This window comes from Pan troglodytes, chromosome 11 (assembly GCF_028858775.2).
Source record: "Pan troglodytes isolate AG18354 chromosome 11, NHGRI_mPanTro3-v2.0_pri, whole genome shotgun sequence".
Classification (NCBI taxonomy): Eukaryota; Metazoa; Chordata; class Mammalia; order Primates; family Hominidae; genus Pan; species Pan troglodytes.
This window is the reverse complement of record NC_072409.2, coordinates 79799064-80087421: the sequence shown is the minus strand read 5'-3', so window position 1 is coordinate 80087421 and position 288358 is coordinate 79799064. Positions and strand designations below refer to the sequence as shown.

At 43.1% G+C, this 288358-nt stretch overlaps 7 protein-coding genes, 1 long non-coding RNA gene and 4 pseudogenes across 19 annotated transcripts; 6 read left to right on the top strand and 6 right to left on the bottom strand.

Moving 5' to 3' along the window:
* The first annotated feature begins 7847 nt into the window (after positions 1-7847).
* Positions 7848-8710, top strand: HRCT1 (histidine rich carboxyl terminus 1). Its single transcript, XM_003954437.5, has one exon. The coding sequence runs from the start codon at positions 7848-7850 to the stop codon at positions 8202-8204; it is 357 nt and encodes a 118-aa protein (XP_003954486.3). The 3' UTR covers positions 8205-8710.
* An 86-nt stretch (positions 8711-8796) lies between these two features.
* SPAAR (small regulatory polypeptide of amino acid response) lies at positions 8797-13191 on the top strand. The gene is made up of 2 exons (XM_024345628.2): positions 8797-11135; positions 11728-13191. The coding sequence occupies exon 2, from the start codon at positions 11990-11992 to the stop codon at positions 12260-12262; it is 273 nt and encodes a 90-aa protein (XP_024201396.1). The 5' UTR covers positions 8797-11135; positions 11728-11989; the 3' UTR covers positions 12263-13191.
* Positions 13192-44012: 30821 nt separating this feature from the next.
* LOC129135997 (phosphoglycerate mutase 1-like) lies at positions 44013-44840 on the bottom strand (annotated as a pseudogene).
* Positions 44841-57856: 13016 nt separating this feature from the next.
* LOC473227 (olfactory receptor LOC473227) lies at positions 57857-59113 on the bottom strand. The gene has a single exon (XM_016960858.3). It carries the CDS (start codon positions 58851-58853, stop codon positions 57873-57875), a length of 981 nt encoding a protein of 326 aa, XP_016816347.2. The 5' UTR covers positions 58854-59113; the 3' UTR covers positions 57857-57872.
* Positions 59114-71946: 12833 nt separating this feature from the next.
* On the bottom strand, positions 71947-73177 carry LOC747903 (Y-box-binding protein 1-like; annotated as a pseudogene).
* An 18802-nt stretch (positions 73178-91979) lies between these two features.
* Positions 91980-93029, bottom strand: LOC107976852 (olfactory receptor 13C7-like; annotated as a pseudogene).
* Positions 93030-103702: 10673 nt separating this feature from the next.
* On the bottom strand, positions 103703-104659 carry LOC473229 (olfactory receptor 13C7). Its single transcript, XM_528599.6, has one exon. It carries the CDS (start codon positions 104657-104659, stop codon positions 103703-103705), a length of 957 nt encoding a protein of 318 aa, XP_528599.4.
* Positions 104660-113325: 8666 nt separating this feature from the next.
* Positions 113326-115850, top strand: LOC473230 (olfactory receptor 13C7-like; annotated as a pseudogene).
* A 20824-nt stretch (positions 115851-136674) lies between these two features.
* Positions 136675-137710, bottom strand: LOC134807744 (uncharacterized). Its single transcript, XR_010148940.1, has 2 exons — positions 137516-137710; positions 136675-137053 (listed from the first exon to the last, which is right to left on the bottom strand). It is a non-coding gene; the product is annotated as an uncharacterized LOC134807744 (long non-coding RNA).
* Positions 137711-137755: 45 nt separating this feature from the next.
* RECK (reversion inducing cysteine rich protein with kazal motifs) lies at positions 137756-225192 on the top strand. Of its 8 annotated transcripts, none has more exons than XM_063788604.1 (22): positions 137756-137962; positions 153063-153121; positions 157711-157814; positions 159618-159692; positions 160912-160948; positions 164582-164667; positions 166360-166407; positions 181353-181386; positions 184088-184285; positions 188443-188710; positions 191899-192078; positions 201037-201249; positions 202816-202952; positions 205883-206023; positions 208709-208897; positions 210704-210826; positions 213051-213222; positions 217723-217915; positions 219495-219705; positions 221410-221483; positions 222279-222434; positions 223572-225192. In XM_063788604.1, exons 4-22 carry the CDS (start codon positions 159690-159692, stop codon positions 223791-223793), a joined length of 2685 nt encoding a protein of 894 aa, XP_063644674.1. In that variant the 5' UTR covers positions 137756-137962; positions 153063-153121; positions 157711-157814; positions 159618-159689; the 3' UTR covers positions 223794-225192. The 8 variants fall into 8 exon arrangements, with proteins under 8 accessions (XP_063644674.1, XP_024201398.1, XP_024201397.1 ...); XM_024345630.3 differs by having other exon boundaries at positions 137762-137962; positions 157781-157814; XM_024345629.3 differs by lacking the exon at positions 157711-157814 and having other exon boundaries at positions 137766-137962.
* Positions 225193-237295: 12103 nt separating this feature from the next.
* Positions 237296-264731, top strand: GLIPR2 (GLI pathogenesis related 2). 4 transcript variants are annotated; one of them, XM_063788603.1, is made up of 8 exons: positions 237296-237456; positions 242715-242960; positions 245775-245909; positions 246974-247061; positions 248633-248741; positions 249392-249495; positions 251715-251792; positions 263186-264731. In XM_063788603.1, exons 3-8 carry the CDS (start codon positions 245808-245810, stop codon positions 263344-263346), a joined length of 642 nt encoding a protein of 213 aa, XP_063644673.1. In that variant the 5' UTR covers positions 237296-237456; positions 242715-242960; positions 245775-245807; the 3' UTR covers positions 263347-264731. The 4 variants fall into 4 exon arrangements, with proteins under 4 accessions (XP_063644673.1, XP_063644672.1, XP_016816350.1 ...); XM_063788602.1 differs by having other exon boundaries at positions 237340-237456; positions 242715-245909; XM_016960861.3 differs by lacking the exons at positions 237296-237456; positions 242715-242960; positions 245775-245909; positions 246974-247061 and adding an exon at positions 237534-237664.
* A 2080-nt stretch (positions 264732-266811) lies between these two features.
* Positions 266812-272143, top strand: CCIN (calicin). Of its 2 annotated transcripts, XM_054657863.1 has the most exons (2): positions 266812-266881; positions 270251-272143. In XM_054657863.1, exon 2 carries the CDS (start codon positions 270312-270314, stop codon positions 272076-272078), a length of 1767 nt encoding a protein of 588 aa, XP_054513838.1. In that variant the 5' UTR covers positions 266812-266881; positions 270251-270311; the 3' UTR covers positions 272079-272143.
* The last annotated feature ends 16215 nt before the right edge of the window (positions 272144-288358 follow it).

The window sequence follows — 288358 nt, the reverse complement described above, 5'->3', positions numbered from 1 at the left end:
CTGAGTAGGAGGTGTCAACAGTGGGCTTAAAATATGCCATAAACCATGCTGTAAACAGATGTGCTGTCGTCTGGGCTTTGTTTGTTCTTTTATAGAGCACAGGCATCTATAAATCTACAGAGTAGATTTAGCATAATTCTTAAGGGCCCTAGGATTTTGGGAATGGTAAATTAGCATTGGCTTCAACATAAAGTCATCAGCTGCAATAGCCCCTAACAAGAGAGTCAGCCTGTCCTTTGAAGCTCTGAAGCCAGACATTGACTTCTCTCTAGCTATGAAAGTCCTAGATGGCATCTTCTTCCAATAGAAGACTGCTTCATCTACACTAAAAATCAGTTATTTAGTGTAGCCACCTTCATCAGGTATTTTAGGTGGACCTTCTAGATAACTTGCTGTAGCTTCAACGTCACGAAAGTCCAAGTGCCGCCTCTCCTTGTACTTTTATGTTATGAATTTGGCTTCTTTCCTTAAGCCTCTGCTAGCATCCAACTTTTCTTCTGCAGCTTCCTCACCTCTCTCAGCCTCCATAGAATTAAAGAGGGTTAGGGTATTGCTCTGGATTAGGCTTTGGTTTCAGGGAATGTTGTGGCTGGTTGATCTTTTATCCAGACCACTCAAACTTTCTCCATATCAGCAATAAGGCTGTTTCGCTTTCTTATCACTCATGTGTTCACTGGAGTAGGACTTTTAATTTCCTTCAGGAACTTTTCCTTTGCAATCACAAGTTGGCTAACTGCTTGGTGCAAGAGGCTTTGCTTTCAGCCTGTCTTGGCCTTCGATATGCCTTCCTCACTAAGGTTAATAATTTCTAGCTTTTGATTTAAAGTGAGAGATGTGACTCTTCCTTTCATTGAGCATTTAGATGCCATTGTAGGATTATTAATTGGCTTTGTTTTGATATTGTTGTGTCTTAGGGAATAGGAAAACCCTAGGAGAGGAAGAGAGATGGAGGAAAGGCTAGTCAGTGAAGCAGCCAGAACACACACAACATTTATTGAATAATATTGTATGGGCGCAGTTCATGGTGCCCCGAAACAATTACAGTAGTAACATCAAAGATCACTGATCACAGGTCACCATAACAGATATAATAATAATGAAAACATTTGAAATATTGTGAGAATTACTAAAATGTTTGACACAGGGAGATGAAGTGAGCACATGCTGTTGGAAAATAGTGTCGACAGACTTGCTCAAAGTGGGTTGCCACAAACCTTCAATTTGTTTTTGTTTATTTTTGAGACAGAGTCTCACTCTTGTCACCCAGGCTGGAGTGCAGTGGTGCAATCTCAGCTCACTGCTACCTCTACCTCCCGGGTTCAAGTAATTCTTGTGCCTCAGCTTCCTGAGTAGCTGGGATTACAGGTGCAAGTCACCATGCCTGGCTAATTTTTGTATTTTTAGTAGAGATGGGGTTGGCCTCACCATGTTGGACAGGCTGGTCTCAAACTCCTGTCCTCAAGTGATCCACTTGCCTCGGCCTCCCAAAATGCTGGGATTACAAGCATGAGTCACTGAGCCCAGCCCAAACCTTCAATATGTAAAAAGAAAAAAAAAAGCAATATCTGTGAAGCACAATAAAAATGAGGTATCCCTGTATTTATCAGGAATGCATAGTGAATTTTATTAAATACTTTTTGACATCTGTTGAGATGATTATATGGTTTTACTTTTTAAACATATTAATGTAATTAATTACAACATATTTTTAAAACATGAAACCACCCTCACATTCCTAGAATAAATTTATTTTATGGAGTATTCGTCTCCCAATGTTCTGGGATATAATATTAATTTGTTAGAATTCTGATATTTGGGACGGGCGCGGTGGCTCACGCCTGTAATCCCAGCACTTTGGGAGGCCAAGGCAGGCGGATCACGAGGTCAAGAGATCGAGACCATCTTGGCTAACACAGTGAAACCCCGTCTCTACTAAAAATACAAAAAGTTAGCCAGGTGTGATGGCACATGCCTGTAGTCCCAGCTACTCAGGATGCTGAGGCAGGAGAATCGCTTTAACCCGGGAGGTGGAGGTTGCAGTGAGCCGAGATTGCGCCACTGCACTCCAACCTGGGCGACACAGCAAGACTCCATCTCAAAAAAAAAAAAAAAGAATTCTGAGATTTGTAGTGTTTTTGTGCTATGATTGTTAGGTTTGGTATCAGGGTTATGCTAGTTTTATAAAGTAAGTTATATGAATTTAAAAAATAAAAAAGGTCTCTTTATTTTTTGAAACAGTTCAAACAGCTCCTGTTGTGGTTTGTAGGATTATTTTATTTACCCCTTTTGTTTTTTAAAAAAGTAGACTTTATTTTTTAGAGCAGTTTTAGGTTCACAGGAAATTTGAGTGGAGGCTACAGAGATTTCCCATATGAATCCCCCCTTCGCTATTATCAGCGTTCCACAACACAGAGGTACATTTGTTGTAATCTACTCTGTGTTGACACATCATCACCCAAGGGCCATCGTTCACGTTAGGGTTCACTCTTGGTGTTGTACATTCTATAGATTTTGACAAATTTTGAAATAACACGTATCCACCATCATAGTGTTTTATAGAATAGTTTCACTGCCCTAAAAAATTCCCTGTGCTCTACCTCCTGCCTCCTTCCAGCCCCTGGCAACCACTGATCTTTCTACTATCTCCATAGTTTTGCCTTTTCCAGAATGTTAAATAGTCGGAATCACACATATGTAGCCTTTTCAGATTGGCTTCTTTCACTTAGCAATATGCAGTTAAGTTTCCTCCATGTTCTTTCATGGCTTGAGAGTTCATTTCTTTTTAGTGCTAAATGATGTTCCATTGTCTGGTGTACCACAGTTTATTTATTCATTCACCTGCTGAAGGACATTTCAGTTGCTTCCAAGTTTTGTCAATTATGAATAAAGTTGCTATAAACATGCTATAAGCATGCAGATTTTTGTGTGAACACAAGTTTTCAGCTAATTTGGGTAAATTCCAAGGAGTGTGATTGCTGGTAAACAGTCGGAATCAGTAAACAGCTGGTAGAGTGTGTTTAGTTTTATATGAAAATTCAAAGTGTTTTCCATGATGGTTGTACCATTTGGTTTCTCTTTATTGTTTTAAAGTTAAAATTTCACCTGGATATAACTAGATGATCTGGCCTCTTTAAATAGTTTCTTTAGCGGGGCGTGGTGGCTCACGCCTATAATCACAGCACTTTGGAGGCCAAGTTGGGAGGATTGCTTGAGCCCAGGAGTTCAAGACCAGCCTGGACAACATGGCAAAACCCTGTCTCCACAAAAAATTTTTAAAAAATTAGCCAGCATGATGGGATCCGCCTGTAGTCTCAGCTACTTGAGAGGCTGAGGTTGGAGGATCACTTGAGCTCAGGAGGTCGAGGCTGCAGTGAGCCAACTGTGATTGTGCCACTGCACCGTAGCCTGGGTGACAGAATGAGACCCTGTCTCTAAATAGATAGATAGATACATAGATAGATAGATACATAGATAGATAGACATATAGATAGATAGTTTGCTGAGTACTAAGTCACTTTTTGATCTAAAGAGTTAATTCTTCAAGTCAAGAAATGTTCTTTATATTTCTTTAATGATTGTTTCTCCACGGGCTCTATTCTCTATTTCTGGAATGCCTATTATATAGGTATATTTGATTTCTGGATCTTTCTTTTCTTTCTCTCTCTTTTAATCTATTTATTTATTTATTTATTTCTGAGTTATAGGGAAAGTTCTCAAAGCAATCTTTCCAGATTTGGTTTTTAATTGGAAAATAAATTTCCTGTTTTTGCATATTTTCCATATTCATATATGGATTGACTTTTGGAATTCTATTTACAATATAAATTACAGAATTTTACTGTTTTTGTTTCTTAGATTCTAGTAACCCTAATGATAAAGATATAATAACTTACATCTTTTTTCGTATGTCTAGAAATTATTATATATTTGCTCACTTTATGGAGGGACCTAGATCTACATTTGTTTGGAATTGAGATTTGAAATGGGTACTCTAAAAGATATGTAGATCATTTTCAAACTTGTTGGTTCCAGGCAATGGGAAAAGAAGAAACATGGAATACTTATAGTTTAGTTTTCTAGATTGGGAGATCCAATCGACCATGATTAGGGCAGGAAGAGCTTCTGAGAAGAGGAGAGAAGTTTGCTGTTCTGCTGCGCAACTTCTTTTCACTGTTTGTTGAGGCAGTTCAAGGTCAGCTGGAAGAATGTCCCCCCTTCTCTAACTGGCATGAGCACCTGGGTTAGAAACCTGCTGGCCAATGTCCTTGCTTTTCTGTGCAAACCAAAAGAGGAGCTGAGCCTTGGCCACCTTCTCTGCGAGCAGGCACTCGCAATTCCCAAGGTTGCTCAGTTTTTTTCCCGCTTATCCCCATCTCAGCCTTTTTCCTAGTCCTGGCTGTCTATTACGGGGCTTTAGGGAGACTCTCCTGGGGCGTATCCTCCATTATTTCCCAGGAATGTCCTTCTTTAGTCAATATACTCATCAGCCTGGTTCTATTTGCACTGTATCTTGTTGAAATTCCTTGAAGTTTATGGGCCAGTAATGTGATTTTTTTTCCTGATTTCTAGAGTGGAATAGGATTTTTATCTCTTTGTCTATTTCAATAGGAATTTGGAATAGGGAGGATTTAAATGCACGGGTCCAAATTATGATCTGTAAACAACCATCAGATACTGTAACTTTTGACAGGTCAGAATACAAAACTGATTTATTTACAGTGTCACCACTAGGTGGTGCCACCAATTAGTGAAAACAATGTGGTTGCTATGGCTGGACTTCCAAGAACCACCTGCAGCTACTACAAGCACAAATTTGTGAGTTGTCTGGAACTTGTATTCACCTGTGCATATTTACATGAGCGTGTGCACACACAATTATTGGTGTATAAGTTTTCCCACAGAGCAATGTTGATTTACAAGCATGTGCATGAGTCTCTGTACCCTGGAAAGTATGGGCATGAAGCTAAATAATATGAGTTTCAAAAAGCTTACCCATCAGCTGTGTGGTCTAGAACTCCCATTCCTTGGCTAGGAAGTTCCAACCCTGAGGAAGAAATACAATGACAAGCTTTTCTGAAGCGGGGGATCCAGAAACACAGCCACAGTGTCCTTAAAGTTATCAGTCCTGCAAACCCTCATGTACAGTATACAGTCAAGCCTCCAAGAAGGTCTCTGTCACTTCTTTTTTTTTTTTTTTTTTTTTTTGAGACCGGGTCTTGCTCTGTTGCCCAGGCTGGAGCACAATGGTGTGATCTCAGTTCACTGCAGTCTCAACTTCCCAGGCTCAAGCAACCCTCCTGCCTCAGCCTCCTGAATAGCTGGGATTATAGACATGTGCCACCATGCTCAGCTAATCTTTTGTATTTTTTATAGAGGCAGGGTTTCGCCATGTTGCCCAGGCTGGTCTTGAACTCCTGGGCTCAAATGATCCACCCCTCTCAGCCTCCCAAAATGCTGTGATTACAGGCTACTGCACCTGGCTGTGTCACTTCTTAACATTTATGCCTAGTGTTCCATTATTGGAACACTAAGCATGTGGGAGTTATTTTTATCGTACTGATCAAGGTCATTGCCAAGGTCTGATTGCAAAAATTCAAAAAATTGCAACCTTAGGCATAAATGGGTTAAGTCATGGAGGACTGTATTCTCAATGGCTGTCCCTCACTGCCCCCATGAGTGCCCAAAGCATCTAAACAAATGTTCACTTTGGGATCCTACTACCCAGATGGAGAGTGAACCTGCACCTAAGGAAACAGATGTCGTGTGTATGTGTATGTGTGAGGGGGCACTCCCAACCCCTGCGCCCTCCAGGTTTATTCACATCTCCACCTCATCTTCCCGCTGTCTGTGTGGAAGGCCCTGCTGATCTCAGACTGTCACTCTGGATGGCTCCCTCGCTGCAGGGACAGTGCTCTGTTGAGTACCTGCTGTATAGATTAGCGCACGAGGCTGGGAGAACTTAGGCAAGTCTTTCCCTTCTCTGGCTTCAGTTTCTCCATCTGTCAGTGAAGGCTGAGTCTGGGTGATTCCAAGGGGCCGTTTGAACTGACTGAAGTTCTTCAAGTTCATAGTTGTAAGGTCCTGCCCCGCCGCCAGCGGCTGGTGTGGGGTGGGAGTCTTCCTGGAGAAGTTCTGAGGACGAAAATCCCCTGTTTGCCTTCCTCCTCCTACTCCTCCTCAAAACAGACTTCCCTCCTTAACTTCCCTAGGGAAGGCAGCCGGGCTCCCAGGGCCCCAGGAGTCTGCAGGAGGAGTTCTTACTCCAGCATCATTAAAAGTTCAAGTAGCTCCCCCAAGGGCCAAAGAAGTGCCAGGATTCATTAGACCTGCTGCCCCCTGAGCCCAGTTTGGTTGAAGGGAATGTTTAGCCTTTTCATCTGGTGAGGGTTTTCATTAAGGGTTTGAGGCCTCCCTAAGAGAACTCACCTCAGACTGAGGTCAGAGGGGGAAGGGTCCCTGGAGGTCACCTCTTGCTCCGGGAGTTCTGCAGAGGAGACAGGCTGGATCAGGGCAAGGGGTTTGCCCAACATCACAGGGTGGAGGTGCTGCCAGAACTCAGAGAACCAGCCTTGCGGTGTCTGCAGACATTCCTCCAGGCGGTAGGGAGATGAGCCTGGAGGGAGGGGCTGGGGACTCAGCCTGGAGGGACCCTGCAGAGCCAGACACAGAGCTAGGGCTTTGGGGAGCCCCACTGCATGTGAGGAAGAGCTTGGAGAACAGCCCAGCACGCCCACAGCAGAAAGGGTTGCCCAGAGAGAGAGTGAGCACCTGTTGCTGAGGTCTGTCAGCAGGATGGGACGGTGCCTCCCAGGAGGAACAGAGGGGATTTGGGCCTGGCGGGTGGGCTTGGAGGGACAGTTAGTACTGCTCAGATCCTGCCGCTCTGTAAATGCTCCACTAGGCAGGAATGGCACTCATCACTGCTGGGCAGGGAGGGTGTGACAGAGCAAGGAGCATGCCATTTATGGCCAGTTGAGACTGTTGAACTGGGAACCAGGAGGCTGGGCTGTGCCTGCCCTCTCTGAGCTCAGTGGCCTCCTTCTTGCCTCCCAGCAAGCTTGGGAGGACACCCAGACCCTCCTGCCTCCCAGAACAGGCTGGATGGAGGACCTCCCCGGATGGCAAAATCTGCCTGCGGTGCCTCCCTGAGCTTCTCAAGCTCATTGAGCTCGGGATGGCTCATCTGACAGAGCCTGACTCAGCCCCGGAGGGCTCTGCAGGCTGCAGGACAAGGAATCACAGACTCTCAGATGACAATGTCTCCTGAGCCATGGAGTCCATTGCAGTAATATCAATTGCAAACGTGACGGGAGCTGGTGTTGCTGCTTTACGCATCTCAACTCCTTTAGTCCTCGGAACACCCTACTGAGGAAGGAACCGTTATCAGCCATTTTACAGAAGAGGAAATAGGACAGAGAGGTTAAGTAACTTGTGCACAATCTCAGAGCAAGTGAGTGGTGTGGCTCCAAAGCCCGTGTTGTTCATCTCTGTTCCACACAGTCTCTACGAGAGGAGACTGAAGTGCGGAGAGGGAAGGTCACTGAGCCAGGCAGCAGGAGGGTTTCTTTCCTCTAGACTCAGAGCTCCTCCCTCAACCAGATCCAGCCTGACAGCTCCTCTGTCTCCACCTGGCCTCCCTGCCAGGCCTCCTCAGAGTTAACAGCGGCCTGGCCTCACCCTTGGCCAGCAGTTGCAAGTCCAAACAGGCTTCGCCCACATTCCCTGGCTGCTCTCCAGCCCGCAGCAGAGACAACAAAGTTCAGTGACTGAGAGGGCTGAGCGGAGGCTGCTGAAGGGGAGAAAGGAGTGAGGAGCTGCTGGGCAGAGAGGGACTGTCCGGCTCCCAGATGCTGGGCCTCCTGGGGAGCACGGCCCTCGTGGGATGGATCACAGGTGCTGCTGTGGCGGTCCTGCTGCTGCTGCTGCTGCTGGCCACCTGCCTTTTCCACGGACGGCAGGACTGTGACGTGGAGAGGAACCGTACAGCTGCAGGGGGAAACCGAGTCCGCCGGGCCCAGCCTTGGCCCTTCCGGCGGCGGGGCCACCTGGGAATCTTTCACCATCACCGTCATCCTGGCCACGTATCTCATGTGCCGAATGTGGGCCTCCACCACCACCACCACCCCCGCCACACCCCTCACCACCTCCACCACCACCACCACCACCACCACCCCCACCGCCACCATCCCCGCCACGCTCGCTGAGGCTGCTGTCGCCGGTGCCTGTGGACAGCAGCTGCCCCTGCCCTCTCATCTGTTCCCAGGACAAGTGGACCCCATGTTTCCACGTGGAAGGATGCATCTCTGGGGTGAACGAGGGGAACAATAGACTGGGGCTTGCTCCAGCTGCATTTGCATGCCATGCCCCAGTGTACTATGGCAGCAGAGAACGGAGGAACACTGGGTCTGCAGTGCTGAAGGGTTTGGGGAGTGGAGAGCAAGGGTGCTCTTTCGGGGCTGGACAGCCCATCTTGTGACAGTGACTCCCAGTGAGCCCCAGAAATGACAAGCGTGTCTTGGCAGAGCCAGCACACAAGTGGATGTGAAGTGCCCGTCTTGACCTCCTCATCAGGTTGCTGCAGGCCTCTGGCGGGCAGGGCACTGGGAGAGGCCCTGAGAATGTCCTTTTGGTTTGGAGAAGGCAGTATGAGGCTGCACAGTCAATTCATCGGTGCCTTAGTCCAAGAAAATAAAAACCACTAAGAAGCTTTTGTGAAGAGGCTCTTGATTGCAGCATAGTGGGAGGGAGGGAGCTGCCTGGCCTGCGTCCTCATTGCCCTGGGACCTCCCTCTCTGATGGGAAGCGTTTGCCTGGAGCAGGCGGCTTCTGTCTGGTTCTTAGGGGCTGGTTGTGGAGTGGGAAGAATTGGGTGGGCTCTGTCTGAGCTCTGAGGGAGGATTCAGGGTTTGCACAAAACCCTGCCCACAGCAGGTCCTGTGTGCACCAGCAGGGCTCTGGCCTTCCGCGGGACAGTCCTCGGGGAGAGGAAGGTTGGAGCCGCTGCGAGCCTGGCTCGCCAGGGCTCTGCCCCTGTACTTTTTTCAGCCCATGTCCAGGGCAGACTGAGCTCTGAAACTCGAGGAAGCCCCATCCACAGGCTGCCTTGAATCCAGTTTCCTTGGTAATTGGATCAGGGTTTCTTCTCCAAGCCTTGCGTTTTCAGCCATCCTGCCCCAGCTGGTGCCTGTGTGTGGTGGGAGGGCTGGGAGGCAGCGAGTGGAGTTCTTTAAAGTGGAGGCTGTGGTGCTGGGGTGCAGGGTGTTGGATGGCCTTGGGAGAATGCTGGGGTCTCACTTTCCTCTTCTCTGCAATGGGGTGGGTAACAGAGATGCCCATGTGCCGAAGTCTGGAGGCTCGTTGGAATATGCTCTGTGAACAGCTGGTGGGATCCACAGCGAGGAAGGAAGCCTGGCTCTGAGGCCTTCAGCCTGTGCCTGTGAGCTGAGGTGGGAATTGGGGGAAGACAAGGACTGGGGGCCAGGAGAGGCAGTGGGGAGGGGCTGGAGAGCAGGCCAGAGACTCAGGGACCTGGTGACTCACTGGAATAGAATGTCCTCTTTCCTTTCTATTTCCCAGTGGATTCTCTGTGAGGGCTGGAGGAGGAGGGAGTGAGAGAGAGAGGGAGGCAAATTCACACTGATTTCTCCCACCTGAGGTTTCTGGGTTGGGAAAGTTGACCCTAGGCTGCCGTGCAGTGTCGATTTTCTCTGCAGTGTCCTTCAAATCCACCCCCTTCTCCATTCCCATGCCCTGCCTAGCCCAGCCCCCTCCATCCCCCTCCTGGATTCCTGCCAGCCTGCTCCCTGCAGCCCTGCCCCTTTCCCAGGCATCTCCAGGCTGATTTCACAGATGAATCAAAGATGGGGAGGAGGTTCCCCGAAAGCCGGAAACGGAAAAGGAAGCCTATGCAGGGCAGGAGAGAATCCGCTGAGCAATTGCCCTTTATTCCAGTTCAAAAATGCGGAACCACTCAGACAATCTGCAGGCAGCCTATGGCTGCGTGTACACAGGAAGAATAGGCGATGAGAAATCAAAGGAACAAATGTTAAAGCTTGAGGCATAGTCTCCTGGTGCCCTCTATCACCCCAGTTAAGGAGGTGATGTTGGTAACTCAACCTGAAACCACAGGCCCTGCAGATCAGCCCGTCGTCTCCTTCCTCCTGGTCATCCCAGTTAATACAAACAATCCAAGGAATTGGCTTCCTGTCACGGCCCACAGCCTGCTCCATGTGGAGAAGGAGCCCAGGGCCCAGATGGTCTCATCATCTCAGAAAAGGGACAGATTGAGAATATGACAGGCTATCGTTTGCTCTGAAAAGTTGCTCTCCCATTCTGTGCAAAGTGCCAGTTTCCTAATACTGATACTAAAGAAAGTTCCCTTGGGCCTTGGAGAAACTGAAAAGGACCCAGGCTATGTGAACTTGGGCCAGCCCTCTGCCCTTTCTGGCACTTTGCACCCAGATCAGTAAAACCGCAGAATCAGATGGTCGCTCTGTGGTCCCATGGTAACTGGAAAGTGCACTGAGCTAGGAGTGGAGGTAGGGCGGTCCCTCCTCGGCCATTGCTCGCGCCTGTTAACATGGCTAATTCAGAATGGGGGGCAGGTCATTTAACTTCTATGACCATAGGATCTTTTTCTATAAAATGGAGGCTATATCGCTATGCAGGGTTGCTGGGGAGGTTATATGAGATCATGTCTGGTGAGGTCCCATGCCTGGAGTTATTGTTCTCACTACTCTGTTTCCCAGAATATTGAGACAAAGTGGGGCTAATAGCCCAGTCTCCTTTCTGGAAGTGGTGGGGGTCTCAGGAGGTGCTGGGTGTGAAAGGGCTCTGACCTGGCAGACTAACTCAGTTGCCTGGGCCTAGCTTATTCCCCTGACCTCCTGGCAGGGAGCAGGGTGGAAAAGGCCTGGGGTGCGCATGGCGGGACAGGATAACTGCTGAGCGGGGGTTGGAGGGCTGCAGTGTGGGTCCTGGGCCCTCGCTCACAATTGGAGGAAAGAATTCAGGAAGTGCTCACAGCTGCTCAGACATCTCGGAGCCAAGTTCCAACCAGGACAGAGGCTGCAGCACCCAGGGAGGAACGCCATGGTCCCTGGGACGGCCACCAGGCCAGGAGGCTGCAGCACCAGGTACAGCCAGGGCTGGCCTTTGGGGAGCCCAGGGTAAATCTTAATAGTTCAAGAATATGAGCAACGGGCTAAGCAGGCAGCAAAGAGGGCGGGTGAGGCCGGCATCTAAGAAGGCTCTTCCGGGACCTCCGGGTAAAGAGCCCCACGGTCATGGACAGGGCAGGGATTCCCGGGGAAGCACCTGATACTCTATCTAAACTGCATGATCCCAGCGCCATGCAGAAAAGGAGGCCAAATGCAACCTGCCCCTGCCTCCAGCCCCCACTAAAGGCCCTGGCACCTGGGGTGACCCGTGAGTGTCCCCTGCCTTGCCCAGAGCTGGCGCATGCCTTCCTCCCTCCTCATGTCCCTGCCCCCAGCACAGGGCCAGGGGCTGGGGAGGCAGCAGACAGGCCAATTGAAGGACTGGCCCAAGGTCCCTCCTGGAGAGGAGCCGGGCTCCTCCTGCATCCATAGTAGGGGGAGTATTTTGTCTTTGGTCTGGGCGTAACTTGCTCTTGAAATCTGTAGGCGTCACCAGAGGGCCAGGGCTGGCTAGGCTGTCTCTGTGCAACGTCTTCTGACCCCTCCTCTCCAACTTCTCTGTGTCCAGGGAATCTGTGCTCACGTCTTCCAGGACAGTGCTTCTTCTAGAAGCTGACATGGAGCTGACCACAGCTCTTGGAGGCATGGCCTGAGGCTTAGAAAATAGACAGAGATCATCTGAGATTTGAGCAGTGGGGCCACGTGGCAGCGCCCGAAGGCCTGGAGCAGGAGCGACCCAGGGACTCAGAGCAGCATCTTCTTAGGAGACGGAAGGAGAGCCGCCGGAGGAGCACGGGGCACCTGCGATCGCGAAGAGCCTCCTGTTCTGGATGGGAGCGAAGGCTCCGAGAGGACCTAAGGTTGCTCAGTGGGCCATGGAAACGGCAGTGATTGGGGTGGTGGTGGTGCTGTTCGTGGTGACTGTGGCCATCACCTGCGTCCTCTGCTGCTTCAGCTGTGACTCAAGGTCCCAGGATCCTCAGGGGGGTCCTGGCCGCAGCTTCACGGTGGCCACGTTTCGCCAGGAAGCTTCTCTCTTCTCGGGGCCTGTTCGCCATGCCCAGCCAGTGCCAAGTGCCCAGGACTTCTGGACCTTCATGTGACGCCTGAGTCCCCAGGATTTGCTGTGCTGATGGGTCAGACTCACCCGCTCCTCAGCAAGCCTTCCCTGGCCTTCCCCTCCTCCCAGGGCCTTCTCCCTGTCCTTCCCCTCCGGTAACCTGTGAACTTCCCGTCTCCTCCCATTCCAGCCTTCTGTGCCCTCCAGCCTCAGGGATCCTTGTTATTGGGACAGCCCAGCTGGGGTTGACCCACAGGATGGGGCTTAGGAGAGCTCTGAGGAGTGAGTGAACAGACAGCGCCGGAATGCACGGTGGGCCGGCTCTGCTGATCTACACCAGGAACTGAAATATCACTGGAATTTATTGTAAACGGTGTGCCTATGATGCTAGTTCTGTTGCCACCTGGGCACGCAGAACCCTCAAGTGGACATTTCTAGAAACCGCTTCTTACTTGCTCTCCTAATTGATTACTTTTGCACATTGCACAGAACCCAACCTCGAGGCCTGCTCCCTGCCAGTTGCCTGAAATCAGCCCTGAAATTCTGAAACCAAAGAGCTGCTTCCTGAGAACAAGTTATTTACCTTAGAATTGAAAATGTATATCCTTTTATGGGCCTTTCCAAATCTGATTAGAAAAACCACAAAAGGAAACAGAAGAGAAAATAAGAGCCACAGAAAGTACAATATGTTTTATTAACAGGAAAGCCAGAAATTAGATATTTTAAACATATTTTTAATGAGACTTTATTGCTATATTCCAACAGGTCACTTCTATTCTTAGAGAATGTGAATGACTTGTGTCACTTCGGAGTGACAGAAAAATCAGGAACTGAAAGATAATTCCAGACAAGTTAAAATGTTATGTTACATTCAAAGCTCTTGTTTTCATCACAGATAAGGGGATATTCAGTTTTTATTAACAGAAAACCCATTCTCCCATGGCCATGGAATAAATGCCATGCTATATTTAAGGAGTTTGGTTTGAAGGGTGCAAAATTGTGAGCCTCCTGGCTGTTATGTCTGTATCCAGCCCTGAATAGATGGCTCTCCCAGGACCTGTTTGTTGAGGGGGGCAGGACTGAGCTTTAGGGGGGCTCTGGCCTCTAAGGGTGTCCAGACAGGCTGCCCTTGCCATGTGGCTGCCATGGGAAGGGCTCTCAGAGTGGCTTGGAGCTGGAGAGGTGCACAGGGGGAGGGGGAAGTGGTGGGGAGAGAGTGAGGCTGACGGAGAGGGATGGGGAGGAGCATGGTGGGCGAGGCTCAGCCCAGGTCCAGGAGCTCCTGGGACCATGTCCTGGACACTCCTGACACCAGCCCTCGAAGCAGGGCCTTCAGAGATGCACAGAGAAGGGAATGGCACATGTGGGGAGGCCCTGGAGACGGAGGGAAGAGAACTTTTGAGGGCTGTGTTCTCTAAAAGCGAACAGTGAGACAAAGTTCGGGTGCAAGATATTTGTCAGGGATCAACACCTGTAAAGGGGAGAAGGAAGAAGCAGGATTGGGCAGAGGAAGAAGTCAAACCGTGATGCAGGTCCTTCATATCCCCACACCTTTGCTCCGTCTCTGAGTCCCTCTCCCCTCTCCCAGGGTCTGACCTCAGCCAGGGCAGCTCTCTGCAGCCGAGGCTGGTCTTGAAGCCCTTCCTATTTTATTATTTTTATTTTATTTTATTTTATTTTATTTTAGGAGATGGGATCTCACTCTGCCACCCGGGCCAGAGGGCAGTGGTGTGATCATAGATCACTGCAGCCTCAAATTCCAGGGCTCAGTCGATCCTCCCACCTCCGCCTCCTGAGTGGCTGGGACTACAAGTGCATGCCACCGTGCCTAGCTAATTAAAAAATCCTTTTCTTGTAGAGATGGGATTTCACTATGTTTCCAAACCTGGTCTTGAACTCTCCTGGCCTCAAGTGATCCTCCCACCTTGGCCTCCCAAAATGTTGGGATTACAGGTGTGAGCCATTGCATTTGGCTGAAGTCCTTCCTTTGAAGGGGACCTGGGCAGCACATCTCCACAGGAACTCCGTAGGGTCCTGTTCTTGGAAGAGCCTAGACTGGTCAGAGGTGGGTGAATATGTCCAGACACAAAGAAAAACCTGGGCACAGGAGATCTATGACAGGAGAGACGGCTGTGCAGGATCTGGAAGGGAGAAGAGTGGGCCTCAGTCTCCCTCTCTCCTCAGCCAGAGTCAGCTCTGCTCCAGCTCGGGCATCCTTCACCAGAAGCCAGGCCCAGGGCTCTGCTCTTGTACTGTGTGGTCACAGCACTCACTAGGTCAGTCCGGGAGGGTCTGCAGGCTGGAATCACAGGGCCGTGAAAACAAAGTGCTGGTGAAGCGGGCATGGGGAGGGAGCCTGGCCTCCCTCTGCAGGAGACAGGCTGTCTGCCAAGCCCGGCATGCTCTTCATTTGTTCACCTGCCCATCTGCCCACCCATCCACCCACCCATCCATCTACTCCTGGAGTAGATGCAGCCTCACTTACCCATGCATTCATTCACTTATTCATTCACTCCTCCATTCAGTAAACACTGACTAGGCACTGACTGTGTACCCAGCCTGGCCAAGGGAACGTGGGGGTCAACTGGACATTTGGATCCCGTGGACTCCTAGATAAGGCTGTATGTGTGTGGTGTGTTTTATGTGTGTATGATGCGTATGTGGTGTGTGTGTAAGCTGTATATGTGTAGTGAGTGTGTGTGGTGTGTGTTTTTGTATTCTGTGATGTGTGTGTAAGCTGTATGTGTGTAGTGAGTGTGTGTGTGTTTGTTTGCTGTGGTGTGTGTGTAAGCTGTATATGTGTAGTGTGTATTTTTTTATGCTGTGGTGTGTGTGTAAGTTGTATGTGTGTAGTGTGTGTGTTTTTGTATGCTGTGGTGTGTGTGTAAGCTGTATGTGTGTAGTGAGTGTGTGTGTTTTTGTATGCTGTAGTGTGTGTTGGCCCCAGGTACCCCTGCCATTCTCCCCAGTGTAGCCTGCTGTATAAGAAGCAGGAGGGGCCCAGCAACAGGGCAGCGGAAGCCTCTTGCTATGACGGTGGCCTCTTCCTACTGTCCCCAAGGGCAGGAGGTGGCTGTGCAGGGACAAGACTGAGGCTGGCGCCAACATGCAGCAAAGCCGGGAGTGCTTATCTGGTGGCAGTGAGGGAAGCGGCTGTGCAAGGTCACCCTGGAATCTGGGGTGGAGCCACACTCAGGCCTCCCAGCTTCCAAACCGAGCATTCTCAATTCTACTTCTCTTGCTGGTTCCATTTACTGGCCTTTTTTTTTTCTGGAAACGGAGTCTTGCTCTGTCGTCCAGGCTAGAGTGCAGTGGCATGATCTTGGCTCACTACAAGCTCTGCCCCTGGGGTTCACGCCATTCTCCTGCCTCAGCTCCACAGGTCCGCCACCATGCCCTGCTAATTTTTTTGTATTTTTAGTAGAGACGGGGTTTCACCGTGTTAGCCGGGATGGTCTCCATCTCCTGACCTCGTGATCGCCTGCTTCAGCCTCCCAAAGTGCTGGGATTACAGGCGTGAGCTACCGCGCCCAGCCCATTTACTGGACTTTTATGACACACCAGGCACATTGTGCTTCCTCTGTGTCCTCTCATGAGTGTATACAGCAACTCCATCACCTCCATTTTACAGATGAGGGAACCGAGCCCCCATGCTTTGAGCCACTTTGGGCAAATACCAAATCTGCAGAACAGTGCTAAGTAGTCATTTTCCTCCATAAGTGATATCTGCATCCAGCCAATTCTCAGGGACACAGTTCATATCTTCAGGAGGAAGGGAGCCAGGGGATCTGATTTGCTCCAGGTTCACCTGAACAAAAGCCTTGCTGGCACCTACCCATCTGCACCTTTTTTTTTTTTTTTTTTTGAGACAGAGTCTGGATCTGTCGCCCAGGCTGGAATGCAATGGCACGATCTCATCTCACTGCAACGTCCGCCTCCTGGGTTCAAGCAATTCTCATGCCTCAGCCTCCCGAGTAGCTGGGATTAAAGGTGCACACGACCACCCCTGGCTAATTTTTGTAGTTTTTGCAGAGATGGGGTTTCACCATGTTGGCCAGGCTGGTGTCAAACTCCTGGCCTCAAGTGATCCACTGGCCTCGGCCTCCCAAAGTGCTGGGATTACAGGTGTGAGCCACCACTCCCGGCCCCATCTGCATCTTTGACTTGAAGAAGAAGCAGGTCTTTGCCCTGTACGGTTTTAATTGACAGTCCAGGAAGCCTCCCTCATAGAGTAAACTTCTGTGGACGGCTGGAATTAAGGGTTAACAGACATCAGTCCTGACCCAGCCCGCTTAAGGCCTTCCTAAGGCTTTGCACCTGCAGAGATACAGGCCGTGCCTCTCTGAGCAATGAGTCTTGCTTCTCTTTCACTTCCTGGGGCTTCTCTCAGCTCCACATGGGGCAAAGGGCAGGGAGAACCCTGCTCAGTTCTGTCTAGCCCGACTGGGACGTGGAAAGGCTAATCCGAGCCCCACTTCTGCCACTCAGTTGCTGGGCCTCAGTTTCCCTGGCTGTACGGAGAAGGTAAGAATTCCATCCTGGCTTGTCTAGAGGACGTGTTAGAGTGAAGATCCTGGGAACCCAGCTGTCAGGAGCGGTCAAGGGAAAGAGGCCCACCCCGCTCCGCCTGCCCTCCTCCCCACCACCTCCAACCCTCGCCCTGCTCTTTCTCTGCATTCCTGGACCTGAAACCAGGGTGGCGTTTCTTGCTGGGACAGGCTGGATTCTGGAATCTAGGAGGCCTTGAAATAACATGTTTTCCGGAAAAGTACCTTCCTTAAAGGAAACTGCTTGTTCCAGGGAGTAGAAAACGGTCATTGCACCTTGCCAGGTCCCCATTCCCCTGAGGACATGACATTTGAAAAGGCAGACTCAGTTGGAGACAGAGACCTGCACCCCCTGCCCTGTGCCTCCATCCAGCATATTCGTAATAGTGAAAAGTTAGAAACCACCTCGACACCAACAGGAGGGGGCTGGGCTGGCAAATTGCAACACAGCCACAGAATCAAATGCTAGGCAGGCGTTAACGACAATGAGGTAAATTTAAACTCATTAACCTGAAAGGGCATTTATCATGTATTGGTAAATTAAAAGGGAATTAGAGGACTATAAATGTAGCTGCACCCTTAGACGCATAGAAGACGATGTGGAGAGCTGTATGCCGAGGTGTTGATAGGCCATTGTCTCTGGGTGGGTGGGATTGTTTGTGCATTTTATTTTTTATTTACTTACTTTTTTTTTTTTGAGATAGAATTTTGCTCTTTTTGCCCAGGCTGGAGTGCAGTGGCGCGATCTCGGCTCACTGCATCCTCTGCCTCCCAGGTTCAAGTGATTCTCCTGCCTCAGCCTCCCAAGTAGCTGGGACTACAGGCAGGTGCCACCACACTTGGCTAATTTTGTATTTTTAGTAGAGACAGGGTTTAACCATGTTGGCCAGGCTGGTCTTGAACTCCTGACCTCAGGTGATCTGCCCACCTCGGCCTCCCAAAGTGCTGAGATTACAGGCGTGAGCCACTGCGCCTTGCCTATTTGTGCATTTTAAATGTTTTCCCTTTGTGTTTATCTGAATTTCTCATAATGAATGGTTTGCTGTTGAATAAGAAAGAGCAAGAACCTAACAAAGGAACAAAAGTTATTTTAAAAATTATAAAACAAACCAACTCCAATCTAAGAGATACAAAAACACAGTCAGGCATAGACACAAAAATGGGGGCAGATGAATTTCTCAGACACAATGATAAGGACACGCACACACACACACAGACACACACCCCTCTTCTGCCTAATTCACATGGCTGAGGTAGGCAAGGCTGGGGAGTTGCAGGCGGTGGGGGTTTGCCAAGTTTCCAGGAACACTGGAGTCTGGGTGTTGGGGTGGCTATTGGAGCTTCTGGGCAGGTTGGGTGGGCTGAGGACAGTACAGGGAGCAGCCTGGGGCTCACTAACCTGAGTGAGAGGCCTGGCTGTACGACACCCAGCCTGCCCCTCCTGGGACAGGGTAGGGCTCCTAATCCCAGGTCCCCAGTTCAGGCAAGGCTGAGTTGCCTGCCAAAGCAACTCTTCCCCATCCCAGCAGTGGAGGGAGACAGCAGGGTCCACAGCTGGGGAGGGGCTTCCTGGCAACCACCTACGACTTCCAGGCTGAGGCCTTGTCAGCTGCCTACGGACCCCACTTAGGAAGCCAGGGCTGTGGTGGCTCATACAGGGACCCTCTGTCCTTGTCCTCCTGAGATACAGGCACAGCCACAGCCCTGGTGTGGGGCCTGGCCTGAGGCAAGGAGTGGCTGCATGTCCTCCATCATCCCCACTGTCACTGTGCTTGCGCAGACCTCACCATGTCATCTCTTCATGGGCCTCCCTGGCCTCACCTCACCCCTGCCCACACGGCTGCCAGAGAGCTCTTTCTTGGACACAGACCTAACTCCTTAGAGGGCTATTGGGTGGGTCTCTGTTCCCACCTTCAGAGTTCGCTATCTGTGGTAGGCATAATAATCATCCCTCAAAGATGTCCATGTCCTAATCCCTAGAAGCTGAGAAAATGTTGTGTTCACCAAGGGAAATTAAGATTGCAGATGAAATCACAGTTGCTAATCGGTAGACCTTAAATAAGATTATCCCAGATTATCTGGGCAGGCCCAATGCAGTAAGAAATGTCCCTTCACTGTGGAGGAGGAGGGCAGAGGAGTCAGGGCAGCTGATGTAAGAAAGACCTGAAGACAGAAGCAGGTCACCAGCCAAGGAGTGTGAGAGTCTCTAGAAACCAGAAAGGAAAAGACAAGGAAAAGCATTCTCCCCAGTTGCCTCCAGATGGGAACATAGTCCTGCCAACATCTTTTTTTTTTTTTTTGAGACTGAGTCTCTCTCTGTCGCCCGGGCTGGAGTGCAGTGGTGCGATCTCGGCTCACTGCAAGCTCCGCCTCCCAGGTTCACACCATTCTCCTGCCTCAGCCTCCCGAGTAGCTGGGACTACAGGCGACTGCCACCACGCCCGGCTAGTTTTTTTGTATTTTTAGTAAAGATGGGGTTTCACTGTGTTAGCCAGGATAGTCTCGATCTCCTGACCTTGTGATCCGCCCGTCTCAGCCTCCCAAAGTGCTGGGATTACAGGCGTGAGCCACCGCGCCTGGCCTGCCCTGCCAACATTTTGATTTTAGCCTAGTGAGTCCTATTTTGGACTCTGATCTCCAGAACTATAAGTTAATACATTTGTGTTGTTTTAAGCCACTATATTTATGCTAAGTTGTTATAGCAACAAAGTATTCTTAGCTCAACCATTAGTGCTCACAAAGACTTAGCCTTGAATTAGCTCCTCTAGTTAAATCTATTCCTGGCCGCCAAGAAACAGAGAAAGGTGGCCTCTGAGGGGGTCAGGTCTTAGAGCTGAAGAAGGCTGTTGGGTCTGGAGTATGGGTGGGCTGACCACTTTAGAGGTAGGGAAGGGAGTCAGAAATTACATTTCCTAGTAAGTAGGATGAGAGTGATAATGTGACAATTGTCAGGCCCTGCACCAAGTGTTGGGCAATGTGCAAACCCAGTCATCCTTATCCTTACCCTACAGAAACACCCACGCAAGTGTGCAAGCATATATGTCCAAGGATGTTCTTACAGTATTGTTTCTATTAGCAAAACATTATAAAAATCCAAGTACCCATCAATTGGGAAATACATAAAGATTATGATACAGCCACAAAAAATGGAATAATAGGCAGCCATTACAAAAATGTACTGACTTGGAAACTGCCTTCTATACATAGAGAAAAAACAGCAAGTTACAGAATGGTCTCATAAAACAAAAACAAAAACAAACAAACAAAAAGACACTTTTCCTCCTCAAGAAAACAAAAATAAGAACAAAAAAACCTCCTAAATTACACATATGCGTATGTGTTTGTATGAACCTAGGAAAATGTCGGGAAGGATGTGATGGCCTCTGGGGGACAGACTTGGAGGAAGAAGGAAGCTTATGTTTTACTTCATATCCTTCTGTCCTGTTCCACCTTATTTGAACAAGCATGTGTTGCTTTTTATTACAATGTTAAAAGGAAAAATCCTTAGACTAACTAAGTTCAACAGTTTACTTGACCAATTAAAATGATTCAAAACAAAGAGAAACAAAAAACAATTTGGGAATCAGGCAGCCCCCAGAACCAAAACAGGTTCAGAGAACTTTCAGAGAACTCCGGCCAACACCATGATCAGGCAACATTTGTAGATAGAGAACAGAAGTGAGATACAGAGACAACTTAATTGGTTACAGCTTAATTGGTTGATTAGTTCTACCTAAACATCTTACCTTATTCAACTCAGCTGACCTACTGTAGTTCATTAAGTTCAGCTGTGTGACTCACTGAACCTCAACCATTTGCAAGAATATATTCCTAAAGTAATTAGTTTCATTAAGCGTGATGGCTTCATATTGGTTTGGTCTGCTGGGCTCAGTAAAGGACACTAATTCAAATCAATGGCCTCCTATTTTAACACATAATAACTTTTTTAATGTTAAGATCACACAGGTTAAGAAAGCAAACTTGACTGTCCTGTTCTGTGACAAACAGCTGTTATTTGCAAAAAGGACTCCCCGGGTTGAGGGAGACCAGAGCTCCACTTAGCAAGGCCACTCAGGAAACAGATGGACCAACTTGAGTTCTTTTTCTGTGTGAGCTCATCTGGGGAATGAGACACTGTGGATCTTCTGAGTGGAAAAGTGGAGTCATTCAAGCCCTCCTGGCTTCTACAGAGGTGAGAAGTGAAGTTCTGAAAGGGGAACTGACATATTCCTCTACATTTTATGGCACTTCCAGACTAAAATATAACTTTCTGGCCTCCATTTCAGTGAACTTTGAACTTCCTCAAAACTCACACTCCCCTTTTCGTAATCCATAATTTTTATGTGAGGGATAAAATTTTCTGTTTTACAGCCTGATCCTGGCTACTTACAGAATGGCTGCACTTTAAACCCAAGGTGTTCTTTGCACCCTGTAGCCCCAGCCCATAAAAGAGACAAACACTGGCAGAGAGATGGTCCCAGGAGAGCAGCCGGGAGGAGGCACTGGAGTTCAGGGCTCCAGTCCCAGCTCTGCTCATCTGGCTCCTATGACGAGGGTTGTATCCAGTGTGTGGACGTCCCCTCTCCTCAGGCTGGAAACCCTCTGAGGTCAGTGCAGAGCCTCGGAATAGCGACGTTGACATCTGTCTGGCACATAATGGCCTTCAAGGTGTCCTAAGTTTACAAAGCTCTTTCCCAGGCATCTCTCAGTTGTCTCCCGTAACAAGCCTCGGGGCCCAGTAAAGCAGGCTGTATTAACCACAGTTTACGGATGAGGAAACCAAGACTTAGAGACACAAAAGTGACAGGCCCCACTCCAAGTCACTCAACAAATTGGTCGCAAAGTTCAGCACAGGACCTTATTATCCCCTCTCCTTCAGCCAGAGCCTCATTTTTGCCTCTTTTATATCTTCTGTTTCCCAGGTAGATTTTGCTTGATAAAAAGGGGTCTGCTGCTTTAAAAGGTTTGAAAGCTCCAGAATAATGTTTCCAAATTCCCCGCGAATACGTCTGTTCAGTATTCAGGAATGAGAAATTGAAATTTCTGGGAATTCATGAGCATTCCTGAAATTATACATTAAATTTTTTTTTTTTGGAGACAGGATCTTACTCTGTCACCCAGGCTGGAGTACAGTGGTACGATCATAGCTCACTGCAGCCTCGAACTCCTGAGCTCAAGTGACCCTCCTTCCTCAGCCTCCCGAGTAGCTGAGACTATAGGTACATGCCTATAGAGTGTGCCCCTAACATCTTCATGTTAGCCATTAGGGTGCTCCTGGCTATTTTGTTTTCTTCTTTTCTAGAGACAGAGTCTTACTATGTGACCAGGCTGGTTTTGAACTCCTGGCCTCAAGCTATCTTCCTGCTTCAGCCTTTCAAAGTGTTGGGATGACAGGTGTGAGTCACTGCGCCTGGCTCATATTTTCTATAACATTATATTTACATGCTTTTAAATAATAATGAATGACCAGAATAATAAACAGTTAATAATTGTCAGTGACAAGTTGATGCTAAAAGTTCCAGACTTTTTCCTTAAGGTTTATTATTATTATGAACCAATATGTTGTGACAAGATTATTTCAATAACATAAAAATTATCTCCACCTGATATAGGCACTGGATATAGAAAACATTAAAAAGGAGGGAACATTATTGCAAAATAAATGCCAGATAAAAATCACTTAAAAATGGAAAAATAACAGCACAAACATTTAATTTTAAAAGTTATTTTTAAAATGAACTTTTAAAACACAAAGCTTTAATTGCTCCATCTGATAGTTTTGATCTTTGTTTTGTGACAAATATTTTAGATGTAGAAAACTTTTTTGTTTTTTCATTTTTCATTGATGTTGGTTGAGTGTGCCCCTAACATCTTCAGGTTAGCCATTAGGGTACATGTTGTTTTATAGAAGCTCATTTCCTTTTTAAATGATGCTTTATTTTTATTTTTACTTTTTGGTCTGCTTACTCTGGTCTTGATTTTGCCATTGAGATCAATATTGCTCTTGCTAATTCAGATTTTAGAGCAATTTCTGATTTCCTTCTGGAGTGTTCTATAACAGCAATCACGTCTTCTTTTTGCATCTCTTCTGTTAAAGTATTTACAAAGAACTGTAGCCTATAATGAATATTCAACACGTGGAAATGCCAGCAATCATTACTGGGAAGTGTTCAAATAACTAACATTCAGACTCACTAACAAGGTTCATAGAATCACTTGTTGGAATTGCCAGTTTCAAGACTTATTTTGCTTTCAAAATTTGTTATTTTTTCCGACACTGCTCATAGGACTTGTATAAGTATCCTATGTGTACAAACTTACCAATATTTGTTTTATTTGCAAAAATGACTTACCATTAGAAGCAGAGCAGGTCACAAACACACACTTATAACCAGTGTGTGCTGGTAAACTGACTCTCCTGGAGGAAAAAAAAAAAAACCCTTATATGTAGAGTTTGCCAAATTCTGAGGGGAGGCATAAATGTTCCCACAATGGTCAATGCCCAGCTACCGAGGGGATGTCACTGAGAGCTGGGAAGAGCAGCATACAACTGGCTCTTCTTGAGCCAGCGCTAGCCCACCACCGCCTCTACCCTGGCAACAGCAGTCGGAAGACTGATTAGATGATGGCCTTTTCTCTCCTCTACTCCCCAGTTCCATTCAGAACTTAACTTCCCTATGGGTGCCTCAGTATTTTCTACTCTCGCTTTTGATTTGGTGTCAGTGGATTCCTTTGAACTAGTCACATCTAGTTCAACATGTTGATTGCTAAGCTTTAATTCTCACACAAAAACACTCTTACCGGGTTCCTAGATGTCTTAACTTCTTTTTCTCAGGAATTGGCATTTGGAAAAACAGTATTTCCAAGAAATGCTGGGAAGGAATTCCTGCATAAAAACACAAATCTGGCCGGGTATGGTGGCTCGTGCCTGTATTCCCAGCACTTTGGGAGGCTGAGGCAGGTGGATCACGAGGTCAAGAGATCAAGACCATCCTGGCCAGCATGGTGAAACCCCGTCTGTACTAAAAATATAAAAATTAGCTGGGTGTGGTGGTGCGCGCCTGTAGTCCCAGCTACTCGGGAGGCTGAGGCAGGAGAATCACTTGAACCCGGGAGGTGGAGGTTGCAGTGAGCCAAGATTGTGCCACTGCACTTCAGCCTGGGCAACAGAGGGAGACTCCATCTCAAACAAAGCAAAACAAAACACAACACAAATCCAGGAAACCCAAGTAAAACCTATTTGCTTGACTGATCATGATCCTACTGGATACATTCTCCTGGGTCCCAATTTTGGCCACCGCTCATTTTCATTGATCTCATTTTAAGGGGTTTGAGGTATGGAGTCCTTAGGATTTGGTGTTAAGTTTGGTGATTTTTCAGAGAGGCCGCACCAGAGCTGCATCGGTGATCATTTGACTTTATGTCTGACCCTGTGCACAGGGGGCTACTTGTCTCCTAACCTCAGTTTTCCTCTTTTTCCTTATTAGAAAAACAACAATAACATCAACACAGTCCCTCTTGGAACTAGGAATGGCCAGTAGAAGTGGTGTGTGACTTCTGGGAAATGTCCTTAAATAGAGGCGGAATACTCTTCTTTGTTTTTTTCTCCTTTATCTGGCCAGAATGTAGATATAATGGCTGGAGCTACAGAAGTCAGATTGGACCAGCGTGGCCTTGGGAGTAGAAGCCCCATTTGGGGGAAAAATAAGATAAAAGGGGCCTGGGTTCTTGATACTGTGGGAGACCATATCAGTCCTATACTGCCTTCTTCCAGGCTTTTATACCAAAGCAAAACAGTCTTATTTAAACCACTATTGATATGTGGTTTTCTATCACTCATAACTGAAACAAATTAAACAGCACACCGGTGCATTGTATTCTGTTACATAGTTTATGGGAGGCCATTGTTTTGGACTAGCCTCCTACACTGGCCCCAGCAGAGCAGATCAAACCAGAGCAGAGTCACTTGTGCTAACTGCCAAGTCATCAAACCGGACTTTGAAATGAGGCAGTTTTCCAAAAACGCAGGAGCTTCCAGTCACCCTGAATCAGCACAATAAAAAGTGCCCTCTGCTTTAACCCTATAAGGAAAGCAACTTTGAAATGACCAATCTGCTTTTTGTTCCCTGTTTCTGCTTTCTTCAGCCCTCTTTTATCCATAAAGCCAAACTTCTCTGCCCACTTCACTGGAATACTCATTCTATTTCGTAGAATCAGGTGTTGCCTGATTCTAGAATCACAAATAAAAGCCAATTTGATCATTACAAATAATTTGTTGTAATTTTGCCTTTGGGAAGTTCCTAGTGAAAGCAAAGGCTACTAGCAAGAATCCTTGAAAGGTTTGTAATGGAGGTGAAAATGAAAGACTGTAGCATTACCCAGTGACTCAGAGAGTGTGGGGGAGGCAGCTGCATCTAGTGATAATGGATGATACATTTGGAATGGAAGAGGCATGCCTGTCTTCCCATCTGCCAAGAAGTCTGATAAATAAGCTTTTATACTCCTCTAAGTTGGTAAAAGAAGTTTTCAGATTTTTAATACTCAAAGGTCTTTTCACAAATGACTATGACCTTTTCTTTTCTTTTCTTTTCGGGACAGGGTTTCACTCCCGTCGCCCAGGCTGGAATGCAGTGGTGAAATCTCGGCTCACTGCAACCTCTGCCTCCTGGGCTCAAATGATCCTCTCGCCTCAGCCTCCTGAGTAGCTGGGACTACAGGCATGCAGCACTGCGCCCAGCTAATTTTTGTATTTTTTCTAGAGACGGAATTTTGCCGTGTTGCCTAGGCTGCTCTGGAACTCCTGAGCTCAAGTGATCCACCTGCCTTGGCCTCCTGAAGTGCTGGGATTACAGGTCGGAGCCACTGCGCCTGGCCTCTATGCCTGTGGTCTTTAGTTTGTAGGAACCAGACCACTCAAAGGCTGGAACGTACCTTATTGCTCTGCCAGTGAATGGTTTAGGAACTGGCTGAAGGAGCTGGGGATTCAGTCTAGGAAGAACTTACAGGAGTTGGGATTGGGTTTGAGAGCTGCTTTCACACATCTAAGTAAAAAAGATTTAGCCTTCCTCACGGAGGGCTCTAGGCCAAAACCAGAACCCAAAGGTGGAGGCTGCCAACTTTACCCTAAATTAAAGAGAAACCTCCTACCCATCAGAACTGGATGGAGGTAGCTTTTTGATAGCAACTCTCCACTGCTGGGAATATTTAATCAAAGGATGCAGAAGGAGTCATTAACTGAGCAGCAGTTCCCATATACCAGCCTATGTATTGGTATCTACCTGTCTATAACATTTTCCAGGTCTCAGCCAGGCATGGTGGCTCATGCTTGTAATCCCAGCACTTTGGGAGGCTGAGGTGGAAGGATCTCTTGAGCCCGGGAGTTACCAGCCTGGGCGACATAGGGAGACCCTGTCTCTACAAATAATTTAAAAATTAGCCAGGCATGGTGGTGCACACGTGTGTGGTCCCAGCTACTTGGAAGGCTGAGGAGGAGAATCAATTGAGCCCAGGAGGTCGAGGCTGCAGTGAGCTGTGATTGTGCTACTGCACTCCAGCCTGGGTAACAAAGCAAGACCCTGTCTCAAAAAAAAAAAAAAAAAGAGAGAGAGAGAGAGGAAAAAAAGGCAATGTAGTACATTGTAAAAATAAAACTAAATATTTGCAATTTGAAGTACATTCTCTTTATTCCAAGATTATGTTCTTTCTATTTCAGGAGGTGTTATAATGTCTTTTTTTAGTAGTAGGTGGTATTAGCTATTGTTGTTTAACACCCTAATTAGACAACATAAAATCTTGGCAATCCTATATAATTCCATTAAAATTTACGCTGGCTATAAGATCTAGAAGTCTGGTAATATGGATGAGATGACACCTGGTTGTCTGAATTGACCTTCCAAGGATTAGTAGTTCATTTGAGTGTCTACTAGATGCCATTTTTGTGTATTTACAGCAACTAGATAATTTCATGGTTCAAATCAGAGAAACCAGTAATGTGATCCACATGCTTATGGTAACTTAAACTTTATTGACTATTCATTATTGACACATATAGCTACTTTTTGATAGACATGAATTTTCTATTTGCATTTAAAAACAAAACTAATTTTCAAAGTTCTATTCTCAAAATGGCAATGATGACCTTTCTAAATGCTCTCTTTAAATAATCCTCCAATATTCTCAGAAATTTAGTGTACCTACAGCAAACTATTTCTCTTAGTAAAAGCCTTCTGTGAGCATCTTAACTGTCTGATGTCTCTATCCGTGTGAGCAGGGACTGGGTCCTGTCCTTTTTCTTTTTTTTTTTTTTTGAGATGGAGTCTCCCTCTGTTGCCAAGCTGGAGTGCAGTGGCACGATTTTGGCTCACTGCAACCTCCACCTCCAGGGTTCAAGTGATTCTCCTGCCTCAGCCTCCCAAAGTAGCTGGGACTACAAGTATGCGCCACCACGCCTGGCTAATTTTTGTATTTTTAGTAGAGACAGGGTTTCACCATGTTGGCCAGGATGGTCTCGATCTCTTGACCTCATGATCCTCCTGCCTCGGCCTCCCAAAGTGCTGAATTACAGGTGTGAGCCACCACGCCTGGCCTAGTCCTGTCCATTTTTACAGAGCAGAGAGCATCTAGCATGCCACCACATTAATGTAATGATAATAATTTCCATTTGTCTAGAGACTTATGCTTTACAAGGCCCTTATAGTTTACTTCCCCTTAATGGTAGTTCAAGTAGCAGAGAATGACCTTTTCATTGTCCTTCTCTGTGATAAACCAAAGTGAATGTAATGTACATTCTTCATAGTGAAGGCTTTCTACCTCATTCATTTATTCACAAAATATTTATTGAGCATGATTATGTGTTAAGCACTGAACTGTGCTCTGTGCTGCTGGGCACTGTGTGTTAGGTACGAACACGGCAGATGGAGCCCCTTCCCCCATGAAATGAACATTCTAATGGGGCGTTAGTCAATAAACAAATAAATAAATAGATTGTCAGGGGGTAATGAGTGTTATGGGGAAGAATAAAGCAGTGGGAGCTGGGAAGCAATGGGAGGATGTCAATCTTAGGGACATGAGAAGGCGCCCTCATGCGGAGACTTGGGCAACGTGAAGGATTGCCACTGTGTGACAAACTGGAGGAAGCACCTTCCAAGTCTTGTGGCAGAAAGGAGCTTGGCTGTTTGAGAATCAGCAGTGATATCAGTGTGGCTGGAGGGAAGGGAAGGTGGGACGAGTGGGTGGGAGATAATTTCCAGAGGTGGACAGGATGCAGATTATATGGGAGTTTGGATTTGATTCTCAAGTGTGATGGGACACTGTTGGAGGGTTTTGAGCTGGGGAGAGACATGCCATGAAATGTGAAGTCTGGCCTGCAGGGAAGCAGGTACACCAACTGAATGAGTTCAGTTTGGAGATATATATATTTGAGATGGAGTTTTGCTCTTGTTGCCCAGGCTGGAGTGCAATGGCACAATCTCAGCTCACCGCAACCTCCGCCCCTGGATTCAAGCAATTCTCCTGCCTCAGCCTCCCAAGTAGCTGGGATTACAGGTGTGTGCCACTACGCTCGGCTAATTTTGTATTTTTTTAGTAGAGATGGGGTTTCTTCATGTTGGTCAGGCTGGTCTCGAACTCCCAACCTCAGGTGATCCGCCCACCTCGGCCTCCCAAAGTGCTGGGATTACAGGTGTGAGCCACCGTGCCCGGCCCAATTTGGATATATTTTAAAGGACTACCTGATGCGTTAAATGTAGAAGATGGGGGAATGTAGAATGCTCCACAGAGTTTTGTCCTGAGCAGCCAGGTGAGTGGCGATGCTTTTATTTACTTACATGAGAAGAATTGGGAAGGAATACGTTAGAAGAGGAGACTTGAGAAACCAAGAGTAAATGTTTTGGATTAGTATTAATTAAATTGGGAAAGTCTATGACACATCGAAGTTCAGATGTCAGATAGGCAGGTGGTTATTCAAGTCTGAACTTAAGAAGGATGGGTTAGGGCTGGCAAAGTTGCTATGAGATCCATCCTTGTGGATCTCTGCTGCCTGGTCAGCTTAGATACAGTAGAAGCCATTTAACTTATTCTAATGGCACCTAGAAATTTAGCATGATCTCCTAATATCTTCACTACATTTCATCTGGAATATTTAATACATTCTACATCTACTGAAACTATCAGACATTAGACCAATACATTTCAAAATACAGAAAGTATATTTTGAAAAGTTAAAGAATATGATTTACTATTGAATTTACTTAGCTTATTTAGAAGTCACTTTGTTTCTGAATGACAGCTGTATCAACATGACAGCGCTTTCCTTGAGGATCCACAGGTAAGAGCTTTGTGGTGCAGATACCTGTTGAGCCAACAGTCTCTTTCTAGAATTCAATCCTAAGGAAATAATCAAAGACTGGATCATTTTCTCAACAAAGATGTTCATCTCATCATTATTTGTAAAACAAACATTGGAAACAAAGTAACCACCAATAAATGGTAGATTCAATAATTATAGCATAGGACAGGCACAGTGGCTCACGCCTGTAATCCCAGCACTTTGGGAGGCCGAGGGGGGCGGATTGCCTGAGCTCAGGAGTTCGCAACCAGCCTGGGCAACACGGTGAAACCCCATCTCTACTAAAATACAAAAACATTAGCCAGGCATGGCAGAGTGCACCTGTAGTCTCAGCTACTCGGGAGGCTGAGGCAGGAGAATTGCTTGAACCCAGGAAGCAGAGGTTTCAGTGAGCCGAGATTGCACCACTGTACTTCAGCCTGGGCGACAGAGCAAGACTCATCTCAGAAAAAACAAACAAAAAAAATTATGGCATATTGATAAAATGGAAAATTATTCACACATTAAAATGATGTCAACAAGTTTTTTATAACATAGTAGGTATAGCTATGATATGAAATTAAGCGAATCATGAGATATAAATGTGCACATACAATATGATCTCAATTACATAAAAATATGCATGTATAAAAAATGACCAGACAGAGGGAAATGACTTCAAAATGTTTAGAGCTATTAACCATAGGGGATGGAATTCCTTCTTATATTTTTGTCCAATCTTCCTATCATTGGCATGTATTATTTAGTATTCTGAAAAAAATCCAGCATTTGGATTGAAGACAATGAAAAAGAAACAGGAAAATAGAACTAGATTTGGCCTGGGATTTGGGACTGCGGTCCTGGTTTGCCTTCCCTCCCGCTTTGAGCAGAGGGAATGCCATGCCTTCTCTAAGCCCAAGATTTCTCACCCGCAAAATGTGGACAAGGATCCTGCCCTGTCTCCCCCTTGGGGCGGGTGAAAAGATTCAGTGGTTATGCCAGCCAAAGGGCTGATCACAGACGCAGTTCAAAGTTTGGAATGTGAAGTGTCCGCCCCAAAGTTCCAGGATGTCCTGCTTCCTGAAGAGCACAGTTAGTCCAGGAAGGAAACTGAAGGGGAGCAAAGTTCACAGCCCCTTTGGGCATCGTGTTCAGGGTCCCCTAGGAGGTGGGTCTTCCAGCATCCACGACATGTGAGCCCAGTCCTGACTCCTTCGTGCCTTAGGGTTGGTAGTTAGATGGGAGAGACCTCAGCGATCACCTGATAATACTTGTTTTATAGTTATATTTAGTGAAAATTCACAAGTGTCAGGATTGATGCCTTTTACTCATTTTGTTCACCATTTTGTTCATGAATTCCACCCAATATCTACCTGTGTAGTTGGAGTTATTAAATTCATTGTTATATGGCAGAATTTCCCTTTCGTAAGGCCTGACGCACACCAACTCCTGCTTTTGGGATGAGTGAGATTCAAACGAAGCTGGGATAACAAAAGTTTGTCTTCTGTAAGACAACTCAAAGCTCAGAGAGAGACAGAGATGCTGGGGGCATAATAACGTAAATCTAAGTGATGTGCTATGAGGCAATCACTGCAGCTGTGCTAAAAGTCTAATGTCTCTGGGTGCTTGAGGCTTAGGTTGTTTTCTTTCATCTCCTCCTTTGTGTTCACCCATTTGAAATCATCTCCATTCAGGAGAAAACAAGATGGAACCCAGTGACTGGCCACCATGGACACATGCAAGGGAGAAGGAGAAGTCCCCAGTAGGAAAATGTGAGTCGGAGGGAGAGTTTAAAGAGCCCACGAGGCTTAGGGCTGGAGCTTGGTAGTGAAGGAAGAAGACTAAAGAGGATCCCAGGTAGACTGAAAGAGGGGCAACTGCTTGGGCAGCAGCCAGGGTTGAGAACAAAGGTTGCCAAGACCTTTGAGGAACACGAGGGGCAACCTGAATAGGGCACAGGACTCACCCCTAATCCTTCCTCTATGGTGGATGCTATGGACATTGCAACAGGCAACTGGAACCCAAGGAAAGAATCCTTGAATTTCTTGCAAGTGACTACCTGGCTAATCCTCAGACAGACACTCTTCTCCAGTTATGGTTAAAGCTTAGCCCTTCTGAAATTAAGGATATGGTAAGGGGTTTCAGTTAGATGAGGAAATTAAGGCTTAAAGAGGCAAAGCACCAAATGCAATGAGAGGACCTTATTTAGATCTTAATTCAAACAAAGATAACATTAAGAGAGAGAGAGAAAAACATTAGGACATTATGAGACAATTATAATTTTCAAATTTAGAAATGACTAGATATTTGATGATAATAAGACACTACTAACATTTTACACATGATAATAGTATTGTGCAATATGTTAAAAGAAGTCATCTTCTAGAGATACCTTTTTAATGGGTATAATAAAATATTTATGGGTATAATGATGCAGTGTCTGCCATTTGCCTCAGATTAATGATGGAGTTGGAGAAGTTGGATAAGGTTATAAATGGAAGAAGGTTGGCTATGGGTTGGTCATTGCTGAGGCTGAGTGATGAATAGAACATGGTTGTTAGTAAAATTATTCTATTTTTGTGTATGTTTAAAACTGTGCATAATGTTGAGGTCTAGCAACTTGTCTGTTTCTGTGGCTAGTAAGTGACGAAGGTGAAAGGGACCTAAGGGCTGTTTGTTCCCTGAGCCTGTGCTCTTGATGACTTTGCTCCTCTACATCCTTCCAACCCACCTAGGGCAGGAAATGTCCTCCCTAGCATCCCCCACATGTGCTCTGTCTTCTGTCTAGACACCTTCTGAGTCAGGCCATTTCACTGGAAGATTCCTCTCCACAATGAGCTGTAACTTTGATCCCCTTATTCTGTTTCTTGTCAGAGAAGGCTTCCCTGACCACTGCCACCCCAGGCTAGAGTACATAGCCTATGCTAAGCTTCTAAAGTGATCTATACACTCCTTCATGGGACTCATCACACTGACAGTTAGTTACCTATTCAGTGTCACCTTCTCCTCTTGGCTACAACCCCATCGAGTCAGGGTCTTACCGGCTACATTTACTGCTGTGTGTAGCTCATTGACCAGATAATTTGCCTTAGATATATGAACGCAGAAGGGGTTGGCTCTCGGTATGGCCAGGTCACTATATACGGGTGAGTTCCCTGGAAGATTGGTACCCTGGGAGGCCCAGGTCAGAGGACCCACAGAATCCTCAGTTCTTTGCTCATGGTGCTTGCTTTGGGTTAGAGATCTATGTGGTGGGTGGGTGCATGGGAAACAGTGCAAGAATTAGATTACTTCCGTGGGGTTTGACATTTTAGAAGTAACCGAGTATTGCCTGTTATTTTTCAAGGCAATAGAAAAGAAAAAACAGTGAACGCAAACATGACATATCTAATCTTTATGAACCCACCTAGGGCACTTTGAGCCTAGATTGTCTTAGAATTGCTAAAGGGTGGCTGCTTTGTCAATTTATGTGCGTTTTTGTTTTCTGTGGGAAACCTTCTGGGATTTGGCCAAAGGGGCTGGAATTACATGCAGTGGTCCCTAGGATGCCAGATGAGTGTAGAAAACCAGCTGGGATGTGCTGCGGAGGGCGCCCTGCTGAAATCACAGCCCGGGATTTTGTGATCTGGTTCTTAGGGACAGGGGGACATGTGGGCTTACAGAAATTGTCATACTTGAACTGTTCAAGCACTACTGATGGTAGTGCTTGCTGTATTTTGTATGAAAATATTTATTCATTTTTCTATTTTCTTTTTATTATGTAATATCAAAGATAAAACACATTTAAAAGGAAACAAAGATGGGATGCAGTGGCTCATGCCTATAATCCCAGCATTTTGGGAGGCCAAGGCAGGAGGATTGCTTGAGGCCTGGAGTTCAAAACCAGCCTGGGCAACATAGGAAGACCTTGTCTCTAGCAAAAAAAAAAAAAAAAAAAAAAAAAATCAGCTGGGTTTGGTGGTGTATGCCTGTAGTCCTAGCTATGTGGGAGGCTAAGATGGGAGGATCACTTGAGCCCAGGAGGTGGAGGCTGTAATGATCCATGATCATGCCAGTACTTCCAGCCTGGGTGACAGAGTAAGATTACGTCTTAAAAAAGAAAAAAAAGAGAAAGCTTAAAATTGCCATTAATGTGCACAGGTACCCTAAAACTTAAAGTATAAAAATAAAAAATAAAAAATAATAAAAAAAAATTGCCATTGGGGAAGACTAAGAGGATAGACTTTTTTTTTTAATTTTTGAAAAGAATATGTACTTTTTCTTCAAGAGTAAAAGTTAGTTTCTAATCCTCTGTATTCAGATTTTATTGCTATTTTTCATTTTCATTTGTGCTATCCATAATAAAAGTAGTACTTTTTATTTATAAAATGAAATTCATTTCTTTTTTTACCATGGTAAAATACACATAATGCAGCATTTACCATCTTAACCATCTTTCAGTGTATAGTTCAGTGGCATTAAGTCCATTCACGCTGTTGTGCAGCCATCACCACTACCTATCTCCAGAACTTTTTTCATCTTTCCAAAGTGAAACTCTGTACCAACCAAATACTGTAATACTTCCCCACTTCCCCCTCCCCCTAGCCCCTGGTAACCACCATTCTACTTTCTGTTTCTATGAGTTTGAAAACTCTAGGTACCTCATATAAGTGGAATCATACAGTATTTGCTGTTTTGTGACTGGCTTATTTCACTTAGCATAAAGTCCTCAAGGTTCGTCCATGTTGTAGCATGTGTCAGAATTTTCTACCTTTCAAGGCTGAATAACATTGCATCGTATGCATATAATAATTTTTACTTTAAGAATTCTTATTATTCTTAAAGTAAAATTCTTAAAATCTCAAAGACACATAAAAACACAGAGAATAGTATAATGGGCTCCCGGGTACCTGTTCTCCAGCTTCAACAAACTCGCTTTATCTGTACTTCCATCCACTCATCCCCTACCTTATCAAGCTAATTCCAGGAGTATTGTTTAATTTGCAAATATTTCAGGATGCATCTAAAAGATAAAGGCTCTTATTAAAAACATAACCACAATACCATTCTTAGGCCCCCAAACATTTCACAATAAGTCTGTAGTGTAATTAACTCTCAAGTCAGTGTCTAAATTCCTGTAGAGTTTTTTCATTTGATTGTATTTTTTTTTTAATTGTAACTAGCCATTTAAGCTTCCAAAGATCTGAGTGGTAGAGAGGGGTAGTTCGAAACCAAGATAAATGGAATTTGTACAAATCGGACTGCAGTTAAATTTCATGTTCTTGGAACAATCTTTTCAACAATCTTTTCCTTGCCTGTCTGTTCCAGCCTGTCTGCTCACCTGTAAAAGCAACAAGAGTAGGTAGGAAAACAATTACTCCTTTGCAGTTGAGACACTCGAAAGATTAAGCCTGTTAATTATTTGTACTCTCTGTTCTGGATTTGGCTTCTTCTTACCCTCCTCCAGGAAAATTGAGTAATGCCTAGTTTTGAGATGGGTAAGAGGATTGTCTCTTGAATGTACGTGGAACTATTAACAGCAACTTGAAAATGAAAAGAATTATGACTGAAAAAGAAAGAAAAAAATGAGTAAGAGATACTGGAGGACATTGTAAGATGGATCTAAGGATAAGGATAAAATAACAAGATTAGCCAGGGAATTTCTAGGACAACAGTTGGAAAATCATACCCTGGGTAAAGGATGTGAAAGAAGAGATTTGGGGCAGGAATTTTACCAACAATCTAAGATAAAACTTTCCTATCTTGTAATCATTATTGTTTTATGTTAAATTAGAGTTGCCAGATAAAACACAGGATGCTTAGTAAAATCTGAATTTCAGATAAACAATGAATACTTTCTAAACTATAGCTATGACACAAAGTATATAGACATGCTTATACTAAAAAAAGTATTGTTTGGCCGGGAGCGGTGGCTCACTCTTGTAATCCTAGCACTTTGGGAGGCTGAGGTGGGCGGATTACAAGGTCAGGAATTCGAGATCAGCCTGGCCAATATGGTGAAACCCCATCTCTACTAAAATTACAAAAATTAGCTGGGCATGGTGGTGGGCGCCTGTAGTCCCAGGTACTCGGGAGGCTGAGGCAGGAGAATCACTTGAACCTGAGAGGCGGAGGTTGCAGTGAGCCAAGATCGCGCCACCGCACTCCAGCCTGGGTGACAGAGCGAGATTCCATCTCAAAAAAAAAAAAGTATTGTTTATCTGAAATTGAAATTAAATTTGAGCAACCTGTATTCTTATTTGCTGAATCTGGCAAGTTCATATTAAATGCATGGTAGCCAGACACGGTGACTCATGCCTGTAATCCCAGCACTTTGGGAGGCCGAGGCAGGCAGATCACCTGAAGTCAGGAGTTTAAGACCAGCCTGGCCAACATGGTGAAACCTCATCTCTACAAAAATACAAAAAATTAGCCAGGCGTGTTGGCGAGTGCCTGTAATCCCAGCCACTTGGGAGGCTGAGGTAGGAGAATCACTTGAACCTGGGTGGCAGAGGTTGCAGTGAGCTGAGATCGCGCCATTGCACTCCAGCTTGAGAGACAGAGTGGGACTCTATCTCAAAACAAACAAACAAACAAATAAATACATAAATAAATAATAAAAAATTTTAAAAAATATTAAATGCATGGTGATTCAACTTGTAAAACCGAGGACTATTTGGCCTTTAGGCTCTTAGTTTTCTTTCTTGGAATATGATTGAGTTTTCCTTATACAGTCTACTTTTCTTATATATCTATCTAACATTATAGCATTATATTTTAAAAATTGGCCCAGTTTACATTAGCACCAAATATAAGTGTATAGTCATGCACTGCACAATGATATTTTGGTCAGTATGTATGTTTTGGTCAATGATGTGTGGTCTGCATATATGACAATGGTCCATAGTTTATGATTCCATATTTTTACTGTACCTTTTCTATGTTTAGATACACAAATACTTACCATTGTGTTACAATTGCCTACAGTGTCCAGTACAGTAACACACTGGACAGGTTTCTAGCTTAGCAGCCATAGGCCATGCCATATAGCTTAGGTATATATTAGGCTAGGTTCGTGCAAGTCCAGTCTGTGATGTTCCCACAATGATGAAATCGTCTAACGACGCATTTCTCAGAATGCATCTCAGTCTAAACAACGCATGACTTTACTTATTTTCTTCTACACTTAGCAATATCAGGTCTGATTAGTCTTTTCATTTTTGCTAGCCTGCAGGGCAAAATGTTTGAGAGCTATTAGTTTAGAGCACTTCTTAAATGAGGCAAACTTTTCTCTTGTGATTCCTATAATCAAGGTTTTATTCAAAAATAATTTTAAATTTTATTCTATATTATAGGAATGTGTACAATGAAATGTAATGATGTATAATACATTGGCTGTTTTTGAATTCCAACCGTGGATTTCCCAGCTACTGGCAGTGAAACTGATCTTTTCTGTACGTACTCAAGTCAACACTCAAGAATTTCAACTTACCTTTAGCAAAAGCAAATATTTATATTTAAAAAGAAAACATTTGAATTCAGAATTCATTAAGATAAAAAAGTTAGCAAACTACAGATGCCTTGTTAGTTGACAGTCCTAATGGCGACGTCTAGGTCAGATAACTTATATTGACTTAAAACAGCATTGTCTTGACTTTCCACAGTCGTATTTGTGATTATGGAAATAATTTTAAAAAGGCTAGTCTCTTTAATTTACATTTTCACAAAACGCTGTTGAAAGAGCAAATGTCTGCTCAGTTGTTTTCCCTTTGCTTAAAAAAAAAAAAAAGTGCCAGGAATCCCACCCCACCCTGCTGCTGGGTAACAGTCAATCATTTATTATTCCTGGATCAAACACAAGCATTCATGCCTATGAAAACGTTTGGCAATGAATGGGATCTTGGTCTCTACTAAAAACAAAAAATGGCTAAAAGGAGACTTCAATTTATGTTCAAATTCTATGGCTGAATTCCTATAATTCCTAACTGGTGAAAATATTGGCAAGCTACAAGATTTTACTTAGAGTCAGATTTACTTCTTTGGTGTATGCCCAGAGGTGTTATTGAAAGCTATTTGTGGCCAGCTTTCCAGGAGACCAAATGGGCCTTAAATGGAATGAATATTGGCCCTGCAGTACAGTGCACAAGGAGAAGGAGGAGAATTGGACACTTTTATTAAAAAAAAAAAAAAAACTCATTGGTTATACTTAACTAATTTCTACATGGAAGTTTTAGTATTTGGCAAAGCAAAAAGTCATATCTCAGAATCACCAAACTTACTATATCTGAACCCTTTCTGTTGTATTTTGATATTAATCCAGGAGTTATATATATTATTAAAATCCTCATATAATCATGTAATCAGCCTCACTACCTATTAATACAATTACTTTCAATCCAGACTCAACAGTTTTCCCTTCCTCAAGCCTAATCAGCCTGATATGGTTTGGATGTTTTGTCCTTTCCAAATCCCAGGTTGAAATGTGATCACCAATGTTGGAGGTGGGGCCTAGTGGGAGGTGTTTGGGTCATAGGGGCAGATCCCTTATGAACGGCTTCATGCCATCCCCACGGTAATGAGTGAGTTCTCACTGTGTCAGTTCACGTGAGAGCTGGTTTAAAGAGCCTGACACCTCCATCCCCTCTCTCTCACTCCCTGTCCTGCCAGGTGACATGCCTGTCCCCCTTTGTCTTCTGCCATGAGTGGAAACTTCCTGAGGCCTCACCAGAAGCTGAGCAGATGCTGGTACCAAACTTGTACAGCCTGCAGAACCACAAGGCAAATAAATCTCTTTTTGAAAATAGATTACCCAGTCTCAGATATTCCTTTATGGCAATGCAAAATGGACTAACACACAGTCCTAAACCTAATTAAACCCCTAGAAACCATTACATCCTCCAAAGTAATCAATTCCCCCAAAACTAATCATACCCCTTCCCCTAAGCACTCCCAATCACCAAGTTAACCACTAGCCATGATCCACCAATCATCCATGAAACAAATGTCACTGTGGCAGAGACCACTAATCTTTCAATATCCATTTTTCACTTCCTCATTTCACCAATAAAAACCTCTACATTTTAGCTGAGCACATGACCTCACAGACAGATATGATATCTCCTGCAATCCTTTGCATCTGGGTAAGGCCATATGACTAACTTCTGGGTAATGAGATGTTTGCAAAAACAATGTGTTCAACTTCCAAGTCAAGTCCTTAGGAAAAACTATCCATTCTTTCTCTGTCCCTCTTTCTTTGGGCTGGATGGTTTGAAGGGAAGTGGTGAGCCGGATTTAATCATTTGCATGAGGACAACACTATAGGGTAAGGTGGAGCAGGAAGAAAGAATGGGGCACCCAAGTCTTCTTGGGGAGCCGTGCAGCCTACATGCCTTGGACTGTCTACTTTGGCCCCAGGTGTAATGTAACAAGACTACGCATCTTAGCAAGATGAAAAATTGTTTAAAAAATTAAGTTTCCACTTTGGGAGGCCGAGGTGGGTGGATCACGAGGCCAGGAGATTGAGACCATCCTGACTAACACAGTGAAACCCCGTCTCTACTAAAAATACAAAAAATTAGCTGGGTATGGTGGCAGATGCCTGTAATCCCAGCTACTCGGGAGGCTGAGGAAGGAGAATGGCATGAACCCAGGAGGTGGAGCTTGCAGTGAGCCGAGATTGCACCACTGCACTCCAGCCTGGGCAACAGAGCAAGACTCCATCTCAAAAAAAAAAATAATAATAATAATAATTAAGTTTCTTCCTATGACTAATCTCTGTGTAGAAGCAAACAAACAAAATAAAAGACCCTGGAGACCTGATAACCTCCCAAGCCTCAGTTTCCAATGTAACTAACCCACAAAATGAAAAGTTTTCCTTTAAACTGTCTGAAAATTTTAGCCAGAAAATAAAGTGACTTTCTCATTATGTATCTGAAATCCTGTTAGTCTTAAAAAAAAAAATGCTTTGATGCTTGACTTCCTCTGAGTCTAAAAAAAAAATCCTGTAAAACTATAAAGCTACTTCCTAAAACTAATTTAAACAAGGATGATGGTGGCTATTAAAAACTTCTTAAATTTCATTCAGTTCAGAATGGTTAAAAACAGAACACACAAGCAAGGTGTGTCAACTGCTCTGGTAAAAAGCAGCAGCAGGATGCTGTCAGTGCTCATGTCCCAGGGTCCCCCAGCCCAGATGCACATAGGCCCAGGACTGTTGTCTCGCACCTACAGTTGCAACATAGTGTCTCCCTGCCCCACAGGTCAAATCCCAAGGTGTGGTCAACCCACAGAAGAATTTTGGAGGGCCCAGCACTTTCCAGGGCCTGTCACTTGGACATTAAAACCTGCGATCATCCAAGAGAAACAGAGGTTGGCCCCCCAAGTATCCCTGTTACAGTCCAGGAAGGTGAAGTCACTGGAAACTTTTGGTGAGAACTTTGTGTTCCCTTAGCGGTGAGGATTTGGGAGAGATCAATGAGGTACTTTAGGGTTAGGGACTTTTAAAACTAAATCTGGATGGTAAATCTAGATAGAATAGGAGCCCTTAGTAAGGCCGGTGGACCATAACGACAGACATTCAACACCTGTGGGATGAGTCAACCTCTTCTCAATCCTCAGTATTTTGAAATGGATGGTGTTGATTTGTACCACCATGTGTATTATGTGGGCCTGTGGCTGTCTGGCCCAGTGGTGCAGGGTTTTTGCTGGAGTTGTATCGTTCAGGTTAACTGTCACAGCAATAAAAAAAATATGAGAGTGGTTCGTGCAGATGATAGTTGTGTGATCCAAGCAAAAACCACCACTTGGTAGTTCCTATAGCACCCTTACCCAGTGAGTTTGGTGAAATGGGGTTAATTGAAGCCTCAGGCCCAGCTGTCTCTTATAACGGGATTTTCTACCAGAAGATTCAGTTGAGCCATCATGTGCACTTTGAAGACTATTTGTGAAGGTTGCTGAAGTGAAGGAATGCAAGTGTTTTACTAGTGGTGAAATCGATTCTGTTCCAAAGTGTTTTTTTATGCTATTACAATAGCAACATTATGAGGAGGAGAGTAACTCAGATATTTAGTTAGAGTACAGCTGAAGATTTACTTGTGTATGGAGAAGACAAGGATTGCATAGATCGTCTCCTTGGACAAAGGTAAAGGCAGAGTATACAAAAACAAAACCTGGCCGGGCACAGTGGCTGATGCCTGTAATCCCAGCACTTTGGGAGGCCGAGGCGGGTAGATCACCTGAGGTCAGGAGTTCCAGACCAACCTGACCAACAAGGAGAAACCCTGTTTTTACTAAAAATACAAAATTAGCTGGGTGTGGTGGCATGCGCCTGTAATCGCAGCTGCTAGGGAGGCTGAGGCAGGAGAATCTCTCGAACCCAGGAGATAGAGGTTGCGGTGAGCTGAGATCACGCCGTTGCACTCTGGCCTGGGCAACAAGAGTGAAACTCCATCTCAAAAAACAAAACAAAACAAAACAAAACAAAAAAAACCTCCAGATGGTCTCTGTTTGTCCTTGGGTGCACTGATCAGCTGCAAAGAGGCAGTTTGTCTCTCAAAGGGCTGACAGAGTTATGAGGAAAGGCAGTTCTTAGTTGTATGCAGGTTTTCTGAGAATTCTGGCTACTTTAGCTATTGAGTGTTGGTCGTGCATCCCTGTCTGCGTCATGACGGCCTGTATCTTTCCATGGGTACCTGCACTATTTCTCTCATTGGAATTTGTTACGTGTTTAGACTTTAGGAAATTAATAATGTGTGAATTCTGCAATGATGCTTTGGGGCCTGAGTTGAAACATGAATGTGCAAATATATGTCATAGATGTTGATGCTTAGCTTGCAGAACAGGGGATGAAACCAGCATACTGCCATATCTCTAAGGCCATGGGTCATCTGGCTGCATGTTGGATAAAGCACAACACACAGTGAGATCTTAGAAAGCCCATTTCCTAGGATAGAGAATTGTGATAACAATTGTAAAAACATCTCATCTTCTCTGAGAGATATAAAAGTGAAGATTTTATTGTCATACCTTTTGGGAGTATGTCACAAAAGATGAAACGTTCTTGTTGTCTGGAAACAGCCAAAGAATCTAAGTCCACATATAAATACATAATTTATTATTTCAGATGCACATAAGGAAATAGTACCCGTAATCCAAATTACAATTACATTGTCCACTTCATCAGAACCTGAGTGAGACTTAAGGGCAAAGAATGAGCTGATCACGCTCTTTCTCTCTGATCAAGATCATGCTTTCCCTTTCTCCTCCCACACCTGCACACCCAGGAAAGGCATGCAGCAAGAAGCTCAAAATCTACAAGCCAAGAAGAGAGCCCTCACCAGAAACGGAAACAGCTGGCACCTTGATCTTGGACTTCCCAGGCCTCCAGAACGGTGAGAAATAAGTGTCTGTTGTTTAAGCCTATAGTCAGCCCAAGCTGACTAAGAAACATGGCCGCCCAGAATTAAGGCTTTATTTTTCAGCATCTTCTGCAGTGAACTGCATCTTCTCTGGCCACATGAATAAGTTCAGGCTAATAAGTTACAAGCAGAATTAAAGTATGGTAGCTTCTAGAAATCTTTCTTAGAGGACAGCTGGTATATGGCCTTTGCATCCCTTCCTCATTGTCACTCTTTCTATCCTACTGCTTGGAATGTGGTGTGGAGCTAGAGCTCTTGCTGCCTTCTTAGACTGTGAGGTAAGGACCACACCATAGGGATGATTAAGAAGTAAGCTAGAAGGAGTTTGAGACCCTGAGGACTTGAAGGAATAGAGCTCCTACCACAGTCCCAGATTGCCTATGCTTCAGTCTTTACACAGGACAGAGAAATAAACTGCTATCTGGTTTAAACAGTGCTTCTGTGAGAGACTATTATTTGCAGTTAAGCCTAATCCTTGCTGATATACACCTTTTCCCTTATGTTAACTTGACTTCATGGGGCATAGTCCATAGGTCTCTAGGTCATTTCCTCTTAGTGGTGAGAGGCCAAATCTTGGCCCCTCTGATCACAAATACAACATGTTGAGAATGCTGTCTTCCTACCTGCAGCAAGGAATAGGGACATGTCTAGTCATCCCAGGGACTTAAGTTTTCAAGGCACTTCAATTCATTCCTGAAATAGCAGCCATGAGCTCCATGGGGGCAATGTGACTTCACTTTTACTCTGTAGGGAGCATCGCATATACAAAACATATAAGACACCTATCCTTTGCTTAAAGATGTCAATTCTTTCCTGAAAAACCTTGCTGCTCAGGGGAAAATAAATCATTAGATGGAAAAATATTTCCATTTATTTTAATGGGAAACCTATGATGCATTTCATTCTGACCAATGATATCCTCAATATTCACACATAGAAAAATCTACTGACTGAACAATGAAAGCAAGTTTATGTAAGAAACAATAATTAGAAAGTTCTTAGGTAGAAGTACATAGGTAGAAGGCATTTATATGTGAAAGATACTATAGTGGAGCATATTTTACTCTCAAGGGAGGAAGAAAGATGTGAGTGGGCTGGTAGAGAAGAGATCGGAGAGGTCATTCTTTGGCAGGTGCAGTCTTCTTTCTGTACTATTTTCTTCAACAATTTTTCAACATTTTGAGGCTTCATAATCATCTTGCACTCAAAGGGCACCACAAATAAAATCATAGAACAAAAAATACTTTTAGGGCAAAATAAAAACTAAGTACGTGAGTGCTTCAAATAATGTAAAAAATAGTGCATGTGCACAGCCCACTGACATATCACAGAAGATGCTACCTATCTCTTCATCCCCCTTGCATGCCAATATGTTTGGGATTCTTTTTTAAAAAATTGTATTGCACATCACTCCTTTATTTTTATTTTTATTTTTTGGAAGATGGAGTTTCGCTCCTGTTGCCCAAGCTGGAGGGCAATGGCGCAATCTTGGCTCACTGCAACCTCCGCCTCCTGGGTTCAAACGATTCTCCTGCCTCAGCCTCCCCAGTAGCTGGGATTACAGGCATGCGCAGAAAAAGGATTTAGTACAGTTATGCTTAAATGAACACTAGGCCCTTGTGGCAGGGCCAAGCAACTGAAACATGATTCAGAAATCAGTCCGTGAAAGACACACTTGGACAGGACGAAGAGGCATTTCACCACCATGAAACAAGGCAGGTGAAGGATTCTAAAACACACAGCAGGAGGCACTCCTACCCCTCAGAGCTTATCCCATCTTGGTATGAGGAATGGCTTATATTCTGATGACCACATGTAGGACTATTTCAACCACTACAAGAAACACCAGAAAGGTTACTGTTTTGTATTATTTACATATATTATACTTTTTTTTTTCGGTAAAAGTAAATGTAACACATAAGCTAAATTCAGGATTGATCCCAACCTTCTAGAGCCAGCTCTTCTGGGGTCGGGGAGGAAATGTTGTTTGTCACATCATCATGCAGATTACATTCATCTTCCACTGGAATGACTAGAGCCCCCAGGCAGTGGCCTGACTGCAGAAGAGCAGAGAACTGGCTCCTAGGGGCAGATAGGTGCTCTTGCTTCTCCTCATTGGTCATGGCTTAGCATGGTTCCTCCCCACAAATCCTTAGTAAAGAAAACACTGGCAAAAACCCAAGTCACTACCTTTCAACTCTCTTGGACAAGGGGAGATTTTCCTCAGCTTGGACTGAGAACCTGTGACCTAGAACTGCTATTCTGACTAGACTGTATGAAGGGAGTGGGTGCAGGAGACAAATGGCTAAAATGAAAATGTGAGCCACTGGTCCCCATCTGCAGCTACAACATAAGATGCCTACAGATGTGGTCAGTGTGACATGTGCAGGGGGCAGGGGCAGAGGAAGGGATGGCCAGGGAGGGTGTTCCGGGGGACAGTAGCATGCCTGCTGGCCTTCACTTCTTAGCCTTGCTCTGGGCAGCCACAGCTTCCACACAGCCTCCCTGACTTTACACACAGTCGCTTCATCCCCCTAGGAACTGCATGGGCTTGATGGGCTTCAAGTTCTTGTCCAATTCATAGATGATGGGAATACCAGTAGGCAGGTTCAGCTCCATGATAGCCTATTCAGAGAGACCCTCCAGATGCTTGACAATGCCCCGAAGGCTGTTGCCATGGGCTGCAGTCAGTGCCCGTTTCCCCTCCTTGATCTGAGGAACTATTTCCTTCAGACTCTCACCGGAGGTTAGCTGATCTTCAGTGAGGTCTGCATACCTGCAACCCTTACTGATGTTGCTGTACAAAGGATGGTCGGGCTCCATCGGAGGTGGTGGGACATCACAGGAGCGCCTCCAGATCTTCACCTGGGCCTCACCATGCTTCGCAGAAGTTTCTGCTTTATTGAGGCCAGTCAGACCCCCATAATGCCACTCCTTGAGGCACCAAGTCCTCACTACTGGCAGCCGCATCTGATCAATGGCATCTAGCACTGTCCAGAGGATCCGATCGCTCTCTTCTGCACTGAGGGGAAGCAGGTGTCAAACTCATAGCCAGCATCTCGCAGAGCCTGCCTGCCGTGCTTCACCTCCTTGTGGCCTACCAGGATTAGATTGGCATTGTACCAGCTGCTGAAGTGATTCTCCAGGTTCCACGTGCTCTCACCACACCTGATCAGTACTAGCTTGTAGGTGACCATGGTGGTGGGCTGGGGATGCAGCCTATGTTTTGGATTCTTGCAAATTCCTATTTGTTTCATATGGTATTCTCTGACTGGGACTTGCTGTGTCAAGTAATAAGTTGGTGAGTGTGTCTTTGCCTGAAATCAGAAAGTCAGAATATTCTTGTAGCATATGTCATTGGATAAAAACATTGTTGTACTGGGGGGAGAAAAAGGAGTCCTTGTCTGGGACGTAGTAGAAGCTTTCAAAGCCATAATGGCAAGAAGTTGTCACTGAGCTGTTATTACGTGGATAAGTATGTAATTGGGACAATGGGGGTCAGAAAGAGTCAACACCTCAAATTCTCTTTTCAGGGTCTTACCCTGAGACAGTCAGTTAAGTCCTTACGAGGTAGGTGTGGCGAAAGTCAGGGAGGCTGCAGACAAACCTCTGCCACACATAGGCTTTTTGCCAAGGGCCCCAGGGCCTCAAATCTTTCCTGTTTTCTTTCAGCCAGACTTGAGGGACATGGGGTGTGGGTAGGGAAGAGTTTTAGTACTTCTACGAAGCTGCTGTAGGAATTACCAAAATGCTGTTTACTCAGTGACTTAAAGAACAGGACTGAGATATACCTCTGCCAGCCAGAGTCCACCTGAGAGTTTGTTTTGTGAAAGGAGGACCTGAGCTGTGTTGGGCAGTGAAAGCCCTTCTGGGAGAAGAATGGGATAACTGACCTTCACCTGCTTGCTCTGTCTCTGTTCTAAAATACCAGGAGAGCAAGCTCTATTCTCACTTGTCTCTGGGCCCTACCAGATCCTAGCAAAGTGCTGCCAGAGAAAAGGGCATGGGCTTTGGAGTTAGAGTTGGATTCAAATCCCTGCATTTCCTTCTCTGAACACTTTTAAACCTTTCTTATCTGCACCCCTACCCCCCAAAGAAAGTCCTCGTCTTCCCTCGAATTCCCCTTGAACGGCATTGCATAGTGTCTTCTCTTCTTAGCTAACTTCACTATATGCAAGTGTTCAACCTGCTGTCTTATCAGAGAGACTTTTTTTTTTTTTTTTTGGTATACTGGACTTAGAGCTCCTTGAGTGCCCTTGGCATGTTCTGATTCCTCCAGCAGTTCAATTACACTAGGAGACATGTTTCTCTGGTTCTGTTTGCTCTTGTGTCTGGCTGCTGGGTTCCCAGCTGCTAGAGGTCTTTAGGGAGCGGCTATCCTGAGAGAGGGGCAGACACCATAGTCTGCCCGTGGGGATAGGGGTGTGAGCCACTGGCCAGTTATCAATCCTTTAATAGGCCCCAAGTTGGAAGGGCTGGTAACACCTGGGACATCCCCTGCTGGGGGAGAGAGAACTCAGCTCCTCCTTGAGGACAGGGAGACTCCTCCCAGACCTCTAGCTCTTTCGGCAACACTGACATGGAAGCCACAGCCCTGCCCCCCTGTAGCCATGGCCTGTTCAAACTGACTCCCAGATACCACAGTATTCCTCCTTTTCTTGCCTCAAGACTTTTTGAGGCTTGTTTCCAGGATCTCCTCTGGCACAGAGGTGAAAATTCCTGTTCCACTCCTGTCTGGTATGTGCCCACCCGAGCCACTGGCACTGCCCACACCTTTCAGCCTCAGCAGCTCCCTAGCTTAGGAGAACAGCAGCTGGGCTGTGGCTGGGTCGGGATGCATCATGGATGTCAGAACAAACTGCCATTTTCCCAGATTCCTCCTTACCCCTGTCATCTAGAATCCATAATATTTTATTTTTTATATTTTAATCTTTTGTCTCTTTGGAATTCATTTTGGTGTCTGAGAAAGGGCATTCTGGAACTGAGATCCTAAACAATGAGCCTGGTTCTGAAAGTGTGGAGAAACCAGGATATAGGACCAACCAATGAACACTGCGGGGCTAAGCGGACAGGAACAGGAAGCAAACCGGAAGGAGCAAGAAGCTCTTCCCTCTTTTCCCAAGAGAGAGAGAAAAAAAGAATCTTTTCCCTCGTCTGGTCCTCCACGCTCCCTCTTGCGCCCCCTGTGGGTCGGTCTACAGGGAGTCACCTGCCAAAGTAGACATGGGTTTTGAGTTTCAGCCACGTCACAAATTGAGTATGGAGGCATACTTCAGAAGTGGGGGGGACAATAGATTAACGGTTAGCACATTAACTTTATCACAAATTAAATGGCCATATATCCCTGGGTCTGGTTCTAGACTTTATTCTGCACCAACGATTGATCTATTTATTCTTTACCAGTACCAAACTTTTTATCACTGTAACTTTTATACATGTTGATATCTAGTGGGACTAGTTTTCCCCTCCTGATCATTTTCCAAGACAAGTTTTCTATATGAATTAGTTTATATATAATTGTTTATGTGAATTAGAATTAGCTTGTTAGTGATTGAGTTTGCATTGAATTTATCTATTAATTTAGAAGACTTGAAAAGTTTACATTTTTGAGATTTCTTTTCTTGCTTTCTTTTTCTTTTTTTTGTTTTGTTTTGTTTTGTTTTGTTTTGTTTTGTCTTTCTGGAGACAGAGTCTTGCTCTGTTGCCCAGATGGTGATCTCAGCTCACTGCAACTTCCGCCTCCCAGGTCCAAGCAATTCTCCTGCCTCAGCCTCCCGAGTAGCTGGGATTATGAGCACGTGCCACCACACCTGGCTAATTTTTGTAATTTTTGGTAGAGACAGGGTTTCATTATCTTGTCCAGGCTGGTCTCAAACTCCTGGCCTCAAGTGATCTGCGCACCTTAGCCTCCCAAAGTGCTGGGATTACAGGTATGAGCCACCACGCCCAGCCTTGAGATTTCTTATCCAAATTTATCTTTAAATTTGTTAAAATATTTCTTCGAGTTATTCCAATAGAGTATTATGTTCTTATTTATGTACATACAGTGGATTCTTAACTTTATTCTAAGGCATTTTCCCTCCATTTTATTGCTAATATAGAGGAACACTTTTTTTCCTTATTATATTTTCTTCTTGGTAAGGGTCTGTATGAAAAATTGGCTTTTTTCATGTATAAGTATACTATCATCTACTTAACCATTATGCTAATTATGCTATTTTGGGACATTTAGATGATGCTGTTTTTCTCCATGGTAAATTACATCATAGAGATTTTTCTTTTCTTCTTTTTTTTTTTTTTTTTTTTTTGAGATGGAGTCTTGCCCTGTCGCCCAGGCTGGAGTGCAATGATGCGATCTCGGCTCACTGCAAGCTCCACCTCCTGGGTTCACGCCATTCTCCTGCCTCAGCCTCCCGAGTAACTGAGACTACAGGCACCTGCCACCATGCCTAGCTATTTTTTTTTTTGTATTTTTTAGTAAAGACGGGGTTTCACCGTGTTAGCCAGGATGGTCTCAATCTCCTGACCTCGTGATCCACCCGCCTCAACCTCCCAAAGTGCTGGGATTAGAGGCGTGGGCCACCGCACCCAGCCATAAAATCTCTATCTCTATCTCTGATTTTTTTTTTCTTTAGGATAAATTTTTAAGAATTCCATTATGAGGTCTAAGTATAAGAGCATTTTATTAGCCAGGCATGGTGGTGTGCACCTGTAGTCACAGCTACTCAAGAGGCTGAGGTGGGAGGATTGCTTGAGCACAGGAGGTCAAAGCTGCCGTGGGCCATTATCATACCACTGGACTCCAGCCTGGGCAACAGAGCAAGACCCTGTCTCAAAAAGAAGAAGGAAAAGAATATTTTATTTGTTTATTCATGAGACAGAGTCTCACTCTGTCACCCAGGCTGGAATGCAGTGACATGATCATGGCTCACTGCAGCCTCAAACTCCTGAGCTCAAGTGATCCTCCCAATTCAGGTCCTTGAATAGCTGGGACTAAAGGTGCTTGCCATCACATCTGGCTAATTTTTTTTTTTTTTTTTTTTTTTTTGTAGAGACAGGGTTTCGCCATGTTGCCCAGACTGTCTCAAACTCCTGGGCTCCAGTGACCTGCCTGCCTCAGCCTCCCAAAGTGCTGGGATTACAGGCATGAGCCACTGCACCTGGCCCTAAAAAAATTTTTTTTTGTAAAGAGATGGCATCTTGCTATATTGCCCAGGCTGGTCTCCAACTACTGGCTTCAAATGATCCTCCCACCTTGACCTCCTTATAAAGCATTGGGATTACAGGTGTGAGCCACCATACTTGGCCTTATAAGAGCAGTTTAAAGTCTGAAATTGTTTTTCAAAAACAGTGTCCAATTACTAGCAGGGACAAGGGCTCTTGTGTCACTGATCCATGACCAAAAATGGATATTATATTATCCTTTTCTGTAGTAGGTTAATGGGATTCGATTTTTAATGTACCATTTTGCACCACTTGGGTTGTTAGTGATGTTGAGCTTTTTCATGTTTATTTGAAGTGCTGATATTTAAATAGTCCTTCCATGATTTTTTTTGGAGTTCCTCATCACTTTCTTTTTGACATTTATTTTCTTTGAAAGAATTTCAAACTTAAAGTTGCAATAATCATATTTTAAAAACCCATATGCAGTCTATCAACTTGTTAACATTTTACTACATTTGCTTTGCTTTATCATTCTCTGTGTGTGTGTGTGTGTGTGTGTGTGTATACATAGTTTTCCTGAATGATTTCAAGGTAGGTTGTGTATGTCATGTGTATTCCATAAAAACACATATATTCTTTCACTGTATTCCACTACAATGATCAAACTCAGGAAATTCAGCATTGCTACAATATGATTGTCTTATCTACAGTTCACATTCAAATGTCAATGGTTGCCACAGTTATAGCCAATATAGTTATAGCAACACTTTCCAGTATAGTATCCAGCCCAGGATCATACGTTCCGTGTTTTCATCACATCTCTTTGATTCCTTTCATCTGGAATAGTTCCTCAGCCATACTTTGTCTTTCATAATATTGACATTTTTGAGGAATACAGGCCAGGTGTTTTATAAAATTGGGGTTTGTGCAATGTCTCATCATGATTAGATTTAGAATATGCATCTTGGCTAAAATAACCACATAAGTGTCCCCATTCCTTTTTAATAAAAACAAGTTGGAATTTACTGCTGACAGCTTGACAATGAGGGAGGAAACTAGAAACGGAAAACAGATAGACTCTAGTGTGGGTGTGGAGGTGAGTCCCTCCCTTGCAGACCTGGGAAGTGATCTTTACTAGGTCATGGGGTGAGTGTGTAGGGCAGGGAGGTTGAGGACCATCAGGAACAAGCCACTCAGTCTTATAGGCCTGGAATGTCACCTGTCAATGGCCACTAGTGCTCAGGGGTGGCACTGCCACAGATATTTTAAAAATGTGAGTGGAGGAGGGGAGAGAAGGTGGTTGACGCTGAACTGCATTTCAGCCTGTGGCAATCAGGAAGCAAATACCTTCCTGTCTCAAGCTTCCCAGCCTCCCTAGACCAGCCGAATTACTGAAGGGCCAGGTGAGTGTCTCAGAGCACAGCAGCGGAAGGATGAGAGCGTTGGTCTTTGCAGCTAAGGAGAGGAAACTCCAGGCTGAGACCTTTGGAGGCTCCCTCTCTCCTGACCTCTTTCTATCTCCTCCTCACACCCTTTCTGCTCCTAACAGCTCCTCTGCAGGTCACATGCCCAGAAGCCACACATCCCTTCCTTTGGGAACTCTATCCTTTCTGCCTCTCAGTGGAAAACTCCAGAGCTCAGGCTTTGCACAAAAGTTAATGGAGACTCCCCTCTGCCCAAGTCTGTCAACTCTGAAGTGGGAGGAATAGATCCTAATTCCACCAGCAAGAATCATAACCGTGCAAGTTATCTGTGAGCAAGCACATCTCTCCAAAGCAATTATTATTATTATTTAGGACAAAACACTATCTTGTCCCAGAGAAGGGGAGCTTACTCTTGGACTCTGTTTTTCAACAGGATGGCACTGAGGAGCCTCTCCTCCATCCTGTTCTGGGCTGGTATCACTAGAGCCACCACCTGAACTGAGACGGGTTCTGTCTTAGCCATCCTGACCCCCGGTGTTGCCAATTCCAAGTAGCCTCTTTTGGACCCTGAGTATGCCCCTTGGGAGATGCCACTTTTATCCTGCGCAATTACCTTACAATAGTCATAAATGATGACTGTGACTCACTCACAATGTAACATTATAACCAATAAGCTCTGCTTAAGAAAGCAGAGAAATTGATCATTTTCAAATGTGCACCATCCAAACTGTAATAATAAAAAAATTTTCTGGCTGAGCATGGTGGCTCACACCTGTAATCTCAGCACTTTGGGAGGCCAAGGTGGGTGGATTACTTGAGCTCAGGAGTTCAAAACCAGCCTGGCCAACAAGGTGAAACCCTGTCTCTACTAAAAATACAAAAATTAGCCAGGTGTGGTGGCATGCATCTGTAATCCCGGCTACTAGGGAGGCTGAGGCAGGAGAATCGCTTGAACCCAGGAGGTGGAGGTTGCAGTGAGCCGAGATTGTGCCGCTGCACTCCAGCCTGAGCAACAAGAGTGAAACTACATCTCAAAAAAATAAAAAATAAAAAATAAAGGTGAGGAGGCAGAGGTTACAGGCAAAGTCATAAATCATTATTATTAGGTTTAACCTAAAAAGGCAGGACATCTCAAAGCACGTGTATGTGTGTTGGGGTGGGGGTGATTAGGAGGGGCCCACAGGTCATAGGAAGATTCGAAGATTTTCTTTTTTGTTTGTGCTTTTTTTTTTTTTTTTGCTATTTTATCTTAATTTTATTATAGTTTCAAGAAAAACAATTTAAATTTCTTTTTTTATTTTTTTATTTTTTATTATTATTCTACTTTAAGTTTTAGGGTACATGTGCACAATGTGCAGGTTAGTTACATATATATACATGTGCCATGCTGGTGTACTGCACCCATTAACTCGTCATTTAGCATTAGGTATATCTCCTAATGCTATCCTTCCCCCCTCCCCCCACCCCACAACAGTCCCCAGAGTGTGATGTTCCCCTTCCTGTGTCCACGTGTTCTCATTGTTCAATTCCCATCTATGAGTGAGAACATGCGGTGTTTGGTTTTTTGTCCTTGCGATAGTTTACTGAGAATGATGATTTCCAATTTCATTCATGTCCCTACAAAGGACATGAACTCATCATTTTTTATGGCTGCATAGTATTCCATGATGTATATGTGCCACATTTTCTTAATCCAGTCTATCACTGTTGGACATTTGGGTTGGTTCTAAGTCTTTGCTATTGTGAATAGTGCCGGAATAAACATACGTGTGCATGTGTCTTTATAGCAGCATGATTTATAGTCCTTTGGGTATATACCCAGTAATGGGATGGCTGGGTCAAATGGTATTTCTAGTTCTAGATCCCTGAGGAATCGCCACACTGACTTCCACAATGGTTGAACTAGTTTACAGTCCCACCAACAGTGTAAAAGTGTTCCTATTTCTCCACAGCCTCTCCAGCACCTGTTGTCTCCTGACTTTTTAATGATTGCCATTCTAACTGGTGTGAGATGGTATCTCATTGTGGTTTTGATTTGCATTTCTCTGATGGCCAGTGATGGTGAGCATTTTTTCATGTGTCTTTTGGCTGCATAAATGTCTTCTTTTGAGAAGTGTCTGTTCATATCCTTTGCCCACTTTTTGATGGGGTTGTTTGTTTTTTTTTCTTGTAAATTTGTTTGAGTTCATTGTAGATTCTGGATATTAGCCCTTTGTCAGATGAGTAGGTTGCAAAAATTTGTTTGTGCTTTTTGAGACGGAGTCTCCCTCTGTAACCCAGGCTGGAGTGCAGTGGCATGATCTCTGCTCACTGCAACCTCTACCTCCTGAGTTCAAGTGATTCTCCTGTCTCAGCCTCCCAAGTGGCTGGGATTACAGGTGTGCGCCAACATGGCCAGTTAATTTTTGTATTTTTAGTAGAGACAGGGCTTCGCCATGTTGGCCAGGCTGGTCTTGAACTCCTGACCTCAGGTGATTCTGCCTGCAGCCTTGGCCTCCCAAAGTGCTGGGATTATAGGCGTGAACCACTGCATCCTGCCGATTCGAAGATTTTCTGACTTGGTTAAGGAAGTGAGGCTTTGTCTAAAAATTTGTTATCATCAGAAAAGAATGTTAGCCCTGGCTCGTGGGTGTGACCTCTTCCAGGCCTCTCAGGAAGAAATCTAGAACAAAGGACAGTCATTAGAGTTCAGCCCTCAGTTCCCCCTTATCTGAGGTCTGTGTGCCAGGGGATTCCTTTGGTAAGAATCTGGGTTTCTAGAAAACAACTCAGGGACATATGTTAAGATGTTATCTCTAGTTTCTATAGGGAACCAAACGTTCTCCTGACTCAAACTTCCTTGGCTATTGTTTTAAGCTACTATTACCTTCTAGCTTATCGAGTTGTTCATTCACTTCTTAAGGCTAGCTAGGTCCCCAGAATTTCCTTCAAAGGAACTCAAGATTTTACTTTATTTCTATGCTTTGGTGCCCGCAAGTCCCTAGGAGGAGTCTCTACTCCATCTCAGTTATACCAAGAGCAATCAGTGTTATCAACCAACCTTGAGCTCCTGTTTCATTTCTTTTCTATTTATTCCCATTCCAATTGAATTACTTGGAATAGTATAACTTTGCACCTGTTTATTTTCTTTTGTCTAAATACTATGGCATAACCCATACACCCCTTCTCTCAACAACACAGTTTAATCTGATTAGGGACGGACAGAGAATTGATAATGATCCATGAAATCCCTATAGGATTATCTTCTATGATAAACCACTTGAAATCTCTATTTCAAAATCTTGCTGCACAGTCCCTATAAAAATTCTTCCATATCTTTCCCCCTGAAAGAAATATGCGGGTTCTTATTGCTAGAAAGGGGACAAGTTATGCGACTGTGATCTTTTCTTATGACATCACTATGGAGAAAAAGGCAGATTTTGCCTCAAGCTAGAAGATGAGAAAAGGCCCGTTTAGCTGGTAGGGAGGAAGGTGATGACTGCTGCTGAAGACTCAAGAGTCCAAGACAACCGGTTTCTCTCTATCTCTCTCCTTCTCTCTCCCTCTCCCTCTCTTCCTCTTTCCTTGTCTCTTCTTCTCTTCTTCTTTCCTTGTCTCTCCCTCTCTTCCTCTTTCTTTGTCTCTCCCTCTCTCTTTCCTCATCTTTCCCTCTCTCTTTCCTCCTTTTTCTTCCCCCAAATCTCCTCCCCTTTCTCCTTCTCACTCTCTCTTCCTCTTTTTTCTCTTCCCCTCTCTCTCCTCCCCTCTTTCCCCCTTCCCTTTTCCCCCTTTCCCCTCTAGAACCTGGATTTTTGCATATTAATTTTTTATGCAGCTTCGTTATTGAATTCTCCTACTGTTTTTCAAAATTGCCTTTTGATTGGTTTTACTGTTTTATCCAGGTATAAAATTATGAGTGTATCAGCTAACAATAATAATAAAATTATTCTTTACCTTTCTTCTAGTTTTACCTTTTATTTATTTATCTCTACTCTCTAATTCAATGGTTGGTATATCCAGAAAAGTGTTAAAGTGTAACAGATTTGATTTGATTCACCATTACGCATGACACATACTTTTCACTAGAGATATAAATTTAATTTTATTAAAGAACACATCCATTCCTATTTTATTTGAAGGAATTTAAAACTAAGAAATTCATGTTCAACTTTTTCAATAGTTTTGAGGATCTATTTAACCTATAAACGTAGAGAATTATACCAAGACATATCCTTAAATTATTCTAGCTTTATTTTTAAAAAATAAGTCCATTAGGCTATGGTTTAGTATTCTTTCTATGTGCTGCTGAATTCTATTTTATATGTATGCGTGCATCTACATACATACACACATAGGTAAATAGATGAGATAGGAAAGGAAAAGGTGGTGTTTTCCTTTCCTGTACTTCCTTGTTATGCTTTTAATGGTATGGCATCAATGTTATGCTGGCTTGGTTAAAGCAATTTGGAAGATATCTTTCTCACTTTATTCTCTGAAATTGTTTAAACCGTATTAAAAACCTTTTGTTCCTTGAATGTTTATTACCACTCATCTGTGGAAACAGATGGCCTGGAACATCTTAAGGTGGTAACTGACAAGTTCTCAACTTCTCCTTAGGTAATTGGTATTTTAAGTTGTCTATCTTTTTAATGGTTAACTGGGTAATCTGTTTTTTCTTAGAATATAAATTTCCCCCCCCAAATTTTCACATTTATTTCTGGGAGTGGAACAAAATATCCTCACAAAATGTCTACTTTTCTTGGCACCAGTGGTTTGGATCAGATTAGTGTTTGGTGGTGTCTGTGGACTGGGGACCCTGGGGATGGGGATGAAGGGTGGGCTGAGCAGATGGAGCCCAACTCCCTCCCCTGGCCCCCACATCTATTCTGCCCCCCACCTCCATTTCAGCCAAAGCAGATATACTTTATATTTGGAGTTTTAACTTAAAGATTTCATAGGGCATTTGGTCACTAGAGTAAAAGCCTAAAGCACTCACTAACCCAGAACTGTGATTTTTAAAATAATACATTTGTCTGTATGATTAAGTATAATATAATAGTTTTGCCTCCCCTTGACACCCAAAAGAGAGTGGGAGTGAAAGGTGCCACTGTTCCTAGAGGAAGCAATGCAATTTCTGACTCAACAGTTACACTATAATAATGTAATTTGTAATATAAATGGATATGACTGCCATTCCTCAAGGAAGAGTAAGTGAGTGGAGGATAGCCTCACAAGAAGGCAGGCTTGTTCAAGTATCTCTCTCTGCCAGACAGATCTCCACTGCCCTGGGGAAACAGAGTTAGCTTAGCACCATCATTATTATTCCCAAGGTATTTTCAGAAATATCACACTGGAATTAAACAGATGATACTGTGGACACAATTTAGTACCTGTCAATTGGGTAAACTGGGTGATTTTGGCACAGGTGGAAGTATGCGGGCTATTTATGCTGAAGTGAAAAAGACCCAGGAACCAGGAGAACAATCTTTATATATCGGAAGAAAGAAGAGATAAGGTGTATTTCATGTAAAGGCACGAAACTGAATTAGGACTGGAAGATGCTATCGGAGACAGATGTTAATGGAGACATGTATATGTTAGCACAATTCAAGGAAGAATTTGCTAGTAGGGCTGAATGAAACAGCTAGAACCTGGAAGTGTTAATTCTCTATCACTGGAGGTATCCAAGCAGATGCTGGATAAGTGGGGTCAGGGATACTGGAGAGAAACTCCATGAACTATGCAGTTAGCGGTGAAGAAAGAGACCTGTGCAGCTGCTTCTGAAAACACGACATGGCTCTGTAAATGTCTGAAGTTGGCTTGCATGGCCACTAGATGTCACTCTTGTGTATCTGCAGTAGCAAGATCGTTTCTCTTCTAGGGCAAGTAGAAATCAGAACCTTAGACTAACACAATATAGTGAAATTTTATTAGCAACATATACATCCTTATCTTATGCAACTCAATGTTTTTTTAATAGAGATAAGTTCTCACTATGTTTCGCAGGCTGGTCTTGAACTCCTGAGCTCGAGTGATCCAATTCATTCTTAACAAATATAAGAAAACTTAAATATATCACTTGAAGCAAAAATATTCCAAGAACTATTCTTAAAATCAGATTCACTTTCTAAAGTTTCCTTTTAAATAAGTCTTTTGACATTCTCAGACTTTGATATAACTTTCCATAAAACTGCTGCTTTTCATCCACAGCAATTTCTGAACCTCTTGTATGTCTTCTGTGTCTATGAATAGATAGGCAAAAGAGGTTAAGGAATCTGCCCAAACCCTTAGGTAAAAAAAACATTGGCCTGGCGCAGTGGCTCAGGCCTGTAATCCCAGCATTTTGGGAGGCTGAGGTGGGTGGATCACCTCGGCCTGGTCAGGAGTTCACCTTGGACTTGGTCAGGTGTTCAAGACCAGCCTGGCCAACATGGTGAAACCCATCTCTACAAAAATACAAAAATTAGCTGGGCATGATGCCAGGTGCCTGTAATCCCAGCTGCTCGGGAGGCTGAGGTGGGAGAATCGCTTGAACCTGGGAGGCGGAGGTTGCAGTGAGCCGAGGTTGTACCATTGCACTCCAGCCTGGATGACAGAGCAAGACTCTGTCTCAAACAAAACAAAAAAACTTTCCAATTTTTATTGTGCTGAACTTTGGAGGCTCAGGAAATGCTACAACTTTATACCCTGTTGAACATTCACAGTGGACCTTTGCATAATAAAGGCTCTGAGAAGTCTTGGAACAAAGAAACCTATGAAAATTTAGCCCCATAGGCTAGGACACTGTGGCTCACGCTTGTAATCCCAGCACTTTGGGAGGCTGAGTCGGGCGGATCACTTGAGGCCAGCAGTTTGAGACCAGCCTGGCCAAAATGGTGAAACCCTGTCTTTACTAAAAATACAAGAATTAGCCGGGCATGGTGGTGTATGCCTGTAGTCCCAGCTACTCAGGAGGCTGAGGGATGAGACTTGCTTAAACCTGGGAGGCAGAGGTTGCAGTGAGCCGAGATTGCACCACTGTACTCTAGTCTGGGTGACACAGCGAGACTCTGTCTCAAAAAAAAAAAAAAAAAGAAATTAGACCCAAAGTCTTCAAACATGTGTAGCCACCATCTGTCTACTTCTATCTATATCTATCTATTTATCATCATCTTTTTTCTAGAACATGATTTGGCATCTATCAGAATACAAGCTTTCCTGTTGTGAAATTCTGTAAGAATGTCAAATTTGAACTCATTACTCCTTGAATTTTATTTAATTTACTAGGCGGTGTTCAATGATCTGCAGTGCATCAAGAAAAAATAGCCTAAATTTCCTCATAGCTAAAAAGATATTCAGTCATCAAAATAGATTATTCACAACTAAAAGCTCCCTAAGTGAAGAACTTCCCTTTTCTTACCATTCAGGCAAACTGAGTGTAATAAACTGAAGCCTCAGTAAAAGTTTCCACTCCCTCCTTATTTCTCTGATTTCCCTGGTGAATCCAGTAGGGCTGGTAAGTTGCTGTGAGAACATTCTCACGTCCCTGTTCTAACTCTAGAGCTGAGACACTCTAAGGGCCATGCATCATGCTTTCATGGCTGCTGTCTCGTGTGGTTTTACCGTATGTTCAGAATGCCTTCATCACAGTTGATTATTTATTGAGTCTGGTGTCTCTTGAAGCTGTCAGACATAGGACTAAAACTCAGGAGATATCGTCTGAAAAGTTTAATATCTCCTGCAAATGGACTTACAGTGAGAAACCATTATAGGTCACATGACTTGGCTTTTGAATGGCAGCTGATGTGATTGTGATTCCTTACTTCCATGTGGGTGACAATCACAGAGGACCCCTCCACCATAACTGAGTGAAGCCTTTTGGTCTCAGCAGGCTCCTCACAGCAGCCTTCACATCCTTGTTCCTCAGGCTATAGACGATGGGGTTGAGCATCGGGGTCACCACCCCATAGAAAAGGGGGATGAGTTTGTCTGAAAGATCCTCTTTGTCTGCTCCCATGGAGTCCTTAGACTTAGGCTTCCCATACATGAAGAATAAGGTCCTGTAGAAGACGATCACCACAGTGAGGTGGGCAGAGCAGGTGGAGAAGGCCTTTTTCCTCCCCTCAGCTGAGGGGATCCTCAGGATGGTGGTGATGATGAAGACATAGGAGAAAGAGATGAACAGAACCGGGACTCCTAGGAAGATCACATTCGTCACCTCCATGCTGATCACATTGATGGAAATGTCAGCACAGGCCAACTTTAGAACAGCCAGAATCTCACAGGTGAAGTGGTTGATGACGTTGTCTCCACAGAAGGGCAGCTGAATTGCCAAGGATGTGTGTACCACAGAAGCAGCACTACCAATAGCCCAGGAGCTGGCAGCCATGGGCACGTAGGCAGCCTTGCTCATGATCACGGAGTCCCTAAGGGGGTTGCAGATGGCCACATAGCGATCAAATGCCATCATGCTCAGGAGCAAGCACTCTGTTCCTGCCATGGCAAAGGAGAGTGCCATCTGCACAGCACAGGCTGAGAAGGACATGGTTTCCTGGGGAGTCAAAAAGCTGTCCAGGATCAGTGGGACTGAGGAGGTAGTGAAGCAGATGTCCAGGAAGGAGAGGTTCCCTAGGAAGAAGTACATGGGCATGTGCAGGCGGGAGTCAAGGATGGTCACCAGGATGAGGACCCCATTGCCCAGCAGGATCACGAGGTACATCAGCAGGATGAGCACGAAGAATGTCTTCTCCAGCTCTGGGTGGGCAGAGAGCCCCAGGAGAACGAACCCCATCACAGGGGAGGTCTCATTGGCTTTTTCCATGTGATATCCCCTCTGCCATCAGCAAAGTACTGAGCAGCGCATCAGGCTTTTTGGGAAGATTCCTAGGCATCTAATATGTGGTCAAGTTCCCATTGCATAATAGAAGAACATACCTGTGCAAGAGAAAAATGATGGAAAGAGACAGTAGGGGGTGTCTTAGAAGACAGAAGGTCAGAGCTGGACAGGTAGTGGGTGAGGGCCTCAAATGTCCGGTTGTGCATGAGGGATTTTTCTGAAGTTGCTGCACCCTCTCAGTGTCCACAAAGGTGATAGAGGCCTGGGGAGGAGAAGTGACCTGTCCAAATCTTCTGAGCAAGTTGGTGACAGAGACAAGACTTGAACCCAGCAGAGCATATCCCTGGCCCAAGGAGGGCTTTTCCTCTTCATTGTGATTAAGTGCTAGGAAATGCTATGAATTATTTCTCTTTAATGCAAATCCACAGCAATTTCATTTGATCTGGGCTTTCTTAGATTCTCAGAGAGGAAAATTCCCAAGAAGATGCAATTCTTGGACCTAGCAAGTGATTAAGTTTCTTTAAACTTTGATTACACGTGGGGAGGAAATTGCGCAAAATTGTTCAACCATATTCACACAGAAACAAGCCTAGTTAATACTCAGCCATAAAGAGCATTACTTCTTCAGTCTAGTGACACAGGCTTGAGCATTGACAGGAATAGATCTGCCTATTTGAAATATGGATTTATTGCAATATATGGGGAGGTCCTATAGCTGGGAAATTTATGAAGCCAACAAATGGATTTGTTGGAGTGACTGAACTCACACCATGAGACAACACTGTGCAGCTTACCAATTAGTTAATGCAATATTAATAACCACACTCTAACTATAGTTATCGATAGTAGAGTATATGGCATTAACTTCTGATCCCATCTCATTAGGATGTCTGTGAAATTCCTAACCGTGAATGACTAAGAATGTTTTTTCTTTGTCCTTTTATGTTTGCATTTTATTCTTGCATTATCTTCTGACTCTCTGACTCCATTCTTGACTTCTATGCAAGCAGCTGGCTTATAGGAAGACTTATATGCCTTTGTATAGAGGATATCTAGTCTCTTACTTGCAATTTCCCTGACTCTAAATTCAAAGTACTCATAGATAATATTTTGATAGCTCCTTCTTAATGACAGTGGCTCTATGAGTGTGTATAAGAGTGGGTGGATGATGGAAGATGAGTGGTTAATATTAATATTAGTGAGAATATTAGGGATTCTCACTAATATTAAGGAATATAAGCTGTGCCATATTTCTTGAAACAGCTCATGGAGAAGATATTATCATTCAGGTTTTACAGGTGAAGTAACTGGAGCTCAGAAGATAAATTTGCTCCTTGGGGTTGAATGGCAGAGCTGGAGTTGGATTCCAAGACCTAGTCCTGAGTTCTTTCACGAAACAGCTGCTTTTCTCTTTTGGTGCACAGCTTTGCAAAAGATTCTGTCCCTCTAATATTAGACAGATCTTATAGTCCTATTTATAATTTTCTCTGTGCTAATATTGCTATAGCATAATGATAAATTAAAAGGACAAAGTCAAACTTGTACACACTGTTATGATCTCAATTAGCTCTGTGTATTCTCTGGCAAGTCTCACTGTCTGTCCAACACTCTCTCTTCAGTCATGGGGGAGGGTTTATGTCAGATGTGTTGTCAGGCAGTGCACCTCCCACCCTAAATAGAACTCAGGGTTTCTCAAATTCTTTACAATTGACATTTTGTGCTGGATAACCCTTTGGTGTGAGGGCTGTCCTGTGCATTGTAGGATGTTTAGCAGAGTCTCTGGCCTCCACCAATCAGTTGCCAATAGCACCTTCTACCCTGAGTTGTAACAATCAAAATGTTTCCAGACGCTGCCACATGCTTCCAGGGGAAAGATGTGTGTGTTGGGGGGGTGGGGTTGGCGGGGGGGACGGTGCAAAATTATACCCAGAAGGGAACGATTGGTCTAACCCAGGAGAAGCTTCCCCCATTACACAACCATGGGTCTCAAGGTATTTCCTGTGCAATCCTATTCCCCTTCCCATTGCTTCATACAGCACAGAAGGGTGTTCCTGGTTGCTCAGTGCAAGCTGACCCCCTCTGAGTGCCCCACCCTGAACTTCCACCCCAGCTTATCTCCTGTTCCTCCTAGTGCACCTCTCACCCACTCCAGAAAATGAAGAAAAGCAAACATTATATTCAGTGCCACAAACCAGATTCAAGCAGATGCTGTGGTTGCAGAGGCCAAGGAAAGTGATTTCTGTTAGGGAAGCCACACTGCGCATTCCCACAAGATAAATCTATGCACACAGAAGTTTCTATCCATGAATAACATCCTGTGGGCATGAATGATGCGTGGGATTTGGCCTCCTTGAGAGCTGCCTCTGTGGAAGCCTCTGTCTGTTATGAAAATTTGCTGAGTACATTTGTTTAATTGAAATGAACTGTACAGCTGGGAAGACTCTGCACTCTGAGATCAGAGCTAGTGGAACTACCCCTGCCTGGGTGATGGATATTCCATCAAGCTGGAGTAAGTCTCTTCTCCCCCCTAGGCCTCAGTTTCCCCATGTGCTCCATGAGAAGGCTGAATAATTGCTTCCCAGGGCATCCCAGCTCTGAGGGTTGTCGTGGACCCTCCAGTGCTGACCTCTGCAAGCAGGGAGCGGTCCTTGATGAAGGTGGCTGCCCACACTGATGAATGTGAGGGGTGTGTGTGTGTGTGTGTGTGTGTGTGTGTGTCTGTGTGAAGGGGAGATCTGAATTCCTGGTTGTCCATCAAGAAACATTCAACAGTTAGTAGAGCTATGTCAGGTTTTGGAAGGGATTCAGAATGAAAGCAAACAAAGAGGTCTGGCACCTGCAGCCCCATAAGAGGAGGGAGAGAAGCGGGGAGGTGGGAGGCAGCTAGGGAGAGCAAGGGGAAGAGGGGAAGCTTTGGGCTCAGTGGCCGCTTCCTGCAGGCATGGAGCCTTGGTTTGTCCCAGGGACCTGGCTTGGCTCATGGTCTTGTCTCTACCTGTTCTGGAGCCAGCAGGCAGAGGAGAAGTAGGAGGCAACATGATGCTGTAAAAAGAGCCCCATACACTCTCATGCAGCCTTTCTGGAGGGAAATTTGCCTAGAAAAAGGAAAAATTCAAAAAACCTGCCTGCCCCTCACCTCAGCCATTCTCCCTTCAGGAAATGTGTTAAAGAATCAGTGAGCATGGAGGCCCAGATCTCTCAATAAAGGTATTTATCACAGCAGTATTTGTGAATGAAAATAGAAAACAATACAGCTCTCCACCAATAAATGCCTAAGTAAATCATGCTTTTCACATAATGGAATATTAGACAGACCTCATAGTCCTATTGGTAATTTTCTCCATGCTAATATTACTATAGCATAATGATAAATTAAAAGGGCAACGTCAAACTTGCACACACTATTATGATCTCAATTAGGTAAGCAATCATGTGGATAGAAAGTGACTGGAGGCCGGGCGCAGTGGCTCACGCCTGTAATCCCAGCACTTTGGGAGGCCGAGACAGGCAGATCACTTGATGTCTGGATTTCAAGACCAGCCTGGTTAACATGGTGAAACCCCGACTCTACTAAAAATACAAAAAACGTTAGCAGGGCATAGTGGCATGTGCCTGTAATCCCAGCTACTTCGGGGGCTGAGGTGGGAGAATCATTTGAACCCGGGAGGCGGAGGTTGCAGTGAGCCGAGATCACGCCATTGCACTCCAGCCTGGATGACAGAGACTCCATCTCAAAAAAAAAAAAAAAAAGTGACTGGAAAGAAAAGATAGCAAAATCCATAGGGGCAGAGCATTCCTCTCGGTACCTCTTCAGTGTTTCCCAAATTTTCTCTGAATACCATGGATACGAGTTATTTTGTATTCAGAAAAAGTCTCAGCATTTCTCAGAGGCGGGTGAGAGAAACGGAAAGCGCTAGCCGCAGAGTGGGCTTAGAGACAGGGCTGGGTACAGGCCCACCTGCCTCTCGCCCCCTGACCCTGAGGGAGTCCGCTTTTCCTCTGAGCCTCCCTTCCTCGCCTGTGGAGTGGGATGGAAGCCCTGGCAGCCCCCCTCGGGGCTGCGTAGGGACAGAGCAGCAAGGACAGGGAGGGGACTTGGTTCATGGGGTCCCCGGCGGGCACTGGGAGCCCAGCAGCTCCTCTCTGCCCCAGCAGCAGCTGCTGCTTAGGACCAGTGGCAGCTGGGAGGTTTCTGGAAGCAGAGGCGGGGCGAGGAGGAAAGCGCATCTGAGGCAAACGTCCTGCAAGAGGCATGTCCCCATCCCTGCCCCGCCCCATCCCTGCCCCCGCCCCAGCCCAGCTGTCCCCATCTGCTTCTTGCGCGATGGCCGCTTCTGAGTCTCCTGATTCCACACGCAATTCTCAGTTCCTCCCTGGATCCCTGGCTAGACACTGTGCCAGAGAAAGACCCCCGACATGCCCCTGCCTTACCTGGGAGACCCTCTTTCTTCTTTTTCCTCTTAAATCGTGTGGGCACTTTAGCCTTTGGTGGTGTTTCTCTCACTTCATTCCTTTCAGCTGTGCTGGCTAAATGCTGCTGTCCCAGCTCCAGACTCTTCATGAAGAGGATCTGGCTTCCTGGCCTGAGGCCCAGAAATCCCGAAGGTAGGTTTTCCCCAGCAGCCGAAGGAATCCTCGAGCCGCACCGTGTACTCCATGGGGCCCCTGACACATTAGTTACTCCAGGGCCCTGCTAATCCCACAAGTAATTTAAAGTTTGGAGTGCCACATGTGCACAGGGCACAGGTCGATGCATACCTGGGAGCTCCAGGGACCACACCCCATCCCAATTAGAGGTGGTGACAGGGGCCCAGCCACTGGACATGGAGAGGAGACCTCAAAAATTCTGGCTCCCCCCTGAGCTTTCCCTCAGGTGTCAGAGAAGCAAAGATGGTGCTGGCTTCAGGGAAGAGCACCTTGTCCCCAAGTTGAAGTCCTAGAGATCCAGAATGGTTGACAAGACAGATGTCTTCCAACAGCAGCAGCAGCAGCACAAGCTCCATCTATGGAGGGCTACCATGTGCCGGGCACACTGACAAATACCGTACATATATGGTATGCATGTGACCCATGTGTGTTGAGCACCTACTTTCAGTCGGCCCAGGAGATTCGTATGATCCCCCGATGTTTTCATGTGAGGGACAGCCTTCAAAAAGTTAAGCAATTTACCAATGATCACTCGTGAGTGGCAGAGCTGGGATTTCAGTCTCAATACACCTGATTCTCTTTTTCATCACTTGTAGTCATCATCATCATCATCACCACGACTGTCATAATTATTAGTAGGTATTACTTGACTTGGAACAAAATTAAGATGCAGAAGTGTATGTATTAAAAATTAAGCCTCACTCTCCAATTACCCAGTCATTCTCTCTTGTGGCAAGCAATATTAGCAATTTCTTGTGTGATTTTTTTCCCTAGAGATATTCTATACTAATAAATATTTTTGAGACAAACTAAGCAGAAATATATATTGTTTTACTATCTTCCTTTTCTCATTTAAAAATATACATTGGAGAGTTTTCCTTAAAAAAAAAATTGCTGCCTCATTCTTTTAAATGGCTACATACACTCCATTGTGTATGTTAAAGAATGGGTGTGCCATCCTTTAATTAGCCAGTCGGCTACCGGTGGTCTTTTTTTTGTTTTAGATGGAGTCTTGGTCTGTCACTCGGGTTGGAGGGCAGATCTTGGCTCACAGCAACTTCTGCCTCCTGGGTTCAAGCCTTTCTCATGCCCCAGCCTACGAGTAGCTGGGATTACTGATGTGCACCACCATGCCGGCTAATTTTATTTTCTTTTTTTTTTTGAGATGGAGTCTCACTCTGTTGCCCAGGCTGGAGTGCAGTGGCACAATCTTGGCTCACTGCAACCTCCGCCTCTTGGGTTCCAGCAATTCTCCCACCTTAGCCTCCCGAGTAGCTGGGATTACAGGCGTGTGCCACCACACATGGCTAATTTTTTTTATTTTTTAGTAGAGATGGGGTTTCACCATGTGGGCCAGGCTGGTCTTGAACTCCTGACCTCAAGTGATCCGCCTGCCTCGGCCTCCCAAAGTGCTGGTATTACAGGCTGAGCCACTGCACCCAGTCACTGATGGCCATTGATTTTCCAACCTTGGGCTATTACAATCAATGCTACAACAAATACCATCGCATAGTCATAATTTAGAACATGTGGTGAAAATATATCTGTTTTATGCTCACTTGTAATTTTGATAGAGATTGTCAAATTCACACGTTCCTCTCATCAGTGAATGAGAATGTCTGTTTTTCCACACTCTGCCAACATAGTATGTTGGCCTTTGGGGCTTAGCCAATCTGATAGGTGAGAAGTTATATGGCATTATAGTATCTAAAACTTGGTACTTAAAACTTTTGGTATGTGTAATAATTTAAAATGTGAAATATAGCACACATATACACATTAATATAAGAGTATATAAAACATATTTTTAATCTAGAGAATATTAGCAATTACCACCTAACTTAAGAGACAGGACATTGCCAGTACCTTTGAGGCTCCCTCAGTATCCCTTTCTGATCCTAGTCCTCTTTCCCTCCTTCCAGAGATAACTACACTCCTGATTTTAGTTATAACCATTTCCTTGCTTTTCTTAAATTTTATCATCTATGTATGCATCCTTAAACAGTATCATTTAGGCTTGCCTCTTTCTAAACTCTGGATAAATGGTATCAGTCGTAGGTATTCTTTTTGACTTGTTTCTTCACTCAATATTATTATGTTTGTGAGATTCGTCTATGTTTATGAGCGTAGCTGTTTGTTAATTTACATTGTTAAAATCCATTAAATGAATGTAGCACAGCTTATGTATACATTCTACTTTGATGAATAATTGGGTTGCTTCCCAGTGAATGCTGCTATGAATAGTTTGTACATTTCTCCTGGTATTCATACATATTCCTGATTTTCCTAATTGAATTTACAACCCATCCTTTCTCCACCGATCTGCAATACCATCTCTGCCATGCATCAGGTCTCCTAACAGGAATGGATCTGTGTGTGGCGTTTCTAATCGTTTCCATTGGTTTACTTGTCTATTCCTGTGTCATCACTACACTGCCCTCATTGATTGCTTTATAGTATGTGTTCATTTCTCGTAGGGTACCTCCCTTCATCTCCACCCAATACTTCTTCAAATATGTCATAGCTGTTGTTAGTCCTTTTGTTCTTCTATATAAACTATACAACCAGCTTATTAAATTCTACAATATTTCTTTCTGTGGTTTAAAAATTGGGATAGGGCTGACTGCGGTGGCTCACGCCTGTAATCCCAGCAGTTTGGGAGGCCAAGGTGGGTGGATCACTTGATGTCAGGAGCTCGAGACCAGCCTGGCCAACATGGTGAACCCCCATCTCTACTAAAAATACAAAAATTAGCCAGGCATGGTGGCGTATGCCTGTAATCCCAGCTACTCGGGTGGCTGAGTCAGGAGAATCGCTTGAACCCAGGAGGTGGAGGCTGCAGTGAGCTGAGATCACGCCACTGCACTCCAACCTGGGCAACAGAGTGAGACTCTGTCTTTAAATAAATAAATAAATAAATAAATAAATAAATAAATAAAATTGGGATAGCATTGACTCTATAGATCAAATTGAAGAGAACTAACATCTTTATAACATTGAGTTTTCCCACCTGTGATTGATAGACTGTTCTCTCTTTAATATTATTCAAAATTTTTTATAATTTATACTTCCATGCCTAAAGATCTTGGAGCTCTTTGCCAGGTTTACCCCTAGTTAATGTATATTTCTTGGTATCTTTAAAAAAATTTCATTATCTCTTGCTGGAATGTAGAAATGCAGTAGATTTCTTTTTGCTGTTAATTTAGTGTCTAGTGACCTGGCTAAACTCTCTTTTCTTTTTTTTTTTAAATAAAATTTTTATTTTCTATTTCTTTTAAAATTTATTTTCATTTTTTAAAAATCTGTCCCCACAATCTATTCTCATAAACTGTTTTCAATTCTTATAATATGTCTGTAAATTATTTTAGATTTTCTCATAGGTCACAAGTAATATCATCTGTGAATAATGATGGTTGTTTTTCTTGCTTCAAAAATTTTAGACTTCTTGTCTCTTTTTCTTGCTTTGCTGCACAAGCTGGTTCCTTCAGTTCAATGCCGAATGAAAAGTGGCAATAGCAAACATCCTTACCTCATTCCCATCTCACAGAGAATACTTTCACTATTTTCACTGTTTAGTATGATATTTGCCATAGGTTTTCATAGATAACATTCAAAAGAATGTTCCCTTTTGTTCCTGGTTGGCTAAGAATATTTATTATGAAAAGGCATTGAATTATTGTTACCTGTTTTAAAAACCTCTAAACTTTGAAATAATTATAGATCCATATAAAGTGGCAAAGATAGTACGAAGATGTCTCTTGTATCCTTCTGCTAGTTTCACCTGCTTGTTACACCTTACCTAAATACACAATATTCAATACGCAATAGCATACCAGGAAATTGACATTGGTGCAATGTGTATGTGTATAGTTCTATTTCATTTTATCACATGTGTGGATTCGTACGACCACTAGCGCAATCAAGACATGGTACTATTCTATCACCACAAAGGTCTCCCCCATGCTATCCCTTTCTAGTCATCCCTACTCCCCTCCCTTCCCCATCTGTAACCCCTGGCAGCCACTAATTTGTTTTCTATCCCCACAATTTGGTCATTTGAGAATGTTATAGAAATGGAATCACACAGTATGTAATCTTTTGATACTGACTTTTTCTCACTCAGTGTAATGCTGTGAGGTCTATTCATGTTGCTGCATGTATCAGTAGTTAATTTCTGTTTATTGCTGAGTAGTATTCTATGGCACAGATGTACCAAAGTTTGTTTATTCATTCACCCATTTTAGGACATTTTTGTTGTCCCAATTTTTGGTTATTGCAAATAAAGCTACTGTGAACAATTGTATAGTAGCTTTTTTTGTGCAGACAAAAATGTTGATTTCCTGGGATAAATGCCAGAGTGTTACTTAGTTTAGTGTAATTGCTGAGTTATATGGTAAGCATATATTTAGTTTTTTAGAAACTGCTTGTTTTCCAGAGTAGGTGTGTCATATACACCTCCCACTAATAATGTGTGAGAGATCTAGTTTCTCTGAATCCTTGCCAACTTCAGTGCTGTGAACATGTTTTATTCTACCTGTTTCAATAGGTGTGAAGTGATACCTTATGGTCTTAATTTGCGTTTGCATAAAAGTTAGTGATGTTGAACATCTTTTCATTGCTATTTGCCACTGTATATCCTGTTTGGACAAGATGTCTCTTCATGTATTTTGCCCATTTTCTAATTGAATTATTGTTATTGTTGTTTTATACTGTCAGATTTTGAAAGTTGTTTTGGTGACATCCAAATTTATCTTTTTTTCATGAATTTTGCTTTTTGTTGTTATGCCTACGAACTCTCCACTATGCTGTATGTTTCAAAGATTTCTCTCCTATATTTTTTGCTAGAAGAGTTATAGTTTTACCCTTTAAATTTAAATCTGCGATCCATTGTGAGTTAATTTTTATTTGTTACCTGGGGTACAAGGTGACATTTCAATATCTATATACAATGTACAATGATAAAATCAAGGTTTTTTTTTTTTTTAGCATATCCATCACCTTGAACATTTAGCATTTCTTTGTGTTGGAAACATTCAAAATACCCTCTTTTGGTTATTTGAAAATATAGCATAAATTATTATTAACTACAGTTACCCTACAGGGCTAAAGAACACTAGAACTTATTCCTTCTCTCTAGCTATAATTTTGCATGCATTAGTCAAATTCTCCCTCCTCCACCACCCCCACTTCCCAGCCTCTAGTTATCACTACTCTATTCTCTACTTCTATGAGATCAACTTACTTCACTTCCACATATTAGTGAAAACATGTGGTATCCATCTTTCTGTGCCTGGCTTATTTCACTTAACATGTCCTCCAGGCTCATCCACGTTGCTGCAAATAACAGGTTTTATTCTTTTCTATGGCCAAATAGTATTCTATTTTGTATAAAAACCACATTTTTTTCATTCATTCATCTCTTGATGGACACTTAGGTTGATTTCATATCTTTGCTATTGTCAATAGTGCTGCAATAAACATGGGCGTGCAGATATCTCCTCAACATGCTGATTTCCTTTCCTTTGGATATATACCCAGTAGTGGGATTGCTGAATCATGTGGCAAGACTTTTTAGTTTTTTGAGGAACCACCATACTCTTTTCCATAATAGCTATAGTAATTTATATTCTCAACAACGTGTGCATTCTCTTTTTTTCTGCATCCTTGCTAACATTTGTTATTTTTCTCTTTTGATAATAGTCATTCTAACTGGAGTGAGATGATGTCTCGTTGCAATTTTGATTTGCATTTCCCTGATGATTACCGATATTTAGCATTTTTCATATACCCATTGGTCATTTGCATGTCTTCTTTTGAGAAATGTCTATTCAGAACATTTGCCAGTTTTTAAATCATATTATAGTTGACCTTTGAACAATGTGAGGGTTAGTGACTTCAACCCCCAGCACAATTGAAAATCCGTATACAACTTTTGACTCCTCAAAAACTTAATCGCCTACTCTTGACTGGAAGCTTTACCAATGTCATAAGCATTCAGTTAACACTTATTTTGTATGTTATATGTATTATATACTTTATTCTTACAATAAATTAAGTTAGAAAAAGAAAATGCTATTAAGAGAATCATAAGGAAGAGAAAATATATTTGTTATTCATTAAGTAGAAGTGGATCATCATAAAGGTTTTCATCCTTATTGTCTTCATGTTGAGTAGGCGGAGGGGGAAGTAGAGAAGGGAGGGTTGGTCTTGCTGTCTCAGAGGTGGCAGAGGTAGAAGAAAGATTATGTATAGGTGAACCTGTACAGTTCAAACCGCTGTTCAAGGGCCAACTGTATTTTTGTTGTTGTTGGTTTTGGCCACTGAGTTATTTGTATATTCTGGATATTAATCCCTTCTCAGATAAATATTTTCTCCCATTCTGCAGATTGTCTCTTCACTGTGTTGATCAGTTCCTTTGCTGTGCAGAAGATTTTTAGTTTGATATAATCCTCTTTGTTTATTTTTGGTTTTGTTGCCTGTGCATTTGGTTTTGTTGCCTCTGCATTCTTCATAAAAATCTTTGCCCAGACCAGTGTCCAAAAGTGTTTTTCCTATGTTTTTTTCTAGTAGTTTTATAGCTTTGGGTCTTTAATTCATCTTTAGTTTATTTTTGTATACGGTGAGAGATGGGTATCTTAGTTTCATTATTCTGCATATAGGTATCCAGTTTTACCAACATCATTTTTTGAAGAGACCGTCCTTTCCCCAATGAATGTTTCTGGCGCCTCTGTCAAAAATCAGTTGGCTGTAAATATGTGAATTTATTTCTGAGTTCTGTATTCTGTTTCATTGTGGTTTTTTTGTGTTTTTTTTTTGTTTGTTTGTTTGTTTTTAGACAGAATCTTGCTCTGTCACCAGGCTGGAGTGCAGTGGTGCAATCTCGACTCACTGCAACCTGCGCCTCCCAGATTCAAGCAATTCTCCTGCCTCAGCCTCCCAAGTAGCTGTGACTACAGGCATGTACCACCACGCTCAACTAATTTTTGTATTTTTAGTAGAGATGGGGTTTCACCATGTTGGCCAGGATGGTCTCCATCTCTTGACCTTGTGATCCACCCACCTTGGCCTCCCAAGGTGCTGGGATTACAGGCGTGAGCCACCGCACCTGGCCCCCCCCACCTTTTTTTTTTAATGAGATGGAGTCTCACTGTGTCACCCAGCCTGGAGTACAATGGAGCGATCTAGGCTCACTGCAACCTCCGCCTCCTGGATTGAAGCGATTCTCCTACCTTAGCCTCCGGAGAAGCTGGGATTACAGGCACCCACCACCATACCTGGCTAATTATTGTATTTTTAGTAGAGACAGTTTTTTATCATATTGGCCAGTCTGGTCTCAAACTCCTGACCTCAGGTGATCCTCCCACCTCGGCCTCCCAAAGTGCTGGGATTATAGGCGTGAGCCACCCCACCCAGCCAGTTTCAATGTTCTATATATTTCTTTTTATGCCAGTGCCATGCTATTTTGGCTACAATAGCTGCAGTAGGAGGTCACACAGTATGATATCTCCAACTTTGTTTTTTTGTTCAGGATTACTTTGGCTACTCAGGGCCTTTTGTAGTTCCACAAGAATTTTAGGACTTTTAAAAATTTCTGTGAAGAATGTCATTGATATTTTGATAGGAATTTCATTGAAGCTGTAGTTTGCTTTTGGCAGTATGATCATTCATTTTAACAGTATGAATTCTTCCAATCCATAAACATGGGATGTCTTTGTATCATTTTGCATCCACTTTAATTTCTTTCATCAGAATTTTATAATTTTCCTTGTAGAGGTCTTTTACATCTTCAGTTAAATTTATTTCTAGGTATTTTTGGTGTGACTTTTGTAAGTAAAATTGCATTCTTGATTTCTTTTTCAGCTAGTTTGTTATTGGTGTATAGAAACACTACTGATTTTTGTGTATTAATTTTTGTATCCTGCTACTTTACTGATTTCATTTTTTGGTTCTAAGTGGCTTTTTTTTCTGGTGGAGTTTTTGGGTTTCTCTCTGTATAAGGTCATGTCTTCTTCTATAAACAAGAATAATTTTACTTCCTCCTGTCTAACCTGAATGTCCTTTATTTCTTTCTCTTACCTGCTTGCTCTGGGTAGGACTTTCAGTACAATGTTGAGTAAGTGTGGTAAAAGGATTTTATAATTTTCCTTGTAGAGGTTTTTTTTTTTGACAATTATTTAAGACCTTTATTAACAGGTGCTTGCAGTTTGTTGACTTTTTTGAAAAAATCAAGTTGTAAACTTTTATTACAAATTAAAAATGAAGTTCTTAAAAATCTCAACTTGACCAGATATGAAACAATTTAAAAACCTTTAAAGGCGTATTGAAAAAAACCAGGCTTTTTTAAAAAACACGTTTGTTATTACCAAAAAGAGACGTCTTTAGGTAAAAATAATAAAAACCCCATGCTGCATAGATAATGCAGATAATCTGGTCAACGGGCAAAAAGCAAGCACTTAAGGTCTTCAGCTCCAATCTTTTGTTCATTTCTTATAGCTGGCATTTTATATTTCTTCTTGTTGGATGACTAAACCGGATGATGGTAGAGATGGTAAGCTGGCATTTACTCGGTCCTGCCCCGCTCAGCCTCAGGAGTGGACGAATTCTCAGCTGGTGGATCGGCTGCTTTTGTCTCTTTGCCATCTTGTGGTTTAGGGTTTTCTGGGTGTCTGCGTCGGCAATTGAAGTTGCGGCGGTACCGACGTTGAGGTGGCTGCTGACCTTGGGTCTCATCCCCTTGATTTTCTTTATCTTCATCATTGCCGTCCTCTCTAGGCTGTCTTTGGCGTGGAGGGCCCTTGAGGAATCGTGGTCTATATCCCCGATACGTATTCTGCCTCACTGGTCTACCTTGTTCTCCTGCACCCTGGTTGTCAGCACCCTCCATCACTTCACCCTGCACAGGAGGGTTGGAATACTGTGGTCGACGCCCATAGGGTCTCCGCATGTAGTAAGGTGGGAACCTTCGCCTGCGGTAGGGCCGGCGTTGTTGGGCTTGGCCTTCGGGAGCACTCTCCGATCCCTCGTTCTTTTCCCCACTCTCACTATTCTGGTAATTTTGCTGGTAATTGCGTGGAGGACCCTACGACGTGGATAGCGTCTATAATGGTTACGGTCTGCTGCATATTTACTGCCTTGAACTGGAACACCACCAGGACCTGTAACATTTGCTGCCTCCGCAGCCTTTTCTCCTTCAACAACATCAAACTCCACAGTCTCTCCATCTCCTACACTGCGAAGGTACTTCCTGGGGTTATTCTTCTTTCTGGCAGTCTGGTGTACAAATACATCTTCCTTGGTGTCATTCCTGTTGATGAAACCATATCCGTTCCTTACACTGAACCATTTTACTGTTCCCAAAACCTTCGTTGCGATGACCTTCTTGTCCCCGCCGGCAGGCGCCGCCGATGTGAGGCCGCCCGGGCCACCGCTTCCTGCGCCGCTGCCCGTAGTGCTGGGGTGGGTGTCGGCGGCGCTGAGGGCGGGGGCGGCGTGGGGGAGCGGCGGGCGGCTGCTGGGTCTCGGCCTCGCTGCTCATAGTTGCGGTGATGGTGACTGGGGCCGGCTGCGGCAGCTGCGGCTCCTCCCGGGGTGTGACGGTAACTAGGCCGGCGGCGGAGGTGGGGCTGCCCAGGGCTCTCTGGGGTCAGCTCTCCGCTCCCGCTACCGATTGAACTCTCCTTGTAGAGGTCTTTTACATCCTCAGTTAAATTTATTTCTAGGTATTTTTGGTGTGACTATTGTAAATAAAATTGCATTCTTGATTTCTTTTTCAGCTAGTTTGTTATTGGTTTATAGAAACACTACTGATTTTGTGTATTAATTTTTGTATCCTGCTACTTTACTGATTTCATTTTTTGGTTCTAAGTGGCATCCTTGTCTTGTTCCAGTTCTTTGAGAAAAAGCATTCAACTTTTTCTCACTTAATATGATGTTAGCTATGGGTTCGTCATATGTGGCCTTTATTGTGTTGAGGTACATTTCTTCTATACCTATTTTGTTGAGAATTTTTATCATGAAAGAATGTTAAATTTTATAAAATCATTTTTCTGCATCTATTGAGATGATCCTATGGTATTTTTCCTTCATTCTGTTGATGTGATAATCACATTTATTAATTTGCATATGTTGAACCATCCTTGCCAGCATCCCTGACATAAATCCTACTTGATCATGGTGTATACATTTTTTGATGTGCTGTCAGGTTTGATTTGCTGGTATTTTGTTGAAAACTTTGCATCTATGTTCATCAGGAATATTGGCCTGCGTTTCTTTTTTTGTTGTGTCCCTTTCTGCTTTTGGTATCAGGGTAATGCTGACCTCATAGAGTAAGTTTGGAAAAATTTCCTCCCCTTCAATTTTTTGGAACGGTTTGTGAAAAATTGGTGTTAACTCTTCTTTAAATCTGAAGTAGAATTCAGCAGTAAAGCCACTGGACTTGAGCTTTTCTTTGTTGGAAGGCTTTTTTACTACTTCAATCTTGTTACTCATTATTAGTCAGTGCAGGTTTTCTATTTATTCCTGGTTCTACCTTAGTAGGTTGTATGTGTCCAGGAATTTACCCATTTCATCTAGGTTTTCCAATATTGATGTGTAGTTATTTATATTATGTTGATGTGTAGTTATTTGTAATAGTTTCTAATGATTCTTTGCATTTTTGTTGTATCGGTTGTAATGTCTCCTTTTTTTATTTATGATTTTATTTACTTGGGCCTTTTCTTTTTTTTCTCCGTCTATCTAATGGTTTGTCAATTTTATTTATCTTTTCAAAAGACCAAATTTTTGTTTCCTTGATCTTTTATATACTTTTTAAATACTCTTTCATTTATTTATGCTCTAATCTTTATCATTTCTTTCCTCCTACTGATTTGGGGTTTGGTTTGTGCTTCCTTTTCTATTTACTTGAGGTACCCCAATAGGTTGTTTATTTGTATTCTTTTTACTTTTTTAATGTAGATGTTTATTGCTGTAAACTTCCCTCATAATACTGCTTTTGCTATGTCCCATTTTGGCATGTTGTGTTTCTATTTTCATTTATTCCAGGAAGATTTTAAATTTCCTTCTTAATTTCTTCATGGACTCACTGGTCATTCAGAAACATGTTTTCTAATTTCCATCTATTCATTAAATTTCTAAAGTTCCTCTTGTTGTTCATTTATATTTTTATTTCATTGTGGTCAAAAAATATATTTTATATGATTTCAATTTTTAAAAATTTGTTGAGATTTATTTTTTGGCTTAACATACAGTATATCCTGGAGAATGTTCCATATGCTGATGTGAAGAATGTGTATGCCACAGCTGGTGGATGAAATATTCTGCAAATGTCTGTAAGATTTGTTTGGTTCATAGCACAGTTTAAATCCAATGTTTCTTTTTTGGTTTTCTGTCTAGATGATCTGCCCAATCCTGACAATGGGGTGGTAAAGTCCTTAACCATTATTGTATTATGGTCTCTCTCACTCTTTAGATCTAACGATTGCTTTATATATCTGGGTTTTCCAGTGTTGGGTTTATAAATATTTACAATTGTCATATAATCCTCCTGTGGAATTAATCCCTTTATCATTGGACGGTTACCCTTTTGTCCTTTTTACAATTTTTAATTTAAAGTCTATTTTATCTAGTATAAATATAGCTATTCCTGCTCATTTTTGGTTTCCATCTGTGTAGAATATCTTTTTCTATCCCTTCACCTTTTGTCTGTGTTTGTCTTTACAGGTAAAATGAGTTTCTTGTAGGCAGAATATAGTTGAGTCTTGTTCTTTTTATTCATTCAGCCAGTCTATATCTTTTAAATGGATAATTTAATTTGTTTACATTCAAGGTTATTATTGATAGGTGAATACTTACTCCTGTCATTTTGTTATTTGTTTTCTGGTTGTTTTATATATACTTTGTTTCTTTATTCTTCTTTTATTGCTTATCTTTCTGGTTTGGTGATTCTGTGTAGTTGATAAGGTTTGATCCTTTTCTTTTTCTCATTTGTTTATCTGCTCTAGCAGAGAGTTTTATACTTTCACATGTTTTCATGATGGTAGTTATTATCCTTTCACTTCAGATGTAAGACTCCCTTGAGCATTTCTTGTAAGGCTGGTCTAGTCATGCATTTTCTTGTTTTGCTTGTCTTGAAAAGACTCTATTTCCCCTTCATTTCTGAAGGATAGCTTTGCTAGGTATAGTAATCTTGGCTGCCAGTTTTTTTCTTTCAGTACTTTGAATATATCGTTCTCCCTGGCCATAAGGTTTTTGCTGAGAAATCCACTATTAGTCTAATAGGTATTCCCTTGTATGTGCCTTGATTTTTTTTCTCCTGCTGTCTTTAAATTTTTCTCTTTGCTTTTGGCTTTTGACAATTTAACTATAATGTGCCTTGGAAAGGACCTTTTTGAGTTGACTTTGTGTGGGGATCTTTGAACTTCCTGGATCTGGATGTCTGTATCTTTACAAAGACTTGGGAAGTTTTCAGTTAATATTTCATTAGGTAGGTTTTTTATGCCTTTCCAATCTCTGTTCCTTCTGGAATTCCCATAATAGCAATATTTGTTTGCTTAATGGTATCCCATAAATCATGTAGGTTTTCTTCATTCTTTTAAATTATTTTGTCTTTTCTTTTTTTTTTTTTTTTTTTGGTTCCACTGGGTTATTTCAAAAGATCTATCTTTAAGTTGAAAAATTATTTCTCTGTTGTTGAAGCTCTCAATTGTATTTTTATTCTTTGAGTTATTCTGCTCCAAGTTTTGTTTAGTTCTTTTTTATGAACTATTTCTCTTTTTTGAATTTCTCATTGTGATCATAAATTGTTTTTCTGATTTTATTGAATTATCTATCGATATTCTTTTGTATCTCACTGAGATTCCTAGGATCATTATTTTGAATTCCTTTTCAGACACTTCATAGATTTCCTTTCCTTTGGTTTTGTTACTGGAGAATTATTGTGTTCCTTTGAAGGTGTCATGTTTCCTTGTTTTTCATGTTTCTTGTGTCCCTACACTGATATTTGTGCATCTAATGGAGCAGTCAGCCCTTCCAAATTTATGGAGTAGCTTCCATAGGGGAAGCCTTTTTCCTGTAGATATGTCCTGTATTGTTGGTTGGGTAGGGTGCTTTGAATTTTGTTCTGTGAGTGCAGTAATGCAGTCTCCATGTGATTTCTTTAGCTCTAATCAATGTCAGTGGTGGTGTCTGTGAGTGCCTCAGTGGCCTAGACTGAAGGTGTTTGTGGAGGCTGTTGTGTGGCTTTGCTAGAGGCAGGGGCTACTAGATGGGTTGGTTCTTAAGTTCTTGCGGGGGGGGCATGCACTGAGCATAGTGTCTCCACCAGTTGTCAGGATGGTGTTGCCAGCTGCATGGGCACTGGACGAGCTGGTCCTTGGTTCCTGGGGGGTATACATGGTGCATGGCTACTTTGCAGTTGAAGGAGATGGGGTTGCTGGTGGCAGTGGGCACAACGCAGGCAGGTTCTTCATCCCTAGGGGGCATATATAATATGAGACGGTTGGAGGGGGCAGGGTGACTGGCAGTGGTGGGTACCAGTTGGACCAGTTCTGGGTTCCTGGAATATGTTTGCAATGCGTGACAGTTCTGCCACTGGAGGGGACAGGGTCATTGGTGGTGGTGGGTATCAGGCAGCTTGTTTTATGGCTCTAAGGAATGTGTATGTCTGTTCCTCCAGTCCTGAGGATGGCCTCCATGCTGTCCTGAACTGCCTGCTCCCTGGAGTGTAGGGCAATGCATAGACTCAGGTGCTGGGGTTAAGGCTGTACTCCTGGGTCTAGCTGGGGTGGTGGTGCAGTTTTCCATATGGGTATCAGGGGATGATGGCTGGTCTCCAAAAATGTAGACATGTATTGGCTATAGGATCCCAGGTCAAGATGCACACCAACAGCAACCTCATTCCCCAAATGGCAACCATGCTGTAGCAGCTTTGGTCCTGGGAGTAAGGGGGCACTTGGTGTGTGTTCCTTCTTTAGAGCAATGAGGTTGTGCAGACTCCAGGCAGCTCCCTATTATGGATTCAAGGCTTGTGAGACTTGTGAGGCACGCCAGCAGCTAAGATTGCAGATGTCCTCAGTTGAAATGGGGACTGCTGAGGAGCTCCTGCTTACCTTTTCCCCACAATGAGAAGTCCCTTTTGACTCTGAGCTGACCCCAGCTGAATGTTTCACTTCCCTGTCTATGCTGCCATCACATCCATGCCTCAGAGGGTTTTTGTCACTTTCTTGCTGTATTTCCATGTTCTCCTTTAGTTGCTCTACTCACAGTACAGTTATTTGTTGTTTTCTTCTTCTTTGCGCAGGAGATGAGTGTTTGGCATCCCTAGTCAGCCATCTTGATCTGGTTTTCTTGTGAGTTAATTTTTGCACAATGTATGAGACTTTGGTTAAAGTTTTTGTTTTTGTTTTTTTCCTATGGATATTCGATTGCTCCAGCACCGTTTATTGCAAAGGCTATTCTTATGTCATTGAATAGCTTTTGCACTTTTGTCAAAAATCATTGGACATACTTATGTGGGGTTGTTTCCTGACTCTCTATTCTGTTTCATTGATCTATGTGTCTGTTCCTCTACCAATACTACATGGTCTTGTGTACCCTTCACAAGATTATTGTAGCTATGTAAAAAATCTTAAAGCCAACAATAGTGATTCCTTCCACTTTATTTTTACTTGTATAAAATTATTTTAGCTGTATAAGTTCCTTTACCTTTCTATGTACATTTTAGAATAATCTTATCTATACATACAAAAAGTCTTGCTGGGATTTTGATAGAAATTGTGTTAAGTTTGCACATCAATTTGAATAGAGTTGATATCTTTGCTACAGTGAGTGTTCCAACCCATGAACACAGTATGTCTCTCCATTTATTTAGAGCCTTGAGTTCAGCATTTTTTAGTTTTCAGCATACACGTTCTATACATGTTTTGTTAGATTTATACCTCAGTATTTTTTTCTTTGGGGGAACACAGTCTTTCATCACTAAATATGATGTTAACTATGCTTTTTCAGTAGATATTCTTTATCAAATTGAAGAAGTTTCCCATCTATTTCTAGTTTTCTGAAAGCTTTTTGTCATTAATAGGTGTTATTTTTTTAAAGTGCTTTTTTTCTGCTTTAATTGATACGATTTCCATCCTTTTACTCTCAATTTACCTGTAGTTTTATATTTGAAACAAGTTTCTTGTAAACTCTATGTAGTTGGGTCAATTTTTAATCCACTCTTTCAATATCTGTCTCTTAATAGGCATATTTAGATGATTTATATTTAATATAATTATTGATATTTTAGTGCTTGAGTCTACTATTTTATTTTTGTTTTTTGTTTGTTCCCTCTTGAAATGACTAAATATATATGTCACCCCAAATTAATTTGTTTAAAACTAATACTCAATATGGTGGCATAATGAGGTGAAACATTTGGGAGATGATCAGGGCATAAAAGGCATGCTCTCATTAATGGGACAAGCACCCTTATAAACGAGGCCCTAGAGGGACCCCTTCTGCCTTACGCCATGTGAGGACACAATGAAAATGTACCTGTGTATGAGGAAGTGAGCTCTCATCAGACATTAAATCTGCCAATGCTTTGATCTTGGACTTCCCAGCCTCCAGATCTGTGAGAATTACTCAGTTTATGGTATTTTGTTATAGCAGACTGAACAGATTAAGACACTTCTGTTTTTTGTTACCCTGTTTCCTTTTCCTGCCTTTCTGTGGGTCACTTATATATACTTTAGAGTTCCATTTTGATTTATATACAGTGCATTTGAATGCACCATTGTGTAAAGATTTTTTTAGTGGTTAATCTAGGTATTATGTTATACATGCATACTTAATGTGTTCTAGTAGTAGCCACATTTCACCTGTTCAAGTGAAGTGCGAAAATCATACCTCCCTGTATATGCCTTTACTATCCCTCAGTGATAAGTGTGTTAAATAATTCCTCTAAATGCATTGAGAACTACATTAGGCAGTGTTATAATTTTGCTTCAACGATCAAATCTAAGTTTGAAAACTCAAGGGAAGATGGAAAGTCTATTATATTTACTCATATTTTATTCTTTCCATTGTTCGTTCTTTCTTGTGCTTCAGGTTACTTTGTTTTATAATTTTTTTCTGTTAGAGAACTTATTTAGTCATTATTTTAGGGTAGAGTTGCTGATTACAAATTCTCTTACCTGTCCCTCATCACAGAACGTCTTCATTACATTTTCATTCCTGAAGGATTGAATTCTTACATCACTAGATATAGAATTATGGTTTGACAGTTCTTTATTTTTGGTACATGAAAAATGTTGCACCACTCCTTTTGGGCCTGTTTTGTTTCTTGTGAGAAATTCGTTGTTCTTCGAATTGTTTTTTCCCTGTGGGTGAAGTGTTCTTGCTCTTCCACTGCTTCAATATTTTTTCTTTGTCTTTTAGTTTTCAAAAGTTTGACTGTGATGTATCTTGATATGGATTTTTTTGGGTTTATCCAATTTGGAGTTTGCTCAGCTTTTTGGACTGGGAGGTTTATGTATTTTGAAAAATTTGGTAAAATTATTCAGCCATTTTTTTTCAAATACCGTTTTAGCTCCATCTTTCTCATCTCCTTTCCATATTATGATGACACATGTATTAGATCTTTTGTTGTAATCCTACAGGTCTCATGGCTCCTTTCATTTTTTTATCAGTGGATTTTTTCAGTGTTGTTGGGATCGGGGTAATTTCCAATCAAGTTCACTGATTCTTTAATCCTTTCCCTCTATTCTGTTGTTGAGCCTATCTATTGAGTTTTTAAAATAAGTTATTGCATTTTTTTCAATTCTAAAATGTCCATTTGTTTTTTTCTTTATATCTTCTATTTATTTGCTGAGACTTTCTCTTTTTTTCTTTTGTCCCAAACATGTTTGTAATTGTTTGTTGAGGAATTTTTATTACACTCCTTTAAAAATCATTTTCAGATAATTCTAAGTAATAGCATCTATCAATTGTCTTTTATCATTCGATTTGAGATTTTCTTTTTTTCTTATTTATTTATTCATTTATTTATTTTTTATAGACAGGGTCTCACTCTGTCACCCAGGATGGAGTAGAGTGGTAAGACCATAGCTCACTGCAGCCTTGACCTCCTGGGCTCAAGTGATCCTCCCACCTCAGCTTCCAGAGTATCTGGGACTACAGGCACATGCCACTGTGCCTAGTTAATTTTTTATTTTTTGTAGAGATGTGGTCTCACTATGTTGCCCAGGCTGGTCTCAAGCTCCTCTCCTCAAGCAATCCTCCTGCCTTGGCCTTCCAAAGTGCTGGGATTACAGGCATGAGCCACTGCGCCTGGCTCCAGTCACTTTTAGATACTGGACTATTCTTCTTCCTCAGTTCTCTCTCACAATCTAGGCAGAACTCAGTGGTATTTAATCATTTGTCCATGACCAGCCAACTCTTCTGAAGCACTCAGTGTGTGGAGCCATAAGTGTTTGTAAGGGACTGAGATGGCTTCAACCCGGCCAGAGTGTGGGAGGCTCCTAGGTGCTTGGGGAGGGAGATGGGTGACCCAAAAGATTATATGCAGTGGCTTGGGTGGTGAACGGGATCAGGAAGGCTTTTCAGGGAATGACTTGAAGGACAGGAAGGGCTATATGGGAGGAAACAAGAATGGGAAGCTGCCCTCATCTCCTGGAACCACAGGTACCATTCCTGTCTGTTTGGAGTTGGTCTGCCTGGGTAATAATAGTGTGTAGCCTCACCTGAGAGAACACTGCAAAGCCCAGCTTGGGAGAATGTGGCCCTCTGTGTGCCTGGAGCAGTGCTTTTTCTCACCTCTCATCCAGGGTGAGTCCAGTAGGTTGGTCACCTGATCCTGGAGCTGGCTCTTTCCCAGGAGGACTTATCTGTCTTTGTGTCTTTTCATTTATTTCTAGTTATTTCTCATGTCTTATCTGCAGGGAAGGCACCTCCTGTCATTTATTCTGACTCTCTGACTACATCCCAGCTTGCCACCACTTGCCTCCCCATTATCTGTTTGATCTCTTTCTGGGAAGGCATCTCATTGCCTGCCCAGGTTCATCTTTTCTCTTTGCACAGTTCTGACTGCCAAAAAGTGTTTCCTCATATTGACACAGGCAGTGAAATCTCAAGATTTGCCCCTATAAATGTGATGATGGTTCAGCTTCACTCAAGGATTGTGAGTTAATAGGAAGATATCAGACTTAGGCACTGGGGAAACTGGCATTCGCCAATCACTCAATGGATGGAAATTGTTAAGTCCCTTTTCCTCTCTGGGCCCCAATTTCCACACTGCTCACTTTGGGATAGATTATTTTACAGAATATTCCATCCCAGGGACTAAATGGCCTCATACATTTCTCTCTTGGACTTCCTTTTACAACACGGAGAAGTCTTTTATTTTTCTTGTCCTTTCTCCTGTGCCACTAGATCTGAGGCCACGGATGGGGCTGAGTCAAGAAGAGTGAGTTGTGAGCAAAGAAGAGTTACAAATCTTTAAAAAGTTGCCCTCTTTGTTTTTATCATAAAATATGTTAATAAGGGGCTATAAATATCCAATCTTGTCTGAAAGCAGCAGCCAGGTGAGTTAGCACCTGAAGTGGGTGAAAGTTACATTTCTTGTCTTTGTTCTGTGTTTGGGTAAAAGCCACAAAGGACCACGCATTGCATATATGAAGCAATTTAAATTGCACTCTGTATTGGGGTCTTTTCTAGTCTCTGAAGTGATTTAAAGCTTATAAATACAAGTCACAAAGTTAAGAAACTTCTTGTACATCTGGGGTCATGTCCCCATGATCCAATTATTCTGAAGTCTCTCCAGAAATAGTTTCTTCCCTCCTTCCCTCTCTTCCTACCAATTCTGCAGTGCTGTTGGAAAACATTAGAGAGGAAGGATCATCCTGACCTTGCCCAAATTAACATGAAACCCCGTCAATGAGAACTCTCACCAGAGTTCATGATAGACTGTGAAACCCACCACACAGGAAAAATCATTGTGTGGTCAATGTCCCTTTGACCATTTCCAAATTCAGGATCCCAGGGTTGGATGAAAGCCAGCAACCTCGAAGATCTCTTGTCTGTATCCCACCAAATAGGTTCTATTAGGCAGCTGTTACCCAGGCCAGCCTTTTAAAGGGTCATAAATAAACCTGGTTATGGCTCCTACCAGAGAGTTTCAGAGGCACAGCAGCTGTGGACTTCAAAAAGAGCAGTCAATCACAGAAGTGGCATCCTGTTGTGCACAGCTGAGTCTTTTCCTGTGTGTGTGTGCATGAGTATCCTATATCTGTGCATTTGTGAGAGCATTGCTGATTTACCACTGGGATCTGGTAACCTCCACTTCTAAGATCCAAAGCTGAGAGCTGTGACTGCCCAGGTAGCAGCCAGAAGCATCTTCAATGTGGACCACTGTTTTCTGATACACTATAGTTTCTTAATCACATTCCAGTTTTCCCTTTCCCATTTAATTCTAATACTGGGGGTGGTGTGATGAGCTCTCATTCCACAGATGTTCTTGGTGTGCAAGAGGAGCCTGCCCAGCGTCAGCAAGAAATAAGACTCGGGCAATCCTGACCACCTCTTCCACAAATGAATACACCTGCCTTGTCCACCAGCTCTAAAAGTCCTAGAATCAAATACATGCCACATTCATAGTCATAAGCCGTTATGCCTTACATTGGATTTTTTCTTTTTGTAAGATATATTATATATACAAAAGAGTATAAAAAGCATATGCAGGCCAGGCACGATGGCTCACGCCTGTAATCCCAGCACTTTGGGAGGCCAAGGCGGGCAGATCATGAGGTCAAGAGATAGAGACCATCCTGACCAACAGGATGGTTTGTATTTTGTAAAAATACAAAAATTAGCTGGGCATGGTGGTGCACGCCTGTAATCCCAGCTACTCAGGAGGCTGAGGCAGGAGAATTGCTTGAACTCGGGAGGCAGAGGTTGCAGTGAGCCAAGATCGCACCACTGCATTCCAACCTGGTGAGAGAGCAAGACTCTGTCAAAAAAAAAAAAAAAAAAAAAAAGCATATACATACCATTCAAGGAAAAATAAGAAAATACACACCATGCACCCCTTACCCAGGTTAAAAATTAGTATGTCCCAGTACCTTAGAAACCCCTCTTATTTCCCTCCTCAATTACATTCCTCTCTCTTCCCTCTCTCCTAGAGGAGACCACTATTCTGACTTCTGTTAACATCTATTAGTTTTGCTTTTTAAAAACTTTATATGAATGGAATTATACAGTATATAATCCCTTGTGTGTATCTTTTTATACAGCATAACATGTGAGATACATTCACATTTTTGCATGTATCACGTTTTCATATGTACTGCAAGTTTTGCTGCGGAAATCAGTAGCTTTTTTTTAGTTGTAGTGCAGCATCCCATTAAATAAGTATAATATAATTTAAGTATTCATTCTACTGTTGATAGACTTTTGTGTTATTTCCAGTTTCTGGCTATTATTAATAAAGCTGTTAGAAACATTCTCATATGTGTTTTTTGGTAGAAATTTACCCTTATGTCTTGCTTATATAGCAAGAACTGGGATTTCTGAGATACATTTCTTTCATTTTAATAAGCATTTGTTGAGCTCTTACGGTGTGCCAAGCTCTACGGCGGGCAATTGGGGCAATTGCGTAGATGTATACCAGACATGTAGCCTGTCTTTAAGGAACTCATAGTTTAGAGGAGGAGATTGGTATGTCCATAATTCAAATAAGGCTGAGTAAGGTCAGTGCTACATTTATGTTAGAAGCAACATGTTACAGGCAGGCAAAGGAAGGAGTCATTAACCCTCACTTAGAGTCAAGGAAGTCTTCTCAGAAAAAGTGATATTTAAGCTGATCTCCAAATAGTAGCATTTTCACTAGTAATAAATGGAGAAGGAGAGGGCATTCTAAACTCAAGAAAACAGCTCAAAGGCAAGGTGTTTGAAAATGTACAGTTGGTCATTGATGTAGATAATAAGGGCTGGGGTAGTATATAATTAGAGGACAGGATGTAAGAAGAATTTAGTGGTCTATGAAGATTTTGAAAGATCTTAAAAGTTCAACTAAAGACTCTAGGTTTCCCTCCAGAGGCCCTAAGGGTGAGTACTTTGGATGACAGAAGTGACATCTTTTGCCTTTTTCAAAGATAATGAGCCCATCAGAAGCCAGTTTTGTCTGTGCCTAAGTAAGCACCATGGTGGCCATAGTGTTGGCACAGATACACCTCAGGCTTGCTGGAAAGTGTGCAGGGTGCAAATAAGAGTGCCCCACAGACTGTTGAGGAGGAAGGCGTGGTCTGTGCTACAGTTTTACGGGGAGACATTGCTTGGCTCAATTTCCTTTAGCCCCCCCCCCTTGCTGCTTGGTGATTCTCCCATGGTTGAAGAGAATATCGATATTGTATGAGAATCAGATAATTTAAGAGCTGAGAATAATCTGAGCTCATTGTACAACTGTGGAGACTGTGAGGCAGGCAGGAAGGGTCTTGCCCTGGAGAATGCAGCCTGTTTGAGGAAGAGCCAGGCTCAGCATCCAAACTTAACTTCTAATGTAATTATTCTGATATTGCCTCTCATAAAATCTTGGACATATTCACAATTTATTAATGTTAGAAACTGGGAGTAAATCTACTGAAGTGAAAAGGGCTGGGGCAGAGAAAGTGAGTTGGTGAATAATATATTGTAGTAATTACATTCCCCAAACTTACTCAAATGTGATTTCTGCATCTCTATGTACAACTATGGAGTAATCATTAGGAACTATCATTGAGTGAAGAAGGTAGTGTGGAAAAAGTGTGTATTGTGTGCTATCTTTTAGGTGGGAGAATATGAATATATCCATATATTATATTTTTTAATGGAAAGATAAACCACTAAATTTGAGAAGTGGTTATCTATAAGTGAGGAAGGTAACAGGATGAAGGGGACAAGGATAAAAGTTAGATTTCATTAAATATACCTTCCCTTGTAGATTTGACTTTGTTTTTTTAAAATTATTTTTCTTTTTACATATTTCTTTTCTTTTCTTTTTTTGGAAACAGAATTTTACTCTGTTGCCTAGGCTGGAGTGCAGTGGTACAATCTTGGCTCACTGCAACCTCCACTTCCTGGACTCAAGCAATCCTACCACCTCAGCCTCCCAAGTAGCTGGGACTACAGGCATGTGCCACCATTCTTGATGAATTTTTTTTTTAAGTTTTAAATTTGTATACAGATAAAGTCTCACTATATTTCCCAGGCTGATTTTGAACTTCTGGGCTCAAGTGATCCTCCCACCTCAGCCTCCCAAAGTGGTGGGATTACTGGCATGAGCCTCCTCACTTGGCTAGATTTGAGTCTAGAGCCATGCATTTTTATAATTAGAAGATGGAAAAAAGCAAAATTCAAAAGCAAATGAAATATATAAACCAAATAACTATAAGAGAGGAATTATCCCAACTAACTTTAAAAATCAATAATTTGTACATATCTAGCAGGAATTACCCTAAGGAGAAAAGGAATATCAAACAAAACAAAAAATAAAAGACAAGAATAAGAAGAAATCTAGAATCTTAAGCTTTTTTTTTTTAGTATTCCTATTGATGAAGGTAGTATTAGTATTGTTATTCCAAAATTATTTTGTGTGTATATTTGTGGAGTAAATCAAATGATCAATTATGTTAGTGTCACTGAGTATCAAGATTTTTGACATATTGAGAAGCTACAAATGTAAAATTATTGAGGTTACTTGGAAACTATAGACCTGAATATAAGGTGGAAGTATCAGTGTGAAATTGTCATAGTTTACCTTAAAAAAAAAAAAAAGAACAAAACTGTATTTTCTAACGCTTTCCATAAAAAGGGATTAGAAATGATGACAAATTCAGTAGCAAGGAACACCTTTAGCACTCAGATTATGGTATCTAAACATCATTTTCCAATAAAAGAACCAGAGCTCTTGGAGAAATAGCTGATTCCCAGGCTGGTGCAGGAAATAGGAAAGTTGAACCTGAATCGTTTTCTCATCCCAGAAAGCAAGGAAGCCATCAAAGACTATTAGGGGCATGTGAAAAGGACTTAGGAATCCTGAGTCATTAACTACAGCTGAAAGAAAACATCTGGCCGGTGTGGTGGCTAACACTTGTAATCCCAGCACTTTGAGAGGCCAAGGCGGGTGGATCATTTGAGACCAGGAGTTCGAGACCAGCCTGGCCAACATGGTGAAACCCCATCTCTACTAAAAATACAAAAATTAGCCAGGTGTGGTGGTGCACGCCTGTAATTCCAGCTACTCGGGAGCCTGAGGCAGGAGAATCACTTGAACCCAGGAGGTGGAGGTTGCAGTGAGCTGAGATTGCGGCACTGCACTCCAGCCTGGGTCACAGAGTGAGACTCTGTCTCAAAACAAAACAAAACAAAAAACAAAAAAAAACTGTTAAGTTTCTCCATCTAACCTCTGGTATGCAGGAAAAGCAGGCACATATCACAGGAAAGCAATCAGTAAAATGCAGACCGTGGGAAATTCTCCAACACAGACAACTCAGTTTCTTACATAGACACACACAGTAAGTAAACAAAGGCGATAAAGGGAAAACTATAGATTAAAAGAGATTTATCCACTAATTATAATGGACCTTTTAAAGATCTTGATTAAGATAAACAAATTGAGAAAGAAATATATTTAAAAGACATTTGGGGGCCGGGTGCAGTGACTCATGCCTGTAATCCCAGCACTTTGGGAGGCCGAGATGGGCGGATCACCTGGTTGGGAGTTCGAGACCAACCTGACCAACATGTTGAAACCCTGTCTCTACTAAAAATACAAAAAATTAGCTAGGTGTGGTGGCGCATGCCTGTAACCCCAGCTACTTGGGAGGCCGAGGCAGGAGAATTGCTTGAACCTGGGAAGCAGAGGTTGCGGTGAGCCGAGATCGTGCCATTGCACTCCAGCCTGGGCAACAAGAGCGAAAACTCCATCTCAAAAAAAAAAAAAAAAAAAAAAAAAGACAAAAAGACATTTGGGGCCAGGCGCAGAGGCTCTCGCCTGTAATCCCAGCACTTTGGGAGGCCATGGCGGGTGGATCACCTGAGGTCAGGAGTTCGAGACCAGCCTGGCCAACATGGTGAAACCTCATCTCTACTAAAAATACAAAATTAGCCTGGTGTGGTGGTGCCTGCCTGTAGTCCCAGCTACTTGGGAGGCTGAGGCAGGAGAATCACTTGAACCCGGGAGGCAGAGGATGCAGTGAGCCGAGATTGCACCACTGCACTCCAGCCTGGGCAAACAGAGCAAAATTCTGTCTCAAAAAAAAAAAAAGACATTTGGATAAATGTGAATAGTGAGTGAAGAGTTGGTGATATTAACATATAATATTTTAAAAGGTGTGATGCTGGTAATTTAATTATGCTTAAAAGATCATGCCTGTAGTCCCAGCACTGTGGGAGGCTGAGGTGGGCAGATCATTTGAGTCCAGGAGTTCGAGACCAGCCTGGGCACCACAGCGAAATCTGGTCTCTATAAAAAATTTTAAAATTTGCCAGGTGTGATAGTGCACACCTGTAGTCCCAGCTGCTTGGGAGGCGGAGGTGGGAGGATCACCTGAGCCCAAGGAGTTTGAGGCTGCAGTTAGCTGTGATCGTGCCACCGAGCTTCAGCCTGGGCAACAGAGTGAAGCTCTGTCTTGAAAAAAAAGAAAAAAAAAGAAAAAAAAAAGAGTGTCTGTCATTTATTATAGATACACACTAAACTATTTAAAAATGAAATGCTGCTGGGCACGGTGGCTCACGCTTGTAATCACAACACTTTGGGAAGCAGAGGTGGGCGGATCACGAGGTCAGGAGTTTGAGACCAGCCTGGCCAACATGGTGAAACCCGGCTGGGCGTGGTGGCGTGCGCCTGTAATCCCAGCTACTTGGGATGCTGAGACAGGAGAATCGTTTGAACCCAGGAGGTGGAGGTTGCCGTGAGCCAAGATCACGCCATTGCCCTCCAGCCTGGGCAACAGGGTGAGACTCCATCTCAAAAAAAAAAAAAAGAATGAAATGCTATGATGATCTGGGATTTGCTTCAACATAATTCAAAAGTGGGAGAAGTGAGGAGGTGCATGGCTGAACAAGATATACCACGAGGTGATTATTGAATCTGGATAAAAATACCTGAAGTTAATGGTTCTATTTTTTCTAATTTTCGTATAGGGGTTTGAACTTCTCCATTATGAAAGCATTAAAAATAAGACTTCTTCTAATGTTGTGCCATGTTGCTATTCCTAAGAATATGCCAGTGGATAATGTGTGTTATTTGTTTAATACACATTGGCTTTCATCAGCTAATAGACAATAAAAATGGTTTCATTTATATCCATTTTTTTTTGCATTGTCTTTGTTAAACTTTGGTGTCAGAATACTCATTCCATACTCAGCAAATACCTATTGAGTATTTAGTGTGTACCAAGCACTGTAATTGCTATGAAGAGTAGAAAAATAAATAAGACAGATGCAATTACCGTCCTCGAGGAGCTAACTGTCATGCATAAAACGATTTGGCAAGGTCTCCCTATTTTTTTATCCTATGAAAACCACAGATAACACAGAAATTATCCATTCTTTTAAAGTTTGGCGTCATGTTTTTGACCATTTTTTCAACTTTCCATGGGTAATGGAATCAGCACATTCAGCATCAAGAATTAATTAGACTTAATGGGTCTTTGCCGTTCATTGTTTTTCACTGTATTGTATACACTATGTCTACCTCATTCTTGCAATCATTTATTTTTAACTCTTTGTTGAGAGAATTTCTTAAATCAAATTTCTCGTTCAAAAAGAAATTAGGGAGATGTGTACTTTCTTTGTTTTCACATAATGGCAAATATCTTTTTAACCTTCATGCCTGTGCAGTGGTCATCTGTGTGTGGAACTTCTGACCCTTAACCCATTTCCCTCAGAGCTCTGTGAACATTGTTCTACTGACTTCTACATATAGGACTGCAGAGCAGAAGGCCAGTGGCATTCAGATCCTTATTCCTTGTTAGGTAATCTGTTTTATTCTGTGGAAAAGTCTAGAAATATCCTGCTACATATGGAAATCAAAACATATCCTTGGATCTAGATAAGGTATCTATTTTGCCACAGTTCTTACCTGGTGGCGAACCATTTATGAACAAAAGACCTAAAACCTCTTTTTTTTTCTTTAATTTTTCCATAGGTTATTGGGGTACAGGTGGTGTTTGGTTACATGAGTAAGTTCTTTAGTGGTGATTTGTGAGATTTTGGTGCATCCATCACCAGAGCAGTAGACACTGCATGCTATTTGTGGTCTTTTATCCCTCACCCGCCTCCCACACATCCGCCCACGTCCCCAAAGTTCATTGTATAATTCTTATACCTTTGTATCCTCATAGCTTAGCTCCCACAGATCAGTGAGAACATACGATGTTTGGTTTTCCATTCCTGAGTTACTTCACTTAGAATAATAGTCTCCAATCTCATCCAGGCAGCTGTGAATGTTGTTAATTCATTCCTTTTTATGACTGAGTAGTATTCCATTGTATATATATCAGTTTCTGTATCCACTCGTTGATTGATGGGCATTTGGGTTGGTTCCACAATTTTGCAGTTGCGAATTGTGCTGCTATAATCATGTGTGTGCAAGTATCTTTGACCTAAAACTTCTGTTTGGGGAAATGTTTCTTTTTTGGTTTTAAACATTATTTGTTTTCATCTGCTCTATTTTCTCCTTATGAATTTCATAATGGGTTCCCCTGGTCTGTCTTCCATGCCTCTCATCTTTTCTCAAACAATTTAAGCCTCCTTGTCTTTTTTTTTCCCCCTTAAGTCTAGGAGAGCAACCTATGTAACAAACTTGCACATCCTGCACACGTACCCCTGAACTTAAAATAAAAGTTTTAAAAAAGTTATTTTTAATTTAAAATTTCCTTTTAATGTTTGTCTTAAATGCTATCTATTGAATTGTATTTGTTCAATAATTGTTAACTTTTTTCCAAGAAAATGTTCTTATCTCAGATATCTTTTCTCCTAGCCTCTTTTTTATAGACAACTCTTGTTTTATTGATTCAAAAGTCTCTTTAAGTCCATTGACAAAACTACTGAGAATTTTCTTTAACATTTTCACCATCTTCCCACGTTAACTGATTTTCAGCAAAGGCTGTTTATTTTTTATGTTTTTGAGATGGAGTCTCACTCTGCCGCCCAGGCTGGAGTGCAGTGGCACGATCTCAGCTCACTGCAGTCTCCACCTCCTGGGTTCCAGCGATTCTCCTGACTCAGCCTCACGGGTAGCTGAGAGCACAGGCACGCACCACCACGCCCGGCTAATTTTTGTATTTTTAGTAGAGATGGGGGTTTCACCATGTTGGCCAGGCTGGTCTCGAACTCCTGACCTCAGTGGATCCACCTGCCTTGGCCTCCCAAAGTGCTAGGATCTTATTTTAATTGTTAGTTTGTCTCTATGGGGTTAAAAGTTTATGTCAGAAATTTTCTATTCTGCTGATCCTTTTAATTGGACTTCTAGACTGATCACTATTTGGAGCCGACTTGGAATTCCTCACAATCATGTGGGTGATTCTTAGATGTCCCCTGATGGGCATTGTTTCTGTCTTCCTCTGACTATTACGTGGCCTCAGGGATTCTTTAGTGGAAAACAAGTGATGGCTGCCACTTGGCTGCATGCTTGGTTAAACCAGGTCAGGTGATTAATACAATTTATTTGATCCTCCTGGACTTATCTCAGTTTTCGCATTACTCTGATAGCTCATGAGAGGCTACTGGTATCTAGGACAGAGCCCAGGAATGAACAATATCTTCCAAAAGAAAAAGAAAAGAGGATTGTGCCCTTGACCCTTGCATCAGTTTTGCCACACCTTCCTTACTCCCCTCTCTTCTCCAAGAGCATTAATGATTTTCTGGTGAGGACTCTGAGTAAGGACAAGAGAGAGACAAAGCTACAGGTTAATTTATGAAGATACAGAGACAGAAAAATTCAGCAAACAGTTTTAAGAATTTATATGACAAACAGAAAAAAAAAATGAGGAGAAAAATAAAACTAACTATTATGTAATATGGAGTAGGAAGAGCTTGAAAGGTAACATAAAAGTAAGGACCCACAAGAGTTTCTATATTCTTTTAAAAGTGCTCACTTACCTTTTCAACAAATGTGTTGATTCAGATTACTTCTCTGGGATCTGGGAGTAGTCCAGAAGCCAAAAATAGCCAATCTGGTCAGAAAGCAGCAGCCAAATATGTTCAAAGAAAGAAGCCATGGAGCAATTGAATCAAAGACCTACAGACTAGAGCTTTTCATTCATCCAACAATAAAAATGTGAAGAGTTACTTTTCCTTGACATCAATTCATTCAGTATCCATCACGGAGAATGAGAACTACGAGGCTAGACAAACAAGAACGTACTTCGGTGGAGTTGCATTAAATGTTTCCTGTTCCTGCAGAGCCCATCTATGTAATGAGATTCTGTGTAATGAGATTTACCCATGTAACCTTTGATCAACTTGGTCTTTCATCTTGTCCTCTGGGACTCTCAGGTGGGAGCAGTCAGGAAGCACAGAGCCATCAGGACCCCTCCACCATCAATGCGGGAAGCGTTTCTGAAATACCAGGTTCCTCACAGCAGCCTTCACGTCCTTGTTCCTCAGGCTGTAGATGATGGGGTTGAGCATGGGGGTCACCACCCCATAGAAAAGGGAAATGAGTTTGTCTGCAAGGTCCTGTTTGTCTGCTCCCAGTGGGTCCTTAGACTTGGGCTTCCCGTACATGAAGAGGATGGTCCCGTAGAAGACGATCACACAGTGAGGTGGGCAGAGCAGGTGGAGAAGGCCTTTTTCCTCCCCTCAGCTGAGGGGATCCTCAGGATGGTGGCAATGATGAAGACATAGGAGAAAGAGATGAACAGAACAGGGACCCCCAGGAAGATCACATTGGCCACTCCCATACTGATCACATTGACAGAGATATCAGCACAGGCCAACTTCAGGACAGCCAGAATCTCACAGGTGAAGTGATTGATGATGTTGTCTCCACAGAAGGGCAGCCTCAATGCAAGGGGTGTCTGCACCATGGCAGTGAGGCTTCCAGCTACCCAGGAGCCAGCAGCCATGGGCACATAAGTAGCTTTGTTCATGACTTCAGGGTACCTAAGGGGGTTGCAGATGGCCACGTAGCGATCAAACGCCATCATGCTCAGGAGAACACTCTGTGGCTCCCATGGCAAGGGAGAGGAACATCTGTACTGCACAGGCTGAGAAGGAGATGGTTTTCCTGGGAGTCAGGAAGCTATTAAGGATGAGAGGGACTGAGGAGGTTGTATAGCAGATGTCCAGGAAGGAGAGGTTCCCCAGGAAGAAGTACATGGGTGTGTCCAGGCGGGAGTCAAGGATGGTCACCAGGATGAGGACCCCATTGCCCAGTAGGATCACCAGGTACATCAGCAGGATGAGCACGAAGAATGTCTTCTCCAGCTTTGGATGGGCAGAAAGCCCCAGGAGAAGGAACCCCAGCACAGGGGAGGTCTGATTGGAACTGACCATGGTGTTTCTATGTCACTTGTACAAACTCAGAGGGCCAGCTCCATGATTCTCTGATGCCTAAAGTGCCCAGACAGCCAGTGAGGAAGCCCAGACTTGCTGAGCAATTGGAGAACAGCTCTGACAATTCAAAGGTTTCTCGATATTGCTTTAAGTAAAATGCAGGAAATTTGATCAAAATCTACTTGGTGGTATTTGGCCACCCCATAGAGAGGTTTCAAATGTCACCTGATTAGATTTAATTTTCCTCATCACATTTAAGACAGGCATCACACATTTACTTCAAGTTACATGTGTGGATGATTCATTTGGTTCAATTTTGGCAAGAAATGTTATATTCCATTTGTATGTTTTTTCCCCTTGGGACCTAGGACTGGTAGAAAAAACTGGTACTCCTCATCCTCAATCCCTGACCATTCTGCTCTGTGAGCACTTTTAAAAATTATTATTATTATTATTTGAGACAGAGTCTTACTCCATTACCTAGGCTGGAGTGCAGTAGGGCAAATACAGCTCGTTGCAGACTCAACCTCCAGGCTCAAGCAATCCTCCTGCCTCAGTCTCCCAGGTAGCTGGGACCACATGCGTATGCCACTACACCTGGCTAATTTTTAATTTTTTCTGTAGACGAGGTCTCACTTTGTTGCCCAGGCTGGGCTTAAATTCCTGGGCTCAAGCAATCCTACCACCCTGGCCTCCCAAAATGCTGGGATTACAGGCGTGGGCCATGGCACCCGGCCTGTGAGCAATTTCAGATGCTCTCTGCCTCCTCTTTACTAGCTCACTTCCAAGATCTACAGAACCCTGGGCTATTTGTCCACCCATTCATTCACTCACTCACTTGCCAGACTCTTCTGGAGCACATATTTACAGGACTGGCATTTGCCAACCAATCAATGCATGGGCATCGTGAAGTCCTTTTTCTTCTCTGGAACTTCATTTCCTGGATGCTTACTTTGGAATAGATTATTATCAGAGATATTCCATCCCAGGGACTAGATGATCTCATGAATTTCTCATTCTTGGACTGTTGCACCATGGAGACATCCTTTTCTATTTCCTTCAAAATTCCCCCATGCCACTTAGTCACCAGGTATGCCACCGGGGATGGAGCTGGGCCCACAAGGGTTTCTATATTCTTTTAAAAGTGCTCGCTTACCTTTTCAACAAATGTGTTGATTCAAATTACTTCTCTGGGATCTGGGAGTAGTCCAGAAGCCAAAAATAGCCAATCTGGTCAGAAAGCAGCAGCCAGATGAGTTAGTGCCTGAAATGGGTGGACGTTTTCTTGTCTTTGTTCTGTGTTTTGATAAAATCCACAAAAGACTAATCATTGCTCATACAAAGCCACTTAAATCCCATCCTGCTATTTGGAGTATTCTAGTCCCCAAAGTCATTTAAAGTTTGGAAATTCAAGTTACCAAGTCAAGAAACTTCTTATACATCTGGGATTGTGTCCCCATGATCTAATTACTCTGAAGTCTCTCCAGAAATACTTTCTTCTCTCCTTCCCTCTCTTCCTACCCATTTTGCTGGGCTATTGGAAAGTATTAGAGCGGAAGGATCATCCTGGCCCTCCCCAAATTAACAAGAACCCCCAGTCCATGAGAACTGTCACCAGAGTCCATGATAGATCTGGGGGAATAGGAAACCACACAGGACGAATCCTTGTGGGTTAGTCCCCTTGGCCATTTACAAATTCAAAGGGTTCAGGATCTCAGGTTTGTATGAAAGCCAGTGACCCAGAAGATCTCTTGTCTGCATCCCACCAAATAGGTTCTGCTAGGCATACCCTACCCAGACCAGACCTTTAAAGGGTCATAAGTGAATCTGGTCATGGCTTCTACCAGAGAGTTTCAGAGGCAAGGCAGCTGTGGACTTAAAAAAGAGCAGTTGATCACGGAAGTGGTGTCCTGTTGCGAACAGCTCAGTCTTTTCCTGTGTGTGTGTGCATGAGTATACTACATCTGTGCATTTGTGAGAGCATCGCTGATTTACCACTGGGATCTGGTAACCTCCACTTCTAAGATCCAAAGCTGAGAGCTGTGACTGCCCAAGCAGCAGCCAGAAGCGTCTTCAATGTGGACCACTGTTTTCTGATACACTGTAGTTTCTTAATCACATTCCAGTTTTCCCTTTCCCATTTAATGCGAATACCGGAGATCGTAGGTGGCACATATGATGAGCTCTCATTCCACAGATGTTCTTGGTGTGCAAGAAGAGCCTGCCCAGTGTTAGCAAAAACACTTGGGCAATCCTAACCACCTCTTTCACAAATGAACATGCCTGCCTTATACATACACTAGCTCTAAAAATCCTAGAATCAAATACATGCCACATTCGTAGTCGTAAGCCATTTTGTCTTGCATTGAATTTTTTTCTTTTTGTGAGATATATTACACACACAAAAGAATGTAAAAAGCATATGTATACCATTTAAGGAAAAATAAGAAAATATACTACCATGTCCCCCCCCACCACCACCCAGGTTAAAATTAGGATGTTCCAGAACCTTAGAAGCCCCTCTTATTTCCCTATCCAATTAAATTTCCTTATTCCCTCCCTTCCAGAAGTGACCACTATTTTGACTTCTATGGAAATCATTTTGTGGTAGGCAGAATCTTAATGATCCCCATATGATCACATAATTCCCTTCGTGTGGTAATCAAACATTAACCTAGGTACTGCTGTGAAGGGATTTTGTCAATGTAACTAAAGCTCCAAATCAGTTGTCTTTAAGATTAGAAGATTATCCAGCGAGGTCTGACCTAATCAAGTGAGCCCTTTAAAAACAGTTTTCTCTGGTTAGTAGCAGAAGGAGAAGCCAGATTCAAAGTGTGGGAAGAATTCCACATGCTGTTTCTTGATTATAAGATGGAGGGAGCCGCAAACAAGAACCAGAGAGCTGCCACAAGGAGCTAAGCATGAGCCCTGGCGACAGCCAGCAAGGAAACTGGGACCATAGTCTAAAAAACACAAGGAATTGAATTCTGCCACCAATACCAATGAACTTGACTTTTTCTCAGAGCCCAGCCTAACTCACCCAACCTTCTCACTTCCAGAACTGTGAGCTAATAATTAGGTGTTTTAAGCTGCTGATATTGGGGTGGTTTATTATGCAACAAGAGAAAGCTAATATATATTCCCTTTATTTCCTTCACAGTTTTACCTTCTACAATGTATTGGTGTACAATGAATTGTTCCATTTTGAAAAATGGAGTAACAATTACAAACCTAGCTTTTTAAAACAATACATTTAAGGGGTACAAGTGAAGTTTTGTTACACAGATATACTGAGTTGTGGTGAAGTCTGGGTTTTTAGTGCAACCATCACCCAAAATAATGTACATTATGCCAATTAAGTAATTTCTCCTCCCTCAGCCCCCCTCACCATCCCACACTTCCTAGTATCCGATGTCAATTATTCCACACTTTATGTCCATGTGGACACACTGGTATTTGACTTTCTGTGTCCGGGCTGTATAACTTAAGAGACTGGCCATCCAACATGGCCAGTTCCATCCATGTTGCTGCAAAATACATGGTTGCCTTCGTTTCTATGTCCAAAGAGTACTCCATTGTGTACGTAGATGACATTTTCTTTATCCAATCATCTATCTATAGATGCTTAGATTTATTCCATCTTTGCTGTTGTGAATAATGCTGCAATAAATGTACCAGTGTGGGTATCTTTTTTTACGTAATTAATTCTTTTCCTTTATGTAGATACCCAGTAGTGGTATCTACATAAAGGAAAAGAATTAATTATGTAATGGTGAAACCCCATCTCTACTAAAAACACAAAAATTAGCCAAGCGTGGTGGCGCATGCCTGTAATCCCAGCTACTCGGGAGGCTAAGACAGGAGAATCACTTGAACCCAGGAGGTGGAGGTTGCAGTGAGTAGAGATTAGGCCATTGCACTCCAGCCTGGGCAATACAAGCAAAATTCTGTCTCAGAAAACAAAAAAAGAATTAATTCTGTAAAAAAGTAGATTGAGTGGTAGTTCTATTTTTAGTTCTTTGAGAAATCTCAATCCTGTTTTCCATTGAGGTTGCACTGACTTGCCTTCCCACCAACAATGTACAAATGTTTCCCTTTTTTCACACCCTCACTAACATCTGTTATTTTTTGACTTTTTAATAATAGTCATTCTGACTGGCAAATCTAGCTTTTTGATGAAAAAAAAAATATTGTCACTGTTTTGGGGAAGACTCTCCTGAGAATCTAAGCTCTCAGTTTCAATAGTCCCTTCCGGGTAAGTCAGACAGTGCTGTAGTGTGGCCAGGTACCAGACATCTGGCAGAAATATCATCAGAGAGAGTGGATTGTTTTATGTTTTCTGCTTCTAAGCTCTGAGTATGGCCCTCTTCCCACTCTTGGGAATAGATCAAAGCAGAATACTCTCTGGAGTGGAATGAGTGTCCTCTACTAACCCAGTCAGCAAAACATGGAGTGAGAAGAGGGCATTTTATACATGCATGGCCAAGATAAGGCCAGTGCAGGAAAGAATGTGGGCCAGGCTGTCTGGGGCATTCTGTCCTCAAGTTAATCACCATAGGCAGCAGGGGTCTCTGAATAAGAGCCCTTGACATGCCTGTCTCTGGAGTCATAGGGCTGCCCTCTGGGCTGGCTGTCTTCTCTGCAGGGTGTACAACTGTCATGCCAGGATCTCCTTTTACTGTCCTAGGGACTCCTTACACCTCTCTTATGGGTTGGAACTTCTGTTTCTTTTGTCAATTTCTTTCTATTTCTTGGTTTATTCTCTTATTTTGATAGAGCACTTTCTTGAATAACTTCTTTTTTTTTTTTGAAATGGAATCTCATTCCATCACCCAGGCTGGAGTGCAATGGCACAATCTTGGCTCACTGCAACCTCCGCCTCCCTGGTTCAAGTGATTCTCCTGCCTCAGCCTTCTGAGCAGCTGGGATTACAGGTGCATGCCACCACACCCAGCTAACTTTTGTATTTTTAGTAGAGGTGGGGTTTTGCCATGGGCACCAGGCTGGTCCTGAACTCCTGACCTCAGACGATCCACCCACCTCAGCTTCCCAAAGTGCTGGGATTACAGGCATAAGCCATTCACTCAGCCTTGAATAACTTCTTGAGAAAAAGTGCATTGTATACACATTTTTGAGATCTTATGTGTCTGAACATATTTTTATTTAACCTCCTGAGTGATAATTTGGTGGGTGTATTAGCCAGGGTTCTTGAGAGAAACAGTACTAATAGTGTGTGTGTGTGTGTGTGTGTGTGTGTGTGTGTGTGTGTGTGTGTGTACGTGTTATAAGGAACTGGCTTATCTGATTATGGAGGCTGACAAGTCCCAAGATTTGCAGTCAGCAGGCTGGTGGCCCAGGAGAGCTGATGAAAAAACTAATGTCCCAGCTCAAAGGCAGGAGAAGTTCCCTCTTACTCATCCTTTTTGTTCTATTCAAGACTTTCACTGATTGAATGAGGCTTAGTACATTAGGGAGGATAATCTGCTTTACTCCATCTGCGCATTCAAATATTAATCTCATCCAGGTTCTCCCTCACAGACATATCCAGAATAATATTTGACCCAATATCTGGGCACCCCATGACCCAGTCAAGTTGACACATAAAGTTAATCAACACAGTAGTGTGTGGAATTCTAGGAACTTATTGGAAATCATCTTCCCTCTGAATTTGAAGGTAATTCTGGTGCAATCAGAAGCCATTTTGATTCCTGATCTTTTATGCTAATTGTTTTTTACTCCATGAAAGAGTAAAGTACCCATACTCTCAACTGTGGCTGTTGTCTGCCAGTCCAGAGAGCCATGATTTTACCCTCCAGAGATTAAAAGTTTTGTTGGGGTAGGCAAGAGATAGTTGACTAATGTCATGGAATGAATGAAGGGGTGTAGGGACTCTGTTTCTTATACATTTGTCACCTAGTCTTCCTTTTTTAGCAGTACTTCCTTCACCCCGGTCCTAGAGGTACTTGGTACAGTGAGTTTCTCTGTGCTACAAATCTAGTTGTTACCAATTACTATGGTTTGAATATCCCCTCAAAAACTCATGGTGAAATTTAACTGCCATGGTAACAGTGCTGAGAGATGGGACCTTTAAGAGGTGATTAAGCCAAGAGGGCTCAGCCTTCATGAAGGGGTTAATGCCATTATTGCAGGAGTGAGTTATTGCAGGAGTTTGGCCTCCTTTCTCTCCTTGTTTCGTGTACTTGCTTGCTCTTTCACCTTCTGCCATGGATGATGCAACACGAAGGCCTTCACTAGATGCCAGTGTCATGCTCTTGGACTTCACAGCCTCCAGAACTGTGAGCCAAATAAATGTCTATTATTTATAAATTACCCAGTCTCAAATATTCTGTTAAAGCAGCAGAAAATGGAGTAAGACACTTACTTTTCCAAGTTTCTGGCTTGGGATTTGGCTCTGTCAGATCTGCTATGGCAATTAGCACTAGTTCATCTGCTTCCTAACTTTCACAATGTTCTTGCTGTTGATATCTTACTTCTTCTGCTTAACCTTGTAGATTTTATTGGAAAGAAAGAAAGACTATAGTTTTCATGGGTTTTAGGAGGAATGAAATTAGATGCATGTATTCAGTTATCCTTTTTGCAGTCTTGATTCCATAAAATTTCTAACATCCTATTTATTTTTGTAATTGTTTATTGCTTATTTCTCTCCTGTTAGAATACAAGTTTCACAGAGGTAAGTTTTTTTCTGTATTGTTCACAGATGTTTCCTTAGTATAAAAATAGGGCCTCACTCACAACTGACTCTCAATACATAGATACTGAATAAATGAATGAATGAATCTGTGGCCTACCCTCATTTTCTTCTGATTTTGTCCCATGTTTGCTCTTTTTTTAAAAAAAATTTTATCTTTGTCCTATCTTTTTGAACTTCTATTTTTGTAAACATTGTAAATGTCCATAACATATTGGTACAGTAGAATACCTATAAGTATATAGGTATTATAATATATACCTATTATATATATAATATATATTATATATTATATATTATATAATATATATTATATATTATATATTTATATATTATATATAAATCTATTATATATATTATATTATATATTATAATATATTATTATAAGTATATAGGTATTATAATATATACCTATAAGTATATAATATATACCTATAAGTATATAGGTATATATTATAAATCAATAAACAAATACAGTTTAAATTGTAAGGAAGCATGATATTAAAATCTTGGCAACCATGGACCCCAGATATGTAGTTTTTGACTGTGACTCCATCCTTCCAAATATTTAACAAACCTCTTTTTTCTAAGTGGCTCTTACATATTGGAAACATCTATTTTGAACAGAGCAGGCATGCAGAATTCAGGACTTTGGATGCCATTTAGAGGTGATCTGCCAGCTTCCTTCTTGTCTGCATCATGTCCCCTTCTTTGCCAAAGTGCCCTGGTGAGCAGGGGCTTGTGACTGCCCTCATCAAGATTTAGGAAAGTCATTCCCAAGCTGCAAGATGCCCTGAGGTTCCAGTCTGGAATCTTTCTTTCCAGGCTTGAATTTATCTTGCAACTCTTTCCTAGCCCACTGCCACCCAATGCCTCACTCCCAGACTCAGATCTCCTGCAGGAAGCTCAGGAACAAGCGAGAGAAAAGGGCCTACAGCCCACATCATCACCTCAACTGTTATGATCAGCCCCAGTACTCCCAGACACACACCACTGGATGACTTGATTGAATTCTGCTCTTTACAGAAGGTGTGCTCAATGTTAACTCCTGACATCATTATGTGTGTATAACTTCAAGCCATCTCCAAACATTTCTGGAATGAGGAGACAGTACATAGAAGAAGGAGATACAGGTATAAAATCAATGAGATTAGGTAAAAAATCCATAGCTCTTACTTTGAATTGTCTGTATGTATGTATGATTTATATATTTGATCTAAATCTAAATATATATTTATATATCATACATACATATAATTCAATTATATATATTTTTTCATAGCTCTTTCCACTGAAACATTTAGAAACCATGGGAAACTCAATAGTAAACCTAGCACCCAGATTATGACTTCTAAATACCATTCCCCATTAAAGGAAAAAAGAGCTCATTAGACAAAATAGTTGTTTCAGGTCTGGGAAGGAAGAGTGAATATTGAGCTTGTAATATCTTGACATACCAGATAGCAGGAAGTCATCAAAGATACTAGCATCATGCAAAAGGTCTCAGGAGCCATGAGCTCATAACTCCAGTAAAAAAAAAAAAAAATTAAGTAACTAGATCTAGGCACCAATGTATGGGAAACACAAAGACAGACACCACAGAACTGCAATCAGCAAAATCAGACTGTGGTAAACTTTATAGTTTTCCATATTGAGAAACTATTCCTTCCAAAAAAAAAAATCTAGCCTAAAAGCAGGGTGGTGGCGGCAGGAACAGAGGTAGAGGGAAAGATAGAAAAAGGGAGGGGGAAATGTAGATTGAAAGAGACTGTACTGGTCCATTCTCACACTGCTAATAAAGACATACCTGAGACTGGGTGATTTATAAAGGAAAGAGGTTTAATTGACTCACAGTTCAGCATGGCTGGGGAGGCTTCAGGAAACTTACAATCATGGCAGAAGGGGAAGCAAACATATTCTTCTTCACATGGCAGCAACAAGGAGAAGTGCCAAGAAAAAGGGGGAAAAGGCCCTTAAAAAACCATCAGATCTCATGAGAACTCATTCACTATCATCAGAACAGCATGAGGGTAACCACCTCCATGATTAAATTACCTCCCACCAGGTCCCTCCCATGACATCCCACAACACGTGGAGATTATGGGAACTACAGTTCAAGGTGAGATTTGGGTGGGGACACAGCCAAACCATATCAGAGACAAATCACAATGTATGCCGTTATTTGGATCCTGGTTCAATTTAAAAATTGAAATAAATAATGTATAAGACATTTCTGGAAATATAAATGCTGGATAATTGATTATATCAAGGAATTAGTTTTAGGTGATTTATATGTTAAATGTTAAATGGTACTTTATATTTTTCCAAGAGTACTAATCTTTTTTGGATATAAATACTAAAATATTTCAAGATGGAATGTTATTACCATCTGGGATTTGCTTTAGAATAATTAAGGAGAAGGAGAAATAATCCACAGGGCTATGGAAGAACAAGATTGGCCATAAGCAGCACAGAAAGACAAACTTTGCATGTTCCCACTTATTTGTGGAAGCTAAAAGTTAAAACAATTGCACCCATGGAGATGGAGAGTAGAATGATGGTTATCAGAGGCTGGGAACAGTGATGAGAGGGTAGAGGGGAAATGGAGATGGCTTATGGGTACAAAAAATAGAATAAATAAGAACTAGTATTTGATAGCACAGCAGGATGACTATAGTCAAAAATAATTTAATTGTACATTTTAAAATAATTAAAAGAGTATAATTGGATTGTTTGTAACACAAAGGATAAATGCTTGAGGTGATGGATACCCCATTTACCCTGATGTGATTATTACACATTGCATGCCTGTATTGAAATATCCCATATACTCCATAAATATATATAGCTACTATGTACCCGGGAAAATTTTAAAAATTAAAAATTACACACACACACACACCCCCCAGTCATGAGCAGATCATCTTTGGATCTGAAAGATGAATACCTATTATTCTTTCTACAAGATTAAATTTTCCCATAAAATAAAAGAAAAAACCTCTCCAATATCTAGCCTAAATATTGCAGCCTTTATTTCTGTTTCATGTAGGTCTGGTCTTCTTTGTGCATTTGCTTTATCCTTTCTCTCTGCAGACCAGCTTTCTCTTCCTTGCTAGATACAGGGCCACATTTGTGCCCCCTTTACGTGGTCTATGAGTTCAAGAGCTTTGTGCCAACTATGAGGTGTCTCTACGTCCAAATTCCAAATTCCTTGGACAGAAAATATGGTTTGCCCAGTTTGGGTCAACTCGCCAATTATCTATAGCCAAAGGAGAGAGCATGACTGTCCTTTCAGCAGGGGCTAAGGGAAGACACATTCTGCTTCAGGCAGAACATTTCAGCTAATGTGCCACAGGGTACAGATGTACCAAGCTCAGAGTCCTCCTGGGATTACTAAGCAGAACCTGTAGTGACCTAAGCCCCCAGGTGAATTGCCTTCAGCCATGAAAAGACTCATCCACTCACCCCAGGGTGCCTACACATCCCATTGTTTTCTATGTGCTCCATGGCAAGACACAGGTTGGGAAGCACTGTGCTAGGGAGGTGGGCAGGGTGATGAAGTTCTGTCCCATGGTGTCTTCAGTGCCTCCTTTCAAGAGTAGAATCTTGGCTTTACATTTTTGTAACAGAAAGGTACCCTAGGGTGTTTTTCCCGAAACAGAGGAACCATCTGCTCACAAAGGTGAATTCAGACTTGAACAGTGGAGAAACAGAAAAGTCATTCCTTGTGTATCCAGCAGCATTCTGCTTCCATCCCCTCAAGACACATTCCCCCTGGGTTCTAGATTTCAACATTTTAATTGGGTCCAATCACAACTAAAGTGCTCTATTACATGAGTATTTCAATTTTCTGGTAGTCATTCTTCACATGTATCTTCTTTAGGGAGCATGCTCTTCAGAGATTTGTGGGTGAAAGCAACCAAGAGGCAAAGAGCTATAGGGACATCTGTTCCCCCAAACATCACTAGGCAAAGCATTTCTGAAATACCAAGTTCCTCACAGCAGCCTTTACATCCTTGTTCCTCAGGCTGTAGATGATGGGGTTGAGCATGGGGGTCACCACCCCATAGAAAAGGGAAATGAGTTTGTCTGCAAGGTCTTGCTTGTCTGCCCCCAGCGGGTCCTTAGACTTGGGCTTCCCATACATGAAGAGGATGGTCCCATAGAAGATGACCACGACAGTGAGGTGGGCAGAGCAGGTGGAGAAGGCCTTTTTCCTCCCCTCAGCTGAGGGGATCCTCAGGATGGTGGCAATGATGAAGACATAGGAGAAAGAGATGAACAGAACCGGGACCCCCAGGAAGATCACATTGGTCACTCCCATACTGATCACATTGACAGAGATATCAGCACAGGCCAACTTCAGGACAGCCAGAATCTCACAGGTGAAGTGGTTGATGATGTTGTCTCCACAGAAGGGCAGCCTCATTGCAAGGGATGTCTGCACCATGGAAGCAGTGCTTCCAGCTACCCAGGAGCCGGCAGCCATGGGCATGTAGGCAGCCTTGCTCATGACCACAGGGTACCTAAGGGGGTTGCAGATGGCCACGTAGCGATCAAACGCCATCATGCTCAGGAGAACACATTCTGTGGCTCCCATGGCAAAGGAGAGGAACATCTGCACTGCACAGGCTGAGAAGGAGATGGTTTTCCTGGGGGTCAAGAAGCTGTCAAGGATGAGGGGGACTGAGGATGTTGTATAGCAGATGTCCAGGAAGGAGAGGTTCCCCAGGAAGAAGTACATGGGCATGTGCAGGTGGGAGTTGGACACAGTCACCAGGATGAGGACCCCATTGCCCAGTAGGATCACCAGGTACATCAGCAGGATGAGCACAAAGAACGTTTTCTCCAGCTTTGGGTGGGCAGAGAGGCCCAGGAGAACAAACTCTGTCACAGAGGCTGTCTGGTTGGCACTTACCATAGTGTGTCTCCTCTGTCAACTGAAGGAAATACTTAAGAGGTCCAAACTCAACATTCTTTGCCTTGCATAGGACCAGTGCATCTGGTCTGGGGTTCCAGTCTGGCTAAGACATTAGAAAACAGTTTTGAAAGTCCACAATATTTATTTCCAAGAAAAAAGAGACAACAAAATAAAAAATTATTTTGGGGCCACAGGACACCGAATGCACAAGGTTTAAAATGATGACTATGATAATGTAACACATGTGATCAGTGACGAAAACACATAACACATTCATTTAGGGATGCTATATCCTACAAGGCAATTTATCTCGTTAAACTTTGATCAGAAAGGTGACTTAAAGTTTGCTCCATGTTCCCCCAACTTTGTGCCAAATACTAGTGACTTGATTAATTGTGAATCCTCACCTTATAACTATTTCTTCTCATTAGACAATTTTTATATAAAACAAACTCCAGTTGTTGCCCAAGATCTTTCTCATGGGCAACACCAGCCCCAGCTGGGTCTTTCAGGAAAAGAGGAGACTGGACATGGAGAGATGCAAGGGAAAGGGGAGAGGGTTCCAAGGTAACTTCATGCTCTGGAAATTTCAATATGTTTCTAATATTTGAATCTGATGTTTCATGAAGATAAATAGGAGGCTGGCCCCAGAAACCCACAGTGGCTCACAATTTCTGGAACTCTAGTTTTCTTTGGTAACTAAGGCAGTCGGGGTGAGTGTCTACACAGGAATCAAGAGTTCTTGAACCTAAGTATGTCACCCAGATGTAGATCCTGACAGTGATTATGCCCCCCAAATAAATCTAGTCTCACCCTCTGTCCCATTCTAGATCTTCCTCTGCAGAACACTGATGCATGGGTTTTCAGCTTGATCTCTTCTAGTGATGAAGAGCTCACTACATTCCCAAGCAGCCTGCTTCCTATTTACAGAGCTCTGAAGTGTCAGAACATTCTTTATTCTAAACCAAGCCAGCAGCCTTCTGAGTTTCTCTCATTCATGTGATGGTGGTTTCACCTCCTTCTGGAATTGCCTGAGTTTGTGAAAGGTCAACAGAAGAGGCTCTGAAACCATACGACCATCTTATTTCTGGGGGAGTCTATAAAGTTAGGTAAGTCCATGACCTAAGACTGAAAAGATTCATAGGCTTCTTGCCATCTAGATTTTCTGACCTAAGAAGAAAGAGTTTTGCATGGGCCTCAATCTTTGTGATAGCGCTGAAATTGCTTCATTCCTTCCCTTCTCAAGTCCCAATCCCTTTAGAAAATCAAGTCAGAAGTTAGGAATGTTATTGTGCTAATAAAAAGGTTAAGTATTACTCTTATAAGAACCCTCACTTACCTTTGTCAGGAACCTACTGAGAAGATGTGGCCATGGCGTAGGAACAGTGTGTGGGCAAGAAATAGCAGCACTAGCTTGAAAGACTCAGGTTGAGATGGCCACCTCTGATTTGAAGAAAAGAGTGAAAGCTAGTTCTTCCTACTCAGTCTTGGTTTTATGTTTTAAGCAAAATTTCCAAATGAATAACCAGAACATGAAAAAGGCAATTTGAAATCAGTGCTGCGATTGGGACTATTATGCTCCCTGAAGTGATTAAAAGTTTGGAAGTAGAATTGCACAAAGTCAGGAAAGTTTTTATACTTCTGAGACAATGTCCCCAAGATCCAATTATGCCAAAAGCACTCCAGAAAGACTTCTTTTCCTCCTTCCTTTCTTCCTGTTGGAACTTTCCACACTTAGACTATTGAGGGATGTTAGAGAAAGCATTTTCATGTCCTTTTTGAATTTCTGCAAACTTCAAAATGCTAAAAATTCTTGAAAAGAAGCTGGAGAGCTAAATGTTATTTAGGAATGCCCTCTGTCCATGCACTATGGGACCAGCAGCTGTGGGCACAGTGATTCCAAATCAAGTGCTCAGGGGCATGGCTGTGGACATTTTGGGAGAACTTCTATATAAAGCCCTGGGGAGACCTTAATGGGGAGTCAGTCTCTGACAAGTCCTTGAACAATGGGGGAGAATTTACACATGAAGAGACAAGCAAGGGATGGGAGGAAGGAGAAGACCATCTTGGGGACAGAGCTTGGCACAGCCCTTGGCTTGCTTGTTTCTTCCACAACCTCAACAAAGCATTTGTTTGAACAGCTTCATGGAACAGGAGGGATAGCACAGAGTCCAGGGAAGACATTCTATGTTGGTGGAATCTGGAGTATGACAGGCAGCGTCTAAGATGGCTTTAGTGATTCTTGCCTCCTGGTATTCATGGCTTTGTGTCATCCTCTCCCCTTGAGTAACTTGCATTTAACCAAAAGAATACACTCACTTGCTGGCTTTAGTGAAACAAACTTCCAGATTGGAGAGACAAATGTGGCAAGGAACAGAGAGCGGTCTCTGGCCAACTTACTCAGGACCTCAGCCCAACAACTCTCAAGGCACTGAATCTTGCCAACTACCTAAGTGAGCTTGGAAGTAAACCTTTCCCCAGTTGAACCTTCAGATGAGATCCCACCCCTAGTCAAAACCTTAGTTATAGCCTTGTGAAAGACCCTGAAGCAAAGGATCCAGTTAATCTATAATCAGATCTTGACCCACAGAAATTGTGAGACAACATGTGTGTTGTTTTAAGCCACTTAGTTTTGAAGAAGTTTGTTATACAACAATAAATAACTAATATGTAGAGGATGGTTATGAAGTATGAGGAAGAAGCCAAGGAAAGAAAGAGGTAAAATATCTAGAAAACAGTGGTTCAGTGAAAGGGAGCCCTCTACTTCCTCAAAAGTCTTTCCTATTGCCAGAGGACATTAGTGTTCAACAAGTTTTTTCTCATCCTGGGTCAAAGTCTGCTTATCTCCCTGCACTTATAGCCTGGGTGTTAGCTTAGCCTTTGGCTACATGGGACATAATCACTTCCTCTTTTCAGTATCAGCCCTTCAGAGACAGAAGGACAATAAATCACTGTAGATACGTGCAGCTACACTGAAGATACGGCTCTGAACTGGGCACATTACTCCTTCTACTACCTGCTGTGAACACTGTGTGTCTGTCAATGTGTCAGAGATCCCTTTGGCTTACCTGGCAAAGAATCATCTCCTCCAGGAAATTTCCCATGGCAATTTCTGCCCATAGAACTCTCTCTCCTCTAAACTTTAAAAGCTTCCTTCCCTGGGATGTCCAGTTTTGTTCTGAACTCTGGAAATTAACTTGTGTCATTTATTTTCTCTGGGTGTGTCCATGTGCATAGCTCTATTCACATATCCATATGCATAATGTGTGTGTGCACTTATGAGTGGTTTTGTAACTCTTTTTCTCTTCAGCCTTAAGGATCTGGTGGTATCCATTTACGAGATGAAATGCTAATAGGCTTCCTGGTGAATCGTGAACTTGAATCTTGATGTTTGAATCCCCCTTAGTTTGTCTAATTCATGTTCCAGAACTCATCTGCATTCATTATTTTCATTCTGGATGGAAACTCAGTGGTAACATTATTTGTCAATAGTTCTTTCAACTATGTCCCTCATTTTTCCATAGTAGAGTTAGCCTTTATGATCATAGTGGCAAAGAGCAGGAATCAAAATGATGACTAGTGAGCTCAGTTTCCTGAACTTACTCTGTATCTCATTCTTGAACTGAAAACACTTTGTTGTCATGGTTAGCTTCTTCCTCACTTCCTTTTTTCATTCTGTGACTACTCACAGGTCTCTAGAATCATACCCCTTGGGTCCACAGTAAATTCTAATGTCTTAGATGATCCCTGCAGAATATTGGAGCTTTGAGAAACATCCTTATGTTCTCTGTCTCCACTTAGGAGCCACAGTGATGGGAATCATTGTTCTCTGCAAGCTTCCTGAGTTGGTAAAAAGCTTGTTCCAATTAGGACAGATATGTCAGATATTGACATATTAGCTGGAGTTTTGCTTATCTTTTATACAAAGAGGTTTTACATCTTTACTTTTGTATTTGGCCTCAGAAATCTTAGAACACTCTACCAACTCTGAAACATTTCCTTCAGGGCATCAGGTTCATTGACTTCCCTCCTGAATTCAATCTTTGCCATCTGCCTGGTGTACACTAGGGAGCATGAAGAGTCTTCCAAGTTCTGCCACATCACCGCTCAAGGACATGGCCAAACATGCTTTGGGAAATATTCTTTACCCTTGTGTACTTGTAGACTGTCTGTCATGAAAGAGGAAGTGATTATGTCCCATGTAGCCAAAGGCTAATCAATTCCCAAAGCTAAAAAGTCAGACAGAAATTACCATGTATTTCTATAAAGTTACACCGAATGTGCTTGCCTGTCCTGCCTCCCTTTTACCTCCTCCACCTCTTCCTCCTTTGCCACCCTCAGACAGCAAGACCAACCCCTCCTCCTTCTCCTTCTCCTCCTCAGCCTATTCATGTGAAGACAAGGAGGATGAAGACCTTTATGATGACCCATTCCACTTAACGAACAGTAAACATGTTTTGTCTTTCTTGTGATTTGTGTGTGTGTGTGTGTGTGTGTGTGTGTGAGAGAGAGAGAGAGAGAGAGACAGGGTCTAGCTCTGTCATCCAGGCTGGAGTGCAGTGGCACCAACTTGTTTCACTGCAACCTCTGCCTCCCAGGCTCAAGCCATCCTCCCTCCTCAGCCTCTGGAGTAGCTGGGACACAGGCACATGCCACCACACCCGGATAATTTTTGTATTTTTGGTAGAGACAGGGTCTCACCAAACCTGGAGAGACCTCACTTTGTTGTCCAGGCTAGTCTCCAACTCCTGAACTCAGGCGATCCACCCACCTCGGCTTCCTAGAGTTCTGGATTACAGGCATGAGCCACTGCACCCAGCATGATTTTCTTAATATTTTCTTTTCTCTAGCTTACTTTATTATGAGAATACAGTATAATAATACATTTAACATACAAAATATGTGTTTATCTACTGTTTATGTTATCGGTTAGGCGTTCAGTCTAACAATAGGCTATTAGTAGTTGTTTTGGGGGAGTTAAAAGTTACACATGGATTTTCAACTGCAATGGGGATCGGCGCCCTAATCCCTGCGCTGTTCAAGGGTCAACTGTATTTTTTTCATGTGCCTCTTTCTTGCCACTAGAAGGTGCACTCCCAGAAGGCAGGGACCCTGGGTTACTCTGCACATTTCTGCCTTTTGCCGCTAGAGGATGCACTCCCAGAGGGCATGGACCCTGGGTTACTCTACACATTTCTGCCTTTTATGGAGCATACGCTCAATAATTGTTTGCTGAATAAAGGAATGTCCCCATTCTCTAGACTCATCCCTGTCCTGGGTCACATTCTGTCCATGACTCGTAAGAGGTCTGGGAGCACGTGCACAGATGACAGGAAGCTGAAAGGACATTGACTTGGGTGCCCAGTGAGGATTGAGGCAGAACACAGCAGGTTGCTTCAAGGTGTTTAATCCAATGAGATGAACATTTAGAGGGAGAGTAAAGGTCTTTCAGTCAGATGCCCCAAGCCACTGCGTAAGCACAGACTGGGGGTGACGGGGCTCGGCTGCAGCACAGGAGAAAGCACCTGGGCTTTGAATGAATCCCGGAATCACTAACCCACAGATTGTTGGACCCTGTTAATGAGATTATGATGTTCAGAAAGAAAGAAAGGGGACAAGGAAAGAAGGAAGGGAAAGAGGAAGGGAGAGAAGAAGGGGGAGAAGAAGCAGACAGCTGACTTCCTCCAGTGCTGCCAACATAATTTATTCTTGGGGATGTTATCCCAGAAGGATAGAAAGTTTCTAAACTGAGTACAACTCACTTTCCAAACCTTAAATGACTTCAGGGACTACAATGGTCCCAAAGAATAAACTGCAATTTAAATTATCTTCTAAGGGTGATGGCCAGTCCTTTGGAGATTGTGCCCCAAGCACATGAGGCAGGAGAAGCAGAAAGGACCCTTCACCTGTCACATGTCCTGAGCCCTCACCCTGGCGTTCAGACCCAGTGTCACTGTTTCTGACATGTAGCCTCTTTCCAAACCTTGGAAAATCGATCATTCTTGCTCATGATGTTTTTTTATAAAAGTAAGGGCAAGTTTTGGTGAAAGGAATTCCACAATTTTCATTAGCATTGGCTATATTTATTTTTTAAATAAATTGATACATAATAGATATACATAATAGATACATAATATCTATTATTGATACATAATAGATACATAATATCTATTATTGATACATAATAGATACATAATATCTATTATTGATACATAATAGATATACATGGTTTTAAGGTACATGTGATAATTTAATACATTCATATAATTTGCAAGGATCAAGTCAGTGTAGTTGGGATATCCATGACTTTAAACATTTGTCTTTATGCTAGAAATATTTGAATTATTCTCTTCTAGCCATCTTGAAAGGTATAGTAGCTTATTGTAAACTATAGTCACCCTCCTGACCTATTGAACACTAGGTCTTATTCCTTCTATCAAACCATATATTTTCACCCATTAATCAACAGCATGGTTACATTTCTATCATCAGACTTGATTGTAATGGAATGGGGGCTTGAGGAGGGCAGATGTGAAGCTGTTTCATTGGTATGATATTATTCTCACAAAATCAAATAGACCTCCTCAACCTGCAAGAATGTCTGAGATCATCTGGCCTCACCCTGCCATCATGCTGAGGAAATGGGGGCTTGCCAGGGACCATACAGCTGGTAGTCCTTCTCAGGATTGGTTGTCCTTTCTTGATAAAAACTGTTGGGCTCTTTCTCACTTCATAGTTAGATACAAAGTCTGGCAATAATAATAAGCATGTTTCTGAATCTGATAATGATGACATAGAGGGAATATTTTCTTCATATGATCTGCAGGTTCTTGAGAGTTGGATGGCCAGCCTACAGTGAGAAACCCAGCTGGGGACTGATACACTGCCCAACACACACATCCCAGCAGCAGTGTGTCTCGGGCACCTCAGCCATCCTCAAGCTTGGGGACCATTCTTAGTGTCAGCCTTTGTAGCGAGCTCCTGGTTGATACATTTGCCTCTAAGAGATATATCTACTTTTTTAAGACCTTAAGAGAAAAAGGGAGATTTATTCTTATTTATCTTCGTGCTGAAGCCATACTATTTCTAGATATTTAGGCAGTTGTGTGTAAGAGAGATTAACTACCTTTAGGGGCTCCAGAAGACAAGGCCAGGTAGAAGTTGCAAGGAGACAGATTTCAGCTCGATATCACAGGGTAACTACTTCAAAATGAAGTGAGCCTTACCAGGAGATAAAGAACCTCACATCACTCAGATAGTCAAATCTAGGTTCTAGGACTATCAGGAATGTGGTAAGGGGCTTTCTGCATTAGAAAGGGAGCAATTACTAAATAGACCCTAAGACCTGTTGTCCTTAGCATTCAAGTAATTGTTATGGTTGATGATGATGATGATGATGAAAGCATTTGTTTGCATGACTATTTCCCCACTAGATTTTGAGCTCTTTGTTCCCAGCACCTAGAATTATGCCTGGCCCAAAGTAGACGCTCAACAAATATCTGTTAACCTGACCTGAATTATTATGGCACTGACTTGGTCACAGCTATAATGTGCTAACCACCAACATAGGAGTATCTCGGAGCTCGTGAGGCAGGAAGCATCGCTGCAACAACAGAGGAGGGGGTTGGATTACTGAGAGCTCTTGGAAAGATAGATATCTGGGAAGTTTGTAAGTATTTTAGATACAGTTCTAATAAAACTGTAGTGCTCAGTTGCCTACAAGTTTTTTACTGGTCCAGAACAAATCATAGTTTGAGAAGCACTTCGAAGTCTGAGGAGTGTTGAGGAAACAATGATTCATCAGTACTTGTTAAAGCACGGCAAAGCAGACTTTATTCAGGACTATCTCAACATGTGTAGGGACCACTGCCATGGGATTTTGCAGTGAGGGAGAGAAATTGGGCTCAACTCCAAATACAGCAGGCACAAGTGGGAATTTTTAGCCAAGGAGGGGGCTGGAGGTAGGTAGATAGAAAATTACTAAGAAGAAGCATCGGGGGTAACGGGGATTCTGGCTAAATGGACCTAACAGAATTCTTGCTGAAGAGAGGACAGGGTAATCAGACATCACCTGGGGATGGTGGAGGATGAGGAACCTCATCAAACATTGAAGATGACCAGATATTGAGGAGGGGGGTTCTTGCTGAACTGACTTAGCAGGGCTTTTTGCTGAAACTGAATTTTATAAGCAAGGACACAGATGTACCTAGAAGAAGGTTCAGATGCCTGGCCAAAGTTTGGAAAATCTGAGAATCTTTGTCAAGAGAGATTTAACCTTTCCATTAAATAAAAAAGTAACAGAGCAGGGCCCAGGGTTCTGTGAACAGTCTCAGGAACAAGTTAATGCCTTTGCTGCAGGCAATGGAGAATGAAGAGAAGACAGGAGGTTCAGTTGGAACTGTCATTCAACTTGGCCCTGGGGCACAGGGGCCTACTTGCTGCCACAGATGTACAAAAGGATCAACCAAATGTTGAGACCTTGGCACCGGATGTGTCGGGGTGACCGGGGCTTGCTGTCTAGGCAGGTGCCACTAGAGCTGTCCTCTTGGATGCTACATGCCCCAGGAGATGCTTTATTTTCTGTTGTTGCTTTTTTTCTGTTAGTTTTGATTTGTTTTCTTGTCTCCTTGTGTGCCTTATTCTTTTTTAGTGTGTGCCAGATGTTGTGTTTGCAAAATTATTTGTGGAAATGATTTAGAGACTAGGGTGATGTTATCTTCCTCCAAAGTGGATCTATGTTGGCTTCTGTGAGGCATTTGGGAGCATCAAAACTTGGTATCACCTCAATTCGATTTCAGGGCTTGGGAAGATTTGAAGCTGAACTACAGCATCTGTAAATGTCTGTTTCCTTCTGATTTGCCCTTATTCCTATGGTGCTGCCCTTTGAGAGTCCATCCCAAAAGGAGAACATTTAGTGAGGGGCCTTTCAAGGTGAGTCTTTCACAACAAAAGCTACTCCCCATCTCCATGAGGCTGTCAGTAATGCCTCCCAGCCTCTCCCTGGCTCCCTCCAGAAGCTGCAAATGCTCGAGTTGAATCACAGCCACAAGTGCTAGACTTACATCTCTAGGTCCTTGTTTTTCCCCAGAGTCATAACCCTATGTTCCTCATTGTCTTATTACTTCTCCAATGTTTTATGTATTTTTTCCAGTTTGTCTAATGGTCATCTGCAAGACAGTTAGTCCAAATTAGCCTGTTTTTTCTTACCAGAAGCAGAAGTTAAATACTGACCTGTACTACATTGTTCCTAGAACCCCATAGAGATGAACAAATCATCAGTGCTATTCCCCAGTTGCTCAGCAGGGCAAGGATTTGTGCCTGGCCTTCCAGGTACTTTTGGAGTAAGAGAATGCTGAGGTTGACCTCTGAGTTCCTCCAGGTGACAGGGCAGATGCACCATGAACAGGTCCAATGAGACCTCCCCTGTGTTGGAGTTTGTTCTCCTGGGCCTTTCTGCCCACCCAAAGCTGGAGAAGACATTCTTTGTGTTCATCCTGCTGATGTACCTGGTGATCCTGCTGGGCAATGTGGTCCTCATCCTGGTGACCATCCTTGACTCCCGCCTGCACATGCCCATGTACTTCTTCCTGGGGAACCTCTCCTTCCTGGACATCTGCTATACAACATCCTCATCCTTGACAGCCTCCTGACCCCCAGGAAAACCATCTCCTTCTCAGCCTGTGCAGTACAGATGTTCCTCTCCTTTGCCATGGGAGCCACAGAGTGTGTTCTGCTGAGCATGATGGCTTTTGATCGCTACGTGGCCATCTGCAACCCCCTTAGGTACCCTGTGGTCATGAGCAAGGCTGCCTACGTGCCCATGGCTGTCGGCTCCTGGGCAGTTGGTGTCACCAACTCTGTAGTACAGACATCCCTAGCAATGCGACTGCCCTTCTGTGGGGACAATGTCATCAATCACTTCACCTGTGAGATCCTGGCAGTTCTAAAGTTGGCCTGTGCTGACATCTCCATCAACGTGATCAGCATGGATGTGGCCAACATGATCTTCCTTGCACTCCCAGTTCTGTTTACTTTTGTCTCGTATGTCTTTATCCTTGCCACCATCCTGAGAATCCCCTCAGCTGAGGGGAGGAAAAAGGCCTTCTCCACCTGCTCTGCCCACCTCACTGTCGTGATTGTCTTCTATGAGACCATCCTCTTCATGTATGGGAAGCCCAAGTCTAAGGACCCAATGGGAGCAGACAAACAGGACCTTGCAGACAAACTCATCTCCCTTTTCTATGGGGTAGTGACCCCCATGCTCAACCCCATCATCTACAGCCTGAGGAACAAAGATGTGAAAGCTGCTATGAGGAACCTGGTGGCTCAAAAACACCTAGCAGAGCGGCTATCATAGATTCCCAGACTGCGAGAATGCATAACCTCCAAATTTCTCATTGTTCTCTTGGGGAAATGGTAACCAGGGAGGACCTTAGACTGTCAGTGGAAAGAACCATAAAATTGAGGCTGCTGGTTAGTTTGCTGGCTTTACACAGAATCGTGCTGTGTCATATCATAGCTATATTTTACTGACTAAATCTTAAATTCTTTGATACAGAATTTGATGAATATCCGTAAGAGTTATAGAGGTGGTCAAAAGAGACAAACGAACAAAAATTTTAGTGGTACTGGGATCTTGGAGGATACAGGATATGGTTGGGCTCTGTGTTCCTGCCCGAATCTCCTGTCGAATTGTAATCCCCAGTATTGGAGGAGGGGCCTGGTAAGAGGTGATTTGATCATGGAGGCAGATTTCCCCCTTGCTGTTCTCATGATAGTGAGTCAGTTCCCATGAGATCTAGATGTTTAAAAGTCTGTAGCACCTCCCGTTTCACCCTCTTCCACCTACTCCAGCCATGTAGGACATGATTGCTTCCCCTTTGCCTTCCGCCATGATTGTAAGTTTCACGAGGCCTCCCCAGCCATGCTTCCTGTACAGCGTGTGGAACAGCGAGCCAATTAAACCTCTTTTCTTTGTAAATTACCCAGTTTCAGGTATTTCTTTATATCATTGCAAGAATGGACTAATACAATGTTGTTTTGTCCTATGTAAAACTGCTACTTACTCTACTCTGATTTTGTGTTACCCCAGAGACCTTTGCTGTTTCTCATGTAGGGATAAATTGGAAAATGTCATCTGCCCCAACATATAATGGTGAGCATTAGCACTATGGCAGGAATTCTTCTCATATCTTAGCACTAGAAATAGTGAGACCTGAGCAGCTGCTTTGTTCTGACCTCATGGGCACTAAGAATCTTGTCATTCAAAACATTCATCTATTTATTGTCACCACAGGAGAATTCAGAGGCAAACTTGCCACCCCACTGAAGCAGTAACTAAGTACTGTATGACTGGGTGCCAGCAGCTTCCAAACTTTCGTCCATGCAACCAACATGGTGCATAGCAGTTACACACAGCACATATTCCATGAGTATGTCCACATTGTTCTGGAACACCAAAAAGACTGTGAGGAAGCAAATGCAAAAATAATTCTCAATCCTACAACTAATAACAGGCCAGCAATAACAGTCATCCCTGACCATCTGTGACACCGGTGAGATTGGCTGTGTGTCCTTTGCAGCCCAAAGAGCTCTAAGTCCATGACTTCCTTCTACACTCAAGGAACAGACTGAGATAGGAGTGAAATTTAATGTGTTATAGTGACTATTTTCAGTCCACTTTATATTTGTAAATGTCAGTGTCTTCATTCATTTTTGCTGCTATAACAATATACCTGAGACTAGGTAATGTATAAATAGTACAAATTTATTTCTCACAGTTCTAGAGGCTGGGAAGTCCAAGATCAAGGCACCAGCATGTTCAATGTCTGGTGACAGTCCAGTCTCTGCTTCCAAGATGATACCTTGAACACTATGTCCTCACATGGCAGAAGGGATGAAAAAGCAAAAAAGGGGCTAGCTAGTTCCCTCCAGCCTTTTTATAAGGTTACTAATCCCATTCATGGGGTTGTACCTTTTAATACTATCACATTGATAATTAAGTTTCAACATATGAATTTAGGGGAACCATTCAGACCATGGCAGTCAGTTATTATCAAACTTTGGTCCTTTAGCCATGCCAAGATACTAGGTTGTTTTCTCCTTTTATTTTCTCTTTTTTTCTTCCTCATCCCCATGTGAAATAAGACTCAGGTCTTTGCCCTAAATGCATTTTTATTGGTGGGAGTGTAATGAGGACATAGAGAGGGTGGCCTAGAGAATTAAAACAGCTGGAATTCACCAGTTCCCATCACTTTTTAAAAAGGCTAAGGCCATTAAAGAGACACATTTAGGTGTCCAGAAGGGGAAGAAGAAAGGGCAGATGTGAAAACAGGAAGGAGGAGAGATTCCTTCCAGAGGCCGGAGAGAGGTGGAGGTCGCAGATCCCACTCTAGGCAGGACTCACCCCTACTGCAAATGTGAGAACCAGCTATTATGTATGTCCGTGCCAGTTACGCATTTGGAAACCTGGAGAATGACTACCAGTGGTTAGTTCCATAAAAATCCATTTGTCCTATCAGGAAACAAACTTGGACCTAGACCCCATTTATCACCTGATTTCCATATACTCCTACAGTAGATGCTCCTTTGGGTTCCTTGGTATTAGTGTCAGTTAAGATTCTATAACCAACAGCCCTCAAAATATTGGAGTATTCCACTTTCCCCAGTGTATAGCTACTCAGGGAAATAGTCACAAGTTCCTGGAGGGAAATATAGAGAAAATCACTACTACATACATGCAAGGGAATGCCCTTGAGGCCTTCTTCCTCAAAGAACAGCCTCTCCTTCAATTGAGGTATTTTGGATCTGAGAATTAATTTAGGTCTGGAATTGAGTGAATGATCATAATTTTTCAACAGGGAAGCTGTTATCAGGCTTCTGCTCATCCATGCTTGATTTTTTTTTAATTACCTACATTTACAACCTTCTAAATTGCCTACCTGTCTTGCTCCCAGGAACATCACAGTTTCATACTCATTACCGTACATTCCTGTGGGTCAGGCCCTCTGGTTGCTATTCTGACCTTGCTGTCTATTACAATAATTAATCTTCTTGCCCCTAATAGTTAAGTGCTGCCATTAGGCCTCTACTATTCTGGAAAATTATCATCTCCATTAACACTAGGGACCCCACTTCCAAAACAGCACCTCCTACAGTCAGCCTCAGCTGACAGAGGATAAACACTGCCGAGGTTCTCAATAATGCACCTAACTAGTGCATTTTCTTATTAACTTAGTGAAGAGAGTGTCCTCTAGCCTTCCTAGGGAACATAGCCATCTGGTAGGTCTAATTTAAAAGTCCATTTAGCATACCAAATTCTTTGAGCCTTTTGGCTCCTTCCTCTACACTCTGCCAAGGCAGTTTGATGTTTCCAGGAGCCATCCCAACCGTCCTGAAGGATCTGTTGGTTGCCAGACACCCTCTCTAAAACAGTGGCCAGCAGAACAGCAGCCTATTCCTCTGTGGGGGCTGTGATGGCCTGATGACTTTTAAAGAAGTCCCTTTCAATGAGCAATTTGAAAAAATTGTGATTCCTGGCATACACCCACTCTCAACTCCTTAGAAATAGCATAGGTTTAATATGAATTTAGGCCCAAAAAATAGAGAAGCCTTATTTCACAAGACATGAGGCATTTCTGTGACTCTGATACCAGATAATATAAACTCTAGTTCCAGGCATATTCAGAAGGAAATAATGCCAATGTTGTTTGTACAAAAGTGAGTCGGCACCTTTTATGCATCATTATGGGTCTGAAATGCCTGGCATGTTTGAAGACAGAAGGGAATAAAGGCAGCCAATGGTGATATAAATGGAGCAACTGACCATCTGAGCAATTGAATATAATTGGAAGCAATTGGCATGGGTCAGGACAGGAACCAGGGGAGGCGTCAGTAGAAAAATGGAGTTGTAAAGGCCGGGCACGGTGGTTCATGCTTGTAATCCCAGCACTTTGGGAGGCCAAGGCGGGCAGATCACCTGAGGTTGGGAGTTCGAGACCCGCCTGGCCAACATAGTGAAACACCATCTCTACTAAAAATACAAAAAATTAGTTGGGTGTGGCGGCGGGCACCTGTAATCCCAGCTACTTGGGAGGCTGAGGCAGGAGAATCACTTGAACCCAGGAGGCGGAGGTTGCAGTGAGCAGAGATCATGCCATTGCACGCCAGCCCACGTGACAGTATGAGACTCTGTCTCAAAAGAGAAAAAGGAAAAATGGAGTTCTTGCTGGGCATGGTGCTCATGCCTGTAATCCCAGCACTTTGGGAGGGTGAGGCAGGAGGTTCTCTTCAGGCCAAGAGTTTGAGACCAGCATGGGCAACAGAGTGAGACCCCCCACTCCATCTCTACAAAAACATTTTTAAAAGTTAGCCAGGTGTAGTGGTGCACACATGTAGTCCCAGATACTCGGGACTGAGGCAGAGGGATCGCTTGAGCCCAGAAGTTCAAGGCTGTGGTAAGCTGATTGTGCCACTGCATTCCAGCCTGGGTGACAAAGCCAGACCCCAGAAAGAAAATGGAGGTTGCATGACTCTCCTCATCCCCAAGGTATTCACTTCTGGAAAAATTAATGGTTAGGATTACCCAAGTATACATAAATTCTAAACGAATATATCCTACGTACATAGAGCTCTTCTTAGCACAGGGTACTGGAAGAAAGCTGGCTTACAAGTTTTCAACTTTACAATGGTGAAAAAGTGATACACATTCAGTAGAAACTGTACTTCAAGTACCCATACAACCATTTTTTTCACCTTCAATATAGTAGTCAATAAATTACATGAGATATTCAACACTTTCTTATAAAATTACTTTGTGCTAGATGATTTTGCCCAACTGTAGACGGCTGTAAGTGTTTTGAGCACATTTAAGTTAGGTTAGGCTAAGCTATGATGTTCAGCAAGTTAAGGGTATTAAATGCATTTTCAACTTACAATATTTTCCATTTATGATGGGTTTATCACGACATTGCGCCATTGTAAGTTGAGGGGCATTTGTATTCCAGCTGAGCCTGGAGGACCGTGGTCAAGGAAGTAGTAAGGCTGGTATGCTTTGCACAGGAATTGGCCTGATTAGTCCCTAAGTCTCCTTCCAAGCTTGGGCCTACCATTGTCTATCAGCGAAACAAAAGCCAGAATTGAAGAATGGCCTGTACGGTGGTGTGTTTTAGGAAACCCTGATTAAGCAGAGAGCATCCATCCTGTGACTGTTTCTATGACTATTTTGCATGACCACTGAAAGAAAAACACTGGCAAACACTCCAAACATGAATACTTCCAAATCAAATTAATTAGGCTTAAGTGATCCCAAAATAGAAACATCCCTCATCTTTCTTCTTACAAGAGAATGAAGGTTTGAACCATGATTCAATTTGTGGAATAAACCATATGGCTTCCTTCCCAGGACGGAAGAGGAGCTGCTCAAGGGGAATCAAAACATCCAGCCCTGGGTCAGAGAGGAATCTGACCTTGGAGACATGGGGCCCAGACAGAGTCCCTACAGATCCTGCCCTGACCTGTGTATGGAAGACGTCAGGGGTAGATGGATATTCATTCAGTCTTTTAGTCTGACCTTCACATTTAAAAGCAAAGAGGAAAACAGCCCTAGTTATAGGGCTGGGCCTCAGATCCAACTTAAAGGCTTACCAGTGGAATAAGAACATCTGCCCCCGTTCCTTAGACATATGTTTTGGATTTTATTGCACTTTCTCTCTTCATCTGAGGACAGATGTGATAGCTCTTTCCTTCTGAGGATGTTGTGAGAATGACAGTACATAAGGTGCCTAGTACATAATTTTTCATTTTTTAAATTTTTTTGAAACAAGGTCTTGCTGTCTCACCCATTCTGGAGTGCAGTGGTATGATCATGGCTCACTGCATCCTCAACCTCCTGGGCTCAAGCAGTCCTCCCACCTCAGCCTCCCGAGTAGCTGTGGAACTGGCAAAAGGATCTAGTTGCTCACTGCTTGTGGAATGAAGTCAAAATAATAACAAGTTATGATACGGAAGAGCCATATTCCTTTATTATCCATGCCAGCAAGGGGAAGAGTAGACAGCAAATTCCAGTCTTCAATTTGTGGAGGGAATGCAGGGGTTTTTGGTGGTGGTGGTGGTGGTGGTGGTTTTTTTTTTTTTTTTTTTGAGACAGTCTCACTCTGTCACCCAGGCTGGAGTGCGGTGGCACGATCTCGCTCACTACAAGCTCCACCTCCTGGGTTCACGCCATTCTCCTGCCTCAGTCTCCCAAGTAGGTGGGATACAGGCACCTGCCACTGCGCCTGGCTAATTTTTTTGTATTTTTAGTATAAACGGGGTTTCACCGTGTTAGCCAGGATGGTCTCAATCTCCTGACCTCGTGATCTGCCTGCCTCGGCCTCCCGAAGTGCTGGGATTACAGGCGTGAGCCACCGTGCCTGGCTGGGAATGCAAGGGTTTTTAAAGAAGGCATTTTGGAATGTGGAAAAGGCAAGTGGGGCTAGGAGATGCCAGGTGCTATGACAGTCCGATGGCTCATCTTGAATTATTGTTCCGTTTGGTGAAGGGGCTGGTGCCATCGTGGATCCTACCAGGTTATAAATTAATCACAGTCAACCTTGTGATCTCTCTTCAGCTGAGAGTGGGTTCCAGCCCTGAGGTAACCTTTTGTTGGACAGAGAATTCTGGAGGTGTCTGGTCCCTATCAGGATCTGACCTCTGAAGCATCAAAGGAAGCATATGACCAGATAAGTGAGCATGGTGTGTGCTTAACAAGCATCTAGGTAAATAAATGTGCATAAGGCATGGGAGCACAGAATGGGAAAAGAAAGGGAGTGGAGGTTCACAGCCCATCCTGAGGCTGTATTTCAAGATGAAAGGTAACACATAAGCAGTCTGTCTCAAAGTTATATCTTGAGACTGGGGGTGGGAGGAGGAAGAAAGGGGACAGGAAAAAGAGTTATAAAATGCATTTTGAGGCTTAGCTGCTAAGCTGCTTGATTATAGCTGGGACTACTGGTGCATGCCCCCAAACCCAGCTATTTTCTAAAAAAAAAAATTTTGTAGAGATGGGGTCTCATTGTGTTGCCCAAGCTGGTTTTGAACTCCTGAGCTCAAGCAATCCGCCTGCCTCAGCCTCCCAAAGTGCTGGGATTACAGAGGTGAGTCACCGCATCTGGCCTCCTAGTACAAAATTTATATTCAATTGATAATAGCTCCTACCACTGCTTCTACAGCTGCTGTTGCTGTTGTAGCCCTTGCACTGATTTTTTAGCATGTCTGTCTTCTCCTAAATATTGAGCTCTTTAAAGTAGAAACTTTGATTTTCATCTCTGAGTACCCGGCACTGAGAATCAGGCCTGGCACAGAAGGTGTGCTCAGTAGCCATCTCTTGACTTGAGCCAAACGGCCACGGCACAGACACTGCGTGCTTGCACAGGTACAGGACAGTCTCACAGCTCCTTGCTGGAAGTGCTCCTGTAGCAACCTGGGAAGGGGTCAGATCACAAAGCAGAGCTCGGAGGAGATGGATTTCTACAGAGTTTGTATGGTTTTCAAGCACAGGGTAAAATAAAGCCAACTGCAAAACCCCTGGATTGTCAACAAGCGTATGATGACCCAGGATAAATCACATGTGAGCACCTAGAAATCCGAAAGAGAGATTTTTAGTTCCCTGAAAAAAGCAAGGGAAATCTCAGGACCAGCCTCAGAAGCAAGTCAGTGTCTTTCGTGAGAGCTGATGGGGAATGGGGAGGAGGGAAGCTCAGAGATAACTGAACTTCAACTTGGCCAAAATGTGCAGGAGGCCCCTTGCTATCCAGTCATAGAGGCTCACTGGTGAAGTGAAATTTACTTAAAGGTCAGTAAAAGTTTAAAGTCTTGGCACTGGAGTTACAGGGTACCTGGGACTGACTCCTGGCTGATATCACCAGAGCAGAGGAGTTCTTGGCCCATCTGCCCTAAGGGAAGGGAAGAGACTAAATGTCATCAGTCACCTGCCCTTCTATGGGGACATCATCAACCACTTGACCTGTGAGGTCCTGGCTGTCCTGAAGTTGGCCTGTGCTGACATCTCTATCAACGTGATCAGGCAAAAGGCCTTCTCCACCTGCTCTGCCCACCTCACAGTTGTGGTCATCTTCTACAGGACCATCCTCTTCACACATGGGAAGCCCAAGTCGAAGGACCCACTGGGGGCAGACAAGCAGGATTTTGCAGACAAACTCATCTCCCTCTCCTATGGAGTGGTCACCCCCATGCTGAACACCATCATCTACAGCCTAAGGAAAAAGGGTGTGAAGGCTGCTGTGAAGAACCTGGTATTTCAGAAACCCCTAACTGAATGACAGACTGTCAGAATCCCAGGTGGCCAGAACATATGATCTCTAAGCACCTCACTGTGCTCATGGGGAAATGATAACTCAGAGGAAAGAAGGGACTTTCCCAAGGTCCAGGCCATGAACCATGGGACTAGGACGAACAAGTAAACTGAGTGTCCCCTGTTGTGTCACAAGTAATGGAAGCTTCTACCAAAGGACCTAGAGGGAAAGTGCCCCCACATTTCTACTTTTAATTTCCCATTGCCCCATTTCCTCACCTATTTTTAATTTTTTGGCCTTGAATACATTTTTGGGTTACCACAAATCCTTTCTGACATGAGAGTAGGCATAATTGCAACCAAAGAAACAAAGCAACAAAAAAGCAAACAAAAAACCCAAATGAACTAATGACAAGACATGGCAGTGGGGGTTGGGGTGGGGGCTGGCCGTCGGAGCCCCTCTGTGGACCTTAGCTGTTTCTCTCCCCTGCTAGAAGCTAGTTTTAGACTGCATGGCTTTGGGGTCCTTTCAAAGTTGACCTTCCAAGGCAGTGATTCTAGCCACAGGACCTTGAGTATTGTGGTGTATTAGGCCATTCTTGTACTGCTATAAAGAAATACCTGAGACTGGGTAATTTATAAAGAAAAGAAGTTTAACTGGCTCATGGTTCTGCAGACTATACAAACATGGCTCCAGCATCTGCTTAACTTCTGGGGAGGCCTCAGGGAGCTTTTACTCATGGCAGAAGGTGAAGTGGGAGCAGGCACTTCACATGGCCAAAGCAGGAGTGAGCGAAAGAGAGAGAAAGATAAAGAGAGAGAAAGAGAGAGAGAGCAGGCAGGAGGTGCCACACTTTACAACAACTGAATCTTGGGAGAACTCACTATCACAAAGACAGCACCAAGCCATGAGGAATCTGCCCGTGATCCAAACACCTCCCACCAGGCCCCAGCTCCAGCACTGGGGATTACAATCCAATATGAGTTTTGGGTGAGGAAAGTATCCAAACTATATCACGTGGAAATACCACTGGCCATCCGAATTGAATTATTATAACAGCAGCTTCTAGCACTTCCAGAGAAAACAAGATAACTGTTCAAAGAGCATCTGAGGGGAGGGAGTGGAGAGGCAGCCGCTCAGGTCAGCATAGACCGCAGAGTGCTTTCAGCCCAGGCCAGGCAGCCTGACACCTGCCTTCCAAGTCCAGCCCTAACACTATTTCCCGCTGCTGAGCACTTGGCTAAGTCTCCTTCCCTCTCTGGGCCTTGATTTCTTTGTCTGTAAAATGAGAGCGTATAGCCCATCCCTCTCACTAGCCAATACAACTGGGGACTGCCAGAGAAGGGGAACTTATGGCTCGCACCCCACCACCCGCCACTCTTTGATTAGGGGTCTCCTCTGGGGTCGCCCCTCCATTCATTCCCTCCACAGTTCGTGAGCAATTGTTCCTAACTTCCAGTGCCACTTACAGAATTGGGTGGCTGGTTGCAGCTCTAGCTACCTGTGCCTGCTGCAAACCTGCCACCTGGTGGACATTGCTGAAGCTGACAATTGAAATTTCTGCAAGCTCCTGAGATAGGTGCTTCTCAAACTTGAATGTTTTCATGAGTTATCTGAGAATGTGGATAAGGATTCAGTGAGTCTGAGGTAGGGTCTGACATTCTACATCTCTAACAGATTTCCAGGTAATGTCTATGCTGCTGAACTCTGCAGGCCACGCTTTGAGGAGCAAAGCCCTAGAAGATGTGGGACCAGGGCAGGGGGGCTGAAGGAAGAGGCAGGGTAGGAAGACGCCCTCGCGCAAGTCTCCTACTGTGAGCCAAGCCCTTGGGCATCAGCAAGCCTGTGAGGTGTTCATCAGCCCGGCAAATTCCCTCATCGCAAAAGCCTAAAATGTCAATGCTTTTAAGTCTCTGGGTTGCAGATTTCACTTAATTTTTGGCCTTTGAGTATCCCTTAGTTTCTGGAAAGCTCATCAGTACCTTTTAAAAAAATGTTTTTACATTTTATTCAGCATGCTCAGTTGTGTTTCACACTCAGCAAGACAAGAATACTCAGAGAATCTAATTGTTCATGCTGCCAGAAGAGATACCCTTGACCAGTGTGGTTTTATATTCCCAAAATCAAGTTGCCCATTTGCTCCCCCTATTCAATCAATAGTTTCATTAATTCATGGAGATGAACAAAGACTCCCTAGAATGAAACATTTGTTTTTCTCTTAGAGAGTCAAATTAGACAATAATCTTAAAAATTAGGCTTTCTGGCCAGGCATGGTGGCTCACACCTGTAATCCCAGCATTTTGGGAGGCCAAGGCAGGAGGATCACCTGAGGCCAAGAGTTTCAGACCAGCCTGGGAAACATGGTGAGACCCCATCTCTACAAAAAAATTTAAAACTAGCTGGGTGTGACAGCACACACCTGTGGTCCCAGCTACTTGGAAGGCTGGGGCAGGACCACTTGAGCCCAGGAGTTCAAAGCTGCACAGAGTGAGCCTTGATTGCACCACTGCACTCTAGCCTGGGCAACAGAGTGAGACCTCATCTCAAAAAAATTAGGCTTTCTGAGAGAAAAGAGAGTTTTTAAAAATCCAGAATTTCTCTTTTATAGATTAAGAGCAAAATTGGGGGTTATCAGCAGTTTGGGTTTACCTTTATCTTTACTAAAAGGTATAGGCAAGAGAATTGACGATATAATAATTAAGGTTTCCAATGTCCTTAGGGAGAAATGGAGTGCTTTCTTAGCTAGAAGCTTCGTCAGATTGAAGAGGATAATCAGAAAAGATAGAACTAGTGTAAGATTCTATTGATTGGATAGGGAGGAATTTAACACCTTCTCCATCCTGGGCTGGTGCCCAAGCTAGAGGTTGTGGGTGATGTTGAGAAAATAAAACCTCTGATAGAAAGTCCATATTTGTTAAGGGCGAATCCATGAATACTTATGGTTCTTTACTTCTCCAGAATGACCAACATCTTATGGATGCTACAAGCCCAGAAGGACTGGGCCTGCAACAGACCACCAACTCCAAGACACTCTCAGCCCCGATGGCACATGAAAGGGGTCCAGAATTCCTGTCCCCATTAGAAGGATACAGGGGTGGTTGGACATATTATCTGATCATGTTGTCAGCAGGATCACCATGGTGAGTGATGAAGTGACCCCATTACTAAATCTTTCCATTTAATGGGTCAAGGCCATTGAATGGACAGATTTAGAACAAATGGGAAAATTAGCCACATCTTCAGGGGTCCATTGTATCAGCAGTGTCAAAGCAGGCCCAAGCCAGTTGGGCGTTGATGTTTCTGGAGCAACTGGATAGTCATACGGGGGAAGAAATGAACCTTGACCTTTACTTCACACCATTCACAAAACTTCATTTGAAATCAATCATAGACATAAATGCTTAAGCTAGAACTACGGAAAGTCTAGAAGAAAACACAGGAGAAAATCTTTGTGACCTCAGAATAGGCGAAAGTTTCTTAAGATGCAAAAAAGCAAGAACCCTAAAGGAAATAAGTGCCAAATTGGACTTCACCAAAGTTTAAAACTTATGCTCTTCGGACAATACCATTAAGAAAATGAATGGGTAAGCAACAGATTGACAGATGATAGTTGCAATGCATATATCTGATAAAGGACTTGTATCCATAATATGTAAAGAACTCTCACAATGCAATAAGAAGGCAGTCCCCGAAAATGTGGGAAAGATTTGAACAGATGCTTCACAAAGGAGTTTCACAAAAGATTTATAGATGTCCAAGAAGCACATGAAAATTGTTCAGCGTCATTAGTCACTATGGAAAATCAAATTAAAACCACAATGAGATTTCACCCTACACTCATTGGAATGTCTAAAATTTTAAAGACTGACAATACCAAGTGTTATGGAAGACATGTAGCAACTAGAACTCACATACATTGCTGATGAGAATGTAATATGGTACAATCCTTTGGAAAACAGCTACTGGTTTCTTATAAAGTTAAACATACACTTCCTTGTGACAATAGTTCAAGTCTTGAGTTTTGTATTTTCTTAGATTCTGTATTTGTCTATTTGACATCCGTTAATTTCAGGGCCAAACTAACAACCAAAGTTGTTTACATCTCCTCTGAGATCCAGAGCCTATACTCTGAACCACCTCCTTATCTAACTCACACACCAACCAATATTTCCCTGCCCTAAACCACCCAGGGCCATGTATCGGACAACCAGAGACCCCCCTCATAGCCCAGAACCCACATATTTTTCAATCCTATGCTGTCTACCCACCCCTGCCCTGCCTTTCCCAAGGAAACTGTAATAGAGTCTCTGGCCTAGGCTCTCCCCTCACTCTTGCTTCTGCCTCCTGAAAAAACCTTGGTGCTTCCCCACATGACCCCAGCATGGAATGGTGTGACCTCTCCTCTTGGGAAATGTAAGTAATAAAAATCTTCTTTCAAAGGCATTGGCCTCTATGTATCTTCACTCGGTCATCTACATAAATTAAGATGACTCGAGTACATCTTGAGACATGAGTGTTTACATAAAAGAAATAAAAATATACATCCATACAAAGACGTGTACACAAATGCTCATAGAATCTTTATTCATAATAGCCCCACATTGAAAATAACTGAAATATTCATCAATAAGTCAAAAGATAAACAAATTGAGGTACATCCATACAATGAAATACTACCCAGCAGTAAAAAGGAACAAAATACCCAAAAAATGCTAAGACATGGGATTATCTCAGAAACATTATACTAAGTGAAAGAGGCCAGACACAAAAGAGTACATGGTGTATGATTGGAATTCTAGAAAAGTCATAGCTAATATATGGTGACAAAAATCATACCAGTTGTTGCCTGGAGCCTGGTGAGGTGCGGGGTTGATTGCAAGGGCATGAAGAAGCTTTGGGGAGTGGTGGGAATATTTTATATCTTGATTTTGTGATGGTAGTTACACAAGAGCATACATTTCTTAAGACTCATGGAACTGAATCTTAGAATGGGTACTTTTTTTGTTTTTTGAGATGGAGTCTCGCTCTGTCACCCAGGCTGGAGTGCAGTGGCGTGATCTCAGCTCACTGCAAGCTCCGCCTCCTGGTTCCATTTTCCTGCCTCAGCCTCCTGAGTAGCTGGGACTACAGGCGCCCGCCACCACGCCCGGCTAATTTTTTGTATCTTTTAGTAGAGACGGGGTTTTACCGCGTTAGCCAGGATGGTCTCCATCTCCTGACGTCATGATCCTCCCCGCTCGGCCTCCCAAAGTGCTGGGATTACAGGCGTGAGCCACCGTGCCCGGCCTAGAATGGGTACATTTTATCGTGTGCAAATTATACCTCAGTAAAGTCAATTTTTTAAAAAAGAAGCAACTTCTTTCTTCAGTTCTCATTCTTATCTGAATTGTTATGTGTAATTTTTTAGCTGACTGAACTAGTAATTTTCTTTAGCTTATACACTGTCCCCACCCTAATTCTCATTTCAAATAGTTCTAAAATGTAGCCAAGTGCAAATAGATATAAAAATGTGGTCAAGTGCAGAATAAGAGACGTAAATATAGCAGAGAAAGAAATATGGGTCAATTTTTGCAGAAAACCCATTACAGTATTTCTAAAAATTAACCAGAAAACTGTTAGCAGTAATATGAGTTCAGAAAAGTTAGAAAATAGAAATAAGTTCCCCAAAATCGATTGTATTCCCACATACCTACATATACATTCCTGTGTTCAACAAGCAACAACACAAACTAAGAACAAAAAAAAAAAAACAAGGAATACTGTTGTATTCATAATAATTACAAATATCAAATAATTGAGAATAATCATAATTCCAGACATGACAGATCAAGTCAAGAATAAAAGTATAAGACTGTTTTCTTTTTGTTTTTATTTATTTATTTTTTTAGAGACAGAATCTTGTTGCGTTGCCCAGCCTGGATGGAGTACAGTGGTACCATCACAGCTCACTGCAACCTTGAACTCCTGAGGCTCAAGCTATCCTCTGGCCTCAGCCTCCCTCAGCTAAGACCACAGGTACACACACCACCATGCCTGGGATAGATAGATAGATAGATAGATAGATAGATAGATAGATAGATAGATAATAGATGATAGATAGATAGATAGATAGATAGATAGATAGATAGATAGATAGATAACAGATAGCTAGATAGATTTGGTAGAGTTAGGCATATATATATATATATATATTTGGTAGAGTTAGGGGTCTTGCTATATTGCCCAGGCTGGTCTCAAACTCCTGACCTCAAGCAATCCTCCCGCATGGACCTTCCCAAGTATGGATTACAGGTGTGAGCCACTGCATCCAATCAAGACTAGTATAAGAGTATAAAGGAAAGCAGGGGGATTGGCTAGGGATTTGGGGAAAGAAATACAATAAAAGTGACCTTTATTCCTAAAGTAGAAGCTCTCAAATTGTAACAAACAAAAGAACTTCTTTAATATGGCCGGGTGTGGTGACTCACACCTGTAATCCTAGCACTTTGGGAGGCCGAGGTGGGCAGATCACTTAAGGTCAGGAGTTCGAGACCAGCCTGCCCAACATGGTGAAACCTCATTTCTACTAAAAAAAAAAAAAAAAAATTAGCCAAATGTGATGGTGTATGCCTGTAATCCCAGCTACTCAGGAGGCCGAAGCAGAAAAATCGCTTGAACCCAAGAGGCAGAGGTTGTAGTGAGCAGAGATCACACCACTGCACTCCAGCCTGGGTGACAGAGCAAGACTCTGTCTCAAAAACAAAAACAAAAAAAACTTATTTAATATACATATTGCTGGGCTTTGTCCCCAAAGATTCAAATTCCACTATGTTTGAAGTAGGGCTGATAGGAAATCTGGCCTTATAAACACAGTTATTTGGTGTTTTAAATTATCCAAAAGACTCTGCTGAACACTGTAAATTGCTAGTGAAGAATAATGGAACAATACAAGGATCTTTTGAAGATCACAATGTCAGATTCTTCCTACCAGATTTGAACTTATATGCAGGGTAACAATTATTGAACTATACACCATTGGATTTTTGTTTTGCAAATCATTCATATTCATGATACCAGAAAAATGAATCCAAACTGTAAGAATTTAATACATATACATCAGACCAAAATTAATAGCTTAAAGAAGGAATCATGTTTTAATAAATAGTGGAACAGCAACAACATTCAATTGAATGAAGGTTGCCTTTGATCCATACATCACACCATATACTTCCATAAACTTCAGCTGGATTAAACAACAAATGCTGTTATGATTACAAAAAGCTAAAAAAGAACACAATGACATATTTATACCAGCTGTAGAAGAGAGTGTGATTCATTATTCTGGGAGAGAAAGAAGGTATCAGAATTAAAATAGATATGTTGAAACATACATTATACAAAACTCTGGAATAATATAACCTGATTAAACAAGAATCTAATTTTTCCCCAGTGGAGGTTCGTCACATCCCACAAGTAGTTAATTTGAGTTTCTTTAAAAATATAGCTATTCTAAATAACTTTTAATATGCAAGACAGTGGACATACACGAATGTGTTCTGTTTTTCAATTTTTGACATGCTAGAAGCTACTACCACATTAACATGTGTCCTGTCGAATTGACTCACTTTTGATTAGACCTTGGAATAATTATTTTCCTGCCATCTCTGTGCAATCTTCTTTAAATGTCCTTGATTCGAAAAAAGTGTGGCTCTGCACTTATCTTTTCTCTTTTCTCTGTTTATTACTAGAATAGATTCAGATGTGGAATGATCTTTCTTTAATCCAAGCCTATGCACATAGCTCATGTAAAATTATACAAAGAAGTACAAATATGTGCTGTTCTCAATTAAGTGTTGGGCAAGGCTATGAATCATCTGCTTGGTGCATGTTCTTTTTATGGCATCATAGCCAATTGCACAATAACAAGAGAACATGTCACACAAAAATAATGTGCATTATAAATAGTATGAGGATTAACCACAAATTTTGGTTGCTACTACCTTATAAATAGCATCAAGATTAAACATAAGTCTTGGTTGCTACATCTTTGGTTCTTTTCAATGTGTGATAAGAAATTTGAGCAGCTGTCATATTAGTGAATCAGTTTTTTCAGATTTTTAACATCTAACATTTTTTTAATTAATAAACTTTTTTAGCACACTCTGGTTCACACTTGAGTGGAAAGTACAGTGGGCTCCCACACATCCTCTGTCCTCACATATGCACAACCTCCCCCACTATCAACCAGAGTAGTACATTTGTCTCAATTGGTTAACCTACATCAAGACATCATCACCCAAAATCCGTCATTTGCATTGGGGTTTACTCTTGGTGTATACATTACTCTATGGTGTACCCATAGAATACATTCTATGGGTTTTGACAAGTGTATAATGACATGTATCTACCATTGCAGTATCATGCAGATTAGTTTCACTGCCCTAAAAAATCCTCTGTGCTCTGCCTTTCATCCTTCCCTTCCCCCAACCCCAGGCAAACACTAATCATTTTACCGTCTTCATTGTTTTACCTTTTCCAGAATGTCATATATTTGTAATCATAAAATATGGAGCCTTTTCAGATTGGCTTCTTTCACATAGTAGTATGCATTTAAAGTTCCTTCATGTCTTTTCATGGCTTAATAGCTCATTTCTTTTTAGCACTGAATAATATTCCACAGTCTGGATGCACCAAAGTTGTTGTCTTTTTTTCCTCCATTCACCTACTAAAGGACATCTTGGTTGCTTCCAAGTTTTGGCAATTAGGACTAAAGCTGCTATAAATATCCATGTGCAAGTTTTTATGTGGACATAAGTTTTCATGAACCAATATTTAAACAGAAATTTCTCAGTGCTTCATTTTTAGGATACCATCTTAATTTAAATAAAGAGTTGTGTGGGATTGCAAGTTAAGTTATTTCAAAAACGGTGACCCTTTGCAAGGTACTCATCTCTATGAATCAGGATTTTCTCTATAGCAGGCAACAAAAAGAAAATGCATAAATAAATCGGAAGCTGGAACATGTGTGACTGCAACAGTCATCCATAATTCCAGAATTCAAGTTTTTATATTTATCAAAATCTTATTCACTGTCTTTGAATTCTCATTCACTGTCTTTGAACTCTCATTCACTGACTTTGAACTACATAATTGCTATAAATTTGAACTTATAAAATAAGTGTAGCAATACAACACAACTTTTTTCTTGTTTATATAGCAGAACTCTAAGATTTTGTTGGGAAAAGAATGATTCTATAGTTAAAAAATAAAAAATAATAGTTTTAAGTTCAAAAATTACTAAAATAAACTGCCAAAGAGAGTAAAGAATGGGGGGGTGGGGGTGGAAATTTTATATTCACAGGCTTACGTCTTTAGAGGGCTTATTGGAGGCTGGCAGGATATTGTACCAGCATCATAGGCTGAGGTCTCAATGCTGAATTTCATAACATGTGGGTGTTGGATGCCTAGGAGTAGGGCTTTTCTTCCTCCTCTTAGATCTTACTGTAGGCATCAGTGTGGATGTTAGATATGCCAATTCTGCTCCAAGGCACAGGGACCCTTCGTTCTCCAAGGCCTTACTCCCAGTTATTAAATTAACAGTGAACATGACACACTAGCAATTGGAAAATGTCTCTGGCTGGTAGTTGCTTTCAAGCAACCACTTCTAGAAGGGGTGATCAAATCTTCAATGGACAGTTAGTTGACTCTGCATATCCCCTTCCTGCCGAATGACTAAAACTAAATCTCAGTAAGTTCAGTGGGATCTCAGTTTAGTCAAGGCCTCTCACAAACCCCTCCCCAGCTTTGAGAGGTCTATATAGAGCCAAAGCCAGCAACTGGGACTGGAGAAGAAGACAGGACATGTGGTCCTCAGTCATCATCATCAATCCCTGTTGACATCTGCATTCTCATCTGGTATCCATTTGTACAGATGATTCAAATAACAGATACAGCCTCCTCATTCCAATCTTGAGGTCGCTTCAGGCTCTCAGCTGTCTCCTACCTTGCATCTCTTGAGGGGCAAAAAAACATTTGGCTGCTCTTCTGTGTGGAGCATGAAACAGGACACATTTGCAGCCATTTCTACTCTATACCTACATCGTGTTAAGTGCAGATGAATTTTATGAGGTCTGTCATTTCCTGAGCTCCACACAGCAAGGAGAATCAGATCCCCTCTTATCTCGTAGTCTCAAGCCTTTCTGGGGATTCTATGTCCCACCCCACTGCATCAGAAGAAGGAGACCAGAGACGCCTTCTTTTCCTCCAGTGGCTCTCCTCCTTCCACATCAGAGTGAATCAAATTGCTGGGGACTGAGGGGGTAGGAGGGACTGTGTCTGACTAATCATAGTATTCTTCCATGTCTGTTCTTCATACAAATATTTTATGCTCTCAGCTATAAAATAGACCACATTCTGATATTTCAAAGGCTTTTTCTCTTTAAAGCCATTGTCTCTGCCTGAAATTTTAAGTGTATGTTTTTTAAAACCAAAAGCTAGGAGTTGTCCCCTTTGACTATTTTTCTACTCTAATGATCATCTCTGAAGATGTGAATGCCTTGCCCTCATGTTTTAGTTCTAATGAAGGAATTACTGGGAACAGAAAATACATTAATATTTCACAAAATTGTCCTACTGTACACATATGAAATCCGATGCCATAAAGTCTTAGTTAACTAACTCAAAATGGACCTCTTCCTTATTAAGCTAGGTCAATTAATCATGATCAAATATGTTCAGGCTAAACAAAGTCAGAAAAAGTATTTCCATTAAAGATTGGCTTTAGAAATTTACTATGCAAAAGTTCTAAAAAACAATACTCCTATTTAATTAAAACTACTTAAACATCTGCCATATTCTTAATTTTAAAAGTTTTTCTTTCTGAAATAGATTCAGGCTCTGCTGCAGGAAGCAATTAAGAAATGAGGATATTTGGCCAGGAATGGTGGCTCACAGCTACAATCTCAGCACTTTGGAAGGCCGAGACAGAAAGATCACTTGAGCCCAGGAGTTCGAGACCAGCCTGGGCAACATAGTGAGACCTCGTCTCTACAAAAAATCAAAAAAATTAGCTGGGCATGGTGGCACACGCCTGTTGTCCCAGCTACTCAAGAGGCTGAGGCGAGAGGATCACTTAAACCTGGGAGGTTGAGGCTTCAGTGAACTGTGATCATGCCACTGCACTCCAGCCTGGGTGACAGAGCAAGACCCTGTCTCATTTAAAAAAAAAAAAAAAAGTTTGTGTGTGTGTGTGTGTGTGTATGTATAAAAGAAATAAGGATAGTCTGTAGTCTCAGACAAAAATATCTGCCCTCATGAAGTAAGGAAACAAATAATAAACAAGCAACACTTTGGGAAAGTAAGTAGTATATTTTATAATATTATATATTAGAACCTATTAATATGGTAGAAGGTAATCATGGCTTTTGAAAATATAAAGTGTGAAAGGGGAGAAGAAGTTCAGAGGTGGGGTTGAGTTTTAATTTTAAGAAGGGCAATTAAGGAAGGCCGTTTGAGTTAAGACCTAAAAAAGAAAAGGGAGAGTGTACAACTATCTGGGAGAAATTAATTCCAAGCAGAAAGAACTCCAAGCACAGAGGTCCTGAGGCAGGAGTTACATGGAGCAGTTAGGGAAAGGCCCTGAGCAAGATTGGCTGGAGGTGATGGCTGGACACGACAGAAACAGTAGGAACTGAAGTCAGAGATAGAAGAAGAGGAGGAAAGGTGCAAGACCTTGAGAACCATGGTTTTTTGGCTCAAAACAAAATCATTGGTAACATTTTTTAAAATATCGTACTCATCTCTAAGCATTAACCTTTTTTTAGAATGAAAGATAATTACACTACTCTTACAGTGCTTAAAATTGCATATTGGGGCTGGGCATGGTGGCTTATGCCTGTAGTCTCAACAGCTTGAGAGGCCGAGGCGGGAGGATTGCTTGAGTCCAGGAGTTTGAGAACAGACTGGGAAACATAGCAAGACCACATCTCTACAAAAAATAAAATAAAATAATTAGCTGGGCATGATGGCATGCACCTGTAGTTCCAGCTATTCAGGCAGCTGAGGTGGGAGGATCACTGCAGGCCAGGAGTTCAAGGCTGCAGTGCCCCAGGACTGTGCCACTGCTCTCCATCCTGGGCAACAGAAGGACACCCTGTCTCAGGAAAAACATAATTACATTTGTGGTTCACTTTGGGCTCACACGTGTAATTTTAAGTTTTCTGATAGCTACATCTTAAAAAATAAAAAAATAAGAGTAGATACATGTTATTACACCTTCGTCTAAACCCACAGAATGTACAACACCAAGAGTGAATCCTAATGTGAACTATGGACTTTGGTTGATGATGTGTCAATGTAGGCTCATCAGTTGTAACAAATGTACCATTCTGGTGCAGGATGCTGACAGTGGGGGGAGGTTTACATATGTGGGGGCAGGGACTGTCTACCTTCTGTACTTTCCACTCAGTTTTGCTGTCAACTTAAAACTGCTCTAAAAAATAAAGTCTACTTTGCCTCAACCTCCTGCCTCAACTTCCTGAGTAGCTGGGACTATAGGCACGCGCCACCACACCTGGCTAATTTTTGTATTTTTAGTAGATACAGGGTTTCACCATGTTGGCCAGGCTAGTCTTGAACTCCTGACCTCATGATCCACCCACCTTGGCCTTCCAAAGTGCTGGGATTACAGACATGAGCCACCGCGCCCAGCCCCTGTCAAGAGTTTTAATGCTTTCCAGCAGCCACACATCAAATGATTGCCATCAGGATTAGACAACTTGAAGAACTTACCCCAACTGCCAAAGCCTACATGTGATTCTACATCTCAATGTAACTACTTATTTTTTTTTCTTTTAATTGAGATGGGGGGTCTGACAACGTTGCCTGGGCTGGTCTCAAACTCCTGGGCTGAAGTTATCCTCCCACCTCGGCCTCCCAAAGTGCTGGAATTACAGGCATGAGCAACTGCGCCCAGCCGCAACTGTTAATAATGATAGCATCATGATTCTTTGGCCCAGTGACTGTGTCAATAGTGGTACTATTACTCTCAGAGGGGAATTGTTAAAATAAATTAAAATGAAGACCAGGTCTGCAGAATTCCTGAGCAGATAGTCAATTTAGTCCTCATAAGTGACCTTAAACTTACTTGAGTTAATCTGAGCTATTTCTTGTAAGTGCTTATATTAAAGAAAAACAGAACAAGCTCAACCAATCAGAAGTAGTCCACAAACTTGTATAACTAGAGGCTTTTTAGTGGGATAGACCAAATAAGGCAACTTTATAACTGTAACCAATCAAATATTTTCTTTTTATTACTTTCCCATTCACTCTGTAAAAATCTGCTTCTTTGACAGAGCTGAGCCCCAGAACCACTTCTGGTTTGCAGCTTCTCAATTCATGAATCACCGCGTGCTGAGGTAAACTTTAAAATTTTATTGTGCCTCAGTTTACCTTGTACACAGAAGCAACAGAGTCATCAGAGGAGATGTTTTAGATATTTTAACTTATTCATGTTTTCCTTTTGTAAACTCGAAAGAGAGGATAAATGTAAGAGCCCAAAAACATAAAAACCAACTTTAATATATGGATTTTGTTTAGAACTTGAAAAATTGTAAAAAGAAATCATGAGACAATAAGAAAAATGTAAATAATGACTGGATATTTAATAATATTAAGGAATTTTAAAAATGTTTTAAGTAATTTAGCCCCAGGTGTCTTCATGAGAATTTAAAACAGTGGTCATGCTTTTTCAAAAAAGGAGGAAAAAGGGTTTAATTCAGGAACACACAGAGAAAAAAAGAGACAATGAATTAGCTTTGCTAGCCAGTGGCTTAAACATTCTCCACGTAGCTGCTGGGCTGATGGGTGGGGTGGGACCCACTTCCAACTTGTCTCTTGGACAAAGTCTATACTTCTCAGCCGGATATTCAAGGCTCTCCACATCTAGGTATACAAGCGTTCTCCTATCCTCTTTTCCTATCAGGAATAGGTGCTTAATAGTAACATCAAGGCCAGGCACAGTGGCTCACGCCTGCAATCCCCGTACTTTGGGAGGAGGAGGCTGGGGGATTGCTTGAGGCGAGGAGTTCGAGACCAGCTTGAGAAATATGGTGAAACCTCTTCTCTGCAAAAAAAATATAAAAATTAGCCAGGCGTGGTCACCTGCGCCCGTGGTCCCAGCTATTCAGGAGGCTGAGGTGGGAGGATCGCTTGAGCCCGGGAGGCGGAGGTTGCAGTGAGCCGAGATCGCGCCACTGCACCCCAGCTTGGGCGACAGAGCGACTCTTGCCTAAATAAATAAATAAATAATTTTTAAAGTACATCAAAGACACATTGAGGCTATATGTGCCAAAGAGCTCTAGTGATGAACCCTTGTCAGGGGGCCGTGTCTGCGGGAGGCCGAAGGATCCCGGGTGACAGACATGCTTTCTTTGGGTGCGAGGCAGCGTCTCGGCAGAAAGAATATTGCGAGTATTACTGAGGGTACGTGAAGGAGAGAAGCCCCTTTGGTTCGGCCTTGGACTAAGCCCTCGTTCTCAGGTGAACTTGCAGTGTGATCTTGAGTAAGGTCAGTCTCCTCTCTCACCTCAGTGGCCCGAAACCTCAGGAGGTGGCAGAGGTTTTCTAATGACTCTCCCAGCTCTGACATCCTCTGACTTCACTCTGGGAGAACGTGGGCTGGTGGACTCCTGGCAGAAGCCGACACACAGTTGGGCCATAACAAAGAGCCCTGGTACGGGGCACGTTCCCGCCCCCGGGAGGTTTTGGAAACACTGTGAGGCAGGGGGCGGGGCTTGAGCGGGCCGCAGCCAGTCACCAAAGGACCGGGCGTTGGGGGCGGGGCCTCGCGCGAGCGGCGGCGGCAGCGGCGGCAGCGGCTGCGGCCAAGCTGGGTCCGAGCATCCCGCGGCTCTGGAGCCGCCCGGCCCGGACATGGCGACCGTCCGGGCCTCTCTGCGAGGTGCGCTGCTCCTTCTGCTGGCCGTGGCGGGGGTCGCGGAGGTGGCAGGGGGCCTGGCTCCGGGCAGTGCGGGTGAGTAACCTCCAGAGCAACGGTTCGAAGCTGTCGGGAGCGGCCGCCACAGCGCTCCAAGATGGCGCGGGGCAGGGGGCGGGGGTGCGCGCGACCCCCAGACCCTGCCCACGTCCGGTGACCCCGGGACCCCAGGTCTCAGCGCTCCAGAGGCTGGTGCCGAGGCGGGGCGAGTGAGGAACTCTCTCCGCCCCAAGATCTTCTGGGCGGTGACTCGGGTTTGAGGCCTTGGTCTGTCACCCACCGACACGGGCCCCCTCTTCGGCACTGACCCCTTAGCTTGCCTCTGGTGCTTGTCAGAAAAGGGTGCGATGCCCCCTCCCAGGATCGTCGCGAGGTTTGGATGGGATTTCGGATACGCAGCCGCCCTACCGCGGCCCTAGTTAGTTATTGTTACTTGTTACTTGACCCGCACTTGGTTCATAACGACCTTGGTGGCGGTGAGCACTGACGGTCCCCACAGCCCGCGTGGTGGGTCCTGGACTCGGGCAGGAGACATTAAAAATCAGTAAACCCTGTCCCCCGGGGGCTGGCAGGCTTGAGGAGAGGAATTCTTGCTCTACAAGAACTAAACCAAGGATGGATAGGAAACTGTTAAGTGCTTATTGATTGCTTCCCGCTTGCTGGCCTTTTGAGTGCACGCCGACTCCTTCCGTCCAAAAGCTCTCTCGGTAGGAGATGGGGTACAGCAGATTGAAGTAACTCGAATTCAAGGCAGAAATGTCCAGAGGAAATGAAGGGCCATGTATGAGTGCACAGAGGGAGAGAGGACATCGACCTAGGATGAGTGGAAAGTGGAGTGATTCCCCCTAGCTGTACTAGACATTGAAAGATGGCTAGGACGTGTGCATGCAAAAGTGGTGAAGTGCATTGCTTACAGGGAGACAGGCAGAGACACCTGAAAAAAAAAAAAAAAAAAAGCAAAGTCCGCCGGGTGCGGTAGGCTCTCGCCTGTAATCCCAGCACTTTGGGAGGTGGAGGCGGGCGGATCCCTTGAGCCCAGGAGTTCGAGGCCATCCTGCTTAACATAGTGAAACCCCGTTTCTACTAAAAATACAAAAATTAGCCGGGCATGGTGGTGTATGCCTGTTGTTCCAGCTACCCGCGAGGCTGAGATACGAGGATTGCTCGAGCCCCGGGAAGTTGAGGCTGCAGTGATATGCCACTGCCCTCGGAAGTGAGACTCTGTCTCAAAAAAAAAATCAAAGTCAGTTCCAACAGGGGTATTAACTATAGCTAGGTTTCAAATTTAGCTGTAAACTATCCCAAAGAATAAAAGAGAAAATGCTGTGTATTCTTGGCTAAATCAGATTACTTTCCTGGGCCCCATTTTTCTCCCTGTTAAATTAAAAGAGATTGAACTGAAACACTTACAAAATTATGAAATACTAGTTGTCCATTCTCCTCCCACAACCAGTCAGTTCTGCAGGAGGTAGTACAGTGGAGTGGTTAAGAACATTGAGCAAATTACTTAGCTTTAATCTTTTTGTGCTCAAATAGCCACATTTATTATAAATGGTACCTCACAGATTTTATTATGAGAATCGAGGTAATACATGTCCAGCATTTAGCGTAGTAAGCAGTGAAATATTAGCTATTAAGTATGTTCGGGAAATACTGCAGATGGTACCCTGTCTTATAAATTCACAAAACACATTAGATTCACAATAAAGGGTCCAAGGATTCCTGTGGTAAAACAAACAAACAACAAAAAAAAAAACAAGAAACTTTTTTGCTGGGGGAATGGCAGTGATTGCTAATGAGTATGAAGTTTCTATTGGGAGTAATGAAAATGTTCTAAAATTAGATAGTGGTGATGGCTACACAACTCTGTGAATATACTAAAAACAACTGAATTGTACATATTAGAAGGGTTAATTTCATGGTATACAAATTGTAGCTCAATAAAGTTGTTAAAGAAACTTGTTTGCTCATAAAATTCTTTTTTTCTTCATAACACCTAAAGCGCACTTCAGAAAATGCTGGGTTAGTTGATTTCTAACGGCCCTTCTAAGCTCTGAAAGTTCATGACAACATATAGTTTGCATTGTTTGATAAAAAAAAAAAAATTCCAAGTTTGATCTAAAAGTGAGACATGTTCCTTATACTAAATTCTAGGAAGCATGTATTGCCTGGTTCCTTACTAAAGGACATTGAGTAGTATAATGGACAAAGGCTTCCACTGTGAATTGTAGAAAGTATAGAAAATGCTTTTCAATCCTAAACAGAATTAAGAACACAATATAAAATTGTATTTCAGTGAAGGCTTTGCTTGTATTCCTGCTCAGTCTTCCTTCCCTTCTTAACCGGATCCAAGATTGGGTACTTCTGTCTGCTCTGGTATAAGGCTTTGCAGGTTATTGACCCCCTCTATTATACAACTTTGCAAATCTTATTACCTTGATTATTCCTATTCCTGGGGGATGGAGGTGTGAAAGTGAAATGACTTGCTCAATGGTTTTCTCTTTGGAGGATGAGAAGGGACCCTATCCTGCAGTATCAGCATCGTGTGTCATGGCACCTGATAATGGCTCTGTTTTTATTTAAGTTGCTTTGTAATAGTACAAAAGAGGGAAGGATATAACCTTAAGGGCCAGGTTTCAGTAAGTTGACATTTAAGGAATTAGGTAATAGTAAACCTAGAATCCAGAAGAAGAATGTAATGAATTTTAAGTTAGAAAAAGCAAACGCCTATCTGGAGCAAAGTAATAAGAAGCAGATTCTCTTACCAAAGAAGTATCTTGGCCCACACTGTAGAAAGAGCTAGGATTGGTGATAGACCAGATATGACAGTTTATTCTGGTATGCAGCTGAAAGTTTCTGTCTGGCATCCATAAATTTAAGCAATCTTTCATTAATCATACTTTTCACTGTGTGCCACTTGTAGAAGAAAATGGGAAGAGGTCAAGGAGGTTATTTTTATATATTATAAATGTGGTTTTTAAAAGAACAAAAGAGATATTATGAGGTTTGTTTATCCAAAAAATACTATATGAGTACTTATTATACGTCAGGCACTGTTCTAGGTGCAGAGCTGCTGCTCCAAGGAGCTTACATTCTGAGAGGTGATAGACAATAAATAGATAAATATGTAACAAAATGATTTCTAGGTATGATAAGGATGCCATGAAGGAACTAAACCAAATGGCTAACACAGAGAATTGTGTGAGTAGTTCTTTGTGTAAAAGAACTTCAAAAGAGTTTATAAGAGCTGCCTCTTTGAGAAGGTAAAGTTTAGAACTGAGATCCGAAGGCTGAGAAGGTGGTGGGTAGTCTTATGAAAGACAGGGGTGAGGTCCAGGAAGTGCAGAAGCCTTAAGGCATAAGGAACAAAAGGTTATATGGTTGGAATGTAGTGACCAACAGAGTATGCTAGGGCTAGATGGTGCAGAGCGTTGCAAAAAACCACATAAGGATTATGGATTTTATTCTGTGCACAGATAGAAACCAATAGAGTTTTAAGTAAGAATGGTATGATTTTATTTCTATTTTAGATCAGTATTGCTGCTGAATGAAAAAAATTATTGTAGTGGGGTAAGAGTATAAGCAGGATGACTAGAAGGCCATTGCAGTAGTTCAAGCAGGAGATAAGGGTTGACTCAAGAGTAGAGTGGTGTGGAGATAGGAGAGGGGATATTTAAAATATGTTGCTGATGGATTAGATGTGGGAAGTGAGGGAAGAAGGAATTAAGGATTACTCATAGGTTTTTTTTAATCATGAGCAATTTAATAAAAGTTGATGCCATTTACTGAAGTAGGGAAGATGGAGGAAGAGCATTTTGGAGGAGAGTTGGAAGGTAAGGAAAGGAGAGAATAAAAAGTTCTATTTTTGTACATGTTTAGGATGAATATTAGTAATAATTGCACTAGGGCCATTGCTTATTAAGCCAAATTCCATACTTGTGAGTAATCCATTTAACAAATATTTATTAAACTATTAATACTGACAGACACTGTGATAGGCAGAGGTATAAAGTGGTAAGCAAAAATAGGGGCTTAAGTTTAGTGGGAAATTCAGACAGGAAATATCACCCCAAAATGTATAATACCTACATGGCTAATATTATGTGGTTATATTAGTACATACCTATTTATATCCTAAATCTGAAGAATATATTTGAGGAAAAAGCATATGGTTTCATCAGGTATATAGCACATAGTATGATGGATGCTGTAAAGCACATAGGTAACTTGAACAAGACTATAAGTGGAGTATTAAGAGATGTGTTCTGACCATGAGATAATTGGGAGCTATACTTTTAGATCCTTTGTTTAGAGATGGGAGCCCTGCTGCAGTGGGGAAGGGAATTATCTAAAAATACTGACTGTTGAAGAGGACTTCAGAAGAGTCATTTGCTTTAGTTGTTTCATAATGATGAATGTCTAGGTTACAGCTCTTTTGACTCTAAGGAACAAAACCCAAAATAAGTCAGGATTAGGGGGCTGGTTATATAGCATTTAACAGGAAATCACATGGAAAGCCAAGGGTAGGAAATTCAGCACATCTCTACCTCAGGGACTGCTACAGGAACTAGAAAGTTGACAGGAACCAAGACTGACAGGAAATTAGACTTCCCGTGTGTTCTTTTAGAGACAGTCTTTATCTCACATGGCTTCTCTCTGTGCATCTCTTCCAGTTTCCTCTCTCCCTCAATCAGCTTCCTTTTTTTTTTTTTTTTTTTGCACATAGTTTCCACACCCTCATAAAATGTCAGCTTCCCAGCCTCAGCTCTTCTTGACCTTATAGCTGCAGAGCCCACCACCAACTGGCTGCCTGCCTCTTACCTGAGTATGATTTAGTCCAATTTATCTTTTGATTTAAAAATCATATGATGTTTTCTAAATTATAGGTGAGTTACCATATGAAATATGGTACTGAAATAGTATTAATATAGTGAGGGAAAATTTTTTGTACTTTTTTCCTGTTAAAAAGACATTGTATAACTATAGGATATTACTACTTTTTTTTTTTTAATAGGTTTTAGGGGAACAGGTGGTGTTTGGTTACATGAATAAGTTCTTTAGTGGTGATTTCTGAGATTTTGGTGCACCCATCTCTACAGTGTACCCAATGTGCAGTCTTTTATCCCTCACCCCCCGCTCACTCTTCCCCTGCTGCCACCGAGTCCCCAAAGTCCGTTGTATTGTTCTTATGCCTTTGTGTCCTCATAGCTTAGCTGCCACTTGATAAATGAGAACATACAATGTTTGGTTTTTCATTCCTGGGTTACTTCACTTAGAATAATGGTCTCCAACTCCATACAGTTTGCTGCAAATGCCATTATTTCATTCCTTTTTATGGCTGAGTAGTATTCCATAGTTTGTGTGTGTGTGTGTGTGTGTGTGTGTGTGTGTGTGTGTGTGTGTACTCATGTACCACATTTTCTTTATCCAATGGGCATTTGGGCTGATTCCATATTTTTGCAATTGCTAATTGTGCTGCTACACACATCTACCACATTTTCTTTATCCACTTGTTGATTGATGGGCATTTGGGCTGGTTCCATATTTTTGCAGTTGCTAATTGTGCTGCTATAAGCATGCGTGTGCAAGTGTCTTTTTCATATGACTTCTTTTCCTCTGGATAAATATCTAGTAGTGGGATTACTGGATCAAATGGTAGATCTACTTTTAGTTCTTTAAGGAATCTCCCTACTGTTTTCCATGGTGGTTATACTCATTTACATTCCTACCAGCAATGTAAAAGTGTTCCCTTTTCACCACATCCACTCCCACATCTGTTATTTTTTTATTTTCTAATTATGGCTATTCTTGCATGAGTAAGGTGGTATTGCATTGTGGTTTTGATTTGCATTTCCCTGGTAATTAGTGATGTTGAGCATTTTTTCATATGTTTGTTGGCCATTTGTATATCTTGTTTTGAGAACTGTCTATTCATGTCCTTAGCCCACTTTTTTTTTTTTTTTTTTTTTTTTTTTTGAGACGGAGTCTCGCTCTGTTGCCTAGGCTGGAGTGCATCTCGTGATCTCGGCTCACTGCAAGCTCTGCCTCCCGGGTTCACGCCATTCTCCTGCCTCAGCCTCCCGAGTAGCTGGGACTACAGGCGCCTGCCACCACGCCCGGCTAATTTTTTTTTTTTTTTGCGTTTTTAGTAGAGACGGGGTTTCACCATGTTAACCAGGATGGTCTCAATCTCCTGACCTCCTGATCCACCCGCCTCGGCCTCCCAAAGTGCTGGGATTACAGGCGTGAGCCACCGAGTCCGACTCCTTAGCCCACTTTTTAATGGACTGTTTGTTTTTCTCTTGCTGATTTGTCTGAGTTCCTTGTAGATTCTGGATATTAGTCCTTTGTCAGATGCATAGTTTGCAAAGATTTTCTCCCACTCTGTGGGTTATCTGTTTACTCTGCTGATTATTTCTTTTGCTGTGCAGAAGCTTTTTAGTTTAATTAAGTCCCATGTATTTATCTTTGATTTTGTTGCTTTTGCTTTAGGGTTCTCGGTCATAAAGTCTTTGCTTAATTCAATGTCTAGGTGGGTTTTTCCGATGTTATCTTCTAGAATTTTTACAGTTTCAGGTCTTAGAATTAAGTCTTGATCAATCTTGAGTTGATTTTTGTATGACGTGAGAGATGAGAATCCAGTTTCATTCTTCTACATACAGTTTGCCAATTATCCCAGCACCATTTGTTGAGTAGGATGCCCTTTCCCCACTTTACGTTTTCATTTGTTTTGTCAAAGATCAGTTGGCTGTAAGTATTTCGCTTTATTTCTGGGTTCTCTATTCTGTTCCTATGTGCCTATTTTTATACAAGTACCATGCTGTTTTGGTGACTATAGCCTTATAGTATAATTTGAAGCTTCCATTTGAATTTTAGGATTGAAATTCAAATTTTAGGAACTAGAATTGTTTTTTCTAGTTCTGTGAAGAATGATGATGGTATTTTGATGGGAATTGCATTGAATTTGTCTATTGCTTTTGGCAGTATGGTCATTTTGACAATATTGATTCTACCCATCCATGAGCATGGGATATGTTTCCATTTGTTTCTGTTGTCTGTAATTTCTTTCAGCAGTGTTTTGTAGTTTTCCTTGTAGAATTCTTTCACCTCCTTGGTTAGGTATATTCCTAAGTATTTTTTTTTTTTTTTTTTTGCAGCTATTATAAAAGAGGTTGAGTTCTTGATTTGATTCTCAGAGTGGTCACTGTTGGTGTATAGCAGTGCTACTGATTTTATACCTTGATTTTGTATCCTAAAACTTTATTGAATTCGTTTATCAGATCTGGGAGCTTTTTGGATGAGTCTTTAGGGTTTTCTAGGTATATGATCATATGATCAGCAAACAGCAACAGTTTGACTTCCTCTTTACCAATTTGGATGCCCTTGATTTCTTTCTCTTGTCTATTTGCTCTGGCTAGGACTGCCATTATTCTTTATTAGTCAGTGAATCTAATTTTCGAGCTGAGCACTGTGCTAATTGTACCAAGAAGCTTACAATCAATCTGGGGATACCAAGAGAACCCACATGAAATGATTAGAGAAGAGTTAAGTGTTAAAGTTTCCAACTCTCACTAGAATAGTAGGGTCTTAAATAACAAAAACATCAACATGGGCTAGAGTTGTTGGAGAAGAAAGGCTTACTAAGAATTAAGATGATAGTTAAGCCTTGCAATATGTTTGGAGTCAGCAGGAAGTGGGCATCAAGCATTTCAGGCAGAGGACTGCGTTCTAGGTAAGCGTAGATTTTCTTTGCTAAAAGTAACAGAAATTTAGGGAAGGGAAGGCTAGAGAAAGACTTTGAAATTTTACAATTGGAATAGCAGGAAGCCATTGTAGGACCTTGATTAGAAGAGGGATGTCATGAAAGGTCTGTTAAAAAAAGTAATCTGGCAGTCATATTGGTACTACAATTGACTTAATATAATTGGCTGCTGCAGCAGTGCAATATGAGGCAAGCAGTGGAGAAGGATGTATGTAACTTGCAAATGATTCGCGAAAAAAACAAAATATGTATCTATCCATACATACATACAGATAGATACGGCAGTATGACAAGATGTTAGCAGTGTTGAATTGAGGTGGTGAGTATGTGGGTAATCCTCTCACTATTTGGCGCTTCCTTGGCTGACTGTATACTTTATGCAGATATACCCACATGTATATTTTTAAAGGGTTAAATGTGACAATTTCATGAATGTATTTGTAAGTTAAAGTTGCAGTTCTCATTTAAATGTTTTTTAAGTGATTGTCATTTTCCAAGTTGTTTTGAAAATTAAAATTTGATTAAAAATAAGATTTTACATTAAAAAACAGATTTTTAAATTAATTTTTTAAATTTGAATGATCTTTTTCCAGTATCAACTCAGATTTAGTTTTTTTCTCCTGAAGTGTGTAATACACACTCAATGCATGTGCACGCACACACATCTATGTATGTATATGTGTGTGTACATATATATTTATACACATACACACTGTTTTAGTTGTTCTTTAGGGAGACATTAATTAGAGGGAATCTTTTTTTTTTTTTTTTTTTAGGAAACAAGAATTGCTTTTTCATTAACCAACTGAATTATAGCTTTTGTGAGACATCTGTGGCAAAAATCCCTTTTAACTTCAAAAATCCTATAATTCTATGGATATTTCTTAGTTTTGGATTAGGGTGTGTATTTGTTTTTTTAAAGCTAGTTGGCTTTAGAAGCTGCGTTTTTCTGCATGTGGCTGGAGCATGTGCTTCCTGCTTACTTGCCTGTCTTTAGTATACACATGGCCAAAACCAGCAGCTGAAACTCGATGTTTCTAATTATTGGATAATTCCGCTTGCATATTTTCAGGCTACACTAATACCTTCTTAAGCCCAAAAAATGTGGCCTTTAGTAATCAATTTTTAATTTTTATTTTATAATCACAGACTATTGGAATAAGAATGCAAGGTACGACACTCATACTGATGTCTTTAATGAAGATAACACCTGTGTTTTTTATTTTCATCATAGCAGTATCAAATTTTATTTTGAATCGTTCCATCTTTATCTGTTCAATTCCATTTTATGAAAATAAGCAGAGTTTTAAACTATTATTCTTGAAGAATATGTTAGGATCAAATTATAAACCCAGAATATGTCTAGAATTCATTATCTTCTCTTATAGAAAGCATTAGGCCTGGGAGAGTTTTGTTTTGTTTTGTTGTATTGTAATAGTTGAATGACCCAATTAATCCCTTTTAGTTGCTCTGAAAAGATAAAGACCCTTAAATGCCACATTAATTGCATTTGAATTCTTCTCCCATTGATAACGAAGTCATATGAATGGATGTCTATTTGTAGACATTTATTTCTTGAAAAATATGCAACGTTAAAGATTCTAATAAGCTTTAGCTATTTCAAAGGAAGAAAAATGTGTGCAGATACAATAATGGCTAAGGGTAAGAAGAGAGTGTAGAAAATGTGATGGAGCAGAGGTCCCCTGTCCTGTTTGTGGAGAGTGACAATGCCCTCAAGAGAAGACATATGCTGTTACAGAAGAACATTTGGTTGGGAGAAGGAAAGAAGTTATTACCAGAAGACTTTAGGCTTCCCTCCTTCATCCCATTTTGTCAGAAGTATCAAAAAGTCTTTTGGAAAGACTAGAAGGAATATATGCCAAAATGTCAACAGATGTTGTGGCAGGACAGTGGAAATATAATTTTTCTTTTTCTTCTTGTTTTCCAAATTTTTGAGGTTTTTTAAATGAAAAAAAGAATTATTTTAAAAATTTAACTTTGAGGGATACTCCCCTATAGATTTGACCTTCACCATTTAATTGGAAAAAAAGGCTTTTATAGTTATATTTTTAGTAAGACCTCTGTTAGTGGAGTTTTAATTATAACACATTTTGTGTTTCTGTTTGAAATAGACCTTTGCTCCAAGAAATTGTTTTTCAAAAATCCCTAGGTCCAAATCAGACTCCTGTCTGCCTGATTGTTTACTTTTTGCTGAGCCTTTTTCTGTTTATTGGGACCATATGTTATCTTGAATTACCTTTGCTTACGACCAGCAGGATTTTCTGCCCTCACATGAACTTTGTGTTAGAGGCTAGTAGTAGAAAGTGCCAACTTCTAGAGCTCTTCAAAAGAGCACATCAGTGTCACTCAGGAGAGCCTTTTTTCCTGACTATCCTCCCAGTCTAATGAGGGTAGGGACATAGCAGAGTCTTAGGAGATGGATGTAGTTTGGTGTGGCATTGCAGAGGAGTTGTTATAAGAAAGTGTCAGCCAGGTGTGGTGGCTCATACCTGTAATCCCAGCACTTTGGGAGGCCAGGGTGGGCGGATCACTTGAGGCCAGGAGTTCAAGACCAGCCTAGACAATATGGCAAAACCCCATCTCTACTAAAAATACAATTAGCCGGGCATGGTGGTGCATGCCTGTAATCCCAGCTATTAATACTTGGGAGGCTGAAGCACAAGAATCACTTGAAGGTGGAGGTTGTAGTGAGCTAAGACTGCACCACTGCACTCCAGCCTGGGTGACAGCACAAGACTCTCAAAAAAAACAAAAACCCTCATGAGTGCTTCGGTCCTCCCTTGTGTTAGCCCTTCATAGAAAGTAACTACAGCCTTACTACAATCAAGGCACCTTTTTTTTCTTCTGAAATGTAGTGAAATTTTTATGTGTCCTTCAGAATTTTGTAAACCAAATGTTTAGAACTTCAAGACATGTTTTGACATAGAAATAGTATTAGAAAGCCAGTCTCAAAAAAAAAAAAAAAAAAAAAGGCTAGCTAGCCCCACAAGTCTTTTATGAAACTGATCTATAGTAATATGGCAGTAACATCCTAGACCCTGTCGTTGTTTTATGGAAAAGTGATTTCCAGTTTAAAACTTAGAAACTTGGTTGGTAAGATCTGAAGAGGACTTCTTTTATTCATTTGTTTACTCATTCATTTCTCCTCAATACCAATCCTACTTTTCAATAAAAAAAGTTCTACTTTTATCTAATATGTATACTGAAGTTGTACAGATTTCATTTGAAGAGAGGATTATGTTGCATACACACGCACAGACACACAGGTTGAATATATATATATATATATGTAAAAACAGGTGTTTTAAACCATTGTACCAGATCTACCTGCCTGAAATGTAGTATTTTTCCCTCCTGTGTCTTTTGACTTGCCAATTCTAGACAGCTGCTGACCATTCCAACTCTATCCTCTTTTCAGTCTTCTGCGCTCTACAACAGTTACATGCCTCTGATGATTATCGCTATAGCCAATTTATGAATTCCTCTGGAGCCGTAATGCTGCTTGGCAACCTTTTTCCTTTTCTCTAATTTGACATTTCTTTCTCTAAGTTGTTGAAGCAGTGTTGTTTTGAACACAGGTTTGAGAAACATATTTATAGTTGTTTCCTTTCTCTATTTTCCAAAGTGGCTGTTTCAGGCCTCTATAATTTCAACTCAAGCCCCCAACCCTATCTCAGCCCTATCTATTTTCAGATCTAATCACTATTTCACTGAGAAAATGAGGTGCTGTCAAGTTCCCTGTTAATTTATTGGTGTTCTTGAATTCTTTACTCTTGTCTAGATTTTGTCCTACTACCAGGTGGTAACCTGGGTGAAGTTAGAGAGCATAACTTTTGTTCACTATTGTATCCCTATTCCTAAACACAGTGCCTCTTTTAAAACCCACATGCCCTTCCAGGAAACACCTCATTTCTCTATATTCTGTTTTACTTCCAACTGGATATAATGTAATTCAGTTCTGCCACCCAGAATCAGCATCTACCCCGCAAGTTAAAGGGCATGGTCCCCAACAAGATTGCCCTTAATCCAGACACTAGCTTCAGTTCAAGGGTCCCCAGGCCACTCACACTTTTGACCAACTGGCTATAAATCCACGGTTCCCATGACCCCCTCAGGTTCAATAATTTGCTAGACCAACTCACAGAACTCTGGGAAACACTATACTTTAAATAATGGTTTTAATATAAGGGGTACAATTCAGGAGGACCAGTCAAATAAAGAGCCTCATAGGGTGAGATCTAGGAGGGAATGCAGAGCTTCTATGTCCTCTTATGGAATCAGGTGCATCATCTTCCCAGTACATCAATGTGTTCAACCAGGAAAGCTCCACTGAGCTTCTATGTCCAGCGTATTGATTGGGGTTTCATTACATAGGCATACTTGATTGAATTATTGGTCATATGGTTGAGATCAATCTGCAATCCCCCTTCAATCCCTGGAAGTTGGGAGATCAGGTTGATACCATGTGGCTAAAAGCCCCAGCTCTTTAAACACATGGCTGTTCTTTCTGGTGTTGCCAGCCTCCATCCTGAAACTATCTAGGTCAGGGGTGTCTAATCTTTTGGCTTCCCTGGGCCACACTGGAAGAATTGTCTTATGCCACGTGTAAAATACACTAACACTAATGCAAAAAAAAAATCTCATAATGTTTTAAGAAAGTTTACCAATTTGTGTTGAACCACATTCAAAGCTGGGCCTGGGCCACATGCAGCCCATGGGCCACCGTTTGGGCAAGCTTGATAGGTGAGACCATGGGTCACCTTGTTAGCATAACAAAGACACTCCTATTACTCGGGAAATTCCGGTGATTTAGAGTCTCCCTCCCAGGAACCAGGGAGAAAGGCCAGTCAAATTATTTATTATACAGTGTTCTACAACTGCTCAAAAGTAGACTTCCTCAAAAGAATTGTCTGTATTTTCTTGAATTGTCTCTTGAACTCACTGCAGTCAGGCTTTTGCCCTTTATTTCACATTGATAACATTTATTTAAGGTCATCATCAATATCTTCCACATTGCCAAATACTGTGATCAGTTTGAAATCCTTATTACTTGATAGCAGTATCTAACATGGTTAACATCTTCTTGAAACATTTTATTTGGCTTTTTGGACACCATTCTTTCTCTTAATTATCTTCCCATACATTGACCACTCTCACCTGTCTCTGAAGGAGGGAATGCATTGCTCAGTTCTCAGATCTTGTCCCTCCCCAGATGCCATCATGGCTTTAAATATCATCTACATAGTGTGTCTCCCAAATTCCCATCTCCAGTTTGGAGTCTTCCCGAACTCATATATTCAACTCCCTACTCAGTGTATTATTTTAGATATATAATAGGCATCTCAAAATTATATCTAAAACTGAATTTCTGATCATCTCTCTCTCTCTGAGATCTCCTCCCTTAGTCTTTTCCATTTCAGTTAATGGTATTTCTAGATATTTCTGTTTTCCCGCTTTCTTGGACCAAAAACCTTACAGTCATTCTTAATTCTTTTTCTTCCATATTTCACTTCCAATCCATTAGCATATCCTGTCAGCTTTATATTCATAATATATCCAGATTCGGACTACTTAATACCATCTCCACTGCTGCCACCCTAGTTGAAGACACTACAGTCTCTTATCAAGACTACTGCAATAGCCTATTAGTGTTTCCTCCCTTACTCCTGTGTATTATATTTTTAACACAGGAACCAGAGTGATCTTTTTAAAATGTTATTCTGATTATGACATGCTGCTCAAAACCCATGGGTGGTTTTCCATCCTTCTCAGAGTAAAAGCCAAAGTTCTTACCATGGCCTATAGAGACCTGTATGATCTGGTCCCCCTCTCTGATCGCATTATGTCCTACTCTACCGTTCAGTCATTCTTTTCTAGCCACACTCTTTGCTCTTCTTTGAACACACCAGAAACTTTGCACTTGCTGTTTCTGCCTTTTGGAAAATTCATTGTGGCTCGTTCCCTTACTTTATGGTATCTGCTTGAGTGACACCTTTTCAGTGAAGCCTTCCTAGCCTGCCCTATAAAATACCCACTCACTTCCACACACACATCCTCCTTACTCTTTAACTTGTTTTATTATTGCCATAACATTTACCACCATTTCACATTCGTATTCTCTCTGTCTCCATATATATATATGTATGTGTATATATACATATATAGTTTAATATCTGCTCTTTAAGTTTCAAGAGAACAGAGACTTATGTTTTTTTGAATGAATGATCAATGCCTAGTACTTAAGCTGCTCATAAAATTTTTTTAAGTTGATAAATATCTTGGAAGAAGAAGTATTCCCTGTTTCTTTCCAGGGATAGTGCCTTCTCATATACACTTGGTTTTATCCCCTTTGGAGTCCTCTTGAGACTTGTTCTGTCAGAGGAACATTAGCTCTCTACTGCTCTTTTCTGTCTGTAAAGAAGGTCAAGTCTTTTCCACTCTGAAAAAGGGAGAAAAAATCTTGGAACCTTGCATCTTTGTATAATTACTACTTTTTTTCCTTCCCGTCGTTGCTAGACTTCTTATGACTCTATTTTTGATGTCTGTACTTACTCACCTGTGGTTTACTCCTTAATATCATTCACTTCTACCAGTTCCACAGAAAGAACCTGTGAAGCTCACCAAGTGGCTAATTAGTAAACCCATTTCCTTTTTTCATTCTTCAGTCTAACTTGACTCTTGTGGTGCATGACACTACTCCTCCTGTGATGCCACTCTCACGGTTAACCTACCTTTCTTTCCATAACTCAGATGTTACTCTTCTTTAGAATCTGATGCTATGTTCTCTTCTCACTAGAAACTCTCCCTAGACAATATCATTCATTTCCATATACTCCTTTATGCTGATGAGTTCCAAATTTGGATCTTTAGGCTTGGCTTTACCTGCACTCCAGGCCTGAATTTCTGAGTTTACTGGAATTTTCATCAGGATATTCTATAGGAACCTCAGATTCACATGCTCAAAACAAAATTCACTATCTTTTTATCAGTTGACTTTTTATTATTGGTTTAAAAATAGCTCGTCCATATGGTAATTGTAAGGATTAGATAAGAAAATACCTACAACAAACTTAGTCAAATTCTGGGACATAGAAAGCACACACTAAATACTAGCTATTATTATTACATGACAGTCTCCCCTATTAGACTGCAAGCTTCTTGAGGACAGGGACCATGTCCTCAAACCTAACACTGTCCTTGACTTGTAATAGGTGCTCAGTAAAGGTTTGTTGAGTTAAAATTAATAATAATAATAATCATCTACTGAATAAATGGTTTGTGTAACCATCTGAATTAGCTTAGTCATCTTGTTTAACAGTGGAACAACATTTGATGTTTATTTTTTCTCCCTAGGTGCATTGTGTTGTAATCATTCAAAGGATAACCAAATGTGCCGTGATGTATGTGAACAGGTAAGATTACATAATAATTACAGAGGCAGCCAGACACAGTGGTTCATGCCTGTAATCCCAGCACTTTGGGAGGCCAGGGTGGGAGGATTGCTTAAGGCCAGGGGTTCAGGACCAGCCAGGACAACATAGCAAGACCCCTGTCTCTAAAAAATAAAAATAAAATTATAGAGGCTACTAGTTATACAACTATTCATTAAGTATAATTGTTTTTGGAGAAGTCTGTTGGATAGTACCTTAACTAATTGTCCAGGGTTCACATCACCAATAATGGGGCAAAGTGACTGTCTGCTGACATGATACACTGAGAAGGAAAATATTATAATTGCATAATTTGAATTATGAAGAAATAGTCGGGCAAACCCAGTTTGAGGAATATTCCTCAAAACATCAACGCCTGTACTCTTTAAAAATGTCAGTGTTATAAAAACAAAGAAAGGCTAAGAAACTGTTACAGATTAAAGGAAACTAAAGAGATGTGACAACAAAATGCAATATGTGATCCTGGATTGGATCCTGGAATGAAAGAAAATTGCTATAAAGGACATTATCAGGATAAATTGGTAAAATTTGAATATAGACTGGATATTAAATAGTGGTATTATACCAATACTGTGATCCTGAATTTGGTGATTATATTGTGGTTGGGTGTGATGGTGTCCTTGTTCTTAGGAGATACATACTAGGATTTAGGAATGAATGAACATAATGTCTATAACAAATGCTAACATAGTCCTTCAAAATAATAGTATGTAATAATAGTTTGTGTATATATACAGAGAATTAAAGCAAATGTTGCAAAGTGTTTAGGATGGGTGCATCTTGATGAAGACCATGTAGGTATTCACTGTGCTATTCTTAAAAGTTGTCTGTAGGTTTGAATTTTTCTGGTTGAACCTGTTTATGAAAGTTCCACTGAAGCACTACCCATTCATAAAGCCCTACCTTTCTTTCAGGCTTGGTCATATATGTCTAGCCTTAGCACTCGAGAAACAATAGTCTCAATCATCTTTTAGAGGAGTCTTCAAGTAATAACCTGGATCTTGTTATTTTTAAAACTGAGAGAACTACTTAACTGGGACTATAACTTCTCATAAGCAATAATAATGTAGACGTAGAAAGATTTTGCAAGATACGGTCTGATTATAAGACATGACACTGATTCAGCTTATCTAAATGGCTACTGGAGAATTCAGTGACATGTCAAATCACTATTGCAAATTAAGTTTGCTGCACATTTACTGCCAGAAGAATAGCTTTTTAAAGCAAAAATGGCCCCTTGATGATATCATAAGGAAGCTTTTAAAGTAGTTCTGCTACTTTGGGAAACATGACTTACCTGACTTTTCACTTTGTTTCTTGCTTTTTCTACTGATGTTCTATAGGGTGAATGATTTTTAGGAGGTATCTTGTAATGAGGCACCAGCAGCAGGCAAGGTCTAATTTCTTAAAATCTGGAATGCTAGAAATTATATAACTTAGCAAATTAATTGAATACTATAGTCACCCTAATAAAGAACATTCTTCCCCAACCAAGTTCTTAACTAATTGAGAAATAAGGCAGATAGGTCCAAAAATATTACTCCTATTACTGGTTACACAGATGTCGAATGTGACTTTTATCTCTAGGCACACACTAAGTGACAGAATTAGACTTACTCCCAGAGGAGGAGAGGTAAGGGCTGTGTTACATATGTTTACTTTCCCCTACTAAACTCAATGGTCGGCTAAGTCAGCCATCCTGATCATGGGAGAAGTGTATCAGGGGTGTGGAGAGAGACCAGGGCTGTTAAAACTCATAGAGCTCACTTCAAAGAGAAGGAAATGCTGTGAGTGAGGAATCATTATTTCTTCAACCAGTAGGGAATGCAGACAGGATGGAGTCTTGATGACATTTAGATTTTGAACTGAGTAAACAGCATTCTTGATGACTCTAGGAGGTTAGGGAAAAGATATGGTTTGAGGAGAAGGTGAGCTGTTGAATTATCAGTGAAAACCACTATGTGAAGATAGGGATTTGGAATTAAAACTTTTGGAATTGGAATTTAGATAAGAAGTCAGGGCTGGTAGCTTATGATATTCAGCAAAATACGTGTGATGGTTTACAGTGAAACTGTCAGCAGTGTCAGATGCCAAAGAAAAGTCAAGGAGTTTGAGATCTGAGAAAAGGCCCTTAGTTTAAAAAAAAAAAAAAAAAAACCAATTAGTGGAGATTTTAAAAACATCTCCCTGCAGCAGGGATTTTTGTTTGCTTTGTTTATGATGAATTCCGTGGTGCCTACAACAGTTAAAACAGTATCTAACACTCAAAACTCTCAATAAATATTTGTAGATCAACTGGAGCAAAGGAGCTAAAAGTCACACTGCAGGCATTAAAAATTTTTTAATAAAAATATTTACAGTTATGTAATTTTTCGGACTTACAAAAATGTATTCAGTTTTTGTATATGTCTTACCTGTATATATTATGAATTCCTTGAATATAGGGATTGTGTCTCATTTGCCTATGTTGTATTCATGTCCCTGCTCATGCAAACTAATTAGTTAATATTTTTGAGTTGATTGGTGAAGAAATGGGTACAATGAAAGGAAAAAGCTGGAAAAGTTAGTAAGTGCAGGAAGTAAAGATTAGTTTCAAGATGAAAGGTTTTTACTTGTTTAAAGACAAAGGAAAAATGAGTTATGACAGAGGAAGGAGATAAGTATGGGTAAAAAACTTCTCAGAATTCAAGACTGTAAACCCTATGGTCTGATAATTTCTGCCTTGAGTGGCATACAAGTTTGGTTATTAAGTTTTTTGCTCTGAGATGATTTGTATAATTATAGTATATATTCTAGTATGTATTCTGAATAAGCATTCATCTTTCTTTTTAAGTGTGATTATTAGTTGTTTAGCAAGAAAAGTGACTTTATATTCAAGTCTACCTTATTATCTGAAAGTTTACATAGTACGTGCTGGTTTATTTAAGCTAAATGTATTTCTAATAAGTATGTGTTTATCAGTTTAATTCATTCTACTTTATGGGATCATAATTTTAGAGACAGAAGGGACCCAATAGATTATCTAACTTTTTAATTTTGCTTATTAGCTATTCAGGAAACCAGAAACTGGGACCTAAATTTTATTTTACACTTTTCCCTAAGTGCCATGCCCTTTACTATACCCCTTTACATGCATTATTTCATTTAATTCTTACACCCAGCCCTTGAAAAAGGTATTGTCATTATTTGTATATTATAGGTAAAGAAATTGAAATATAGAAGACTTAAATAACTTACCAAGGTCCCAAGCCAATTAGTTGAGGAACAGGGACTCAAACTCAAATGTGTCTGATTACGAAGTCCATACCCTTAGCCACCAGGATATAACTACCTCCTATGAGGCCAAGTAGTTTGCCCAGTGGTATTCAGAGTGTATTTCCAACTCTCAGTTCTATATTCTTTCCATTTTTCTAACCTGTTTCAAGTACTTGTAGGTTTTTTGCCTTTTTTGTTTGTTTTTGTTGTTGTTGAGGGGAGATGGAATTGCAGGAAGAAGAAATGAGTGAGAGAGCATAGCCTTCCCTGTGCTTTTTCCTAGTCTGCTACCAATGTCATATCTTTCGTTTTTTCTTCCTCTTTCTCTTTTTCATTCTTTCTTATCTTTCATTATTGTCTTTTTCAATCGATTTTTCTTTTCTTTCACTCTTCCTTTTATCTTTTTATAATAGAAAATTTTAAGTATATACAAAGGTAGAGAGAAAAGTGTAATAAACCCCCATATTCAGCTTCAATATTATTAAGTCATGACCAGTTGTGTTTCATTTAAATCTCCTTTTACTTTCCCCACTATATTGAGGCAAATTTATGTAGCAGCAAAATCTCAATTGTCATATTATTTGATCCATAGCTTCAGTTTGGAGCTACAAATGATATGTCATTTAAAAAAAAAGATAACCACAATACTGTTATTACTTCTTTGAAAATGTAATATTCAAAAATCTAGTTATTCAGATTTCTTAATTATTTAAAAGGTTTTTTTAGTTTGGATCAGAATTCAAGTGATATATATGTATTGCAGTTGGTTATATGTTTTTTAAATATCTTTTGATCTGTAGGTTTCTCCTTGCAGTTTATTTGATGAATTAATTTGATCATTTGTCCTATAGAGTTTCCCATAGTCCAAACTTTGCTATTCCATCCCCCTGGTGTCGTTTAACATTTTCCTTTTTCCTCTGTGTTTCTTAGTAATTGGCAGTTAGATTTAGAGCAGAGCTATCCAATGACACTTTCTACAATGATGAAAATATTCTAGACCTATATGGTAGCCACTAGCCACATGTGCCAGGTGAACACTTGAAATGTGCTTAAAGAGACTGAGGAACTTTAATTTTTAATTTTATTTAATTTTACTTGATTTAAGTTTAAATACCCACACATGGCTAACAGCTACCTTAGGAGCCAGATCCAGAGACTTAGTTTTGTTTAAGTCTTCCCCCAAAAATGTCTCTTTTTGTGATGTTAACAGTCATTGTGATAATTGTCTAAATGCATTAATTCACTAGGCATTGCAAAATAGTGATATTCTATCTCTTTTCACTTCTTAATTGTAGTTGGTAGTTTTGGAGGAAAATGGCTAATAAATAAGCTAACTGGAGATAAATCCTTTTTCACTGTCCATAGCATTCATGGATTTTACCGTCTCAGCTATTTGCAGGTAATCATGAAGGTCTGTCTGATATGTGTAATGATTTATTATTTACTGAAACACCAAATTGTAATTGCATAACGTCCTATTTGGAAGTGAGCCATTTGGCTTGGTGAGTGAAACTTTGTCAGCTCATCAGCATCAATTAAAAAAAAAAAAAACAGCTTTGTTTCTATCTTACAGCATTTTATGGAGAATTTATGTGCCATAATGCTGTTTACGAATTTGATCTTCATCAGTATCACGGGTTTGATGACAGTCTATTTTTCATTGTTACCAGTTGACTAAAAGCAATTAAGAACAGTTTAGAATAAACTTATCTTTTTTTTCTTCCTTCTCTCGCTCTCTAACCCCCAGCCTCTAAACAGGTTGGTAGCCTGGGTTTCTCCACTTTTTTTGGTCAATAGAAAAGGGTCTAGACTTGCTGTATTTGGACTTTTCTTGCTTATTTGCAAAACTAATCAATGCTTTTTAAGAAATGTTACCTCAGCTTAACTTAGATCATTCTGAAGGTTTTCCACTTATAAAAGGAGCCGGGCACGGAGGCTCATGCGTGTGGTCCCAGCACTTTGGGAGGCTGAGGCAGGTGGATCGCTTTGAGCTCAGGAGTTCAAGACCAGCCATGGCAACATGGTGAAACCCTGTCTCTACAAAAAAATACAGAAATTAGCCTGGCATTTGTGGCTCATGCCCGAGGTCCCAGCTACTTGGGATGCTGAGGCTGGAGAATTGCTTCAGCCTGGGAAGTGGAGGTTTCAGTGAGCTGAGATCACACCACTACACCCCAGCCTGGGTGATAGAATGGGACTCTGTCTTAAAAAAATAAATAAAATAAAAGAACATGAACAGACACTTCTCAAAAGAAGACATTTATGCAGCCAAAAAACACATGAAAAAATGCTCACCATCACTGGCCATCAGAGAAATGCAAATCAAAACCACAATGAGATACCATTTCACACCAGTTAGAATGGCAATCATTAAAAAGTCAGGAAACAACAGGTGCTGGAGAGGCTGTGGAGAAATAGGAACACTTTTACACTGTTGGTGGGACTGTAAACTAGTTCAACCATTGTGGAAGTCAGTGTGGCGATTCCTCAGGGATCTAGAACTAGAAATACCATTTGACCCAGCCATCCCATTACTGGGTACATACCCAAAGGACTATAAATCATGCTGCTATAAAGATACATGCACACTATGTTTTTTGCGGCATTATTCACAATAGCAAAGACTTGGAACCAACCCAGATGTCCAACAATGACAGACTGGATTAAGAAAATGTGGCACATATACACCATGGAATACTATCAGCCATAAAAAAATGATGAGTTCATGTCCTTTGTAGGGACATGGATGAAATTGGAAATCATCATTCTCAGTAAACTATCGCAAGAACAAAAAACCAAACACCGCATATTCTCACTCATAGGTGGGAATTGAACAATGAGAACACATGGACACAGGAAGGGGAACATCACACTCTGGGGACTGTTGTGGGGTGGGGGGAGGGGGGAAGGATAGCACTGGGAGATATACCTAATGCTAGATGACGAGTTAGTGGGTGCAGCGCACCAGCATGGCACATGTATACATATGTAACTAACCTGCACATTGTGCACATGTACCCTAAAACTTAAAGTATAATAATAATAAATAAATAAATAAATAAAAATTTAAAAATAAATAAATAAAATAAAAAGGAATTTGGAAAATATTCTAGACAACTGATAAATCTAGAGGATAATAAGTTTTACCTCTTCTTATTTCTTATAGAAAAATGCCACAAAAACTTTTTTTTTTGTCAAATAGATTTTCTCCTCAAAAAGTGAATCCCGACTAAAACATCTGTTGCAGCGAGCCCCAGATTATTGCCCAGAGACAATGGTAAGTCTTATTGTAACTTAACTGTAGAAGCTTCTGTCTAAATGAAACTATCCAATGAATTACTTTCAGAGTTAGCAAATTTTTAAATGTGATTGGAATTTGTGGTCAAAATAAAATGTTAAGTTTAACTTAAATACTTAAAAAAATCTTCATATAAATTGCTAGATAGAATATTGTTTTTCTTCTTTTATTATCCTATGATATAAATCTAAAAACAATCTTAAATATAAATGTGTTCCTATCTTTAAATTTCATTATAGTATTTTATCTGGGGTCGGGCGTGGTGGCTGATGCCTGTAATCCCAGCACTTTGGGAGTCTGAGGCGGGTGGATTACCTGAGGTCAGGATTTTGAGACCAGCCTGGCCAGCATAGTGAAACCCGTCTCTACTAAAAATACAAAAATTAGCCAGACATGGTGGCACACGCCTGTAGTCCCAGCTACTCCAGAGGCTGAGGCAGGAGAATTGCTTGAACCCAGGAGGCGGAGGTTGCAGTGAGCTGAGATAGCATCACTGCACTCCAGTCTGGGCGGCAGAGTAAGACTCCGTCTCAAAAAAAAAAAAAAAAAAATTATCTAGAACTTAGAATTTTATTTATTATTATAGTTTGACTAATTTTATGAAAACTATAATAACTAAATCTGTTTATTTTGATTTTGGAAAATTGAATTTGGGATAAGGGAAAATATATGACTTATTATCTTTCAATTTTCTGACATACTGTAGATATATTGCTTACCTATCTGAATCATGTAACTTTAAGACCTTTTAAAGGTCTCTAATACTTGGGCTGTCCTCAGTGTTTGGGATGCTCATGTGCCAGACCAAGAAAGTGTGAGTTTGTTTGCAAGAGCCTCTTTAGATATGGTGGCTTATATTATGTGAAGGGGAAAATAAGTTGATGATTAAATAGTTCTGACTGACACATTCCCTTTAGTCTTCAGTTTTGTCTATAGGCTTGGAAACAGTGATTCCAGTAAGTATCCTGAGTAACTAGACTCATCGTTAATGCTCTCAGATGGGAAAAGAACAAGGAATATTTCTGTATCTCAGCTTTGTTCCCCCCGAATAGCTGATTGATGTGCCTGTAGTTCTAGAACATTGACTGTGTAGACATAGCCATAATCAAATTAGCTGTTCATAATTTCTGTAGAAATTAATTGTCATATTTAGGAACTGGTTATCTACATAAAAGCCTTTTGTTGGGTACACTTTTAGGTTGAAATTTGGAATTGTATGAATTCATCTTTGCCAGGTAAGCAATAAAAGTGTAACATTTAGCACTTAATTTTAAAAACTTACTGTGTGAATGTAAAATTGGTGTCATTGTCCTGGAACCTAATTTATACTCTGGAGTTTCTATCCTCTCCTTCCCTTCAACACCTAAATTTTTTTTTTCTAAGACACAGTCTTACTGTGTTGCCCAGGCTGGTCTTGAACTCCTGGCCTCAAGTGATCATCCTGCCTTGGCCTCCCAAAATGCTGAGATTACAGGCATGACCCACCATGTCCAGCCCAAATTTTCAAATACATAATTTATTCTCATTCACTCAATCCTTAACTTTGTTCTCTTGTCTCCACTTCTGCCATTCTACTGAAACTAGTCTTTGAAAGATTACCAGGATCTCTTGGTTCCTAGATCTTAGGGCTCTTTCTCAGTACTACTCTCTTTGACTTTCTTGAAACACTTGATATTATTGATTACTACCTCCTTATGACTCCACCTTGGCCTCAGAACCTATTCTGCATTGCCTTTTTTTTTTTTTGCAGATGGAGCCGTAAGGACTATGGTTATTTATGTGTGTGGTCTTCTTCCCTTCTGTCTTCACATTCACCTTAGTAATCTCATTCCTTCCCAGAACTGTTAACTAATCAGCTCTGAGAAGGTGACTCTCAAATCTAAATCATTGTTTGTAACTTCTAGATATCTTTGTAGACATCTCTACCTGGATCTCTGCATCCAGGTGCCATCTGAAGCACAAATCCAAAATCAAACTCATAACTGCACCTCTTGTGAATGATACTAGACTGGAAACCCCCAAGTTATATTTTACTCCTTGTTCTTTCTAGTTCCATTGACTCTCCCCTTGCAAAATTACACCTGTCCTGTCTATTTCTAGTTCAAGTCTTTATTCTTACACTCTTGGGATAGAATATTATAATAACCTTATAACTGATGTTTCAACACATTATATCTTTCTTTCCTATCCTCTTCAAAAATAATTTATCAGGGGATATTCACTCCCATCAGAATAAAACCCAAACTCTCTAGCCTGGCACTCATGATCTCCCAGGATTACAGCCTATTTGCCAGCCCTGGATAGAGCCAATTTCTTCAAAAAAAAAAAAGAGTATACCTTATGTATGTCTGAATTCTAGAGGCTATCGCACTGTTTAAAGTTTGTATTTCAAACTGGTTGCCTTTCTGAAATTGCCCACCTCCTTGCCTGTCTCCTAGTTATGCTTGTACCCAGCATCCTTAGTATCCTTTAATTTTCTACACACACACACACACGCACACACACACACACAGTTGCTAACAAACTGTAATCTCCCAAATAGGATAAATCATATATTTTATTTATTCCATAATTTCATAGCCCACATAACACCTAACAGAGTGCCTTGTACATAGTAGGTCCTTAGTAAATATAAATGCTTTTTGGATAATTTAGTATGTTCTAAGAGGCCACTGGATACCTGGAAACAGCAGCATACTTCATTATGATATAACAAGTCACAGAGTTTATGACCTATGTTGATTCCATTTAAAATTCTTTCCAACATGTGAGGAACCTGAATAGCAAGCAGCAAAGATTTAGAAGAAACTATACTAGGCAATGAGGCTAGATGTGAATTTGTTACCCTTTGTACCCTTAAGACACATAGTGATAAGCTTATACTATGCAGTATTTTTGGTCAATTTTTATAATTGGGGTAGTTTATTATATTTTGAGAGCTTTGTCTATCTGTGAACCATTTATTTGCCTTGTTTTACTTTTTAGCAGAATGCTTCTATTTGTTGTGTGAAGTCCTAGTTTCATTTGGGGAACTATGATACTTACTGCCTTGAATCCCTGACATTTTTTTTCAAATATAAATAATAATCCAACTTACTTCAGATATAGATACTCAAATTTATGTTTTACATAGAAGCAGCATAAGGCAATTTTAAAGGAGATAAGGAGGAATTTGCAGCATTCCTGCAAGCATAAGGCTTTTCTCTTTTCATAATTATTTCTTGCATCTCCTACTGTTTTTTTTTTTTTTTTGAGATGGAGTTTCACTCTTGTTGCCCAGGCTGGAGTGCAATGGCACAATCTCAGCTCACTGCAACCTCTGCTTCCCAGTTTCAAGCAATTCTCCTGCCTCAGCCTTCCAAGTAGCTGGGATTACAGGCATGCACCACCACACCTGGCTAATTTTGTATTTTTAGTGGAGACGAGGTTTCACTATGTTGGTCAGGCTGATCTCGAACTCCTGACTTCAAGTGATCCACCCACCTCGGCCTCACAAAGTGCTGGGATTACAGGTGTGAGCCACCACACCCAGCCTTTTGTTGTTGTTGTTGTTTTGGTTTTTTGTTTTTTTGAGACAGAGTCTTGCTGTTGCCCAGGCTGGAGTGCAGTGGTGCAGTCTCGGCCCACTGCAGCCTCCACCTCCTGGGTTCAAGCAGTTCTCCCACCTCACCCTCCCGAGTAGTTTGGACTACAGGTGTGTGCCACCATGCCCAGCTAATTTTTGAATTTTTAGTAGAGATGGGGGTTCACCATGTTGGCCAGACTGGTCTTGATCTCGTGACCTCAAGTGATCTGCCCGCTTTGGCCTCCCAAAGTGCTGGGATTACAGGTGGGAGCCACTGAGCCTGGCCCTATCTCCTACTTCTGCCTTAGGATTCATTCACTGACATTTATGATTGCAAAAGGAGTTTAAAAGCAAATTGGAAGCCCGGGCGTGGTCGCTTACACCTGTAATCCCAGCAGTTTGGGAGGTCAAGGCAAGCACATTACCTGAGGTCAGGAGTTCAAGACCAGCCTGGTCAACATGGTGAAATCCCATCTCTACTAAAAATACAAAAATTAGCCGGGCATGGTGGCAGACACCTGTAGTCCCAGCTACTCAGGAGGCGGAGGCAGGAGAATTGCTTGGACCTGGGAGGCGGAGGTTGCAGTGAGGCAAGATCGCGCCACTGCACTCCAGCCTGGGCGACAGAGCAAGACTCCATCTCAAAAAAAAAATTAGAACACTTTTTATAATTTTATCATCTTTCAGTTTCACAATCATTTGGTTGGAAGAGTCACTGCTGAACATAAATTGAACCAGAATAATACATGGTCATTTTGCCCCATGATTAAATGTGCCCATCAAAGCCAGATATACCTGACTCACAAAAATTGCCCCTATTTACTAAGTATCAGTTTTTAAACAGGATCATGAATTTTATGCTATTCTAGGTATTTACTGTTTTGAATACAGTAATACTTGTGCCCTTTCTTGTTAGTTTGCTTATGTTAAATTAAAATCTTTGCCTCTGATTAACAGTCTAACAGTAAGAAAGCTCTCTTCCTTGCTTTCCTTCCCTTGTACGTCCTCTGGTAAAGATGTTACCTACCCAAGAGTGAGAATTACTTAAAGAGCATTTAGGGTGGGAGGGAAAAGAGAAAAAACAAAAGACCTGATAATTATGCTGTGAGGGACTTTGAAAGAGACTGATAGCAGTGGAAGTAAGGGTAAAGGGAGGTCCTTAATAATTTTGAGGCCCTGCTGTCTGAACCAGTTTTCTTATGGACACCTGCTTTGACTTTTAGTAGTAGCCTTGAAACATCTGGCATGCTATCTGTTTTTATTGCTACTTATGACCAAAACATTTAAACATTTTGTTTTTAAGGTGTGTTTAAGAAGTCTGATGGCTGGGTTGGCTTAGGCTGCTGTGAACTGGCTATTGCCTTGGAGTGTCGACAGGCATGCAAGCAGGTAACACTGGGCAGTCAGGCTCTCAAACATCATGGAGTGCAGTTTGGTTTTAGCTGTGCATATGTCTTGGGCCTTGCCCACCTCCTAGCTTTGCAGAGGTAACCCGTAAAAACTGCAAATTTAGCATTTTTTGTATAGACCATTTCCTTTTAGACTTGCTGTTTTTTTATTTATGGCTGCTGCATATGGCCTCAGCCTTCTTTTATTCTTTCTTATCGTTCCTTGTCTCTGCCATGCAAAAAAGAATATTATAGGAATTTAGGTCATCCATACTTTGCCTGCAATCATGCTGAATCAATGCTGATGATGGCTGGGTAAATGTAGGCTATGCTTGGATGAGAACATTTGACACAGTTGGCTCATTTTTTCATCTCCTTTTCTCTGTTTCATCATGGCTTTACCCTGAGTGTGTTCTTATATCCCTTCTCTGCTCCTAAGATGAATCTGACTCATACACCGAGTTATTACTTATCTTTGATTTGATATAGTTCTGCCCCAATTCAGCTTAGGTGCCTGAGTTTGTCCTCACTTTGTATGTTTTAGTAGTGGTTTTTCAGAGAGGAAAAACTAGCCTCTTGGTTCCTCTACTGCAAGTGGCAGAAATAGACTTAACTGGGAAACTAGAAGTGGTTAGATGGACCTGAAACCACAGTTGGAAAGCCTTCTCTTATTTTCTTCTTCTAGGGACTTATCTCAGATAAGAGTATATGAGATATGGTATCACCTTCACTTTCACAGAGACGACTATCCTATAGCCTGAGCAACAGTCTGGGCAGCACATGACCTAGCTGTCTGCTGCTGTCCTCCAGGCATTGAGGTGAAGCTGAGTTGCAGAGGATTTGAAGTATAATGGGTTTAGTGAGTTGTAAAACAGTTGCTGGCCCATTCTTCTTCTTGCTCTCCCTGTCCTCATCAGCTGGCCTGTTCTAAATTGCACTGGCCTAGGTGATAGAACAGGAAGAATGGAGCAAGGAACCAGAGCTCACAGCTCTGGAATGGAAACTGACTCGTGGAAAAACAGCCACCCCTCAGCAGATTTTTTTTTGGCTTCTTTTATATAGAAAGTATATACTTAAATATGGCAAATAGCTTGCTACTTCTCTAAGCACCAGTTTCCTCATCTGTAGAGGGGTTAGTATCTTCTTTATAAACTTGTTAAGAGACTTACACAAAAATAACTTGTTAAATGCCTGGCATAGTACCTCTTCCCTATTTAGTTGCCCCCCCATTATATACTCAGCAAGTTCAGAATGAAAGTTTAGAATGTGAAGAGTTAAAGAAAAAGCAAAATGTAAGTGCCCTGGCAGAGCTTCACAAGAAAATTTGCCACAGAGTGGAATTCAGCTAAAAAAAAAAAAAAAAAAAAAAAAGTCCTCTGATTTACAATTTCCTTCAAAGACATCTAGTTTCTGAAATAACAAAAGGACTGTGTTGGTATGTGAAATTAAAGCCATAAAAGTTAGAGCAAAGCTCTAGAATATTGAGTAGCCCTACAGATTATGTTTGTTTTAAAGAAATTGCATGAAATTTGTTTGTTGTATTTTAGGAAATTTAAAATATTTGAACATAAGGTTTTCCTTGATGAAATAAAGGATACTATATCAGTAATTAACAAATGCTAATTTATGTTCTTTTTGCCCTGTGCTGAATAGCATGTATAATAAATTAATGGAGAAATTTGTTGGTTTTTAGGCATCTTCAAAGAATGATATTTCCAAAGTTTGCAGAAAAGAATATGAGGTATGCATTTTATTTAACAAATGTGGATAGCCTATTCAGATGTTATCAGAATTAACAAAATTACTTAAATTTTTAAAATGAATTTATTTTTATACAACTTCCCTTTTACCTTACAGAAAATTTTGCATTGACAAAAATGTCATTTACTGTGTTCGGAAATGTTATGATTTTAGTTGATTTTTGTTGAAATGAAGTATTAATTTTAAAGAAATGCCTAAATCTCACATACAAAGGATTTAACCTATAATATTTTTATAACAAAGCAACTAGTTGTACCCAAGGTTGTGAAATAGTTTTTCTCATGTTTCATGTTCTCTTTTGTCTCATCTCCTATCTCTTGACCCATCCAGGTGGTATTCATTTCTATAAACTACCTCTAATCATAAAGAAAAGTAATAAAAGAAAGAAAATCACAGGGCTAGTGTGAATAGCTCAGACTTTCCTAGAATCTTGCATTTGGGGGAAAAAATACTAAGTTACAAAAGCTATATTAAATCTGAAGGACTCTCATCTCAATAGTGGGATTTCTAACACTGGTATCTAGATGGGGTACATATTAAGGCAGGGGTATAGCGGAAGTATTTTACACCATACAAATATGTGCAGAAGATTGTGCCTGATATGAAAAAACCTCCTCATTGGGGCTACTTTGTTCATTTTCTAGAACTCTGTTCTTAAATGTGACAATATTACAGTTTTTTGTAGTGTAAGGCTATGTAATTAAGGATACTTAAGTGCATATATCTCATGCACCATTTTTATATACAAACATTGGGATTCCTATTGCTGTGTTTTCTTGGAGAAGGTAGAATAACTCTCTTAACTACTTCTAGGTTATAGTTTTTATTTTTTTTCTTTTCTCAAAGCCTGTATCTCTTATTTTTAAACTTGACAGTCTTATTTATCTTTTGTTCCTTTGTACTGTTTGCTAAGTTGTATCTGTTCCTCTGAAGACAAATTTCCAAATTATAGCTCTCCTCCGTTCTTATTGAAAGGAGCCCTGCTACAGAGAAGTAAAAGATCTTTATTTTCTTATCTCTCTATCTTTGAAATAACCAGTTTTAGTTTCTCTTGAACAAAGTGGCTAACTGTGATAATTCCTTCTTTTCTCCTACATGATGTCTGACACTGTCCATCTTCCATAGCCTGTCCTCCGTTATTTTAGTGTGCTTCCTTCTCTTGTCTGGATTTCTGCATTGCCCTAGGAAGTCTGCCAGTATGTGTTGATGAAGGACGAGACAGGAAAGGTAAGAGAGACAAACTGTCCTATGATAGAAATACTAAGAATAGTTTACTTTTCCCAGTCTATCTTCCCTAATTTGGCCTAGAATTAAGCAACCATTTTCCAAAAATCTGTATGGCAAAAGGATCCTTTTGTTTTTATATTAAAAGTTGATCCCACAAATTCTTCAATATAAGACTCAATTTGATTTCTTACATGTTATTTAGAAACGAAAATAGAGATAAGAGTACTTTAATGCAGGAAGGGTTCTGCATTATAAACCTCATATAACAGTCACTGTCATGATTGTTGAAGTCTAGTCTAGACATAAAAGCTATTTGTTATAAAGTGAATTGGGTAAATTTGGTGTAATATAGCCTATTTTAACTGGACTGGTTGTTTATCAACATCAGAATAATTTATGAACCAGGCTTTTAGTATCTTTTCCTTAACACTGGAATGGTCCCTGGGATGAACTTGTAGATGTATGAGCCATTTCTATAGGCTTTCAATTTTAAGGGTAGCATTTACCCCGGAGAGTGGTTTTATGTATAGTTTGATTTGAGTTTCAGAGAATGAGTAATTACATTTGGAGGAGCTAATGTTTTTCTTTTTTGGTAAGCTGTTGTAGAGTTCCTTTTGAAGGGATTTGCTAAGAAATTTACTTAAAGTTTTAAAATTTTAATGCCATTTAAGATTTTGTCTTGTTCTAGCCAACCTAAGATAAACCAGTTTAATATAAAGCATTGTTACATCAGATTTTATAGAGTCTGGTTTTTTTCTTATGCAAATTAACAAGTACCTGTTGAATACTGAGAGTTTTATATATTAGAAACAGCATTAACTGGAAGCAGACTTAGTTTAGAATTCTGATTAAGCAACTTTTAGCATAACTCCAAATACTAAAGAATTATATCTAATTGAGTCAGGCTAATTAAAATATATACTGCACACATAAGGGCTCAGGGAAATAAGAAAGCAGAGCAAGAATGTTTGGAGTTATCAGGAAAAATGTTGCAAATGAGAGAGGCCTGAAAGGATTGGTATAATTTGGGTAAAGACCTAAAGACCTAAGACTGTGGATCAAAGGTATGTTATCAAAAATGCACATGGCTTATGCAGGAGGAAAAGAGAAGACAGACCTATTTTGGGCTGCAAGTCTATGCTCAGATAGGTAAAGTGGGACCAAATCCTAAAAAGATAGCATTTTGAGGCTCAACTCATTATTAATGAGAGGGTGATGATGAAGGTTCTGTAAAAGGAGACCAATATATAACAAATAACAAAGCCAATATTTTAGAAACTTAAATTCATAATCCTGTGCAGGCTAAGTTTTAGATCCCACAAACCCCTCTAGCTTAGCTAAAAAGAGATAATAAATCCCAGACTAGGATAATAGTAATAGAGTCAAATATTCAAGAATAAATCAGAGATTCAAAGGCAGAATCCATCAGCAAGATTCGTTATGATGGATTGAATATAGATGGTATTCAGGGAGATAATCTAATCTTTTAAGCCTAGTTTCCTGGCATTCATTTACTATTCTTCTATACTTAAAGGTACTAGTTAAAACTTCTCTTTCTGGCAATAGGGCAGGCTTGCTACCTGGACCAGTCCTCCAGGTGAAAATAACTTAAAATGCTAGATGAATTTGCTGGAAAGAAAATACGGAATGCTCAAGCCAAAAACTAAATGAAGGCAGGAATCCAGAGAAGTAAGAGCAGTAAAGAAGGCATTAGCTTTGAGGGCATTTGCTGAATCAATTTTTATAGCTTTGTAGCTTCACGAGGCTCAGAAGTCAGGAGACAAATCCTGGGTTCTGATTGAAGGTGGAAAATCTAAGTGAAATCCCCTTCCCTTCCCACCAATAAATTTGGGATTCCAAAGGGACTATACACTTAGTATTAGGGTGACCAGGAAATATGTTCATCTCCCTTTCCAGGGGGATCTGCAAGGAAAACTGCTTCTCTCCAACATTAGTCTTATTCCATTGAAAATTCATAACCCTAAGCTGGTCTTCCCATGAGTTTGCAGCCCAAATTCGTATCAAGTGAGTGTTTGTAAAACCTCAAGCTGAGAATTTATTTCAAGTGGTTCTGAAATGGTAGTGGCCCTCAGATGCTTGAGAAAAGGTAACACAGATCCTCTCTGGAGGAACTGATCTTGTATTTCAGACCTCTTGGGATTTCCACGGATAAAGTCCTAAGGAAAAATAAGCAGTTCATAATAAAAAAAAGTCACAGAACTCGCCAGAAAACATGATTTGTTAAATAAAAGCCAACAGGAACAATGGTGAATAGAATCAGACCTAAAGATACTTCAGATATAGAAATGATCAGATGCAGACTAAAATGTTTAATATGTTTAAGAAATAAAATAGGCTTACAAATATGAAGAGCAGGCCGGGTGCGGTGGCTCACACCTGTAATCCCAGCACTTCGGGAGGCTGAGGCGGGTGGATCACCTGACGTCAGGAGTTTGAGACCAGCTTGGCTAACATGATGAAACCCCGTCTCTACTAAAAATACAAAAATTAGCTGGGTGTGGTGGTGCACACCTGTAAATCCCAGCTACTTGGGAGGCTGAAGTAGGAGAATCACTTGAACCTGGAGGTGGAGGTTGCAAAAAAAAAAAAAAAAGAAGAAGAAGAAGAGCAAGCGTACTTGAAAAAGAATCGAAGAGAATTTCCAGAACAATATAATTGAAATACAAACACAATGGATGGGTGTTATAATAGTTTAGGTACAGCAAAGAAAGTAAATTGGAAGATAGAACTAAAGAAATTATATGGAAAAGAAACACAGAGGGGCATGGGGCTGAAAAATAGTTTAGGACACAGGAACGATAGAGTGAGAAAATCCTCTCTAACTGGAGTACTAGAAGAAAAATAAATAGGATGGGCAGGAGCAGTGTTTAAAGAAGCCCTACAAATACCCAGCAGGATCAAAGGAAAAAAAATCCACATATTATAGACAGACATCATAGCCAAAGATCTTAAAAGTAGTCAGAAAAAAAGGCATTGCCTTCAAAGAAGACCAACGACTGATTTCCCAGTAGCAACAGAGGAAGCCAGAAGACAGTAGAATGATTCCTAAATGGTTCCGAAAGAAAGTAACTATCAATCTAGCATTCTATATCCAGCAAAAATGTATTTCAAGAAAGGCAAAATTAAGCTATTTCTAAACAGCTAAAACAAAATTGCATTAGTGGAGCCTTTCTAGAAATTCTCTGTAAAGGAAGTTCTAAAATATCTACTTCAGACAGAAAATTATTTGAGATGCAAAAGAGAATGTGAAAATAGAAAGTGGGTAAATTAGGACACAGATTTTTAAAACAATAGTAATGTATTACTGGATTTTTAAAAAATAATTAAAACATAGTAGCAGTAGCATTTATGTTGGGAAAGGAATTTGAAGAAATTGAAGCATATGGTGTGTTAGGGTCTTTACATTAAAAGACCCATATCTCAGAGGTGATTAGGAATCCAGACTAAAGATGAGGAGAATTATCATGCCCACAGTCAACCTTGAAGTAACCCTTGAACCTTGGAGTGAATGAAAGCTCCATAGAAGAGAAAGTGTAAAAAGAATAGAGAGCTGGGTTTTGAAAGAGAATAGAATCTTTTAGAATCTAATAGAATCTAAAATAATCTATTCTTTTGAAAAAAAAAATAGAGAGTAGAGAGCTGAGTTTCTTTAGGGAACTAGAAAAGAAGGAGCCAGATACTGCTCTGAAATTGATCAAAATGGAATGAGATATTCCAAAAACAGATAACTTCCTATCACGGGAAATGTTCAAGTAAAGACTTACTGGATTCATCATGTGAAGGGGATTTTTGCAACAGACAGGAGATTTGATGATCTCTCTTCCAACTCTGTAGCTCTCTTATTCTGATGAATACCTAAGAAATAATATATCCTTCACTACTTAAGAGTACTTCTTTTGAGAATCACACTTGTTTTGATTGTGGGGTCACCAGACCCTGGCCTGTAGGAGCTATCCAAATCAACCATTAGCTTGATAACTCCTTTATGGGCATGTTCAAGTATCATGGACATGCTCAGTTCTAGGTTCTCTGCCTTTTCACAGGCTTTGTCCTTTGGCCTACCTAAAAGTATTGGTTAGGCCACATAAGGTTCATGAATGTGTTGTGAAGCTACAACCAGAGATGATATTTAAAGTATTCAGCAGCTGTAGTTACATAGGCACCAACAGTCAGAACAGATGCTGGCTGTAAACCATAGGAATAGCCATACTTGTGCACATTGGCTGATTAGAACTAAAGGAAAAATGAGTTCATGTTTTCCAGGGGGTGTGAAATACAGTGTAGATTCTTTTTGCATAGTCTTCGTTCACAGGTTGGCTGTGAACATTTTCTTCTAGCCACCAAAATTATGATTTAAAAAATTTTTTGGTTGTTGATGGTTAATTTTCTTTCTTGAATGTCACAATAAGCTTCATTAAGGTAATATGAGGCTGATGAATTCCCAGAGACTGGCAATGGCTATAAAGTGATGAGATAAATTTTAGTTTGAAGTTTGTAAATCCATTTTATACCTTTAATGGCAGACCTTACCTGCCATTCTCTTAACATAATGGCCATAAATATAAATGCCTTTACATTTGCTGTGTGAGCCACTGAAGTACAATGCTACAAATTTGCCATCATACGTTTTATATTTTTTTACTTGTTTCTTCCTTCTTTCACAGATTCTTCTCTAAGCTTTTCTTTATATTTTCAGAAATGTCATTTTCATGTCTCTCCTTTCTTTGCTAGCTTTCTTCAATACACTTTTTTGATGTTATATCATTAAGGAAGGTGAGAAACTATGAAGGAAAGTTAGTAGGGGGTATTTTTGTGAGGACTAACTTTTTTTTTAGTCTTAAGGCAGTTAAGTTTTAAACTAAACAGTTGCCAATACAACTAAAATATTGTTCTGCCATGGGGCTCTGGTTCTGTGAGAATGCTAAAATTAAGACTGTTGAGGATTCTGTCTTCTGTTAGTCCCACCTATCAGTACACAGCTAAATGTATAGAATGGTGCAGGTATGTGTTAAATTTTAATTTTGGGATTTTCACATTGTTCAAAATTCAAAATGGTATACAATGAATTATGTTTCCCACAGCCATCCAGTTCCTAAAGTTACTAGAGATATTTGAGATATTTTCTGCATATGAAAGTAAATATATATATGTATAGTCCTCCTCTACCCTCCTTTACCACAAATGGTAGTTTACTATACCCTTTGTTCTGCCCCTGGATGCCAGTGTTTGGTGTATATTTATGTATGTCTACCCAGACTGTATACTGTTTCCTCAGGAAATGTCACAATAAAATGTTCTGCTTAAAGATTTCTGTGTATCTATTAATTTTATTTTGTTTCTTTTTCTTTCAAATTAACTTTGGTTCTAGATTTACTACCAGAAGCATAAAGGAAAAGGGATGAAAAATTAGCCCAATTTAGAGATAAGAGGAGCAGGGATATCAGGACCAACAGGATTCTCTGGACAGCTAGAAGCCTCCTAAGCTTCAGTGTGATTGGATCTGTACTGCAGTGGTTCTAAGAATAGAGGAGACCATCTAGTTGTGGCAGATCACAGCCTAGGCTATGGACAGTTTTGTTCCTTGCCCAGTCAGCTTTTAGGGATTTTAACAAGAGGAATCGTGTGATACTTTGCCCCAGCAAAGCCCTCAGGACCTAAAAGTAAAGCATCTTTTAGTTTATGCTGAGGCAACTTCAAGAATTGCCAGGATATAGTAAATAGAAGACTATGAATGAGAGGCTTTATAAATGGTAAAATGCTATACCGGTATACTGTATCAGAGTAGATTTGAGCCGTTACCTGCAGCTGATGAGCTCCAAAAAGAGCGAAACCTATTAGGTCCTGCAGTACTGGCTTAAGATAGTATTAAACTTTGTATGTTGTTTTGGTTTGTTGTATTTGTTTTGTAGTTGGGGGAAGGGAGTAACTCCTATTTAGTCTCCTTGCTGCTAGTGTATTTCCTTTTCCAGTTCATTCTTCTCAGAAGTCACCTGAATGAGATCACTCCAAAAGGGAATTTGATCAAATCAGATTAGATTGTGACCTGGTCTCATCTTAAGTGGCCAAGGTTTTCCCCTTAAGCAATCTCATCTCCCATAGATTTAATTGTTCTTATATGCTGACAACTTCAGAATCTTCATTGCTAACCTTTTTTTTTGAGCTCCTGAACACTATTGGATACATGTACTTTTGATGTTTCCTTGGAACAACAAACAATCAAACCAAAATTGATTGATTTTTAATCAACCAAATTGATTATTACTTTCTCTACCTTTTCTGCCTCCCCTTCCCTCCCTTCCACCCCTAAACAGCAACACACACACAGACACACACACACACACGCACACATCCATCCCAAAACAAAACTTATGATTTTTCTTGCATTTCTTGTTTGGTTGTACCAATATGATCCTTCCAGGCACATCAACTTAAATGCCTGAGAGGTATTGTCTACTCTTTCCTCTTTCTCATCACCTCCTGCAAATTACTGTCTCTCAAGCCTAAAGGGTTGCCTTCTAAATGTACCTTAAATCAGTCTCCCTTTCAGATCCTCAGGTATTGCCTTAGCTTAGGTCTTTCTGCCACTTTTCTGGATACCTATAATAGCTGCCAAACTAGTTTTCCTGTGTCTAATTTCTCCTCTTATCTACTATATCCACTTCTAGATTAATCTCTTTAAAGACCAAATTTGATCCATGTCACTACCTTCCTTAAACCCTTCAGTTGCTTCCCTATAGAACACAGCTCATGCTCCTCAGCCCAGTATCCCAAGCTTTTCTCAGTCTAGCTCCTGGTTCTTCTCTCTGTTACATTTAAGCAGCATGCTCCTTATAGTTTCCCAGATTGACCCTGTTGTTTTATTTGTTAGTTGTAGTTGTACAAATTGTTTGTTCCACCTGGAATTCCTTCTTCTGAATCTTGGAACAAAAAGTATAGTATATTGGAGCTGGCAATACCAGCTCCCTACCAGCTAGGGAGTACTGCTTGTTAAATATTCAGGGATTTTGCAAGCCAGCTTGTAACTTAAAATCAGCCATGGGTGGAGGTATTTGCACCGTGAACATCAGCAAATACTGCAAATCCAGATTTTCTCCACAACCACCCCCCACAAAAAAAGCTGGTTCCAGAACATCACTACCTCTGTTGAACTAGAGTAACCTTTGCCTTAAATCCTGGTTTAAATGGTACCACTTTAAAGCCTTTCCTGCCCATTCATCTTCTCTCCACACACATAAAATTGATCACTACTTCTAAGCCCTTTGCATGCTTTATTATAGCATTTGTCGCTCTATAGCATAACTATGTTTACATGTCTCTTTTTAAACTAATCCCTGAGTTCCTGGGACAGAGTTCATATAATTATCTTTGTCTCTGTCATTCATTCACTTAACATTCATTGAACTGATACACACTGAACCAATATATTTAATATGTATCAGGCATTGTTCTCAGGGTACAAAAATGAAAGGATTTAGTCTGCAAGAAGCTCATAGTTAGTCCATGGGAAGAGAGAAATCCAAACAGTCCATTACAATACAGTGAGACAAGTACATTGCTAGAATGTATTGGAGCCTGGAGGAAAAAACCCTGCCTAGGGAAATGGGGAAGTCTTTCACAGAGCAGGTAAGACTTAAAGGATGAGCAGAAAGCTGTTTCCTGTAACAAAGTGCTACAGTCAGTACTTTTATAGATAGAAAAATTTTATAGACTTTTTCCCACTCTGGAGAACAGAGTTATTCAAGGTTCTTTGTAACACAGTATATCAGCTTTACGTGGAAACTCTGTGTAAATGTCTTACACTCTTGGAATGCATGGAGAAAGTGCTCATTTTCTACTGTACTGTGGAGAATGTTTTCATTCTGAGTACTATCTATTATCCCAATAATGTTGTATAGTAAACCATCCCAAAACTCCATAGCTTAAAACAGTAACAATTTATTATTTCTCACAAATCTAAGAGCTTACTAGGCAGTTCTGCTCTGGCCAGGCTTAGCTGATTCCAGCTGGGCGCACTCATCTGTCTACAATCAGATGGCAGGTCAGCCTGGGGCTGCCTGCTTTAGGAAGCCCTTAGCTAAGTCAGCTCAGATCTTCTCCATGTTTTCCCCTCCCTTTAGCAGACTAGCTCAGGCTTGTTCACGTGGTGGTGGCAGGAGTCCAAGAGAGAAAGTGGAAACATGCAAGTGTAGTTCAGGCAACTGCTTACTCCAAGCTTGCTAGTGTCCACTAGGCCAAAGCAAGGCAAGTCACATGGCTAAGGCCAGAGTTACTGTACAATAAATAGATATAAGGAAATGTGAAAAATTGGGGCCATTACTGTAGTCAGTTCACCACAAGCACATACTCTGTGCTAGGCTGTCTTCTAGACCTTGTGTTTCTCTGCAGATGTTACTTGCCAGTGAATTTGCTTCCAGCTGGTTGGGTGCCCTGTGGTGATAATGAGCAAATTTTTCTGAGCAGTCTAGACCTATAAAGCTCATTTCTGTTTTGAGTGTTCATTTTTATTTGCATATCTGTTGAAATGACACATTATTTGGAAGGCTGAAGAAATTTAAGAATCACTTGTTTAGTGATATTTCCAAGTCATGACATTAAACTCCTTACATATTCTAGTCATCTGTACTTTTTGACATTCATGGTATCCACAAGGAAAAAACACCTTGTAGAGGTTAAAAACATTTATGTTTTTAAAGAACAGTTATATTTAACCTCTCCTACTTAGCATTTCATAAGCTGGATTTCTTCTATGAAATGCGAAACTTTAAACTGGAAGAAATTTCAACCCATCTGTGAAAAGGAAACAGATTTTTATTTATTGAGGCCTTAGAAACAAAGTAGCCTCTTTACTTTTAAGTAATAGCATAGTTAAGTAGAAAGTACTGGGCATATAAAACATTAACATAACAGTTAATAAAATGTGCTCTTTTGGGTCTTTGTCCAAAAGTAACTAAATCATCCAAAATTCAAACCTGTAATTTTTTTTTACAAGATTCATATGATCAGTGTTTTGTTGTCATCATCTTTATCATTGATGAAAATGAGAGAGAGCTGGAGTAGTCAGTAGTAAAAGGGCAGTGGACAGAGAAAGGATTGAAACAAGTGGACAAATGGAGGAATGAACCATTTTTTTCAAATCCAAAAGCCAAATCAAATTGGACAGCCAGATATACGTAGCAAGCAAAGGGCAGAGCCAGGGCTAGAACCCAGACTCCCCTACCAGTGCTCTTCCATGACACTGCGTTGTGAGAATAGTCTTGTCTCACTGTATTGCAATGGACTATTTGGATTTCTCTCTTCTGAATGCACCCAAAGCAAGGTTGAATGTTTGTTCATAGATTAATCTATTTAACCAGTTTCCTATTTTAAAAATCAATAGAAAAGGGTCACTGAAGTGGCAGAAAATAAATTGCAGAGCGAACTTCTGGGCTAGAGGTTGGACCAGCAGAGTCTACTTCCCAGGTGCACCCACAGGGTCTTCCCCACCAAAAGGAAAACCAGTGTGGCATGAAGGATCACATAGGGTTCCCTCAACTTTGATTTACTCTGTTTTTGTGCCAGGTTTGCCCACAGTTCATATGCTCCCAACAGTGGATCAAAGGGCTTGTACTACCTGGAATTCCCTCTTCCTGAATCCATCCTAACACACCCCCACCTAGTAATATATTGGAGCTGACATCTACCAGCTTGGGAGTACTAATTGTCAAATATTCAGGAATTTAATCGCGAGAGTAGGGCAGGGAACTAGTTATTGAGAGCAGCTACCAGAGGAAAGATTTTAGGATCAAAAAAAATTTTTTTAGGATCAAAATATTTTTAAGGAAAATAATATTAACCTCAAGAAAATGGTGACCTTTTTTGGTTACAATTTAAGGAACTGATTTTAAAAATAGGGGACTGGTTAAATAGATTACTCTGTGAACAAACATTCAACCTTGCATTGGCTGCATTGAGAAAAACAATCCAGACTATTCTCAGTGCAGTGTCATGGAAGAGCACTGGCAGGGCAGTCTGGGTTCCAGCCCTGGCTCTGCCCTTTGCTTGCTTATACATATCTGGCTCTCCAACTAGATAGTGACAGCTTTTGGATTTGAAGTTCTCTTGAGACCCTGTCAACTCCAGTATGCTGACATGTTCTTTGCATCTTTGAGGTTATGGTAGATCCTCACCTCAGCACCCCTATAGTTTTGACCTATTCTTGACTAACATGAGTAGGGGAGGGAGAGGGAGCAGTTATATGGGGGCACATTGGGTGTGGTATTGGTAAGCAGGTCAAAAGAGGCTCCATAGGAGTGAATACGAACCCTCAGTTACCTCCAAAAGTCAGAAAGTTACCTTTCAAAAGTCAGATGGCAGACTTTTGAAAGACTTAAAAATTGACTAGCTAAGACTTCAAGACAGGCTGACGTAAGAAATGAAGAAACTATTAAGTTAATCCTATAACTCATTATGTGTATGTCCTAAGCCCTCTCAGACTAATCAGCAGTATTAAAGTGGTAAAAAGATAGAGTTACATATAGTAAATTTAGGAGTCATTCATCAAAGAGGGAGATATGATCAGTCTATTAAATCATGATAGGTGTAACAGAATTTATTCATCAAATGCTGGTATACTGGAATGAAGGAACATTCTTTTAAACCTTAAAATGGGTAAAAAGGCAAGATGGTATTTATTAACACTAAAGTGTTAGTGGTTAATGGTAATTTTCACATGATGCTGCCATGTGAAAATAGAAAAGATTAGTTCAACAAATTCAGGTAAACTTAGGCACGAAAGGTCTATTAATGAACATCAAGAGAAATAAGAGATGCTTGAAGAACATCTCTGAACTCTGGATGTGACATCAAGGGAAGCAACTGTGCCGTTTTCCTTTTTCTTCAGGTATTGGGAGACTTTTTCTGTAAGGGGCCAGACAGCAAATATTTTAGGCTTGGAGATCATTCACTCTCTGTCTATTCAACTTTGCCATAGAAGTGTGCTTAGCGTGAGGTAGCCATATAAAATATCTAAATAAGCCGGCATGCACCCATAGTCGCAGGTACTTGGGAGGCAGCAGAGTGGAGGCCAACCTGGGCAACATAGCAAAACCCTGTGTCTTAAAAAATTTTTTTTAATTTAAAAAAGTATGTAAATGAAAAAAATAATTAAAATTTTAAAAGTATGTAAATGAATGGGCATGTCTGTCTTCCAATAAAAACTTTATTTCCAAAAACAGGTGGCAGGCAAGATTTGGCTTGTGTGCCATAGTTTGCCAGCCCCTGTTGTGAGTAAAAGCTATTGTCCATAAGTATTTCCCCTTTCTAGGCCTTGGCCTCTGACTTCTATTAAATAAGGAAGTTGGACTAGATGATTTCTCACATTTCGCAGGTTTTATCTCCTTTAGTAGTACCTCTCCCTGAAGCTAAGTGATCCACAGGCTGAACCACAGTGACATTTATTTGTAAGGTCAGTTTTTTAAACATCCAGGTTGAACAAATGTATAAGTCTCTAGAGCAGAGTTTATCAGTCTTGGCACCACTGGCATTTTGGTCTGGATAATCTTTTGGGGGAGGGAGACTGTCCTGTGCAGTGTAGGATGCTTAGCAGTGTGCCTGGCCTCTACTCACCAGATGCCAGTAGCACTCCCCACCCCTCAGTTGTGATAACCAAAAATGTCTCCAGGCACTGCCAAATGTACCATGGGAAGCAAAATCACCCCTAGTTGAAAACCACTTCTGTGGAAAGTTCAAAAATAACTAGAAAAATATCAAATACTAGAAAATCAGGCCATGCAACCCAAGATAGCCACCAAGATATCAAACATATTTATTCAGGTACAAGGTCAAAAAAAGCCAAACCAAAGGGAACAAAGATCTTATTAGAAAGAAAAGAGCAATGAGAATTGCATTCATCCAGTCAAAGAGGGCTAGAAAGTTGGTAGCCGACTACCTTTATTTTATTTTATTTTATTATTTGTTTGTTTATTTGTTTATTTATTTATTTATTTTGAGACAGAGTTTCGCTCTTGTTTCCCAGGCTGGAGTGTAGTGGCATGATCTCGGCTCACTGCAACCTCCGCCTCCCAGGTTCAAGTGATTCTCTTGCCTCAGCCTCCTGAGTAGCTAGGATTACAGGCGTGCACCACCACGCCCGGCTAATTTTGTATTTTCAGTAGAGACAGGGTTTCTCCATGTTTTTCAGGCTGGTCTCGAACTCTCGACCTCAGGTGATCCTCCCACCTCGGCCTCCCAGAGTGCTGGGATTACAGGTGTGAGCCACCTCGCCCAGCTGGTAGCTGACTACTTTTTAATATTGATTTAAATCATTTTAAAAGTGTTCCTGAGTCCAGTGAATCCATTTAAATAGAGAGTTATCTATAATGCATAACTGAAAAGTCACACTAAAAGAAGAAAACATGAATGAAGAGAGATATAAACAAGATCATTGTTAGTGAACACTAAGAATATTTACTTTTTCACTCCTGTTATATTGCTTGATGGAGTCTCTAGCAGAAAGAATTCATACTGGGTGAATTCAGGAACCCTTATCTATGAGGCCCAGGGTTTTCTGTTTTATTTGCTTTAAATTGTTAAATCAAGTGTGGCATATTCCTACAATGGAATATTATTTAGCAGAGAAAATGAATGAATACAGCTTCACACAGCTACATAGAGGGATCTTTGAAGCTAGGTTTTAAATGCCAATAGCTGATCCTTTAACAAATCCCCATCACCTAGCCAGCTTGCAATATGGCTGCAATTAAAAGCCAAAATCGTCTCGTTTCAACAATAAGGGTGTGCTTGATTTCCTTCTGCCTGTAATTTATGCCCATATTATTTCTTTTAGGAAGTAATTATCCTCCCATTGTGATTGATTATTATTCATAGCTGACAAGCCCTAAATATCCAAATGGCTTTGTATAAGTTTTTCATTTTTGTCTTGTTTTGGGTTTTATTTTCTTTACATTGACTTTAATACAGGGTGGTGTTTTCTGAACAATAATCTAAGCACTCTAGAGACACTAATTATAGTCTCAAACTCGCTTTTGACTTTTTCTATTACCTGGGGCGGGTCTCTTTTACCCTGCTGAGGAAACAGTTTCTTCATCTGTAAAATGATAGATTCCCAAACTCTGGTCCCAGGATGGCTATTAAAAAAACTGTATTTCAAGTCTTGTTTAAAATTTAGATTTCTGTGCCTCACCCCTAGATTCTGAATCTGTAGTCTAGGGTAAGGTCTAGGAAACTCAGATGATTCCAGTGTACAGCCATGTTTGAGAACAAGTAGAGATAATGTCTAAAATCCTTTCAAATCTAAAATGCAGTGGTTACATGAAATATATATTTCCCTAGATGTCATTTATTAGATTATTTTCTGGAAAGTTTTTATATCCTGCAAGGAATAATTAAGATTAATACATTGTAGCCCTTCCCACACACTTACAGCTTTACATAAACTTGGTTTGCTATAACTGGTCAGCTTATGGCTCCAAGTAGTCATCTTGATCCTGATATATGTTGGAAGATGGTTTCCCTTTTTACCAGAATATCATTTCATAACTTCTGTGTTTTCAGTCTTGGATTTAGAGAAGAATTAAATAGTTTTAATATCATGATTTCCATGTAACCATAAAGTGGAATTAAATTACAAATTCTCTCTGGTTGTTAATTTCTGTTTATTTGTTTTTCTTCAATTTACAGAATGCTCTTTTCAGTTGCATTAGCAGAAATGAAAGTAAGTATATTTGTCAATGGTTGTACAAACAGTCCAAAGATATAATTAGCCATCTGAAGCAATGTGCACAGCAGGATTCCGATAGGCTCTTTCCCATGGTGTATTTAGGTCATTCATGTATTATAACAATTCCCATGTCTTAATTGTAGATCTACAATGCAGATACTAAAGCTCAGTGTGCTAGAGGATGATCACAACCCAATAAATAGGCCCATTTTCAGAAGTTAAGTACACCCATGCTATATAATGTAGCACTTGCCGAGTGCTACGTCTCAGTTCATTCAACAGACGTTGATTGAGTACTTGGTCAGTGTGGGGCAGACACACATCTGTGGAGGACACGACCTGTACACAAAGAACGCTGGGATATGGTAGGATATGAGATAGTGTCACTGGATAAAGTGCTCCAGGAGTTCAGAGAAAGAAGGGATCATATTCTGCAGGGGTACTTAGAGGTGGCTTCATGGAGTTGGTAGCTGATCCCGGCCATGAAGGATGGGTAAGATGTGAACAGTGGAGAATGAAGGAAATGGAGATTGGAGGAAGGGCTTACAGGTGAAGGGAACAGTGAGAGCAGTTAGAGATGGGAAAACACATGTAAGGAACAAAGAGTTCTTTAGCTCAGCAGGAAAGTATATTGAAGGATAAGAAACATTTGCTGTCTGTAATTTATCTTCTATCCTTTCTAACTGGGGCTTAGTTCAAGATTTTCCAGGTAGTCTCAGGCATGTAATCTTATGCCCTCCCACACTGGTGAAAAAGCCAGCTGAATGGAGGAATCAGAAGATAGGCATCTTGTCCTGTTCCTATGTGTCTGTTCTTATATGTCCTCACCATTCCCCACCACCACCCCCAATGTATCCTCACTGAGGTTTACAGTGATAAATGCAGCCATTAATCATTGTTCTTTGGCCGGGCGCTGTGGCTCATGCCTGTAACCCCAGCACTTTGCGAGGCAGAGACAGGTGGATCACTTGAGGTCAGGAGTTTGAGACCAGCCTGGCCAATATGGTGAAAACCCATCTCTACTAAAAATACAAAAATTAGCTGGGCGTGGTGGCACGTGCCTGTAATCCCAGCTACTAGAGAGGCTGAGGCAGGAGAATCGCTTGAACCCAGGAGGCAGAGGTTGCAGTAAGCCAAGATCGCGCCACTGCACTCCAGCCAGGGGACAGAGTGAGACTGTGTCTCCAAAAAAAAAAAAAAAAAATTTGTTCTTTGTGAAGAAAATGAACTCTTTGGCAATAAACACAATAAGTTTGGTAGTAGTTGCAAGTTTAAAAGAGGCGGTACAGTAGGTATGGAATAGTTTCCTGGTCTGGGAAACTGAGACTTGTCCTATATCAGTTCAGTCCTAGTTCAGTTTCTTTGGTTATGACTTTATTATTATCATTATCATTATTTCTGGAAGTCACCTGAATCCCTGCTCATGGGTCTTTGGAATTCACCAGAAACCTGATTCTGGTTCCTCCATATCTATCCCTAATAATTATCAAGAATTTCCTCCCTGCTTTCTCTCTCTCTCTCTCTCCTTTTTTCTTTTTGAGACAAGATTTGGCTGTGTTGCTGAGGCTAGAGTGTGGTGGCGAGATCTTGGCTTACTGCAACCTCCGCCTCCTGGGCTCAAACCATCCTTCTACCTCAACCTCCCTAGTAGTTGGGACCACAGGCACATGCCACTGCACCCAGCTAATTTTTGTATTTTAGGTATAGATGGGGTTTCAACATTTTGCCCAGGCTGGTCTCAAACTCCTGGACTTCCAAAGTACTGGGATTATAGATGTGAGCCACAGCACCTGACCCCCCTGCTTTCTCTTAACCTCTTCCTCCCATACCTCTACCTTCACCCTCCCACAGACTCCCTTAGATTCCTGTGAGGGGTTCTTGTTCTTCTCCTTTACAGATCCCACATCTGCACCCCCAGCTACTCATCTAGCTCTCCCAAAATACCTTAAATGGCAGCCCATTGATTTTTTAAATAAATAAATCCAGAGTAATATTTATTTCAAATGAGTTTTCTTTTCAGTGTTGAAGCAGGACATATCAATTGTGAGATGAAGTCTATCTCAATTTAGGCAAACTCTTACAGATAGATGTTCAAACTGTATAGAACTTTTGGGATTTTGTTTCAAGATATACAGTTATATAAATGTCAAATTTATTAAATGGTCCTTACATCACTTAGTTTTTACTGGCCCTGTTTTATAAATGTGAGGGATTTGGGGTTTTGTTTTATTTTGGTTTGGTTTGGTTTTGCTTTGCTTTGTGTTTATAAACCTCTACAAATCTAACACAGAAAGACACTGCTTCACTGGTTTTCAACATGGGCACTCTTGGCATTTTGAGAGACAGTGTTTGTTGTCTGAGACTGTCCTATGCATTGCAAGACGTTTAGCAGCCCTAACCCTCATGTACTAAATGCCAGTCGTAGTCCAACTCCTTGTGGGGTGTGATACTGTTCCTGTGGAGAACCACTGGACTATAGACTGTAAGTTGATGATTAATGACTTTATTACACTAGTGAGCACTTGAACGTCCCCATGAGTATACCTACAGAAGTGCCGATTTTAAGTGTTCATCGTCTGTGGCATGGTTTTATTTCTCAAATTTAGAAAGACATATTGTTCCATCATTATGATGATGATTTAATGTTAACAAAAAGCTGTTTCCATTTCAGTGCCTTCTCTTTTTTTCTCCATAGTGGGCTCGGTTTGTTGCAGTTATGCAGGTCATCACACAAACTGCCGAGAATACTGTCAAGCCATTTTTCGAACAGACTCTTCTCCTGGTCCATCTCAGATAAAAGCAGTGGAAAATTATTGCGCCTCTATTAGTCCACAATTAATACATTGTGTGAACAATTATACTCAATCTTATCCAATGAGGAACCCAACGGATAGTAAGTAAAAGGGACATATTCTTCTCATTTCAATCTTTGGTAAAATCGTTTGTAAAAAGAAGTGATACGTTCTTGTAGATATCTGCAGTCTGGGTCATTTGAGAAATATCAGACTTCCTTTGGTATTTAGATTTGGCAGATTGAAGAATATTGTCACAGCCAAAAGGGGCCAAGAAAGATGAAACTGTAGAGGGTATGAGGAAACAGGAATTCTCAATTCTGAGGGTGGGAGAGTTCACTGATATGGATTTTTTAGAGGGAAGTTGGGTAATGACCATTAGGATTTCAAATTATCATAAGCTTCTGATCTAGCAGTTCCATTTCTCAGAATTTATCTCATAAGAAAACTTACATAAATTTGCAAAAATAAATATATATGCATATAAACAATGTTCACTACAATGCTGGTATAATAGAGAAAAATGACAAATAACCCAAACATCCATCAAAACAGCATTGATTAAAATTGATTAAGTAAATTACGGCATACCTATAGAATAATAACACTTGGCAACCAACAAAAAAAAAGGACTTCTTACGTAGAAGTCCAAGGCTGAGTGTGGTCGCTCATGCCTGTAATCCCAGCACTTTGAGAAGCCAAGACAGGCAGATCGTTTTGCGCTCAGGAGTTTGAGACCAGCCTGGGCAACATGGTGAAACCCCGTCTCTACAAAAAATACAGAAATTAGCCAGGTTCACACGCTTGTGATCCCAGCTTCTTGGGAGGCTGAGGCTGGAGAATCACATGAACCTGGGAGGCTGAGGTTGCAGTGAGCCAAGATCCTACCACTGCACTCCAGTCTGGATGACAGAGAGAGAGCCTGTCTAAAAAAACAAAACAAAACAAAAAGGCCAGGCACGGTGGCTCACGCCTGTAATCCCAGCACTTTGGGAGGCTGAGGTGGGCAGATCACCTGAGGTCAGGAGTTCAAGAACAACCTGACCAACATGTTGAAACCCTATCTCTACTAAAAATACAAAAATCAGCCAGGTGTGGTGGCACATGCCTGTAATCCCAGCTACTCGGGAGGCTGAGGCAGGAGAATTGATTGAAACTTGGAGGTGGAGGTTGCATTGAGCCGAGATTGTGCCACAGCACTCTAGCCTGGGCAACAGACCAGACATCGTCAGGAAGGAAGAAGGAAGGAAGGGATGAAGGGAGGAAGGGAGGGAGGGAGGAAGGAAGGAAGGAAGGAAGGAAGGAAGGAAGGAAGGAAGGTAGGCCCGTCCGAGTTGGCCAGCATAGTGGCTCACACCTGTAACCTTAGCACTGTGGGAGGCCTAGATGGGAGGATTGCCTGAGGTCAAAAGTTCAAGACCAGCCTGGACGACATAGTGAGACCCTATGTCTCCAAAAATTTAAAAAATTAACTGGGCATGGTGGCACATAGCTGTAGTCCTAGCTACTGGAGAGGTAGAGACAGGAAGATGGCTTGAGCCCAGGAGGTCAAGGCTGCAGTGAATTATTATTGTGCCACTGCACTCCAGCCTGGGTGACAGAGCAAAACCCTGTCTCTAAAAAATAGTGAAGTCCAAGATGTATTAAGCAAAAAAAAAGTAAATCACAGAACTAAAAATATAGTGTGATACATTTTTAGTTTATACCTAATTGTTTCACTTTATATATTTTCCACAGTGTTTGAATTTTTTGCCAATGAGCAATTATTACTTTTGTAATTAAAAAGTCATAACAATGAGAAGAGAGCCTGATATCTTTTAAAAATTAGGGCCTCCTGATGAAACTGCACCTGAAATGGCTCTTCAGAGTCTCCGCTTTGTACATCCTGGAATCCATTTTCTTCACCTAGAGGTGACCAGATTTATAAAAACTGACTGATTGACCAAACTGACCAAAGACTGATTTATAAGATGTCAGTGTTTTGATTTACACTGGGATATTGAAAGAGGCTCTGTGGCTTATGTCTGTAATCTCAGCGCTTTGTGATGCTGAGGCAGGAGAATCGCTTGAGGCCAAGAGTTTGAGACCAGCCTGGGTAACAAAGTGAGAACCCAGCTCTACAAAAAAAAATAATAATAATTAGCTGGGTGTGGTGACACACCCAGCTCCTCAGGAGGCTGATGCTGGAGGATCGCTTGAGCCCAAGAGTTCAAGGTTGCAGTGAGCCATCATCACTTCACTGCACTCCAGCCAGGGCAACAAAGCAAGACCCTGCCTCGGGGGGAAAAAAAAAGACGAAAAGAAAGAAAGACTTGTTTTTTGTAACTCAATAGCAGTACTGTGTGCCTTGTTTGGCCACCATCTAAATCAGAACTCTAATGGCTTTTGACATCCTTTGGTGTAGCTGTGTGGTCAAAATCAGAGGATGAAGCATTGCCCCAATAACCTTCATTTGTTTTAAAGGCAGATCTGTGCTCTCTGACATTTAGTCTATACGAGGTACTGCTGGAGCTAAGGAGATGGCAGCTCAATAAAAAAGCAGAAAGAGGTTTTAAGGGTAGAACAACCGTCTCCATCTTTGCCAATACAGAGGAATCTGGAAAAGAAGGCGCCAAACAGATATGCACAGATTTCTTCCAAAGTCAGAGAAAACTACTTCAAAGAAGCCCTTCTGAATTCTGTAATATGGTTGAAAGTGTTTTTTTATTTCTGATTCTTTGAGAAAATTAAAGGCAGAGCCAAACTGATATCTTGTCAGAGTTCGCTACTGTGTTATTTACGTTACAACTTAGATTAATTAGCATAAGATATATAAAAGCTTTATGTGGTCCTGGAATGTGATGAAATATTGTGTCCGGAATTGGTTCCTTCCGGTGGGTTCTTGGTCTCGCTGACTTCAAGAGTGAAGCCACAGACCTTCGCAGTGAGTGTTACAGCTCTTAAAGGTGGCATCCAGAGTTGTTTGTTCCTCCCAGTGGGTTCATGGTCTCGCTGACTTCAGGAGTGAAGCCGCAGACCTTCGCAGTGAGTGTTACAGCTCATAAAGGTAGTGCCGACCCAAAGAGTGAGCAGCAACAAGATTTATTGTGAAGAGTGAAAGAACAAAGCTTCCACAGCATGGAAAGGGACTGGAGCAGGTTGCCACTGCTGGCTCGGGTGGCCAGCTTTTATTCCCTTATTTGGCCCCGCCCACATCCTGCTGATTGGTCCGTTTTACAGAGTGCTGATTGGTCTATTTTTACAGAGTGCTGATTGCTACCTTTACAAACCTTTAGCTAGCCAGAAAAGTTCTCCAAGTCCCCACCTGACCCAGAGGCCCAGCCGGCTTCACCTCTCAATATGGTGTTTGTGTTTGTTGCTATAAAAATTAGTCATTTCTCTCATGTCAAGAACATAATCCCTTTTAGGTAATTGTTTCTAGCAGGAAATAATTCCAGTTTCATCTACAATACCTTTTCTAGGAATATCAAATACCTCTCCTGTGAGGACTTCTTAGGTGTAGGATGGCCTTTCATTTTTGTAAGGATGGTGCTAAAGATGCCATGATTGGAGACAGTGGTGAATTCTGGTAATAGATACCTTGTCCACCTAAAGCTCCTCACCTTTTTGCTACACTGCAAAGTGATAGAGAATTTGGTAGGGCCTGTATTCTGCAAATACTGACATATAACTAAGAGTAGTAATGGCTTCCACTACACTGCCATGTTCTGTGCTAAGCAGAGCATGACAAAAAAAGAAAAAAAAACATGCACACATATGTTTATTGCAGCACTATTCACAGTAGCAAAGACTTCGAACCAACCCAAATGCCCATCAGTGACAGACTGAATAAAGAAAATGTGGCACATCTACACCGTGGAATACTATGCAGCCATAAAAAAGGATGAGTTCATGTCCTTTGCAGGGACATGGATGAAGCTGGAAACCAACATTCTCAGCAAACTAACACAAGAACAGAAAACAAAATACTGCATGTTCTCACTCATAAGTGGGAGTTGAACTATGAGAACACATGGACACAGGGAGGGGAACATCACACACCAGGGCCTGTCAGGGAGTTGGGGGCTAGGGGAGGGATAGCATTAGGAGAAATACCTAATGTAGATGACAGGTTGATGGGTTCAGCAAACCACCATGGCATGTGTATACCTATGTAACAAATCTGCACATTCTGCACATGTATCCCAGAACTTAAAGTATAATAAAAACAAACAAACAAAAAACAGCTAATTAAGCCACTTATATTCTGAAAATGTAGGTTTATATTGCTGTGACAGAGCTGAAGACCATGCTTGCCAAAATGCCTGCAAGAGAATCCTGATGTCCAAGAAAACGGAAATGGAGATTGTTGATGGTCTCATCGAGGGTTGTAAGACCCAGCCCTTGCCTCAAGATCCTCTTTGGCAATGTTTTCTTGAAAGCTCACAATCTGTTCACCCTGGAGTCACTGTACACCCTCCTCCCTCTACAGGCCTCGATGGGGCTAAATTGCATTGTTGTTCTAAAGCAAACACTTCAACATGTAGGTTAGTATTTCATTTTCCTTTACCAAAATCAGCAGAAAATGGCATTTTAATTAATGATTTTAAGCCTAGCAAATGTGTGTTATATTCTTACGTGGTATAGGTTTAGCATTTAGAAAATATAAAATATTATTTCATCCAACAAATGTGTATTGAGCATTGTGTACCGTATACAAAACATTGTTCTGTATATTGAGTGCTAAAAGCTCTGTGTTTTGGGGTGTGGAGGATTAGCATTGGCAGGGTAGTAAATATTTAAGATGATGCAATAGATGAATTCTATCCTTATAGAGATCATTAAGTAAGCTTACAGTTTAGAAGATGTTTTGATCTGACATCTAAGGGACATTCTCTTTATTAAATCATGAAACTTTGAACTTTTTATTATATTGGTGGATAACCTGGGTTAACACTTATAACCAGAGTTAGGTGGTAGCATATTGGCATTCATCTGGGTGATACACTTAGAGATGAAAAATTAACAATACAAATATAGGATGTAGGAATTGCAGTCTAGAGACAAAAACAAATGGAGATACCTAAGATCATGGTAGAACACAGGTACAATAGAAATGTGCTTTATTAGAGATATCTGGGGTAAAAAGGGACCCCATGTTACTAGGATATCCTGAAATGAATATAAGATACCAGGCGTAAAACAATCTTTCCTGTGGTTTCTAAATTGAATGGACCTTTAGCAAAAAATTTTGCCTAGAATAGCTCATCAGACTTTGGTAATTGTCAATCAAACTTTGGCAAATTTTTTAAAAGACATGAAGGTCGGGCGCGGTGGCTCATGCCTGTAATCCCAACACTTCAGGAGGCTGAGGCAGGGGATCACCTGAGATCAGGAGTTTGAGACCAGCCTGGCCAATATGGTGAAACCCTGTCTCTACTAAAAAATATACAAAATTTAGCTGGGCGTGGTGGCACATGCCTGTAATTCCAGCTACTTGAGAGGCTGAGGCAGAAGAATCACTTGGACCTGGGAGGCAGAGGTTGCAGTGAGCTGAGATTGCGCCACTGCACTCCAGCCTGAGTGACACAGTGAAGACTCCGTCTCAAAATAAATAAATTAATTAATTAAAGACATGAAAAAGAGCGAGACTCTCCAAATAAATAAATGAAAGACATGAAAAATCTCCAAAGAAAATTAACAAAAAGGCTTAAAGGGAAATTAAATTAGGCTTGTAATTAAGGAAATTAGATTGCTTGTAGAAGTTAATAAATATATTTATGGGAAGGATGCTGAGTGTTTCTTTGAATGCCCACAAAAAAGTTTACACCTACATAGAGTCACTAGAGGTTGGAATGGCTGTGTTGTCCCAAAAGAGCTTCAGTAAGGAAGGCTTTTCCCTCTCTCTAACCTTGATACAGGGTTTTATGGTTTGCTGAAGGCTTGCATTTTCATCAGATTTCATCTTCATAAAACCTTAGGAGATAATTGGAGAAATTTATGTAATTTTTCTTTTACACTTAATAAACTAACTATGAGATGTTAAATAACCTGTCCAAGGCAAATACAGATTGACCACCCTTAATCCAAAAATCTGAAATCCAAAATGCTCCAAAATCAGAAACGTTTTGAGTGCTGACATGACACCACAAGTGGAAAATTCCACACCTGACCTCATGTGATGGGTCACAGTCAAAATGCAGTCAAAAGTTTGTATCATGCACAAAATTATTTAAAATACTGTATAAGATTACCTTCAGGCTATGTGTATAAGGTATATATGAACATAAATGAATGTCGTGTTTAGACTTGGGTCCTAGCCCCAAAATATCTCATTAGGTATATACAAGTATTCTAAAATCCAAAAAAAATCCAAAATTTGGGTCCCAAGCATTTCAGATGAGGGATACCCAACCTATAGAAAGTTAAGGACTAGCCAGATGCAGTGACTCACGCCTGTAATTCCAGGGTGAGGCAGATGGATCGCCTGAGGTCAAGAGTTCCAGACCAGCCTGGTCAACATGGCAAAACCCCATCTCTACTAAAAATACACACACACACACACACACACACACAAATTAGCCAGGTGTGGTGGCAGATGCCTATAATCTCAGCTGCTTGGGAGGCTGAGGCACTAGACTCACTTGAACCCAGGAGGCAGAGGCTGCAGTCAGCCGAGATCACGCCACTGCACTCCAGACTGGGTGACAGAGTGAGACTCTGTCTCTAAAAACAAAACAAAAAAGAAAGAAAGTTAAGGACTAGGAAAAAGAAAGCTTCCAGATCGAAGTACCTGATGTAACTTGATCACAGCTTCCTTATTCCCATAATGTGTAAGCCTCACTGATAGCAGGGACCTTGTCTGTTTTATTCACCATTGTATTTCCAGTGCTTTCAACAGGCCCTCACACAAAATAGACACTCAATAAACATTGGTGGGGTGAATGAACAAATGTAAAAGTAAAGATATCTTTGTCATAGGGGTAAATATGACAGTCAAAATATAAGGTGAATGAAAATTTTTACTTATAATTTTGTATATTTCAATAATATGAAAATTTTATTGTAAACATGTATTTTATAAATAAAATGAATATCATGTGTGAGAGCACTTTAGAAATGGTATAAATGTTTTAGCTATATACACATACTTAAGTTGCTTTGTAATCATTGAGTACTAAAAATAAGAAGATTGTGTATTACAATAGTACATAGAGGCTTTGGAATATCTTAGGGAATACAAATGGCTTTAGTATAGTTTTTCAGGGAGAAACTAATGTACCCTAAGTCTATCATGCTTCTTAAAAGAAGTCAGAGGACCATGTCCTAGTTTTACCGTCTGTGACTGAACATAAATATAAGGGAATATATCTTTGTGGAGGCAAAACCATGTACTTTAAGTAAAAGTAAAAAAGAAATCAGAAAGATATAGGGGGAAATAATTGTGCCAGGAACTAAGGATGCACAAATACTGTAATTGAACATTAAATTTGGCACTGAGATTTCTAGCAACCTTGACAAAAAGAGAAAAGGTAGGTGATAAAAGAAGCCTGTTTTCCATGGAAAACAATCAACTTTTTCTGGCTCTAGTTTCTAGGAAATAGTCATTTGGTTTTTTTACTTTTTTTCTCACATATGTTCCAAAGTATATAGTTCATAGAGTTTTAGTTTTATGCAAATCAAATATTTACTTGGTTGGCTCATGTCGGCTTCTGCATTTGTGCTCTTGTTTCAGGGAACTCTGCACTAAACTTTACAGCATGAGCTGGGGCAATACACAGAGTTGGCAAGAGTTTGATCGCTTTTGTGAATATAATCCAGTGGAAGTGTCCATGTTGACCTGTTTAGCGGATGTCCGGGAACCTTGCCAGTTGGGCTGTAGAAACCTTACTTACTGTACTAATTTTAACAACAGGTAAGACAAATTATTATACATGGAATGGAAATATTTTATCATTAATTATAAATAAGTGAAATACCACTTTATTCTGATTTTATTCCTGTTGGGTTAAAAGAAAGTCTTCTTTATGATTTAATCTTTAAATGCAGTATTCCATCTGGTAAGCCACCTCTGGGAAAGGAAACACTATTACAAAGTCCCTTCCAATCTAGAGATACCTCAAGCTTCTGGAATTCAAAGAATCTCTTCTGCCGTCAGTCCCCTCTCCCTTCTACTGTACCACCAGTGGAAGTAATTCATTGTAGAATAAATTATTGTGAACTATTTGGTCATCCAAATGTCCACTTTTAAACAGTTTACTTTAAAGGACCTTGAGACTGGTTGAGGTTTCTTCTCTGTGAGTCTCCTGTTTCATACAAAAATATTTCTTTACAAAAGCAATTCAAATAGATGTTTTCCCAGGGTATCAAGTATCATTAGAAAAATAAGGAGGCAAGAACTGAGCCTTGGAGCATATCAACAGTTAATGGTTGAAGAAACCAAAGAAAACAGAAGAGGGCACCGGAAGCACGAAATGAGAGAACTCCATACAGAAGCGAGAGAGAGAGAGTTACTAAAGAAGAGGTGGCTGATTTATAAGTTACAACCCAGAAATAAAGAGGGCAAAAGGGAAGAGAATCATTCAATTGGGCCAGAAGGAAGTTCTAGATATTTTTGTCAGATGGTGTTTACTTCAAGCTAACACACGTCTTAGTTTTTTTAAAGTACTCAGAGTATTACTTAAGAGTGAGAAAATTGAGATATCTTTAAAACTGGTGATAGAGTATTAGCCAGTAAAGACCTGATTTAGAGATTGAGTACATCTGAAATGTTTGAAAGTTAGACTTCGGCACATAGTTCTGGTCTGGCTTCTGGTCATTGTGGAGTAGCTTGTATGAGAATAACAGTCCTACCAATACCAATTATGAACTCCGCACAAAATATAAAAGAACAATTGTTTTGAAGGTATTGGAGACTGATCAAAAGCAGGAGGGTCTACATCTTTTTTTTTTATTATTTTTGAGACAGAATCTCACTCTGTCACCCAGGCTGGAGTATAGTGGCATGATCTCGGCTCACTGCAACCTCCACCTCCTGGATTCAAGCAATTAATTCTCCTGCCTCAGCCTCCCAAGTAGCTGGGATTACAGGCGCCTGCCACCACGCCCAGCTAATTTTTTTGTGTGTGTGTATTTTTAGTAGAGACGGGGCTTCACCATCTTGGCCAGGCTGGTTTCGAACCCCTGATCTCAAGTGATCTGCCTGCCTCAGCCTCCCAAAGTGCTAGGATTACAGGCGTGAGCCACCACGAGTGGCCAACGTCTCTTGAAAGATAGAAACCACACTGAGCGAAAGCCACATTTGTGCACTTCTTCCTCATAGGCACTTTCAGTTTCTTTTCATGGGGAGTAGAGTTCAAGCAGAAAGCAGCAGTCTTGGCCTAAGGAGTGAGACATCAGAGTTTGGTCCTGCCAGAGAAGCTAGATATTGAAGGAAAAAAAAATCCCACAAGGGAGGGAACCACAAAAAGAAATGTCCCAAAATCCATAAACAGACTCCTTTTAAGTCCTTGGCTGACTCCTAAATTGTACTTTTGCAGGATGAGACTACAAGGAACCCAGGGGAAGGTGAACATAGACTATAGCAGTTAGCATTTGCTGGGCAGACGATTTAGAATTCAGATTATGCCAAGTTAGAAGGGCCTAGTAAACCCCATAAGGGCCAAACCTTGGGAGTACATACGACATCCAAGAGCTAAGAGTAAAGCTGAAAAACCTTAACAAAACCTGAAACTGCCTCCAGAGGAAGGAGGTATTTGTCAGTAATTTAACTGCCTGCTGGTGTGAAAACAACATTCCTCCAAAGAAGGTAACAAAATCCTAAATCCCACAAAGTATCATGCATAATGTCTATTATACAATCAAAAATTACTAGAAATGAGAAAAATAGGAAATATGACCCATAGTTAAGAGAAAATACAATCATACCCATTGGTGACCCAACTATTGAAATTAGCAGATAAAGAATCTAATTATGATAAATATATTGAAAGATCTACAGGTAAAGATAGATATAGGTGAGATATGGAAGCTCTAAAAAAAAACCACATGGAAACTCTAAAACTGAGAAATGCAATATCTAAAATAAATTTATTGTAGGGAATGGAAAATAGACACAGCAGAAGAAAAAGGTCAGTGACCTCGGAGATTGCTCAATAGAAGTTATCTAAACCAAAGCACAGAGAATAAGTGATATAACATCTGTGGTAGTAACCCAGAAGGAAAGGAAAGAAAGGAGCAGAAAAATATTTGATTAAACCTTGGCTGAAATTTTTCCAAATGTGATCAAATACATTAACCCACTTTTTGGGAAACCTTAGTAAACGCTAAGTCAGATAAATACAAAGAGAGACACACCTAGCACATTATAGTCAAACTGTTGAAAACCAGAGGCAAAGAGAAATAGTTAAAACAACCAAAGGGAGAAAAAAAGACACTTTACATATGATGGAATAACAATAAAAATGACAAGTGACTTCCTTTCAGAAACAATGGAGAACCAAAGACCATCAAGTAGTATCCCAAGTAGTATCCTTAAAGTACTCAGAGAAAAAAAAATCTTATATTCAATGAAAATATTCTTCAAAAATAAAGGTATTTCTAGATATTACAAAAAAAAACAACCTCAGAATTTTCTGCCAGCAGTCTCTCACTACAAGAAATTCTTCAGTCTGAAGGAAAATGCCACATAAAAACTCAGACCTATAGAGCACTGGGATTGGTAAATGTTGGTAAACATGAAAAATATTTTTTCTTTATTTTCTTTTTCTTTTTTTTTCTTTTGTATTTTATTTTTCAAAAGTAATTGGTTAAAGCAAAAATAATAACAATGTATTGTGGAATTTATACATAGAAGTAAAATATATGATATATGACAGTAGCAAAAAGGATAAGAGAGAGGTAAATAATTATACCGTTATAAGTTTCTTACATTATTTGTGACATTGTATAGTATTAATTCAAGGAAAACTATAATAAATAATGGACATATATTATGCCTAGAGCATCCACTAATTTAAAACACAACACAAAGAGGTATAGCTAAGAAGCTAATAGGAAATATAAAATGGAAAACTAAAATAATACTTGATCCATCCAAAAGAAGACAGAAAGAAAAAGGAGACAAATTGAAAACCACAGCAAAATGATAGAGACTTAAACCCAACTGTATCAATAATTACATAAATGTAAATGAACTAAAAACATCGATTGAAAGGCAGAGGTTGTTAGAAAGACAAAGAATATTATTGGAGATAAAGAGTATCACCTTATAATGATCAAAGTTCAATTTATCATGAAGATACAATTAACCTAAATATATATGCACCTAATGTCAGATAGATGCATATACTCAAAATACTTAAAAACAGAAGTAAACCCTAAAGAGAGAGAAATACTCAATCATATTCAGAAATGTTAACACCTCTCCCTCACTAATAGAACAAATGGAAAAAAATCAGTGAGGATATAGAGGATTTGAACAACATATGCTGGGTTAAAAAGCAAGTCTCAACCACTGTCAGAAGATGAAAATCATAAAAAGTGTATTTTCTGAACACAACAGAATCAAATTGGAAATCAATAAAAATAAACTATATTGAAATATTCCCAAATATTTGGTAATTAAACAAACGCTTCTAAATAATTTATGCAACAAAGAAGAAATCACAAAGGAAATGCTTGAACCTGGGAGGCAGAGGTTGCAGTAAGCCAAGATTGCACCACCACACTTCAGCCTGGGCAACAGAGCAAGACTCTCTCAAAAAATAAATGGAATACTATGAACAACTTTATGCCAGTAAATCCTGCAATTTAGATGAAATGGATGCATTCCTTAAAAACCAAAACTAACACAAGAAGAAGTACAAGTTAGGATTATTCTTATAACTATTAGAGAAATTGAATTTGTAATTATAAATCTTCACACAAGGAAAACTTCTGGCTTTACTGGTAATGCTTACCAAACACATAAGGAAAAAATTATGCAATTATTACACAGAATTTTTCAGGAAGCAGATAACATATCCCAACTCCTCTTATGAGGCTAGCATTACCTTGATACCAAAACCGACATGGACATTAAAAACAAGGTAACTATTGTCCTGTGTCACTCAGAGATGCCAAAATCCTCAATAAAAGATTAGGAAATTCAATTCAAGTATAGGAAACTGATTTTCAACAAGAGCAGCAAGGCAATTCAATACAAAAATAAACATCTTTTCAGCCAGGCATGGTGGTTCACCCCTATAATCCCAGCAGTTTGGGAGGCTGAGGCAGTTGGAATGCCTGAGCTCAGGAGTTTGAGACCAGCCTGGGCAACATGGTGAAACACCATCAATCAAAAATACAAAATATTGGCCGGGCACGGTGGCTCACGCCTGTAATCCTAGCACTTTGGGAGGCCGAGGTGGGTGGATCACCTGAGGTCAGGAGTTCGAGACCAGCCTGGCCAACATGGTGAAACCCCGTCTTTACTAAAAATACAAAAAAAAAATTAGCCAGGCATGGTGGCGGGCGCCTGTAAACTTGGGAGGCTGAGGCAGGAGAATCTCTTGAACCTGGGAGGCGGAGGTTGCAGCGAGCTGAGATCACATCATTGCACTCCAGCCTGGGCAACAAGAATGAAACTCCGTCTCAAGAAAAAAAAAAAAAAAATTTGCTGGGTGTAGTGGTGTGCATCTGTAGTCCCAGCTGCTCAGGAGGCTGAGGTGGGAGGATGGCTTGAGCCTGGAAGGTGGAGGTTGCAGTGAGCCAAGATCATGCCATTGCACTCCAACCTGGGTGACAGAGTGAGACCCTATCTCAAAAAAAAAATTTTAAAAGGCTGGGCATGGTGGCTCACGCCTGTAATCCTAGCACTTTGGGAGGCCAAGGTGGGTGGATTACCTGACGTCAAGAGTTCAAGACCAGCCTGGCCAACATGGTGAAACCTCGTCTCTACTAAAAATACAAAAACTAGCGGGACATGGTGTCGGGCACCTGTAATCCCAGCTACTCAGGAGGCTGAGGCAGGAGAATCGCTTGAACCCGGGAGGTGGAGGTTGCAGTGAGCTGAGATTGTGCCACTGCACTCCAGCCTGGGCAACACAGCAAAAACTCCGTCTCAAAAAAATAAAAAATAAAATAAAATAAAATAAATAGAAACATCTTTTCAACAAATAATACTAGAATAATTGAATATCTTTATGGAGGGGGAAAAAATGAACCTCAACCTGTGTTTCACACCCTACACAAAAAACTGCTTCCAGATGGATCATAGAACTAAACATAAAAACTAAAAATTTAAAGCTAATAGGAGAACATCTTCACAAACTTTGTGTGGGCAAAGATTTTGTAGACAGGACACAAAATATACAATTTTAAAAGAAAAAAATGAATTAGACTTCAACCGTAAAATCTTTTGTTTGCCAAAAGACATCATTTAAAACTTGAAGGGTCAAGTCATAGACTTGAGAGGGAATGTTCAACATATCATGCACAGGTGCGTGCATACACACACACACACACACACATATTTGTCAAAGAACTTGTGTATCCAGAATACATAAATAACTCCTACAACATCATGATGAAAAGTAAAACAACTCAATTTTAAAATTATGCAAAAAAGGCCAGGTGTGGTGGCTCACACCTGTAATCTCAACACTTTGGGAGGCCGAGGCAGGTGGATCACTTGAGGTCAAGAGTTCAAGGCCAGCCTGGCCAACATGGTGAAACCCCGTCTCTACTAAAAATATTTTTAAAAATTAGCTGGGCGTGGTGGCAGGCACCTGTAGTCTCAGCTACTTGGGAGGCTGAGACAGGAGAATCGCTTGAACCTAGGAGGTGAAAGTTGCCGTGAGCTGAGATCGCGCCACTGTACTCCAGCCTGGGCGACAGACCAAGACTCCATCTCAAAAAGAAAAAAAAAGAAAAAAATTGTGCAAGAAACTTTCAAAGACCCTTTACCGAAGAAGGACATCACAATGGCCATTTAATCAAGTATATGAAAAAATGTTCAACATCACTAATTATCAGTGAAATACAAATTAAAACCACAATGAACTATCCCTTCACGTGTTAAAATGGCTATTATCAAAAAGATGGAAGATAACAATTGTTAGCAAGGATGTGGAGAAAAGGGAAGTCTTGTACACTGTTGATGGAAATGTGAGTTAGTACAGCCATTATGGGAAACAGTATGGGGGGTCCTCAAAAAATTAAAGATAGAAGGTACCATATGATCCAGCAATTCCACTACTAGGTACATATCTAAAGGAAAGGAAATCAGCGTGTTGAAGAGATATTTCACTCCCACATTCACTGCAGCATTATTTACAATAGCCAAGATATAGAATCAACCTGTATTCATCAATGAATGAATGAATGGATAAAGAATATGTGGTATATATACACTGTGGAATCCTATTCAGCCTTTATAAAGAAGGAAATCCTGTTGTTTGCAACAATATGAATGAACCTGGAGGACACTAAATAAAATAAGCCAGGCACAGAAAGACAAATACTGCACGATCTCACTTATATGTGGAATCTAAAAAAATCAAACTCATGGAAGCAGAGAATAGAATAGTGGTTACCAGAGGGTGGCTGGAAAAGGTGGTGCAGGAGGAGGAGAGAGAAGAGGGAGGAGAGAGGGGAGAGGATTGGGAAAATGTTGGTCAAAGGACACAAAATTTTATTTAGACAAAAGGAGTAAGTTCAAGAGATCTATTATACAATGTGGTAACTATAGTTAACAGTGAGTTGTATACTTGAAAGTTGCCAAGAGAGTAGATGTTAAATGTTCTTACCACAAAAAATTTATAAGTATGTGAGGTAATGCATATTTTAATTAGCTTAATTTAGCCATTCCACGTGTCATGTTTAAATATATTACGTTGCACACAATAAATATATAATTTTTGTCCATTTAAAAAATTTAAAAGAAATAGCCATCTAGTTCATTAAAGGGTTCATTATTATCAGTCATGGCAAAATACAAATTAAAATAGCAATTCAGTGCCTCCTCACCCTCACAAGAATGCCTGAAATTAAAAGACTGGTAAGCATATGAAGCAAGTGGAATTCTTGTAGTATGTTACTACTGGGAGTAGAAGATAGTTTGAGGACTTTGGAGCTTTTTTTCAGTTTCTTCAAAAGTTAAATCTATGACCTAACAATTTTATCCTGAAGCATTTACCCAAGAGACATGAAAACATATGTCCAAATAAAGACCTGTCTAGTACCCTTATTCGTAATAGCCCAAAAAATGGGGGAGAGGAACCAAAACATCTATCAGGAGAATGAAAGAATATAACATTGTGGTGCATCCAAACAATGGGATAGCAATGGATGAATCTTACATTGAGAAAAAAAGCCCAACACAAAATACATTCTTGACACATGAGATCCAAGAATAGGCAAATGTAATCTATGGTGATAAAGATCAGAATATCCTTTCCTCTGCTGGAATCAGGGATTGACTAGAGGGGGCACAAGGGTACTTTATAGGGTGATGAAAATGTTCTAGCCCAGGCATGATGGCTCACACCTATAATCCCAACACTTTGAGAGGCCAAGGTGAGCAGATCGCTTGGGCCCAGGAGTTTGAGACCAGCCTGGGCAACATGGCAAAACCTTGTCTCTAAAGAAAATACAAAAATTAACCAGGTGTGGTGGTGGGTGCCTGTAGTCCCAGCTACTTGGGAGGCTGAGGTGGGAGGATCACCTGAGCCCACGAGGTCGAGGCTGCAGTGAGCTGTGATCATGCCACTGCACTCCAGCCTGGGTGACAGAGTGAGAACCTGTCTCAACAACAACAACAACAGCAACAACAGTGGAGCTTTCCAGTGGCTATAAAACATGTGATACAACAACAGATTGAATGCAGAAGCAGATATGAAAATCCACCTGAGTTCTATTAAGCCAGACATTACAGAGATTTGCAAAACTGTAAAACAGTCCTATCCTTCTCGCTAATGTTTACTTTGGAAAATAGTTATTTTTCATAAAAATACTTATATTAACATGTAATGGGTTTATTATAATTTTAAATAACTTGATAACTACTTTAAAATTTGCTTAAATTTTTTTCAACATGGGGTATTCCTTTATTGCCCAGGCTGGCCTTGAACTCCTGGGCTTAAGCAATCCTCCTGCCACACCTCCTGAGTAGCTGGAACTAGAGGCGTGCCACAATTTTTTTGTTTGTTTGTTTTTGTTTTTTTTTAGTAGAGATGAAATCTTGCTATGTTGCCCAGACTGGTCTCAAACTCCTGAGCTCAAGCTATCTTCCTGCCTTGGCCTCCCAAAGTGCTAGGATTGCAGGTGTGAGCCACTGCACCCAGCCTAGAACAGGCGAAATTAATCTATGGTGATATAAGTATAAATAGTTATGGCCTCTGAGTTGCAGTCAGTAGGGAGGCATTAACTCAACAGCGGCACAAGGGAACTGGCTGAAATGTTGGATGGGTTCCTTAATTGATTTAGATGTGCTTATGGATGTACATATTTGTCAAAGCACACCAAGCTGTACCCATAAAATTGGTGCATTTTGCTTTTGTAAATTATGTTGCCATTTTAAAAAGTTGGCCTCATAATATTTATTTTATGAAATGAAATGGGATAGTCTGGGGATAATAGACCTGTTTGGAGAATTGTGAAGTTTTAAACTGCCCCACAAGAATCTGTTAAAAAGAAAACATGCAATCAGAGTTCAATGCTAGTGTCTACACTGAATCTTCATACAGTCGAAGCTGATATCCTTTCATGGGTTGTATGTGCTTTCTTAAGAAAACCAGATTTTTCTGATGCATTAGTATGTCAGGATTTTACTTGTTGCTTCTCTCTAGAAAATAATTGCCTCTTGATTCTTTCTGGCCTTTTTTCTCTTTAGGCCAACAGAACTATTCAGGAGTTGTAATGCACAGTCAGATCAAGGAGCCATGAATGACATGAAGTTGTGGGAGAAAGGAAGCATAAAGATGCCATTTATCAATATACCTGTTCTTGATATTAAAAAGTGCCAGCCAGAGATGTGGAAAGCAATAGCTTGTTCACTGCAGATTAAACCTTGTCATAGTAAATCTCGGGGAAGTATTATTTGCAAGTAAGTTTCTTTCATCTAACGATTCTCCAGCTTTAGTTCAGACCCTCCGTGATCTCTAGCCAGAGCCTCTCCATAGAATTTTCTCTCTTACCACTTCCTTTGCCTATCACCCCCGTATGTCAAATGCTTTCCCACTTTTTCCTCCTCTAGTTGAAATACTGCTCCCCTCATCACCACCTACTGGCTGTCCTTGTCTCCTCTGAAATACCAGACATTCCTGTAGTCTTCCCAGATTTCTCCAGCTGAAAGTGATTTATCCTTACTACAGATTCCTATAGACCTTTATTTGTACTTCTCTTATGGAACTTAGTTCATGAAACATTTATTAAATACCTCTGATGCACAATTCTATTTTTATATGTTAATTTATGGACTTGTCTTATATTCTGTTAGACGTTGCTCTTCTTCTTCTTTTTTTGTTTTGTTTTGTGTTTTTTTTTTGAGATGGAGTCTCACTGTCGCCAGGCTGGAGTGCAGTGGCATGATCTCAGCTCACTGCAACCTCCACCTCCCAGGTTCAAGCAATTCTCCTGCCTCAGCCTCCCGAGTAGCTGGGACTACACGCCCAGCTAATGTTTGTATTCTTAGTAGAGATGGGGTTTTACCATGTTGGCCAGGATGGTCTCAATCTCTTGACCTGGTGATCCACCCGCCTCGTCCTCCCTAAGTGCTGGGATTACAGGCCTGAGCCACTGCGCCCAGCCGACTTTGCTCTTCTTAAGGAGCTTATTTTGCTTAGGAAATCAAGGATCAAGTAAAGATAGGAGCTGCTATAGTGGGTGAAACCAAAAGCATTTAACACATAGTAATCTGCCCATTGTTCTTCACATATCTTTTTTTCCAAAAGTTTTCCAAAACCAAGTTAATATCCAGCCCCTAAGCTGTTGGTATGTGGCTCAGTGCTGCTGGATACCTTAATAATTTCAACCTTAAACAGAGTCCAGTCTATTCTCTGACATGGCTTCGGGATAACCTGATGGGGAAATACTGAGGTATAACAATTAGGTGACAAGCAAGAGGCAACAAGAGGGGAATATGTAGACTCTTAGCACAGAAAACTTGTAGGAGTCAAATCCCTATTGAAGACCAAGAACATTTTAAAGTAGTGGACTTTCTAGTTGTTATAGGCCAGATGCTAATGTTGATAACTAAAAAGAGACTTAGATAAGGAAGGGAAGGCAAAAGAGGCAAGCAAGCAAACAAGCCAGCATAAGGTCCTAGAAGAGAGGATATATGATTTTTGCAGAGAGTAAATCAGACTAGCTTCATTTAATTTCCTTTCAAAGATACTGAAAAGCCACATTGCTGGTAGTAACAGTACGAAGAAGTGTACAATTTGAGTAAGGGCTTTGGTCTCAGACAACAGAAAGTTAGGGGTGCTTTCAATTTATTATTCAACCTGAGCTCTCCTGTGACTCTTGTTCTCTTTTGCCATACTTAACCAATTATGAAACATGTTAAGTTATGAAAGCTTACTTTCTGGAAAGCTTCAGAAACAAGTGATGTTGACTGGACAACATGAGGAGGTTCCTCAAGCTCTAAACTTATGTGCATTTTTTTTTCAAGATCAGATTGTGTGGAGATTCTTAAAAAATGTGGAGACCAGAACAAATTCCCTGAAGACCACACAGCTGAAAGTATTTGTGAGCTTCTGTCACCTACAGATGATCTGAAGAATTGTATACCTTTGGATACATACCTCAGTAAGTACTTTTTTGTATGTGTGTTTTTAGATTTCAAATACTTCTCTCTTCCAACTATTTGTTTTACTATTTGTTTTGGATGAGCATTTATCTGTTGAGAACATGGGATTCAATGATACCATCTCAATCACAGACTCTTGTTTGCTTGGCCTTTTTGGCCCAGGAAAGAATTGTTGTTTTAAAATATGTAAGCAGAAGTGATTCTATCAGTCTGAGGAGGTACGAACTGTGGTCAGTCAGGAATTCTAAGCAGTGACTCAGGGGGCCAGCATTCTCAGATAACCAGCTCCATATCATTGCTGTCTTCTTACCATAATAATGACTAGAAAGTGGAATTTACCCCCAGAGACTATCAGCCTTTTGTCATCAGAGTGTCAGTGGATGAGAGCCAGGAATTGGCTTGGACTTACTCACCCAACAGGGTATAAAAAATGATAGTCTAGGCCAGGCGTGGTGACTCAAGCCTGTAATCCCAGCACTCTGAGAAGCTGAGGCAGGTGGATCACGAGGTCAGGAGATCGAGACCATCCTGGCTGACACGGTGAGACCCCGTCTCTACTAAAAATACAAAAAAATCAGCCAGGCGTGGTGGTGGGCGCCTGTAGTCCCAGCTACTCCGGAGGCCGAGGCAGGAGAATGGCGTGAACCTGGGAGGCAGAGCTTGCAGTGAGCCAGATTACACCAATGTACTCCAGGCTGGGCAACAGAGCAAGACTCTGTCTAAAAAAAAAAAAAAAAAAAAAAAAAAAGATAGTCTAGCTTAATATGTAAAAATGGAACTTATCTCACTGCTTCAGTTTTTCTCTGCCAAATACTCCCGCCAAAAGCTAGAAGAGCGTGTTGCTATCTCATTGAGGGATCCTGGAGCTGGAGCTCAGCTTCTTGGCAGTGAGACCCATACATGGTGGAAACCAGGGGATGACAAGTAGAACAACTACACACCCAGTAGTTAAGATAAGGGAAGTGTTCAGGCTGCCACCAGGGGGCATCTGTGCCATGATCTGGCTACAAAGGCAGACAGTGAAGTCAGCCTTTGTTTTCCTGTGTTAGGTAGGATTAACAAAAAACAGAACAAATAGAAGTAAAAGAAAGCCCAGAAACAAATAGTCTAGGGCTTCATCATCAGGAATCCAGGCTCCTTTTATCTTTCCCCACCATCCTTAGCATTTAGCTTCAGTCATCAAGATTACTTAATGTACTTTGTCATCACAACATGGCTATTGGAGTTCTAACCACCATAATCTAGTTCCAGATGGTAAAAAGGAAGGGACAGAGCAAACAACTTCTCCCTAGTCACACTGTCCATCCCTAGTTGTAAGGAAAACTGAGAAAGGTTATTTTTTAAGCTCTGGGCCCATTGCGGCCCTAAGTAAAATTGGAGATCTTTTAGTAATCAGGGAGAGAAAAGTATGTGCTGGATTTGTAGCTGGTAGATTTGTAGCTGGTAGATTTGTAGCTGGTAGATTTGTAGCTGGTAGTATTCGCCATATTTTCTCAAGGCCAACAAACTGTGTCCCTTAACCTTTGTGACCAATATAGCAAAAAAGAGAGCATCAGACTGGAATTTAGACCTTTGTGTCTTTGAGCAGATCACTTCTTTGAGCCTCGGCTTCCCTATTTATGAAATAATTAGGCAAAATGAGATGAACTCCAAGGGCCCTTATACCTCTGTTAGTCTTAGAGTATGAGTCTGGCCTAAAATCAAGTAAGCAACACTTATTGTATTTATAATTCTAGATTCTATTACAGCAGGCAAATATTTGTGTAGAAGGAAACTATATCAATGGGAGGAAAATTAAATATCTCTTTAAATATCACACATGGTTTCTATCAAGTGAGACTCTTCCTTGGCCATGATTTCCGAAGTTAAATATAATCATGGTTTGGAGTCCATACATATTACCATAATAAATTCTCATTTATGATAAAACACGCTAAATTATCCTTCTTAGACATCTTATTTGACCACCCTATCCAAAATATACCTGTCACTTTCTATCCCCTGACACTACTTATTACTTACAATTTTCTGACTTAATTATTTATTTATAGATACACATATACATACATAGCATGTGTGTGTGTGTGTGCATATATATATATATATATATATATATATTTTTTTTTTTTTTTTTTTTTTTTTTTTTTTTGAGATGGAATCTTACTCTGTTGCCCAGGCTGGAGTGCAGTAGTGCAATCTCGGCTCATTGCAGCCTCTGCTTCCCAGGTTCAGGCCATTCTCCTGCCTCAGCCTCCCGAGTAGCTGGCACATGCCACCACACCCAGCTAAATTTGAGGGGGGGCTTTTTTTTTTTGAGAAAGAGTTGCACTCTGTCTCCCAAGCTGGAGTGCAGTGATGTGATCTCGGCCCACTGCAACATCTGCCTCCCGGGTTCAAGCAATTCTCCTGCCTCAGCCTCCTGAGTAGCTAGGATTACAGGCACCTGCCACCATGCCCAGCTAATTTTTATATTTTAGTAGAAACAGGGTTTCACCATGTTGGCCAGGCTGGTCTCAAACTCCTGGCCTCTGGTGATCCGCCCGCCTCAGCCTCCCAAAGTGCTGGGATTACAGGCGTAAGCCACTGTGCCCAGCTCATACATAGTGTATTTATTGTCTGTTTCTCTACTAGATGTAAACTCTATGTTAGAGACTTGTCTATTTTGTTCATCACGGTATCTCCAGCACCTAGAACCTTGCCTGGAATATTGTAGATCCCAATAAATTTTTAAAAAGAATGAATGTATGTTTATGTGAAATTCATCATTTCACAAATGAAAGAATCTCGGTGTTTTAATAGCTTGGTAGAATCAGGCCTTACTTTATGCTCATGAGCTCTTCATTTATTCCAGCCATAATTAATTCAGATAATTTACAGTTCTCTCTTACTCTTTTAGGTTGGTTAAACTAATCTGTTTTGGTTTTTTCAGGGCCAAGTACTTTAGGTAACATTGTAGAAGAAGTGACTCATCCCTGTAACCCAAATCCTTGCCCTGCCAATGAGCTCTGTGAAGTAAACCGAAAAGGATGTCCATCTGGAGATCCCTGTCTTCCATACTTTTGTGTTCAAGGTAAGAGGTAGGTGGGTGTGAGAAGAGGATGGATAGGTGCTGCTAGTGTTTCTTTATAGGAGCTATCTTTCTTTTTTTCAGTCCTGCTCCTTCTGTAATATAGGGGTTATCTTCGGAGTGAGATTATGAGGGACTTCATGTTCTATATTATGTTTTTCTATAATGTTTGAGATTTTCTCATTAAATATGTATTATTGATGTAAGCAGGAAAAGACAGACACTTGTAATCCTCCATTGTTATTTAAATTGTAAACTAATAATAACAGTCTAAAACTTGACTCTCGTGAGTTGCAGGGTTCTAGACTATGAAAGAAAAGAAGCTCAGACCAGCTTTTTGTACTTTCTCTTCTATGTTGTAATGTTTGAAAAAAAATACTCTACATTGTTCATGTTTTTTCTTTCCTTTCCTTTAGTATATAGAGAAATAGCATATTCAATAGAATGTATAGCTATCTCCATAAAGATTAATGTTATGTTGAAATGTATATAACTTTAAGGCTGAAGGATTTTTATCCCATAGAATTATGATAGTCTTTATCTTTCTGTCAATCCCTTTAGAATATAGTTGTTGCAACATTTTGCTTCTTTTTATCTATTTCCCAATTGAGAATGTTTCTTTATCATGTTAGAATCAAGATTTTAAAAAAGGCCGGGCGCAGTGGCTCACACCTGTAATCCCAGCACTTTGGGAGGCCGAGGCGGGCGGATCACGAGGTCAGGAGATCGAAACCATCCTGGCTAACGTGGTGAAACCTTGTCTCTACTGAAAATACAAAATATTAGCCGGGCACGGTAGCGGGCGCCTGTAGTCCCAGCTACTCGGGAGGCTGAGGCAGGAGAATGGCGTGAACCCGGGAGGTGGAGCTTGCAATGAGCCAAGATCGCGCCACTGCACTCCAGCCTGGTGGACAGAGCCAGACTCCGTCTCAAAAAAAAAAAAAAAAAAGATTAAAAAAAAAGTTTTTTTTTTTGAGACGGGGTTTCACTCTTGTTACCCAGGCTAGAGTGTAATGGCACTATCTTGGCTCACTGCAACCTCTACCTCCTGGGCTCAAGCAATTCTCCTGCCTCAGCCTCCCAAGTAGCTGGGATTACAGGCACCCACCACCATGCCCAGCTAATTTTTGCATTTTTAGTAGAGACAGCAGGGTTTCACCATGTTGTCCAGGCTGGTTTTGAACTCCTGACCTCAGGTGATCTACCTACCTCAGCCTCTCAGAGTGCTGGGATTACAGGTGTGAGCCACTGCGCCCGGCCTTAAAATATTTTTAAAGTAAAATAAAGCAAAAGATGAAATAAGCATGATGTCTCAAAGGATCATCTATAATATATGTGTAATACTGTAATATATCGGCTATAGAGTCATAATCTTGTCAAAATTGGAAATGTCAGACTGTTTTAAATTTCAAGATCGTATTTTCTGTCCATTTACCCTTACATTATAAGTTGGTCAGTATTTTCTTTGGCAAGAAAATAAGATATAGTTACTTAAAATGGTGACATCTGTATTTCATATTATTTAAATATAGAATTCAATTCAGGGGCCGGGCGCAGTGGCTCACACCTGTAATCCCAGCACTTTGGGAGGCCGAGACAGGCAGATCACGAGGTCAGGAGATCGAGACCATCCTGACTAACGCGGTGAAACTCCATCTCTACTAATAATACAAAAAAAATTAGCCGGGCATGGTTGTGGGCACCTGTAGTCCCAGATACTCAGGAGACTGAGGCAGGAGAATGGCGTGAACCTGGGAGGTGGAGCTTGCAGTGAGCCGAGATCGTGCCACTGCACTCCAGCCTGGGCGACAGAGCGAGACTCCATCTCAAAAAAAAAAAAAAAAAGGAATTCAATTCAGAATCCTCTTGTTTCATTAAACTCAGAAAACCCATCATATAATAAGATAGAAAATGGAAAATGGGTTTTCCATAAGCCCACCCAAATATTCAGTTTTTCCTTGAATTTAAGGTATACTTGTTTTCCATCACTAAAAGTTTTTCTGAACAATATTATTCTAAAAATACTGGCCAGGCGCGGTAGCTCACGCCTGTAATCCCAGCACTTTGGGAGGCTGAGGTAAGTGGATCACGAGGTCAGGAGTTTGAGACCAGCCTGGCCAATATGGTGTAACCCCATCTCTACTAAAAATACAAAACTTAGCCGGGTACAAAAATTAGCTGGGTGTGGTGGCACGCGCCTGTAGTCCCAGCTACTCGGAAGGCTGAGGCAGAAGAATCACTTGAACCTGAGAGGCAGAAGTTGCACTGAGCCAAGATCGTGCCACTACACTCCAGCCTGGGCAACAGAGCAAGACTCCGTCTCAAAAAAAAAAAAATACTGTTAGTTTCCCTATTCTATTTTTTAAAATATATGTGATTTTAAAATATTTTTTACTAGCCCCTACAAATAAAAACTTACATATCTTACAGCACTGTTATACTGAATGATAGGTCACTTTGGGGTACAGATCTGTAATCACCACCATCCTCCAGAATGTGGAATTTTAATTTGAGAGGTATGTTTTTGGCCAATGAACCAAAGCAATTCCTTAATTTGGTGAAAGTTCTATTACATAATCTTTAATAGTGATTTAGTACCTATAAGACTTTTATCAAGTGTATATCTAATGTTATAAAACAATGTCATAGAACAGTACCATCTCTCTCAGCTAATTTTTGCTTGTACAGGTTGCAAACTGGGAGAAGCTTCTGATTTCATTGTCCGTCAAGGGACACTAATCCAGGTGCCATCATCTGCAGGGGAAGTTGGTTGTTATAAAATCTGTTCATGTGGACAAAGTGGACTCTTAGAAAACTGTATGGAAATGCACTGTATAGACCTCCAGAAGTCTTGTATTGTTGGAGGAAAAAGAAAAAGTGAGTCTTAAGCTCTGATTTTGTTTTTAATATGAGATTAGTTATTTTTACTTTGTAGGAAGAATACTGGATAGATTCTGACCACAGAGTAAGGTCTGCATATCAGATACTCCAGGGCAGTATTTTTCAAACTATACAGAGCACTAGGACTTCTAAGGAAGTCTTTAGAAGTCCCCTCAATAAGGGGCTAATGGCTAATAATAATTAATATTTATTGAATTCTAATCATGTGCTAAACACAAAGCTAAGTCTTGCCTTACATTATCTCATTAAATCCTCCAAGTTACACTTTGATATAGGTAATAATAATACCTGTATTACCCTTACTGCATAGATGAGGAAGCTGATGCTTAAAGAGTTCACCCAGCTAGTAAATGACCAAATCTGGATTCTGCTCCAGGTCTAGTTGACTCCAAATCCCTTACGCTTCACAGGCCAAGGACACAGGTAATCTTCCCCCGACCCTTTCCTCAGGCATACCCCACCCCACCCTCACTTCACCAGAAGTGAAACTCAGATTTTGACATCATGGAAAGCAAGTGGGTGTAGGAACTACACTGTTAGGAGTTTGGAAAAAAAGTACATTAAAAAGTACTTTGACCACCTTCCCTAAAAATCTTAGACTCCACTGCTTCCTTAACCATCTTTTGCTTGTAGCCCCAACAACTATTCATGTCAATATATGATTTCAAACAATTGTGAAAAAACACCACTTTTTAGGATCTGTTCCCTCCCCACAGGCTCACTCTGCTACCCCATTTCTACTCCCATCCCCTACCCCTTCAACCATAGTAGTTCAGCTTTTATATGCTTTTTGGTTTACTCTTCTGTGTGAGATTTGATTAGAAAGAAGAGTGCTCTTGGCTAAAATTAGCTCTCAAATTTCTGCCTTAGAGCAAGTCAGGTATTTATCTCTCAATCCATATTCTGCTTGACTAAACTATGAAGGTAGGTACTTTGTATCACAGAAAATATCAGGACAGATTCATTCCTTCTGTAACATTTCACTGACTAAATGCCTATTCTGTACAAAAGAGCATACTAGTGCCTTATGGAGCTGAAACCCGGATGGGGGATGAGATCATGCTTTATGTGTTAAGATAAGAGAATTTGAGCCAAAAAAAGTTGCAGACCAAGTGCTCTTCTGGGGGCTGGGCATTCCTGCCAGGGCATCAGAAGAGTCTTTGATCCAAAGATGGCATCAGGTCTGGCCCTGGACAGATGAGCTTTCAAAGCAGAAGGGGCAGCCAGAAACATTCTTAGAGGATAGGGAGCACCCTGGTAAGACCAGCACTTCAGGGGCTTGGAGGAATATGATAGGAGGCAAATATGAAAATATAAATCCCACAGATTTTACTCTAGTTGGTATATTCAGAAGTCATCTTTCAAGAATTTCTGGCTGGGCACAGTGGCTCATGCTTGTTATCCCAGAACTTTGGTAGGCCGAGGCAGGCAGATGGCATGAGCCTAGGCATTCAAGACCAGCCTGGACAACATGGTGAAACCCTGTCTCTACAAAAAATACAAAAAATATCCAGATGTGGTGGTGTACACCTATAGTCCCAGTTACTTGGGAAGCTGAGGTGGGAGGATCACCTGAGCCCGGGAAGCGGAGGTTGCAGTGAGCTGGGATCACGCCAGTGCACTCCAGCCTGGGCGATAGAATGAGACCCTTCTCAAAAAAAAAAAAAAAAAAAGAAAGAAAGGAATTTCCATTTAAAAACTTGTTGAACTATTAAAATTGTAATACGTGCTCTATTTCTCAATGCATGATATAGATCAACATTTTCTTTCTGTTTCTGTCAGGTCATGGAACATCCTTTAGTATTGACTGCAATGTCTGTTCTTGTTTTGCTGGCAATTTGGTGTGCTCTACCCGCCTTTGCCTCAGTGAGCACAGTTCAGAAGATGACCGTCGTACCTTCACAGGTGACTGTGATCGCCCAGAGTCTATCCTCAGGGGCCATCATTTCTTTGCACACATTTTTCCCTTCAAGGCAGCTTCTCCAGTCTTAACTGCAAATGTACACAATAAAATCAATACAGAATCTAAGGGCAAGATGCTTTTCCTCCCTGGATCTCAGTTTCTTCCTCTATGAATTGAAGGTATTATACTAAATGGTGTCTTAGGGCCCTTAGCACTAATATTCTGGAATTTCATGAGTCAAAAAGAACAGAGCCAGTGATTGGAATGGGTTTAATTAAATTGAACTTTTCTACCTGGTAGAATACCCCATTTACCCCTACTGCTATGATCTAAAATGTCCATGCATGTTCTCAGTTTGTTTCTCAGCACCTTCTTCCTCAGCCTACCTTAGCTTACTTCTTCATCTAGACTCCCACAAACAATAATATCCCAGAATATTACTTTCTTGACTTTCCTATGCTTTGCTGCTCTTATTATTCTTACACCAACATAAATAAGTGAAAAGGCTAGTGAGATGGGATGCTTTCCTCTCGTGAAGCTATTGTTGCCAATAGCAACAGCACAGTCTGCTGGTATATCTTGGTATCTGCTTTTTCCTAGATCTAAAATACCTTTGGTTGTGAGTAAAAAGTTACTAGGTAGCTGCCCTTGCCCCCATTTCACACTGCTGCAGTGGCAACTTGATTCTTCTTTCCCCAGAATTAGTATTACATGTGGAGAGGGGTGGGGGCCGGGTGGAGGAGAAGTGGAGGAGAGGAGAGTAAGGATTTACCAACCTTGTACCTCCAGCCCATTGGAAATAAAAAGGGGATCAGAAATAAGAAGTGAATGGCACACTGGTAAGGAAGTAGAGGTAGGACGAACACTACCCCAGCCTTCACTGCTTTATTATCATCATCCTTTATTATTATCCTTTGCCCTGCTCAAGCAAGGACTATTCATTCTGCTTAGAGAAACCATAGAGGGATATGGGGATAAAGAATAAGCAAAGGATTTACAAGGAAGACTTTTTAAAATTTTTTTGTTAATGTCTAAATGTTTTTAGAAGTTGAGCTTTACAACTAGCAAGACCCCTGTTTCCTATAGTGTGTGGCCCCTGGTGTCCTGGGATAAATTAAGTCAATGACTGTTGATCTAGCAGACTAAGGAAATTTTACTGACCCAAAACTGTGCCACATTTCTTGGGACCCAGTGTCCCACTCCAAATGTGACTCAGAGAAAGAAGTTCATAACAATTTGTAAGTCTTAAAATTACAGTAATTTTCTAAGTTACTGTCTTGGACATGAGAGTGGAAGGAACCTACAACCTTCACTCTTTCTTTTTGTTTTTTCTGAGAAGGAGCTTTGCTTTTGTTGCCCAGGCTGGAGTGCAATGGCGTGATCTCGGCTCACCACAACCTCCGCCTCCTGGGGTCAAGCAATTCTCCTGCCTCAGCCTCCCAAGTAGCTAGGAATGACAGGCATGCGCCACCATGCCATTCTAATTTTGTATTTTTAGTAGAGATGGGGTTTCTCCATGTTGGTCAGGCTGGTCTCAAACTCCCGACCTCAGGTGATCCGCCCACCTCAGCCTCTCAAAGTGCTGGGATTACAGGCGTGAGCCACTGTGCCCAGCCCACTCTTTCTTATGCTTGGTATTAGCCTTTAACATTCAAGAAATCCCCACACCAGACTTCAAACATCTAAATTCTAGATTTTATATGCCAAATCAGGAGAAACAGTCTTTACTTTCCCTACCTATAGCCTTGTTAATAGGGGTCTCTACCTGGGATCAAAGTCTAGGGGGCCCTCAACTAGTTGGCAATAAAAAGGACAAAGGAAAGCCATCTTGCAGATGAGCTATTCAGAGCATTGCTGCCTTTAAAAACCCTGTCAGAATACAAAAAAAAAAAAAAAAATTAGCTGGGCGTGGTGGCACGCGCCTGTAGTCCCAGCTACTCGGGAGGCTGAGGCAGGAGAATGGCGTGAACCTGGGAGGCGGAGCTTGCAGTGAGCCAAGATTGCGCCACTGCACTCCAGCCTGGGCGACAGAGCGAGACTCCATCTCAAAAAAAAAAAAAAAAAAAAAACCCTGTCAGAGATCGGAGAGGTTTTTCCTGACTTAATTTACAATTCTATTTTAACGTGAGACCTTCACATGATTGCTCATGGTTTGCCTTAACAAGGAAACATAAGGGGAGGGGGAATATACACATACATATTTTTGAGGCTGTTTCCTCTCCTCAGGTCTGCCCTGTAACTGTGCAGATCAGTTTGTCCCTGTATGTGGGCAGAATGGGCGCACTTACCCCAGTGCCTGCATTGCTCGCTGTGTGGGCCTCCAAGACCATCAGTTTGAGTTTGGATCATGCATGTCAAAGGATCCATGTAATCCTAATCCCTGCCAAAAAAACCAAAGGTAAGTCAAATGGCTTCTTATTTTATTCAACTGAAGACTAGTACTTACAAAGCATCTACCATATACCAGACAGTGAAAACAGAAAGGTAAATTAAGAAATCGCTGCTGCCCTGAAGAGTTTGGAGTCTGGAGGGAAAGAGAGCCATGTAAAGCTGCTTGATAAGGTGCTGCGATTGGGAGCCCAGAAGTAGGGCAGTTAATGCAGCCTGGGGAAGGCCCTGGGGGAGCCTCTAGAGATTGTGATACCTAGCTGAATCTAGAAAGATGAGTAAGAGATTGCAGGCAAGGTTTGCAGTAGAGAAAAAGAAGTGGTAGTGAAGGCAGACTAACAAGAGTTGTGGCTGCTGGAAATGTTATCTCCGTAACATTATTATCTCCATAACATGGTGTCTGTTGGGCACTAAAGCAGTTCTGTAAGACTGAAACAGAAAAGGTAACATAAGGAGAGGTAGCAGAAGAGACAAGAGAAAAGGGTCTATTCTTATTAGTAGCTGTCACCTGATAGTCAAGGGAAATTTTCTTCTAGTTATATGCAACCGTTTTAGAAATTGGACGTGAGAAATCTCTGGAAATGCAACTTCACTACTATTTGAAATTACTTGTTTTGAGCTCCTTTCTCTGCTGTTTCCTCACTTGAGCTCAGAAGACAGTTGCCCCAGCCTTAATGATGGATTTCTGTATGGGGCAGCCACCATGGCAGGCATCTTGCTGACCCTTAGGTTACAGCCTTCTGGAAGCAGAGTGTTCACTGGCTTGCCTGAATGACCTGAACAATACACATTCCAATGCCACAGTGCTTTCCTAAGCAATTGCTGCTTCTCCATCCTGAAAACCCTGGTGTAATATGGAGGGAGGGGGAGACTCTCTCATGTGTTAAAATAAATGGCAAAGAATTAGTCATCCATCTGCCAAATTTTATACAATGAAACTAATCCAAGAAAGTTTCTATGGAAAGAAGACAGGACGCAACGCATAAGAAATAAGCTGAAAGAATAATACAGGTTGTGTTGGGAGGTAGAATTGAGGATTGTCTTAATATTTTTTCATTTGTTTTATCCATTGGCTAGCCTTTCTGAATGAGGTTGTCTTGCTTTTATAATAAAACAATAAAAATAAATGTCAAAGTGGGAAGGCCTTCTTGAGTATATACAAGATTGAAAAATTCAGCTACGTGAACCTCAAAATTTTCTGCATGGTAACAGACAAATGACACACTGGAAGGAATATCACAGAGAAAGCGCTGATGTCCTTGTAATATAAAGAGCCCCTGCAAATCAATTTGAGAAAGATCAACCTAATATCAAAATGGACAGAGATCAATAACCTAATAGAAAAATGGACCAAGGACATAAACATAAAAAAAGAAATCCAAATGGTTCTTAAACATTTGAAAAGGTACTTTTATTTGTTAGGGTAAGTAATTCCAGCTACTGTATACAAATTCCAAAATATCAATAATTTCACAGAGTAGATAATTACATAGAGCCCATTTGTTTCTTCAGCAGGCGGCTTTCCATGTGGTCATTCAGAGACGTGGGATCCTTCCATATAGTGACCCAGTCTTCTCCTACAGCCTCATAGTCCTCTTCTGTGTCTTCTGCATCTGGACAGCAGATAAGAGAAGGGAGATAGTGGGGATTGCTCTTAAGAAGCTTTAATAGGCCACATCTAAAAGTAACATTCATCACTACTTCCAGCCACATTCCATTGTCTAGAACTCAGTCCGTTGGCCATAATGAATTCCAGGGAGACTGGGAGATATAATTTAGATACATACCCAGGAAGAAAGTGAAGTGAATTTGATAAACATCTAGCCAATCTGCCACAATGCTTAACCTTCTTCATATTAAGAGAAATGTAAATTAAATTAAAACTACAATTGTGTACCACTTTCCATCTATCAGACTGGCAAAGCTAAAGTTTGATAGCATGGTATAGGGAAATAGCTGCTTTCGTACAAGAGGGAGCTGGAGGAGGATTGGTACATTCTCTATGGAGGGCAGTTTGGCCAAATTTGCAGTTTTAAATGCACATACCCTTTGGATTAGCACATATAAATGCTTATCCTTACATAAAATATATCTCTAAGGATAAATAAGAAAGTGGTAGCTCACACGTGTAATCCCAGCACTTTGGGAAGCCGAGGCAGGCAGATCGCTTGAGCTCAGGAGTTCGAGACTAGCCTGGGCAACATGGTGAAACCCTTTCTCTACCAAAAATTAGCCAGACATGGTGGCTTCCACCTGTAGTCCCAGCTACTCGGGAGGCTGAGGCAGGAGAATTGCTTGAACCCGGGAGACAGAGGCTGCAGTAAGCCGAGATGGTGCCACTGCACTCCAGCCTGGGGGACAGAACAAGACTCCATCTAAAAACAAAACAAAACAAAACAAAAAAACACTAAAAGAAAGAAATTGGTAATAGTGGTTCCTCTAGGGAAGGGAACTAGGTGTCTAGGACACAAGAGTAGAAGGGAGGCCTATTTTTCACTGTATACCATGTTGTACTTTTTCAGTTTCACCATGGGCTTGTATTATGTGTTCAAAAAATAATTAATTGTGGCCGGGCACGGTGGCTCATACCTGTAATCCCAGCACTTTGGGAGGCAGAGGTGGGTGAATCACTTGAGGCCAGAAGTTCAAGACCAGCCTGGCCAACATGGTGAAATCCCATCTCTACTAAAAATATAAAAATTAGCCGGGCGTGGTGGCACACGCCTGTAATTCCAGCTACTCAGGAGGCTGAGGCAGGAGACTCTCTTGAACCCGGGAAGCAGAGGTTGCAGTAAGCTGAGATCACGCCACTGCCCTCCAGCCTGGGTGACAGAGCAAGACTCTGTCTCAAATAATAATAATAATAATAATTGTTAAGAATTGTATTCATCCATCAAGTATCTACTGATGTTCCAGGCATTTTTCTAAACATTAGGACATAACAACAAGCAAGACAGATCAAGTCTCTGCCCTGCTCACGTTTACTTTTATTTGCCCCCAGATTCTCAACCTTTTTTTTATGATCCTCTTATTTCCATATACTCAAATTGATCAAGCTTTTTCTCTCAAAGTTACCAAATTTCTCCTGATATTCCTGTTTCTCATCCCTGGCGTGTTAGTAAGTAATGAAGTTCTAAATATTATTTTCCATTATTTCTCTTCAAATATTTTAAATTTCCATAAAACCATAACTAAGTGCATTGTAATTTCAAACCATTTCATGCATAGTGACGGTGGTAGTGATTTTGGTGCAGGTTAGCCCTAAAAAGAGTATAAATCATTTCCTTTGAAATTAAAATAACACTAGCTACTATATGCTTCCTCTTTTATTTTATAAACTAAAATTTATATATCTTAGTACTTAAAATACCCAGTGAAAGCTAAACATTTTCATGGGTCTTATCTTCTTATAGAAAGTTATGTAAACCCTTTATAAAAATTAGGAAAGCAGAAAAAAGCCTAAAGAAGAAAAGAATCATCATCCCTAGCCCCTCTGAAGGAGCTCAGGAATTGAGAATGAAGCAAGGTCCTCATCTTACTAGGAAAGACCAGCTTCATGGTGGCATTCTCTCAGTCATTTGCAACCAGCTGGTATCAGATCCTCGGTCTTGTAGGCACAAAAACCTGAATTATTTTAGGACAAAGAGTGAGGCCTTTTTTTTTTTTTTTTTAAGACAGAGTTTTGCTCTTGTTGCCCAGGCTGGGGTGCAATGGCGCGATATCAGCTCACCGCAACCTTCGCCTCCTGGGTTCAAGCGATTCTCCTGCCTCAGCCTCCTGAGTAGCTGGGATTACAGGCATGCGCCACCATGCCTGGCTAATTTTGTATTTTTAGTAGAGATGGGGTTTCTCCATGTTGGTCAGGCTGGTCTCGACTCCCGACCTCAGGTGATCCACCCGCCTCGGCCTTCCAAAGTGCTAGCATTACAGGCATGAGCCACCGCGCCCAGCTGAGGCCTTTTCTTAAGATAGATTCATATTAGCCAAGCTGAAAGTTAAGCCCGTGGAAGTGTTTCATTTGTTATTGAATGCAAGGGCCTCCAGCCTCAGGCTCCAGCCTATCTCTTGGCTTCATATCATGGCCCTTCTGCTATAGGTCTGTCTGTGCCTCCTTGGCTCCTGCCCTCTGGATCACCTGCCATTTCCCCAGCACCACATTCCTTGAGCATCACACCTGTGTTCATGGCTGCTCTCTCAGCCTGGCAAGCCCATGCTGCCCCCTTTACCCCCCCACCCTCCAGCTAGAACACTGCCTCCTCCCCATGCTTTCTTCAGGCTCCCCAGACGAGAATGACTCATCCCTGCAAGCTTTGTGCACATCTTTTCTACTTTTTAGCCTACTGTATATACAGGCTTGACTCTCCCACTCTACATAAGCTCTTTGGAAACAGGACTGTCCTGATTCATCTCTTGCTCTCTCTTCAGCCTCCTATCCCTCATCTAGTGCTTTGCTAGCCCCACCACAGTCCCTCCCTACATTGGCTCATGGTGCTGCATTCATCTTTTTCAGGTGCATACCCAAACCACAGGTCTGCCTGACGACTTTTGATAAATTTGGATGTAGCCAGTATGAGTGTGTACCAAGACAGCTCGCGTGTGACCAGGTCCAAGATCCTGTTTGTGACACAGACCACATGGAGCACAACAATCTCTGCACTTTATACCAAAGAGGAAAAAGCCTCTCTTACAAAGGTCCCTGCCAGGTACAGTGCTTTGGCTGACAAAACAAAGTACACTAGGGATAAAATTGGTTTATGATATTTTACAGATGAATCAACAGTAAGACCAGCCGAGGGTCTTCTGTGAATCCTGTCAAATCTATAGCACCCGGTCCTCCACTAAAAAGGAAGACTGGCTCCTTCTCCTAACTCTGGAAGCTATCTTGCTAGTGTGTGTACCTTTGCACATCTGGTGTACAAGCAAGAACAGAGAGTGGCTTCTTGCAGTCCACTCCTAGGAAAAGAACTTAAAAGTTTCACAACCCTGGCATGGTCAACATCATTCTTACTTCTCATAGTTCTCTGGGCCCTCACTAAGAAACAAAGCAGGAAGCATGTGAGTCAAAACCAAGAAAAGTTTTCCCACTCTTCCCACATCAGTCCCACCTCCCAAGGTACTGAAAAGTCATTGAAATTTTCTTTAAGACTTAATGTCTTTTTACATCAGCTTATCTCTCAGTTTTGTAGGTTTATGGAATCTGCATTTATGTTTTAAGGAAAAAAACTGGGCCGGGCGCGGTGGCTCACGCCTGTAATCCCAGCACTTTGGGAGGCAGAAGAGGTGGATCACAAGGTCAGGAGTTCAAGACCAGCTTGACCAACATGGTGAAACCCCATCTCTACTAAAAATACAAAAATTAGCTGGGCATGGTGGCACATGCCTGTAATCCCAGCTACTCAGGAGGCTGAGGCAGGAGAATCGCTTGAACCCGGGAGGCGGAAGTTGCAGTGAGCCGAGATCATGCCATTGCACTCCAGCCTGGGCGACAGAGCAAGACTCCATCTAAAAAAAAAGAAAAAACCAAGGACAATTCCTTTTGAGGCTTCTCACATGCACCACTGTTTTTATGCTTGCCCCTCTCCCTGGGGCCGCGCTTTGGGGCTAGCATCTGCTGCCCACAACCAGCTGACACTTAAAATGATTGCTTCACATTCTCTGGTCTTCATGGTTAGAAAAATTCCATCATGATGTCTCCCTGAAACATGCTTGTTTTCTCTCAGAGCCCCTGTGCCATTTGCATTGATCCCATCTACCCTGAATTCTGTCTTCCCCTACTTGTTCCCTTCTCCTGGCTGTGATTTTTCTCTGATCTATTCCTGACCTACCTGTTGGCTCCAGAGTCTGTCTACCCCACTGCTCCCCCAACTCCTCCCTCTCCTTATCCCATACCCAGCATGAAATGATAAGACCTCTGCATTTGCATGAAGATTGATCTGGTCATCTTAAAGAGGCGCTTCTGGGATACTAACAGAAGTCTGAGCAGAGCAGAGAGAGGTAGCAGGAAAGAAGATTTTTATCTCTTATCAGTTCACATGGAATAAGCACCCAGATCCCAGAGAGGCTGAGAAAAGTAATCTTTCAGCTCATCTGGAGACACCCATATTGCTGCCCACGCCACCACCACCCCCAGCATTTAGCCCACCTCAGGAACTTAAGAGGTCCTCATAATTTATACCTGTGTCTTTTTTCCTTCCTGAAAATAGGGAGGCATGCTGTGTACTCTTGGTTGGGAAAGGTACAACATAGACATTTCCAGGCTAAATGTGATTTGTTTGCCCTCAGCCCTTTTGCAGAGCAACCGAGCCCGTATGTGGGCACAATGGTGAGACCTACAGCAGCGTGTGTGCTGCCTACTCGGATCGCGTGGCAGTCGATTACTATGGGGACTGCCAGGCCGTCGGAGTCCTCTCAGAGCACAGCTCCGTCGCCGAGTGTGCTTCTGTCAAGTGTCCTTCGCTCTTGGCAGCTGGATGCAAACCCATCATCCCACCGGGTAGGCTGGCAGTATTGGGGTGGACAGGGGAGGACTGAGAAGATTTGCTTATCCACCTCCAGAGAGTGAGTCATTGAGAAGAGAGCTGACTAGCTCATTTACGTTTTTCAGAAAGTCTTGAAGAGATTCTTATGCTGATCATACTCACTACTTTGGGTTGACCTTAAAAAACTAGGGCTTGCCTTCGATATCATCTGGTGTCCTGCTATTTTAAAACAATACAGCAGCCTTTTCTCAAGCTAAATCTTACACCAAACACCAATATATAAACAGATAAAGCAGTATTCAATTATGAAAATTAGGGTTATTAAATGCATAATGTTTACTTATTACGAAGTTAACAAATAATGAATTACTAATTAATGAATAATTAAAGTAGTTTTGATGAACACAAACTTTTGAAATTGAGAGAAATAGAAGATAGTTGTTGTCTTAGATTGGCCTTAACATCTAATTTAATTGTTTTACTTGCATATAATCAGAAAAGTTTTGTTTCATACAGACTGTTTTTAGCAATAACAGTTTTTTAAAACAGCTTACCTTACAATCTCACACTCTTAGTCAAACAGAAGTAGCAGAAGAGACTTTATTCCAAGTCTGCACAGAACAGGTTAATCTGGATCTAACAGGTTCATTCCTCCATCCGTTAATTCATCAAATGTTTATTTAGCTTTCACTATGTGCCAGACGCTCCTCTAAGCACTGGGGACACAGCAGTGAGAAAAACAAAGCCCTTTTCCTTCTAGAGACCATGTTCTGAGGGAGGTGACAGACCAAACATAAGTTGCCATGCAAATCTGCACTAAACCAGATGGCAGCAAGTACGATGACACGAAATGAAGGGGAATCGGAGGGGCCCAGGGCAGAGAGGCTGCTAATGGATTGGTAAAATCTCTGTCGTGTGAAAATACGGCATAATATTATATTTGATTATGCCATATTCTGTTATGGGTTTTAGCAGTTTAAAATAATTTTTAAAATTAAATTTGAATCGGTCGGGCGTGGTGGCTCACACCTGTAATCCCAGCACTTTGGGAGGCCGAGGCAGGCGGATCACGAGATCAGGAGATCGAAACCATCCTGGCTAACACGGTGAAACCCTGTCTCTACTAAAAATACAAAAAAATTAGCCGGGCATGGTGGCGGGCACCTGTAGTCCCAGCTACTCTGGAGGCTGAGGCAGGAGAATGGCGTGAACCCGGGAGGCGGAGCTTGCAGTGAGCCGAGATCGCGCCACTGCACTCTAGCCTGGGCGACAGAGCGAGACTCTGTCTCAAAAAAAAAAAAAAATTAAATTTGAATCAAACACTCATGGAACCCCTGAAACACCAACTCCCTTATTTTGCAGACAGGGAAACAAGGCCTGGCAGAAGCATTTGCCCAGAAGCACACAGTGAGTTTTGAGGCAGAGCAGGATCAGGCCCCAGGTCTCTTGAAAAGCCAGCTGTCTCTATGCTATCTGCACCACAGCCTTCTCACTCCAAGGAGTGGTGAAGGATGAAAAGCAGGGGTAGAGGAAGGATTTTGGTAAATGTAGAGATGAGAGGACTCCAGGTTGGTCAAGGAGCTTATATGAAGGTACAGTCTTTGGGAAGGACACTGTAACTCTCCTGCCCAAAATGAAGGGCTGGACGTTTCACTAAGGATTTTAAATTCTCTTTGTTTCTAATTCTGAACACACATAAAATGGTTTCTGTTATACAGGTGCTTGTTGCCCATTATGTGCTGGGATGTTAAGAGTTTTATTTGACAAAGAAAAACTGGATACTATTGCTAAGGTAAATTGCTTTATATTCAGATGCTATTGAAATCTTATTGCTAAGCCTCTCAGTAATCCTAGAGAGTAGAATGTGTTGTCCTCATTCATAGATAAAGAAACTAATCTTCAGAAAAGCAACTTTCCCAGGGCCATATAGCCCTTAATCAGTAGGACGAGGGTTTGCACCCAGGCTGGCTGACTCCCAAGCCCATGTTCCTCCCCCCTACACCCTGGCTGTGCACATCACAGTCAGCGTGAGCCTTTCTTAGAAAAGGCCCCTGCTGGCACAGTAAGCATAGGTGGGGCTGCAGGCAGAGCCAGGTAGCCAGAGACTGGTGGGTGCCCAGGTGGTTTTGAGGTCGCCTCCCCTCACACCAGTCCCCGTGCCTCCTGAGGGGACCTTCTGGAGCCCTGCCCGTTCCCTGCATAGTTCTGCCCTTTCTCTTTTCTGCACCATCACAGGGCTCCAGAAATGTTGCACCCAACACTTGCCACAACCTAGAGATTTAGCCCCATTTTGATTACAAACACCTGTATTTTTAAAAACCCTGTGACCTCTACCTCAGAACAGTCACTTTTTGCAAAAGTGTTCTGGTGAAAGTATATATCTTCACTACAGAGTTTCTCAGTCAGGCAAAACCCCATTGTGATGGACTGGAGATTCAGAATTTGGCCTAGCAAAGCTGCGGTTGGGCCTTCCGTTGAGGGCTGTGTGGTCAAAAGAGCCTCCTCAGCTGGCAGCCCAAAGCAAGGGAGCTTAGGCAGTCATAGGAATTCTTCTTTTTTTCAGGTAATGCATGTTTTCTCTTTCCAGGTAACAAATAAAAAGCCAATAACAGTTCTGGAAATACTTCAGAAAATCCGCATGCACGTGTCTGTCCCACAGTGTGATGTGTTTGGATACTTCAGCATTGAATCAGAAATTGTGATCCTGATCATTCCCGTCGATCACTATCCAAAAGCTCTGCAGGTGAGTTCAGCACATGTTGTGAAGCCATCTTGTCACTTTCAAGTTTGGTGCACCTAGGAGGGGGTGGGCACAAACTAGGACCGAGGAAGGATCCGTGGGTGAGGGAGTGGAGGCATTTGGGAAGTTCAGCGGGACAGGAGGGGGAAAAGCAAGGCAATCTCTAAAGGACTGAGCACTTTGCCAGTGGCTGAGACCTGGTGCTCATTTGACAGTGGGATGCAGAGGCACCAGGGGAGGGGAGGGATTAAGATACTGTGACTGGGAGCGTGCACAGCTGGAAGGGGTCCGAGAAATCACTGTCTCTAATCCACCCATTGTACAGACGAGGCAGCTGATGCCCAAGCCGGGGAAGGAACTGGTGCAGGTCATGCAGTGATAAAGCCAGAATAGACTCCAGTCTCCTGAGAGCTGTGTGCCCACTGTGGAGGAAGATCCCATCAGAGCTGGTCATGTGGGCTCTAGTGTTTCTTTATCAGTCTGGAGACATGTAGAACCCCACTCACGTAGACCCAAGTTTCAACATCAAAGGCAGTGAGGGCTCAAGGGAAGGGAACGAAGGCAAGCAGTCTGTGAATCACTAGGAAGTTCATCTCGTCCAGTTGTTTTCCTTTTCATGTTTCAATGGACATTAAAATTGTATTCTGTGTGACCCTAACTAACCATGTAAGGATAAAGTCTAAATGTGGGTAAGAGGTGTGGGTAACAGGTGTGGAAAAATGAAAACAGTTGATTGATTAGGGCAGTGGCATTGTGGATTATTTCTTGTCTTTCTCTTTTCTTTTTTCTTCTTTTCTTTTCTTTGAGATGGGATCTTGCTACATTGCCCAGGCTGGTCTCGAACTCCTGGGCTCAAGCTACCCTCCCACCTTGGCCTCCCAGAGTGCTAGGATTACAGGCATGAGCCACAACACATGGCCAATTATTTCTTTTCTGGTTTGATTTCCATTAATGCTGCTATATTTATGTAATAAACTAAAACTATAATAAAATGTTACTTTGGATAAGAACAGAAGGACAAAGAGAAAGTAAATGCCCTCTGAGGCCACGCTACTTTTAGGATATACGTGGAATTTGTCTGGCTTGATGTTGAAAACGTTCTGTGGTTTTATATTAAGGGAACCTTGTTTCTCCTCACAGATTGAAGCCTGCAATAAAGAAGCAGAGAAGATTGAGTCCCTTATCAACTCTGACAGCCCGACTTTGGCGTCCCATGTCCCTCTCTCTGCCCTCATCATTTCCCAGGTACAGGTCTCCAGCAGTGTGCCATCGGCCGGTGTCAGGGCCAGGCCTTCTTGCCACTCCCTCCTCCTTCCCCTCAGCTTGAGCCTTGCCTTGCACTTGCTCTGGACATATAACTGACTGCCCACGGAAAGTGCAGAATGCTCCTCCACCTCACTCTCCTGCCTTGAAAAAGACATTCAGGACTGCTGGTTTGTAGTTGAATAGTGGCCAAGGAAAGGCACATGTCACCTCTATTCGCCACACAGTATTTTTTTTTAATCCGCCAATATTAGTAGGATTTTTGTTTTGTTTTTACAAATGTTAAAATGTGTTGTTCCAAATACTAATGAAAACAGAATGTCTCTTCCTGGTAGACCACTGCCATATGATTTACATTTCCTCACCATAAGGGTCCCCCACTCTAAAGCAAATTTATCGCTGGGAAATGAGATGACCACTTTTTAGAAAGATAATTCACTGTACTATCAGGTTCACAAACTTCATTTCAGAGTTCTTTTTGAAGTATTTAAGGTTCCCGTTGCATTTGTTTTGTTTACAGATAATTACCTACTCTGGCTAGAAGCTAGGGGTCCCAGTGAAGAGCCACTGCCATTAAAGAATATGAAACATAGATAAAGCATCTTTGAAATTATGTAAATTATCAGGCAAATTTGCATTAAATTACAGAAATTTAATTCAGAACCCCAACTACTGTGTTATGCAAAAGCAAGCTGATTAAATGACACTCATATAATTATATGTTGTAAGCGACAGGCTCACTGGTCACGGATTTGTGTCTGTGACTTTTGTGAAAGGGAGAAGTGACATTGCATCAAAGCATCTTGCATTATGCAATTTTTATATTAACCAGATATATATTCATCGGTATTCATCCGAGTTAAATGTAGAGTTTTTAAACATCAATCTTTAAACCAATTGCTGCTACTTATATAATTGCCAAAAAGTGAAATAATGTGTAGTTCATGTAAATAATACATTATATTTCTATTTTATTATGAAGAAGGTGAATAGCCATATTTGTAAAATGACAATCATGTGTGTTAACCCAGTGCTTTCCGTTCGTGAAAACACATTTGCTTTTTGTGATATGCACAATGTAGATAAGTGTTCTGTCTGACTTTCTTTTTTGATATAGAAGTATAAAAAATTGTGGTTTATATATTTAAATGTGTCAAGCTGAGTATTAAAATGTATGCATGTTGTCTAAGAAATTGAATACTTTGAATGTGTTTCACAGTTTGAAATAAGCTATTTGATGTAATACTTCTTGTGTGTATGCACATGAACTTAGATTTTACATGAAGTATTTTTTCAGTATTATATGTACCCTCTGAAATACATAGGGATATGCGTATTATACCAAAATGTTGCTGAAAAATGGGCACTTAAAGCTTTCAGAATATGTCAGTGCTGATGTAGCATGCTTGTTGCAATTGCCTTTTTTCTGTATAAATGTCTTTAATGCAATATACTGGAAAGCTTTTCTATTTTAATAAAAATAATTTTTATATGATCATGCATGCTTCTAAGCAATGTTGACATTCAAAAAGGAAACCACTGATCACCCTTAGGTGAGCTGTGTCCTTTGCTCTGGGATAAGAAGTCATGGAAATTAGCCGGGTATGGTGGCACATGTCTGTGGTCCCATCTACTCGGGAGGCTGAGGCTGGAGAATCGCTTGAACCTGGGAGGTGGAGGTTACAGTGAGCTGAGATCGCACCACTGTACCCCAACCTGTCTCATACCTGAGACAGAGTGAGACCCTGTCTCAAAAAAAAAAAAAAAGAAGTCATGGAGTGCTATTATCCCAAGCCAAGGGCCCTGGGAGAACAGGCCAGCTAGGACACAGTTGGTCAGACCAGAGGGCAGGCAGTGACAGAGAGTCAAATACAAAGACCCCAGCTTTCAGCCTTAAGGACAGAGAGAGCTTCAGGGCTTCCAAGACTGCATACTAGGCAGTTCTCCCCACTGTGCTGGTCCTGATGTTCCAGTTCCAGGGTACACCTGGGGCAGGGAGACCATGGGAACATGGAGATGGAGGGCTGCTGATGGGACCAGAGAAGTGGTACCAATCAGCTTAGGCTAAGTCCCCAAAACTTCAGTGGCTTACAACAGAGGCTTCTATTTTGTTCCCTTCACATGTCCATTGTGGGTCAGCTGCCACACCTGATACTATCTTCACTCCAGACCCATTCCAGCGTCCTCACAAAGGGGAGAAAAGAGACATAGAGGACCACAAGCTGGCCCTGAAGTCTCTGCTTGGAAGTGATGCTGTCATTTCTTTCTACGTTTTACTAACCAAAGCAAGTCACATGGCCACTCCAGAGTTCAAAGGGTGGGGACTTACAGTCCTCCCATGGTGTTTTGTGTGTGTTGGGGGAGGGACAGTAAGTATTTTGAATAACACAGTCTACCATAGACATCTTTTCTCATCAGGCTAGGACAATAGCCAGGACTGACAAGATTTTTTATTAGAGAAGTAGATGTTTCCAGCCTGGTCAACGTAGCAAGAACCCATCTCAAAGAAAATGCAAGGCGTTTAATAGGACAGGTTGGAGAAGGTGATCAAATGGTACAGGCAACCTGCCATGGGAGGTGTGAGTTGGGGAAGGGAGCATCTAACAAGGGGGAAGACGCAAGCCCTCGAAAAGAGGGTTGGTTTGCACCAGGCCTGGAAGAAACCAGGAGACTTTGCCAGATGGCTTTGAGAAAGGCATTCTAAGTAGGAGGTACAGCTTGAGCAAAGGTGCAGAAACGACAGAGTCCAGGTCCGTTCCAGGGGTAGAACAGCAGGGCTGACATGTTGTGAGGGGCGTGGTGTGGGGAAGTATAAGGCAGATCCGATGTGCCCAGCTTGAATGCCAGGCCACAGTGGCATCCTAAGCCTCTGCCCTTGCCCTTCCAGCTACACTGACCAGCCTGGATAGCTCTAGCCTGCAAAGGATTGTGTGCCCCAAACTTCAGTGCCACGAGACCTTCAAGACCATCCACTGATCTTGTTACTAGGCAGTGCTTCCCTCCGTCCTGTGAGCACCCTGGACTCTCCTGAGGAAATAATAACTGAGCAGGCTGGGGGCCAGGGTTCCCTTAGGCCTGGTCCCCACCCTTAGAGTTCAGCCAGGGTCTCTTTCAGCTCCACTGTGGGAGGAAACTTAAACCCACCAGGAACACTGATCGTCACTGAAGAAACTGCACTTTCCTTCGTTTGATTCAATGCTTCTCTTTCAGCCTTGGGCTGATGGGAGTCAGGCCCACACACTCCCACAGAGGGTGCTCTAATTCTCAGAGGGACAGGAGGCCCCGCTTCAGGGGCCTTTCCTTCCCTGCCTCCCAGCTGCAGAAGAGGCTTGAGTTGTGCACTTTGCAAGCTGAGAGAAAGTGAAGGCAGAGGGGTCATTCCCAGGGATGAGCCAGTCCTTCCAGCAGTCCAGCAATCTTGGGGCTGGAGGGCAGATTTCCACGGTGCACACAGAGGGAAACCAAGAGTACAGGGACCAAGCTGTGGTTATACAGGGAGTCAGGGTGAAGCCACGGCCAGAGGCCAGGTCCAGGCTTTCCCTGGCACAAGGCAGCCAGGCAGGATTTGTACTTCTCAGAAATGGAACTGGCCATAAAGGAGGTTGCCATGAAGGTAGATGCCAGAAGGTGAGCAGAGTGAAACAGTTCCAAGGCCAGGTGAGCCTGGGTGGGTCTGAGCAAACAGGTTCAAGGAGCATCAGGAATCATAAAAAGTAACTGACACAGTTCGCCAGCTCACTTTCTAGGGCAGTTTAGGGAGTGCTTTTCACCATGTTGTCTCCTGGCCCAAAGCAAAACGCCTCACACAGAGAGCAAATGCCAAGTCTAAGGTTGGGTTTCATTCTAGAGCCCAGCCTCAGGGCATTAGGCTGATGGTGGAGAGGGCAGGGAAGGAAGCCTCACAGGGTGAACACTCTGTCCCCTGGCTCCACCCACTTTTCCATTATTCCAAAATGAAGTTCACTGTATTGTTTTTTCCTTGTAAAAGTTACGTGTGCACCTTCCCCCAAGTACTTGGAAATATAAACAAAGGAAAAAAAACCCCACACCTTCCTCTCCCTGCCTCTACAAATAAGTGCAGAATCCTTCTAGAGCCTTCTCTGTACGTATCTATCTCTCTGTGTAATCAGGGCAAGGTACCTCCTCTGTCTGCAATGGGGAGGAGGTGGTTACCTCACTGCCCTGTGCGGGGAAATTGAGGGAAACGGTTTCATATTTGGGATGTTGTCTACTGGGCGGTACTTCCTTGCCTAAAGGTTCATAGGTGGAAGCCCTATCTTGGCCAGAACCCACCAGGTAATCAGGGGGTGGGTCTTTTCCTAAAGACCACCTCCTCTGTCTTCTCCAGACCAATCTCCCACTGAACTCTACTGCAAATGCAACCAGTTGCTTTGCCAAACAGAAGTGTAACCACTTAGGCCGGGCGCGATGGCTCATGCCTGTAATTCCAGCACTTTGGGAGGCTGAGGCAGGTAGATCACTTGAGCTCAGGGGTTCGAGACAAGCCTAGGCACCATGGCGAAACCCCATCTCTACAAAAAATACAAAGGCGTGGTGGCATGTCCCTGTGGTCCTAGCTACTTGGGAGGCCAAGGTGGGAGAATGGTTTGAGCCAGGGTGGTTGAGGCTGCAGTGAGCCAAGATCATGCCACTGCACTCCCGCCTGGGCAACTGAGTGAGACCCTGTCTCATCCAAAAAAAAAAAAAAAGAAGAAGAAGAAGAAGGCTAACCATTTATGTTGGTCAGGGTCCTAGCAGGAAAATGAATGGTCCACCCAAATTAGGATTAATTGGAGGAAAGTTTAATAAAGGGGCTATTTATAAAGGTGTGGGCAGGATGTAGGGAAACCACAAGGCATAGTACAACACGCCAGGCCTCAAAGTGGAGCTGTTAGCACCTCTAACCCCTAAGCCTAACGGAGAAGCCATTGCTTCTCTCCCTTGGGTCTCCTCTCACAGCTCCCACTGGGAACCCAGTTGAAAACCCAAGGACCAGGCAGCCTGTGCTGGTAGTCATACAGGTCAGCCTTCTGGGGCAGAGATCAGGGCAGAGATTGGAAATAAGGAAGGAAGTGGAGCAAAAAGAAGATACCCAGCACAGCAGGCCAGGGTGACACCAAGAAGAGCACTCAGTCGGTTGCACCACTCATTTTGGAGAAAGGGCTCTCGGCTTAACCCTTTGGACCATGTTCTGCTGAATGCTCCTTCCTGACCTTGCTCAGCCTCCTCAATTGCTCTCTGTCTTCCTCTCACAGCCCTTTATCAAGCCCACATTTGCCAGTGCCTCCACCCAGCTCCCTAAGAATTCCTCAGCCCTCTGCAACCCAAGAAAGCAGTCCAGGCCCCATGCCCCTTCTTGTCCCCCTTCTTGCTGGCACTCTTCTGACCAAAAGCCTAGAGCAGAACTGCAGTGCACTAGTGCAGGCTATTGCAGAAACTTCCTTCTGCCCGGGATTTGCTGGCTCTGAAATGGAGGGTTGGGCTCTGGCCCCAAAAGGAGGGGAGTAGGGGGAAGGTGGACGCCTGGATCCAGCTCACCTTCTTCATCATCAGGAAGCTGCCCCACAGCAGGCACGCATCCTCATGGCAAGTATTCATGTTCTTCCTACAATGGCCCAGTCTGGCCACGTGTGAGCAGAGCAGAGAGTCCTCATGATAAAACGGATTTGGTCGTGTGTTTGTGAAATAAGCCCATATTGGGTGATTTTGAAACTCGTTGTTGTGGTTGCTATTGTAAATGTTTCCCCCATGACATAGTCCAACTGGTTATTGATACTATGTAATAAAGCAATTCATTTTTTAAAATTTTTTGGACCCCCTGGCTGTCATTTTAAATTTCATATTACTTTATATTTATTGGATTTTCTGAGGTTTTTCCAGGGAGAAGCCATAATGAAAACTTTGCTCTTTCTTTTTCAAAGAGATAAGATACCTCATTTCTTCTTGTTGCTCTAGTATTGGCTAGAACTCCCAGAACAATATTGAATAGCAGTGGGGACTGCAAGAAACCTTGTTGTGTTTTGGATTTTAATGGGGATGTCTCCATTGTTTTATTGTGAAGCATGACATGTTTGCTTTAAGCGTAACATAAGTTTTACTGTTAGTTTCAAGGGACTTCTTTTTATTCTGCTATGGAAAAATAAGAGTTTTTTTAAACTCAGTAATAAATACTCAATTGTATCAAATATATTCCAGCATCCATTCACAGTATATTTTTCTTTGACTTATTAATATTGTGAATATATTTCTTTTTTTTTCTTCTCCCCGAGACAGTCTTACTCTGTCATCCCGGCTGGAGTGCAGTGGTGCAATCACGGCTTACTGCAACCTCCAACTCCCGGGCTTAAGCAATCCTCCTGCTTCAGCCTTCCAAATAGCTGGGACTATCAGCACATGCCACTATGCCCAGCTAGTTTTTATTTTATTTCATTTATTTTTGAGACGTCTTCTCTCCCTGCCGCCCAGGCTGGAGTGCAGTGGCCGTGATCTCGGCTCACTGTAACCTTCCGCCTTCCGGGTTCAAGTGATTCTCCTGCCTCAGGCTCCCGAATAGCTGGGACTACAGGGGCTTGCTACCACGCCCGGCTAATTTTTTGTATTTTTGTTTTTGCGGGTGTTTTGTTGTGTTGTGTTGTGTTGTGTTGTGTTTTTGAGACAGAGTTTTACTCTTGTTGTCCAGGCTGGGTACAATGGCGCGATCTCGGCTCACTGCAAGCTCCGCCTCCTGGGTTCAAGCGATTCTTCTGACTCAGCCTCCCGAGTAGCTGGGACTTGCAGGCGCATGCCACCATGCCCAGCTATTTTTTGCATTTTTAGTAGAGGCGGGGTTTCCCCATATTGGCCAGGCTGGTTCCTCTTCTTAAATATTAATAATTTGTATTTTCTTAGAAAATTGCCCAATTAAGGAAAATTATTAGTGAGCAGTTGTCTATATGTTTTTTCTGAACACTTCTAAAAAAAGATTACATCCCCTTTTTATTACTAATGTGGTACATTTGAGTTTTCTCTTCTTTTAGACTTTTTTATTCATTTGATTTTGTAGTGATATATCTATTTGATATGTCTTCCAGCTCTAGGTTATATTTTTCAATCTTGCTCTTTATCTGTTTTCTACTATATAATTTTTTGTTTTTATCTACATTAACTGCTTTAGTCAATTTTAAACATCTTATAGCAATCTTATTATAGAAACATTTTCCTGTATTTGCTTATATTTATCCATGTATTCTTCTGTCCATCCATCTTACCTTTTATGTGTTTCAAAGTTGAATCCATTTAATTTTTTATGGATTCCAAAGTAAGTTGAAAACATCAATACATTTTACCCTGAAACACTTCCGCATTCATTCACTATTTCTTTATGTTTCTTTCCTTTCACTTATTTTTTGTTGTTTAGCTCCTTTAGTTCAGTGCTTTACTTTTCTTTTTAAATAAGTAATATAATAATATTTAAGATTTACTAACTGGCTGGGCACAGCGGCTCACACCTGTAATTCCAGCATTTTGGGAGGCTGAGGCAGGTGGATCACCTGAGGTCAGGAGTTTGAGACCAGCCTGGCCAACATGGTGAAACCCCGTCTCTACTAAATATACAAAAACTAGCCAAGCATGGTGGCACATGCCTGTAAGGTCTGTAATCCCAGCTACTCGAGAGACTGAGGCAGGAGAATCACTTGAACCTGGGAGGCAGAGGTTGTAGTGAGTCGAGACTGTGCCACTGCACTCCAGCCTGGGCGACAGAAAAAGACTCCATCTCAAAAAAAAAAAAAAAAAAAAATTAACTAAAAAAATTAACTCTCATGTTTCAGGACAGTTTAGGGAAATTTTTAAATCAGACATCAGGGGAGAATCTTCTCCCTCCAGACCCCAAATTAGGTAATAGACTATTTTTATAAGTCAATGCATGTAAGATTCAGAATTCTAAGAAAAAGAGGTCAATAAGAAAAGACTTTTTGGCTGGGCCCAGTGGTTCATGCTTGTAATCCCAGCACTTTGGGAGGCCGAGACAGGTAGATTACCTGAGGTCAGGAATTTGAGACCAGCTTGACCAATATGATGAAACCCTGTCTCTACGAAAAATACAAAAATTAGCCTGGGATGGTGGCAAGCACCTGTAATCCCAGCTACCTAGGAGGCTGAGACAGGAGAATAGCTTGAACCAGGTAGGCGGAGGTTGCAGTGAACCAAAATCATGCCACCACACTCCAGCCTGGGTAACAAAGCAAGACTCCATCTCAAATTAAAAAAAAAAGAGAGAGACTTAATTTTTTTTTTTTTTAAAGACAGGGTCTCACTCCGTTACCCAGGCTGGAGTACAGTAGCATGATCAGAATTCACTGCAGCCTTGAGCTCCTGGGCTCAAGCCATCCTCCCACTTCAGCCTCCTGAGTAGCAGGGACTACAGGTGTGTGCACCACACCCAGCTATTTATTTTTAATTTTTTGTAGAGATAGGGTCTTGCCATGTTGTCCAGGCTGCTCTTGAATTCCTGGCCCCAAGCTATCCTCCCACCTTGGACTCCTATGGCACTGGGATTACAGGCATGAGCCATCCTGCCTGGCCAATAAGAAGGAGTTTTTCATTAAAATCCCTTTATTTTCAAGTCAAGGAAGTATTAAGTTATAAGAAGTTACTGTCTGTACTTTTTTTCTCAGTCCTTTGATGGTGAATCTTCTTTCCTTACAGGTTTCAACCCTCTGGGCACAGAGTCAAATATTCCCCTCTTAGGAAGGGTATACAAGGCCGGGTGCAGTGGCTCATGCCTATAATCCCAGCACTTTGGGAGGCCGAGGAGGGCAGATCATGAGGTCAGGAGTTTGAGACCAGCCTGGCCAACATGGTGAAACTCTGTCTCTACTAAAAATACAAAAATCAGCCGGGCATGGTGGCACGCGCCTGTAATTCCAGCTACTCGGGAGGCTGAGCCAGGAGAATTTCTTGAACCCAGGAGGCAGAGGCTGCAGTGAGCCGAGATCATACCACTGCAGTTCAGCCTGGGCAACAGAGCAAGACTCCATCTCAAAAAAAGAAAAAGAAAAAGAAAAGCAGAGCAAGATATTTTGAGCCCAGGTCTAACTCACAACCGATGTTCATATTTCTCATGCTGTATACTTTCCTCTAAGTACATCTTTGGCTGCATCCCATGTATTTTCTAACCAAAATAATAAAGAAAGCATAACAGGATAAAATAAGGAGACTTTCTGCCAGTTTTCTTTCCCCCACTTTTCTAGTTGTCATGGCCTTTCACCCACTGGCTATTACAGTGAATTTTTTATTCCGAAAACCTCTGCCAATCAAGAGCCACATAGTTTGTTTCATAAACCAGTTTGGGGAATAATTCATAATGATGTAAGAGCTTAGACACTGAGAAGGGGCTGAGTCATGGGGTGCAGCATGTTCTGGGAAAACAGATTTAGGACAGAAACAAAATTTCTCCTTTTAAGAATGGAGATACGATTGACATTCGCAGGTTTTTGGCTTTTCAGCATGTGGTAGAGTCTCTATTTGAATGTAAAAGACCCTTTCTAACTCTGGCAGCTTGTGGGGTTTGGAGAGGGGGTGGGAAATTTCCTTGGTTCTCTTTGTTTATTTATTTTATTAATTTTTTTGAGACAGAGTCTCGCTCTGTTGCCCAGGCTGGAGTGCGGTGGCACAATCTCGGCTCACTGCAACCTCCACCTCCTGGGTTCAAGCGATTCTCGTGCCTCAGCCTCCTGAGTAGCTGAGACTACAGTCTCGCGCCACCATGCCAGGCTAATTTTTTGTATTTTTAGTAGAGACGGGTTTCACCACGTTGGTCAGGTTTGTCTCGAACTCCTTACCTCAGGTGATCTGCCCACCTCAGCTTCCCAAAGTGTTGGGATTACAGGCGTGAGCCACCGCGCCTAGCACTGTGTTCTCTTTCTGGGTGCTTGTGTGAAGGCTTGTGACTCAGGCGCGGCCAGATGGATGCACCTGTCCAAGCACCCGAGTCTAGAGGAGGCAACTCAAAGGTGTGGAGAGGAGCCCAGAAAGATTAGGAATTTATCCCAAAGAAACTGAAGTAGATGTGAGTTTCCTTGAGTGTGTTAAGTTTTCTATCAGCAGCAGAATTCGAGCTTGCCCTAAATAGAGAAACAAAGTTACTTTTTACAATCAAAATTGTGACTGTGAAATATTACACACATGAAAATGAGTGATATTTAAAGACCGCTTTTAAAATGCATCTCAATCTTAAAAAAAAAAAAAAATCCTCTAAGCCAGGTGCAGTGGCACTCACCTGTAGTCCCAGCTACTTGGGAGGCAGAGGCAGGACAATCATCTGACCCAGGAATTCAAGGCTGCAGTGAGCTACTGCACTCCAGCCTGGGCACCATAGCAAGACACCATCGCTAAAAAAATTATCTAAGATAAGTATTATTATCTTCATTTTACAGACGAGAAAACAGACATGGAGAAACCCGAGCACCCAAACCAGAGCCACAATCTCTGTGGGCAGCAGAGCTAGAAACTGAACTTGGCCCACAGGACTTCAAACCCATGTTCCACACTCTTAACAATTACCGAGTTTTTGTTGTTGTTGTTTTTTGTTTTTTTTTAGACAGGGGCTTGCTCTGTTGCCCAGGCTAAAGTACAGTGGCACAATCATAGCTCACTACAGCCTCGACCTCCCAGGATCAAATGATTCTCCCATCTCAGCCTCCTGAGGAGCTGGGACCACAGGCATGTGCCACCACACCTGGCTAATTTTTGTAATTTTTTTTTTTTAATTTTGTGAGACACAGGGTCCCTCTATATTGTCCAGGCTCGTCTCAAACTCCTGTTCTCAAGCGATTCACCTGCCCTGGCTTCCCAAAGTGCTAGGATTACAGGTGTGAGCCACCACGCCCAGCCTGCAGAGTATTCAGATTGTCATTTATATCTGAACGTGTTTTGATTTTGCCTTTCAGTGCTGTAAGAGGAATTTTTTATTTTCTAGATGATTCAAAAATTTTTAGCCAATCTTTTGTTATTTAGTTTTAGTTTTATTACATTGTGCTCAGAAAATGTGACTGAATTTTTTCTACTTTCAGGAATTTATTACAGCTTAGTTTAAGACCTAACATTTGGTCAATTTTTGTATTTATTCCATACAAATTTGAAAATAACGTTATCGGGCTGGGCGTGTTGGCTCACGCCTGTAAACCCAGCATTTTGGGAGGCCAAGGCGGGTGGATCACCTGAGATCAGGAGTTTGAGACCAGCCTGGCCAACATGGAGAAATCCCGTTTCTACTAAAAACACAAAAATTAGCTGGACGTGGTGGCACGTGCCTGTAATCCCAGCTACTGGGGTCAAGGGGAGGGCACTGAGGCAGGAGAATTGCTTGAACCTGGGAGGTGGAGGTTGCAGTGAGCCAAGATCAAGACACTGTACTCTAGCCTGGGCAACAGAGGGAGACTCCATCTCAAAAAGAAAAAAGAAAATAATGTTATCAAGTATGAATGGTATTAATACAAATTAAAAGGCAGATATTGTCAGACAGGATTAAAAAAAAAGACCTAACTGCATCTTGTCAACTATAAGATGTCTATTTTAAATATAAAGAAACAGGTTAAAAGTTAAAAGATGGAGTAGTGGTGGCTGGGCGGGGTGGCTCACGCCTCTAATCCCAACACTTTGGGAGGCCAACGTGGGTAGATCACTTGAGTTCAAGGACAGCCTGGCCAATATGGTGAAACCCCGTCTCTACTAAAAATACAAAAAATTAGCTGGGCATGGTGGCACATGCCTGTAATCCCAGCTACTTGGGAGGCTGAGGCAGGAGAATTGCTTGAACCCGGGAGGTGGAGGGTGCAGTGATCCGAGATCGCACCACTGCACCCCAGCCTATGAGACAGAGCGAGACTGTCTCAAAACACACACACACACACACACACACACACACACACACACACGCACAAAACAAAAAGACAATACATTGGGTCAATCACTCTTCTTTGTGTCTGACCTTTGTGGCCATTTGTCTCTTGTGTCTGATGCCTGAACAGCGACTCCCTCTCCAACTAGCCCACGGCCCTGGTCGGGGTTGACTTTGGCACTGCCCTAACACCCTCCATTCAGCACACTGTTCCTTCATGTGCCTGCTGCTAAGGTTATGAATTTCTAAGTTAGGAAATGCATCCACTCTCAGCCCCTCTCGCCTCCAGTCCTCAGACCTCAAGGTGTCAGTGAAACGTGGTGGTCCCAGATGGGCTTCCCTCTGCGTGCAGTGAGCAGCCCGCTGAGCCTCACTGTCTCCACCCAAGGCCTTAAAGTTTTTGTTATGTGAAATACAGCCTTCTAGAGATTCTAGGGGCAACATGGAATTCTTCCTACTGTGTTTATTTGATTATTTCAATAGGCATTTGTTGACAAAATGGGAGAGGGAATTGAATAGAGGGGGTTAGATCCCCACCTAGCACCAGGAGTCCCTTTTGTTTGTTTATAGAGATGGGAGGGGGGGTCTCACTATATTGCCTCAGGCTGGTCTTGAACTCCTGGGCTCAAGAATCCTCCCACCTCGGCCTCCTGAAGTGCTGGGATTACAGGCGTGAGCCACCGCACCCAGCCCCAGGAGTCCCTTTTGAATCAGGGTTGGGCACCAACTTGACCCATACTGAATACTTTAGGTGACTGTAACACAATGGTAAAAATTTGCATATATAAACAGATGTAAACATAGAAACATAGTAAAAATATGGTATCATAATCTCTTGGGACTACCACAGTATATGTGGTCTGGCATTGACTGAAATGTCATTACTCATGACGGTACTAAAATACAGTAGGTGTATTTGCCTGACATGGGGAAAGGAATAGAGAGCACAGTGCCCAGCCATTGCCCTGCGGGACATTCGTAAGCCGTTGGTATTACAAATTCTAGCCTTATCATCAGTGGGTCAGCTCACTTCAGTGCCCATTCATTGAAAAGCCTTAAAATTCGCTTCCTTCATTTGGGGTGTACTGAGCCCCTTCCCCAGAAAGGAGCGCTTGCGGGAAGTCTGGCACAGGTGACTAGGGCTGTGCCGTCAAGTAAGTGCACTTCTCCCACGGGGCAGGGGCCATAGGTGGGACCACATCTCCCCAGTACCTGGTGTGTGCTGCCCCCAGGGTCAGGGCACCTGGCAGTTGGAAAGACCCGCAGACCCCGAGGGATGGGCAGCACTGGAATGGTGGCTCCAGGGCCAGCACTCCCGGAGGAGGGACCGCCTGAGGAAAGGCAGGGAGGTGGGAAATCCCAGAACATGTTTGGGGAATGACAAGACATCTAGTTTGACTGGAGTATGGGGAAAAGGTGGGGCGTTGGGGAGACAGGTCTGGGGCCAGACTGCAGGGGTGGGAATTGGCTTGGTCTGGGAGGCAATGAGGGGCGAGCGGACGGGTCAGAGGCGGCGGCGCTTCCACCCCGACTGGCAGTAGAGGGCGTGTCCTAGGAGAGGAGCATCCCCCTCCCCGGACCAGCCGCCCTCCGGAGCCCAGAGTCACCGGAGATGGGGGCACACCCCGGGGCTGCGTGTGTCGTGTCAGGCCGCGGCAGGGAGAGGCCGTCCCCTGGTGGCGCCGGCCGGAACGCCCCTCGTGCCGCGACCGCGCGCCCCTCTGTCCTCGCCGCGCGTCGGCGCAGAGCAGCCACCCGGGGCCCAGCAGGCGCGGGCTTCCCCACGCGCCCCGGGAAGGGACAGCTCGGTGTGGGGTCCGGGAGGCCTGGGCCCCGCGGCCGCATCCGGGGAGCCCTCGGCAGTCGCGGCGCTGCTTCCCAGGGGTGAGCTCTCCGGGAGGCCCACGGGGTGGCCCCGGGCGCCTCCGCCCTCAGCTGTCGCTCCTTATAAGGCGGGGGCCGGGCGGCGCCGGAGGAGGGGCCGCGGCATCAGCCCGGTCCTGGGCTCTGGGGCGGCGCTGGGCCGGGGGAGCGCAGTGCAGCGCAGCCGCGGGGAGCGAGGAGCGCGCGGAGCCGGCCATGGGCAAGTCAGGTGAGCCCGCCCGCTGCGGAATGGTTCGGAACCCCGCGCTCCCGGACCTCGCCGTCTCCCTCGTCCGCCGCAAGCCAGGTCCTGGGGAGTGCGGGAGCCCGGGGTGCGGGTGGAGGGCGCGCGGGCGGAGCGCCCCGGCGCGGTTTCCGGGGAACCCGGGAGGAAGGCGAGCCCGAGGGAGGTCCCCGCCGGAGAGCCGGGGATCGCGCCAAGTTGGGCTTCCCGACCCTGAGGGGCGGCGCGCCGCGGCCCTCCAAGGCGTGGCTTCTGCTTTGTTTCAGGAGGCCAGAGTTAGAGTTGGAAAAGTCACCAAAGTGTGACAACAGCTCTCGCTGCAAAGCAGTTTGCCCCGCTCGGCTGTCCCGAGGACAGCCCTGAGCATCCCCCTCATCCATTTGTTGTTCCTTCTCTCCTGAGCGCCCGCGCCGTGCCGGGCTCCCCCTGTGCTAAGCTCGGTCTGGCTCCCTTTCTCCTGGGGCACCCCATCCTCTCTACTGTGACTGTCGGGATGAACTTTCTGCAGCGCAGCTCTCCTCCTGTCGCTCCCTAACACCTTCCTTCCCATTGTCCTCAGAGTGAAAGGACACACTCCAGTCCTGCCTTCGGGCCCCTGGGAGTGGGTCCCCAGCCCTTACCTCCGCCCTACAGTAGAGCTGTCCAGAAGCTGGTGCACAGGTCCCTTCCCCTAGGTTTCCTTGCCGGGCCTTCACCACCCCCACTCTCAGCCTGAAAATCTCCCCATCCCTCTAGGCTCAGCTCCTGGGCTGGAGCCCATCTGTGATTCCCCCCGGGAGGGAGCGCCCAACCTGGTGTTTTCCTCGCTGCAGCCCTTCCTGTAGTGGGCCGGGGACAAGAGTTCAGCCATAGACCTGCTTCCCACCGGGTCCTCACCCCTGGCTGCCAGGGGCCGTGTTTATCTCAGCATTGCTTCTGCCTCACAGGAGGCTCTTAGAGAACAGCTGTTGAACAGGATTCAGAAGTCCTGCTTCATCCGGATTGTCCACCTCAGATGAGTAAGGCTAGGTCCCTTCTAGGATCTGTCCTCCAAGATGTGGACTCAGGAGATGCCAGCGCTGGGCGCAAGTGGCTTTCCCTGGCCTTGGTCCTAACCAGCCTTCCTAGGCTGTAGAGGCAGGTCTGGCTTTCAGCCCTGGCCCAGCCAATCACTGGCTGTGTGATACTGAGCAAGCCTCCTTCCCTCTGTTCCTCCCTGTCTGTACAATGAGGGTGGCCGTATGAGCCCTGGGGTTCTTCACAGTATGGAAAGGTGATATAATGGGTTGCCATTTAGTTAACAGGATGACAGATGGTGATGGAGCAAAAGTATGGCAGATGAGAGCGAGTCTTTCGAGATATCTGCTTGGGAAATCAACTCCTTTCTCTGTAGATTTAGGAGAAAATCCACAAATTCCCTTAGGCTACTTTTTTTTTTCTTTCTTTCTGAGACGTGGTCTCGTTCTGTTGCCCAGGCTGGAGTGCAGTGGTGCGATCTCGGCTCACTGCAACCTCCGCCTCCCAGGTTCAAGTGATTCTCCTGCCTCAGCCTCCTGAGTAGCTGGGATTACAGGTGTGCGCCACCACGCCCAGCTAACTTTTGTATTTTTAGTAGAGACAGGGTTTCACCGTGTTGGTCAGGCTGGTCTTGAACTCCTGACCTCATGATCTGCCTGCCTCAGCCTCCCAAAGTGCTAGGATTACAGGTGCGCCCAGCCTAGGCTACACCTTAATCAGTTGTTTCTGGCATCTTATGTAAGGCACGGTTTTCCAGAACTGCTCATATTCAGCTGTGTGCCGATTCTTCTGTCTGTTCGCCCCTTCCTCCTTCCCTCCCTTGCAGTGTCTAGCCGCTCTGTATCAAGCTGTGGACCCAGTGCTGGGGCGTGCATCCACTTGGATGGTGAAAGGAATACATAAAGCTATGTAGGGGATAGACAGGCACTATCTGGCTCGAGTAAGAGGTGGAAAATGATCCAAACCACAAGACAGGTGCTGGTGAAGGGTGGTGGGAGCTCAAGGTGAGGAGACTGCTCCACGTGGGAGCCGATGAGGGTTCCTGGAGGAGATGGTCAAATCCCAGAGGGTCTTGGGAATTTAGACTTCATCTTATGGAACCTGGGGTGCCATGGAAAGGCACTGATCTGAAAGCAGTGTAACTAGAGCGTTGCCAGGGTGTAGGGTAGATCGGATGGATGGAGAGAAGGTGGAGGGAGGATGGGGGAGACTGCCGCAGTCACAAACAGGAGATGACAGAGGCATCCAGGGCAGGGTGGAGGCTGGAGAGGAGGATGGGATGGATTTGTGAGATGGTGGCCTTGGGCAGACTTGGTGACAACTTATTGTGAAGCAGAGGGAAGGGTCAGAGGCCTGCACGATGGGATGATGGCTTCCATGCCTGGAGATGCAGGGTTGGGCAGGTTTCAGAGGAAGATTACTTCTCACTCAGGAGAGGAGGGGGCCAGTGGCAGAAAGCAGGTTAGAACTGGTTGAGTCAGAGGCCACCTCCACCCCTAACACACACACACACACCCAGGGACCTTGCAGAATTCTGACCCAGGCCTTTCTCCCTCATAGTCACGTACATTTAATTTATCTCCCCCACCCCAACCGGAAAACCGAGAGCCCCCAGAATAGTATTAATATCTGGCTCTCCTAGGGTCCCTAAAAGAAAATGACTTTTCTGGGTGACCCTGTGCCCAGTGGTCCTTCAACTCAAGCTCAACCTTGAAGTTCCAGGCCATCAGCCCAGGGCTGCTGTCTGTGTCTATAGGGCAGGTGGCACTCACAGGGGCTCTGTGTGCTTCTGTAAAGACCATCATAAGGAATCTGTCCCTGCCCCTTCTGGGCCTCAGTTTCCTCCTCACTGCACAGGAGCCAGTCTCTTTTTCATCTTTAACCTCAGATACACCCCAGAGCTGCTTGGCATAACAGGCATTATTGTAAAATCATCACACAGCTGGCACAGTTGAAATTCCAGAAGACGCTTGGCCTAGTGATCGAAGACTCCCAGATCCTGCTCCCAGCTGTGGTTTCTCTGCTGGGACTTGGTGTGCAGCAAGTGTGGTGGGGAAGAGAAAGGCAATGACCTTGGGCTCAGTGGAAGCCTCCTGTCCCTAATACTGGTGACACCAATGATTAATCTTCAACTGCATGCCAGGCAAAGAGCTCAGTATTTTCTATGTTACCATATTAGTGACAGCACTGCCAGGCAGTTATTATCAACTCATTCTATAGATTTACAGAGGTTGAGTACCTTGCCCAAGCTCACACACTGACCGGTAAGCAAGCCAATGAATTTGAACTCAGCTCTCTGACTCCCCTACTGTGTCCTGTCCTCTCTCCCACACTGACCACTTGCCCTGACACCCTGCTCCCTGCCAGCCTGAACTCTAGGCCACTGGGGACTTCCACACACCCTCTCATCAGCTCTAAGAATATTAGTGTCCCTCCATCCACCTAGCACCAGAGGAAATCAGAGCAGAGAGGCCTTTAGGGACCAACGAGCCCAGGAGTTTTCTACTGAGTGGGACCCTCAGGCCTCTGCAGGGAGAAGCTGTGTGGGCCAGGCCAACCCCAGCAGTTTCATTTTCATCTGTTGCTTTTATTGAAGGTTTCCTTCAAAGGAAGGGTTTCCCTGCTTTGAAGATATTATGAAAACCACAGATGTCATCCTTCCTTCACACACAGATGGGAAACCTGGGGCCCAGAGGGGTAGGGATGTGCCTGAGTGACAGTAGGCAGGCAGGGCTGGAAAATGGCTGCCTCCCCTTCAATTACAACCACTGTCTATGGAGAGGGACAGCCTAGGGGAGGCTGATGCTTGGGGGGAGGGGGTGCCTTGTTCCCGTAAGCAATTGAGCAACTCGTCATAGACATCATTCTTGCCATTTGGAAAAGAGGAAGCAATTCGTAAAGTGGAAAGTGTGGGAGATTTGGAGCAGGGGAGGGGGTAAAGGGAGGGGCATTCTTACACCCGGCTCTAATGTGGGCTCTGTGTGGTCTTGGACAATGCGCATGCCCCCCACCATCCAAATGCCCCAGTTTCCTCCTCTGTAATGAAGAGAGGAATCCTGTCCCGCCTTCGCTGTGCTGGAGTGAGAACCTCATTCATTTGTTCACTCACTCATTCACTTAGCAAATATCCAAGCTCAGAGGGACTGAAAAAGGCCATCAAACGTCAATGTAAAGGCAGGGCAGGAGGGGACCTGACCCGGAAGGAGCAGGAACAGGTTCTTCTAAAGCCAAAGCCCAAAAGGTTTCTGTCCCTGTCCGATGGTAATAATAATCATTACAGTTGGCATTTAATACCTGTTCATTATATTCCAGAACAGTTCGAAAGCATTTACATAGATTAATTCATTTAACTCTCACTGCAGCCTTGTGAGGTAGATACTGCTGTTCTCATTTTATGTATGGGGAAAGGAGGTACAGAGTGTTGAAGCAACGTGTCCAAGATCGCATGGCCAGTAAAAGGCAGTGCGGGGATTTGGCTGTTGAAATTCCCGGATCCGGCTTAAAGAGCAGGAGTTACCCAGCTGAAATTCATTCTTTTTTTTTTGTTTCTTAAACTGCCAACTTTTTATTCTTTCTTCCTGATAAACAAGCAAAACCAGCTTTGCCCCGAAGGCAGAACCGGGCTGCTTTCCAGCCTTTTGCCAAGGGGGCAGGGGGGCCTGTTCACAATTCCTGCCCTGGGCCCTGACAGTCACTGGCTCTTTCATGAGGAGCCTGGAGAGGGCAGAGTGAGTCAGGCTGGGCTCAGGGAGGCCTCAGGAGAGGAGGAAGATGCTGAGGGAAGAGCCTGTCTCAGCCAAAAGTTTAAATGGTAGAGGAGGGGCATAGACCTCCTCAGAATCTTTTTTTTCTTTTTCTTTTGAGTCAAGGTCTTGCTCTGTCACGCAGGCTGGAGTGCAGTGGTGCGATCATGGCTCACTGCAGCCTCGATCTCCTGGGCTCAAGCGATCCTCCCATCTCAGTCTCCCGAGTAGCTGGGACCACAGGCGTGGGTCACCACGCATGGCTAATTTTTTTTTTTTTTTTTTGTCCTCCTCAGAATCTCTACAGAGCCTCCAGCGGTAGAGGCCTGGCCTCCAGAAGGAACTTCGAGAACCCAGTGTAGCCCCACCTAGGACACCTCTACCCTCCACCCCAGCAGAGACAGCCCAGCCCCTTCCCTCAGCCCTGGGGAGCCAGGCCCAGGGCTTTTAGCAGCTCTGACCTTTATTTTAAGTCCCAAGTCTGGCCCCCTGGTAACCTGCACTCTGCAGTCCCTGATATCCCCCTGGGGTCCCTCAGCCAGGTATGCTGGAAAAGGGCTTGGCACAGAGGAGGCTCTTGAGAAGCCTTCGTTCTTCTCTTCTCTTCCTTCCTCTCCTTTGTTCACTTCAGAGATCTGAAGTCAGCTGCCACCCCTGTCTATTTTCTTCTACTGCTTTCCTCAGCTGTCCTCGAGCCTGATCCCCCTTCCAGGCCTCCTCAGTCACCCGCTGTCTCTTTCCATCATTCCCTTTGTCGCCTGTGCCCCTGAAGAGGGGTGGGGGCTTAGGACAGGGCTTTGCATAGGATCTGGACTAGTTGTGGGAATTTGGGCAGGTAACTTCCCTTCTCAAGCCTCAGTTTCCTAATTCAAAAAGAAAAAACATGGGTAAGGTCATGGCAGCTCCCACAGAAGATGGCGAGAAATAAGATCATGCGTAGGCCCAGCACATGGCCAGAGCAGGAGAAAGCAGGCCCGGGATGGGTGAGCCTGCGTCTTCCTCATTCCTCAGGGTTGGCACTCTGAGGCCGTGTGGACTTTCCAGCCTCAGTTTACCCTCCTACAAAATAAGGACGTCATCCCTGCCCTTCCCCCATCGTAGGGTGGCTGGGAGGGCTCTCCCTGCCTAACTGGGAGATGGACGACTTTTCTTTGACTTTTTCTTCCTCCTCTTTATCTGCATTCTTGGGTTTTTCTCGGTGAGGGTAGGGTGTGCTTCTTGCTAGGTGTGGCAGCTACTGATAACTTTGCCTCCCTGGGGCAGGCCCTCTCAGAGGAGCCACCTGGGCTAGGACTGGCTGCCTGGTGGGAGGGGACTCCTGGGGCTGCCCAAGGTGTGGTTGTGGGGCCCTTATGCCTCCCAGCCAGGAGTGGGGAGAGAGGACTCCCCGACCACCGATTACCAGAAAGACCTCCTGGCCCCTTCCAGAGAACCCTGGCTCAGGAGCCTGGCGTTGGCGGACACAGTGCCTAGCTGCAGCTTCTGGGCATTGAGCTTTGCTTGGACACAGGAACTTTCACTTTTGTTTCTTTTTACTTCCCATATTCTGGGAGTGCAGTGACCTAGTTTTTAGCGGCCTTTTACGTCCCTCTCTGCCGAGGAGACTTGAGGGCCTCCAGCACTATGGGATTCAGTGCAAACTGACTCCAGCACTCAGGCTGCCTTTAAACTGGCTTCCCCTTAGCAAGCCACCTACTCCTCTGTCTCCCCCTCCTCTTCAGAGCCCCAGGATACACGTGGTCCCTTCATCCTGGCTCTTTCTGTGCTGTTGCCTCCTCCATTCATGCTTCCTGAGCCAGGAACACCTCCTCCAGGGAGTCCTCCTTTCCTGACGCATTTGTGGTCACCACTGCACGTGCCACTCAGCCTCATGCATCTCCCGTGGTGTTCCACGAGACCCACCGTGGCCTGTCTGGGACATGGGAGCTAGAAGGGACTTTAGGATGGGCCTGGACAACCCTGCCACTCAGATGGGGACCCCCGTCACCTTTGCGGTGTCACCTATACGGGCCCTTTCCTGCACACTCACACTCGTTCTGATCAGCGTCTCCTGAGAGAAGCTTGTTTGGGAAACTCCTGCACGTCTTGGGTCAGTTGTTCATCTTGTCTCCTCTCACTCCTACCCCAGCAGGACCTTATGGGATCTCAGGATTGGAAGGGACTTGAAGGTCCTCTGACTCAGGCCTGAGTCCCTCCAAGAGGGACTCACCTGCCTGAATTCCTTCGGTGGTAGAGAGCTCACTACCTTGTGAGGTAGCTCCTTTTGGTCACCAGAAAGCTTTGACTAGGAAAGATCTTTCTTAGGCTGAGCTGAAATCTGTCATCCTGCCTTTCTACCCACTGGCCCCAGCTTTCCCCTCTGGGGCCCCAGAATTCATCAGAGGCCTCCACCGTGTCTTCCAGAGGCTGATCCTCTCCAGGCTGAACATCGCCCATCCTTGTACCAATTCCTCATCAGACCCCTCTTCCAGCCTCAACACACCTCAAATCACCACTGCCTCTTGCACAAAGCAGGGACCAGGCTGGGGGAAGCAGCCCATGGCCCAAGAACCCATGGGTTCCTGGAGGCCATGCAACCCAGCTGACCCTTCTTAAACTGGTCAACGAGACCCCCATCTGGGTCCCATGAGTTGCTATGGCCCCTGGCATTTCCCTGTGAGATATTCTTTAAAAGCCTCTCTGACTCCTTATCCCAAATACCACATTAACATGCTAACCCTGAAATCTTTTTGTTTATCATGGTAAAAATGCATAGCATAAAATGTATTATCTTAACCATTTTTAAGTGTACAGTTCTGTAGTGTTAAGTATATTTACATTGCTATGCAACAGAGCTCCACAACTTTTTCATGTTGCAAAACTGAAACTCTATACATGTTAAACAACACCTCTGCCTTTTCTCCTCTCCACTGTAGACCTGAAATCTTTGTTTTTCCTATTGACAAGGGCTTGGTCCGTCTGTTGGCCAGGAAGTCCCGATACTTCAGGTTGTAGCTCTGCCCTCTGCCTTAATGCCTGTCCCCATGATCAGTTTCCACCTCCATGTCTCCCCACCTCTGCCTGTCAACCAAAACCTCACAAATCCTGGGGTTCAGAGCCCCCATATCCCTGCCCTGCCCACATTACTCTGACTGGACCTCACTGGACAGCCTCACTGAGCCCAAGTTCTAGAGCTTGCTCCACGTACTCTTTGTCTAAGCGTCTACTTCCTCCTTCTCAGAAGGCCCACGGACAGCTCCACCATGCAGGTGTGACCTGCAGTTACCTTCACCTTCTGGGTCTGTAGCTCCTGGGTCTGCAGCCCCCAACCCCCCCGAAGGCAAGCCCTGGGTCTTCTTTCCCTCACGTCTCCTCAGAAATTCCATGGGATTTGACTTGGCCCAGGAGACATGGGAGATCTGGCTATGAGAAAAGGGACTAGGACTCCCTGTTGCATCATCTCCTCAGTCTCGGGTGAAAGGCAGCAGAGTAGAAGAAAGGCACCGGTGAAGGTGAGCTGGGGCAGAGGAAGAGAGTGGCACTTCCTTTATGGTTCACACCCTTCCTGCCACTACCCACAGCCAGTCTTTGAGGGACAAGCCTGTGGCCTGATGGGACCAATTCAGCATAAGGGCCCTCTGTGGCCCTCACTCAGAACTCATCCAACTCACCCCCATTTCCAGAGAAAGGAACTCCCAGATTCCTGAGTATGGTGCTCAGTGTCTTCATCATAGCCTGGCTGGCTAGCCCCTGTTCAGATATTTCTGGGGCCTCATATTGGGAGTTGCCTCCTTCCTGATCCCATGTTAGGTTAATCTCCAAGTTCCTTTTGCACCTGTGCTTACCTGCATCTTGGCACCTATCACATGGCTAGTGTCTGTTTACAAGGCTGCCTCCCTTCCGTATGGGAGCTCTTTGAGAGCAACACATGGCTGACTTGTCTCTGGACCCTTAGCACACAATATGGGACATGGCACAGGGGAAGCACTCAGAGAGCAGATGAACAGTTAAATGGAGGATAGATGGATGGACCTTGGATGAATGGTAGATGTATGGATGAATGATGCTGGATGGATGAGTAATGTTAGATGGATGACAATGTTGCATGGATAGATGTATGGAAGATATTAGGTGGATGGGTGGGTAGATGGAGGGAGGATGTTGGATGGATGGATAGATGATGTTGGATGAATGGTGGATGGATAGATGAATGGAAGATATTGGATGGATGGATGGTTCGAGGATGTTGGATGGATGGATGGATGGGGATCATTTCAGATCCAAATTGGTATGGCTTCTGTTCACTATTGATCTTGCTTGCTTTTGGCTTCACCTACTTATTCTCTCCCTAACCACAGCCTCCTTGACTTTGCCCTTTCTGAGATCATGACCTAATTGGGCATGGGCTTCACCTTTTCCCCCACTGCAGCCCTGGGCCTGCTGATCATACCACTCACCCTCCCACCAACTCCACTTTCTTTGCTACACTCTTCTCCTATTCTGCATCTTAGTCCATTTTCTGCTGCTATAAATTACACTGGGTAATTTATTAAAAAACAGTTTATTTGGCTCACAGTTCTGGAGGCTGGGAAGTCCAAGAGCATGGCATTGGCATCTGGCGAGGCCCTCGTGCTGCATTATCCCATGGAAGAGCAGAAGGGCAAGTAAGCACTCAAGACAGGGAGAAGATCAGCCCAAACTCATACTTTTACCAGGAGCCCAGTCCTGTGATAATGCCCTCTAATCACCTCTTAAAAATCTCACTCCTCCGCATGGTTACATTGACAATTAAATTTTAGCATGAGTTTTGGAGGGGACATTCAAACCAAAGCATTCTGCCCCTGGCTCCCCAAAACTCATGTCTTCCCCACTTACAAAATATATTCACTCCATCCCAATAGCCCCAAGTCTTAACTTGTTCCAGCACCAACTCAAAGTCCAAAGTCTCATCTAAATTAGATACAGGTGAGAGTCAAGGCACAATTCCCCCAGAGACCTATTCCTTCAGCTGTGAGCCTGTGAAATCAAAAGAAGTTATCTACTCCAAAATACATTGGTGGGACAGGCATAGGATAGATACTCTCATTCCAAAAGGGAGAAGTAGGAAAGAAAGTAACCAGTCCCAAGTAAGTGCACAACCCAGTAGGGAAAACATTCAATCTTAAGGCTGGAGAATAATCCTCTTTGATTCCCTCTCCTGCCTCCTGGGCATGCTGAGTGGGAGTTGGACCCCAGGGCCTCAGGCAGCCCCACCCCCATGGCTTAGGGCTGTCCGGCTTCCTCTCTCTCGGGTGGAAGCCTCGTGCTTGCAGCCTTCCCAGGCGGGCGTTACATGCTGGTAGCTCCACAGTTCTGGGGTCTTGGGGCGGCTGCACTTCTACAGCTCCATTAGGCACTGTCCTAGTGGGGACTCTGCAGTGGCTCTGCCCCTGCAGTAGGTTTCTGTGTGGGTCCCCAGGTTGTCTGATTAGATGGCACCCACCCACGTTGAGAGTAGATCTTCCCCACTCAGACTCACACACCAGTCTCCTCTGGAAACACCCTCACAGACACACCCCAAAATAATGCTTTACCAATTCTCGAGGTATTCCTTAATTCAGTCAAGTCAGCACCTAAAACTCGCCCTCACACTCTGCTTCCCCGGGGCTGTCCTTCCCTCGTCTCTTTGTCTGTCTCTCTGTCTCCTTGGCTACACCCACCCAGCATAGGTGCCCTCCTCCCCAGCCAGGAGGCCTCTTTCTGGACTCCCAGCTCTGGCCCATTCCAGACCCCTCTGCTCTCCCTAGGTCCAGCCTGAGATACCCGGTCTCCTTCAGATATTTTACTTCCAAAGTCCTATTGCTGACTGTCCAGGTCCCCAAATCTGCTCTGTGTTTCTGTGCATCCTTCACTCAGCAGCCAGCAAGGTCTTTGAGAAACACATGGAGCTCACTGCCCTGCTCCCTTTCAGTGGCTTCCCATTGCCTTGGATAAAGACCCAAATGCCTAACAGGGCCCATAAGGCCCCACATGATCCACGGGCTTTAGATGTGCAGAGATGTGGAGCGCGATGCCAGGTAGGGTGAGCAGTGGCGTGGAGCAGGGCCACTTGGCTGGGGTGCCAGGTGTTGGAGGGGAGCAGCAGCCTGTCCACATGGCCTAAGGTTTGAGCTGGGTGTTGCTTTCAGCATGCCATTATACTTTTGATGAGTGTTTTCTCTGCACTGAGCCATTCTCCATTTTGCAATCATTCCAGCTTCCAAACAGTTTCATAATGAGGTCCTGAAGGCCCACAATGAGTACCGGCAGAAGCACGGCGTCCCCCCACTGAAGCTCTGCAAGAAGCTCAACCGGGAGGCTCAACAGTGAGTCCCCTAGCACATCCGGGTAACTTGGCCCTTCATGTGCTGCTACTGCAGTCACAAAGGGGCTCTGTGGCCAGGCACGATGGCTCACACCTGTAATTTCAGCACTTTCAGAGGCCAAGGCGGGCGGATCACCTGAGGTCAGGAGTTCAAGACTGGCCTGGCCAATATGGTGAAACCTTGTCTCCACTAAAAATACAAAAATTAGCCATGTGTGGTGGCATGGGCCTGTAGTCCCAGCTACTCGAGAGGCTGAGGCAGGAGAATTGCTTGAACCCGGGAGGTGGAGGTTGCAGTGAACCAAGATTGCGCCACTGCACTCCAGCCTGGGTGACAGAGTGAGACAACATCTCAAAAAAAAAAACGTTGGGGGGCCCTGCATGGTTTTGGGGACCGGGTTTTGGGATCAGATATAACCACACTTGAATAACCACTCTCTCACTCACCTGGGCAGGTCCTTTTAGTTCCCCTGAGCCTCGACTTGTTCCTCTGTGGAATGGGACTGCTGGGAGGCTCAGAAATCATGCAAGAGTGGTGCTCCTCTGTGAGCCCGGGGCAGGGAAGGAAGCTCAGCCACACTAGCTTGGAGCACATACTTTGGGGGTTCCCTGAACTGCACCTGCTCTGAGGAGGCGCTGTGAACTCTGCAGGTATTCTGAGGCCCTGGCCAGCACGAGGATCCTGAAGCACAGCCCGGAGTCCAGCCGTGGCCAGTGTGGGGAGAACCTTGCATGGGCATCCTATGATCAGACAGGTGGGTCGCATTTTCAGCTCCTCTCCTCTCTGCGGGAGCTGGAAGAAGGACAAGTCCTCCTGAAATGCCTCCTGGCCCCAGCACCCTCGTGGTGTAGCCACAGGCCCAGGAAAGGAAAGAAAAACCAGAGCTCTCTGAATCTGCTCCCAGGCTGACTTCAGTTCACCACAAGGTCTCTGATGGCTGGCTCAGTGCCAGGCCTGTGCTGGGTGCCAGGGACACAGAGATGAGTCAGACTGACCAGGCCCCCACTTTCGGAGAAGCTCCCAGGCCGAGGAGTGGGGGCTGGGGAGACAGACCGCTTTTGTACAGCATCTCAGCCTGATTCTGTGTCCACCAGAGCATCCCCAGCTACTGAGAAATGTTATTTTCTTCCCGAGAAATGTTACTTTCTTACCGTACTGGTGATACACTACCAGTAGTGCTGGTGTATTACTTTTATAATAGGAGAAAAGCAATAGAGCTTTTTCCATTTTGGAAAAAAAAAAAATAATGGAAAAGACAATGTCTCCATGCAAGGTCTCAATCTGGAATGATCCCACCACGCTGCCCAGACATTCTTGAGCTTCCTGGCCCTCTGGCCCTGACAGCCCTGATGTGGCTTTTTAGGAAGAATATTGGAGAGCTGTCTGGATCTCTGAAGCTTTCTCCAAACACCAGTGGGAGAATGACTCACTCCCTCCCCAGCCTCACATTCCTGGGAGATCCCCCGAATCCTCTTGGTTTCCCCAGCACAGCCTAAGCCAGGGCTCCTGTGCAACGTGGTCCTTGGCACCCCCACTGGGAGGCATGTGTGAACTCCTGGGGAACCCCCTACCCACCCCTCCCTCCAAGGCCTTGCCCTCACCCTGCAGGCTCCTTCCCAAGTCCAGGCTGTGGCCCTCGATGGGCCCCGGGAGAAGGGCATAGGTTCAGGAGACATGGTCCATTCCAGCCTCGCACAGCCTCTCTCGGGAGCCTTGAGCAGGTCCCTCCCTCCTCTGCCCCCAGTTTCCCATCTCTACAGAGAGGGGGTTGGGTAGGTGGTCTCTGAGACAGTGCTTCCCTACTCTGGTCGCACATTGGAATCTATTGTGGAGCTTTAAAAAAATACCAGGCTGGGCACAGTGGCTCACGCCTGCAATCCCAGCACTTTGGGAGGCCGAGGTGAGTGGATCACCTGAGGTCAGGAGTTTGAGACCAGCATGACCAACATGGAGAAACCCCATCTGTACTAAAAATAGAAAAATTAGCCAGGCATGGTGGCACATGCCTGTGATCCCAGCTACTCGGGAGGCTGAGGCAGGAGAATCGCTTGAACCTGGGAGGCGGAGGTTGCCATGAGCTGAGATCGCGCCATCGCACTGCAGCTTGGGCGACAAGAGCGAAACTCCGTCTCAGAAAACAAAACAAACCAAACAAACAAACAAAAAATGCCTGAGTCTCTTCCAGAGACAGACACAGTTGGTCTGAGGAAGGACCCAGGCATTAGTATTTGTTAAATGCTCTCCAGGCGAGGCTGATGTGTGGAACATGGATCAGCAGTAGCATCTGGGAGCAGAAATGCAGAATCCTAGGTCCCTCTGTAGACCTACTGAATCAGAATCTGCCCAGTAACAAGATTCTTGCACACATTTGAGACTGACTGCTCTGAGGTCCCCGCTCCTGGCTCTGGCCCGGAGAGCAGCAGCTCCCAGGGAAACGCCTGCCCATATCAACACCTGTGGGGACAGTGGATGCCCCAGGTGAGGTCCCTCCTGCCCACAGTGGAGATCCATGGCTTACCAGCCTGATTGTCTTTCCAAATATGGATGTTTCAAGAGCTGCAAATGGGGTGAGATGACAGTATAGTCTCCTAGAAACTCGGAGCATCATCAGAAGGCCCTTGCAGTACATTGCATTCAACCTTTTCATTGTACAGAGGCCCAGAGAGGGAAGGCTTTGCCCAGGATTACACAGCAAGTCAGTGTGTATGGGTGAGGGGGGATAGGTGCAGATTCCCTGACCCCAGGCCAGTGCTCTTCCCAGCCCCACAGAAGACCCACTCTTCAGCCTGGCCATGCTCATGGGCAAGAGTCCCTGAGTCTGCAAAGCAGCGTCCAGGATGCGTCAGCTGACTGGGGCTTTCTCAGATGTCTAATTGCCGCATTGGTGGCTTGGGGCTGATGGGAGAAAATGCAGGGAATAGGGAGTGGGTGGATTTTGTGGCTGAGTTTTAGAACAATGTCATTTCCACACAGGAAAGGAGGTGGCTGATAGATGGTACAGTGAAATCAAGAACTATAACTTCCAGCAGCCTGGCTTCACCTCGGGGACTGGTGAGTGGCAGGGTCTCACCAGTGGCCTGGCCCTGGGCAGCAATGCAGGTTGGGTGTCTGACTTCAGGGAGGAACTAGCCCTCTAAAAAAATCAATCCTTTCCTTCCTGTTTAATCTCTTCCATATTTCTCTGGCTTGACCTTGACCACAGACCAAAGCTCTCCTTTCCGCATTACATCCCCAGCTTCCCCATGCTACATGCTCTGCTCCCTCTGAGAGCCATCAGCTGCTGAATCCTACCCCACCAGCTCAGAGCTCTTCCCATTCATGAAGTGTGTCATAGGAGACTGGATTTCCAAAGCTGCTTGGAGCTTCATTCCTGAACTGGTCACCCTGTGTCTAGTCTTGTTTTCTGCAATCCATCCTGCTCTCCAGCAGCCTCAATACTTCTAAAATTGTCCCTGCCCCTGGTGCTCTCCTGATTCAACTGCCATGGCTCCCTGGGGCCATCAGGAGAAGCCTCAAGCTGCTGGCACTCCTCCTTCCACACCCCACACCCTTCCCCACCCTTGCGGCCTCCCTGGCTTTCTCCCTTCCCCTTTCTGCACTAGTTTGCAGTTCAGGAGCTTGGGGTGCAGAGAACCTGGATCTAGTCTTAGCTCTGGCACCCTTTGCTGTGTGGACTTGAGTCAATTCCTGTCCCCTCTTCCCAGGGGAGAGGGAGAAGGTGGCTTCTAAGGGATATCCTGAGAGCTGGTGACTCAAGTGCAGGGAGGAACCTTCTGTGGGTCCATGTTCCCTTCTCAAAGGCTTCCCTTGACGAAAGTTCCGGGTGGCCGCCCTGTGCCCCGGGGTCCCTCTGGGTGGCCGCCCTGTGCCCCGGGGTCCCTCTGGGCAGCCGCCCTGTGCCCTGGACTCCCCCTGCCTTTTGCTGGGCTCACCAGGCTCCTTGTCTTTCCTCAAAACCGACTGAGGCGTCTGGGGCCCAGGATGGTGTTAGAAGTGGGTGGGAGTTTCTCTGACCAGAAGGCGCCAGGAAAACAGAAAAAGGGACTCTCTGCCCACCTCGTTCCTCCTACCCCACCTGTTCCACCCACAAGTAGAGCCTTGCGGCCTTCCACCCTCTAGAGGGGTGCTCCAGAAGCAGGAAGTGACACGTTCTCAGCGCCAGTCACCGTTTCCTGTGGTTTGCTGCCCGCCCTTCTGGGTGGGGGTTTCTGCAACCATGTTGCATTGCATTGTTCCTGGGACTCTGGGGCAGAGGCAGAAGCATCTGCTGAGGCATTCCTCCTCTCCACTAACCCCTGCAGGACTCCAGGCCGGGCTGGCAGGGCTTTGAGTGTGAATAGGTGATTCTGGGGCAAGGGTACCTAAGGGTGTGGAGAGGGAGCAGTAACAAGCTCCTGCTATTGATTAAGGATGTGTAGGCAGGACCTTGTCTTCTTTTAATAGAGATGGTGTCCAGAAGACTTCTTATTTCATAGCTTCTGGATTTGCTTTTCCCAAGAGCAAGATTCTTCAGCAATCGGACATGTGTCCAAGCAAGTTATTAACTAGCACTCTGCGTGTGTGTGTGTGCGCACCACGTGGTAATTAGAAAGTGCCTCCATGGGCTGGATGCGGTGGCTTACATCTGTAATCCTAGCACTTTGGGAGGCCAAGGCGGGTGGATCACCTGAGGTCAGGAGTTCAAGATTAGCCTGGCCAACATGGTGAAACCCCGTCTCTACTAAAAATACAAAAATTAGCTGGGCATGGTGGTGCATGCCTGTAATCCCAGCTACTCGGGAGGCTGAGGCAGGAGAATCACTTGAATCCAGGAGGTGGAGGTTGCAGTGAGCCAAGATCATGCCTTTGCACTCCAGCCTGGGCGATAAGAGCAAAACTCTGTCTCAAAAAAAAAAAAAAAAAAAAAAAAAAAAGGTGCCTCCACTGCCACGTAAGCATCAGGATACCATTTGAAAGTAGGGTTTGGCCAGGCGCAGTAGCTCATGCCTGTCATCTCAAAACTTTGGGAGGCCAAGGCAGGCAAATCACTTGAGGTCAAGAGCAAGACAGGCCTGGCCAACATGGTGAAATCCTGTCTCTACTGAAAATGCAAAAAAAAAAAAAAGCCAGGTGTGGTGACAGGTGTCTGTAATCCCAGCTACTCAGGAGGCTGAGGCAGGAGAATCACTTGAACCTGGGAGGCAGAGGTTGCCGTGAGCGGAGATCGCCCACTCCAGCCTGGGCAACAAGGGCAAGACTCTGTCTCAAAAAAAAAAAAAAAAAAAAAAAGAAAGTAGGGCTTTATTCTACCCATTTTGAAGAGGAAGAAACTGAGGCCTAGAAAAGGGAAGCAGCCTTTCTCATGCCTTCCGTCCCTGATCTGATGCTTTTTCCAGCACTCCCACTCCAAAACAGGAATCTCACAAGAGTCAGAGCCCAACTTTCCATGATCACTGACTACTCGTTTCACTCATTGCCCTACTGTCCCCACCCCTAAAGAGGAAAATCCCAGAGCGGCCAGCCCTTGTGCTGTTCCAGATACCAACAGGCAGTGCCTGGGGGCAGCCAGAGCCTGATCCTAAGACAGGAGTGAGATTTTGGGTGGTGTCATAATGGGGGCTTGCAGGACCCTTAAAGATCTTCATGCCCATCCTGCCTCAGCCTCCCCCAGACCCTGTCTGCAACTCCTCCTTGCTGCATCTCTGTTCATGGATTCCCTGACCTGAGTCCTTGTTGTAGGTGAAAGAGCCTTTGAAATACCCTTTGGCCAGGTGCGGTGGCTCACACCTGTAATCCCTGTACTTTGTGAAGCCGAGGCAAGCAGATCACTTGAGGTCAGGAGTTCAAGATCAGCCTGGCCAACATGGTGAAACCCCGTCTCTACTAAAAATACAAAAATTAGCCGGGTGTGGTGATGCGTGTCTGTAATCTCAGCTGCTCGGGATGCTAAGCCACAAGAACTGCTTGAACCCTGGAGGCGGAGGTTGTGGTGAGCCAAGATCTCGCCACTGCACTCCAGCCTGGGTGACAGAGGAGTGAGACTGTCTCCAAAACAAACAAACAAACAAAAAAAAAATAGAAAGAAATACCCTATAATCCATCCCCACCCCCAGCCCCACCCAGGCCAGGCCAGCATCTTGTGATGAAGGATGCTGGTCAGTCACCACTGTGTGCTGAGTGAAGAGAAATAATGTCTTATCATATAATATATTTTATATATATATATATGTTCCCCCCCTTTGAGACCGAGTCTCACTCCGTTGCCCCGGCTGAGTGCAGTGGCACAATCTCAGCTCACTGCAACCTCCACCTTCCAGGTTCACGCGATTCTCCCACCTTAGCCTCCTGATGAATAATATTTTTATATGATATGAACACTGAGAGCTATCGAAGGTGAAAAGTTTTCTTTCCAGCCCTGACCCCTAGCACTTTCCTGCCCAAGAGACAACCAGAGATACCAATTTCCTGTGAATCATTCTGGAGTTATCCTGTGCTTACACCAGCATGTGTGTATAGACGTTCTTTTTTCCCTTTTCCGCACGCTGGTGTCAGAGCGTATGACCTGTTTTATGCTTGTCAGAGATTGTGCCACAGCATACAAATAGTGCTCGCTCATTCTTTCTTACCTCTGCACATTATTCCCTTGCGAGGATATACTGTGACATATTTGGTGTGTTTTTCAAAGATATATTCTAGGGAGTTTGATTCACCGCAGGAAAGAGGATGTCATTCCTTTAGGAAAAAGAAAAAGGAATCTTCGCTAGTGGACTAGAGTTAGAAACCAGTGTGTATTTGATGGTTGCTAAGGAAGTTGTGTCATTTAATTCATCTCTGAATACCCACAGCTTAATTCCCTCTGTGCAGACAGAAACCTCCCCCGCGAGAAGAAAGATTGCTCAGCCTCATCAGCTTGGAAAAGGCTGCCACAGGCACTCGTGCTGCTCATGTGCACTTTGTGTCTAATTATTTTCTTGGCAACCAGTGGATAAATGGCAGCTTCTTCCTTTTCTGGGAGACAGAGAGTGGGAGGGTCGATGGCCCAAGCATGTGGTCTCCTGTGAGAGCAGGCTAGTGTGAGAAAGGACTTGAGCCTTTGGAAACGGCCTGTAGAAGTAGGGACACCAGGCTGCCGAGAGCCTGGAGCTGTGACCCAAACGTATTAAGAACCAAGGGCAAATAGGCAAGCAGTCTTTATCCTCTATTCTGGGTGGAAACCAGAGTTTATTAAACAGCAGTTAATACAAGTTTAAAGATAGTGGCAAATATGCATAATTGTACTTAGGGTTTGTTTTCTTTTCATTCTTGCTTCAATTGTATCATGTCAACTATATGGATTCATGTTTATATTTGATTATTTTCATAAACAATTTAGTAACTTTCAGTCCTCTGTGAATGTAGACAAAGAAATAAATTATAGCTAAGTTTTAAAATGTTTTAAATGGCTGGGCGTGGTGGCTCATGCCTGTAATCCCAGCACTTTGGGAGGCCAAGGTGGCTGGATCACTTGAGGTCAGGAGTTCGAGACCACCCTGGCCAATATGGTGAACCCTGTCTTTACCAAAAATACAAAAATTAGCTGGATGTGGTGGCATGCATCTGTAATCCCAGCTACTCAGGAGGCTGAGGCAGGAGAATCACTTGAACCCAGGAGGCGGAGGTTTCAGTGACATGAGATCGTGCCACTGCACTCCAGGCTGGGCAACAGAGTGAGACTGTCTCAAAAAAAAAAGTTTTAAATGGAGTTTAACTACAGGAGAAAAAATAGAATTTAATCTACAAACATTTATTTCAGTCCTTACCATACACAGGATGCAATGGGAAGGACCGACTTTGTCTCTTCCCTAAAGAACTAGAAGAGTGTGTACACCAGTCTCTTCCTCTCTCTCCCACTTTCTTTTTTTAAGTTTTTAGTAAAATAGGCTTGGTGTGGTGGCTTATTCCTGTAACTCCAGTACTTTGGGAGGCCAAGGCAAGAGGATCCCTTCATCCAGGAGCTCCAGACCAGCCTGGACAATATGGCAAGACCCCATCTCTACAAAAACATTTAAAAACTAGGCTGGGCACGGCAGCTCACGCCTGTAATCCCAGCACTTTGGGAGGCTGAGGTGGGCAGATCACCTGAGGTTGGGAGTTCGAGACCAGCCTGGCCAAGATGGTGAAATCTTATCTCTACTAAAAATACAAAAATTAGCCAGGCATGGTGGCGCATGCCTGTAATCCCAGCTACTTGGGAGGCTGAGGCACAACAATCGCTTGAATCTGGGAGGCGAAGGTTTCAGTAAGCCAAGATTGCACCACTGCACTCCAGCCTGGGTGACAGAGCAAGACTCCATCTCAAAAAATTAAAAAACTAGCTGGGTGTAGTGGCACGTGCCTGTGGTCCTGGTTACAGGAGGCTGAGGTAGGAGGATGGCTTGAGTCAAGGAGGTTGAGGTTGCAGTGAACCATGATTGCACCACGGCACTCCAGCCTGGACAACAGAGTGAAGCCATGTCTAAAAAAAAAAAAAAAAAAAAAAAAATTGTAGTAAAGCACATATAACTGAAAATTTACCATTTTAACCATTTTAGGTATATAGTTCAGTGGGATTAAATACATTTACACTGTTATGCAATCATCACCACCATCCATCTCTAGAATTCTTTTCATCTTCACAGATTAAAACTCAGTACCCCTTAGACCAGGGGACCCCAACTCCTGGGCAGTGGACCTGTATGGGCCCATGGCCTGTTAAGAACTGGGCCGCACAGCAGGAGGTGAGCCTGGGTGAGTAAGATTACTGCCTGAGTTGCACCTCCTGTCAGATCAGCAGTGGCGTTAGATTCTCATAGGAGCATGAACCCTATTATGAATTCCTCATGCAAGGGATCTAGGTTGCGCGCTCCTTATGAAAATCTAATGCCTGATGATCTGAGGTGGAACAGTTTCATCCTGAAACCATCTCCACCCCACCCCACCCCAACCATTGTTCTACTTTTGGTTTTAACTATTCTAGCTACCTCATATAAATGGAATCATACAATATTTGCCCATTTGTGTCTGTCTTATTTCACTTAGCATCATGTTTTCAAGGTTTACCCATATTAGAGCACGTGTCAGAATTCCTTTTTATTTTATTTTATTTTATTTTATTTTATTTTATTTTATTTTATTTGCGACGGAGTCTCACACTGTTGCCCGGGCTGGAGTGCAATGGCGTGATCTTGGCTCACTGTAACCTCTGCCTCCCGGGTTCAAGCAATTCTCCTGCTTCAGCCTCCCGAGTAGCTGGGATTATAGGCACCTGCCATCATGCCCAGCTAATTTTTTTTTTTTTGTATTTTTAATAGAGATGGGGTTTCACTATGTTGGCCAGGCTGGTCTCGAACTCCTGACCTCTTGATCCGCCCACCTTGGCCTCTCAAAGTGCTGAGAATACAGGCATGATCCACCACACCCAGTCTCTTTTTTATTTTTATTTTTTTATTTTTTATTTTTTTGAGATGGAGTCTCATTCTGTCGCCCAGGCTGGAGTGCAGTGGTGTAGTCTTGGCTTACTGCAACCTCCACCTCCCAGGTTCAAGCGACTCTCCTGCCTCAGCCTCCCAAGTAGCTGGGGTTACAGGCACCCACCACCATGCCCAGCTAATTGTTGTATTTTTAGTAGAGACTGGGTTTCACCACATTGGCCCGGCTAGTCTCAAACTCCTGACCCCAGGTGATCCACCTGCCTTAGCTTCCCAAAGTGCTAGGATTACAGGCATGAGCCACTACGCCCGGCCTCAGAATTTCTTTTTAAAGCTGAATAATATCTGTTAAACACACACACACACACGTATATATACACATATATACATATATATATATATATATCTTCCACATTTTGCTTATCCTTTCATTTGTTGATGGACACTTGGGCTGTGTGTCTTTGTGGGGTTTTTTTTGTTTTTTGTTTTTTCGAGATGGAGTCTCACTCTGTTACCCAGGCTGGAGTGCAATGGCACAGTCTCGGCTCATTGCAACCTCCGCCTCCCAGGTTCAAGCAATTCTCTTTCCTCAGCCTCCCCAGTAGCTAGGATTACAGGCGTGTGCCACCACACCTGGCTAATTTTTCTATTTTTAGTAGAGACGGGGTTTCATCACATTGGCCAGGGTGGTCTCGAACTCCTGACCTCAAGTGATCCACCCATCTCAACCTCCCAAAGTGCTGGGATTACAGGTGTGAGCCACTGCGCCCGGCTGGGCTATGTGACTTTGGGCCAATCTTTCAACCTCTCTGCTAGGAGCATGGGTGTATAAATATCTGAATCCCTGCTTTCAGTACTTTTGGGTATATACCTAGAAGTGGAATTGCTGAGTCACTGCAATTCTATGTTTAATTTTTTGAGGAACTGCCATACTGTCTTCCAGAGCAGCTGTGCCATTTTACATTCCCATCAGCAGTGCACAAAAGTTCCAGTTTCTCCACTTCCTTGCCAAAACTTGTTATGTTCTATTATTTTTGTTTCTGTTTTTCATAGTAACCATCCTACTGAGTGTGAAGTGGTTGCCCTTTTTCTTTCTTAACCACCGTATGGGAATCTTAGATACTCTGATCATTAATTTCCTCCTCCCTCCCTCCGTTTCTTCCTTTCCTCATCAAATGTTTATTGAGCATCTACTATGTGCCAGGCCCAGTGCTAAACACTAGGTATGTGGTGATCAATAAAACAGATGTGGCACGTGCCCTCACATAGCTTGCCCAATCATAAGCCAGATATTTAGGAGGGAACAATCTCTTCAGTGTTGCTTTAGCAAATGAATGCTATCCTGTGACACAGAAAATAAATGTCTCATTGATCTCTGTAAATGCTAAACCATAAAGATGGAAGGGATGAACATCTGCCTCTACTCCCCAAGAAATAAGAATTTAGGCCAGGCATGGTGGCTCACGCCTGTAGTCCCAACACTTTGGGAGGCTGAGGCAGGCAGATCACTTGAGGTCAGGAGTTTGAGACCAGCCTGACCAACATGGCGAAACCCCATCTCTACTAAAGATACAAAAATTAGCTGGGCGTGATGGTGCTCACCTGTGGTCCCAGCTACTCAGGAGGCTGAGGCATGAGAATCACTTGAACACAGGAGGCAGAGGTTGCAGTGAGCTACGATCGCGCCACTGCACTCCAGCCTAGACAACAGAGAGAGACTCTGTCTCAAAAAAAAAAAAAAAGAATGTATGATCGTTGAGCAAAGAATGCATTACAGCATCAACTCTTTGACTCCCAAATGGGAGGAGATTTGGAAGCTAAGCTATATTCGTAGCTTGAAAGGACAAGCGAGTGAAGGACAGGAAGCCCGAGAAATGGGAGACTGATGCTAAGAGGCCTCAGCAAGACCTAGTGGTGTCTGGAGGGTGGAGCAGTAGCTTGAAAAGGAACTGAGATGTTTGGCTCAGAGCAGAAGGATTTGAACGAGGCTGTAATGTGTCAAAGTCTCAAAAAGCTCAAAACATAGAATGCTGCACTTCTAGTGAAGGCAAAACTGGAGTCCAAGATGGATCTTCTATATTACTTTTATTCATCAGTTCCACTCATTCTTTCAAACGTTTATTTTACACTTTTCATGTGCCAGGCTATGCCAAGGTACTGGGTGTATTTTGGTGATTAAAACAAACTTGGCCTCTGCCCATATGGACACATAGCCTGGTGAAGGAGCCAAACAGTAACCAAGTAATCAAGCAAATGCATCACACAAATGGGAAGAATGGTACATAGGGGAAAAAATGGTGTGGTAAGAATATCTTGGGAGGGAGATGTTCGGTAAATAAAAGGGTGTTTACAGGCTGGGCATGGTGGCTCACACCTGTAATCCCAATACTTGGCTGGGCCAAGGCGAGTGAATCACCTGAGGTCAGGAGTTCAAGACCAGCCTGACCAGTATGGTGAAACCCATCTCTACTAAAAATACAACAATTAGCCGGGCATGGTGGCGTGCACCTGTAATCCCAGCTACTTGGGAGGCTGAGGCAGGAGAATTGCTTGAACATGGGAGGTGGAGGCTGCAGTGAGCTGAGATCACACTACTGTACTCCAGTCTGGGCAATGGTGAGACTCCGTCTCAAAAATAAATAAATAAATAAAAGGGTGTTTGCAAACAACTTCTTTGAACAAATGATATTTAGGCTAAGACCAAGGGATAAGAAGCTGTTGGTCATCAGAAGAGTGTCTTGGCCAGGCATGGTGGATCATACCTGTAATCTCAGCACTTTGGGAAACCGAGGCAATTCTCCTGCCTCAGCCTTCCCGATTAGCTGGGATTACAGGCATGCACCACCATGCCCGGCTAATTTTGTATTTTTAGTAGAGATGGGGTTTCTCTATGTTGGTCAGGCTGGTCTCCAACTCCCAACCTAAGATGATCCGCCCACCTCGGCCTCTCAAAGTGCTGGCATTACAGGCGTGAGGCACGGCGCCCGGCCTTACAAATACTTTTTGAAAAATGATCCGGCAGTGGCGGCATGTGCCTGTGGTCCCAGCTACTCAGGAAGCTGAGGTGGGAGGATCTCCTGAGCCCTGGAGGTGGAAGCTGAAGTAAGCTATGATCATGCCACTGAACTCCATCCAGCCTAGGTGACAGAGATCCTGTCAGAAAGAAGGGAAGAGAAGAGAAAAAGAGAAGAGGAAGGGAAGGAGGGAGAGAAGAAAAAAGAGAAGAAGAAAGAAGGAAAACAGAAGAAAAAAATGTGCAAGGGCTCTGAGGTGGGACATACTCTGGTGTGTTCAAGGAATGGAGAGGAGGCCACTGCACCAAAGGATTCACTTTCATTCTAGGTGCATTGGGGAGCGAGTGAAGGATTGTTAAGCAGGGAAGTAAATAGATATGATTTATATCTCAGAATGGTCACTCTGAATACTAAGTAGAAAATGAGGCTCATGCCTGTAATCTCAACAGTTTGGGAGGCCGAGGTGGGCAGAGCACCTGAGGTCAGGAGTTCAACACCAGCCTGGACAACATGGTGAAACCTTGTCTCTACTAAAAATACAAAAAAAATAGCTGGGCGTGGTGGCATACACCTGTAGTCCCAGCTACTTGGGAGGCTGAGGTGGGAGGATCACTTAAACCAAGGAGGTGGGGGTTGCAGTGAGCTGAGATCATGACACTGCACTCCAGCCTGGGTGACAGGGTAAGACTCGTCTCAAAAAAAAAGAAAAAAGAAAATGATTTTGAGGGGCCAAGGTGGATGCCATAGAACCAGTCAGGAGGCTATTGCAATGGTCCATGTGAGAAAAGTTTGCATTTGGGACCAAGGGTTTGGGAGTGGGTGGACCTGAGATGCATTTTAGAGTTGGATTCTTCAAGACTGAATGCTAGGTTGTTGTGGGGAAAAGGAAGAAGAGGAGGGATGCAGACTCCCCCCGGCAGTGTGCGCATGGAGGTACCATTGATGGAGATGGGAGGACTGGGAGAGGAATAAATCTAGGGGGACAAAAGCTGGGAGTGAGGTTTGGAAAGGTTAAATCTGAGATGCCTGTGAGTCATCCATGTGGAAATGTCCAGTAGTTATGTCTGGAACACAGAGCAGAGATTTGAGCTGGAGAAATAAATTTGGGAGCCAGGGAAAGATGAAATTCCCTAAAGAGAGCTTAGAGGAAAAAGAAAAAAGAGCCCAGGATTGAGCCCTGGGAAGTGCGGGTCCTTCAATATCTATAAGTGAGGGCAAGGAGGCGGAAGAGGAGGCAGTGAGACAGGAGGAATGGCAAGAGACTGTGGCATCCTAGAAACCAAAAGGGGGAGGGGTGCCTTGAAAAGGAGAAGAGTAGGAAGTGTTCCTCAGGTGTCAAGTAAGATGAAGACAAAAGGGGATCACTGGAGAGCTTCAAGATTACAGCTTGGGGACAGGGTTAGACACAGGCAGTAGGCAGTAGAGTGGCATCCTAATTGTTGGGGCCACTGGGCTTTGTCGTGATCTCTGGGAGACTGTTGAAAGGTGGTGAGGTGGGTAAGGTCTGTGTGGCTGATAGAAAGGACCTGCTTTAGAATTCAGGCAGTCTGGCCAGGCACAGTGGCTCACGCCTGTAATCCCAGCACTGGGAGACTGAGGCAGGTGGATCGCCTGAGGTCAGGAGTTCGAGACCATGGTGAAACCTCATCTCTACTAAAAATACAAAATAATTAGCTGGGCGTGGTGGCATGCACCTGTAGTCCCAGCTACTTGGGAGGCTGAGGCAGGAGAATCACTCGAACGCAGGAGGTGGAGGTTGCAGTGAGCCAAGATCACACCACTGCACTCCAGCCTGGGTTACAGAGCGAGACTCCATCTTGGGGGAAAAAAAAGAAGTCAGGCAGTCAGAGTGTTTTCTCTTTCCTTCCCCTGCAGGGGGTCTGTGAAGACCATGCTGACCTGAGCCTGGCAAGATGGTACAGGGGTTCAACAATCCCCTGCCACATCCTTCTTCAGGCTCTGCTAATTCAGCCGTGTCCCTCTCCCTCTGCCCGTTCCCCTACAGGGCACTTCACGGCCATGGTATGGAAGAACACAAAGAAGATGGGCGTGGGGAAGGCGTCCGCAAGTGACGGGTCCTCCTTTGTGGTGGCCAGATACTTCCCAGCGGGGAATGTTGTCAATGAGGGCTTCTTCGAAGAAAACGTCCTGCCGCCAAAGAAGTAACTTGTTAAATGTAATGGGAAGGTGGCAGACTTAAGAACATGGATATGAAGTGCCTACAACCACCAAAACCTGGCTGTGCGTCTGTCCCTGTGGGTGTATGTGCTTGTGTGTGTGATGCATGTGAGCATCTCTGGCACACACACTTGGACATACAGTTCTGTGTGCGCTCATTCTTATTACAGGAGTGAGCAAAGGAAGCATTTACCCCGATGGTTACCTAGACCACGATTATTTGGATTGGGGGGAGGGGGGATCCGTTTTTTTTTAAATTTTTTGTTATTGCTAAGCAAACCTCTTTTGTACTTTTCTTACTTCTAATATCCATCCCTGGACTTTTTGTATTCCAAATGTTTGTGATGCTGAGAAGTGAAGTTCATTTTATGTGATCTTCATGCGTCGTAATCTACTTTTGGTAGATAATTAAGATTATTAAACCCTCATTTAAATGTGACATAAAATACAGCTTTAAGCACATAAATATAAAGCAGCTTCCATCAGGAACATGGAGCAGGCAGGGACTCCATTTTACAGAATTACTGAGATTTCTCAGTTGTAAAACATGATGTCATCCTGCATGCCTCCTGGAATTCTCCAATGGGGTCGCCAAAGAACAAATGGAGAAAAAAAGTTTTACTTCCTTGCATTCTTCTACCTTTAAATAGCAAAGTACCACTACTACCACCACCTCTTGCCCCCTTCCCTCTTTTCTTAAACTTCTGGCATTTCAGAGCTCAGCAGGCTACCCCTGGTTTCTGGAGAGTTGGGCTAGGCCTGAAGCTGCCCCTCCCCCACCTCTGCTAGGCAGCCCAGGCCTGGTCTGGGAGACAGCCCCTCACCCTGCCTGGGCTCTTGGCCAAGCGGCCTTGGATGGATGAAGTCAGAGAGGTGGGGTGAGGGTGAGCTTACTCAGGGCCCCCAGAGGAAGCCCTCAGCCTCTGCCCTCCCCCTACACAGGGCGGGAGCCCAGGCCTGTTCCTGGCAGCTGTGGCTGCAGCTGTGCTCCTGCTCCCTCCTGGAATGTGCGACAAGCCCAAATGTTCCAGGGAGACGGCCTGGGCAGGGGGCTTAGAAATGCTAATATGGTTCTGTGTTTTGCCTGAAACGATACCAGGTTCCCCTGAATAGCAACTTTACAAGGTCCATGTGGGAGGGACCAACCCAGATGCCCTGCTGAGTGTCCCTGAAACCATGGCAGCTCCATCTGTCAAGATGGCAGGGGCCGGAGTGAGGGGGCTGCTGGCTTAACAGCAGGCATCTGGGCAGGCCAGTCCTCAAAGCAGCTCCTGAAGGTCTGTGTTGCACTGTCACCAGTCTCAAGCTATGCCTCTAATTTCACCAGGGATATTGACTAAGAAGACAATAAAATCTTTTTCTTTGTGTAATAACCTCCTCCAATGTGATTCATACCTCATTCTCGGTGGCTGAGACAATCCGTGACTCTGAATCCCTCTCTCGATTAACCCCAGAATACCTGCAACCCATTCCCCGTGGACTGTGTTGCTTAAGTGGCCAAGTTTTAAGCCATCTGACCCACCAGCACAGAGCTGATTGGACTAGAGTGGACACTGGATCCAATGGCAGCCAATCACCAGGCTGGCCATGGACTGGGAATTTCAGCTAAGAATTATGGAGAGAATTTACCAGTGGAACTGAAAAAAATAAGGATGCCATAAATTGGAATTAGGGCCATGGCAAACCAAAGCTACTTGCAAGCCAAGTTATGAATAGGAAATACATAGAAGCGAAGAAGCCAGTTATTGGAGGTACAAAAGAGGAGGAGATGCTGAGAATATTCTTGAATGTTCCTGAGTCTTCTAGCTCCAGCCCAAATCTGTATATCTTTAAAATATGCCCCTCATTTTCCTCAGGGCTTCCAAACAAACTGATATACCAGCCGATAGTCCCCAAAGATTAGAATCATACCATCTCTTCCTAACGGGAGACACCATGAACAGAAAATGTGGCGCCTGGTAGGAAGCTGACGGTGGGTGAAAAGACCCTGCTGAGATCCTTTTCTGGCCCCACCTGGCAAGCTGCCAGCCAATGAACTTCTTGGTGGCTCCTCGGGTCACCCCCCCCCCACCCCAATACACACACACACAACCAGGTGGTGGAAGCCAGCAGGCAGCCAGCCTCTATGGGCTGGAGTTTGTTTCCACAGTTGGCTGGATTGAGGAAAAAGCTGGACCGGGGAGCTTTCCTGGGCTGAAGAAATGCCAGACAGCAAAGCTGGCTGAGCAGGTGGGCACTAATCTCACTTTTAAGGATTTCTTGAAGATGGCAAGCCTCACAATCCAAAAAGAACAAGGACAAACCAAACCACGGCTCTCCTTTGTAGCCAGAGGGCAGAGGAAGAAGACAGCTCTCTGGGTGCAAGCCTCTTCCTCTCCCTGGGCTTCAATTTATCCACCTGTACGAGGTCTGTCACATGGAGTTAGGTCCATGCTCTCAGGTCCCCATGACACCTCCAGACCCAACTTAATGCTGGAAGTGTCTGATGAGAGAGCTCATTCCTGCCTTGGTGCTCTGGGAGCTGAAACAAAAACAAACAGGCATGGCCACCTCCTCCACTGAAATGCTCCCAAGGCTGAAGCTTGCAGGTGGGAGGGCAGGGGAGAGGACAAAGGAGGTGTGAAGCAGCAGGGCCTGACCCACCCACCCCCTGCTCCCGGGTGAAGATGTCCCAGGAGGGGAGATCTGCCAGCCTGCATGTCCATGGGAGCCAGAAGGTGTCTGGCATCAGCACCAAGAGGCCTCATCATTCACCCAAGTTGCTGCTGCTTTGCAGAAGGTAAGAGCTGAAGAGGCATTAAGGGCTTAATTATTCTCCCAGGGAGACTGGTCTCCGGGGGAGGAGGCTGAAATTGAAGTCTACTTCCAATGGGGAAAACAGAAGTCCTTCACTTTGTGCACGTATCATATCCCAAGAGACCGAGTCTCTCTATCCCATTCGGGCGGGAAGGTGGACAGATTCAGTTTAAAAGGGTATTTTTGGCCAGGTGCGGTGGCTAACGCCTGTAATCCCATACATTAGGAGGCCAAGGCGGGTGGATCACGAGGTCAGGAGTTCAAGACCAGCCTGGCCAAGACGGTGAAACCCCGTCTCTACTAAAAATACAAAAGTTAGCCGGGCGTGGCGGCGCGCGCCTGTAATCCCAGCTACTTGGGAGGCTGAGGCAAGAAATTGCTTGAACGCGGGAGGTGGAGTGAGCCGAGATCGGGCCACTGCACTCCAGCCTGGGGGACAGAGCGAGACTCCATCTCAAAAAAAAACAAAAACAAAAACAAAAGGGAGGGGGGCGTATTTTCAAATAATTTTCAAGTTACCAAATCTAAAAATAAGGAAAAGACTAGTCTGGAATGAACGGACGAGGGAGGGAGACAATGAGAATGAGAATATGACTAAGCCAGGGAGGGAAAGAGCTGGAACGGCTCAGATTCCCGAGGCTGATACTGAAATTTCCCGGGAGGGGCACTGAGGACGGCCCGAGGGTCTAGAGTGGGGCTTGGGCCCAGATTGGAGGAGATCAGAGAGGTAAGTCCTTTCTGTACCTTCTCGCGAATACCTGGGCGAGATGCAAGTCCAGGCCCTTCTCTGGGGTCTCTTCCCAAAGGCTGGTCCGGGTGGGGCTACTGGGCTCTTTTGCCTCCCCCTCCCTCCCGCCCGCGGCGCTCCAGCTGGCGCTTATCCCCTTCTTGCACGAACAGCAGTGCCACAGACGTCCCACAGGACTCCGGGAGCCCCACGCCAGCCAGGAATCTGTCCGAGTCTGCGGGCACCCTCCTCTCTCCCCGCAAAGGACTCGCAGGGGTCAGGAACCCCCCCCCCCCTCCCCCAACTGTTACTGGGAGTCGGAGACAGTCTTCTGGCCTCTGGAGGGCGCGCCTCCGTTGGGGGCTCAGCGTCCCCATCTGTAAAGTGGGGACAGGTGTGTGTCTGGAGAAATCTAAGGAGTCCTGCAAGGCTGAGAGCCCCCGATCCTGCCGTTTGAATTCCAGGGTCGCGGCGGACGGCACGGCGCTGCCGCCTTTGCACGGTGGCGCGTGGAGGCAAAGCGAAAAAGGGGACGCCCCGCGCCTCTTTTCCATCCTGGAGAGGGGTTGGGGTGGTGCCCGGCGCAGAGGCGGCGCGCTCGGGGGCGGGGACGACCCTCCAGCGCCACCGCGTGGCTGAACTGGGTTCGGGCGGCGGGCCCAGAAGAGACGCGAGGTAGCCACAGCCTCCTCAGCTACCGCGAAACCAGAACCACGATAACCATAAGTTTTTATGAAGGGAGCAGCCACGAACGCCGGCGCTGGGCGAACTGGTGTAATATAAGTAAGAAAACGGCAGCTAGCATTGACTGAGCTTTATGACGAGCCCACTACTCTCCAGTCCTTTTCTCATTTAAACTCTAATAATAGGCTGGGCACGGTGGTTCACGCCTATAATCCCAACCCTTTGAGAGGCTGAGGCGGGCGGATCACCTGAGGTCAGGGGTTCGAGACCAGCTTGGCCAACATGGTGAAACCTCGTCTCTACTAAAAATACAAAACTTTGCCGGGCATGTTGACAGGCGCCTGTAATCCCAGCTACTGGGGGTGGGGGGTGAGGGGGGTTGGGGGGGTGGGTAATAAAAGACAGGGGAATTGCAACAGAGAAAGAGTAATTCACACAGAGCCAGCCGTGCGGGAGACTGGAGGGTTTTGTTTTTGTTTTTTGGGGTTTTTTTTTTTGAGACGGAGTCTCACTCTGTCGCCCAGGCTGGAGTGCAATGGTGCGATCTGGGCACGCTGCAACCTCCGCCTCCTGGGTTCGAGCGATTCTGCTGCCTCAGTCTCCCCAGTAGCTGGGATTACAGGCATTACAGGCATGCACCACCACTCCCAACTAATTTTTGTATTTTTAGTAGAGACAGGGTTTTGCCATGTTGGCCAGGCTGGTCTCGAACCCATGACCTCAGGTGATCCGCCCACCTTGGCATCCCAAAGTGCTAGGATTACAAGCATGAGGCGCCGCGCCCGGCCTGGAGTTTTATTATTACTCAAATCAGTCTCCCGGAGCATTGGGGGAGCAGAGTTTTTAAAGATAACTTGGTGGGTAGGGGGAAGCCAGTGAGCCAGGAGTGCTGCTGATTGGTCAGAGATGAAATCATGGGAGTTGGAGCTGTCTTCTTGGGCTGAGTCAGTTCTTGGGTCTGGGGGCCACAAGATCAGATGAGCCAGTTTATTGATCTGAGTGGTGCCAGCTGATCCATCAAGTGCAGGGTCTGCAAAATATCTCAAGCACTGGCCAGGCACGGTGGCTCACGCCTGTAATCCCAGCACTTTGGAAGGCTGAGGCGGGTGGATCACCTGAGGTCGGGAGTTTGAGACCAGCCTGACCAACATAGAGAAACCCCATCTCTACTAAAAATACAGAATTAGCCGGGTGTGGTGGTGCATGCCTGTAATCCCAGCTACTCAGGAGGCTGAGGCAGGAGAAACGCTTGAACCCGGGAGTTGGAGGTTGTGGTGAGCCGAGAACGCACCATTGCACTCCGGCCTGGGCAAGAAGAGCGAAACTGTCTAAAAAAAAAAAAAAAAGAAATCTCAAGCACTGGTCTTAGGAGCAGTTTAGGGAGGGTTAGAATCTTGTAGCCTCCAGCTACATGACTCCTAAACCATAATTTCTAATCTTGTGGCTAATGTTAGTCCTACAAAGGCAATCTAGTCCCCAGGCAAGAAGGAGGTCTGCTTTGGGAAAGGGCTGTCTTTGTTTAAACTGTAAACTATATATATAGGTTTCTCCCAAAGTTAGTTCAGCCTTTGCCAAGGAATGAGCAAGGACAGCTTGGAGGTTAGAAGCAAGATGGAGTCAGTTAAGTTGATCTCTTTCACTGTCTCAGTCATAATTTTGCAAAGGCGGTTTCAAGCTGAGATCGCACCACTGCACTCCAACCTGGGTGACAGAGCGAGACTCTGTCTCAAAAAAAAAAAAATAAAAATAAACTCATAATAATCTTTGAAGTGGGTACTACTATCAAATATTAGTTCCATCTCACAGAGGAGGAAACTGAGGTTTAGAAAGTCTGATCAACTCGCCCAAGTCCACCTTTGATGGAGAAAGCTGACCCACTGAAGCCCCCAACATTTTCCAACTGGACACTTGGAAATGTGGGGGGAACATTCTAGTTTGCCAAGGAGCTGAAATCATCCGGTCTTTAAAGACCCTCCCATGCCCCCGTTTGTGGTTAACTCCTTCATCCCTGCTCCAGGGAGTGGCCTCCACCTCTCCATTTTGAAGGAGAATGATGTCTGTGGCCACCAAGGTCAGAAGCCAAAGGACAGAGCTTTTCTCTGATGCCCAGGAGCCTTGGCAGGAAGAGTGCTTGGAGAGTTGAGAGTCAGAGACTGGGGAAAGCTGGGTAGTCAGGAGCTTCCAGAAGGGTAGGAAGAATGCCAGGTTACCCAGGTTCTGGGCCCTGCTCGGCTTCCAACTGGCTATGTGATTTTGGGCAAGTGCCTTCTCTTCTCTGGGCCTCAGTTTCCCTCAAAATGGGAGGATTCTTCTAGGTCTGATAATCTCTTCCCTTTCCCCACCTCCCCTTATCTCTCCTACACAAACTGCTCCCCACTGCCCCACCCAGACTGGCTCTGATATTCCAGAAGCCTTTAACTACGGTTTGAAAGTCCCAGGTGGAAGTTGCCGCCCATCCCTGAGGTTCCTCCTGAGCTCTGGGCCCAGGGCTTTAGGTCCTGCTAGGGTATGTGGCCTTGGCAGGTTGGAGAGATCAGAGGGGAGGAAGGCCCAGTGCCTCTGAGACAGGCCTCAGGGAGGCCTGCATTGTGATGACCTGATCCACTCTATGACATCATCCTCTCTTCCACCCTCTCTTCTCCCTGGTCAACCGCTCTGCAAACAACCATCAATCTGATCCCACAGGCCTGAGAAAGTCTGCTCTCCAGTACCTGCTGCTGATCTGTTTCAGCTGACAAGAAGCACCATGAAATTGGAATTCACGGAGAAAAACTACAATAGCTTCATGCTGCAGAACCTGAACAGACAGAGGAAACGCAAAGAGTACTGGGACATGGCCCTGAGCGTGGACAACCACGTCTTCTTTGCACATCGCAATGTGCTGGCTGCTGTCTCCCCACTGGTGAGAAGCCTCATCTCCAGCAATGACATGAAGACCGCTGATGAGCTTTTCATCACCATTGACACCAGTTACCTGAGCCCGGTCACAGTGGACCAGCTTCTGGACTACTTCTATAGCGGCAAGGTGGTGATCTCCGAGCAAAATGTGGAGGAGCTGCTTCGTGGGGCTCAGTATTTCAACACACCACGCCTTCGAGTTCACTGTAACGACTTCCTTATTAAGTCCATCTGCCGTGCCAACTGCTTGCGCTACCTCTTCTTGGCTGAGCTGTTTGAGCTCAAAGAGGTATCAGACGTAGCTTACTCTGGCATTCGGGACAACTTCCACTACTGGGCCAGTCCTGAGGGCTCCATGCACTTCATGCGCTGTCCACCTGTTATCTTTGGCCGCCTGCTCCGTGATGAAAACCTTCACGTGCTCAATGAAGACCAGGCGCTCAGCGCACTCATCAATTGGGTGTACTTCCGGAAGGAGGATCGGGAGAAGTATTTCAAGAAGTTCTTCAATTACATCAATCTCAATGCTGTCTCCAATAAGACGCTGGTGTTTGCCAGCAACAAGCTGGTGGGCATGGAGAACACCTCATCCCATACAACCCTGATTGAGAATGTCCTGATGGACCGCAAGCAGGAGCGGCCATGCAGCCTGCTGGTCTACCAGCGGAAAGGGGCCCTGCTTGATTCCGTGGTCATCCTCGGTGGCCAGAAGGCCCACGGCCAGTTCAATGATGGAGTGTTTGCCTATATCATCCAGGAGAACCTGTGGATGAAGCTCTCAGACATGCCCTATCGGGCAGCAGCACTTAGTGCCACCTCTGCTGGTCGCTACATCTACATCTCTGGTGGCACCACTGAGCAGATTTCAGGGCTAAAGACAGCCTGGCGGTATGACATGGATGACAACTCCTGGACCAAGTTGCCTGACCTGCCCATCGGGCTTGTCTTCCACACCATGGTGACCTGTGGGGGGACAGTGTACTCAGTGGGCGGGAGCATTGCCCCAAGGCGGTATGTCTCCAACATCTATCGCTATGATGAACGGAAGGAAGTCTGGTGCCTGGCAGGAAAGATGAGCATCCCCATGGATGGCACCGCCGTGATCACTAAAGGAGACAGGCATCTGTACATTGTCACTGGACGGTGCTTGGTGAAAGGTTATATCTCCCGGGTCGGGGTAGTGGACTGCTTTGACACCAGCACTGGGGACGTGGTCCAGTGTATCACCTTCCCCATTGAGTTCAACCATCGGCCCCTGCTCTCTTTCCAACAGGACAACATCCTCTGCGTGCACAGCCACCGGCAGAGTGTGGAAATCAATCTGCAGAAGGTGAAGGCAAGCAAGACGACCACCTCAGTGCCTGTCTTGCCCAACAGCTGCCCCTTGGATGTGTCCCATGCTATATGCTCCATTGGAGACAGCAAGGTGTTTGTATGTGGGGGTGTCACCACTGCCAGCGATGTCCAGACAAAGGACTACACCATCAATCCAAATGCCTTCTTGCTGGACCAAAAGACAGGCAAGTGGAAGACCCTGGCTCCCCCACCAGAGGCACTGGACTGTCCTGCCTGCTGTCTAGCCAAGCTACCTTGCAAGATTCTTCAAAGGATTTAAACATTTTAAGTGGGAGAATAAGTAAATGCATTATTATTCACAATTTAATGAGAGAAAGAGAGGAAGATGGCCTGTTGTTTCCTTCTTAGTGTTCCAGTCCATGCTTGGCCCTGAAGGTGGAGATCCTAGGGGAGGGCTGCTCCCAGTGGGTGGAAACTCAGGGCCACTATGTCATTGGAGGTATCCAACAGGGGCTGGAAAGGAACCCCTGGTGGGTGGAATTGAAGCCCCTCCCAGGCACTGGCCAAGGCGATGTCTGTCCCCTATTCTGTACCCCTGTGGTCACCTCTCAGGCATCTGCTAGATTGGCAGGTAAACATCCACTCAGAGCTGTGAAGCATCAAGCTCCTCCAGCACCTGCTTCCCTCCGGTCTTTCCCAAAAGCAGGGGAGGACCCGTCCCAGGTCTGAGAGAGGAATCTCATGGCCAGGAAGGAGAAGGTGACCTGGGTAAGACTCAGAAAAGAAGGCAGAAGGAACAGGGGAGGCAAGGTTACTTAGCTTCTGTGTTTGCCCATGCAGCTACGGTAGTTTGTGTCTCATTTGCGGGAAAGCTGGAGGTTCCTTACAATTGTTTCTACTAAGCCAAGTACATTGAGAACTTTCTCCAGGAATATGAGTCTGAGAGACTGGGGATAAAAGAGAGGCCAGTAAAGGGAAAAGAAAGAAACATATCCTGGCCGGGCACAGTGGCTCATGCCTGTAATGCCAACACTTCAGAAGGCTGAGGCAGAAGGATCACCTGAGCCCAGGAGTTTGAGACCAGCCTAAGCAATAAAGTGAGATCCCGTTTCTAGTATTAAAAAAAAAATAAGGCCAGGGGTGGTTGCTCACGCCTGTAATCCCAGCACTTTGGGAGGCCGAGGCAGGTGGATCACCCGAGGTCAGGAGTTTGAGACCAGCCAGCCTGACCAACATGGTGAAACCCTGTCTCTACTAAAAATACAAAATTAGCGAGGCGTGGTGGCACATGCCTGTAATCCCAGCTACTGGGGAGGCTGAGGCAGGAAAATCTCTTGAACTTGGGAGGCAGAGCTTGCAGTGAGCCGAGATAACGCCACTGCACTCCAGTCTGGGCGACAAGAGTGACACTCCGTCTCAAAAAAAAAAAAAAAAAAAAAACAGAATCTACTTTTGCATTTGGCAAGCAGCTAGACTAAGGGTGCTAGAAAGCCTGGATCGCTTTAATTCAATCAAGGCATTATATGATTCAAATTTAGGCTTTAGACTATTTCCACCTTTATTCTTAGTGTGTAGCCCTTTAGGGTCCCAACAAAAATCACTTTTCTGGGGCTTCCCAACCACATATGACTAGCGTCCCTTCTATCTTTTCAGTGCTTGCCCTCTGCTGCCCTGGCCACTTCCCTATCCCCTATCACCGCCAGCATCTATCATAGAGTAATTTATAAGGATTTATTCTTGCCTTTCTCCTAGCTAAGATCAATTTTTGCTCTTTTGATGTTGTTGTTGAGATGGGATCTCACTTTGTCATCCAGGCTGGACTGCAGTGGTGCAATCATAGCTCACTGCAACCTCAAACTCCTGGGCTCAAGGGATCCTCCCGCCTCGGCCTACTGAGTAGCTGGGACTACAGGTGCTTGCCACCACACCTGGGTAGTTTTGTTGTTGTTGTTGTTGTTGTTTTTAAATTTTTTGTAGTGATGTGGTCTCACTTTGTTTCCCAGGCTGGTCTTGAACTCCAGGGCTCAAGCAATCCTCCCACCTCGGTCTCCCAAAGTGCTGGGATTACAGGCGTGAGTCACTGTGCCCAGCATTTGTTACTTTAAAAGGTGGGAACTCTGTCTTACTCTCTCACCCAGTACCCTTCAGAAATAATTGTGTGGCCCTTGATCTGCCCTGGGAGAGTGCTGAGGAGGAATTCTACACAGGTTAATCTCTGTCTCCCCGAGAATCCAGGGCTCTTTCCTGATAGGCTGTCAAGTGCTCTCCCCATCCCTGTCACCCCACCCAGGCCAGGGGCTCGCCTCACACTGTTCTCTCCCTTGGCCTCTACTGTCCTGGAAGTCCTGGCTAGGCTCCTTTCCAATCCCAGACCTTCACCGCTTGGACTTTTTCTGTTCTCAGAACTGTTGGCGGAGCTCACTATGCATTCAAATGGTCTAAAATGGAATCATTTTTGTGATGGTTAATTTCTTTTTTTTTTTTTTTTTTTTTGAGACAGAGTCTTGCTCTGTCACCCAGGCTGGAGTGCAGTGGCACAATCAGCTCACTGCAACCTCCACCTCCTGGGTTCAAGTCATTCTCCTGCCTCAGCCTCCCCAGTAGCTGGGATTACAGGCATGCGCCATCACGCCCAGCTAATTTTTGTATTTAAGTAGAGACGGGGCCCTGAGTGAACTTGAAGGCCACAAGGATTACAATTCCTAGGCAAGTCCTGGTGCTGAACTGGGCTCAGAGACATTGGACTTGGGGGGCATGCAACCTACTGAGATACCAGCCAGCTGGCTAAGGGAGTGCTTGCATCACCCCTTCTCCAACCACAGGCAGGACAGCTCACAGCTACAAAAGAAACCTCTTCCTTCTGCTTGGGGACAGGAGGGAAAACTAAAGGGGACTCTGTCTTGCATCTTGGATATCAGCTCAGCCACAGTAGGATAGGGCACTAGTCAGAGTCAGAAAGCCTCTATTCCAGGCCCTAGTCCCTACACATTTCTAGACACACCCTGGGCCAGAAGGGAACCTGCTGCCTTGAAGGGAAGAATCCAATCCAGGCAGGATTCATCGCCTGCTGATTAAAGAGCCCTTGGGCCCTGAAAAACCAGCAGCGATACCCAGGTAGTAAGCTGTGAGCCTAGGGTGAGACTCAGAGACGTACTGGCTCCAGGTGAGACCCAGCACATTCCCAGCTGTGGTGACCTCAGGGAGAGATTCCTTCTGCTTGAGAAAAGCAGAAGGAAAAGTAAAGGGGACTTTGTTTTGCACCTTAGGTACCAGCTTGGCCACAGTGGGGTAGAGCACCAAGCAGGCTCTTAGGTTCCCCAATTCCAAGTCTTGGCTCTTAAATGTCATTTCTGAACCTACACTGGGCCAGAGGGGAGCCCACTGCCCTGAAGGGTGAGTCCAGGCCAGGCCTGGCAGCATTCACCACAGCTGACTGAAGAGCACTTGGGCCCAGGTGCAGTGGCTCACGCCTGTAATCCCAGCACTTTGGGAGTCCGAGGTGGGTGGATCACTTGAGGTCAGAAGTTCAAGACCAGCCTGGGCAACATCATGAAACCCTGTCTCTACTGAAAATACAAAAATTAACTGTGTGTGGTGGCATGTGCCTATAATCCCAGCTACTCCGGAGGCTTAGGCAAGAGAGTCGCTTGAACGCGGGAGGCAGGGGTTGCAGTGAGCTGAGATCACTCCAGCCTGAGGAAAAGAGACAGACTCTGTCTCAAAAAATAAGTAAATAAATAAAAAAAAAAGAGCACTTGGGTCTTACCTGAACATCAGTGGTAGCCTGGCAGTACTTCCTGTGGGCTTCTGGTGGTGGCTATGGGTTGAGGCTCCTCTGCTTATGGAAAGGGGAGGGAAGAGTGGGAAGAACTGTGTGACGGCTCAGCAGCAGTGCAAAGGACACCTCTCTGGATCTACCCAGGGCCTGGGGAAACTCGCTGCCCTGAAGGGAAGGACAGAAGCCTGACTGGCTTTACAACCTGCTGATTGAAGAGCCCTAGGGCCTTGAACATAAGGCAGTAGCTTGGTAGTGGTTACAGAGGGCCTTGGGTAAGCCCCAGGGCTGTGCTGACTTCAGGTTGACCCAGAGCACTTCCAGTGATGGTGGCCACAGAGATGCTTGTGTCACTCCACCCCAGCTCCAGGCGGCTCAACACACAGAGAGAGACTCCATATGTTTGGGGGAAGGTAGGGGAAGAGAACAAGAGCCCCTGCCTAGTAATCCAGAGAATTCTTTTAGATCTTATCCAGGACCACCAAGGTGGTAATGAGCAGCATTACTGGGCGTAGGGTGCACCCTAATGCAGATGTGGCTTAGATCACAACACCCAAGTCCTTTCAAATACTTGGAAAGCCTTCCCAAGAAGAACGGGTTCAAACAACCCCAGACTGCAAACACTACAGTAAATACCTAACCCTTCAATGCCCAAACACTGACAAATATCCATAAGCATCAAGACCATCCAAGAAAACATGACCTCATCAAACAAACATTAAGGCACCAGGGACCAATCCTGGAGAAACAGAGATATGTGACCTTTCAGACAGAGAATTCAAAATAGCTGTTTTGAGGAAACTCAACAAAATTTAAGATAACACAGAGAAGGAATTCAGAATTCTATCAGATAAATTTAACAAAGAGACCGAAATAATTTAAAAGAAGTTGTTTTTTTTTTTTTGAGACGGAGTTTCGCTCTCATTGGCTAAGCTGCCCATGCCCAAGCAACAAGCTGATCTAAATGGTGTGATCTCAGCTCACCGCAACCTCTCCCTCCTGGGTTCAAGCGATTCTCCTGCCTCAGCCTCCTGAGTAGCTGGGATTATAGGTATGCGCGAGCAGACCCAGCTAATTTTGTATTTTTAGTAGAGACGGTGTTTCTTCATCTTTGGTCAGGTTGGTCTTGAACCCCCAACCTCAGGTGATCTGCTTGCCTCGCCTCCCACAGTGCTGGGATTACAGGCATGAGCCACCGCGCCAGGCCCTAAAAGAAGTTTTAATTATTCTTTTTTTTTTTTTCTTTTAAGACGGAGTTTTGCTCTTGTTTCTTGTTGCCCAGGCTGGAGTGCAGTGGCACAATCTCGGCTCACTGCAGCCTCCACCTCCCGACTCAAGCAATTCTCTTGCCTCAGCCTCCTGAGTAGCTGGGATTACAGGCACCCACAACCACGCTTGGCTAATTTTTTTGTATTTTTAGTAGAGACGGGGTTTCGCCATGTTGGCCAGGCTGGTCTCAAACTCCTGGCCTCAAGTGATCTGCCTGCCTTGGCCTCCCAAAGTGCTGGATTATAGGCATGGGCCACTGCACCCAGCCTCTGTATTTTCAAATAACTTGTCTTGAAGCTCACTAATTCTGCTTGATCAATTCTGCTATTAATAGACTCTGATGTGTCCTTAAGTTGTCAGTTGCATTTTTCAGCTTCAGAATTTCTGCTTTTATAATAAGAAATTATAAAGTAAGAATAATTAAAATAAATATTATAAATAAATTATAAGAATAATTAAAACTTGGCTGGGCATGGTGGCTCATGCCTGTAATCCCAGCACTTTGGGAGGCCGAGGCAGGTGGATCACTTGAGGCCAGGAGTTTGAGACCAGCCTGGCCAACATGGCAAAACCCCATCTCTACTAAAAATACAGAAAAATTAGCCGGGCATGGTGGTGCACGTCTGTAGTCCCAGCTACTCAGGAGGCTAAGGCATGAGAATCACTTCAACCAGGGAGGCAGTTTGCAATGAGCCGAGATTGCACCACTGCATTCCAGCCTGGGCGAGAAAGAGACTGTCTCAAAAAAAAGAAAAGAAAATATACAGTCAGAGAAGGCAAAAAAAGGAATAAAAATGAAGCACAGCTGGGCACGGTGGCTGACGCCTCTAATCCCAACATTTTGGGAAGCTGAGGTGAGCAGATCACCTAAGGTCAGGAGTTCGAGACCAGCCTGGCCAACATGGTGAAATCTTGTCTCTACTAAAAATACAAAACTTAGCCAGGTGTGGTAGTGCATGCCTATAATCCCAGCTACTCAGGAGGCCGAGGCAGGAGAATCACTTGAACCTGGGAGGCGGAGATTGCAGTGAGTCAAGATCGCACCACTGCACTCCAGACTAGGTGGCAGAGTGAAACTCCATCTCAAACAAACAACAACAACAAAAAAATGAAGCACACCTACAAGATCTAGAAAATTGCCTCAAAAGGGCAAATCTAACAGTTATTGGCCTTAAAGAGGAGGTAGAGAGAGATAGAAGTAGAAAGTTTATTCAAAGGGATAATAACAGAGAATTTCCCAAACCTAGAGAATATCAATATGCAACTATAAGAAGGTTATAGAATACCAAGCAGATTTAACCTGAAGAAAACTACCTCAAGGCACTTAATAATCCAACTCTCAAAGGTCAAGGACAAAGAAAGGATACTAAAAGCATCAAGAGAAAACAAATAACATACAAGGGAGCTCCAATACTTCTGGCAGCAGATTTTTCAGTGGAAACATTATAGGCCAGGAAAGAGTGGCATGACATATTTAAAGTGCTGAAGGGGAAAACAAAAATTACCCTAGAATAGTATGTCTGGAGAAAATAGCCTTCAAACATGAAGGAGAAATACTTTCCCAAAAAGGCTGGGTGCAGTGGCTCATGCCTGTGAGTCCTAGCTACTCAGGAGGCTGAGGCAGGAGAATCATTTGAACCCGGAGGGCAGAGGTTGCAGTGAGCAGAGATCACATCAATACACTCCAGTCCGGGCGACAGAATGAGACTCTGTCCCAAAAAAAAAAAAAAAAGAAAAGAAAAGGAAAAGAAATACTTTCCAAAACAAACAACAGCTGAGAGATTTCATCAACACCAGACCTTTCCTACAAGAAATGCTAAAGGGAATACTTCAGTCAGAAAGAAAAGGATGTTAATGAGCAAAAAGAAATCACCTGAAGATGCAAAACTCACTGGTAATAGTAAGTATACAGGAAAAAGACAGACTATTGGCCGGGCGCAGAGGCTCACGCCTGTAATCCCAGCACTTTGGGAGGCCAAGGCAGGCAGATCACTTGAGGTCAGGAGTTTGAGACCAGCTTGGCCAACATGGTGAAACCCCATCTCTACTAAAAATGCAAAACTTAGTTGGGCGTTGTGGTGCACACCTGTAGTCCCAGCTGCCACTGCACTCCAGCTTGAGTGGACAAAGCAAGACCCTGTCTCAAAAAAAAAAAAAAAAAAGTTAAAAACCAGAGGGACAGGCCGGGCGTGGTGGCTCATGCCTGTAATCCCAGCACTTTGGGAGGCTGAGGTGGGCAGATTGCCTGAGGTCAGGAGTTCGAGACCAACCTGGACAATATGGTGAAAACCCCATCTCTACCAAAAATGCAAAAATTAGCTGGGTGTGGTGGCACACGCCTGTAATCTCAGCTACTTGGGAGGCTGAGGCAGAAGAATCACTTGAACCCAGGAGACAGAGGTTGCAGTGAGCCAAGATTGTGCCACTGGCACTCCAGCCTGGGCGATAGACTGAGACTCTGTCTCAAAAAAAAAAAAAGCAGAGGGACAAAGTTAGAGTTACTAGTTTTCTTTTTGCTTGTAAGTTTATTTGTTTATGCAAACAGTGTTGAGTTGTTATCAGCTTAAAATAATGGGTTAAAAGTATTTGCAAGCCTCAGGATAATATGAAATCAGAAAACATACAACAGATACACAAAAAATAAAAAGCAAGAAATTAAATCATACCACAGAGAAAATTACCTTCAGTAAAAGGAAGACAGGAAGGAAGAAAAGAAGGAAGAGAAGACCACAAAACAACCAGAAAACAAATAACAAACTGGCAGGAGTAAGTCCTTACTTATCAATAATAACATTGAATTTTTTTTTTTTTTGAGACAGAGTCTGGCTCTGTTGCCCAGGCTGGAGTGTAATGGCGTGATGTCAGCTCACTGCAACCTCCGCCTCCCAGGTTCAAATGGTTCTCTTGCCTCAGTCTCCTGAGTAGCTGGGACTTCAGGCCCCTGCCACCATGCCTGGCAATTTTTTGTATTTTTAGTAGAGACAGGGTTTCACCGTGTTAGCCAGGATGGTCTTGATCTCCTGCCCTCAAGATCCACCCACCTCAGCCTCCCAAAGTGCTGGGATTACAGGCGTGAGCCACCGTGCCTGGTATAACATTGAATGTTAAGGGACCAAACTCACCAATTTTGTTAGTCTGTCCTCATACTGCTATAAAGATCTACCTGAAACTGGATAGTTTATGAAGAAAATAGGTTTAATTGACTCACAGTTCCTCAGGCTGTACAGGAAGCATGTCTGGGAAGCCTCAGGAAACTTAGAATTATGGCAGAAGGTGAAAGGGAAACAAGCACTTCTTACCACGGTGGAGCAGGAGGAAGAGAAAGAACAAAGTGGGAGGTGCTGCACACTTTTAAAGCAACCATCTAATAAGAACTCATTCACTATCATGAGAACAGCAAGGGGGAAGTTCACCCCTTGATCCAATCACCCCACACCGGGCCTCTCCTCCAACATGTGGGGATCACAATTCAACATGAGATTTGGGTGGGGACGCAGAGCCAAACCCTATCACCAATCAAAAGACTTAGAGTGGGCCAGGTGCGGTGGCTCACGCCTGTAATTCCAGCACTTTGAGAGGCCGAGGCAGGCAGACTGCTTGAGGTCAGGAGTTTGAGACCTGGCCAGCATGGTGAAACCCCATCTCTACTAAAAATATAAAAAATTAGCCAGGCACGGTGGCGCATGCCTGTAATCCTAGGTACTCGGGAGGCTGAGGCATGAGAATTGGTTGAGCCTGGGAGGCAGAGGTTGCAGTGAGCCAAGATCATGCTACTGCACATTCCAGCCTGGGCAACAGAGTGAGAATCCATCTAAAAAAAAAAAAAAAGACACACATAGACTGAAAATAAAGGGATGGAAAAAGATATTCCATGCCAATGGAAACCCAGAAAAGAGCAGGAGTAGCTATACTTAGACAAAATAGATTTCAAGACAAAAACTATAAGAAGAGACAAAGAAGGCCATTATATAATGATAAATGGGTCAATTCAGTAAGAGGATATAACAATTGCAAATATGTATGCACCTAACACAGGAGGACCCAGACAAAATTAATACAAACCAATTTACTCGTGTTAAAGAGAGTGATAGACCCCAATATAATAAGAGCTGGTGACTTCAACACCCCACTTTTAGCACCAGACCGATCTTCCAGACAGAAAGCCAATCAACAAACATTGGACTTCATCTACACTTGTTGGGAGCAGGCCGCCCAAAATCTGGCCATAAACTGGCCCCAAAACTGGCCATAAACAAAATCTCTGCAGCACTGTAACATGTTCATAACGGCCCTAACGCCCACACTGGAAGGTTGTGGGTTTACGGGAATGAGGGCAAGGAACACCTGGTCTGCCCAGGGTGGAAAACTGCTTAAAGGCATTCTTAAGCCACAAACAACAGCATGAGCGATCTGTGCCTTAAGGACATGCTCCTGCTGCAGTTAACTAGCCCAACCTATTCCTTTAATTTGGTCCATCCCTTCGTTTCCCATAAGGGATACTTTAGTTAATTTAATATCTATAGAAACAATGCTAATGACTCTTTTGCTGTTAATAAATATGTGGGTAAATCTCTGTTCAGGGCTCTCTCTGAAGGCTGTGAGACCCCTGATTTCCCACTTCACACCTCTATATTTGTGTGTGTGTGTGTCTTTAATTCCTGTAGCACCGCTGGGTTAGGGTCTCCCCAACCGAGCTGGTCTCAGCATACACTATAACCAAATGTGACCAAAATGGATGGTACTGGCATTAAAACAGACACATAGACCAGTGGAACAGAATAGAGAACCCAGAAATAAATTCATACATCTGCAGTAAACTCATTTTTGACAAAAGTGCCAAGAACATACATTGGAGAAAGTATGGTCTCTTTAATAAATACTGCTAGGAAAACTGGATATCCATATGCAGAAGAATGAAACTAGATCCCCATCTCTCATCATATATAAAAATCAAATCAAAATGGACGAAAGACTTAAATCTGAGACCTCAAACTATGAAATTAATACAAGAAAACACTGGGGAAACTCTACAGGACACTGGACTGGGCAAAGATTTCTTGAGTAAAAGCCCACAAGCACAAGCAACCAAAGCAAAAATGGACACATCAAATTAAAAAGCTTCTGCACAGCAAAGGAAACAACAAAGCAAAGTGAAAAGACAACTCACAGAATGGGATAAAATATTTGCAGAACTACCCATCTGACAAGGGACTAAGGAGAATATATAAGAAACTCAAACAACTCTATAGGAAAAAAAATCTAATCAATTAAAAATGGGCAAAAGATCCAAATAGACATTTCTCAAAAGAAGACATGCAGGCTGGGCGCGGTGGGTCACGCCTATAATCCCAGCACTTTGGGAGGCTGAGGCAGGTGGATCACGAGGTCAGGAGTTCAAGACCAGCCTGGTCAACATAGTGAAACACCGTTCTACTAAAAATACAAAAAATTAGCCGGGCATGGTGGCGGGTACCTGTAATCCCAGCTGCTCAGGACGCTGAGGCAGGAGAATTGCTTGAACCTGGGAAGTGGAGGTTGTAGTGAGCGGAGATCACACCACTTCACCCCAGCCCCTGGGCAACAGTGTAAGACTCTGTCTCAGAAAAAAAAAAAAAAGAAGAAGACATGTAAATGGGAAACAGGTATATGAAAAGGTGCTTAATATCGTTGATCACCAGAGAAATACAAATCAAAACTACAGTGAGATATCTCATTCCTAATTAAAATGGCTTTTATCCAAAAGACAGGCAAAAACAAACGCTGGTGAGGATGTGGATAAAAAGGGAACCCTCATACACTGTTGGTGGGAATGTAAATTAGTACAATCTCTATAGACAACACTTGGGAGGTTCCTCAAAAAACCAAAAAAAGAGCTACCATATGATCCAGCAGTTCCACTCCTAGATATATACCCAAAAGAAAGGAAATCAGTAGATAAAAAAATATCTGCACTCCTGTTTATGGCAGCGTTATTCACAATAGCCAAGATTTGGAAGCAACCTAAGTGTCCATCAACTGACAAATGGATAAAGGGAATGTGGTACGTATGCACAATGGAATACTATTCACCATAAAAAAAGAAATTGATCCTGTCATTTACAACAACGTAGATGGAGCTGGAGGTCATTATGTTAAGTGAAATAAGGCAGGCACAGAAATACAAACTTTGGGCTGGGCGCGGTGGCTCACGCCTGTAATTCTAGCACTTTGGGAGACTGAGGCAGGTGGATCACCTGAGGTCAGGAGTTCAAGACCAGCCTGGCCAAAATGATGAAACCCTGTCTATACTAAAAATACAAAAATTACCCAGGTATGGCAGTGCATGCCTGTAATCCCAGCTACTCAAGAGGCTGAGGCAGGGAAATTTCTCGAACCCAGGAGGCGGAGTTTGCAGTGAGCCAAGATTGAGACACTGTACTCCAGCCTGGGCGACAGAGTAAGACTCTGTCTCAAAAAAAAAAAAAAAAGAAATGAAATGAAATACAAACAGCATGTTGTTTCTTATTTGTGGGAGCTAAAAATCATGGAGATAGACAGGAGAAGGATGATTACCAGAGACTGGGAATAGGGGGAGGAGGAAGGGAGGAAGTGTGAACGGTTAATGGGTACGGAAAAGGTAGAATGAGTAGGCCAGGTGTGGTGACTCACATCTGTAATCCCAGCACTCTGGGAGGCCAAGGGGAGAGGATGGCTTGAGCCCAGGAGTTTGAGACCAGCCTGGGCAACATAGGGAGACCTCATCTCTATTTTTAATTAAATAAAAAAAGAATGAATAAGACCTAGTATTTGCTAGCACAACAGTGTGACTACAGTCAAAAATAATTTCATAGTACATTTAAAAATAACCAAAAGTGCTGGGCGCGGTGGCTCACACTTGTAATCCCAGCACTTTGGGAGGCCGAGGCGGGCGGATCACGAGGTCAGGAGATCGAGACCATGGTGAAACCCCGTCTCTACTAAAAATACAAAAAATTAGCCGGGCGTGGTGGCGGGCGCCTGTAGTCCCAGCTACTCGGAGAGGCTGAGGCAGGAGAATGGCGTGAACCCGGGAGGCGGAGCTTGCAGTGAGCCGAGATTGCGCCACTGCACTCCAGCCTGGGCGACAGAGCGAGACTCCGTCTCAAAAAAAAAAAAAAAAAAAACAGTATAACTGGATTGTTTATAACACAAAGGATAAATGCTTGTGGGGATGGATACCCCATTTACCCTGATGTGATTAGTATGTATTGCATGCCTGTATCAAAACATCTCCTGTACCCATAAATAAGCACATCTAGTATGTACTCACAAAAATTAAAAATAAATACAGGCCAGGCGCGGTGGCTCATGCCTGTAATCCCAGCACTTTGGGAGGCCGAGGCGGGCGGATCACGAGGTCAGGAGATCGAGACCATCCTGGCTAACACGGTGAAACCCCGTCTCTACTAAAAATACAAAAACAAAATTAGCCGGGCGTGGTGGCAGGCGCCTGTAATCCCAGCTACTCGGGAGGCTGAGGTGGGAGAATGGCTGAACACAGGAGGCAGAGCTGGCAGTAAGCCCAGATCACACCACTGCACTCCAGCCTGGGTGACAAAGCGAGACTCTGTCTCAAAAAAATATAATAATAATAATAATAAATAGATAAATAAATACAAATAAATTAAAACAAAAAATTTAAAAATTTTACTTATTTATTTTTACTTTTGAGACAGAATCTCGCTCTATTGCTCAGGCTGGAGTGTAGTGGTGTGATCTCAGCTCACTTCAACCCCCGCCTCCCAGGTTCAAGCGATTCTCCTGCCTTAGCCTCCTAAGTAGCTGGGACTACAGGTGCACATCACCATGCCCAGCTAATTTTTGTGTTTTTAGTAGAGACGGGGTTTCACCATATTGGTTAGGCTGGTCTCGAACTCCTGACGTCACGTGATCCACCTGCCTCGGCCTCCCAAAGTGCTGGGATTACAGGCATGGGCCACCGCAGCTGGCCAAAAATTTAAAAATTTTAAACATTATTCTAGATGTTCCTATGAAGTTTGTTTGTTTTATTTATTTATTTATTTATTTATTTATGAGACGGACTCTCGCTCTGTTGCCCAGGCTGGAGTGCAGTGGCACGATCTCGGCTCACTGCAACCTCCACCTCCCGGGTTCAAGCATTTCTCCCTGCCTCAGCCTCCTGAGTAGCTGGGATTACAGGCATTCACCACCATGCCTGGCTAATTTTTTTTTGAGACAGACTTTGGTTCTTGTTGCCCAAGCTGGAGTGCAATGGCATGGTCTCGGCTCACTGCAACCTCTGCTTCCCAGGTTCAAGCGATTCTCCTGCCTCAGCCTCCCAAGCAGCTGGGATTATAGGGGCCCACCACCACGCCCAACTAACTTTTGTATTTTTAGTAGAGACAGATTTCACCATATTGATCAGGCTGGTCTCGAACTCCTGACCTCAAGTGATCTGCCCGCCTCAGCCTCCCAAAGTGCTGGGATTACAGGCGTGAACCACCACGTCTGGCTGAAGTTTTTTTTCAGATTAACATTTAAATCAGTAAACTCTGAGTAAAGCAGTTCTTCCTCTGTAATGTAAGCGGGACTCATCCAATCAGTCAAAGGCTTTTTTTTTTCTTTTGAGACGGAGTCTCACTCTGTCACAATAGTGTGATCTCGGCTCACTGAAACTCCGCCTCCTGGGTTCAAGCGATTCTTGAGCCTCAGCCTCTCAAGTCGCTGGGATCACAGGTGCCCACCATCATGCTTGGCTAATTTTTGTATTTTTAGTAGAGACATGGTTTCCCCATGTTTCCAGGCTGGCCTCAAACTCCTGACCTCAGGTGATCCACCCACCTCGGCCTCCCAAAGTGCTGGGATTACAGGTGTGAGCCACCACACCCAGCCAAAGACTTTAATTTAAAAAAAGAAAGAAAAAAAAAAAAAGACTGACTTCCCTGTAAAAGAATGAATTCTGCCAGATGACTGCTTTCAGACTTGAACTGCAACATCGACTCTTTCCTGGGACTTCAGCCTGCTGGCCTACCCTGCAGATTCTGGACTTGCCAGGCTCCACAATCATGTGAGTCAATTCCTTGAAACAAATCTCTGTGTCTGTGCCCCTCTTTATCTGTCTCACTCTCAGTCTCTATGTATGTATATATACATATATGTACCTATGTGTATGTATAGATACATATGTGTACGTATGTGTATGTATATACATACGTGTATGCATGTGTATGTATATATACATATGTGTATGTGCATGTATATATACATATGTGTGTATGTGTATATGCATGTATGTATACATGTGTATATATGTATGCATGCATGCATACGTGTATATATGTATGAATGCACACATACACGTATGTATGCATGTATATGCATGCATGCATGTACATGCATGTGTATATAGACGTGTATGCACATATACATATGTATATACATGCATGCACATATATGCATGTATGTATGCATGTGTGTGCATATGCACATGTATACATATATGTATATGTGTGTGCGTGCATGTATATGCATATACATACATGTATATATGTATTATACATGTATATATACACATTCACAGAGATATACACATTACTATGGACTATGTATTTGTGTCCCCTCAGAACTTCATGTTGAAGCCCTAACCCCAAGTGTGGCTATATTTGGAGTAGAGGCCTCTAAGGAACTAATTAAGTTAAATGAGGTAATATGGGGTAGAGCCTTGATCCGATATGATTAGTGCCCTTATAAGAGACATAAGAGAAAAGGCCATGTGAGGACAGAGTGAAGGTGGCCATCTGCAAACCAAGAAGAGAGCCCTCACTAGAACCAAATCAGCTGGAACCTTAATCTTGAACTTCTAACCTCTAGTACAGTGAGAAAATTAATTTCTGCTGTTTAAGCCACCCAATCCATGGTATTTTGTTCCCCAGCATATGGATATATATACATGTATACATATTATGCATCTTCTATTGATTCTGTTTCTCTGGAGAACTCTGACTAGAACAATACAGTCCTTCTAGGTCTTTCTTGGCCATCATCTATTGAGTTTCCCCTTGGTGGTTCTAAACCTCTCCTCTCTTTTCTACTGGTTCTCACTTTACTGGAGCAATTGAGTCCCTCAGAGTTGTCCTCAGCCTTGTCTCTGCCTCTAAAATCCTCCCTCCTTAGCCCATCCTTTCCACCACCTCTCCTTCTTCTATGACTTCAACCTCTATCTTCGGCATACAAATGTATTCAAGCATTCAAGTCTCTCCTACCTAAACATCACCCCAACCTTAGAGCCCTCTCTAGCCACAGCTGTCCCTCCTTTCCTCCTTTCCCCTTTCCTTTTTTTTTTTTTTTTTTTGAGATGGAGTCTCACTCTGTACCCAGGCAGGAGTGCAGTGGGATGATCTCAGCTCACTGCAACCTCTACCTCCCAGGTTCAAGCAATTCTCATGCCTCAGCCTCTCCAATAGCCGGGACTACAGGCACATGCCACCATGTCCGGCTAATTTTTATATTTTTAGTAGAGGTGAGTTTTTGCCATGTTGGCCAGGCTGATCTTAAACTCCTGGCCTCAAGTGATCTGCCTGCCTCAGCCTCCCAAAGTGCTGGAATTATAGGCATGAGCTACCATGCCCGGCCCTCATTGCAAACCTTTTTTTTTTTTTTTTTTTTTTTTTTTTTGAGACGGAGTTTCACTCTTGTTGCCCAGACTGGAGTGCAATGGCGTGATCTCGGCTCACCGCAAACCTCCGCCTCCTGGGTTCAAGTGATTCTCCTGCCTCAGCCTCCCGAGTTAGCTGGGATTACAGGCATGTGCCACCATGCCCAGCTAATTTTGTATTTTTAGTAGAGACGGGGTTTCTTTATGTTGGTCAGGCTGGTCTCGAACCCCTGACCTCAGATGATCCACCCTCCTCGGCCTCCCAAAGTGTTGGGATTACAGGTGTGAGCCACGGTGCCCGGCTGCAAAGTTTTCTAATGTCTTCTACATTTAAATTTGCCCTCACTTCTCATTCTATATTAGGCAAAATTCTTTTTTTTTTTTGAGACAGAGTCTCACACTGTTGCCCAGGCTGGAGTGCAGCAGCGTGATCTCGGCTCACTGCAACCTCCGCCTCCTGGGTTCAAGCGATTCTCCTACCTCAGCCTCCTGAGTAGCTGGAATTACAGGTGCACACTACCATGCCTGGCTAATTTTTGTATTTTTAGTGGAGACGGGGTCTCACAATGTTGTCCAAGCTGGTCTCGAACTCCTGACCTCAAATGGTCCACCCACCTTGGCCTCCCAAAGTGCTGGGATTATAGGCGTGAGCCACTGTGCCTGGCCTGGATTAGGCAGAATTCTTTATGACAGAAACACAACTCAAAATTGTCTTAAGGGGAAAAAAAATAGAATTTATTTGTTCACAGAGCCAAAAAGTACAGAAGTAGATCTTTCACTTCAAGCATGGCTGAATCCAGGTCCTCAATGATACCAACAGGAAGTTGTCTTTCTCACTCTCTGCATTCCTCCATGTTGACCTCATTCTCATTCTCAATCTCTCCTCTTGATGACAAGATGACCACAAGAAGCTCTAAGCTTA

Bases quoted from the DNA above. Each gene is read 5' to 3' on its own strand.
- GLIPR2 (XM_063788603.1), top strand. From the start codon at position 245,808: ATGGGAGATCTGGCTATGAGAAAAGGGACTAGGACTCCCTGTTGCATC. The intron at 247,062-248,632 runs GTAAGCACTCAA...CAATCATTCCAG, and splicing joins ATGGAAGAGCAGAAGGGCAA to CTTCCAAACAGTTTCATAAT. The intron at 249,496-251,714 runs GTGGGTCGCATT...ATTTCCACACAG, and splicing joins GGCATCCTATGATCAGACAG to GAAAGGAGGTGGCTGATAGA.
- CCIN (XM_054657863.1), top strand. From the start codon at position 270,312: ATGAAATTGGAATTCACGGAGAAAAACTACAATAGCTTCATGCTGCAG.
- HRCT1 (XM_003954437.5), top strand. From the start codon at position 7,848: ATGCTGGGCCTCCTGGGGAGCACGGCCCTCGTGGGATGGATCACAGGT.
- SPAAR (XM_024345628.2), top strand. From the start codon at position 11,990: ATGGGAGCGAAGGCTCCGAGAGGACCTAAGGTTGCTCAGTGGGCCATG.
- LOC473227 (XM_016960858.3), bottom strand. From the start codon at position 58,853: ATGGAAAAAGCCAATGAGACCTCCCCTGTGATGGGGTTCGTTCTCCTG.
- RECK (XM_024345629.3), top strand. From the start codon at position 137,863: ATGGCGACCGTCCGGGCCTCTCTGCGAGGTGCGCTGCTCCTTCTGCTG. The intron at 188,711-191,898 runs GTTAGTATTTCA...CTCTTGTTTCAG, and splicing joins GCAAACACTTCAACATGTAG to GGAACTCTGCACTAAACTTT. The intron at 202,953-205,882 runs GTAAGTACTTTT...TGGTTTTTTCAG, and splicing joins ACCTTTGGATACATACCTCA to GGCCAAGTACTTTAGGTAAC.
- LOC473229 (XM_528599.6), bottom strand. From the start codon at position 104,659: ATGGTAAGTGCCAACCAGACAGCCTCTGTGACAGAGTTTGTTCTCCTG.